Source organism: Epinephelus lanceolatus, chromosome 20, assembly GCF_041903045.1.
Source record: "Epinephelus lanceolatus isolate andai-2023 chromosome 20, ASM4190304v1, whole genome shotgun sequence".
NCBI lineage: Eukaryota > Metazoa > Chordata > Actinopteri > Perciformes > Serranidae > Epinephelus > Epinephelus lanceolatus.
This window is the reverse complement of record NC_135753.1, coordinates 24,822,439-25,094,080: the sequence shown is the minus strand read 5'-3', so window position 1 is coordinate 25,094,080 and position 271,642 is coordinate 24,822,439. Positions and strand designations below refer to the sequence as shown.

At 41.1% G+C, this 271,642-nt stretch overlaps 18 protein-coding genes across 26 annotated transcripts; 3 read left to right on the top strand and 15 right to left on the bottom strand.

The window, feature by feature from the left end:
• Positions 1–2,532: 2,532 nt before the first annotated feature.
• On the bottom strand, positions 2,533–14,762 carry bmi1a (bmi1 polycomb ring finger oncogene 1a). 2 transcript variants are annotated; one of them, XM_078162568.1, is made up of 10 exons: positions 14,641–14,762; positions 10,013–10,148; positions 9,700–9,796; positions 8,898–8,953; positions 8,242–8,289; positions 7,941–8,049; positions 6,446–6,491; positions 6,023–6,121; positions 5,758–5,838; positions 2,533–3,802 (listed from the first exon to the last, which is right to left on the bottom strand). In XM_078162568.1, exons 1-10 carry the CDS (start codon positions 14,647–14,649, stop codon positions 3,431–3,433), a joined length of 1,053 nt encoding a protein of 350 aa, XP_078018694.1. In that variant the 5' UTR covers positions 14,650–14,762; the 3' UTR covers positions 2,533–3,430. The 2 variants fall into 2 exon arrangements, with proteins under 2 accessions (XP_078018694.1, XP_033495024.1); XM_033639133.2 differs by lacking the exon at positions 14,641–14,762 and adding an exon at positions 13,719–14,070.
• A 451-nt stretch (positions 14,763–15,213) lies between these two features.
• commd3 (COMM domain containing 3) lies at positions 15,214–20,873 on the bottom strand. The gene is made up of 8 exons (XM_033639137.2): positions 20,695–20,873; positions 19,797–19,908; positions 17,269–17,332; positions 17,142–17,176; positions 16,375–16,435; positions 16,243–16,299; positions 16,088–16,141; positions 15,214–15,447 (listed from the first exon to the last, which is right to left on the bottom strand). The coding sequence occupies exons 1-8, from the start codon at positions 20,831–20,833 to the stop codon at positions 15,388–15,390; spliced, it is 582 nt and encodes a 193-aa protein (XP_033495028.1). The 5' UTR covers positions 20,834–20,873; the 3' UTR covers positions 15,214–15,387.
• Positions 20,874–50,113: 29,240 nt separating this feature from the next.
• Positions 50,114–102,408, bottom strand: mllt10 (MLLT10 histone lysine methyltransferase DOT1L cofactor). Its single transcript, XM_033639120.2, is given in 22 exon segments — positions 50,114–50,879; positions 51,130–51,217; positions 51,498–51,518; positions 51,813–52,114; positions 52,375–52,430; positions 52,657–52,786; positions 52,788–52,807; positions 53,933–54,126; positions 55,279–55,357; positions 58,998–59,115; positions 62,648–62,808; positions 69,377–69,877; positions 73,237–73,455; positions 74,218–74,554; positions 74,859–74,957; positions 84,288–84,377; positions 90,070–90,163; positions 90,496–90,599; positions 92,172–92,281; positions 94,685–94,739; positions 98,535–98,614; positions 102,005–102,408. Coding segments are annotated over 22 exon segments (3,297 nt in total). The 5' UTR covers positions 102,168–102,408; the 3' UTR covers positions 50,114–50,603.
• A 9,349-nt stretch (positions 102,409–111,757) lies between these two features.
• skida1 (SKI/DACH domain containing 1) lies at positions 111,758–114,506 on the top strand. Its single transcript, XM_033639124.2, has one exon. It carries the CDS (start codon positions 111,880–111,882, stop codon positions 114,364–114,366), a length of 2,487 nt encoding a protein of 828 aa, XP_033495015.1. The 5' UTR covers positions 111,758–111,879; the 3' UTR covers positions 114,367–114,506.
• Positions 114,507–134,975: 20,469 nt separating this feature from the next.
• Positions 134,976–234,754, top strand: pkd1l1 (polycystin 1 like 1, transient receptor potential channel interacting). The gene is made up of 51 exons (XM_078162978.1): positions 134,976–135,027; positions 136,473–137,619; positions 138,019–138,184; positions 138,377–138,616; positions 139,444–139,576; positions 139,683–139,886; positions 139,969–140,150; positions 141,313–141,516; positions 142,927–143,090; positions 143,193–143,447; positions 144,889–145,113; positions 145,979–145,981; positions 147,193–147,258; positions 147,333–147,512; positions 147,601–147,678; positions 148,128–148,270; positions 150,320–150,440; positions 150,542–150,671; positions 152,863–153,055; positions 153,205–153,261; positions 153,363–153,704; positions 153,813–154,070; positions 154,148–154,261; positions 154,347–154,498; positions 157,139–157,239; positions 158,875–159,073; positions 159,206–159,289; positions 159,550–159,757; positions 216,527–216,633; positions 216,747–216,846; positions 216,946–217,074; positions 217,159–217,332; positions 217,420–217,606; positions 219,071–219,138; positions 219,242–219,690; positions 221,091–221,175; positions 221,331–221,516; positions 222,721–222,839; positions 222,921–223,031; positions 223,123–223,225; positions 223,397–223,462; positions 225,656–225,828; positions 225,972–226,206; positions 226,844–226,948; positions 227,273–227,413; positions 227,725–227,859; positions 229,106–229,318; positions 229,490–229,651; positions 230,675–230,842; positions 230,936–231,033; positions 231,154–234,754. The coding sequence occupies exons 2-51, from the start codon at positions 136,575–136,577 to the stop codon at positions 231,509–231,511; spliced, it is 8,919 nt and encodes a 2,972-aa protein (XP_078019104.1). The 5' UTR covers positions 134,976–135,027; positions 136,473–136,574; the 3' UTR covers positions 231,512–234,754.
• Positions 161,902–166,014, bottom strand: LOC144458887 (uncharacterized). Of its 3 annotated transcripts, XM_078162681.1 has the most exons (9): positions 165,667–166,013; positions 165,542–165,583; positions 165,276–165,338; positions 165,001–165,063; positions 164,716–164,757; positions 164,572–164,634; positions 163,391–163,453; positions 162,935–163,063; positions 161,902–162,278 (listed from the first exon to the last, which is right to left on the bottom strand). In XM_078162681.1, the coding sequence occupies exons 1-9, from the start codon at positions 165,962–165,964 to the stop codon at positions 161,995–161,997; spliced, it is 1,047 nt and encodes a 348-aa protein (XP_078018807.1). In that variant the 5' UTR covers positions 165,965–166,013; the 3' UTR covers positions 161,902–161,994. The 3 variants fall into 3 exon arrangements, with proteins under 3 accessions (XP_078018807.1, XP_078018808.1, XP_078018809.1); XM_078162682.1 differs by lacking the exon at positions 165,542–165,583 and having other exon boundaries at positions 165,667–166,014; XM_078162683.1 differs by lacking the exons at positions 165,276–165,338; positions 165,542–165,583.
• Positions 167,448–171,638, bottom strand: LOC144458888 (complement C1q-like protein 2). The gene is made up of 8 exons (XM_078162684.1): positions 170,933–171,638; positions 169,416–169,457; positions 169,260–169,322; positions 169,073–169,135; positions 168,891–168,953; positions 168,523–168,585; positions 168,067–168,195; positions 167,448–167,769 (listed from the first exon to the last, which is right to left on the bottom strand). The coding sequence occupies exons 3-8, from the start codon at positions 169,306–169,308 to the stop codon at positions 167,486–167,488; spliced, it is 651 nt and encodes a 216-aa protein (XP_078018810.1). The 5' UTR covers positions 169,309–169,322; positions 169,416–169,457; positions 170,933–171,638; the 3' UTR covers positions 167,448–167,485.
• LOC144458885 (uncharacterized) lies at positions 173,954–178,617 on the bottom strand. 3 transcript variants are annotated; one of them, XM_078162677.1, is made up of 11 exons: positions 178,293–178,617; positions 178,168–178,209; positions 177,902–177,964; positions 177,627–177,689; positions 177,342–177,383; positions 177,198–177,260; positions 175,726–175,788; positions 175,533–175,595; positions 175,134–175,196; positions 174,678–174,806; positions 173,956–174,380 (listed from the first exon to the last, which is right to left on the bottom strand). In XM_078162677.1, exons 1-11 carry the CDS (start codon positions 178,588–178,590, stop codon positions 174,097–174,099), a joined length of 1,173 nt encoding a protein of 390 aa, XP_078018803.1. In that variant the 5' UTR covers positions 178,591–178,617; the 3' UTR covers positions 173,956–174,096. The 3 variants fall into 3 exon arrangements, with proteins under 3 accessions (XP_078018804.1, XP_078018803.1, XP_078018805.1); XM_078162678.1 differs by lacking the exon at positions 178,168–178,209 and having other exon boundaries at positions 173,954–174,380; XM_078162679.1 differs by lacking the exons at positions 177,902–177,964; positions 178,168–178,209 and having other exon boundaries at positions 173,957–174,380.
• Positions 179,544–184,238, bottom strand: LOC144458886 (complement C1q-like protein 2). The gene is made up of 8 exons (XM_078162680.1): positions 183,533–184,238; positions 182,041–182,082; positions 181,891–181,953; positions 181,704–181,766; positions 181,522–181,584; positions 181,151–181,213; positions 180,695–180,823; positions 179,544–180,397 (listed from the first exon to the last, which is right to left on the bottom strand). The coding sequence occupies exons 3-8, from the start codon at positions 181,937–181,939 to the stop codon at positions 180,114–180,116; spliced, it is 651 nt and encodes a 216-aa protein (XP_078018806.1). The 5' UTR covers positions 181,940–181,953; positions 182,041–182,082; positions 183,533–184,238; the 3' UTR covers positions 179,544–180,113.
• Positions 186,605–191,219, bottom strand: LOC144458915 (uncharacterized). Of its 2 annotated transcripts, XM_078162745.1 has the most exons (8): positions 190,905–191,219; positions 190,780–190,821; positions 189,810–189,872; positions 188,337–188,399; positions 188,144–188,206; positions 187,745–187,807; positions 187,289–187,417; positions 186,605–186,991 (listed from the first exon to the last, which is right to left on the bottom strand). In XM_078162745.1, exons 1-8 carry the CDS (start codon positions 191,179–191,181, stop codon positions 186,708–186,710), a joined length of 984 nt encoding a protein of 327 aa, XP_078018871.1. In that variant the 5' UTR covers positions 191,182–191,219; the 3' UTR covers positions 186,605–186,707. The 2 variants fall into 2 exon arrangements, with proteins under 2 accessions (XP_078018871.1, XP_078018872.1); XM_078162746.1 differs by lacking the exons at positions 188,337–188,399; positions 189,810–189,872; positions 190,780–190,821.
• On the bottom strand, positions 191,515–193,981 carry LOC144458916 (uncharacterized). The gene is made up of 8 exons (XM_078162747.1): positions 193,652–193,981; positions 193,527–193,568; positions 193,317–193,379; positions 193,042–193,104; positions 192,803–192,844; positions 192,648–192,710; positions 192,192–192,320; positions 191,515–191,894 (listed from the first exon to the last, which is right to left on the bottom strand). The coding sequence occupies exons 1-8, from the start codon at positions 193,926–193,928 to the stop codon at positions 191,614–191,616; spliced, it is 960 nt and encodes a 319-aa protein (XP_078018873.1). The 5' UTR covers positions 193,929–193,981; the 3' UTR covers positions 191,515–191,613.
• On the bottom strand, positions 195,102–197,559 carry LOC144458878 (uncharacterized). Its single transcript, XM_078162636.1, has 5 exons — positions 197,262–197,559; positions 196,625–196,687; positions 196,225–196,287; positions 195,769–195,897; positions 195,102–195,471 (listed from the first exon to the last, which is right to left on the bottom strand). The coding sequence occupies exons 1-5, from the start codon at positions 197,536–197,538 to the stop codon at positions 195,191–195,193; spliced, it is 813 nt and encodes a 270-aa protein (XP_078018762.1). The 5' UTR covers positions 197,539–197,559; the 3' UTR covers positions 195,102–195,190.
• Positions 200,120–203,284, bottom strand: LOC144458936 (uncharacterized). 2 transcript variants are annotated; one of them, XM_078162820.1, is made up of 8 exons: positions 202,967–203,284; positions 202,842–202,883; positions 202,696–202,758; positions 202,509–202,571; positions 202,316–202,378; positions 202,056–202,118; positions 201,600–201,728; positions 200,120–201,302 (listed from the first exon to the last, which is right to left on the bottom strand). In XM_078162820.1, exons 1-8 carry the CDS (start codon positions 203,262–203,264, stop codon positions 201,019–201,021), a joined length of 1,005 nt encoding a protein of 334 aa, XP_078018946.1. In that variant the 5' UTR covers positions 203,265–203,284; the 3' UTR covers positions 200,120–201,018. The 2 variants fall into 2 exon arrangements, with proteins under 2 accessions (XP_078018946.1, XP_078018947.1); XM_078162821.1 differs by lacking the exons at positions 202,509–202,571; positions 202,696–202,758; positions 202,842–202,883.
• On the bottom strand, positions 204,438–206,895 carry LOC117264847 (uncharacterized). The gene is made up of 5 exons (XM_078162659.1): positions 206,598–206,895; positions 205,961–206,023; positions 205,561–205,623; positions 205,105–205,233; positions 204,438–204,807 (listed from the first exon to the last, which is right to left on the bottom strand). Exons 1-5 carry the CDS (start codon positions 206,872–206,874, stop codon positions 204,527–204,529), a joined length of 813 nt encoding a protein of 270 aa, XP_078018785.1. The 5' UTR covers positions 206,875–206,895; the 3' UTR covers positions 204,438–204,526.
• On the bottom strand, positions 209,456–212,621 carry LOC144458907 (uncharacterized). 2 transcript variants are annotated; one of them, XM_078162737.1, is made up of 8 exons: positions 212,303–212,621; positions 212,178–212,219; positions 212,032–212,094; positions 211,845–211,907; positions 211,652–211,714; positions 211,392–211,454; positions 210,936–211,064; positions 209,456–210,638 (listed from the first exon to the last, which is right to left on the bottom strand). In XM_078162737.1, the coding sequence occupies exons 1-8, from the start codon at positions 212,598–212,600 to the stop codon at positions 210,355–210,357; spliced, it is 1,005 nt and encodes a 334-aa protein (XP_078018863.1). In that variant the 5' UTR covers positions 212,601–212,621; the 3' UTR covers positions 209,456–210,354. The 2 variants fall into 2 exon arrangements, with proteins under 2 accessions (XP_078018863.1, XP_078018864.1); XM_078162738.1 differs by lacking the exons at positions 211,845–211,907; positions 212,032–212,094; positions 212,178–212,219.
• Positions 213,774–216,264, bottom strand: LOC144458908 (uncharacterized). Its single transcript, XM_078162740.1, has 6 exons — positions 215,964–216,264; positions 215,839–215,880; positions 215,629–215,691; positions 214,900–214,962; positions 214,444–214,572; positions 213,774–214,146 (listed from the first exon to the last, which is right to left on the bottom strand). Exons 1-6 carry the CDS (start codon positions 216,238–216,240, stop codon positions 213,863–213,865), a joined length of 858 nt encoding a protein of 285 aa, XP_078018866.1. The 5' UTR covers positions 216,241–216,264; the 3' UTR covers positions 213,774–213,862.
• Positions 234,755–235,281: 527 nt separating the features above from the next.
• On the top strand, positions 235,282–244,621 carry pdia4 (protein disulfide isomerase family A, member 4). The gene is made up of 10 exons (XM_033638862.2): positions 235,282–235,582; positions 237,668–237,848; positions 237,958–238,163; positions 238,270–238,408; positions 238,639–238,844; positions 239,288–239,446; positions 239,618–239,769; positions 240,030–240,186; positions 243,508–243,741; positions 243,932–244,621. The coding sequence occupies exons 1-10, from the start codon at positions 235,507–235,509 to the stop codon at positions 244,345–244,347; spliced, it is 1,926 nt and encodes a 641-aa protein (XP_033494753.1). The 5' UTR covers positions 235,282–235,506; the 3' UTR covers positions 244,348–244,621.
• Positions 244,622–244,698: 77 nt separating this feature from the next.
• On the bottom strand, positions 244,699–263,068 carry LOC117264693 (alanine aminotransferase 2-like). Its single transcript, XM_033638863.2, has 12 exons — positions 262,915–263,068; positions 262,651–262,839; positions 250,734–250,823; positions 250,475–250,583; positions 250,152–250,285; positions 247,943–248,186; positions 247,755–247,834; positions 247,259–247,395; positions 246,904–247,078; positions 245,804–245,959; positions 245,600–245,712; positions 244,699–245,399 (listed from the first exon to the last, which is right to left on the bottom strand). The coding sequence occupies exons 2-12, from the start codon at positions 262,795–262,797 to the stop codon at positions 245,309–245,311; spliced, it is 1,476 nt and encodes a 491-aa protein (XP_033494754.1). The 5' UTR covers positions 262,798–262,839; positions 262,915–263,068; the 3' UTR covers positions 244,699–245,308.
• Positions 263,069–271,642: the final 8,574 nt, after the last annotated feature.

Here is a 271,642-nt window from a genome sequence, read left to right as displayed (position 1 = left end):
AATTTTTACTGTGATAAATAGATAGATAGATAGATAGATAGACTTAAAATATATATAGCAAACAAAGGTTTGATTTTCTCAGCCACGCCTTCATGACTGTGACATTACGTAGGTGGGTGGGGTGAGAATCAAACAGGAAGTTGACCCTGCAGTGCATTAGGCAAGGAAAATGACTTGAGCTAGTTTTCATCATAAGGTCATAAAATTGTCATAGCTCATATATTTTACAAACCTTTGATGGAAACTTGATTGATCAGTAAAATGTGTTTATTTCATGTGTCTGTTTTTGGATTTAAGTTTTTATTTTGTGATGTGTTCAAAGGCTTTGCTAATAAAGAAAATTATCAACCTTTCAATGGAGAACTATTGCTGTGTATGTTTTAGGTTAATGCTTACCAACCTCCTCATGTGTTCAGAACAATAATCAACCATAAATATTTTATAACTATAAAAACAAGGGCCCATTTGCACACTGAGAGAGATTGTATTTTAAATGATGATATTAAAATGTCTTTTATTATGAAAGACTTTTCTGAGAAGTTCATTTCTTATCATTTTATTCTAAATGATAGTAGGTTGTCTTTAACCATTTACACTCAGCTGGCTGGATTTTGCTGGCTGTGTTTTGCAGACCCAAAGCACCAAGTGTAAACTAACACACCATCTAAGCCAAACCATTTTAAAGTAGCATTTTTAACCTCAATTAAATGTGTTGATTTTTTTCCCAACTCACATATTTCTGTTTAAATGTATTCAATGAATTTCAATATTTTTTTACACCTCAGTTAAATGTGTTCAATGAAATTTGGTGGGAGAGAATTAAAGGAGGGTGTAGGAGTGAGGAAAGACAGCTTTATATTGCATGAGTTGTGGGTGGACAGAAATATACATGGAGTCTTAATTCATGATGACGAGCAGGCAAAGAAAAGTGTGCATGCGAAATTATGAAATGAACAGTGCACTGAATATGCTTACACCAGCCTAAAACAGTTATATGTGCTCTCCCAATCATCCAAAGGTCCTGTCAGTTATCTTAATGCCACGCCTCCTTGAAATATGTTTAAACGTTCTGTCCTCCTCAGACGGATAGGTGACATAATCAGTGTTACAGAAATGTGTAATTTGTTTAGGCGTCTTGTTAAGTTTAACAATAAATGTGAATAAACAGAGGGACGACATTTTAAAAACTCTCTCAGTCACCTTCATGAAGACGATGTGATGATGTGACACAATGTGTAAATGCCACTTAAACAGTAATAAATGAATGATTAAATTAAAGTCCAGTAATTTTGGTACAACTGAATGACCGAATGAAATATATTTTAGATGAGCTGATTCAGATGGCAGTGTGCCGATTAAATATTTATTATTGCGCCTACAGGGCCTACTTTTTCCTTTTTTCTATCCTTTTTTAAAGTTTCTGTGACAGTAACAACAATTTCCTGTTTTTATGTGTAATTTAAAAGAAACATTGAGCCCACCAACATCTTCAACTCGCATTTGTAATCGGATTATTCTCAGATTTTGTTATTATTTAAAAGAAAAAGACAGTAAATGGGCTAACTGCGACGTGTTGTCGGTTCCGTTTGGGCGTTTTTTATTTTTTACCGACGGATAATTATTATATTAAATTTAAGAAACCCCATTATCACTCAGTTAAACCCCACACAAGGTTATAAGGTGTATTAAAATCCGACAAAGCAATGGGCCTATTTTCGATTTATGACTTTATGACTTTATAATGTTATGAGGTGTGAAGCTGCACTGTGAAACACTGGTTATGGAAAAACACGTCAGCTGATAGTTTGATAATGTTCCTTCTGTCACCGAAGTTTAATTGATTCACTCTTAAATCCTGCTGCCCGCCTGCCTGACTTATCTAGGTTACATTTATTTATTTATTTATATTTAAGCTTTTTTGTTAGGCTTGATTTTATTAACGCGTCTTTTTTTGTGGTTTAAACATCGCAGCTGTGTATGTTGATTTTTTATTTTTTTAATGATTAATTCAGTTTCGAAATAAAAGATTTTGATCCAAAGAATTTTAAAAATGAAAAGAAATTTTATTATTTTAAAAAAAATCGTCATTTTAGTGGCATTTATAATTATAAAATGCCTAAAATGCGACAAAGAGCGTTATTTGAGAATAAAACCCACACTGAAATTGTTTTATGAAATATAAAATAGTAAACTGCTGCCTCGTTGACAAATTACGCAGGGTCCTTGGTTAATTTTCCTTTAAAACCGCTGCATCTCAGTGCAGTAAAACGCAATTACTCATGTTATAAATCATCAATACAAACTCAGAAATCAAAAAGACTTCCATCTTCATTGAGTGTATTCAGAAACATGATTGGATCACGGCCCAGACCTCAGAGATGCAGAGCTGGCCTCCATAACCGAGTTATCTCCATCCCTGCTGACATCTGGCGCTCTGCACCGTCTGCACGTTTCAATTACTCCTTTATTTGTTCATGCAAAACACCAGCCTGACTGATGGGCCTCCATTAAACAAAGAGCTGACTTCCTCTATAAGTGTAAAATGTTTTATTTAGATGTTTTATACTGTGCAACAGTAACAATACAATAAGTTGTCCATACAATCGAGCGATACAAATACGGAAAACACGGGAGACATCAAAACATCTGTCGTTGAGCATGAAATGGAGCCGAACAAGGAGCCCAAGTCATTCCCTCAGGACAAAGGGGGGAATAAGAGAATAACATCATCGCTGATTAAATATGCATTTTGTTTCTATTTACACGTGGATCCTCTAAAACTGCTTGTAACGTGTTAAAGAAGTGGAGGATATAAGCTATCCGATTCCACTGCAGCTACAAGAAACTTTTCCAGTAAAAGGCAATTTAAAGTTGAATTCTTCCCTCCAGGTTTCCCGTGAAGCCAACAGCGCCTGAAAACACTTCCAAAAACCCGTCAAAATGAGACGCGTGGGGCCAAACACGCAGAATCCTCTTCCATAAAAGAAAAGTGTCATCATGAGCATGCATGTTTAAACCGACAGTTTCAAAATATCCCAACACACATGAAATAATCATGATAAACACGTTTAATCTGGAAAAAAAGAAAATATAAAAGTCTATCTTCAGTCACTTCTGTAAAATAAAGATGTAGCTTTAAAATGGGATAAATGCTCGTCCTTCTTTCCAACTTTCTTTTTTTTTTTTAATCAACATCAAAATCTGCGTTCATATTAATTCCCACGCCACCCGACTTCCTCTGTCCTTTTATTTTGAAATGTCTCTGATTCCGCTACGTTTAAACTTACATATGATGCCATAATATTCAGAACAACAAATGGAGAGAGAGAAATAGAGAGAACATTGTCTACACAATGGAACTACGTTGGCATGAAAACAGTATTAGCTGAGCGGGTGTCTGGCGTTGGCTGGTCCGGTGAGGAGCCCCGCGTCATCCGGAGGAGGTCGCCGAGCCGTTCAGGGAGACCTTCCGGGGTTTGCTGCCGCCGCTGCCGCCGCTGCCGAACTGCGTGAAGGACCGGCTGGGGGTCGAAGGGGCGGCAGGGGCGGGGGCGGGGGCGGCCGGGGTCCAGTTATTGGGGCCGTGCGGGAGCTGCGGGTGCGGAGACTGCGCAGGCGTGCCGGGACTTGGCAGCGACGAGGACGTGGACGGAGCCCCGGCGGGACTTCCGGCTTTGTCGCTGGCGGAGTCGCTCTCCGGACCGGATCTGCTCGCGCTGTTCTGGCCTTCCTGCTGCGCGTGGCTCACCTTCATCTTCTTACAGTTGGGCCGGACTCTGTACTTCAGCGGCAGAGGGCCGTTCTGCCACACAGGGATTAAAGAAACACAAGTGAACATTATAACAAGTGAACCAAAACCAAATGCATCATAAATATAACCTTAAATTCAAACATATTCTTGACATCATATTTTTAATACAACAAAATTATCTCCAAATACATTTATCCAAATAGGCTGATATTCATTCATTCATTCATATTCATTCATATTCTTTCATTACTTTATTTTTTAATCTACTGCCAAATAAAAACCTGGTAATAATCCAAATTAAAATAGCAAACACTTATATTAACAAAATATATTCTGAAGGACAGATGAAGCACTTCTCTCTTGTCTTAGCAACAATTATCAAATATATATTTTCACGTATTTTTTCCATTCCTCTGGGGACCATGGGAGTCTATAACCCAAATTAAAAAGCAGGAAATGTACTACAGTACGCGAAACAACAGTGTCTAAACCAGACTATTCCCTCGCAAAAACATTCATGCAGTCTGTATTTTATTATTTAAAAATATTGAAAAAATAAAAACATATTTTAAACTGACCTCATTAGTGTCTGCACCAATTACAACAAAGGTGCAGGAACCCTTAAAGGCTATAACAACACTTTTTTTCTGTGCAGTGTTGCTATAGTTGATGCAACTCTAATCAAAATATGTTCTGAAGGACAGATGACGCACTTCTCTCTTGTCTTATTAACAATTATTAAATATATTTTCAGGGCATTTTCTCCCATTCTTCTGGGAATAACCACCACAACCTAAATTAAAAAGCAGGAAATGTACAATAGGCAGGTCTGTATTTTAATATTTAAAAATAGCCTATTGAAAAATAACATATTTTTAAACTGACCTCACAAGTGTCTGCACCAGTTATAACAAAGGCTGACAATGTATTTTTTTCTGTGCAATGTTGCTATATTTGATCCAACTCTAATCAAAATGTGTGATATTTGAAAATATATTCTGAAGGACAGATGAAGCACCTCTCTCTTGTCTTATTAACAATTATTAAATATATTTTCAGGGCATTTTTTCCTATTCCTTTGGGAATAACCACCATGTGGGTCTACAAGCCAAATTAAAAAGCTGTAAATTTACAGTAGCCTATATATCATTGTACCATCCATCAGTACAATTCATGCAGTCTGTATTTTATGATTTAAAAATATTGAAAAACATATTTTTATATCGACCTCATTAGTGTCTGCACTGATTATAACAAAGGTGCAGGAGCCCCTATAGGCTATAACAAGACTTTTTTCAGTGCAGTGTTGCTATATTTGATGCAAATCAAATCAAAATGCGTGATGTTTGAAAATATATTCGGAAGGACAGATGAATCACCGCTCTCGTCTTAGTAACAATTATTAGGCGAAATATATTTTCAGGTCATTTTTTTCCATTTCTCTGGGAATAACCACCATGTGGGTCTACAACAAAAATTAAAAAGCTGGAAATATACAGTAGTCCATATACCATACCCCATCCAACAGCATTCCTTCAGTCTGTATCTTATGATTTAAAAGTATTAAAGAAAAAAAGAAAAATATATTTTTAAAATCGACCTCATTAGTGTCTCATTGGTGCACCAATTATAACAAAGGTGCAGGAACCCTTATAGGCTATGATAAGATATTTTTTTCTGTGCAGTGTTGCTATATTTGATACAACTTAAATCAAAATGCATGATCTTTAATTGATTATCTAGCATGATAAAATCTTGATACACTCATTTCAAAATGAATATTTTGCTGTAATAAACACCTCTTTTTTTTCCTTTTTTTTTTTTTTACAATAAATCACAAGGTGTTTTTTAATGTATGCCCCAGCAGGTAAATATATCCGACAGTGCAGATGTCTTCAAATGATCAGTACAATATCACATGTAAAAAGGCAAAAATATAAACAGTTGATTTATGACTGTTAGACAACTTAAACAAATCAACTGAAATCAAGTCTAAGATCTCGTACCCTTCTCCAAGTGTAGATGTACGCTATATCCATTAACGTGTAGTAATCTTTCAGAGGCTCGTCTTCATACATGACTTCAACCTACAGAGAGAATAAAAATGAGTACACTTTAATTTCAATCGAACAGTAACTGCATTTAAATAAAAGTTTGAAATAAAATTAAATATAACATTTCCCTTGGATTGACAGCAGCTCATATTCAAGCTTAAATGTCCAGTTTTTATTAGAGAGAAAGTTAGATAAATAAATAAATGAACAAACAGACCTGGTAGGCGTTTGGGATGTCCATTTTGCTGCGCAGAAACTTCCTCAGATGCATGACTGTCATGGCTGCTGGACACTGCAGGTACCTCTTGTTTGCCACCTGCACATTGCAAGCATTTGAAAATTACACACAGGAAAATATATTTGTATGAAGGTGGATTTGTAGAGAGTGACTAAGCATCTAAATGACTGCACACTGGTCCACCTTAAAAGCAGGAAAATAATTTGCTTTACAAAAACACTGTGGCCATTTTTCAAAAGGAAATGTTTAGTTAAAATGTGATGGATTTCACAAAAGGGGAAAATTAAAAAAATTTGGCTGCTTTAAAAAGGAATCTGCAGCATGTGTCATTCTTATATTGTTCTGTTAACAAGAAATATAATCATGCTGACAGAGAGGAGAATGTGGCCAAAATCAACTTGCCGTATTCTGATCTTTAGACTGCTTGTCCTCCACTGAACCTCCCAGTCTGCACAGAATGAAAACAGAGAAAATGTTCATCACTTTACAGCTCTGTGATATTTATGTTTTTCTTTTTATAATTCAAGGTTTTATTGGATTAAAAGGCTCAGTACATGGCATACGTATATTATTTTCCAGGCATACAAGCATCATATGGAGGTGGACTCCAGGACATAAAGAAAATTAACAAATGAGTCTAGAAGGAAACAAACTAACAAACAAAAACATGTCACACATGCGTCCTCATACATCACTCTACAGGGTCACATAATCACAGAGCAGGATCATAAATATGTGGGCTTATCTTCCATTTTGATATGAGTCCATAACTAGTCCCAAGGAAATACTTCTGTCTCCCGATTGCCATTTATTCTACTGAGCAAACATTCATAAGATGCTGTTTCCACCACTGCATTAACCCACTGTTTCAGTTCCAGGGCCTTTGTTGTTGTATGTTGTTGGACAGTTATTAGACCCACAATAATATATAACAACTTTAGACTTGAAGGGTTTCTGAATCAAACCAACAACTTTAAATTTCTAATATTTATATTTTTGTATATTTTAACTTTTCATATGCCAACATCATATCTACCTGCAGTAACAGGCTAAAATAGCAAAAACAAGAAGATATTTTACATGAGATATATATAGTGGACATGATTTACCACTGGAATGAAGAGTACGAAGAGTACACTTTATTGCTTTATTTTTCCCCCCCCACATACAGCCTTACTGAAGTTTTTTTTTTCTTTTCTTGAAACTATATTTGACACTCGCAAATGTGGCTTATGACTCATGCCAACAGCCTTGAATTTTTATTTTATTTTATTTTTTTAAAAAGGTTGACACATTGCAAAATATAAAATAATTACAAGAAAATACAGAAAAATATCTTGAAATAATGTGATTAAGGCTGACACAGTGAGGGGTGAGGGACAATCTGTTAATATCTATCAGTCACTTCCTTAAAAAGGAGCCTACATGGTGACAAAGTGATATCCTGAAACCATTATTGGGAAAAAGCCAATTTTTTAACCTGAGGGAAATGTGTGTATATGACGTAATTTAGCAGGATATGACTGAGCTGTATATCTACTGTGCTGGACAGTAGGAAAACTAAACGTGCAGGATGTAAGGACTGAATGCTTCCTGATGCAGGACAGCAGAGGGTCTTGATGGGTCCATGAACACAAGCTGGATCTGATCAATTATAATTCAGTGTCCCTCTGAGACAATATGTGTTTCAAATCTAAACAAGCTCAGGTCACACACATGACAACACACATCCCTAAATGTTTTCTTAGGCATATTATGATATTATAATTACATAATTTAACCGTCACTATAACTGTAATAAATATAACCTTTGCTTCTCTCTCAAGAACGAGCACTCATACGTTAAAAAAATGCAGCATCAGTAAATATGGGAACAAAACCAAAAAACAAAGCCTACCTGCTGTGATCAAAGAACTCAATAGAGAGGCTGATGATCTCATCATCTGTGATTATTCTCTTGTCCTCGTCTGCCACCTCTCCACGGTCCTCATTTGATCCGTTAGACGCTGTACACAAATACACACACACACACACACACACACACACACACACAGATGAATGGAAATTAGAAAAATAAACAACGAAACAAAAACATAATAAGGACCACTGATCTGCGGTGAAACACCTACAGAGAGAAAATTAAGCATTTTATTTCATCCAAAACTTCTCTAACACAAACAGCATGCTTTCTAACTCACCATCTACAGGGTGCTCCGCGTAAAAGTCTCTCCTCCTCTTCATTTCATCTGAGGATGTTTAGAAAGACGAGCAGTTACAAGCATGTTCACCTTCTCAGTTTTGACAGAAAATTAAATCTAGTTGTTAAATTACACAGTAACAGAAATCACATCAGAGCAGTGGTAGAGATGTAACAAGTCACAAAATTAATGCTTCAATTCCTGACACACCTCACACATCCATTTCATCATATTACTCTCCCCCGTAGGAGTGTTGTAACGGTGACTAGCCATTTAAAGGAGTGGAGTTTTGCCTGACCTATTTTTTGAGAGGTTCAATCAGCATGACACAGACTGACAAAGATATGGCAGCAGATATGATCTCGGCTCTGCAACCACAGCATCGCTCTTGTAACAGATTACAAACGTAGTGAAAAACACTGAAAATCCAAACTGTTTTGATCAAGTTAAATGAATGTGTGTAACATAATATAAAACATAAACTGTATCCATTTTTATTTCTTCACTTCTGAGTTGCAGGAGTTGTGTGGTGATCCGGCATGGCTGACTACAAATGAAAGGACTGATCAAAGGAGGGCTGGAGAATGTGTGCAGATGCAGAATCAGAATGAAAGTAAACACACGCCAGATACAGCCACACTGTCTACAGCTCTTACTTTTGAAGAGGCCAGGGACCAGCTTGTACACAATGTCCTGTAGAGTTTTGTCAGACCTACAGAGAGGAAGAGAAACTTCAGTCAAGTCACTGAGACAGAGGAATATTTAACAGTTGCAGCTCACACTACCAAAAAGAAGAGCGTTCCAGTTCAACCAAGCTTATAAGAAGATTTGCACATTTATGTTTCTTGTGTCTTGTGTATTTGTAACCAATCACTGGCTGATCCTACTGTTTAACAGGGAAACAAAAGGGAAAACCACAAAGGGCAAGAAGAGGAAACAAAGGATGTTTAAACTACTGTTGTAGCTGCCTAACATTTTTATTTATTTATTTAAGCTTTATTTAAGCAGGAAGTCCCACTGAGATTGAAAATCTTTTTTTACAAGAGAGACCTGGCAACAAATGCAACATATAAAACTATTCAAACATAGTGGCCTCAAGACAAACAAGCATATGTCTCTGTCACCACGTTCTTTGTGATGCCCTTAAATTCATCAGTGGATATATATATTTCTAATTTTGGATCTTTTGGAGATTGCTCCATGTCCAAGGTGCAGAGTAGGAGAATGCAGTTTTCCCCAGATCTGTTAAAACCCAGGGTGCGTTAAAAAGCAACCACAATACATGAAAACAATGTTAGAATGAGTGTAAAAAGTATATGAATGTGCAACAGTTCACTCCACTGGATACGGCTTCTTAAGGAGAGACTCCTTTGCCTCAATAAATAAAATCTATATTCAAAAACAATAAACAGAAACTGGGGGAAAAGATGCAGAAAATTTAATAAGCACAGTTCTCACCTTATGTTGAGCAGAGGCTTGGTTTTGTGCACTTGTACATCACAGATGGGACAGTATTTGCTGGTTTCCAAGTAGCGCACAATGCACATCTTGCAAACTGCAAACCAAAAAAAAAAGAAAAACTGTCAATCAGATGTGATCTGAGAGGATATCCTGAATCTGAGTGGGTGAGGTTAAAGCTGGTTTAAGGACTTGTTGTCAAAGAGAAATCTCATTTGCAGCTTTGACAGTAAACAGTTAAAATCAAAGTGTGTGTGCAGGGAAACATGAGGGAGAGATTCCTGTTAGCACCAGAAAATGTCTGTTTGCTCACATGAGTGAAGACATTCGATGATGGTCGTTGCGTCTATGAAATATCCTCCACACAGGACGCACATGAGGTGAGGGTTGAGCTCGGTAATCTTTATCCTTGTGGTCCGATGCATGTTGAGAGAAGGGGAACAACAATCCTGCGTGGAAGGAGGGAAAAAAAGGAGCAAGTCAAAACAATGCATGCATGGCCGGCGAGCAGGGATCAGATGGGCTACAGGTTTCTTTTACAACAGCGGAGAGAGGGACCATTTGGAGGAGAAGGGAAAAAAACTGCTGTTTGTTTGACTGTGTTAAAGCAACATTATCTTTTATGCTAATCCCATAATAAGCAAAGGGGAAGGAGCTCGGTGGCGGATTGATAGGCGGCAGCGCCACGGAGTCACCTGACCAAGGCGCAGTGGGTAATCATAAATCAATCACTTGCACGGAGAGATCGATGGAGCTGCGCGCTCCTCTCTCCTCCGCTTCATCTTAAATCAGCGTGGGTTAACACATGGCAGCATCAGAGGAACAGGGCAGAGCTGGTTGACCCACACACCCGCTTTAATTAAGAGGTTTCTCAGCTCCATAAAAGAGACAGAATATTCAAGGTTGCATGCGTCCTGATTTGGACGCATTCTGCAGAATCGGTGTGGATAATGTGGTGTTAAACGCGTAATGCGGCGCTTAACTGTGCCAAAATGGACTGAAAGTGTAATTTGAGACAGGAATATATATATTATAGGCTAATAACTATAAAACAAATCGAACCAATTACGCGTTAAACATGAATCTAGGCTACCCTTCATGATATATTTGCCATCTGTGTCACACACCTCTCAGTAAAATTGGATATTTTGTGGCCGCTCCACTTTAAAAACATGACAGTTTTGTCGAAATTGAGAATTTTTTGGTGGAAAATAATATTAGGCACGGGGTCTGTGGCGCCCCGGGGTGAGAGGGGGTGATAGGAGACACCCATTCACTGCGTCAGGTGTGCCACACAGGCTATGGGGAAACCTGAGCGTTTCTATGGCAACTCCTTTTGCTTTTAAGCCCACATGGCTGTCCGCCAGTCTCCAGAACAAGGCAGGACGTCTCACCAAAACAACAGCACGACGAGCTGCCGGTGTGCAGAGCGGGAGTAAGGAGGGACCGGAGGCTCCTCCGTCCCTCCGCGCACACAGACAGCGGCTGGACTGCCAGGCTGCCGACAACACGGCTGCCATTTTGTGGAGGAAAAAAAACCCGTATCGGTTCAACGGGCTGCGGGGTTTCCTTCGAAAAGGGGGGGGGGGGCAAATAAAACCACTAACCGACACGTTTTACACCAGCTTCCCAAATCTTACCGGACCACGGGGGGAGGGAGTCCGTGTGTCCAACTCGGGGAATAATCTCGGCTTTATTCTGGTTCGCTTTGCGCCGTGTTTTTCATGGCGTGTGCGCGATAACCAGCACCGTGCAGCACCAACATGGCCAGACAGCAGCGACTGCTGAAGTTGAAGCGCACACCGGATCATACTTATTTATTCTGCGCCATTCTCAACTAAACTAACACACGGAGTCTTTATTAGACACCAACACCGCTTGGACTTTGCGCCAACGAGCTTTTAACTCCACAGACGCGGTTGTGACAAAACACAAAACGGTGAATTCGGTCCTAAAATGCCAAAGTATCACCGTATTTCCAGCTGAGCAGTATTTCTGAGGCATGAGACGGATGTGAGTTGGAAGATTGGACAATAAACTCAATCGGTATTAATAAAAACTGGGCTGTAATAAAAGTCCAGGGCGCCCTTTGCTGTCATTTAAAGAAATAAAAGCAGCAGTCATTAAAAGTCTGCAGACTGGACATGAGGAGGTGACTCTCTGTCCAGCTCACGGTTACTTTACGGTGCCACAGCCGGCACAATGCTCCAACCGACCCTCTTTGATCACACCACTGTGGGCAAGTTTGGACAGCAACCCCACACACACAGTTAATGATGGATAATGTCCACATATATGCAGGGAGCCTGTTGCATCATTAATCGATTGACTTGTGTTTGGACAACTGCTGTCCATGCGTGCTGTGGCAGCTCACTTCATCAGACAAATTCACAGAAGTTTCTTCACAGTGGGAACGAATCCTGCGTAATGGCTGCAGCACCAACCAACAAACGCCACAGTACACATCAAATCAAGCCTGTTAAAAGATGACCATGAAGACTGATTGTATAGCCTGCACAGATGATGCAACCATACACCACACAGGCTGCTCTCTTCATATGGACACATAGGTTTAATTATGGAGTCGGCGTTGGTAACACATCATCAATTAAATCAAACCCGCTGCTGAATCTTTAATTCTCCCAATAAAGCGACAACAAATGAGGGAGATTTTCCCCTCGCCCAAACCTCATTTATTCCCAAAACGGGAGCAGTTCCTCTTGTAAAGGTTCCCCCTTATATGCGTAAATCAACAGCAGCTAGAAATAACCCAATTAAAATCGGCAATGGGGAAAAAAACCCAAGACCTCATATTAACCGCTGTCAGTCAATTATGAAAATCGTCAAATAAACAAAGGGAAATTCCTGATTGACCACAGGACTGTGACGCATTGAAGTCAATGCAAACAGGAATTGGTTTGTTGTGTTAAATTGTGCTCATCGCACACTGTCAACCATCCAGTGTGCACAGACCTGTGAGGCTGTCAACCTGCACACCCGAGTGGGGGAAAATACATTAATTTTAACCCGTTAAGCACACACAGGGTGCCCAACAGCATTCATGAGTAAAATGATAATTTTTTATCCCCCAAGAGGCAGAAGCCCTGGCTCCTGTCTGCCTGTGCTGTGGCACCACATCCACAGCCCCACAGCGCGCCAGCATTTCGCCATATGAAGGTGAAAATATGGAAATCCATAACGAGCTCACATGTCAGCAAACACACATCTCTGCTGGATACAGCATGAGTGAAATAAAGTGAAACTACAAGATGCTTTGGCAGCTTGTGACACACAAGCAGCCTTTTGTATCCTGGCCGACGTGTCGCCCACATTTTTTTTTAAATTTCTCCAAAACCCAACCATCCATCTGATTAAAGATAACCACACACCGAGACATAAACAGCCACAGTGCGTGTTTAACAATGATCCAGTGTTTACCGAGCAGCCGTCATGAAACATTTATGCACAATCGAAATGGTTTGCCTCATTGTCACGTTTATGGGAGCCATCCAAGTTAAGTTAATAAAACCAACATTTAGTCACATACACCCAAAAGCAGCACAGCACCCTGTTCCCAACACCCTAAACATCCCAACTCTATAAAATAAAGACGCTGTATGGAAGTATGAAGACAGAGGGACCGTTTGGAGCACTTGCTGCTGTTAACATCTCAGCCAACCCAGCCTGCTTCGCCCGAGATCTCCCTCTTTACATAAATCCCAACGACGCAACACAAACCCCAACCCCGATCAACTTATACGGACGCATCACTGGAGAGTAGATAATGCAACAGTGCGTGTGCGTGGATCATAATTTGCGTCCGTGCCCGAGAGGGGAACATGTTTTGCTTAAAAAGTGGTGCGCAGACACACACGGAGCTCCACGTCGGTGATCGCTGCAGCCACCGTTGAAAGCTCCACATCCACCGCTGGATCGCTACGTGGAAAAACACAAAAGCACCGATCCCAAACCTCTCCTTGTGCCCGCGTTAGTTAGAGACGATATCGAATAAGACATACCTGGAGGCTCGGCTGGGGATCGGTGGGTCTTGAGACGAATAGACAATGAAAGTTGGGAGGCGATCAGCAGAAAATGAATAGGAGCCGAGCCGCCATCTTGAAGCAGGCTGCAGACGCTGTCAGTGGCGGAGAGCGCACGGCGGACCGGAGCGCATTTCAGATGTGCGAATAAAACTCCTCTTTTCCTCGCCGCTTGCGCGCTGCGAGCGTATCCGATTCGCGGCTCCAACGCAGCCCAGTCCTCCGGCTTCGGCTCGGGAAGGCTCCTACTTCGGCACCGATAACTTTGCCTCCAAAATATCCGCTTCACCCCCAGTAAAATGCAGCAGTGTGTGTGTGCTCCGTGGAAACTGACACCGTCCCCAAAATGGCTTGTAGTTCGACCGCCCCGCTTTGGTCACGTGGTCCCGTTGCTTAAGGGTGCCTAGGAATTACTGTCGGTGTATGCAGTTTCTGCCAATCTACTACGCATGATATAAAATAACACAGGAAACACACACATGTACATTTTAAACGCATTTTCATCACCAAATCGCATAAACTACCAAACAGTTTGGGCTTCACCGGAGCTGAAAGGACACCAGGCAGCTGCTTAAGGGCGCATAAAAATTACTGTCGGTGTATTCTGTGTCTAATGTATGACGCATGATTTTAAATAACCCATAACAGCCTACACATTCACACAGTTTGATGCACTTTTCACCTCCAAAAGGCGCAATCCATGCACTTTGCGTATCCTTATTTCGCTCAAAGGTCACTATGATTAGAGGCGTTTAGAAAGTAGGCTACTGATGGTGTGCCCTCGTCTCTCTGATGTTAAAAATAACTGCAGCACACGCACTCACACGCGATCGTGTCGTTTCGACCGTCAAAAATGCCTCAATCTTCTCCACGCAAACTGTTAGGAGCACCAGGCGGCTACCTTATTCATCCCTGTGCTTTGCTGCTTTCAAAGACCCACGCACTTGGTTAAAACACGTCCATGTGACAAATGGCTCTGGTGTCAAACCTTTGTCACAGGCTGTCCTGACATCTGCAAGAAAAAAAAAAAGAAAGAGAAAAATGCGCCGCAACTTCCACTTGATGAATTGAAGCCTTTATCCTTCAGCCAGCGCCGCTACAAATGAAGGCATCTCGGATGTTTATGGAATCTGAGCTGCTGTGGTGCTCCAGCTGAGGAGCTTTGAACTTGGATGCAGGATTCTGCTTCTCCCAGTCCTCCAGAAAAAGCTGAGCTGAGCCTCTTGTTGCAACAAATGCTGCAGGAAACTAAATACACTGCTGTCATGAAACTATGGCAAAAATCCTACTCAGGCTCCTAAGTGTTGACAAAACACAAACCTAGAAGTTCATTGGCTCCATATTCAAACTCTCTGACACAATGACATCCACTGTATTTATCAAAAATATTTTCATGCCCAGATGTGAATTCCCAAAGACACTTTGATCCTTGTCAGTACATCAAACCGTGAAATCATTCAAAGCACAAAGTGGATTTGATTTTTTTCTCACTTTTAATTAAAACACACAACTTGGAATGGTCTTTCTCTCACATGCACACACGTCATGTCGATCTGCAGGTACAAAAGAAGGCTATAAAGAGGTGAGCAATGCCGCTGGAAAACTGATGAAGTTCAGTGCTTTGTGGTGAGGAAACTGGACACCGGCATCACATCTGACTGGCTTTCTCCACACTCTTGGCAGCGTCTTTGAGCTTCCCCACCAAATCCTGCAAACAAAATCACTGATCACTTTCAACAAGGAACATGTCCGGCGAAAAAATAAAATACAAATAAATAATATTCAGGTTATTATACTCATTATAAATACGAGTTAAACAAATTAAGTGTGCGTTCAGAATTTTGGATTCAGCCTTGCCACATTAGACTAACACCCGAATTGAATCAACCAAATATTTTGCATCGTGAATCTGATCACAGTCCACATGATTTAAATACAGGTCAGCCATCACACAGAAAGCAGCCGAGGTCACAGTGGACCTTTATAATCTCATTCAGGCTTCAGCGATGACGCACAATGCCCATAATTAATACAATCTATCGGGTCTGGATTTATTTCATATTTAATGTTTGGCTGCAGCTCTGAAAATCAATTTCATGTGCAGACAAAAAATGTATCATGTCAAACGCATAGATAAGATGCAATTTAACACGTCTATTTTCTTTGGAGGTTGCCCTGTCTGAAGAGGAGAACCCTGCAGCAATCATTTATTCATAAGGAGGCTGAATGTGGTGCGTAAAAGTTGCAAAGATACAACTGCAAAACGGTCCAGCCCTGGAATAAAAATGACACACGAAGAGAAGATAAAATAGCAGCATATAAAGACAAAAAAAGATCCTTCCTCTGACCTGTAGCTGCTCCACTGTGCATGTAAAGTTGATATCCTCCGGGGATCCTTCGTTCTAACAAAAGGAACAAATCGTCGTTTTACGCACAGAAACGCACCACACACATCCATGAAAATCCGTGAAAGTGGAGGCATAAACATGTGTTGGAGTCTTACCTCAGTGTTCAGTGAAATCAAGTAGAAAGGCTCGTTGACCTTATCGACCTGCCCGTTCTGTAAAGGACACAACATTTTAGTTTGAAGCAAGAAAGTGCGCAACAAAAGTGCTCCAAAACTTGCTGTATGTACCTTCACGTGGTATTGTAGGCGCCATGACGCGTCAGTGATCTGTGGTGGACACCTTCCTATGCTGTGGAGAGGGACAGAAAATGTTTTACTGCATCAAGTAGAGATTAAACAGAAAACCTGGAGCAAGGCTATAAAGAAAGAGCAGAATTGTCTCGTGAGCATTTTTGGCCGGTTCTCTAAAGCTTTCCAGCATTTACTAAATAACCATTTAAGGTTATTAAACCACATGTCCCACTGCTCTGTGTATCACACATTTTTCTGAGTGTGGGATTAAAAGACTTTCCGTGTTTTTTATGAATCGGCCGCTTGTTTGCAACAGTTCTAAATCAGTTTGGAGACAATGTGGCTCTTTCACAAAGAGAGTTTGTTTATGGCGCGTCATAAAGCAGCGTTTACATTGCAATTAATCACACTCCGTGTCCTTCTCGACCCTCTCTGCTCGGCGTGGGCTGAAGCAACAACTGGCTGGCTCTTCCCTCGATTTATCTGCTTTAATGCTTTAAAACTGCGTCTAAACGGTTTGTGTTCCCACATGTTGATCCGTGCGTTTTTTCCACGTGATACCATAAATCAACATCAGTGACGTGGAGTCAAATAAAAAATGGATAAACGTTGAGTTTGTGATCATCAGTGAACAACCAGTGAGCAAAATCGTTCAAATACAATCATGCAGGTTTAAAAATATCCAGTGCTCCACTTACATCATCATCAGTTTGCATCAAACTCAAAAATAACACCATCACCTCCACAAACCTCCTCATGCTTACCTTGCTAACAGATGCTCCAGTTCTTTTTTATGTTTCTGTAAAACAAAACATGGATCAATGGGCAGGTCAGCCACAGCCACAAGACTACATGCAACAAATAATAAATGTTATAATAAATGTTTGTCACCTGGTGTGTGCTACAGAATATTTCTATTCTCTCTGCGCTGAATGTGAGTTCTTCAAGGCACGAGCTGCAAGAAGGAAACAACCTTTAGATTTTCAAAAAACTCAATTTCATTCATATTTTTGGAAAGGGTTAAAGTGGAGTTTTAATTGTAACCCAGACAGTTTTTACCTTTCCAAACAAAGAGACAACACAGGAACAAATACATCAGAGCTACTTTATCCCATGAATGTATGAATGTTGCTTGTCCAAGTGAAGAGGGGTTGTAATCACAGTTAAAAAGCCATTTTAGGATGTGGGGAAATTTAAGACAGCCTGAAAACTCAAGGGTTTCTGAGAAGTACAAAAAAATAAATACAAAATAAATAAATAAAAATACTTCCATTGATGTCTAAATGATTCTTCAGCTGTATATTGGTGTCTGTTTGTTGGATGATCACACACATGCACATCTGTCGCACATGTTTATCTTCTATATCAGGGGTGTCAAACACACAGCCCGGGGGCCAGAACCGGCCGCCAAAGGGTCCAATCCGGCCCACTGGATAGCTTTGCACACTTAATAGTGATGCACATGTGAAGGCTGAGAGGTGCCAGATTTTAGGAGCAAGTTAAACAGTTAATAGCTGCTTCAGAGGCTTCTCCACCCCGACCAGAATTCTTTTCTTTCGCTTCAGTTTGCTGTGATGTCAGGATTACAACACAGGAGTGGAAATGTATATAAAAATGCACATGTAATGACAGCGAGGTGTCGACTGACTGAATGTGGAAGAACTGAGAAATACTATGAAATTGCATTTATTCTTCTGACGACATCACAGGCTGTTTGTCATCTGTTTTGTGAATGGAAGAGCATTTTTAAAATCTTGAAACAAAAGAAATGTTAAAAAAACTGAAGGCATTTGTTATTTTTAGGATATTATGCAATGGTTTTACTGGTCACCTGCGATCAAATGCGACTGTATGTGACACATGAACTAAAATGAGTTTGACACCCCTGCTCTATATCCTGAATACAACTCTGACGATGATCAGAAAAACACCCTCTCTTCTCTAACTATAAACACCCTAAGCCAATGACAAAAAAATCAACATGTTAAGACAATGTAGATGTACAATTATGAGAAACTGTATTTTAATGATAAGCTACCACTGCACTCAGACCAACACGACAAATAACTCACATCCATTACTTTATTTAAATTGATTTGCAGCCATTTACAGTTTTAGTTCTAATACACTTGCAGACAGATTCAAAAGTTGCTTAATAATGATAATCATAAAAAAACCTAACAACAACTTGGCTGGTACATTAGCAGGACATCCCAGACCATCATGTTTTTATAACCTCTTGAGAAGCTCTCAGCCACACCACCTAGTTTAGATGGCCTAAAGAGATGCCGTGAGAGGGACATCTGGGGAGGAGATAACTAGTGGAACAACTAATGGGGAGGAATTATTGGATTGTGGTTTAAAGTATCAAGAGAAAACCAGACATGCTTGATGAATACAAAATCATCAATAGGATTTCTTTGACGCCAAGTAAAATGGCACAGTTAGAACTGAGAAACTGAGCTGTGACACCCTTTTACATATGTTGTACTCATGCCCCATGATAGACCTTCTATGGGCTCAGATTATTGCCTTCATCAATGCAGTGAAGCCCTCTGCACTTGTACAGATACAAATGCTTTGTCTATTGGGTGCTGAGAAAGAAATGGGCTTAACACTAAGGAGATCTTACGGTGCAGGATAGTGCTGTGACAGATATATTGGTGAAGGGCCGCTAAAATCTCCTCCTATGAAGGACTCAAGAATCTACATGAAAATTCGGGGCCCGTATACTGTAACCTGAGGTACTGATGAGCTGCACCCTCTCTTATAATGTGAGGTGTTAACTAGTGCACATAATTTGATATTTATGAAATGTACCATGTAATATCCATCATGCATGTATATGCTTTCATGTAGGCTATGTATATAATGCTCTGCCTTGGTTGTGTTCCCTCTATCCTCGTTCCCTTTGTCCTGTCTTGGTGTAGCTTTCTGTGGTGTATTTTATTGGTTGTATGTTTTTTTTTTTTAATCATCATTATTGCTGTTGTTTGTTTTGCTTGAAAAAACAATATAAAAGAAAAAAAACAGTTACACATCTGGACATAGGCCATACATTCAGAGCACAACAACACGGCTAAATCACATTGCTTTGCTGTATTTTAAATGTACAATATTTTACTGTGATATAGCTTCGTGTAGCTTTACAGGAAATATAGTTAACATATTTCATAAATTAATTTCTGCAATCTTTAAGTTCATGAAGATGCAAAAAGCAGGTCCCATTAGTTCCTCACATGGTCAGACACATGCACACACTATGATCTAGAGCAACATGCTTCCTGTCACACTGACATGAGCACATTTTTATACCCTTATACTGTCAACTACTGAGGCTATTTTTAGCCCGTGCAGGGGGGTGACAGCAGCATATCCTACATGTCACAGGAAACCCTCATCTGGCTCGTGCCGCCTACCTTATAGTCGACTTGTCTGCGTTTTGTTTGACAGCCTCCAACACGAAGGTGGTGGCTGCAGCGTGATTCTGTTTCAGCAGGATCTGGTCGATGTGCTTCAGCTCGGGCTGATCTGTAGGCACAAACACACGGTGTGAGGACGCGGCTCTGCAGGTAGCTCAGTATTTTCTCCTCTATGGAGCCAGCAGATCGGTAGAAATGATCCGCGATCCATACTTGTGCTCTCCAGATTGACGTGCGGAATGGGAATCAATGATGATTTGCATGTGAATGGGGCCCCTCAGCTGCATCAGCCAGGGGTCCTTTGTTTGTTTGTGTGGTGGACATTTCACTTTGTATATAATTCTGCCATTATAAGGACTCGGAGTTGGACAACACGTGAAAAGGAGCAAGCATGAAAAAGTCGGAGTGCAACTATTGCATGAGATGTGTGCTGTTATTTTGCATATCTTATATTTATTGCATAAATCCAAATATGTGCGGCACACAGAGCTGCAGATCTGCAACGCGCGCGTAAAGCGAACACTCGGATGTGTCTACATGATCAGTTTTGACTGATCTTGACTGAAATAGTCTCACAAAATATGCTGAGCAGACCTGATGCCGGTTTAAATGACAAAAGGCATCCCGAGTGGTGACTGTGTGACTGCTGCTGAATGTAAAGCAGGCAGCAGAAAGGGTTAACATCTGATCTGCTCCACCACCACTGCGCCTCATTAAAGATCTTTATACAAACAATCCGGTTTGGAGAAACTCGCAGCTTGCCGTGGGGAATCGTACAAATCCGCAAACATCGACGCAGCTCCTCCACACATCCACACGGAGAGAAACCGGAAGCAACAGCCGAGACAAAAGCAGCAGCGGCGGCGGAGGCAGGGAGAGAGAGGCGGCAGCTCACCGAGGACTCCCGGGTCGCCGTGAGAGGAGAGCAGGCTCCGGTAGGACACGTCCAGCAGCACCTGGAAGCTGCTGTGGTCGAAGGCGGACGGGTCGGCGAGAGACTGCAGCCCTCTCTGCACAGACTCAGACAACTCCATTTTGCAAGAGGGTGACCCACGACACCAGACCACGTGACGGATCAGCTGATGTAGCGTGTGGAGCAGCAGAGGGCTGAGCTGAGGAGCTGCGAGTGGGGAAACCACTGAGGGTGGATGAGGGCGAGCAAGATTGTGGGTTTGCGTCCTCACATTTTTGGTTTGCTGCACCTCTTACGTCACTCTGCTTAAGTTTACAGCTGATGACGACACAAAAGTGGACAAGCTGCAAAACCTGTTGGTTGAAACTTGCTTATTTGTGTTTAGTTAGGCTGCATCTGTAGTTTAATAGGCTACTGCACACAAATTATAGACATAGTAACAAGCTAAGATGCTGTTAATGAGGAAATCCTCATTTGAGGACACTGGGACTTTATTATAATATTATGGCAGCATTTTATAAAGGCCATTAATTAAGGTGTGACAGACTGTTCTTACAGACAAAAGGACAGCTTGGAGTGTGGAGCAATCGAAATTCATATAAAGCTACAAAATGATCAAATCACAAGACTTTTAGAAATGTTGCATTATTTGCAGTTTTGCACAGCCATGTTCAGGTATTGAAATGAACCCCACGTATGTGCCTTGCTGTGTGCTTTTGTGCCTTTTCAGGTTATTTTAATGCCTTTTTCTTACACATATGTCATCAAACTGCCAGGGAATGCAGATGAAAATTAGCCTGTATGGCTTAATATGTCACATGTACGTGACTTAAGTGGTCACGTTTAATAATGTGCACTGTCCCTTTCTGAATGAAATCATCATAATCCCATACAGTTACAAAATGTTTCATTGTTTTCAGTTGTTTTCAAGCATTGAAATAAACTGTTTTATACTTCATCACACTTGTGACTATCAAAAATAAACCAACTGTCCTCATATGCAGACATCTTTTTTCCTCAAAAACTACCTACTGTTTAAAGACAAAAATTAGTTTTTTTTATACTTATTAAATCCCACATAGAGATTGAAAGTGCAAACCAAACAAAAGCTGTGGTCTCAGCTTTTGATGCAACTTTTACCATGTTGCTTCACACTGAATGCACAAAAATAGGCTAAAAACAAACTTGTGCACTGGATTTTGAGTGCAATGGAATTATTTCAGTACTCTCTGAGGTTATATCTGCATATTTAGTAAAATGAAACAAAAATATGCATAACAGCTGGAGTTCCACTGAAAACCTGAGATCTGATGGACTTCTATAGGCTGAACATTTTAGTATTTGTTAGATAACACATAGCCCACAACTACAGATGTCTGCAGCCAGTTTTATCCTATGAAAAGTATCAATAATAGTGCAGTTTCAGCTCTGTAGCCGAGGCTTGGAGCCACTCTTTTAAGTGGGCTACAATGAAGAGCTGAAGCCAGGAAGTAGCCATATCCCTTAAAGGTTTCTCATGTTAAATCTCATCACACATGAGATAGAGAGGAAGTGAAACTGATAACAGTGGGTTATCATTTGAGACAATTTTGTAGACACACTGTACAGTGAAGACAGCACCAGCTTTTTAAGAACATTCAGTTTTGACATGACACTGAAACCTGGTACACTTTATACACTTTATTCATCATGTTATTTTCAGTTGATATTTTTACAGCACGAGTAAAGACAGCACATTTTAATCTCCTTGTCTGCGTGGTTTTTGCTGCACTTCCCACGGTCATATTAGTGTCCAACGCAAACCTGTTTGATTTTAACTCGGTCATCACATTGATACGATTCTCACTTTTAATCATCTACATATGCTGTTGCTTTTCATGTGTGTGGGGAACTTCCCTGCCAGAGTCCAGAGAGTGTTTGAGTGAGCAGAGTAGGTTACTTATAAATTTCCATTATGTCAGACGAAAACTTGTGTAATGCAGTCTAGACTTGGAACCTCGTGACAACCAAGTCTACATATAAAGGAAATTCCCTTTTACATAAAAAATATCTCTGCATTTTTGGATGCTGTGCGACTAGATTTCCTCAAAGTGTCAGGAAAAGATGAATCCATGAACATTTTATGAGCTCCTGCAGCAGCAGTTAACGGGTTAAACTCCCGGAGGGGTAAATATTTATTGTTATCAAATGTTGCAGCTGCATGCACCGCTTTTTTAAAATCATAATCTTAATATCAGGCTGCATCATTCCCCCTTAAGTGACACCGTCGTCGACCTGGTTCATTATCCACACACGGGGAGGACTGCAGTCTCGCGCGGCCACACACGCTGCAACTATCGGAGTGACCTCTGACTCCGCGCTTTGTCCAAAGTCCATTTTGGCTCCAGGTCGGGTTGTGAAATAGATTAGCCTCCCCTCTGTCCCTGCTGTTTTGTTTTTCCTCCCAAGATATGTCTCATCTCACTGTCACCGCGTATCTTCACTTCCACGTCTCTTGTTGTCCTATTACATCATCATATTTTTGTGTGCGTCATGCGCCTGCTCCAACAGACGCCTGTTCACACATACTGCACAAGCCTCCGGTGCAACAACATTCCTTGTAATAACCCGTAGTGTAATTCATTAGGATATCATTTACATATGCATCTTCTTAATAATCCTTTCAAAATAAAAGCATCTCTCAGCAAAATAAAACAAATCGAATAACTGGCGATATAAATTAATAAATAAATTACCTGTGGTGTTTAAAGTCTTTTCAACTTCATCCTCAGCCCCGTCTATTAATTATATAACTAAACAACCGACCATGACTCGTTTACGTTTTATTATTATGTTGCTTATGTGAGTATTTGAAGATTAAAACGCAGCAGTTCAGCGGAAACACGTGAGAATGAAAACCTGCTGATGCTGCATCACTGGTGAAGCATCACTTTTTTTTGTTCTACCTCTAGCTACATGATTGATCGATCTCATGAGTATATATCCAGACTCATGCTAAGAGAATTTCAAAATAAACAACCAGATAAATAAATAAGCTTTTCCTAAATGTACAAATCAATAAAAGAACATTGTAGTATTGTTTTCTGTCTTAATATCCATGCTTTTTCAATATATAAATCTCTTGAAGAACCAGCTCAACACGTCACACTCAGACATCCAAAATAAGTCGAGGTTCTTCACCTGAACTTCTTCAAACAATTGATTTCTCAGGTTTTTGTACAAAGGGCATGGAAACAGAAAATGAAATTCATCTTCCACAACTTCAAGATCACACAAAACACATACATGCTGCTCCTCAGAGATGCATTTAAACCATAGAAGTATTTTCTGACACAGCTGTAGCTACTTAGAAATCTTACTAAAATATCTAAATTGTTAGAAGAGGCACGATTTGCCTGTCAGCCTACTGTCTATTAACCTTTGACCTCTTGAAGTCAATATAACTATCAACACTGACAAGGATGTCACATGTAAGTCAAAAGTCTTGTTATCTCTGATTCAGCAACACTTGGATGGATCATCTTTATTTGTTAAACTTAAATACCGATGAAAAAGCCAACACACTGGAATTCAACTGAGCTGCAGATCGTCTCTGCTGCATTGCTGCATGTTTGAATTAAGCTTTGTTGCCAAAAAACCCATTCACACACGCTGAAAGTCTATTTTAATTTTATTCTAATCAGCTTTTCTGTTCGCAATAAATCACTGGTTGCCTAAAGGTCACTACACCCTAATAATCACTTTAGTCCAAGTTATTATTTCCCGCCACTGCTGTCTTTACATGCTGACAGTGACAAAGTGGAAACATCCCCTTTAAGAAGACTGTGCGGTAACATGACCTTGGAAAATGCGTCTGTTGTCAACAACAGGGAGCACACTTTCAAAACCAGTTTGTAAGACAGAAATAAATGAACACTTGTGTTTTACCTCACTGTTTAGATACAGCAGGACTGCTTGTGCGCATGCTCCATTTTCTGCAACGACGTTATATCCCAACCCTTATAGACACTTAAAGATTGCCACATTTTTAGAGGTTTTTTTTATGTTTTTATTTTCCAAATATCAAAACGCATTTCTGTAAAGTGTAAAGCTCAGATCTCTGGATGGGGTGAGAATGTGTAAAATAAGCTGACAGTCAAGGCCTGTGCTCTCTGATAGGAGGCGTGGTGTTTTTTTAATCAAAGCATCAGTTTATGAGCGTGTGGATGGATTTCTGTGACATGACAGAACCAACCTGGCGAGTTTCCTACAAATATACATATTCAAAATTCTGTAATCGACCACCGTTGCAGGTCTGCAGACACATGCAGTGCACACTGGTTTATGAGTCCTGAAGGTTCCCTTTATCTTACACTGATAAAACAGCAGAACAGGTTTGGTGACATCAACGCTCCTGAAAATTAATTTCAGTGTGTCATCTCATAAATGCCAATAAATGTCAGAATGATCACGTGAACAAGGAAGTGGTGATTGTTCTCTTGTTAACATGCCTGTTAGAGGTTCAGCACAGCAGCTCTGTAGCCCATCTGGCTGCTATTATCTACAGTAAGCAACCATGATAGAGAAGGGTTGGTTAGCTGGTTGGTTGGTGGGTTAATTTATTGTCCAATAAGCTGCAGTTTTACAATGTGGAAATTATGAATCATGTAATTTGCCTAAGTGATTCAAAACGCTTACAAAGAAAAATCCACTGTTCCTTAATTTTGCAGTTGGAGCAAGAAAAGCGCACACTGACTGTGAAGGATGAAGTCGTCCGTTTAATCATCACTTCAGTCACAACACAAGTAAAACCATACATGCTCTTGATCACGGTGACGCCTTGTTCACCTGCCTGAACACTTGAGTTATATATCAGCTCCAAATCTTTTAAAATTCAGCATGACCAAAACAAAACGATCCTCACACATCACAACAAATTTGGCTTCCCTGCTCTGGCTTCCTGTCTCTGTTAGAATCCATTTTAAAGTTCTTTTAATCACATACAAGACTCTTAATGATCTGATGTCAGAGTATATAACTGAGCTTCGACAAAGGCTGATCGAGCCTTTTCAGCAGCCTCCCACTGAGCATCAGATCAGCTGATTCGCGACTTTAAATCTCATCTGAAAATTTACTTTTACATACTGGCCTTTCCTGACAGTTGATAGACTTATTGTGTGCGTGGGAGTGTGCAGCCATGTGTAGCCTATATGTATGCTTACATGTGTTTGTTTAGGCGCATGCATATGCTCATGTTTTATTAGTATCACTTTTGTTTTGTATTGTCTTCACCTTGCTTTCAGCTCGAAATGTACTCTACAAATAAAGTTATTATTATATTATCATAAGAAATCTTACCACTAATTACGGTCATTTGCAAATAATGTGCAAACACGTGCTTAACATGTTTAACCATTCATTAACCATGCTGTGAGTATTTTGTGGGCGAGAAAATATAAAATAAAAACTGTAGCTTCCACTTTTTAAGATGCATTCAACATAATTCAGCAGTAAATATCACAAACGTTCAATGAGAAAGTTTGGTCCGATATGCTGATGTAAAACAACATCCTGGCAGCACGTGCTCCCCAAACTGTTGTAAGGTAAAGCAGCAAACCTTGAAATTTAAAAAAATAAACGTTTCTTTTTCACCTTTGATTCTATGGCTGCTTCATTTGAAATAAATTCTGCTTGTGAGATGTCACTGAACCACTAAAGTAAAGATTTAAAACCAGAAAATGTTCTTACAAGGTATGTTTTGGTTGAGCTATACAACCCAAAAAACATCAAATTATTTTAGACGGATTCACATCTTAACTTACAGCATGCACATAATATTTATTGCCAGATTTATTTAGTCTATTGTACACAGAGAAATAAAATCAACGTGGAAATTTAATAACTAGCCTTGCATTAGCTCTGCCATGTTTAATTTTCTTATTCATAAGCTCCAAAAATCCAGATTTTTCTTTAATTGAAACTTAACTAAGCATGTAGTAGCATGAAACCTCAACTCCCAATCCCCCAGCTCCGGGGTCAGGACCTTCATGTAACACTGAGGCCCCTATAGCAGGAAAAGGACTGAATTCACAGTGATTCATATCTGGTTATTATTTTAAAACTTTAAACTAATCCCAAACAGTAACCCAAGAAGAGGACTTAATCTGAGCTCCCGGAGGAAAGACAACTTGTGCACTTTGTCAAACATCAAATCTGTTAAAGCATTTCAGCATGTTTTTAAATGTCGGTCAGTTTGATCTGCTGAGATACATCAGTAACCCTGGAAGTAATCTGAACTTCTCTGATCTGGCTCAGAGGTTTATTTGTTAAACAAACAAACAGAACACATGCTGGGCTCAGATTTGTATAAAGGCTATTTAAGGGTAATTTTTAAGGCAGCTGGTGGGAGGTGAAAATTGCTTGCAGAGAAAAACAACAGATCCTGAAGCAGCGCCTGTGCGCGTCTCAGTGCGTCTGAGTGCCTGCGTGCATATGTGCGTATGGAGATTTTTTTTTGCAGAGTGATTCTGCCCCCTGTTGGAAAAAAAAACCTCCCCACCCCCTCTCTCCCTCCTCCTCCTCCTCCTCCTCCTCCTCTTCCTCCCCGTTGAATGCACTGCCTGCTGCTTTTTAAATTATTCATTATTTTAACTAACACACTCATCATCATATTCCCTCACATCTTGTGTTGTTTTCTGTGAGCTCACATCTTTTGTGACTGCATATATCACACATTATGGAATAAAATAAATAAATAAGAATATATATGAAGCCGTTTGCAGGAGCAGTTTGGGCGCGGGTGGATTAAATGTGCAACAATATGATTGATTAATCCCACTTAAAGGCGCAGAGAAGAGAGGATGCCCTGCAGAAATAAAGCAGGGCCATATAGAATCTGTAATTAACGTCTCCCTGTTAAGTACCTCATTAACTAGGTTATATATGGAGCTAATTAAATTATTGTCCTGGAGAGCCTATATTCTCTTTATTGAACATTTTGATGTGTGATCCATCAGATGCGGTGCTGAAAACGACTCAGAAGGACACACGGATACAAACGTCTCATGATAATACGATCATCTCAGGAGGATAAATCCCCCCTCCTGGTCCCCAGAGGTCAGCATGGGGTCAGTGTCTTGCTCAAGGACACTTCAGCAGGGCGCGTGGGTGTGCGTGGACGCACGCAGCGGCGGCTCGAGCCCAATCCCATACGTGCAAAATGGCGGGAGGGCATGCGGCCTGGCGCATGGATATATGCTTGTAAAATGTCGTGAAGTTGTAAAGGCGCTGATGGCTTTTTTTCCCAATACCCGCTGATGGAAATTCATGGAGGTCGGGGCTAACAAAGAGCACGCGCGCACGGCCACGCGCGCCTCCGCGGCCGCTGGGTGGCAGTGGTGTGGTTTCTCTCTGTCTGTCCTGTGGGGAGCTCACAGAGGGAATCATCGGAGGGGAACAAAGAAAGGAGGGAGAGAGGGGGGAGGCTGTGTGTGTGTGTGTGTGTGTGTGTGTGTGTGTGTGTGTGTAGAGGGGGGTATGTGAGGAAAAGAAGGGGGGGGGGGGGGGGGGGTCTCCCTTGTGACAGGACATATATGGAAATTTGAATGGCTCACATTCACCTCTACTCGCGCGCGCATGCCTGCTCTAATTCACCATCTCCACAGCCAGCACCATCACCACCATCACCTCCCATTATGACTTGGAGCGCGCGCCAGTCCGCCTCACCAGGAGCCCTAAATGTGACAGATGTAACAGTGATGGAGGCTCCATTGTGATTTTATGATGTATAGAAATATATCCTACACACACAGACAGATAGACACCTAAAATAAGCCTGGTTACTCCTTTAGTGTGTGTGTGTGTGTGTGTGTGTGTGTGTGTGTGTGTGTGTACTCACAGTTGCAATATGGCAGGCGGAGGGATATTAAATGCAAATATCACCTGACGTAAAATTCAATAATGGGGCTCATAGTCTTTAACCTGCTGTTCACCTTTTCATGTGTGTGTGTGTGTGTGTGTGCAGCAGCATATTAAAAATATACAGAAAATATTCAACCTAATATTCTGATATAACAATGGGCTAATAAAGGATAAAACACACAGCACGTGGGCTGTGTTTAAAATATAATGAAACTCATGAATAATTGTTTTATGCCATAAATAAATAAAAGAAATGGATAAAATTACCTGTGATAATAAACTATAATTTTATCATAATTGTAATAATTATTTTTATTTTTAACACGCAGATAGAAATTGCTTTTCAGCCACTTTTCATGTGACTGTTTTTTAAAAAATAAATAAATATATAATTGTGTCTGTAACCTTTCCTGTGTTGCCTAAAATACAAAACTGCGCCTACCATAATTTATCTAAATTCTATTTTTACAGTTACTAAAAATATTTAATTTGTTAGGTGACGTAAATGTGGAGAGAGTCGGCGTTTCCCTGAGCGCGCAGCAGCAGCTGTTCCTCCTCCAGCCTGCCGGTGAAAAGCAGCTTCCTGCCGGCTGCTGCTGCTCCTACAGCCGCTGTCAGGGGCTCCATTTCCGGTCGGGTCCTGCTCGGCTCCCCGGCACCGCGGCTTCTCACCGAGCTCGACAGGCAAGTGTTGCAGACCCAGAGAGCAGTTTAGCGACTTTATCTGTTTCACAAAACGTATTTAGAGTTTTAAAAATGAATTAAACAGCAGTTTTGTTGCCTTTTTCAGACATATTCTCACGGTGTTCCCGCCATATTTCCCCTGCTGCTGACTGAACAGTGCAGGCTGTGTGGGTCCTTTGCAGTTGAACATATTTGGCTTCACATTGCTGCACGTGCAGCCAACTTTAAACCATTGTTTTACTGTATTTACACCATACAAATGTTTCTTAAACTAAAATACACCAATCTGGACTTTAATCTATTTTGCAACACTGTACAAACTCTAAAGTTTGTCACTATCCTGCTGCATTCTCCTCCTGTTCAGCCCATCAGATGAGGGTCTGCAGAGCCACAACTGTGTGTGTGTGTGTGTTGTTGGTTTATTCAGCATCGAGCTCGCTTTAGGCTCATTTTAGTCAGTCCACATGTTAAAGCCTCAATCAAGGGCAGAGGTCTGGATCAAAGTGAGCTAAGTGAGTAATTGAACTTTGTGGTTGCAAAGGTTATAGTCTCGGTTGACATGTTGCCAGAAAAATCTGCGGGCTCCCCCCCGCCCTCCCTCAGCTCCCACAGGTTGACTGTTTGTTTCTTTGTGTGTGTGAGTGTGTGTCCCAGTGAAGTTTGCAGGCAGTGTATAGAAAAGGAGAGGAGGAGCAGTTCTGCAGGAGCAATAACATTTCTGAATATTCCCCCTTTCACCTGCCTTTCCCATCCTCCACATGGTGTTGGGTCCAGGCTTGAATTGAAGCTGTAACACCAGCAGCTACAGGCTAAATATTTTCTGTCAGCACATTATGGGAGATGCACACATTTAAACTCAAGGCCAGTTTGAGAGCTGCAACAGAAGCCTTATAAAACCAGCTGACTGAGTATACAAATTGAGATTTTGACACTGTTTTGAAAAGAATCTGCAAAGACATTTTGTGATGCTTTGAAACTGAATACTGTTTTCATTCTCACGCAGCCTATTTAATTCTGAAGGCTGTTTGCACATTCAAAACCTACATTTAAAACCTCTTTGTATCCAAATTTAAGCTTTATCCTGGAAACTAAACGTCCTCCAGGCGTGCACAAACCTTTAAATACTTGGTGCAAATCAGAAACAAATGTAGGAAAAGCAACATTTTTGTCTGCGTGTGGAATAAATACTTTTATGTGCAGCTTCAGCAGCAGAGCAGACAACAGTGTGATCAACATTTCACTGCAACTGCAACATTTGGGACCCAGTTACACACATTCATTCATACTTCTCATTTATGCACATAGGTGATGATTTTGGGGGGATGCAGGGACACATCCTCCTCAATATTTAGGACATTTTTTCCCCAACTATAAAAACATGAGAGTAGCAGATGGCTTTTATTTTGACAACGTTAAAGATATTTGCACCATAATTTGGTACAAAAATGGCACAAATTGGTGCTTAAAATTTTGTTTAAGAGCACAGGAAATACAGTGATGCTAAAAGAGGAGCCCCTAACCCCCATTTCAAATTGTCCCCCTCCAAATATTGAAACAAAACCTACGTTCTTACACATGCAGCAGAGCCCCTCAGGTGACTATTCTGCTGCTGACACTATCAAACATTATCAGAAATTATGCAACTAAATAAATTGTTACTGTTCACTATATGGAAATTATATAATATTAAAACAAATTTTAAAAAGTATTATGCACACAGTGAATAAATCAATTCACAAACATAGCTGAATGATTAATAATGATAAATAAATAAATAAATAAATAAATAATAATCCTGATTATATTTAACAAACAGGCTGAGGGGCAGGCAGGCGTCTGCTGCAGCCCAAATTAAAACGCTTTACAATCAGGCAGGGTGAAGGACGCCCCTCAGGCGTCTCAGTTTCCTCTTATGTGGGGTCTTAACCGAGGATCAACTTTCATGCAAGCACTCCCAAAGAAGGATGTTTCTTTGTTCTGTCAAGACCAGTCCACACAGCATCTCCTTTTCTCCCTCTCTGTTTGACAAAGGAACTGGACGAGGAAATGTAATTATGAAAGATGCAGCATTACCTCAGGAAAGCCCAGAGTGGACCATTTATACGTGGTGACATACAGCAAAGACACGCAGGGCCTCACACACACTGTGCAAGAAAGCACAGTTGATTATAAACAGCCTTCACACAGTCATTCATTTATTAAAGTGTACACTGAGTGTCAGTGGGGCTGCCGTGGCCCACACACACAAAATAGAAAATATTTACTGCTCTGTTTCTCCTCCTTCCACTTCTCAGCAAAAGCAGAGTTAATTGAAGATGGTAACTGCGAGTGTATAAGCACAGATTCATTGTTTGGTGATGCAAAATGTAGCTGATGTGTGCAGAAATGTGCTCTCCGAGAGGCCGCCGTCGGTTTGTGTGGAATGAATACAATGTGGGACACAAAAGGAGCACAGCAGAAAGAAAAGTGTCAATCTCCACCTGACTCAGAGCCCATTATAGGGTGAGAGAGGAGACAGAGATGTGTGTGTGTGTGTGTGAGGGAGAGAGAGGGGAAGAGAAAGACACCCAAAGGTGTATAAAGCACACGCATCCATTCACTGTCATGATCAGCAGCCATTATCAGCAGCCCGAGCTGGGTGCCAATCAGACTGAATTATTCTGCAGTGAATCGACTAGCAGGCAGTTGACCAATGACTGTTTACTTTACGCGCAGACAAACACTAACTCTGCTCAGTCTGATTTCATTTCCTACCCTTTCTGTCACTCCTTTCATTGATTGGCTCATGTGCTTTCAACTAGAACCTCTCTTTTATCAATCCTTTATTTCCACTGCTGTTCCCCCCCTTTTGTCCACAGCACCCAGCTCGTTCTTTTTTGTGTGCTCGTGGCTGAGCAGTGATGAAATCTGGGGTCCCTGTGGCAACAGGCGCTCTCAGTCCATGCATGTATGAGCGTGCATGTGTGTAGTTCTCGGGGCAGGGCAGTGCAAGCAGCAGTCTGATCCATACTAATGTTCATTGATAGGAAAATCAATGGTGCATTGATCCAAGACTTGGCTCTGAGAGGAGGGGGGTGGGATGCAAGTGTGAAGACTGGTGGAAGAGCAACAGAGAGAGGAAGAGATGAAGAAAGAACAGTAGAGGAAGGAAAGGATTAGGCAGATGAGGAGGAGTAAAGAGAGAACAGGGGGGAAAGAAAGAAGTTGAAACCACAGCAGGCCCGTGTGTGTGTGCAGATGACAGAGATGAGACTGGAGCCCTGGTGGCTGCTGCTGCTGCTGCTGTTGGGGGTGGGTAACTATATGTGTGAACAACCTGTCGTGGCCTAACTATTCTCTTTTCTCTCTCTGTCTCGCAGAACTGCTCTTGAGAGTGGATGAACAAGCCTCAAATGGAACCTGAGACACAAAAAAAAGAAGAGGAGAAAGAGGAGAGCAGGAGGGGAGGGAGAAAAATCAATTTTCCCAGACAGAGGCAGGCTGGTCTAATGGAGGTCTAAAAGAAGAGGAGGAGGAGAGGACATATTTTCCTCTGATTACCTCCTGTAGCCTCCCTGGCAAACCTTGAAAGCTAGGATTGCTACAGCGGCCTCGCTCATCCGACCTTTCTGCGGAAGGTATGGAGTCTAGTCTTTCTACTCTGCAGCAATCAGGCTTTGGGGGCGGACAAGACAGTGCAGCTTAAAAAATCCCAACATGCAAAATCACACATTGAAAATCAAACATGGTGACCTGATAGACTTTGGACTTCATGTCTTTAGACGCAGAAGTGCTCATTTCTTCTCTTTATTCCATTTTAAAGCCAATTTCTTCTTCTTTTTCAGTCTCCAACTGCCCTTTGTAGAAGTTATGTAACCCACTGTTACATCCCTGAGAGAGAAAATGAGCTGGATTAAATGGATAAAGGATTCCATTTTGCTAAGATGAATCATTTATAAAGTATAAAGGAAGGAAATTTGTCATTAGTGTCTCTGCCAAAGGTAGGGAGATATATCCAGAGTATCCTTTGCCTGCCTGATGTCATATGACCAGGTCGCTGTGTACAATTTCCTGCAACAGGCTTGATTATTATAAATTGCTGAGTGAAGTGGACGTTCAGTGCTATGCAGAAAATGCAGGCTGTGATTTGTTCCAGTTTGAGCTGAGTGAATTTGAAATCTTGTTTACAGCTCCACTCGTAAAATGAAATGCATGTGCAGTGGTGGCATTATCAAACTGATGCCTGACAAAGTGAGCAATAAATCTAAGAAATTTTGAACTTGTTATAAAACAATAAGAAGAAATTAGTGCATGTAGGATGGCTATAATTAACAGGTAAACCTACTGTCTCTTATAAGCCATCTGAAGTTAGAGTCTAAAGGCTGCGACCTGCACAAGAGGAAGAAAAAAAAAAACGTCCAGATGTGCACCAAAGCCACAAAACCAACTGTTAATGCTGTGCTCATTAAACTTGTGAATGTCCAACCAGCTTTTAAACAACATTTCAATGAACTTTTTCTTACTGTACAAATACAGTCTTCCTTTCCCAGGGGAGGGCACCAGTGAAAAAGCTCAGGAGGGCTTTGAAAAGCTATTAAATGTAGCTGAAGGAGCGCTTGTAACACGCTGTCTGTCTGTCTGTTACTGTTATCCTGTCACTCCCTCCCCGTCTCATTGGTTCTTTGTGTTGTTCTGTCTCTCGGCCTGTCTCTCTCGGCCTGTGAGGTGAAAGTGGCTTCCATGGTAACGGCACACTCTGTTTATGCCACAACGTCTCACTTCATCACAAGCTGTTGATGGCTTTGATTTGCATGCATCCCTGTGAGTGTGTGAGTGTGTGTGTGTTTGTTCCCTCTCATTTATGCTGCATACTCCTGAAAACACACACACACATCGTACAGGTGTTTGTGAGACTAAAAACTGTTAAAACTATAAGCCACAGTCATGATGGATCACATTCCTCTGTGAAGTAAAGGGAAGTGGACAAAGCTAGTTTAGTTCTCTGTCTTAAAGGAGCATTTCTCTTTTTTTATGACACAAAATCAGGATACGGCCTATGTAAAGCAATTGTTTCGGCATCTAATCACCACTTAGATTAATATAAAGACAAATCTAAAGCAGAATAAGTCTCTTGGGATGCTACAAAAACACCAACACGTGCATTTATCTTGTGCAAACTGCCATATGGAGTTTAACTTTCAGAAACCTCCTGCAAAACTATAAAAAGGAAATTGGCACTTTAGCTGTTAAGATTAAAAAATGTAAATTTAATCATACTCATTTCCTCATTCTGCGAGCTGATCCCGTACACTTAACCACTTAAATTAGCAGCAGAAACAATGATTATGACTTCTTTTCACCAAAACCAGTCGCCCCCAATTAGTGGAGTGGGGTGGTGGTGGTGGTGGAGGGAAGGGGATATGGGAGGGGGTGAGAGCGGAGGAGGGATGGAGAGAGGGAGGGAGGGAGTGAGGGCCTGGCTAGCCGGACCCCCTGCAGGGCAGAAAGGGGGGAAAAATGGATTCCATACCAGGAAATCCATTAGGGCAGGGAGCGGCGTGGAGCTGGCAGCACAGAGCGGCCGCCGTGTTTTTAAAAAATTCCTCATTAGGTGTAATTTCTAAATTACAATCAGCATGGGCAGAATGAGAAGGCGAGGATCTGACCAACTCATCAGATAATCAGGGTAATAGCATGATTCGGAGAGTGTGTGCCGGAGCAGAGAGAGATGAGGGAGGATGGAGGATGGAGGGTGAATTTTAATTCTGCTGCTGGACACTGACTTTGGGGGTGTTTTTCCTGCTTTGTTTTTCCCCCCAGTATATTTATTTTTACAGCTAAGTGATGTAGGTAATTGCTGTGGGGGTTGGGTGGCTGAAGCAACAAGCTAATGGAAAGCAGGAGTCTCTCCATCTCTCCATCAATATCTCTCCTCTGCTGCAGTCCTGGCCTCCACCTCTGAATGAGACAGACGTGGAAAAATTGGTGAAAGTGAAGCGAAACAGTGGGAAAGGAGAAAGAAGAGGGACAGAGGAGAGCACAAGAAGAGAGGGAGTGGGAGTCGAGGGGCCTCTGCGAGGGAGAGAGGAGGGGAAACGGCAGGAGGGGAGGAGGGAGGAGGGAGGGAGGAGAAGAGGTTAATTTGCACATATTAGAGAGGGCAGGATTTTTCATTAAAAAGAGATTGAAGTTGATATATGCCTGTGCGCTCCTGACACACTGTACACTCTGATTGTGTTAAGTCCTTGACAGAACAAAGGATTTCCCCCTCTCTCCCTCCATCTATCTCTAACAGCCATTGCAGCCGGCTGCAGCTCTGGCAGCATTTTGCAGCTTTATGGAGCTGTTTCATGGTGAATAGAGGCACAGGCAGAGTGTCATATCACCTCAGGAGCCCCCCCTCAATGCATATGCATACACTTACTTTCTCTCCTATGTTAATTCTTGTCCATGCAGGGGGAGAAAATGGCTTTCATGCGTGTACACTGCCTTTCGATTTGCCCCTATGTGTCTCCAGCATAGCATTTGGTTCTCCTTCCTCGCTGCAAACAGGAAGCAGAAGAAGCCGACGCCTTTTTGATATTCATTCCTATTCCCTGTGACTGAAGGAAGCATTTCATAAAGAGCCATTCACCACCCTGCGACCACACGGCTGCTTGTTTAGTCGGTGGTGCTTCTAGAAAAGGTAGCTGGGCCCTGACAGAGCTTCCAGTCCATTGTTCAAGGCCGGTATTCGCTCAGGTAAGCTGATCCGGCGTCTGCCAGCTGCCTGAGGCGAACTTTTACCTGCTGCAGAAACAACAGAAGCAATAATAACAACAGTTCCGTCTTTTTTATGATCTGTTGTCGAGGACACACGCAACTTCTATAAATCTCTCCCTTCTTTCCTTTCTCCCCTCCCTTTCTTTTATCTTGTTTCCCTCCGGCCACATCTGTCATTCCACGCTGGAGGGTTATACCTGATCTTTGACCTTAGTTAGCGCAGCCCTTGAGACCTGTTTCACACAAATACACACACGTACATACGAGCCTGTACACACAGAATAGGAGGTATTGATTGGCGATAGATAGATAGAGCACGGCTGGCCTGATAAGGAGGCCATATTTGATGTTTGCTCTGGCAGTGGAGAGAGAGGCAGAGAGAGATTAAATCACAATGAGCAGCCTGCTCCGTCCTTGGCTTCGTCCCTACTCGAGGCTTCACAGGAGTTTAGGGGTCGAGCTTAAGGGATGACGGGTGAGGGATTGTAGACAAGGGGCACCCGCTCTGCTTAAATCCACTGTGGTAGGAGCCATTGATTAACACAGCCTGTAATGTTATTCAAGGGTGTGTTTTTGTACAACCCCAGGTTTTCCACATCTCAAGCTTTTAGATGCACAACTGCTTCTTTTCTACAGGCACAGCTTTGTTTCCCCTCCCCTTGTCCTCCCTGTGCGATGTAGGGACTGATTGACAGGCATCAATACATGTCTGTAGGCTCACAATGGGTGTGAGCTCGGGTCTTGTTCCCTTCAATGCACACACACACACACACACACACACACACACACACAAGATCTTGTTCAACCACTGCTGCTTTGCATATCCGTCTATTTAAGAGTTTGTTTTTCATCTTCTCTTCATCTGCAAATACACCTGGAAACACGGTTCATGTGACTTATTTAACATTTACAAGCAGTATATAAACTTGTAAAATATAAATGCTTAACAACACACTATAAAGTAGTTGTAAGCAATTGTAAGGACATTTTAAAGCAAGCCTGTGTCGTTTTTTCCAAACAGTGAAGCACAGATGACGATTACAGGATGATGATCGATACTAAAAAGTAAGTCGCACAAGTAAAGGGGATAGAAAGCAACATCTATCCAACGTTAATAACATTAGCCACCACACTGGTCGTATCAGGGACCAGAATGAGCTAAATTGAGCAAGGGTGTGTTACCTGCAAGAGGAAGACCCTTTTATTTCCTCTTTCGAAAGATACATCTAGCTGTAGACATATATATATATATAGTGACATGTGATAACACCCACTGACAAATTAGCACATATTAAAGGGATACTTCACTCCCTAAATGACTATTTGTATATCAGCTACTCACCCCATATAACATTGAATTTGTCAAGAAAACTTTGTTTTTTGTGCATCCCTCTGCTAAACGAAGAATCCAGAAAATTCTTAAAGAACTGAAGTCAATGGGGTCCATGTTTAACAACAGCAAAACTACATCAAAATATCCATCTACAAACTCTCACACAACTTGTGGCGTATAATCCAAGTCTCATTTATCCAGTCGTATGCTCAGTGCTTCCTTCCAGACAACCCAACACATTCTCACTCCGGCCTCGTCACATATCAATGTTTGGTCATGGACCTTCCACTACCAGATACGACGTGAAAGGTACCCTGGGTACATTGGTGTACGTTCTGCCTGTTACATGCATCGCCTTCTTTCAAAATACACTGCCGTTGTAACAGGAAATTTACCATTTACATACAGTCTCTTTCAAAATAAACACACTACGTTGATAAAACAACACAAATTGACGTTTTTTGCCTTCAACAACACACACATGGTTAGGTTTGGGAAAAATGAACAAGGTTTGGCTTTACAGTCTTACAGGACACAAACACCGCTTTGCTGGATGAAAGTTTGTGTTTGTTGGATTGATCCACCACCGCTCCCACCCGCCCTACTTGGACCTTTGTCGCCTTAACTCTCGTTCTTGTCCCGCTGCGTTTCCCCTTGACACCTTCAAGCGTCTTTAAACTATAACGACGAATGGTGGCGTATCATGCCAACATTAAAGGGCGGCTTTTTTGTCAGTGTCTGACATTGCAAGTCACTGCCCAAGTGCCGGATTTCAATGACTCCAGAGTGAGACAGGGTTGGACAGTCCTATCTGACGGAGAACTGAACTGAAAATCAAACTTATCTAGACTCTCTTCAAAGCCAGACTTCATTGACAAAAACAGTAATTCTGCCTAGCTGAATACAGGAGATGCTGGTCTAATGTTGCCTCAACCAGTACTTTGTTTGTGTGATTGTGTGACTTTGTTAAACCCAAACTAACCCTTTAAAACACCCAAATCACATAACAATACAAATTAATGAACTAATCAAAGCAGCAATACACCAGCAGCTCCCATGTTCAGTGAGGTAAAATTACAGTTTTTATCAATGGAGTCTGGCTTTGAAGAGAGCATAGATAGGTCTGACTTTCCATTCAGTTTACTAATTAATTAAGAGACGGGAATGATAACTTCTGAAACATGTAAAGTGAGAAACAAGGTAAAATACAGATGTGTTTCAGTTTTGGGAGTCAAATTATGGAATGGAATGGAATGGAATGCTGATTTGACATTGTGTTGCTCTCTATAGAGTTTAAAAAATCCTTTAAATGTAAAATGATTAGAGATTATAATGTAAAATTATTAAAATGTAAAAGAATTGAGGATTATGATCTAGGTCGGTTGATACAGGACAGGCAAAACTAAGCCTATATTCCTTTTTCGGTTATTGACTGTGAGAAAATTTGTGCGAAAATTTCTTGAGATGTATGTTTCATCCATTCATTCAGAAATTAAACTTGGACTAGACTGCACAAGTTGTGTGAGTTTCTTACCAGATGTTTTGATGTAGTTTTGCTGTTGTTCAACGTGGACCCTATGACAATTTGATATACAAATGGCCATTTGGGGGGGTCGAAGTGTTTATACAAATCACTCACAGGCAAATTTAACACAGTATCAAAGTATAAATGAATGTGTTGACTCATAAAGTTATATTATATATGATTGATCACAGCTATGCCACATTGTCAAGCAATCATACTTCATATGTTGAGTTATAGCTGTCAGCACTTATACATGTTCTTATATCTGCTTATATCCACATTATGGTGTGTTCATTTCATTTCATCGTCTATTAGTCATTCGTGTACTACATATAAATTACACAATTTTATTTCCATTTTAAGGAGAAACATTTGATGTCAGAATACAATGTGAAAACCGGCTCACACATGAAAGCGCTTGTGTCGGAGGAGCACATGTGCTTTAAATTCACATGTGGGTTCTCTTTTTCTTCTGATTCCTGTTAAATCTGCACAGGTATTCTTTTGACCTCAGTTTTGTAGACAACGTTCACATGTTGTGACGATGACCGGAGCCAACCCAGGATCCAAATCCCCTGGTCGAAAAAGCAGCATGTGTACGTATGAAAGGCTGTATATGTTGGCCAGTGTGTGCGCGGTCTCAAGGGTTGGGAGATTATGTCGACAAAAGGTGCACCTGGTGCTTTAGATTGAGTTTCTCTCCTCCCCTTCCTCCCTTTATCCCTCTTCCATCCCCCTCTCCCCTTCTCCTCTGACCATTTCCAACATTACCCTGGGACTTTTAAAAGATTAGACCACAGCTTTTATAATTGTGCCACTAATGCGTGTCAACAGACAGGCGAGACTAATGGAGAGTACTACTTTTTAATATCAGAAATACTTCTTCTACAACACCCTCTAGTTATTTTACACTCTTATATAACATGTATAGAGTGTCAGGGCAGATTATTGAGCCCTATGTAACTCAGATCAGGTGGGTTTTCTGTGCAGTGATCAACAGATAAGCAGCTACGTAGTGTCAAGGTCAAGTGTTTGTATCACAATGCAGCACTGCAAAGAGTTAGGGAATACTTAACTTGCAAAATTCCTGTTTGTATATGAATTGGCCCGTCGATAAGTCCTGCCCCACACACACACACTGGCCAATCATAACGTAGTATCAGGTCCGACAACAACGCAGCTGTGCTCCATTGACGCAGTCGTTTCAGATTTCCTTCATTTTCAGGCTGGTTTTGTGGATTTGGAGCTAAATGTTGTGCCTGGGGCACGTCGTGTATTAATGATACTCGTTACCTGGAGAGGTTGGAAAAAGATAAACGTTTCTTCCCTGTTCCAAAACCAAAATCAGACCCTGAAAAGTGTAGGGTTAGCTAGCTAGCTACTGAAGATATAGCCTACTGAATGTATACACATGCTGCTTTTGCTTTTTAATGATTATAACAGTGAAACAAAGACCGACCCTGCTGTACAGGAACCAGTGAAGGGAAGCAGGGAAACTTTGCTGATATTCAACCAGCTCTGTGTCATCACAGTGTGTGCAGATGAACGGTGTTTGACTTCCCCTGGAGATCCCTGCGCATCCGGCAGCGGCATGGGGGCAAGCTAAACACCGCTCATTTGCACACACTGCGATGCCACACAGCTGGTTCAATATCAGCAAAGTTTCCCTTTATATTCATTGTCTTGTGTGGCGATCAGCAGTGATGTGGTGGTTCACTTTTACACTGTGATCTGTAGCCTATAGTTCATCTTTAGCTTCTAACTATCTTTGTGTTTAACACAGGAACTCACTGGATTTCGACGACTTCGGAGTGAGACCGGGTTTTGTATTCAACTGTAGGCCGAGTTCTTCCCAAACAGACAACTTTTCTGAAAGGGAACTGAAGTAAAAGTGAAAAGTAATTTTACCTTGCTGATCATTGCTTTCCGTGATGGATACGTTGTTTGTGTTATTGTGTGACTTTGGTGAATCTGAATTAACCCTTTAAAACACCAACACAATTACGGAAACAAACTAACTGATTGGAGCAGTGGAGACCAGCAGCTCTGGTGTTCAGCGAGGTAAAATTACTGTTTTTATCAATGGAGTCTGGCTTTGAAGAGAGATTTTGTTTCACTTCACAAAGTTTTCTTCATGAATTCAACGTAACACAGCTTTTATACGCCTATTTTATGTTTTTATGTACAATATTATTTGGGAAAGTGGCTGTAGCTGTCAGATAAATGTCTACGTATCAAGTGGCATTGAATGGAAATGGTAAAAATTGTACAGTGAATGCATCTAGACACAATTCATCATTACTTTGTCTGTTGGCACAAACTGCTACGCCTCATGGGAGAATTTTGGTATCTTACTTTTAACACAAGAACATTTAGCCTCCAAAGGCATTATAGTCCAAACCTCCAATAAGCAGAATCATGTTTTCATCAATGAATGGATCATATTTCCATATCTGTAGACATTAAAACATTCGTCTGTTTAAATAAACCCCACAGGCGACACTCTGCCTTTCATGTCTTCTATTTTAAGAGACCCAAAATGCCACAGCTGTTTTTGAAGGTGTAAATTTGTGTTAAATCAAGTATACATCTCGTATTCAGGCTACCTGTGTGTCCACAGATGTTTTTTCAGGGTGAAACGCATTTACAGTTCAGCAGGAGAGGTCCTTTGTGTTCGCTCTCTCTGAAGGGAAACAACAGAGATACAACTTAGCGGAGAGATGGCTCTTTTGTGTGTGTGTGTGTGTGTGTGTGTGTTTGTTCTTCAAGGTCTGTGTGATCATATTCACACATGTTCAAACAGCACACACACACACATTTACCTGGTGTTAACACGTACAAACTTCACGGCCATCTTATGTTTTCATCACAGCTGATGCAACAAGTTCAACACACAAATCTCCACACCTCTCTCAGGTCTTTGCTTCCACCACAAAGCAACTGAATTAGCTGTGTGTGCATGTGTGTATGTGTGTGTGTGTGTGTGTGTGTGTGTGTGTGTGTGTGTGCTCTTGTGGGTATCACATGTAACCTTCCCATTTCCAAAACACACACACACATGCACACACACTAGCCTTCCCCTCCGGCCCAGGGGTCTCCAGTCTGCATAATAAATGAGGCCTGCTGATAGGTGGATGAACATGGGAGGGGGAGGGCTCACACACACACACACACACACACACACACACACACACACACACACACACACACACACACACCAGCCTGTACCATTATGCAGCCCGGGTCTATACCATTTAACAGCTGTTGCCGTTGGAGAAATCCCAGGTCTCTTTACATGCTTGTTGTTGGCTCATTTATCGTGATTTCCGCAGCAGCAGCAGTCAGGCTCCTCCTCACTCTCTCATGTTCTGATTTCACTCCTGGAAATTAGCTTCAAGCCTCCATGGGGATGCCTTCCTCACAATCCGCTGCAGTGTCCTTGAGCAAGGCACTCACAGCTCGACGGCTCAGGGCGGTCCCCAGGTGTCTGTGTGTGTGAACCCTCCCTCTTCCTGCAGCTTTTAAATGATGTTTATTAGCTAATCATGAAAATCTACACATACAAGTGGAGCGCAGGGACGAATATCAGAGGATCTGAGGGTGAATATTTGCTATGCATGATGCTTTTTGAGCTGAAAATGGCTCAGTGAATACTAAACTCTAATTTGACAGCTGACAACAAGTACAAAAAATACAACAATTCATAAAACACCTCTCTTCTTTCACTTTTAATGTAATTATTATCCATGCACACACACACATGAGATACCCCTCAACCTGTCGTCACTAACCAGGCCTGGAATAATTTAATAATATAGACCTCTCACACAGCCAACCATTTGAAAGTAATTATCAGTAATGATCTGCCGGTGACTGATCTATTTTTACCTGATGATCAAACCAGATCTCATCTCAGATCTATATCCCGTCACATTCATTATACCCCAGCGAGATTACATTCATCTCTGCCAGCACCACCTGTCCTTGTAATGGTGTTTCATTCCTCACCCTGAGCCCATTCACACTGGCGGTAAATACAGGAAATACAGTGTGGGGGTTTTGTCTTTCTGTTTTTTTTTAGTCCAGGTTGGATGTGACCAATTTAAGGAAAAATACAGTGTGTTTCTGAGTGAGTTTATGTGTGTATAATGACTTTGTGACTTTGAGTTTAGGTTGAACAGGATACTTTAAATAGATATATAAATAAATGAGTTAGTCAGATTTGTACACACACTGCCATAACTAAATAGACAAAACAATTTGACCAGTAGAAGCCAAAGGAAAAAGGGGTGTTATAGATGAGTTTAATTGAATGTATACATAATTTAGTGCATTTCTGTGTGGGTCATGTGGCTTCACTGCAGTTGGCTGCTGTGGTTGATGGTCTTCAAGACAACACACTGGAGGTTGCCATCACAGCAAAACCATCAACTATTTGATCCAGTTGAAATATTTAAATATTAGAGTATGTGATAATTGATTTAAGCAAAGCAAGGTTACCAAAAACTTCACTACAGGTCAGTTATAAATATTATAAAATATAGTAGCAGTAGAGTGAAACTGTAGGAGGTCAGAACATATATGTTGACTTATTTGTGCAATTTTATAATTGTATTTTTTACCCATATCTTTGTTGGCACTGGCTCCTCACTGTATGTTATATGTGCATGCTTAATATAGTGGAAGAAAATGCCACAATGGATATATATTTTTTATATTTTTTTGCAACAATAATTTCTGGAGTGTGTTTTATTTGAACATTTGACAATATTTAAAATGTTATGAAACCCTCACATGAGTCAACATGCCGGGGAGCCTCACATTAAATAAGCAGTGATGTAAACGCTGCTGCTGTAACCTCTCCCCTGGTGCACACACGGTCCCTGCTGCTGCTGCAGAGCTGCATTTCCCCTTCTGAAGGGGAATAGCAGACAACAGAAAATCACTTATTCAAACCCCCCCTCCCTTCACCGCTGAATTTATCAGCTCTCGGCGCACGGTGGAGTTTTCTTCCTCCCCGTCTGCGGCTCTGGGAGCTCCTTCCTTTCTTCTCGCCGGCAGTGGGAGCCGCAGGCAGCGGGGGAGGAACGGCTCGCTGGCCGTGCAGCACTTCACTACGCGCGGAAGGCGAGCGGAGCAGGCGCCGCTGAGTCGCCGGGACGAAGCTGCAGCGATGAGCTGCTCATAATGAAACTACTAAGCTGCGGCTGCACATTTCCCCCACACATGGCGTATATATATTACACTTTAATTCTATCCAAAGCTATTTATACCTTTTACATCCCAAATAAATGTTTATTCTTTATTTTGAAATATTTTTTGTTTGCAGAAGTCTTTGAAACAATTGAAAGACTCATCATACCATCTCAACCATTTTTTTGGTATGGATTATAGCTAACTACCATGTATAACGATAAACACTTTACTGTTGTGTATTTTGGGGTTTTTTAGTTTTCATTTAATCTGCAGTTTGACATTTTCCTCAGATGCTAGCCAACAGGAAACACACCAAATAAAATGCATAGATAGATAGACACACACACATATGGGGACTGAACAGACTCTGAAGAAGAGACATCTTCATCATCCTAAAAGTCCAAATATTTACTCTAACTACATCCATGTGATCTTCAGAGTGCATGAACTTCCTGCTACTTGTGGTTTTTAATCCTGTAAATATTTACGTCTCTAACTGTACAACAACTTTGACTTTTATGTATATAAAATGTGTCATATTTCCCATAATTGTTTGCAGTTTAATTCTCTCTGTAATTATTCTATATGGTATATTTTTAGGGATTGAAGGTCAGTGGACAACCAATCACATATATAGTTTCTTGTGTATTCTAATATGTTGGTAAAACTGATTCATTTTATTGATTTAAACTACACATGTGGACTTAACATGAGGAGTTTTTCCTCATTGCCATCGAGGGTCCAGGGACAGAAGGTGTTGTGTTGCACAGGCTGTTGGTTACAGAAGCCCTCACAGGCACATTTTTAAATTTAAGGACACATAAATGAAATGATAGGACCTGATTTTCAAAGTAAAAGATGACTTGGTGCAGCAGATATATTAGATTGACTGTGATGTGTGATTTTGTGCTTTAACTTCAGTCATGTGCATGAAGAAGCTCCAAGATGTCACTGAACTGGGAGGCAGAGAGAAAGAGAGGGTGTGTGTGTGTGTGTGTGTGTGTGTGTGTGTGTGTAGGGGTGACAGAGGAGTGTCACTTAGCAGAAGAATACAAGCTATCTGAGAATGAAGAGGGATGAGGCTGAATCCTGCTGCTTCTCCTCGCCTCCATTATCCTACAGGAGAGAGACCTGTGGGGGGCAGACACACACACACACACACACACACACCCTGGGAATCTCCTCAGCTGTTCCCCCTGCACTCTCCTTGTACCATTCCTCCTTCCTCCTCCTCCTCTTCTTCCTCCTGCCCCGGCCCTAAACACCTCTGCTCGCTGGATCTGGTTCCACTCGGCCCCGGATCGGGGCCCCTGGCAGCTGACTGAAGGTTTCTGGCCGGGATTAAGGCTCCTAATGGCAGCAGCCACTCTGTGATGATTTACATTGCATTACTGTACACACCGGCTGCCTCAGTCCTGTTAATGGTTTATTACACTGGAGCCTCTCTCAGCTTTATTGCTCTTTGCTCTGTGTCTCTTTGAGGCTGAGGTCTAATTAAATAATTTCACTGAATTACCAAACATATGCCAGAACCTGTTGGAGTCACTCCTGACACTTGGTTAACTTGTTTTATGGTTTTTGCTTTTATTTCTGCTTGGCTGGATGTGACGCCTGAGCTTCTGGGAGTTTATCCTGGATGAGGAAGACGATGGCGACAAATACTGTGAGTATGTGGATGAATTAATGTCCAGTGAAAACCAGGCATCTCCAAACCATCAGCTTTTTAGGATATAAGTGACAATTCATGTTTTAGAGTGGTGGATAGGATTTTAAATGCTTTGTTGCACTGGAGTAGGAGAACTTTTCACTGAATCCTTCAATGTATCAGAAAAAAAAATTAAATATTTTATAATTTGTTTAATGAAATTTAAAAAATGTAAGTGTAAAAAATAAAATAAAATAAAACAAAATGAAATAAATAAAATATATTTCATTTAACTAAATTAAATTAAGTTAAATAAAAAAGAATAAAATAAAATAACAAAGTTAAATAAAATAAAAAGTAAAATAAAATGAAATAAATAAAACACAATTAAATTAAATTAGATTAGTTAAATTAAACTAAATGTAATTAAATTAAATAGAATAGAATAAAATAAAATAAAATAACAAAGTTAAATAAAATAAAATAAAATAACATAAAATAAAATAAGACAAAATAAAATAAATACATTTTGAGTTGTTTCTTTTTTTTACTAGAAAGGGACAATGTGGTTGCAGCCTGGCCCTGCAGTTGTGCAGACTAGTTAAAAACACTTTAAGATGTAACTTAAATTGTAGATCATACATATGGTGAATACTTAAAATATAAATGAAAACTCTTAAAAAAATAGATTTTGTCATCAACTTTATTTTGGTAAACTCACATTTTTCTGCTCTTTGTATTTTTATTATTATTTTTATTGTTTTTTTTTTAAACTATTTTTAGACAAGCTATGTGTTTTATTTATGACAAAAATTCATTGCACCTACAGTGTGAATGTATAATCTGTGTTTAATGTACAGCTGTAAAATTTCTAAAGACAAGAAAAGGTGCTGTGTCATTTCATTGGTTGTTATGGATGAAATTATGAAATAAAATCCAGAATCAAGTCAAGCTTTACTCTTCCTTCAAGCTTTCTTTCTTGGTTGCAGTTCTGCTCCTCAGCTCTGTCGCCTCTGAAAAATGCAAAACAATTAAAATGCTTCATGGAGGAGCAGCAGAGGAACTGACAGAGCCTGCTCGGTCAGAGGCAGGTGCCCATGTTGCTGCAGAGCATTCCTCAGTGACAGCAGCTCAGCTCGCCTCTGAAGCCACAAGATATCTGCCCAACATTTGTCTAATCATCCAGGGCTTAACCCCCCTGCTCGCCTGCTATCTACTGTGTGTGTCTGCTGAGTGTGTGTGAGTGTGTGTGAGAGAGAGAGAGGTCTCCTGTCTCCTTACACCAGGGCTTAGTAGTGTTTTGACTTTGTGATCAGGCACCTGGTTGGGCAGCACACAGGGGTCCTCCATCAGCTGGTAAGCCCTCCCACCCCCAGGGAGGGTTTCTGGGGGAGTGTGATCGATGATGGACACAGCAGCTCTGCCCTATATGTGTGTGTGTGTGGTAGGGTGGTGCTGCTATTACCGGGAGTGCAGGGGAGGCAGCTCTGATGGTGGAGGCTTATAAAAGGGAGGTCCTGGGTGGTGGTGGTGGTGGTGGTGGAGGAGGTGGTGAGGGTATATGCTGTTTAAACAGCCTGGGTTTGATTGACAGAGCTGATAGTGAGCGGAGGGGGGGGAGCATGGTGAGGGATGTTTGGGAGTGGGAGGGGTGAGTGAGCAAGTGCTTGAGAAAAGAGAAGGGTGTGTGTGTGTGTGTGTGTGTGTGTGCAGTAAGGGAGGAGGAGGGGGGGCTGAAACTCCTGAAGGGGGTGAGTATTTTGGGGGAGCAGGGTGCAGGAGGAAAGTGAGCTTTTAATTACCAGGGCAGAAGCAGATGTAGCAGAATGGTGCCCCCACCTCTAAACACACACACACACACACACACACACACACTGGCTGTTTCTTGGCAGCTGGAAGTCATCAGCTTTGGGGGGTGTGTGTGCATATTTGTTAGGACAGGAGCCTTGAAGCACATTGTTTAAATTTAAAGATGTTCAGCTTCTATTGGCACTTCTTAGCCTGATGATTATTCATCTTCCTCCCCCTTGTTACTGAATTAATCGCATCACGCTGCTGCTGCTGCCACATCTCCCATAATATTCAACATAATTAATGCCGTAAAATGTAAACCAGAATCATCATACCATTGAGACGGACATTGTCCACTGGTCAGTTAATTTGAAATAAAATAAAAATGCTTATATTTTCTGGTTTACACTGATCTTACCTGCAGTGTATGCCATTTTTTTGCTATGTATTATTGCCAACTACCATGTATAATAATAAAGAATCATTTATAGGTCAATGTGTGCTATAGTTTACTTTTTTATGCACGTTACATTACATTCTATTTTTTGGTTGCCTTTTAACACCTGCCAGTGGGAAAAAGAAACTAAGGCTGTCCCTTTCAATTAAACAAATAAAAATTACTAAATATACAGCACATATTTCTGTATATTAAATGGAATTCAGATGAATATATTGAAAGGTAATAAATGCAAAAATAGAATTTGTATTATATTGTTTTAACCAAAAAAAAAAGAGTATTGTGATTTAAAAGGTCAGTGTATTCAGTAATAATTCAGGTGTAAATAAAAATAAATTCCTTTGTATCTGTAAAAGAGCTCTTTACAGCAAATGGAGCAAATTTACCATTTATAATGTTTTTATTTTAATTATTTATTGACAAACTCATTGACACACAGACTGAATGCTCTTGTTACTTTATCCAGAGTGTTTCTTTATTTTGGTGTTTTGAAATACAATGTCAGATTTTCTCCCCGTCCCCCCCAGTTATTCTCCTCTCGTACAAAATTGATCCAAACAAACTGTGTGCACAGATGAAAACACGGTGCCAAGTATAAAATGACTTCTCATCAAGAAAAACGGTGCAAAACTTAAAAAAAAAGAAAAAAAAAAAGAAAAGAAACAATATGTCCCTGCACATATAAAAATAAATTAATACTTTGTGTGTCCAGTCCTGTCAACCTTATTTTTTTTTTAAATTCATTTTTTCTTTTTTTTTTTTTTTTTAAATCTGGTCCTAAAAGATTCACACACACACAAACTGAGGCTTCATTGGCTTTCCTTCACACCAGCACGGCCAATCACAATCACTTATGTACACCAACGGCCAATGAGAAAGGTTTATGTACACTTAACGAGGTAAAAACTGTGCCACTGCGACACACTTCCTCCCCCCTACAAACAGCTATGTACAGCCACCCCCCCCCCCCCCCCCCCCCCCCCCCCCCCACAATCAGCCAACTATCAAGTAGCTTCTAGCTTCCAAACACAACACAGAGAAGAAGTCATTAAAAAGGGTTTACAGCAAGATTTGACTGTATGAGGGGGAAACAAAAATACAAACAAAACTTTACACAGTAGTACAAATTGATGTTAAGTAGCAACACCAGCGGGCGTTTAAAATATATCATCTTATGCCCATTACACAGACAAAAAACTCCCAATAAATAAAAAGCACAATACAAAGTTGGCTTTGATATTAGAGAATGCAGCAGAATTATATTTCCTGGTTTTATTGACGCTATGAAATCTTTTTTGTCATCTGTTGCCGTAGCAACGCAGCTTAATTACCAGTAGCATTATGAAGAATTGGGCTGAGTGACAGGGACACAGGTAAAAGGAAAACAAATCCCGCCTTCCCCCTCCTTGGCCTCAGGCACTTGGGATTTTGGACCCTGATTGGCCAGTCCTGACTGCTGTGGGTTTTTAGCGGCCGCTGCTGTCGGCTTTTAGGTCCTGATAGGCTGGTCCTGCTCGAGAGGTAGATGCAGCGGGGGGCTCAATCAGGAAGATGAAATGTAATGACGTCCACGTGCTGACAACCAACTGCATAATTTCTCTTTGTGGATTCAAGCATCCCTCTGAACATTCAACTTGCTGGTTTTATCTTTTTACGTTTCACATCCCTGAGTGAGCCCCCTGAATCTGGCCCAGAGAAGAGACAGTCAAAAGCAAGGCTTCCACGGTGACCATACGAGGCTTGGCTCACTGACATTAACGGATCTGCACAAACGGAGTGAAAGAGACACGGGGAGAGAGGCGACAGCGAGAACATGTGGGATATATTCACAAGCCTCTTGCCCAACATTCCCCTCGGGGTCGCCGCGACACAGATGTCAAACATACATCTGCTACTGTTAAGTCCTGTGGTGGGGAAGTGTAGTTTTTATATTCATGTATTTCTGCTATTCTTTTTACATTTGTAGTTGTGTGTGTGTGCTAGCTTGTGCGTCGAGTGCACGACTCTGGTTAGCTGAGGCCCCTGAGAGAGTGAGACAGCAGAGAGACCAGACTGAAAGGGACTGTTGGCGTGGAGGATGGAGAAGCAGCGAGAGAAATGTGGAGACAACGGAAAAGATGCAAAAACACGACACAGCAACAAGAGGAAACGTGAAGAAGCAGAATGATGAGAGTGTACAATAAAAAACTGAGCGAAACTCACTGACAGAAAAGGTTTCTGAGGAGCCGACCTGACCAACACACCATGTGCTTATTTACCGACACTAACACACTAAGTTGCTACCAGTGATACCGAATGAAAATCATTACCTCAGTAACAAATAAGAACCCGAAGCAGCACTACAGCTAAAAAAAAACAACAAAAACATTAAAATTGGATGGACATAAATAGTACAAATGAAAACAAAATGTTTAGTTAAGACTGTAACCTGAAAGAGTTGCAAAATAAACCTGACAAAGTCGACCACTGGAAAGAAAAATCCACCAGGAACACAGATCTCTCTGCTGCCAATGTTCTCATCACTGAACCACAAAGTTGACAAACAGGCTGATCTCCCGAAGACTCTGCATATTTATTAAAAAAAAAGAAAACAACCAAAAAAAATAAAGAGCATCTGCCGTCATGTCTTCTCCTGCCCTGCGACGCCCACGGCCTTCTCAGCTAGCCGCGGCTTCTGTGCCCCCGAGGCGTGCGTGTCGGCGTGTGCGTGCTGCAGCGCCAGGAAAGGGTTGGCGGTGATGGCGCCTTGGCCCTGGCTCTGGGCGCTGGGCAGCAGGTTGTTGATGGGCAGCTGAGCGGAGGAGAGTGGGATGGAGGGGATCTGGTTAGCGGAGGAGAGGGACTGCAGGTGCTGGAGGTCCTGCTGCAGTTGGTAGAACAACACCTGCTGCTGCTCCTGGGAGAGGGAGAGGAGGGAGGAGGGGCAAAGAGGGAGAAAGAGGAGGAAATGGGAGGGAAAAGGAGGAGAAAGGAAAAGTTTAAGACAATAAAGAAATGAGAGTTGGATAGAAAAGAGCGAGAGGAGGAGCGGAAGAAACAGAAAAAAAGATGAGTTAATAAGCTCAGTGATTTAAGCCATTGTCCAAAGGAAAACTGTGGCTCAGTGTGTGTGTGTGTGTGTGTGTGTGTGTGTGTGTGTGTCGTACCGCTGAAGGCTGTGAGGACAGCAGCTGCTGGAGCTGATGCTGCAGGAGGAATCTCTGCTGCTCAGACAGCAGGCCGAGCCGTGCGGCACTGATGAGACAGAAACACAACTCATGGTCAGACAAACACAATAAACACTCCTTATCAGCTCTGAGCACGACACATTTTAATACACAACTTCAAAACAAAGATTTATGAGAGTGTGATACTGCAAAGGGGGGTATGAATTCACAAAACCACACACACACACACACACACACACACAAAACATGCGGCACGACATCGTCACTAAATCTCTTCTGACAGACTTGAGGGACGTTGAAGGAAACAGCTACAGGTTGTTGTGACGCTGGACACGCTTCTGTCTCACCTGTTTTTACTAGTTGCTGAGCTGCAACAATCCAACACGCAAGCAAAAGGAAACAAAGAGAAGACGCAATAGTCATCTTGAGGTTGCCAGACATGTATGTACCCTGACATTAGATATGATCAGATTAGACTGTGGTGTTTTCAGAGCTGTAAGATGTGTTGACAGATCTCAACAACGTTTGACAACTGGAACACATTTAGAGACCTTTAATCCACTGACAGTTACTGGATATGTTTGTGTGGGTGATACGACACCACCGAAAGTTTTCTTATCATTATAAAATGTCAGGATAATAAATGCAGTTGTCAGACCTACCTGTTATTAACAGGCAACGTGACGCCCGTAGCTGCTCCCGTAGTGTGTGTGTGAGGGCTGGCAGTGCCCGCCGGCGTCTGGATCACCCCATTCAGCGCCCCGACAATCCCCCCCATGCCCAGAGCGCTACCTGCGCCCAGAGCGCCCATCAGCCCCGCCACCCCACCCAGCCCGGCTGGGGCCGTCCCTACAGCGGCGACCCCGTTCAGCTGAGGCTGGGGCGGACTCTGGGAAACGGAGGGAGGCGTGGAGAGAGATGAGGTGGAGCCACTGCTGCTGTGGCCACCACATGACACACCGTCCTGAGAGAGAGAGAGACAGAAACCGTTAATGACAAGTCAACGACAGCGTTCTTTTCATTATATACACTTAATCACAAATGTAAAGTGATTTACTGTGTAATGAGGTGTAAAACAATGACATAACCTGATATAACTAAACTTTATCATCTGACGCTTGTATCGCTGATCCTTAACTAATTCAATTATTACATGAATGATATGTCACCGCTCCGTCTTGTAATGTAGCGCTCAACTCTGTGGTGTAGGGTGTGTGTTGTTACCTGAGCTGCCACGGGTAGAGATGAGTCAGTGCCTCCCAGATGAGTTCCTTTCACATCTGCAACACAAATCAATGCAGGTTAAATCCTCTCTGTGTTCACTTCATCAATAATTCTGCTGATCATGTCTTAATCTACAATAATTTTGTGTGTAAAATGGCAGAAAAATAGGGAAAAATGTCCGAGGTGACGTCGTCAAATATCTTGTTTAGTAGGGTATTCCATTCAAAATCATATGAAGCACATATACGCAATAAATGTTCACACTTGAGAATGTGTTTGTACCGGAGGAGGCCGTGGTGGGGGTGAAAGGCACTGATAGCTGGGCGCTGAGGAGCTGCAGTCTCTCTTTCTTCATGGTTAGAGTTTTGATCTGTTCCTCCAGCCTCCTGTTCTCCTCCTGCAGCTGGTGGAGGGGACTTCAACATGCCCACCACTGAAAGGCACAGAGAGAGAGAAAGATGAGGGAGAGAAAACTGATTGATTCGATCAGAGTGGATGTAATGAAGCGACAGCACTTCCTGCTTCCTGCTAAAATAAAAAATATTTTGTAAATGTCTTTGCACTGAGTTTCCAATTTACTTCTGTCCAAAAAGAAAACTTGTATTCAAATTTGGGATGATAAATTTCATCCTGTTGCAGTGTGAGGTCGACACAGGCTTTTCAAATTTGGAACGTTTTGTATATTTGGGATCTTTTCACAAGCAAGAAAGCCCAGTTCTTGCTTAATGCAACACCATGCACCTCTGCTAAGCCTCCACACCTCTTGGTTAAAACACCCAGTGACTGATGAGACAGATGTACACCATGGGGAGGTCAGAGGTCAAGATCAGCTACAGAGCAGTGACCCTGGTGCCTGTGCAGACTCAGCAACAAGGACAAGTCGGTGACAAAAAGTAAATGGTCTGCACTTATATGGCGCTTTTCCAATTGTCCTCTAGAACAACTCAAAGCGCTTTTACACTACAAGTCACATTCACCCACTCCCACACTGGTGGCTGAGGCCATCATGTAACGTGCCATTCACACGCACTCATACACCGATCGAACAGCCACCAGGAGCAAGTTTGGGGTTCAGTATTTTGCCCAAGAATACTTCCGACATGCGGGCCATAGACGCCCCACAAAAAAACAGGATGATTTGCACGCACGGGAACTTGAACCTGAGTCCAGACGAAGGTTGACCTTTCTAACAACCATCCCTTTTTTAGTTTCACTTTATAGATCCCAGACAAGATGTTCAGACCGGCAGATAACTGTCAATAATCGACAACACTAGATAAAGTGAGAAAACGACTGAAAAGAGGAAGCAATAGACCACGCAAGCGGTATCAGCTGGAAGGCAAAAGGGCGATGGATCAATCAATCAGAGGAGAAAAACGTGGCGAAGAAGGACAAGGTGGAAATAACGATCAGCTGTGGGGCTGGGTGTAAAACCTCGGTACAGGTTTTGAGAAGTTTGTCTTCTGTAGTTAAATTAAGACAGTTATCAGGGTAAGGCATCAAAATATCTAAAATGATACGCAGCCGTGTGTGTGTGTGAGCGTGTGTGTCCTCTCACCGTCTCCCTGCGCTCCCTGCTGCAGCAGGAAGCTCTGTCCTTCGTTCCACTGCCTCTCCAGGAGCTGCTCTATGCTGGTGGCCACCAGGGGCAGCGTCTCCCCGCCGCCTCCCCCCGCCCCTAGCAACCCCAGCCCCGGCCCCGGCAACGACCCCGAGGAGTCATAGCGGATCTGCAGGCCACCAATGGGAGAGCTGAGCGACGGGGAGAGAGGGAGCATGGATAAAAAGGGAGAGATAGAGAGGTCAATGGGGAGATTAACGACCCAACATAAACGTCAGACAAACATAGACACTGCTGGCTATAAAACTACATCAATTTGTTGTTACAGTGGCCTCTAATGAAAAGGGGCCAGGCTTTCTGTCTGTGTGTGTGAGGCGGAGAGAGGGACGGAGAGGGAGAGACGGAGAGGAAGAAAGAGGACGTGCAAGAGAGGGACAGACAGACAGAGGGAAGTGGACTGTCTTGATGCGATAAATCTTGGTGTGTGTGTGTGTGCGCGGAGACAATCTGTTGAGTGTGGACGAGGGGAGATGAGGGACACAGAGAGCTGCGTGGCAAGATTTTTCCACTTCTGAATCCCAGCGCAAACTTAAACACACTCAGATTTGTGTCAATGTCACAGTATTATTCTTAAAAAATGTGTCAACTAAATTCATGTGAAGACATTAAATTGTTTCACTACAATGTCCTCTCGGTGTTCATTAAATGTGCTGCTTTCAAGAGAAAAATCAAAATGTATCTGTCACCATCTTCTTAAAACACACAAATGATGCTCCCTAACTGCACGATATGAAATAATACAGGTGCAATGTCAAAAATAAATAACCAGAATAATGACAACTGGCACCAACCTCATCAAATGAAATCATCCATCCCACAAAGATGCAGAAACAAACAAATCTGTGTCATCAATATTCCCATCCTGACAGATCCCTGCAAACACTCCCAGATGACGGAGATGCAGAAAATCATCAGACTGTCCGTCCATGTGTGATTATACCCACGGAAGGGGGGGAAAAAAAAAAAAAAAAAAAAATAAAAACTAACTGGAGTTGAAGGATGGTTACCACCTTCAAAAACACAAGTTATCGTTGGCTGAGAGAGCGAGAATTGCCTGTAGGGGTGAGAGCGAAAAGGAGAGTGTGCATGTGTGTGTGTGAGGAGTGAGGAAGAGAGAGGAGATGAGGGGCCAGCAGAGGGAAAAGCAGAGAGGGGGGATGGGTGAAGGAGGAGAAGGGGGGGGGGGGGGGGGCAGTGAGGAATGTAAATGGGGAGGGATGGGTGGGTGGGTGGGTGGGGGGGGGAGCATCTGTGAATGCATGTGTGTGTGTGTGTGTACTCACCGCGGGGTGGTCTTGGGAGAAGCTCTTATGGAGAAGCCCTGAGCTCCGACGCCGCTGCTGCCGTCTCCCACCTCCTGATCTGCACACACACACACACACACACACAAAAATCAATTGTACATCTAAGCTCGCACTAAGCCAGCTGAAGTTACCAACACTTTGTGTGTGTGCGTCCACACTAACATTTTCCGGTCATTTTTGCTAAGTTATCTGTCCACACTTAAAACACCTGCACAATGACATAAGAGGTAAGGTAAATCTCTTCTTCTTTGTTTTTATTTTGGTGGGCAAACAACATAAATGAGCATCACAGTCAACATCTGGTGAGGAGTGAGTCCGTCCTGTGCCCCCTTGTGCTCCAGGATCACCGAACTGTGTTTAAACTAGAGCTGCGACAATTAGTCAACTCATCGATTTGTCGTCAGCTGATAATCAATTTATTGGTTTGGTTTGAGTAACTTTTTCATAAAACAAAAAGTCCAATTCTCTAACTCCGGCTTCTGAAATGTGAATATGTTCATGTTTCTTTACTCCTCTGTGACAGTAAAATAAATATCTTTGGGATGTGGACAGAACAAGACGTGAAGATGTCATTTCGGTCTTTGGGAAACATAGATGGACATTTTTCACCATTTTATAGACCCAAAAACTAATTGATTAACTGAGAAAATAAGCTACAGCTTAACTGGCAATAAAAATAATCACTAGTTGCAGCCAAACTCATGATTTAATCATTCTTATTCATATATTTTTATCCCGTTTCTGCCGTCAAATAACAAGATAACATACAAAACATGAAAACAGCTATCTGATTGTGCCTTATGAATATGACCTCAAAATTCAAATACAGCTTAATGACAGTATCGAGTGATCAGCTATGGTGCTGCAATTTTATTGTCAATTACACTGTCGATTATTTTCTTGATTAATAGTTATTTAGTCTATATTAAGTGTCTTGATTTGTTCACAACCCAAATATATTCACTTTACTGTCACGGAGGAGTAAAGAAACCCCAAATAATCACATTTAAGAAGTTAGAATCAGAGAATTTTTACTTTTTTCCCCATAAAAAATTACTCAAACCAATTAATAATGATCAGTTTAGTTGCCGGTTGATTAAATACTCGACAGCTATTGCAGCTCTAGGCTATAATGACATCTAAAATTAGGGTTAATAAAAATGTTGTCTTAACACTTCTGTTCTTTTTAGGGCCCTCTTTAACTTCTAAAGCGTCACATTTAACATTGTTTTATAAGCTCCGTACTTGCTGAATTTTATTTATTTTATGAGAAGTTCCTATAAACATGACTTTGAACTGATGAATCCTGCTGTAACACGTGGTTAAATGTAATGGATTTTCATATGTTCTACATCTGTGATTGTTATTGAAGGTCCTCAAATCCCAATGTGTCTTTTTGGATTTCTTTTATTGGAAAGAAATATCTTACAGTGAGTCAAACCTCTCTGAAGTCTAATTCAGCTCCTGACTAGACTCGCAGTACATCATTTTCTGAAAGCTCTCTTGTCCTCAACTGCACTAAAACATATCGAGGTATTTTCCGGGAGACTGTTTCTGCAGAGCTTAGTTTTGGGTGAGAAAAACAGAGACAAAACAAAGAGAGAAGCATTTTGAAATGTATCCTGTGTTGGTGAACGTGCTGTAACACTTGTGCCTCTGCAACCTCCAAAACTTCGCCTCTCTTCCTTTGTATCTCTCTCACACACGAGCCTTCATTGTAACTGCATGTGCGTCTCTCCCTCTACCTTCTGTGAGAGTCTCTACCTCCTCCCTCTGGGCCCCTGGCCAGACGCTTCTTTTCATTTTCCTCAGTGAGAGTAATGAATCACACATGCACACACGCAAATGCACACTTCTGCATTTACACACTCGCACAAACTCCCCTCTACTTAAGACGGTCAATCCCAGCTTTTACCCCCACCAGGTCACCACTCTAGTCCCGCGCTCGCCTTCTTTTTCAAGTCCTTTTTCTCTCATAACCCTCTCCGTCCTGGCACCTCCCTCCAGACACTCAAAAGCAAAGAGAGACGGCTGCCAAAGTAAACAGGCTACATGCATACAAACACGCGCACACCTTGCACGTTTGTGCTCACATGACCCTTACTGGTTCACAAACAGGACTTCGCGCTTGTGCGGCTGTACACACGTGCTGTACGCCGCTGAGGGTATGACTTTAAGGTGAAAAAAGACGGCTGCATAACAATGAGTTTCAGTATTGATTGAACGATGAGTCAATTAATCTATTAGTCAATCGACTGGAAATAAATTAGCAACCATTTTCATGATCAATCAATCAATCAAGTCAATTTTGAAGCAAAAATGTGAGGATTTTCGGCTTTTTCCTGTTTTATAATCACCGTAAACTAAAATATTTGGCTTACTTTGGACAAAATGAGACATTTGCGGAGGGCACTTTGGAATCTGAGAACACATTACGTATATTTCACCTCAATTGATCAGCAGTCACCTGCACACTAACTGATAATGATACTAAAGATACTCGAAAAATGATATACAATGATATAAATGCACATCTGAGAGGCTGGAATTAGCAAACATGTGACATTTATGCTGAGAAATTGATCATAAATATTTTATTTAACTAGATAAATAAGCAGAAATCCAGTATCATTTATGATGACGACCTCCTTAAGAGGCAGTGACAGGATACAAGACATTAAACCACAGGTATAACCAGTACAATAGACATTAGACGAGATTAAAACATGACAATATATAAGTTTATAAACATGTCAAACATCAAACTCTACTCTAAACATACACATTTTTCATTAGTATGTTAATTTACCGTATTATTGCCCACACATATTTAAAATTCTACTCTTTATTTAATTAAATATAACATTTATCTGATATAAAATCTAAAGTTTTTCTTATTAAAAAGTTGCTGCTAAGGTGTGACAACAATATCCTCTGCAACTAAACTTCTTTATTCGGGCATTACACAAAGCTTGCTTGTGTTGACACAGAGGAACCTGCTTAGTCTCTATCTGATGTGCGCACACACACACACACACACACACACGCACACGGAGCCCTGTGGCCCCCTGTCATTCAGCCTGATTAGTGAGCTGACCCACAGGTCAGGGTGGATCTGGCTCTGATGACTGCTGACCAGCAGCAGGAACTACCTACCTTCCTCCTCCTCCTCCTCCTCCTCCTCCTCACTCTTAACTCTCTCCTACTCTCCTTTCGTGTCTCCTGTCTCTTCAACCGGATGTCTTGTATCAGGAAGTGACTACTCTGATTACTAAAGCCATGTCTCACTCCTCCATCAGCTCCTCTGCAGCGGACACACAACAAACCACCTATTTTCTGCTGCGGGAGCTCCTGAAGGCAGCACCGTCGCACCGCCACCTCCACACAGTCCTCGACCACATTTTACAGCTCTATGTTCGACATGTTAATCGTGTTTGTGAGCCAATGTGCTGTATTTGTGAGAGGACGTGCGAGAGAGGGCGAACAATCACGGCATGTAACCGGAGCTGAGTGGGAGGAGCTTGAAGATATCACGAGTGCTGACCCTTGACCTCTCTGTGGGACCGAGGGGGCGTGACCTATCCATTATCTCCCTCTCTTTCTCTCTCCAACACACATGCATACATTTGTCACACACGTACACACACACACACACACACACACACACACACACAGCCACATTAGGTATGCTGCCATACCTGCTGGCGAGGCCTCGGACTGGGCGATGAGTGCGGCCATTGCAGAGTTGGGATTGAGCCTGTTGCCGAACATGTGGGAGGGAGCGAGGTTGAAGACGGACCCTGGCAGACCACTCACCTGTGGACACAAGCACAGAGGGGATAAGACACAAAACTCCATGTTGCACTGTGACTCAGACTCTAGTTACAAGTCACTTTAGGCAATTTTCTTAAAAGATAATTATTTTGATTTGACATTTTTGTTGATAGTTTGGAGATGGACAGGAAACAAAGGGGGAGCAAGGAGTATGACGTGCACCAGGAGTCTCCCCACAATGCAGCTTAGCGTCTTATAACTGTGTGGCTATCAGGAAAATTTTTAAACCTTTAGAAATGAACAAGTTATGCCTCAAGTGTTCAATCACTTCTACAATATGCATGAGTATTTACAATAATGTTTCATTTAATTAAACTAAATTAAACTTAATTAACTATTATATTAAATTATAAACACAAATTAATTGAATTGATGATTTTAACAGTAAAAAAAGGAGAGAAATAAAAGTGTTTTTGCTTGATAAGTGACCTGAATGCCTCCTTAATTATCAAAAGTGTTGATTTCATGTCCATTGTTTTATCACTACATATTTATTTTTAAAGTAACTAATGTCTTTCCAGAACAACAGCAAAGCGATGTCATCTGAGGGGGGAATTAGAGTTAGTGAGCTGATATTTAAATCAGTTTCTTCGGTGTATGTTTTACAGTGTACTTTATTTGTATTCAATTTTTAGGGAGGTCTATCTGACATGTTATTACACATTTAATGAGCCTGAATACAAAGCTGATAATCAATCTGATCGATCCTTAAATTCTCTGCTCGCCACTATTGATTCCGCTTCCTCACAAAGCATCTACATATTATTTCATGCCACATTTGAAAGGTAAAAAAAACCTGCCAGTAAATGTGGTTTTAACAACACTTCACTATCATGTGACGTACAAAAACAAGGATTTATTATGGATCCCCGGCTCATTATTCTGTTAGCAACATACACAGAGTGCTTCGACACCCTGACAGTACGCTGACATGCTGACAAAGTGTTTCTGATGCATAGAGTTTAATCCAATTAAGGCATTTCCCAAATAAGGACCGTGGAGTGAAGGGTGGGGCGGGGTGAGACGGAAGACAGCGAGGGCGGAGTATCAGGAGGGGAATCAGGTCTACCTAAAAGAACAAAATGGCTGACTGCTTTGGTTAGAAGGCTACGACCAACGCAGGTGATGCAACAGAAAACTTAGTGAAGTCAGCGCAAGTTGCTCTTCTACAATTTGTTCTGAAGAGATTTCAGATGAACGCTGGGGGAAAAAAGCAGAAGGCCGTAATCTCCTTTTACAAATTCATGTAAGTAATGCGTCTAAAATAATTCAATTTGGAAAACTTCCTGGAAATTCCCATCACTGTTAAATGTTAAATTCAAGGAAAGATCCTGTGCCCTCCGTCCATTTCTCCACCCTCACTGAAATGACTTCAGATTTCTCTCTGGACCCCCCTCCCCTTCCTCCTCCCCTCTTCCTCCTCCTCTTCCTCCTCCTCCTCCTCCTCCCCTCGGTGCCATAATCCTGCCCCCTTTCCCATCAACATTCATTTTTCATTTTCATTCATTTTTCATTCAAAGTCTCTCTTGCACTCCCTTTCTCTGTCCTGGGCTGATAGCCAATAACAGTAGGTCGAGAGTCTGCTAGCGGACTGAAAATAGCAAATGGTCTCTGTCACTCACACACACACACACACACGCATACACACACACTAAAGGAAGCCTGTTGTTGGCGTCCTTCTATAGTTGCGTAATTTCTGCAGACTGGATTCAGAGTGTGTGTGTGTCCCAGATGCCCAGAGGCGAGCATCACACTTAACAAACCGACACACACGTTTTTAACAATCCGGACCGACGGGAAGGGAAAAAAAAAATTTCTTTCTCTATTAAAGTCTCTCTCACTCCGGCTGCTCTCTTTCTGTCTATTTTTTCGTCACGCACACACATACACACACGTACAAACAAACACAGCTATGGCCCAAACTCATCTATACATGCTGCAAACAAGCGTGATATCCTGTGCTTCCCTGGGCCTCCCGTGCTCTAGAATATGTGCCGAACAGAGAGGAGTGGGGCAAGATGAAGGCCAGGCCAGCCAATTCAAGACATGAGTGCAACCCCCTCCACACACACACACACACACACACACACACACACACACACACACACACACAAATACAGACACACACACTTGCCCCGATCCCTCCCTCCCTCCATCTACCCCTACATCCCTACTGTGGTGCTTGTCAGATGTCATTACATCACAGGACAACGGAGGGAGAAAAAGAGAAATGGATGGGGACGGAGAGTAGGAAGGTCGAGGGTGAGAGAAAGTGTGTGTGTGTGAGAAAAAGAAAGAGAGGTGGTAAGTGGACACGGGAGAAAATGGGAGCTGGGTGGACAGAGACAGAGCGTGGTATTTGGGGAGGTTTTTGAGTGGACGGACACTGGGGTCAGCGATTGAAGATTAGTTTTTTTTTCTTTTTTGGGGGCGATGGGGCAGTGATTACTGGGGGGGGGTGAGCTGATCGAATTAGAGTCAATGCCCTCACTTTGAATACAAGCCTATTTAACCCAATGGGACACACCAAAAACAATTACACTTGGAGTAAAGCATAAAAAACTGCAGCTTTAGTTCTGAAAATCACTGTAATTCATTTTAATCTGGATCAACCTGCTACAGTGCTGCTTAAACATCTGACGTTAAATGGTTTTATATTTAAAATGGCATTAAACATGTTTAAAATGATTTAACGTCCATTAAAAATTCCAAACATTTCAAATAAATCCAGGACAGGAGGGATTTGGTTCTGATCCACTTCATGACCTGTGGAACATGATGGAAATCACAATATTGAGTGTTAATCACAGTTTCACAATGAATATATGAATATGATGAATTTCCCTGGAAATTCATCATATTAAACACTTATTTCTATTTTTTTTTCTCCAAATAAAAATATGATTATTCAGTATTTCCGTGTGTTATCTTTCAGATTACACCCCTACACATTCCTGTCCATTCACAGTAATAAAGACCTCATATTATAATACAGACCATACTTCAGACCATGCTCACTGAGGTCAATAGTTGAACTGAATCCTGCAGAAGAATCACAGATGTTTCAATGAAACGTTCACACACACAAAAAATAAAAAGACTTATTTTGTGCTCTCTGAAACCGGAGAGACCTTCTACAGGCACGCGGTATTAAATCAGCTATAGAATAACTCCCTGAGAAAACACAATCGGCACAAGGTCAGGACGCACACATTTCACACGTAATTAACATGCAGTGGATTAATAATAGTACTGAGAGATTTGGTGCGGAAGACGTTTAATTAGTGTGCCTTGGTTTATTTGTGTTCCCACAGTTTATCTGCACTTCAGCTGAGAGATGCCAGAAATGTGGGTGAATTGACAGACGCAGAGGGCTGTGTGTGTGTGTGTGTGTGTGTGTGTGTGTGTGTGTGTGTGTTGTAGAAGAAAGAAAGAAATAAAGAGAGAGAGATGGAGTGTGTTTAATGAGCACATATTTTCATGTATGTGAATGAGTTTGTGTGTTTGGACTCACGTGTGTGGAGGCTGTGCTGGTGAGCGGTGCGGTGGCGGTGAATGGAGAGGGAGGGGCTAGCGAAGGTGTGGGCTGCTGTTGCTGTGACAACTCAGAGCCGACGCCGCCAACAGGGACAGCGCCTGTCCCCAATGCTGACCCATCGGCACCAGAGAAAACACCTGTGGAGACAACAGACATTAACAGTGTTACCTCGCTTTAATATTACATTTAAATAATATGGTCAAACACTGATTTTTAGAGGAATACTGTTTGACAGGTGATGTTAGAGTGACTATAATTATTACACTATGAGAAGGACTTTATATGTGGATGCTAGTCTTCCTGGGGTCCACTCACAAAACAATATTAAAAATACATCAATTTAAAATCACACAATATCAATGAGACAATAACATTTAATATCAGTCCAAAATTAAGGAAACAAAAACAAAATTCTCACAAACTCACCGTACCAAATAAAAATTAACCTTTTTAGTTTTGGTGACTTCTTGAAGAAATATCTATTATTAATCTGTCTAATACTGGTAAAGAGCACCCCTCTATAAAGTCCTGCTCTCCTCACAAAATTTGTATGAGGACTTGGTGCCACCAGAAGACCAGTATTCACTTGACGTGTCACATACCCATGACTAAAACCACTACATACTAGTTTATCACCAAAAAACCGAGGTGTATTTTTTAAGATGACAGTATGTAACTCATCTGGCTGTCCTGTCCCAATTTTAATTTTTTAAGGTGTTTTTGGGCAGCGCTTGACCAGATCACTGGTGTGTATAATAAAATTAACGATAGCTGAATTCCATCTAGCACTTTCTGGCATCCTGATGCTGTGCATGCCGGCTACAAAGAGAAAAAATTACTGTATTGGAGCATGAATCATTTACAGAGATTAAAGAACATCTAAAATTAAGTTTCAAACAAGGTGCAGATCTGTTGACTTTAACCAATTTAATGCGTTATTAATAAAACCAACAAATGTAATGTGTGATTAAGTACCTTGGCGGTCAGATAATTTGGTTTCTTTATGATCATAAAAACTCCATCAATTATAATAAACTTGAGTTAAGAGTTTGAACGTACTGAAACATACACACAAATGTAGCGACACAAATCACTCACATTAAGCTTTTACAAATTGGCACTGATAAAACACAGCTTATTAAAAATCATAAATATCGTATTCCAAAATATAGACTCGTTATAAATCACCAATGCAAACATATTGCTCCATTTTCACACACCCATACTCCATTCTCTTATCTCTTTGCTTCCTCCCCCTCCCTCCCCCCGCCTCGCACACCCCTGTGCTCGCCCACTAACCAGGGATAAGCCCTGCCCCTGCCCCCCTTTGACCCCAGCAGAGGAGGGGGAGGTGGGGGGAGGACAGGGCCCCTCAGCCCCACAAAAGCCTGAATGGCTCAGGGCAGCACACATTCACTGGGGGAACAAGAGATCTTTGTGCCAGGAGGGGAGGGGTGGAGGGAGACAGAGGGAGAGCAAGAGCGCAGAGAGAGATAGGAACACTGCATGGGCCTACATACTATTTATAACGCTTTGTAATATGCACTGCAAAAATTGATACCCAAAGCAGGGCTGCTGTGACTCAGGGGGCACGAGCTCCTGCGAGAGTTTTAGCAGCTGGATTAGAGGCCAAACCAACAGTTTGTCAGAGTTTAGCTCGCGATGAAACGCCACTGATGAAACAAGCTGCACACAAAGGGATGTGGCAAAAACAGAGGAGGAAAATAAAGATTACTTTTTAATTCATACTGACTTTATCATTTAAAAATATAGAGATAATTTAAAAAAATAAAATGTAATTTATGAATTACTGTCTATGTATCCTGTTTGTTTTGCTCCATGAGGAATTGTTGAATTTATTTAATATTTTCATTTCAAGTTAGACAACCAAACTAAACAGCTATTTTGTCTGATTTTACTACACAGGCAGGAAATGAGAATTAAAGTTAAGCAATTTATAAAGAAGTATGTAAATCGGCAATACTATTTAAATTCAAATTTAACTGAATTATATTTATATAAGTCATTTATTTTAACAAGTGTCACTTTAGGGTGAAAACCATCTTGCTCCAATTTGGGTGAACCTCAGGTTTTAACTGAAAAGCAGGACTACATGCTTAATTTTTTTTTTTTTTTTTTTTTTTTACAAGCCTCACATTAATACAACTTTTTAAAGAAATATAATAAACAGAAAATTATATTGGTCAGGTTTTTCGTAATTGCTGAAAAACTGCTATTTTTCCTCGCCTCAAATATTACAAATTATTATTTAAACAAACTGATTGTTATTTAATTCGTGCTTTTAATGGGGAATTAAAACTTCCCCATGGTATAAAAAAAAAGAGACAAAGAGCAAAATGTTTCCACACACACACACACACACACACACACACACCTCTAACACACACAAGCCTGAGCTTGTAAAACTTATACCCTATCTGTGTGATCAATAACGCTAAGCCCCTGAAGCACAACTGCCTCCATCGCCCGACCTTCCTGTTCCTTTTCCCGTCCTGCTCAGTGCGTCTGTAAGCTTCGAAAATATCCACCTTGATTAGTTCAAGCTGGTGTTATCTCCATAGGAAATCTATGCTGACTATTTAGGGAGGGTTAAGTCCGATCTGAAAACCAAGTGAGTGGAATCACTCAGTTATTAAACTGATTCAGTGTTTTCACCAACTACTTCTGTTTCAGAGGGAAATTTCCATCTGAGTAGCTGTGTGATGCCGAACACTGGCATCCTGGAGCTTGTTTTTTCTTCAAAAAACTGCAGACAGTCATTTAATCATGTTTAAAAATGGAATGTGGAGACAAACACTGAATACCATCATGGCAACAGCAAGATTTATTATTCTGAGAATTTTCTACCACCAAAGATAAACAGAAATGTATTCAAACATCGCGGCAATGTGTAGAGGGAGCAGAGCCACATCGAGGGCAGTCAATGCATGCGTGTGTGTGTGTGTGTGTGTGTGTATGTGTGTGTGCATGTATCACAAAATGTATGAGGGTTTGCCACAGACTGATAAAGCCGTATCAGCTGCAGAATCAACAACAGTTGGGGCGGACAACAAAATTCAGAAGTCTGCAATTATGCAGTTATAGGTGTCATAGTGAACGACTGTAAATTCAGCTGAAAATATTTTTACCGTTCGGCACAGTTTGTTGAGGAGCAACACACATATTTTCTAACGTACATGAAAGAGCTGTCACGTTAAAATAGTTTGTCTCTTTAGATGTGTGTTTGAAGTTTTCTGCATAATGTGTGTGTGTGTTGCTTTTCTCCGGCTTCAAGTGTTTCAAGCTTTTTGTTTTGAATAAAATGCCTGTTTTTCAAAGACATTTTAAAGCTTGATCAAGCACAGTGATCACACAAAATTATCATTAATAAAAGATAATTAAACTGAATTGCAGAAAAAAGCTGACTGAAAAATAAAATAATATTAAATTAATAAAATTACATTAAAAAATAAATAAAAATTGTGAAGTAAAATCTCACGGTACCCAAATTCTTTGAATTTATACAATCTTAAAATTGTTTTTCCCAATGCAGAAATTTAAAGGTCTCATATTCCCCTGGTTTTCACATCTTCCCCTCACATGTGTGTTGCAGTGAGACCAAGCTGCGGATAATTATGATTTCACCGGGATGAATGTTCGGCTGAAAAACACAATACAAACGTAAGATAAATAAGCAAATAAACAGCAATAATGCTTATGTTTTCTTGTCTCTTTTTTGAATTCTTTTCTACACACACACACACACACACACACACACACACACACACACACAGGTCTGAATAAATTCATGTCCACCCATGTCTTTCCTCCCCCACTCACCAACAAACCCACTGCACTCCACCAGCTCGTCCGTCCCATCAGTGACCCCCCTGCCGTCAAACATTAACCTAACCAAAATCTAACCCCCTGCCTCTCCCCACCCTGCAACACATATCTATCAGGCTAACTATCTATCCATCAGCACGGTGGAGTCAGCAGACAGGATGGGGGGGGGGGTATAAACGCCAAGATCCTCCCCATTACTGCCCTGCATTAACCCTCAGCTAAATATTTACAGTAGGAAGAAGAACACACGATTCTTACACACACACACACACACACACACGTACATATAATGCACGGCCATACATAACCACCGCCGTCTACGCTATCTTCTTTCACCAGCTGTGGTCAGAAACGCCGCCACTGCTGTAGGGGAAAGCGCGAGCTCAAAAAACTGAGATGGACGTGGAATCGCAAACAAAATTATCCTCAACCGCCACTGCTGCAAATAATTATATTCAGAACGTTCCAGTCCTCGTGTCTGACTCACCAACTCGTGCTCAAAGCTACGCAAATACAAAATATCCACCTCTGAAAGCATGATGAATATCAATATTTATGGATAGACATGACTTGTGCTTATAGTATTAGTGACAATAAATTTGAGGGTTTGTAATGATACAATCCTTTCAACATGTGAAACCGCCAAAAGTCTAATTGCTGCATTTCATGTTGCTTTAATAGCATGTGACATGTTTCCTCCCAGGAACATAAAATTGATGAAAGCCATGTATGTGTGGAAGGAAAATTCTGTCAAATCACAATTAACCCCATTAAAATCGGGGTAATGCTACGTTTATAAAATGGCTCTGATGCCACTTTAAAATAACTTAATCTCTGCATCTATGTGCACATGTGAGCACACAAAGACAACTACCACAAAGTATTTCTAGGGTCATACCTATGTATATATTTCTAGTCACATCAAGCAGCAAATGCTTTGATTAAAACCAGTGTATTGTTGCACTTCCTCTTAGCAACCACAATATTTTTTAACACTTTAAGAACTACGCTGCTTTGAGGAAAAACAATATAATTACTACTGATTCATGTATTCTATGGATGCTTCAATCTAATCAATCTGGCACCGAGTGGTTTGCGAATTATAGATTTCGAAGGTTAAGGACAAAGGTAACATAACAAGATGTAATAATTTGAAAAATACTGTATATTAATATTTTAAAATAACGAATCAGCATCAAAAAGAAATCTGCTCAGTAGCAGACAAAGAGACACCAGGGTCTCTTATGCAAGAGCCTTCTGTAAATGTGTTAAAGAACAGGAACACATTAGTGATCAGGATCAGATCATTCCTCTGATCACTGATGGATATTGGCCTGATTATCTGTTTCATTCATTTGCATTTGGACTTAATAAGCATGTCCACATGTGCTTATACATGTTTATGCATTGCCTTGGGACAATACAAACACACCTTCAGCTGCACAAAGCATCAACAGGTGAGCAGAGGATTTAAGGAACAAGCAGAATGCAGGTAAGAGACAGCGACGGAGAGGCAACAGAGAGAAACAAAAGGGTAGTAATTCTGGAAGAAAGGGGAGATGTGGGATGTGTGGGCTGTGCTGAGCCATTTCCATCAGCAGAGGGGAACTCCAAAGCATAAAGACAGTTGCCAAGCAACTGAACACGATGAAAAAAACATACAGACCACTTCCACGTGTGTGAGCAAACAGCACATAGACCCGCACTCTGACTTACATACACACACACGTACGCACACAGGGAGCTAACAAAGGTGTGTCGAATCCTTCCCGTTTGATTGGTAATGTTGATGCTTTGCCGCGCAGACGCAATCCACAAACATTTTCTGTTTAATACATCAGCGCTTAGTGAGAGAGCTCCGCAAGTCGTGAAGAACAAAAAGCTGCTACAACGAGCCACTTCCCTTTTAATCATTCTGATGACGCTGTGGTGAACACGATAGAACACAACTTCTTTGTCTAACAGGATATAATTGGCTGATAGAGCTTGAGTTAAACCAACCTCATTTTGGCTGCCAACAACAATTTAATAATTTCTGGCCATTTGGTTAGCCGCAGCAAAACTGTGAAGATGATTCCCTGAACGCAGCTGACAGTATTTCTCATTGTGAGATCTGTGAGACCTGAGCTTTTAACAACTCTCGTCATTATTGTGAAACACTGATTACGTTTACATGCACAGAATATACCAGTGTGGCAATGCTCCTAATTTACATAACTACAGAAAATGAGTATTCCACTATAATTCCTGTTTACATGCAGCCATGCATACACTCACATTAACGTGCCCTTACAGGCCGTTTATAATGTCAAAATATGGAAAAGTGGATGGGCTGGGGCCTCCTGCCATTTTGCATCTTTGCATCAAAATAGGATTCTTTCAAAGTTTTCCACCAGTAGCAGACTCGTTCAACTGTGCCAACACAGCCTCCCTCTTTCATTCCTTTAACCACCTCCTTGAAAAGGTCGGCGTTGCGATATTTGTGCAAATCAAAAGACCTTTTGATTGAAAAGTCTTTCTCAGTGTTTAAAAGTAGGTGTGTTTCTCCTTCTGACCAGAAATGCGGGCTTTTATTTTGGGCACCCCAGCCTTGCAAACTGTTGGCGAGTTGGTGTGTGTATGATGCATCCTTGACAATGCACGGGGCTGAGTGTAAACGGGCAAGAGGCAGTGTGTCACAAACTGGGGCAAGAAACCTAATAGGGACGTGTATTACGAATGCGCTAAACACAGTTCCATAGAATGCACCTAAAACCTGAATAATACCAGCACATCTCTCGTCTTAAATTTGGAATATTAGTGTAAATGTAACCACAGTCATCGCTGTGTTTTGTGTGTGTTAACTTGTTTCCTCCTCACCTGGCCCGCTGGTTGTGGAGCTGCTGTTGCTCTGCAGACTCCCATTCCTGAGGAGTGACGGGGACTTCTGAATCCCAGCGTTGACACCCATGACCCCCAGCCCCCTCTCTCCTCCTCCTCCTCCACCTCCTCCTCCTCCCACCCCCACTCCTAATCCACTGCTGGATACTAAGCCTGGCCGGCCTGTGAGCGTCGAGGATGAAGAGGAGGATGGGGTGGCGATGGAGGAGGTGGTGTTGACCGTGGAGGAGGTGGGGAGGGTCAGGGAGGGAGCCGGCTCCGACGGCTTCACATCCGTGGTGAAGCAAGGTCCAAATCTGTTTCGCCAGTTGCCCTTCTTTTTCTTCTTCACCCCGTCCTCCCCTCCTCCTCCCACCGCCGCTCCTCCAATCCCCGGCACTGAGCTGGAGGGCTGGGGCCGTTTGTAGCCGGCGGACCCACCGAGGCTTGTCGTCTCGCTGGCTGTGTGACTGTGGGAATTCTCATACAGCTTCCCGCCCACTGAAATGATAAGAAAGCAGAACTGAATATTTAAGTATAAAGCCTGCGGTCTCTTGGTGTTTTGTTGTGGGTTGCTGGCCACCAAAGAATCTACTTCAAGAGGAGAGCACAACCTGCGTCATCAGTTTTCTTGTAAATTAGAACTACAACAATTACTACTCATTATTAATTAATTTACTAATTACTACTCAATTAATCTGTTAGTCGTTTGGTCAATAAAACATCAGAGTGAAAAAAGAGGGTCTCAGTATCTTCTTTTGTGTGACCAACAGTGCAAACCCAAAGATATTGTGTTTACTGTCAGAGGACTAAGAAAATATACACATATTCACATTTTAAAATACTTCCCATGTTTCAACCTGACTAGTGTCTAGTGTTAAACCCTCCTTTACTGATACAGGCCCACTAAGAAGTATCAAACTCCAACTCAAAATTACTTATGTGAAGTCACTTGAGTCATTTCCTGACAAATCTTCCAGTGACTTGTCGATTGTGACGTGCTAAATTAGCGGTGTGCCCTTTTAACAATTCTTTGTTGTTCTCCATTCATGTTTCTTGGAATAGCTATCTTTACGTCTTTACCTATTTGGCTTAAAAAACATGGTTTCCCTTTATACTTTATCTGACAAATGGTTGTGCACCTTTCTTCTTCCGACCACTCAAGGTGCTTTTTACACTGAGTCACATTCACCTCATTCACACACTGGTGGCCGAAGCTACAGTGCCCTCCAAAAGTATTGGAACAGTGAGGCCAATTCGTTTACTTTTGTTGTAGACTGAAAACATTTGGGTTTGACATCAAAAGATGAATATGAGACAAGAGATCAACATTTCAGCTTTTATTTCCAGGTATTTACATCTGGATCTGATACACAATTTAGAAGATAGCATTATTTGTAATGGAACACAAAATTTTTAGGTGAGCAAAAGTATTGGAACATATAAACTTAAAATAGATTAAAGTGAATGATACTTAATATTTAGTTGCTTATCCTTTGCTTTCAATAACTGGATCAAGCCTGTGACCCATTGACATCACCAAACTTTTGCATTCTTCTTTTGTGATGCTTTTCCAGGCTTTCACCGCAGCCTCTTTCAGTTGTTGTTTGTTTTGAGGGGTTACTCCCTTCAGTCTCCTCTTCAGCAGGTAAAATGCACGCTCTATTGGGTTTAAGTCTGGAGACTGACTTGGCCAGTCCAAAACCTTCCACTTCTTGCCCCTGATGAACTCCTTTGTTGTTTTGGCAGTGTGTTTTGGGTCGTTATCTTGCTGCATGATGAAGGATCTCCCAATCAGTTTGGTTGCATCTTTCTTTAAATTAGCAGACAAAATGTTTCTGTAGACTTTTGAGTTCATTTTGCTGCTGCCATCATGTGTTACATCATCAATGAAGATGAAAGGGCCCGTCCCAGAAGAAGCCATGCAAGCCCAAGCCATGACATTACCTCCACCGTGTTTCACAGATGAGCTTGTATGTTTGGGATCATGAGCAGATCCTTTCCTTCTCCAAACTTTCACCTTTCCATCACTTTGGAAAAAGTTAATCCTTGTCTCATCAGTCCATAAAACTTTTTCCCAGAATTTTTGAGGCTCATCTCTGTACCTTTTGGCAAATTCCAGCCTGGCCTTCCTATTCTTCTTGCTAATGAGTGGTTTGCATCTTCTGGTGTAGCCTCTGTACTTTTGTTCATGAAGTCTTCTGCGAACAGTAGATTGTGACACCTTCACTCCTGCTCTCTGGAGGTTGTTGCTGATGTCACTAACAGTTGTTTTAGGGTCTTTCTTTACAGCTCTCACAATGTTTCTGTCATCAACTGCTGATGTTTTCCTTGGTCTACCTGTTCAACATCTGTTGCTTAGTACACCAGTGGTTTTTTTCTTCTTCAGGACATTCCAAATGGTTGTACTGGCTATGGCCAATGGCTCTGATTGATTGTCCATCTTCTCTCAGATTCACAATTGCTTCTTTTTCACCCATAGACAGCTCTCTGGTTTTCATGTTGGTTCCACCTCTAAATACAGTCTGCACAGGCAAAACCTATCGTACCCAATCTGAAACTGAGCTCAGACATTCAGTGCTATTTATTGTTTGAATAATCAATGTAATTGGGAGACACCTGGCCAACAAAACACACCTGTCAGTCACATGTTCCAATACTTTTGCTCTCATGAAAAATGGGTGGGTTCAAACAAAAGGTGCTATCTTCTAAGTTGTGTATCAGATCCAGATGTGAATACCTGGAAATAAAAGCTGAAATGTTGATCTCTTGTCCCATATTCATCTTTTGATGTCAAACCCAAATATTTTCAGTCTACAACAAAAATAAAGGAATTGGCCTCACTGTTCCAATACTTTTGGAGGGCACTGTACCATACAAAGGGCCACCTGCTACACAGATTTAACACACTCACATACAAGCCCTTTTTAGATAGGAATTGTGCAAATTTGCAGGAAAGCCCAATCAGTCTTCATTCAGCATTGGCAGTATAAAAACAAAATCGGGGAGTGCAGCAAAATGCCGCCTACCTACTTTTGTTTATACAGAATGCACCTTTTTCAGGGCAATGGGGGGCGTGAGCAAGTAACAAAACGTGAAGCTCAGCGTGTGACGTAAACAGTGATGTGGGAGGGAAGCCACGGCTTGTCAGGTGACGCTAGTCAGAAGGCGATTCTCTCGTTAGTCGGCCTGTTCTTCACCGTCCCCGTCATCTGACGGTTAATGACCTCTTTGTTTACGAGGGCAAGGAGGCTGTGCAATTCTCTCCCCAGTTGCTCATCTTTACAGTATCTGTCAGGTTTGCGTTTCCCTCTTGCTATTAGCTGCTTGCTAATTCCTGCTATCAGCCCAACATTTGCGGAAAATCTGGGAGTGTAAAAGGGGCTGCAGACGGAACAGCTATCAGGAGCAATGTGGGGTTCAGTGTCTTGCTCAAGGATACTTTGACATGCAGACTGGAGGAGATAAGGATCGAACCGCTGATCTTCCGATTAGTGGACGACCCGTCCCAAAAGATTAAAACCATAGAGAGAGAGAGAATAAGAGCAGAATGGACATTCCCATTCAGATTAACATAGCAGGATGAACCGTTGCCATTAAAAAGACTTGTGACCTTTGTAGCGGGCTAACTCTCTCTAAACTGAGCTGCAGCACCTCACAAACTCACTGAGGTGAGGTTTTAAAGTAAAGACCAAACAAGCAGTGGAGTAGTGCGAAGCATGGAGAGGCATATTTTGTGAATCATGTTAATCAGTTCAATGTCTGTCCCACTCTTGTTCTATTTCTATGGTAAAAACAATTGACTGGCCACATAACCGAGTAACTGTGAGTGAGCATTGACGCAACTAAATGTCGCATACCTGCAGAAGCTGTAGTGGCGGACATCAGAGAGCCAAAGAGCGTCGTAGTTCCCTCTGAAGCTCCACCTTCAGAGCTTGGTTTTACAAGGCAGCTGCTGAAAGACGGCGGAGAGGAGAAGGTAGTCCCACCCCCCGAACGCAACGATGAATCTGAGAAACTCAGGAAGTCTGAGGAGGAAGCAGCAGAGGGCGTCTTGCTGGCACTGGTCAACAGGAGGCCTGGAAGACAGAAAGACAAGAAACAGAGATAAAGAGAAGTGGAGATAGAAAGGAATGACAAGTAGCAGGAGGGAAACAAAACAGAGGACACAGACGCAACAGCTGGAAAAGTTTTCATTCGACTCTCCTTTCCATCATCATGGGAGGAGCAGAGCTGAGATAACCAAAATAAGCATGTTATCTGCTCTGCCGCTCTCTATCTGCTGTACAGTCAGCCCTCCCTCATCATATAGTCCTCCCATGTATCAGAGGAAGTGCCTCCAGAGCACATAAATGAAAAGATACTCAAGCACACACATCATTTCTCTACAAGACACGCACAAACAAACACACACCTGACAAGGGCTTCAAGGTTCTGATAGTACGAAACACAGGAGCTCAGTGTGAGCCCTGACTCCTCTCAGGTCCTGACCTCCCCACATGTTCTTTCTGTCTCTTTTCCCAGACAGGGCCCCCGATTACAGGAGCCAGAGGCCGGTCGAGACGAAACACTGTTATCACGGCCACACACACAACTCTGGTGTCTGGCCAAAATCCAGCCAATGACACAACACACACACAAACCACATGAATCACACTCTTATTTTGTTTTTTCATAACACTGCTGCATTTGGGGTTGTGCTGCACTTGCAGTTTTTAGGTGGGTGGGCAGAGCAATAACACCAGATGATTTGTCATTGCGTTTCCATTTTTCTAACTGCGGGGTTAATTCCCAGTTGCGGGAAAATTAACATACGGGACCATTTGCAGCCATTAATTCACCTTGGTGGAAAGGCCCAGTGGAAGCGGAGGCAGATGTGGAGGAGGTTGCCATGGTGACCACGGCGGAGGGGAGGGGTTTCCCTGAGGAGGTGAGAGACTTGCGGCCACCCCTCTGTCCCACCGCGTGACTCGCGCCGCTGTTCTTCTTGTTCTTCACCTCAGATGCCGCCTTCCCGGCATCTGCCACCAAGCCGTCTTTGGAGCCGCCGCCGGAGAGCGCGGATGACACTTCTTGGAAGTTGGCAGTGGTGAAACGGGCGGTGCCGTCGTCCAGCCGCTTCTGTGAGGACGCTGGCAAGGAGGTGACTCCTCCCCCTGAGCTGCTGCTGGTGTAGTTCTGGAGGACGAAGATGAAAAGGGAGGGGGAACAATGTGAAATTGTGGTTGAAAGGAAAGGAGGACAGGAACCGTGAGAAGAGCCGGAACAAGGGAAAAAAATTATCAAAACAGTGGTTGAGAGACGGAAGACCGAAAATGGGAGAGAGGTCAGCAGGAGGACAGGATGTGTGAGGGATACAGAAGAACAACAACAAAGGTAAATCAAGGTGAAGAAAAGAAAACAGCCACATCGCACTCCTGCTGTAATATTTAACCAAGCCAGTCCCAATTAACCCAAACAAAGGAGTGAGGAGTGCCCTCACCTTGTCTGGGACCATGATGTTAGGAAGGACGAGGGAGGGCGACATGTCCATGGAGGTCTTCTTGTGTTTCGGTTTGTGCCTGTCCCGCTCCTTGTGTTTCTGTGCATGGAGAATAAGGGGAAAAAAGGAGAAACAGATGGGTAAGGCTGCTGAAGACATGATACAGGGAAGAGAGAAATAAAGACAGACACAGAAAGAAACAGATCTGCTCCTACAACCCTTATTTAATAACCCTCTGCATATTAGGAACAGTGGATACGGAGACATACTGGAGCATAATTGCAATTGTTCTGTATCCAAAGAGAGCAAAAATAAAACAAACTAAAAGGTATGAGTGATTAGGATATAAGCACAAAAGAGGAAGCGTGTGTGTGTGCGTGTGTGTGTGTGTGTGTGTGTGTGTGTGTGTGTGTTTGAGTGTGTGTGATAGAAAGAGAGAGCATTACATTTCAAAGGCTCAGTCTGAGATGAAAGCTAAGAGATCCACAAACACAAAGAGAGTGATGGAAGAGTGATAAAGAATGGGCAGGAGGAAACAGGAATTCAGCTCGCTGCGGTTTAGAGCAGAGTGCGTCTAAGTGCCTCTTGCCGTGCACAAGGTCTCATCGTTACATCCAATCATATCCTCCTCCTTGGACCATCACAGCTCAATTTACACCCTTGCTATCACACGCGCACCGCCACCCTACTCTCGCACCCCGAGGTGGCGACTGGGTGCCAGCGCATTTACACCTCACATGCGCGCCCCACCACCCTGACACCTCTCTGCACAGGCATACAAGCAGACAGGTGCATGTGCGCTCACACACGCACTCTCACATGGACACTCGCGTACACGCATGCAGGCACAAACACACACTCTCAAAGATAGGCGGTGAAAATATGCAGCGATCCTGAGAGACAACACGGGACTCAACATGCTTGTGATGTTCAGTGTCATGACAACTCTGAAACACTAGAAAACGCCCATCCCCCCATTCGTCTCCCCCCCCCCCCCAGGGTGACTGCACGGAGGCTGGCAACAGTTTAGCCAGACTTCCTCTATGAGTGGCAGTTAACAGACACCAGCAGCCAAATTAGGAGATAGCAGCTCCACTGTAACCTCTCTCCACGCTGGCTTCCGCTGATGCTAACGCTCTGGGGTTAGGAGACAAATGTTGCAGACTTCTGTTTGTGTGTGCATTTGTAAGGTGTAACTTGGGACTACGGCTGCAAACAAACAGTTATATTCCCTTTTGTCTCCCGTTAATTAGCTTTAAAGTTAAAATCATCTTATTCCATGCTGCCTGACAGTATCATATAGGTTCTGTAAGTTTGTTCCAGCTCAGTGTTTTTTACGTTTGCACCATCCTTACAAATAAAAACATTCTAGATGTTCTGTGCATCATTTTACACATATTTCTCAAAAAAAAAAAAAAAAAAAAAAAAAAAAATCTGACATGTTTTGTATCTTTGGATCTTCACTTGAATTTAGAATAAGGTTCTGTGAGTCTGAGCAAAGTTTGGCACAGCATGAGTTTGTAATGATTGACCTACTGGTGAGTCGCTCTTTGGGTTTTAACCCCTGGCGATTTCAACTCATCAAGTGAAAGTCTAGATTGTAAAATGGACAAAATGGCAATGACAAATGGAATCACATCTTCACAGAGCACAGGGAGGTGTCTTGAAAATTGCTTGCTTTGTCACACCAACAGTCGACAACCCAACGATAATCAATTAGAAGTGATATAAGAGGGAAAAAGGTACATCCTTACATTTAAGAGGCTAAAATCAGCCACTATTTTCCTTTTTTGCTTAATGAATTAGGGCTCATTCACACCAGGAAAGTCCACGGAAAAAGTTGCCAAAAAATTTTACACCTTCATTTGGTTCGGTTCACTTTCACACTGCACTTTTTAAAGCGGACCAAACCCTGGACAATGTAATGCAGTTACAACAGCTTCTCGTTTGGGGGCAGTATTGTTCAAAACAACCACTGACCAGGAAGAAAAAAAACATGAGGAAGAAAACCTGGCTCATCGATTGGTCAGGACCGAAAAACGGAAATCCATCCCCTTCAGCTGGCTTGGTCACCACTAGTCTCTATATACAGACTCTACATTCAGTGAATGTAGAGTCTGTAGGCAAACCCCGGAGATCTTGCCTCCGGAAGGAGAGCGGAAGAGCCCTGGTTTCCGGTTGTAGGCTGTTTGTAGTCCGCGTGACATTGATCAATCACGTTTGAGCCGGCTGCAGTTGTTGCCAGGTTAAATGGTCTGTGCGGTGAACTAACGAGGTGGAACATAATTGGCGTCACTGCAAACTCTGAATCCATCGCAATGGTTCAGCATATTTACTTAAAAATGGAAGTCGGAAACGGAAATTCGCCTCCTCCGCCCAAATCAAACCAGAATGCCAAAAAATCGGGGATCTGCCCCCAGAGGCTGTGTTGCTGTCTGCCGGAAGTCAGATGCCAAATACAGCCGATGGGTTCCGAGAATGGATCACCACAAAACGCACTGTGCTCTATGTCACTTCCTCTCTTTGGTTCGCTGGATAGTCCGCTTGCATTTCCCACTGTAAGCGACCAGCACCAGTTTATTTTCTGCAGACTGTCCCCACACTGTTTGAAACTACTTTAACAATCACTGTCTACTGTGAGAGTTTTTCCGATACCAATACCGGTGTAGGAAATGTCTCTTATATTGCCTAAAATGGTGGATAAGAGATCAGCAAGTATAGAAGTCTGTGCACCGATCCGAAACCACATTAAGTAGAAGTCAAACTATATAATAATAAAAGAAAGCTCTATGGTGTTCTGTATTTATCTGTTAGTGTTTTACAAAGGGTTTAACCTGAGGTTTGCCATCCAACGATCATTTTAGACCCATACAGGGTCAGCAGTATATAGCTGTGTTTAAAATGCAATGGTATTGGATCAGTGCTCCTTATCGGCTGATACGCAAGTTAAGGAATCGGAATTAGGAAGGAAAAAATGGTATCTACCTACTTTGCAAATTTGCTACAGAAGGCAACTATCCATAGAGGAACATAGGATAAAGTGAGTGACTTCACAAAGTAACGACTGCAACGAAGAGGAGAGAAGGTAGTGGAGAAAAGGAGAGTGAGAGGGAGACAGAGAGGTATATTCTTTGGGATTCCCTTGTTGTTTTTCATTAACATTCCAGAGGTAGGTGTTGATGGACAGAGGCTGAGCTGAGAGGGTCGGATAACACACACACACACACACACACACACACACACACACACACAGACGCACACTCACACTCACACACAGAAGGACCCGAAGCGCTGGGCGTGGGAAACATAACACACACACAATGTACCCCTGACACACCCTTATCAATCAGGTCAATTGATTATACAGGCAGAGACAAAGCCTTTCAGCGTGTCCTCTCCCCTCTTTCTCTGTCGCTGACCATTAGCAGCCTGATCATTTGACATGTCCGAGTGCTCTTTGAGACTGTGTGGGGTAAATATGAGAAGTGGCACAGAATGAGGGCCACGTCTATTTATCAACAAACCCCCAAGCAATGAGCGATACAACAGTGGGCTGAAATCCTCTCTGTCTATGTCGAACGCTGGTCATGAGGCTCTGAACTGGGAAACTCCCCTTTCAGTGGACAAACACTGTTTCTTGTATTTCTTCTTTACAGCTATGAAAATATTTGCCTGGAACGTTCTTAAGTCTCTCGGCAAAGATGGGCATCTTGATTTTTGCATTTTTACATTTGGTAACTACATATCAATTCTTTGAAACAATTTCAGTTCTCATTCTGCTGCTGCTCTCTGCTGCTAACCAGGAAAAGTGCTCATTGTTAGCCTTGTAATATTAATTTTTTAATGAATATTTTCAATTTTATACCCTCTACTTTCTCCTCTGGTATCAAAAATGGTGTTGAATATCCATATATTTCAAGGTATTGTATCACAGTTACAAATTCCAGTACTGTGACACTAACTGTAACAATCTGTTGATTATTTATCAATAAAATGATAGGACATAGCGAACAAGGGCCACAAATAAGTCAGAGAACCCAAGTTGATTTGCCAAACCAGCGGTCCAAAATCTAAAAATATTTATCTTATAATCAAATAAAACAAATAAAAAAAGCTAATTCTCACATTTGAGAGGCTGAAACCAAAAATGTTTTCACATTTTTACTTGATAAATCACTCACAAATTATCAAATAATAGAAACCACAGTTAAATAGTTTTCTATAAATTGACTGCTCAATTACTTGTTTAATTATTACATTAAATCAAATTGCCGTTTTAACCGCACAGTGTGTGAAAGACTGGTACTTTTCCTTGCTGAAATGTTGACAGACAAGAAATTAAAATTCATTTAACTTTGCTAGATGCAGGTAATAAAGTAAATTGTACCACTGATACAAGGGAAAAAAATCATATTGCTATTTAATTTGATGTAACATGCATCTTAAATGCTTCACAAGTCAACGCAGTGGCCTCAGGAGGAAGATGAAAGGCTGCAGACACAGAAGGGAGGAGGGCTGAGGAGAGGCGAGGAAAACGGTGGGGGGACGGACAGAGGAACAGGAAGTAAGGGGGAAAATAATCCGCCCTGGCCTGGCAGGAATTCCCCTGTGCAGTTTCCTGCAGGATTTCTGACCAGCCATTGTGTATGTATACATGCGTGTGCGTGTGTGTGTGTGTTTCCTGCAGGCCAGTGGCCAGTGTGGGGATCTTTTAGCCCCTGCTGCAGTTAGACTGCAGGGTCTAAGATGAGGTGGGTATACATCTGAGCCCCCAAACCACATAACAAATGCATGAGTGGATGTGTGGACACACACACACACACACACATCTGAGAACTACTGATCTCTGACCCTGGAATGTGGATGCAGAGTGTGTGTGCGTGTGTGAGAGCGTAAATGAGTGAAGAGGGGGGGATACTCTGACTAATGCAAATAAGGCAATATTAACAAAAACCAGAGCAGAAGGGCTGGATAGTATTTGAACACACACACACACACACACACACACACACACACACACACACACACACTCATCCTGATGCCAGTATTGTTTGACACAATGACCACGCACACAAATAAACATCACACAACATGCTAAATACTAAATTTGGATTCCACTAATTACTTTATGACTCAACACAATGACACATCTATTGTCTTTTTTCATGCTTGTCTATCAGAAACAATGAACTACAACCAAAAAAAGATGGAAAAGGAAAGCAGAAGCGACAAAGTCTTTTTGGCACAGCATCATGGTCAAAATCTCTACAGAGCTGCTGTCTGCGTAAACACAGGTTTAAAAATAAATGTCATCTGAATATGAACATTTCATTCAGTAGATTTTGAACAATTATCTGTCGGGACATTCAGAAAACTAAAAACTATCACTAAGCTGATTTTAAAGATCGATATCAGTCATATGCAGCCCTGTGAAACTTCTGTCTTTCTACATTATATCTGGTATGTGTCCTCTGAATCAGTTGTTACACTGTGTGTTGTAAACTGATTTTATACAAAACTTGGCGCAAAACATCTGTATAAAACAAGCAGCTGAAATTATTGCAGAATTTATCTGATTGAAAAGCTGCAGCAGCCACTTGTAACATTTTAAACTTTGCTCAGAGCTTTTACATGTTATGTTTTCACAGTTGGTTTATATTGTTAATACAGGCAGTTTCTTCCTAATGCAGATTTAAAGCATCCCCTGCCTAAATTGAATTGGTTTCACAAATACACTTCGTATGCACTGTGCAGCTGCATTAAATATCAGGGACATATGGAGAGTATTTTAGAAACTGAGCAGAATTATGGGCAAATAACTTCATTGAGAAGTCACCTTGTAACTAGGGCTGTCAGCATTAACGCATTAATCACAATGCGATTAAGGTCGGAACATATTTTTTTTTTTTTTTTTTTTTTTTAAATCACGTGCTGCTATTTTGTCCCTTCAACGCATCCCTAAGGGTAGTAGTGAAGCCGCTGCAGCAGTGATGGAAAATAAGACACCACTGCACTTCTGAATTTCACTATAAAAACCTCACAGACGGCTCTGTTGACAAGTCAAAAGTAAAATGCACCTTGTGTCAAACAGAATTAAAATATCAACTATGAGCTAAGCACACAAGTCCCGCTAACCAGTCTGATATCAGCAGGCAACCGTATCTCCAAAGCACTATTTTGGATGGAACTGAATCAAAAGCCCTTTTAAGACAGGAATTGCACAAATTTGCAGGAAAGCCCAATCAGTCTTCGTTAAGCATTGGCAGTATAAAAACAAAATCGGGGAGTGCAGCAAAATGCCGCCTACCTACTTTTGTTTATACAGAATGTGCCTTTTTCGGGGCAATGGGGGGCGTGAGCAAGTAACAAAACGTGTAGCTCAGCGTGTGATGTAAACAGTGACATACTCAAAGGGAAGCCGCGGCTGGTCAATCCTTCAGCGATTCTCTCGTAAGTCAGCCCATTCCTCACCGTTTCCGTCATCTGACAGTTAATGGCCTCTTTGTTTGCGAGGGCAAGGAGGCTGCGCAATTCCTTGTCTCCCCAGTTGCTCATCTTTACAGTGTCTGTCAGGTTTGCGTTTTCCTCTTGCTACTAGCTGCTCGCTAATTCCTGCTATCAGCTGTTTCCTGTTTATCCACCGCCAGTGGGTCGCACATGTGGTGTCATCAACAGCCCCTCCCGTTGTGGAAGGCCGCCTCGGTCTGTTTAAACTAAAAGGGTTCCGCCAATATGTCTACCCTATGAGGCGGAAAATTGGGCCCCTCAGATCAACTCGCGAATCCGGTGTCTAAACGCCCGCAGCTTGCTGGCAAAACGGCCCAACATTCGCGGAAAATCTGGCAGTGTAAAAGGGGCTAAAGAAGTTAGATACAGCTCTTACTGAATCGGTGGCAACTGACTGCAGACCAGTCAACATAATGAAGGACTTTGGTGTAAGAAATGTCCTGAGTTTGGCATGTTGTAACCAGTCATATGTCTTACCGTTACTGGGGAACAATAGTTTAATTCATACAGGACCTTTATGAATCATAGAGAGTAACTAAACTGGAAATCCTGAAAACTGTTGCTTGATTCCCAGTTAAGACACTGGTAAGACTTGCTCACCTTGTTAATATGGACTTCAAAACTGTTTTGAAATGTAAAATAATGGATTAAAAATGTGCAAACATGCGATTAAAAATATGATTAATTGCGATTTACTACTGAAATTCAGCAATTAACTGTGATTTTAAAAGGTTAACCATTCGACAGCTGTACTTATAACACATTTTATTCTTGTCAGATTGTTGTGATCCGCATTTGTTGCACAGTGAAAGTGTCTGTTTCTTATTCTTGTGTTGGTCTGGACTAAGCTTCCCTTGGGCTAAAATATTCCCACACAGTTGCACACACACACACACACACACACACACACAAAAGCTCTGGCTCACATGTCTGACTATGTCAAGTGCTTGTTCTTGCCTGTTTTATCTAATGAGTGTCCTTTGTTTGCAGCACTGTGCTTTGCAGCGATCCTGTTCACTGTAAGTGCTTGATAAACCTCACATACTAACACCACCTTTAATAATTGAAACATGTGAACTCTTCCCAGCGATTGGTGCTAAAGAAGGGAGGGAGGATGGATGCATGTTCAAAGTGCTGTCCAAACAGGGCACACTGTTGGGAGAGCTGGGTGGAAATAATCAATGACACTGAGCAGAAAACTCTCTAAACAGCTCAACTGTAAAGGGACAGTCATGTGGCTGCTTTAATAATGTATATATTTATACTACACGGAGCTGAATATCTCTACCCACCTACTATACTTAAAGGGTACATCCACATCAATACGTTTCTGTTTTAAAACATTTAGCATCAACACTACTGAGGCATTTTGAAACCCTTGAAACAGAGACCCCTGAAAACGCTGCTGACCCTGTTTCAATTTGAGAACTCCGAGGCTGTGTTTTAGTCTGGACGGGTGGAAACACAGACTTTTGGAACAATGATGCAGACACCCACATTCTCGTCCCAACTGGGTCTTATCAGTCACAACATGTCGAGCCAAAACATCATAGCTGGGCCTAAATACCTTCTGTGATTTCATCCTTCTTGTGTGGGTAGCCTGGTGTTTGTCATAGTTAAGTAACCAACCGCAGGGTAGATAATCTGCTTCTTGTTTACACACACGTGCATACCCAGTGTATGTTCACGTGATATGTGTATCAGGTGTGTTAGTAGGGACAGAGATTGCTAAAACGCTTGTGTGTACGGAGATAGCATTTGTTTTAAAAAGAAAATGTATTAATGTGGATGTGGCCTCATCCTGGCCTGCAATGTTGGAAATGGAGTATGACTACATTAACATGTTGCTTTTTGAGAATGAAACTTAAAATTTAGCCCGAGCCCTGTCCTCTGGTCTGCAAGGACTCACTACACATGACGAAAAACAAAAAGTGGAACAGATGACTTGACACCTCCTGTAAATTCAGATTTTTCGCAGCCTGTGATTACATGTTCTGCTAACAGCTGTGACTGATTAAGTCACACTAATGCAGCATTCATTAGAGGCGGCTGCGACGACTGGTGGGTGTTGGTGAGCTGCAGTCATACTAGCAGCTAATACCCGATCCAAATTCAGCCGACGCTGGGTCAATAAAACACCATTTCAGCACTCACTTGGACGTCAAATTAAAAAGGACTCATGTTATTTTAAAGGCCTCGCTGTAAAGCTGAAGGACGACACGTTGATGCGTTTTGAGGTGTGATAAATTTTTACACTCCCAACTGTTGGTGTGGATGATGGTATACTCAAATCAATTACATCTATATAACATTAGCATCTACTGCATAGTTTTTTTTCTTTGGAAACCAAACTACTAAACAAGTATGTTCCCTTATATCTGGGATATGATTTGTGAGCTGGGGATCTCTGTAGCACCACAATGCTTCATGTATAATGGAATGTTGCAGCTTCTGGGATTTGGATATTGCACTGGATTGGATTTTGGTAATATTTTGGTCAGCTGTGCAGCCCTACTTGAAAGTGATCCAAGGGCAGACATTTGTTAGGGTTTTGGTTAATTGTCATCATGTAATAAATAAAGATATAATAGCAAAGAGAGCCATAAAAAGCATCTACGAGACTTAATCAAAACCACACACCTCTTTTTCCATTTGCCTTGTTAATTCAAACAAAAATGTGTCTTCTGAGACTCCGCTTGTCATAAATTACGTCCTGCCAATACATTCAAAGACTGACTCCATAAATGCTCATTATAAAGCCATTATGAGAACCGCTGAAAAGTATTATTGATCAATGCTTTTACTGCGTGTTTGCCTGTCTCTGCACAGTGTGAGCGTGTGACAGTGAGGGCGTATGTTTCTGGTGGAGTCACAGTCGTGGTTTGGAGGCATAGAGAGGGTAAGATCTGAGGGCTGTCTTACCTTCTTGTCCGTGTCTGGGGGTCTATCCATACACTGAGAGGAAGAGTCACTTAAGCTTTGAGACCTACTACCACGGCCCCTGCTCCTTCGCTAAAAAAGGTAAAGAGGAACTCCAAGTTACTGGATGAAGTCCAAAGAAAAAGAGTCTAAAATGAGACCAAAAAAAAAAAAAAAAAAAAAAAAAAAAGAACTCTATGATACAAAAAATAAACAAAAGGTAAACTAAAAAAGGCTGACTGAACTCAAGGAAAACTCAAAAAACAGTCAAAAAACATTGTCACAAGCATTGGTAGAAAGTGGTGGTTACAGGAGTTAACTTACTGGTCATTAATGAGTAAAAAAAAAAGGCGAAAATACATTATACCTCCACTGTAGAAAAGACCATTCCTTTGTTCAACTTTCACTGACCAAATGTAACCATTAGGCAAAGTCATTCAAGTGCAGAACACCCATCAATATTACACATTAGAAAAACCGATCAGGACCGAGGGCAGCAGTGAAGCCCCACACAACCATAAGTTGTGTTTTATTGTTGTTTCAAAAACTCCTTTGCCAGAGCTGGGATCTAAAGAGGCATCATGGGACACTTTTGAGAGGTCTTGGTTATCGATCTCAGTCCGAGTCAGCTTGCTCTTGCTCATAGCATCTGTTGCCATGGTGATAAACAACTACATCCTCAAATTACAGCCAAATTACCTCCAGGCATAGATCAAGGCGTGTGTTTACCCAGTCTCTATTCAAACGTACGGATCCATGACCAGAGACTGTGTTTCTTTTGGCATTTCATGTAAAGCTGACTCTCTGAGGCAACCTGGTGCACCATGGGATAAATCCTCCTCTCCTGGCTTCACATACAGCTCCCTGGCAATCTCTTCCCTTTAAAAGTCTAAATCTGGATTTTCATACTGACATACTGTACGACACGTAAAGGAAAGGGATCATCAATTACTGTTCCTACTGAAAAACACTGGATTATCATTCAACCTTACAGACTGAAGAACACACTTGAATCATTCCTTGCCTAATTGTTAGGGTCATTTTCTCCACACCCTTTACAGAGATGGACTTTCAGGGTTTCTACACTCTTAGTTTAATAACTTCACTGCCCTGTAACCATGTTTTTACTGCTAAAGATCGGCTGCTTTGGAAGAACAGCTCAGGACAGAAAATTATGCAACAAGGTTTGCCAATCACTGTCATAGAGGAAGTTTGAAACCAAAGCTGTGTGCCAGAAACACCAAGTGTAGATGATTGTAAATGTAAAGTTGAGGCATTTACACTCCTTAGAAAGATACACAGTACTACAGCCTGGGTTACGTTATAAAAATACAAAATATGAGTCCCTGTATTTCGTTACAGTTTAAATTGGTGGTATTGAGATTGCAGATACTGTCTTTAAAAAGAGATTAGTCATTTGTTTTGCTTTATTTTCTCAAACACCATGTCCTAACTTACTGCAACACAGGCGAGCGTCAGTTTGACTGTATTGTTTTCTATTGAAATCTTCCGACTGGCTGAGGAGCTGCCATTTCGAGCTGAACTTTAGTTCGATGCTCTGTTTCTATGAACTCCTGTCGCTCACTTTGAAAGCTTTGAAATGGACGAGGAATGGCTGATTTGTGAATTAGATTGAGGAGTCACCTACACAACACCTACCCATTTAAATACAAAACCTAAATACAGGTGCAGCTGTTGGGAGGAAGATCCCCATGGCGCTGATAGTTCCTGGTAAATGACCTTCGCTATTAACAACCCTATTGCGGCAATAGCTGATAGTTACTTGGTTTGTTTACAGGACGTAATAGAGGTGGGTATTTAACGGATTCAGTGTGGACAGAGGGCGACGCTCGCTTGCTGTTAGGACATGGTGTTAAATTCACATGAGGAATGCATTTCCGATAAACAGATTTTTAAAAAGTCTGAGCAGTGCACCTGCCACACAATAATGGCAGAGGAAAAGCACAGCCAGGACACTTGTGTTTCTGGCATGGAAATACAAGAGCTCAGCAAGATGATTTTGACGTACTCCTAAAGTAATTCAAAGTGATTAGAATACGTACATTTTAATAATCTAAAAAAAATATGTTCCAAATTATATTTTAGAGCATGTGTTCAGTAATCTGTCTCGACGAAACCAACAACGAACAAGTAAAATCTAAGTTTGAAATGAAATCTGTCTGCTGATTGAGTCCAGTCAAATACCATATGTTGCTAACATGCCGTAAACATCCATCAAGTGGTATTTTATGAAACCCACTCTGCTAACAACATTGCTTTCCTCATCATTGATTCCCTCTCGTACATTCCTGTCATCCATACAATCTCAGCTTAATGACATTATGCCCCAGCATCCAAAGCCATTCATACACGATCAATATACCAGCATGAGTCTTTCCATCAGCTTTGTTAACACTGCAAAATGTCATCTGTGTGTGTGTGTGTGTGTGTGTGTGTGTGCGCACTATAAATAAAGCCTGCCCTGTGTTTCTATCCTACCACTGTTACAGAAATCATAATAGTTAGGTCACGCTCCCGTTTTTAATATTTGCGTCCCCCTCCCAGCTGATGCATACATGTGTATATCTTCTTATAGGCTGTTAACTATCAGGGCGGCAGAACAAAATCTGGAACACACCAGGGCGTCTCCTCAGTGAGTGTGTGTAATGAAAATGCATTTGCTCTGCATATCCAGTTGTTGGATTTGTGTGTTGATATGCCTATCCTTTTCATTCTGTTCTTATCTGATTGAATTCTGCTGAACAATGGGCCGGCTATTCACCTATCAGGTTTGCATTATGCTGGTTGCATATTCAGAGCAAGACTAACAGAGTACAGGAGATAAGGCAGCAATCATGGACAAGAAACCAGCAATCTGCCATTCAGGAGTGAATGCCAATTGTTTGGCGAAAAAAAGTCTGAAGTGCAGACAAAAGAGACTGTTCTTCTGTCTTCTTTACACAATATTTATCACTGTACTTTGTATGCTTACACCATCTAAAAAAGGAGTAGAAAAAGCTTCTCTAACAACACTGAACTAACAAAACACCAACACTGCAACTTATTTATTTAAACCATGTGTCCAATTTACATAAAGCAGCTTCTACTGCTGACTGAATAACAAAAGCTACCTGGAAATTTAAGATATAAATCACTGATATGTTATTTACCAAAGACTTTACAATACATAGACAATGATTAGCCTGACTTGGTTGACCTTATGGTGAAAACCAGGCTCGAAAGGACCCTATTCAGCACCTTTAAACCCAACCCGCCGTGCCCACTATGGGCTTAGCACCAATACACAAGGGACTGGAGGGGACCCTGGGCCACTATTAGAGAGATTAGAGGCATCAGGAAGGGAGGAGGAATAAGAGTGGATGGAAAGGGGTAGATGGAGGGTAAAGGACAGGTGGAAGAGAGGCAGGCAGTGGGGGGATGGAGGAAGCAGATGGGGGAGGAAGATAGATTAAGGAGGAGGGGGCAGAGGCCAACAGAGACCGGAAGCTGACTGAAGGAGGGAGATGGCTGAGCAGGAAGGAAAAACCAGCAACAGAGGAAAGGTTGGACAAAAGATAGAGAGGTGGAGGACAGAGGAGAAGGACAGGGATGAGAAAGGGTAAGGGAGGTAGAGACACACGAAAAAGGGAAGAGGTCATCTCTCAAGTGGCAGCAGAGGAGTGCCATGCTGTTCACAAGATGAACCGTACTCCTCACAGGTTTACAGGTAAACCAACATGTGTGTTATGTCTACACAGTGACTGGTTCTTATAGTTAGTGGAATGAAAAAAACACACATAAATCCTTGTTGAAAATGTTAAGAGAAGTGCACATACTCTTGTGCATATACATGTGCAACAAACATTGTTAATATACACACCAGTCAGAGTGGTTTCGTACACAAAACTGAGATCAGTGCTCAGATCTGAAGGAAACACACTGAGCCTAATACAAGCTAGTAAGTGAAACCTGTCATGTACCCTCAACTAGGGGCTTCCAAGAATCATTCGTCAACACTGTGCATCGTTGTAGACTAATTGCTCATCTGTAGTTTTAGCACGGTACAGTTAATAAAACAGTGGCATGCATCCGCAGCAGTTATGAAGCTAGGGGCGCTGTGTGGGTAGTTGTTGTTGAAGTCATAGTTGTGAGTCATAGTTGTGAGCTGAGATGGCCTTTTGACGAGCATTTAAAAGGTGGACAGAACTTTGGTTGTTGTTGAAGACAGATTTGTCATTTTCTATATTACGTAGGGCTGGGCGATGTAATGAGTATGTACAACATATCTCTATATTTCCAGGTAAGATATAGATTTAGACAACTCTGTTTAAATCACTATAGGGTCAAGTTGCGTTATGTAACGCATGCCAATGTGTATCCCTTCTCTCTTATTTCTCCTCTCTCTACTCAAAAGTTCTCCAGGAACACCAAGAGACTCTGTTTAATCCGTCTGTTAATTAGTCTACAGTGCGACATTGGTCTATATGTTGCTCGTGCTATGCTAAATCAGTCTGTGAGATGAATGAAATGACGGCATGAGCACATAGCACTGCATGTGTGGGAGACGGAAATGCTTGATTGTGTCAAGTGAGTGTGTTTGCTAGTTTGTGTGTGAGGTCGACTGTAGTGACTGCTGTTCTTCTTGGTAATTGTAGTCTATTGTGTGACTTTGAGACAGTACCTGGATGCAGGCGACAGATCTGTTTAAAAAAATGCAGCCACAACACAGACGTTGCATATACAAGATGTATATAACGTGAACAAAGAATTTCTCACTCCTTCCTTCCTTCCTTCCTTCCTTCGGCCTCTCTGTTGGTGCTATGTGCATAATTAAGATTAATAGCCTAAATAAATAAAAATATTTAAATCATTTTCCAGCACTAGATTCATTTAAAACAACTTTTTAACTGCCCCCACAAAGATTTTTTAATTATTTCAAAACTAATTGATACTTTTATACTCATGTTATAGTTTTGTGTGCTGTGCTGCAAACCTTTAAACCTCTGTAGCTCCAGTGCTGTGTGCAAAAAGTTAACGTACAGCCCTGCTATTCATTTTATATGATGTTTCATTTACACGTTGTGCAGCTGCATATTTTCAAACAGGGAAAAAAAGTCCGTCTTTGCATTTCATTTTGTTCACAGTCTGTTTTATAAAAGTGCCTGTGACATCTCAAATGTGGCACTGACTTGCAATTTCATACAAACTACTGAGATATATATTGTGTGTTGCCATTCAGCCTGAAAATACCGAGGTATAAAGTTTTGTCCATATCGCCCTGCCCTAACATTATGCCATTTTAAATAAACAAAATTTAAGGTGTTTACAGAAAGCTGCAGCTATCTCTGCAAGAAAGCAGTTGTTGCTGCAGTCAAACAGTATCTCCAGCTCAGACAAGCTACTCCCAGGTGGGTCCTTCCTTCATTAGTCAACCCTTTACTGGTTGTATTTGAGACCTTTTTTTAAGGAATTGATCATTATAGTTGGGTGGATAATACATTTCCAGAGATGCAGATATGTCAGTTTGTAGGTTTATACTATCATATTTATAAAAAACACAAGCTTCCTCCTTGGTTAACTAGTACACTCAATGATTAATCATCTTAAACTACAAAATCAAAATACATGAAAATATAATTTGTCCTCACATGTGCAGAAATAGGTTATGGCAACAATAGAAAAGGTCAGTTGAGAATAATGACATACTGTCTAGTGATGTGTGAAGTTGTGGTTCAGAGTATCAAAGGTTTTGTAGAATATGACAGAAATATGAGAAGACACTCACCAATTTGCTGTGGTGGTATTTGCAATATCCACAGTACTTGACATTGTCTGCGTCCGATCCTTGTTCCTCACATAACAACCCCGCAAACTGGGCACTGCGGCAGAGAGGAGTGTGAAGGAAATTAAACCTTTCAACATTTATGTGCAGCATTGTAACAAAAAAAGAATTGTAATTACAACAAGTGCTGAACATGAAACAGTATGATTTGAACACAGCAAAGCAAACACAGAGGTGGCATAAAAATCCAGATTTTGCCACTCTAAAGCAGATGTAATATCTTAATATCCACAGTAACTCAAAGTTCTTACTACTACATGACTCCAAAGTATTTCATATCTACACATCTTTACTCTGGTTTGAGTGGAACACAGCAGAAACAATCTCCTCCTTGTCTAGAGAGGTTAATGTGATGTGAACTGCTCTCACCATGTGACATGGAAGGCCTGCCTGCAGCCATGTTTGTTGCAGGTCATACAGGCTCCAGTGGCGGCTTTACTCTCTCTGCCCTGGTCCTCACAGATATAACATGTCTACACACACACACACACACACACACACACACACACACACAGAGAGTCCATTTATTTATTTATTTGGAGCCCATTAGCCACTACCAAGGTTGCAAGTACTCTTCCTGGGGTCAACACAAGGTAGCATTACATCATGTAGAGCAAGTATGTCATTAAAAATCCAGGACAAAAGGGCACAAGAAACAAAAAGAAAACAGGCAAGGTACAAAAACAAACATTTAAATCAACCACAATGAATCTTTTAATTACTATCATGGTGAAATTGTAAGATATTAATCAGCCCCTCCAGGAATTTGTGATGCTGCAATCGCAACAAATCTAACCAATCTTCCTGCATTCTGTGCGGCCGTGCAATTTTGTCCAATCACCGCAACTTTTCCGCCATTTTGACCAGCCTCCCGTGAGTTTCACCAATTACAGCAGTCCCCTGTGCACCGTAATGGACATTCGTCACCAAATTCACTTCCTTGTTTATGGTATGAAGATGCAGACGTGCGATTCTAATGTCCCGCAATTACCAACAAAAATTACTGCTAAAGACTGTGCAAAACAGTTTCTTCATGTTCTTCACGAAAGCGGAGGTAAACTGTTTTGTGGTGGAACACAAATGAAAACCACGGACTGACAAACTAATGCGAAACATATTCGGAGAATGGCTGAAACTAGCAGACCACAGACCAGACAAATCACTGTGACAGAGGCTGTTGCATTCAAATCTGTTCCAAGCACTGAAAGAGTAAGGGTAAGTTAGATTAAATACGCATGGTTGGAAGAATCATTAGTTTATTATAATTGCAAGAGAGGTGTGCTTGCCTGTTAATGTGACAAGCTGTGTGCGTGTGTGTGAATACGTGTGTGCCAGGATGGGAAATTAACTTTTCAAAATGTGAACATCTACCAGCCACTGACATATATGTTCAAATTCAATTCATTCAACAGTACATTATTATTTTGTGTCTTAAATCCACCAGCAACAACCAGTGTGTGAGACCTCAGACCAGATTTCAGGTTTATTCCCCCTGGAACAAGTTACCTTTGTTTTTTTAATGAATTGCACAAAACAAAAGACACTTTTTTTGCACTTTTCAGAGTCTCCCGCAATTTCATCACAACAAGTATGTTTAAAACACTGCAACTTTTATTGCAATTTTTTTTAGAAAAGCTGCCACGAAATCAGGCATTTTAGACCGCAACAATCCCCAAAAAACCTGCGAAATCCTGGAGGGTCTGATTATTTAACAAAATGTGTCCAGTTTGGAGATGGGCTGGTGTTCTGTGGTTTTGGGTGTTTCTTTAACTTCTTTTTAAAACCAATTTTAGTTGTTAAATGTGCAATGATCGATGGCAAAACACTACATTTTTATTCCTCTGAACACAACAGTTTGTTACCTTGCATTAGTTACTGAAACAGGAAGTGAAAACCAACCACTCTTGATGCCTGCATAGTATCAAAGTTATGGTCATTGCTACTACACGAAAAAATATATTTGGGATTTAGACAATTAGGAGAACCATTTTAATTACAAAAACAGGCTCAGACCCTTATAATTACATTGTATACATGTTTGTTACCTTGTTGTAGCGCTCATGTGGCACTGACTGTAGCACTATGGGCTCCATAGTGGAGACATTGGCGAATTCCACTTCAGGTATATAAAGGGCACAAACAACATGGGCCCAGCCTGCAAAGACACACAGAAAATAACCATCAACCTCTGCACATATATGACAGCATAAAGGTGGCAAATTTCCGAGTTTACACAATGAGGAAAATTGATATGTGTAACGCGCTTTTTAATTTGTTGGTTGCAAGTTACAAAAGGACTGATAGAGGACTGATATCCTGAGCTGATCCATACATCACAAAAAGAATTTTATCAGCTGGGTAAAACAAAAACATCCTTTCTCCTGCACATTCTTCAGAGTTGTAACTCATGACACCGACTTGAAAAAATGTGAAGTCTCTACACTAAATGCATAGCATTTCTGCATTTGGTCCCGTATATTTCAGTTGGTGGACATGTTGCCTTTTGAACTTTGGTGTGGATCAAACAACCAAACAAAGACAGCCAATCGTGTTGCATGATACATGATACATCATCTACTCTGACTCTATCTGCACAGTGTAATTAATATCTATAAAACTCAATACAGTTTTGAGGAATACTCGTGTCCAGGTATTTCCTTCTGAGCTCTTTGTGACCATTAGTAACGATAAAATAAGCCTTTAGACTTGACAAAAGACGGACAGAAGCACAGCACAACTCAAAAACATTTGAATGTGTTCCTTGTTAGTCCATGAAACTTTTGATTTGTTGTCACTGTGAACCCAAAATGCACCAGACCAAAAGGCAACAATGCATAATATTTCTTTGACCCAAGCACAACACAACTGTGGTCCGAACCCATCATTAATGTGTCAAATTGCAGTTTTTCATTCACATATTAAACATAAATTAAACCGAGTTCAACTTTGAAACGCTGAAATCGTAAATGTTATAATTTGCAACCTGGTAGTTAATCTATCTAAGTAGCCGTTTATTGAGCCCTAACACACACAGCTGCCTGTCAGTGAAGACAAACTGGGGGCGGTGGAATGACAGTGGGGCATAGTGGAGTGGCAGCAGAATTGACGACGGGCTGAGGAGGAGCAGAAGGCGGTCAACGCGAGGTCAAATGGAGGTGGGAGTCTCCTGCCACGCTGGAGGTGTCTGTTTTTCCCCATAGCGGAAACAAAAACAGGCTTAAACTTACAGTTGAACCCCTGACCTGCCTTTGACCTGGTGAGCGGGACAGGGGGAGGAGAGCAGAGGGCGGGACGGAGGGGAGGCAGCGAGTGTGAAATGGGGGCATGTTGTTGTTTTGAAGTCCCTCCAAGAATCTGGAAGAGGCCTATAAAACAGGACTATAAAAGTGGCACAGCCTTCCTCCTCAAACTGAGCATTCACACTTTTACACCCCAAAAACCCAACAAAGCGTCCCTTTACAAACATCCCTCACGGCAAGACGTTATCAGAGTCCAACCAGTTCGGACAATGTGCTTAAACTTTGTTGCTAACGAGGCTAAAGTGTGGTGTGAAATAAACAATAAAAGAAAGAGGTAAAAAGCTGCCACTTGATAATGGCTTTATGAGCTTCTGTGGTAAACCATGACACCATCCCCAGGTACAAGAAAACTGGTGCACTTGTTTCCATCACAATCCTTTAACTATGCATGTGAGAGATCGTGTTTGAAACATTTTCTAGGGTGCAAATTCTTTCAACTTTGTATGTCATCATCTTTAAACTCCTGCCGTGAGGAAAGCACAGATATTTACCGGGTACCTACAACTAAAGAAGACAAACAGCAGCTGTAAACTTACTTTCTGTCGGCCTCTACGTCTTCCCGCTATACATTAAGACGCTAGATCAAATACCCATTTCAGACTAATCCCTTTGCTCTACTTTATTACTGTCCCACCTGAAATAACAGCGACTACCACACAGATCAACAAGTGAAGAGGAACTGACAAGAGCGGAGAAACGGACGGTCGGGGAAAGAGACGGTGAGAGAAAAATGGGAGGAAGAAGAGAGGGAGAGAGGGGTCATGGGAAGGGTAAAATAAAAGAGAAAGTAGTAAAACGGTGTGTGTTAGTGTTGTCCTGATGCCTCCCTGCAGGCCTGGACACAATCCCACAGCTGTGCCTCTCTCTCTGACTGACTCAACACACACACACACACACACACACATACACACACACACACACATACACACAGAATATTTACAGTCTCCACCAAGCTGACCTCCCAATGAACCCAGAGTGGAGACTCCTCACAGGCCATGCACTATACCCATCCTGGCCCGCCCCCTCATAAACATACACACACACACAGACACACACACATAAAACATGGACTGGCAAGGACGGCAGAGAGAGGCAGTGCACACAACAAACAGCGACATAACTCTCCCAGCACGCTCACACCCCTTAAACTTGCCGGTGACATGCAATTAATGACAAAATACACAAGAGGCTTACCACAGATGTGGGTGTGTGTATGTGTGTGTGTGTGTATGTGTTTAAGTAGCAGAGAGCGATTCTACCTCCGTTGTCTGTCCTCTTGAGGGCTCCATCTTTGTGGGGACACAGCTCACATCTCTGCGGGTAAAGAAGCAACACCAGGTCAGAAACAACAGGTCACCTACTCTGAGGGAGGTAAACACAGAAAAGTATGACAAATATGCGAGTGTGTGAGGTAAACTGGCACACGGCCCTGACTCGGGCACAAGGCCAGAAACTCTATGGGAAACACCCTCACTATCTGCCACCTGAGGTTGCTTCTTACTCCAACTGTGAGTGTGTTTTGTACATCAGCATATTCAAGTCCTCTGGCAATTATTTCTGCTGCTCTGAGCCCGACAATTGAACTCTTCCTCAACTCAAACTTAAGCTGCTGTTGCTCATCTTAAACTACAAAGAGCCCTGTGTGTGTGTGTGATCTGTACAAGAGTAGACAGACTCTTATGTCCCTTCTTTCCTTGTCTCTCCCACCAATATGTTTCTGTTGCACGTTTAAGTTCACACCTCACAAACAAGATATGAACGGTGCTTCAACTCCACCCTACTATCTTACAATAAATGTTGTAAACTTGTTGCTATAACTGTTTGATTTACTGTGAAGTTCTGTTTGTTAAGTGCTGTGCAGTCAAATCAATGCTTCATTTACTCTTCAATCCACAGTCTGTCTTATCTCGGCGCCCGCAGACGACAGAGCAGATGATCTTTAATATAACCATTTAAACGCCACAGGTGTAAATGCCCGTTGCAAATATATTTACCAGACAAACAAAGCAGAATCATAAATGTCCGACTCCACTGGTCAATTTGATTGAGACAGGGTAATGGATTCTTCATTTGTCAGATTTTCAGATTGAAAAATAAGGGCGATTATTTATCTCTCGTCCATTATCGTAACACTTTGCAGGAAGTTGAATACCTCACTTTACAACATGCATTTTTCATGAAGGCACTCTGCCTATCAGAAGATCATGGTTATCCAGTAGTTTGCGCACAATGTAATTCTTTGTGAATGTTAGAATACTTTCATGGGAATATACTGATATTATCTTTGAAGGAACACATCACCTAATTGTTGGTAACACAGCCTGGAACACTGGACAAACACATCTGTACACAGATTCCCTCAAAGAGCATGAAGTCCACCTCTTTACTCATCAGCTGTGATTTCAAGATTTTGTACACTCTGACACTGCTCTGCAACATTCAAAGCCTTTATGTAAATGAGAAAACTTTCCTTCACCAGGTTAAGAGGTTAGAGGAAAACTCAGTTATCCTGCTAAATTTCTGCGAGACAAACTTTGCCCTCTGCGCACACACGAACACAGCACATCGGCAGATCATTCCTAGCACCTGTATCAACAACTACGCGAGTAAATCTTGACCTGACAAAATCTCGACAGGTCCTTAGAAGTTTGCCGAGGTCATATTAAGTTGAAGCTCAGCAACGTAGCCGTACCGGTTTATGGCTTTTGTGTCACAAAAAGGGCACATAAAATATGGAAACTCTTCGGCCAAATTCAGTTCAGTCCTGAGTGACATGACTGAGAGGTCTATGGAGAGTGGGTCAGTCCAGCAAGTGTTGGAAAAGCAGGGCAGCAACATTTTACAGGCAGTTATGATCCAGACAAGATAGCTTAATGTTTGCACACCATAGTCTGCTACCTACAACAAATGGAAATTGGTAGAGTTTTACAATCAGGATTACACATCATTTGATGAAATGGGAAGGCCAACTGGTGCAGTAAACGGATTCTGGGCTGCAGGATGGCACACACCACAAAAAACACTGCCTGCACAGATGGCGGCTCCTAAAAAAAGGCAGGAGGATCTGTGCAGACTAGGGGTGTCATGATCCATCGATCTGGATCGATATATCATTGATGCAAAGTGAAAACATCAATCCATAGCCTCATTTTTAGGATATCCTTTTATTTTGAAAGTCTGTGTCACCGACAACTGCAACTTTCAGTTGGCAAGCAGCAAAGAAAGACTATGATGATACCGTTATTTCCTCTGGAATCAATAATCAGAATGGAAATACTTGGGATTTTTGAGAAAACATGGGTCAACAGACAAAGCACATGGCATAAGTTAATAATGCTGTTACGAGATAAAACAGACCTATCTGCTTGGACGGACATCTCACTCCGCAAACTCCTCTCGACAGCAACATTAGCTGCTCCGTTTCAACAATTTTTTCAGGCTGAAATTCAACCATGCTGTTCTGTCAGGAGATGCAGTGACTTAAACCAACGGTGAGTAAGACAAATAATAACGTTACATGTAATTTGTAAAACTATAAGTAGAAGAAAAAAGGTCTACTAGCTGCTAAGTTAGTTTATGCAATGTAACAGGCTTAAGCTAATAATGGGTCACTAGCAAAAAGCAACTGTTTTGTCTATGAACTTTGACAGTCATTACTGAGCTGAATTTGATTCTTTTGTTAAATGATGTTATTAATCCATGTTTTATGGCTGTTTGGAGAAGTTTGCCTTCGAGGTTTTAAGACAGATATTCCTGAAGTTTTATGAAAAAGATGATGGTTTGGGTTCAAATGAAAAGACTTTTTATCCAGAAAGGTCTCTGAGAGAAAGCTCTGAAGGTTAACTTATCCCATGTGCTATTTTTATATGCGTTAGTGGAGTCAGTTTAAAGTAAACTCTACTGTACTTAAGCAGTCACAATTATTAACATTATTCATGTATTGTTTTTATCTTTTATGTCCAATAGTAACAAAGAAGGGGGTGGGTGGCAGCTTCTTCTGTGACAGATTATGTTATAATATGGTCTAATATTGACCGCAGGCCCCTGAATGACACTGAAATCGTATCGTGGCAGACTTTGGACAATGATATGATATTTGCCGATATTACAAAGAGACAATACAATATCGTATTGTGATGACACTGGTGATTTAAACCCCTAGTGCAGACCTCCAATATTATTTCTCTAGTTACAATTCTTCAATTCTTTCTATTTCTACTTTGCCACTGACACTGCGGCTTCTGCAAATGTATTAGGATTAAATTTAAGACTCGCTGGGTTAAACAACACAGGCAAGCTTTCAAGTCTCACAATTAACTTAAACAACGGTCAGCAATACTATTGCTATGTGATAAACAGTGTAATTTAATACAATACAATTCCTTCTTCGGTTCCCTGTTCAAAAAAGCCAAATGACGGCTCTCTCGAGTCAATTGTGTATAATGTAATAAACAGCCTCCAATACATTTGAACTTTGACACTGTGGTAAACCACATATATGCAGTAATATTGTCATAAATATCAATTTATTGATACATATCCATTCTGAGTAATTAAAAAGGTTTCAATGCTCATTTTCTGTAGCATCAATACACCTGTTCCAGCTGCACTTTCTTGCTGTCTCTTACTGCTCTTACTATCACCTTGCTGTTCTCTGCTACTTACCAAGAAAAGACAGGTTGTTGTTGTTGCCATGTTACATTTTAAATTATGTCAATGTATGTAAATCAATGTCATTTTTTTCTGTGGTATCAAAAACTGTATGAAATATCAGTATTTTTTAAGGTACTGTATCAAGGATAAAAATTCCAGTATTGTAACAACACTACTATCCGGTGAGCTGTGCAGTAAGGTTGGGTAATATTCCAATATTCATTATTTGCCACATACCACATCAGATTTTATTTTTTTTTTTAAATATTAGTAATCTGATTTCCTCAAATAACTAATATGTTAACAATGGATGATGACATTCAGACTGGCGCTGTTTTCTCAGCGCATTTATCGCACTGTTCAGGAGCATGATGTCCACCATCTTTGTTAGACAGTCCTGTTATTCCAGGAGTTCACTCATAAATGATGAATGGATAGATGGATTGTTCGACTCACCACGCGGGCTGCTCTCTCCTGAGATTCACACTTTCTGCAGAACCAAGGACCAGTGGGCACCTGCACGATGCCATAGCAGGCTGAGGAGAGACACAGAGGGTGCGTTAGACTACATGATACCACAGAATGCAAATACACAGTGATGATAACACCACACCAAACATGACGATACTTGATAACATCTTTACAATATCATACCATCTCTACTTCTGACGAGGTTTTTCATGTGGCAGAAGGCAAAGTTGTGACTCAGCTGGTTTGAATGCAGAGCTGAGCAGTGTTTTGATCTGACAGAGTGTTGAACACGCTGCTGTTGTTTTTATATCATGCTACTGACAGCTGACATAGTTTCCCAGCACTACAAAACATTTTAAGCCCCTGGGACAATGGCAGAATCACTGGTAATGCATTGTTAACGTCAACACATGTTGGCAGAGATGATAATTTTTTTGCTTTGTGTTTATGTCGGCAAGCTTGTTACACCACACATAAAGAGGCTGCATTCAAATAATCCACAAAATTTACTTGACCTGCATATATTTCTATGAAAAAGGAGGTTGTCGGCTGCAGCTGCATTTTAGAGATGAAACCATATGAAAATACTCAAAATGATATTTTTACTTTACTCATTGCTGTGTGGATGCTACATGAACAGAGCCACAAGTTCGGAGAGGACTACTGATGTCTCTTAACTTTCAAACATGATAAGAAGCTCTGTCAAATCTAAATATTTTGACACTGCATTAGCAAACAATATGATTTACAAGATGGACGCCAACTTCAAAAACACACTGAGTTCTTTCATCTTGAGTTACAACCTGATTTCACTGATGCTTACACGACTCAGACGTGTTGCAGCACAGGCATTGCTCCCTTAAATGTGGCAGCACCACCCTAAATAGCCTACCTCTACACATTTCCAGATTATCTCTGATCTAACCAGAGCTCATAATCCAATGGAATAAACAACTATAATCCAGATTTCTCAGAACAAAACACCCATAAGGTAACAGAGTTCAAATGAAGAAACTGGTGACCAGACTTGCAGACAAAACATCAAATATCAGTTGGTAAGAATACTCTGCTCACACTGCAACTCATTTTAATAATTACGGCTGGCTGATTCGATCACTCAGAAACTTGCAATCTTTATTTGTTGCCAATGATAACTGATAGCAGAGTATGTTAATGCTTTAATGTTATTTTAACAGTGCTCAAACAGACAGGAGACATGTTTTATTCATAATAAATCTATAAAAATGTTAAGAAACTCTGACGATATATAGGGAAAAAATGCTAAATTGCTGTGATGGTGGTGCAAGAGTGACAGTTCAGAAAATTAAAAAGATTCTACTCACTAATCGTAGTAATTTTACATTTGAAATCGAGGAAGCTCAACAGTCTGGTGCCTTGTTTTGTGTTCTCTCTGACCTGCAATGCAATATTTCAACTACTTGAACAGTACATTACCTTCCAAAACGTTCTCTAAACATTATTAATAGTGCATATTCTAATAGCATTAGTATATAGTGTGAAATCTGGACTCTCTCCCAGTCTCAGTGAAACACTTCTGGTCTCTCCTGGCTCTTTTTTAGATGCATATCTTCTATGGATAAACACCAGTGTTCTAACAGACTTCAAAATTATATGTATAAAAAAAAATCTCCAACAGATTAACGTCTGTTGATACCTGTATTACAGAAATACGCCACTCATTGGTTACTAGTTAATCTTGTCTGTCAAACATGTTTCATTTAAACAGAGGGTGTCATAGCTGTGGTTCAGGGGCAGATCAGGACAAGGCAACACATGAAATGTTGCTTATCCGAAACAAAACCATGTCCAATAAAAAGGAAAATTCCTGAACTCTGATTTTTGTCCTCATCTCATTTAGCTCATTATTACAATAAAAGCAAAGTACATAAATCAGACTGCAAGTTTGAGGAGAGCATGATGCTTGTGTTGCCCCAATAAGGCTTCAAATAATCACAGGCAATACTCCATGAAGCTTCAAAGCCCCCCAAAATGGTACTTTGGACAGCCTATACAGCTTGTCTACTAACAGTTATTCACCAGGCGTTGAAGAAGTGGCTTTCAGGGCATGTTGCATGCGTGTCCCTCCAACCATACCCAAATTGTCATGCAAAGTGTTAAACATTAAATAAATTATACAACGTCCTACATAGTTAATGTTTATACCAAATCGATTAAACGGACGACATTTTGGAAGTGAGTGGATGTTTCACAGAGGGTTCATGTTTTGATCATGATAGCCATAACATGCCACACCTTATCGCTGCTTTCAATATTTAGTAATACCTTGTACTGAAGCTTCAAAACTCATGTTTCATTATGGAAAACAGAGTGATAACAGAATATGGTATAAATGCTACATGGGGAGCATTTGATATTGAGAGTATCTTCACTAAAAATAACTTTCATTTCTGGTTGTCACCAGTTTCAAAATGCACTTAATCTTATGCAAACTAATACAGCATGTTATACAGAGTCATGATGCCCGATAGGCTGAGGCTGGGATAATATGACCCAACCATGTAAGTGAAATATCTAATGCAATGAGATTTGGTCAACTGTGTGTCTACATAATAAGTCATTTTACTAATACTGCTTACCAGTACAGAGAAACACATGCGTGAAACAGTCCTAACATCTGACTAGATCTGAGTGCTGCCATGTCTGTAACTTCTGGCTCACACACAAGCTCCTGTCAGACCTATTTAACAGTCCAAACACTTGCAAGTTGTTACAGCAACACTTGTGTTACAAGTGTGAATACAGTGAAATGCATCTGCATGGGTTCAGAGTTGCTGACATGTGTAAGAGTTCTCACTGTCCTCCTGCCTTTGCCAAATGGACACATGGCCAGCTGTTAAGTTTGTAAACACTGGACGTCATTATGTGAGTCATCTTGGGTGAGCAGCGCCTTGGCAGCATTGCATCACTGCCACAATACTACGAGCTGACGTGCCATTGGAAATCACTGTTTTGATGCAGGAGCTGATGCAAATGTTGGACTCCCAACTTGAAAAGCTGCTTCTAAATAAGCTTCCCTTCATATCTAAAGCAATTTGGGGTGTTATTTAGCAGTCAGAGGGCAGTATCACTAATGTTAAGTCCTCGATGAGAGCGTACACCACAACAAGAGGACAGTATCCCTGCTGCATATTCCTCATGACAGCTTCTGACAGCAATACAGATAAAATGAGCACAACTAGCAGCCTAAATCATAAAGCAGCTGGCAACTATCGTCTGCAGCGGATTACACAGGCAAAGTGAGCTGCCGAGCCAAAGCAGTGGACTGCCCTGCTGCATGAGTAGAGCCTGACCTCAGCCTGGCCTTGGTGAGGGCAGGCGGAGGAGGAGGCTCCATACGGAGCGCTCCATAACCTTGCAACCAGACTACGCTAACTAGCCTGTGGGCTAACGGCTAAGCTAACAGCGCAGCTTACCTTGATGCACGGCGACGTTGCAGCCGTGTCCGTCGCAGTACACCAGCGGGTTTTCCGCCCAGCCTCTCTCGTCAGAGCAAACACAGCAACCACCGATCATCTCCTTCATATTATTCGTCGACAACTCGTCGTCCGCCGCCAGACAACGCTCGCCGGAGACCATCTACGAAGAAAGCGGACATGCGGAGGAATACGACGCAAATATGAACCGAAACCTTCGCCGCAGACGCCCCTCTTTCCCCCGCGGAGCCGCTTTAGGTCCCGCTCGGTCGAAATCTCATGTTTTAAACGTATTTACGTCCCTTTTCGACACTGTATTTTCTCACCAAAACATCCACTTCACGGCGCGACGGTGCGGAGAAGAGGGGGTAACTCGTAGTGAACAGGAAATGCGTCATGACGCAAGGCGCGTGTGCGTGCGTGCCCTCTGACAGGAAGTGGAAGACGGATGTGATTGGACCGCCGAGAGCAACGTTCCATTTTGGTTCCACATGGCCGAGGTGTTCTGAAAGTTTGTAGCAGAGAAACTCCACTTTACTCGACTCACTGTCAGGTGACACTGTAGCAACATGGAGGTAGGCAATGCTGGGGCGTGTTAGCGACAGAAAACTACAAAGTTTAACAGCTATGAACAGCCGGAAGTTGAGAAAACAGATGTGAATGTGTGTGCTAAAAGTTTGTTTACAACAAAAACTGTAGTTCATGGTCTGCTGAGAGGACTAAGATGAGTTTGTGATGCATGGAGCACAGTTGTATTAACAGGAAATGTGGATATTTCCTTGTACAAACTTAAAAAAGTTTTAGTATTAAAATCATGTTTGAGTATACATGTAAGCTAATCTCAGAGTCGAAATGACTGGTCAGTTAATCAATAAACTGAAAATTACCTGACAGCAGGTTTGATAGCCTAATTGATAAATCAAAGGAGTTTTTAAAATTTTAAGCAAAATCTCTGTCAGTTTGAACTTATATAAGAAGTCCTGCTTTTGTTTGTTTTCTGCAGTTTTTTTTTAAAATATTTATCATGTTTGGGTTTTGGACTGAAAGTTTGACAAAATTATTATTCAATTATTTTATTTTTTTTTAGTTGGACAAAATGAGACATGAGTAAGACAGCTTGGGTTCTGGTAAATTTTATTGAGCATTTTATAATTTTATATTTACTAAAAAAAAATAAAACGAGGCAGCACAGCTATCTCCACTGCATGTGGCTGATTTTATAGACTAAATAATTAACCAATAAATCAAGAAACTGGTTGGCAGAATGATTAGTAATGAAAATATTTGTTAGTTGCAGGCTGGATAAATTGTGTTTTCACACCTATTAAAAAAAAAAGATTTTTGTTTTGATGGTTCAAGCTGAATAAACACATTTACATATATCAGTTTTTTCAGTAAATTCTGGACAGCTGCTGATGTTCCCTTTGGGGAATTTGATTTTTCTGCATTTAAAATTTGTTGTATCTTATCCTGTAACAATCTGTTTGGATCACTGTCACTTTACTACCACTACTCACAGATTTGTAATTATTCTAGAGGAATAATAATTTATTTTCATGCTGTAATGTGGTTTTCCAGATGCTGTTTTTGCTTGTACACACTCAGACATGCATCCTTTAAAGTCAGGCTTGTATGTGTTTTATTGCATGTCACTAAACTCATTTAATACAACATGACGATAGTGATGATAAAATAAACAAGACATTTTCTAACTGTATTGTCCACAGTGGCACAAAGAAGACAAGTACAAACAGCTTTTAAACAACAATTTCTACAGTTTTTAAGTCATGACAGCCATTGGTTTTCAGGAATTTTATTAGATGTTCTTAAACAAAATGATTGCCCATATATTGAAAAAATAAATCATAGTTTATACCTATTGGACATTCAACAGTTTGAGTTGGAACTAAAAGACACCTTGCTTTTTCAGTATGATTCAGAATGGTAAAGATGTGTAGGCCTCGCGAGAATAGAGCCAGTAGACTTGAGACAGCAATTTGAAAAGCTCTCCATTGTAAGTCTGAATACCTTTATCTTTCAGAAACACTAAATAGGCTTTGAGAATCCTATAGCAGGCTGCATATCAGACCTGTCAATATACAGTTTTGTTTTGACAGCATCCCCATGCTGTTGCCAAGGATGCTCCAGAACACACACTCACACACACTCACACACACTCACACACACACATGCTATTCCAAGCACTCAGCTGCTGCTTGCATCACCGATTCCTCTGAGCGAGCTCCCGCTCTTGGTTTCCAGAGAAACGTAATGACTTGCCAATAATGCGCAAGAGCACACGAGCGTCCTCCGTGTAATATGGTGAACGAGAGGTCCCTGGGAGTGCCTGCCCATTGTTTGCTTTAATTTCAAATTGCTCAAATGCTCCAGTCGACACTGGGCACTGCACTAAAAGGGGGTGTGGGAGGGATGGGGAGCTGGGGAAAAGGGAAAAAAAAGTGAATTGTGTGTGGCAGGGGAAAACCTATTAGAGCTGGAGAGAACAAAGGGAGGCGAAGGAGGGGGCAGCGGTTGTGGAGGGGCCCATATAGCTACTGAAACACTGAAAATGGCAAATGATTTTTACAACTTGCACTTGATTAAGTCAAAGTCTGCACGAATCATGTATAATGCTCCTCGGGTTGTCAGAGAAGAGCTTTCTCTGAGACCGAAAATTGCAGCGACACTATCTGCCTCCAGCCACCATTTGTGGCCTCACATATAGCACTCAGAGCTTTTATATAATTTAAAGTATTCTATGATTATAACAAGGCAGTCCTCGCAGATGCTAGTTGTTGGAGCTTTGTTGTTCAGACTGTATGTCCAGTTGGTGTTTGGGTGAGGATCTCTAAACCCACGGCAGCACTGTTTCTCCTACAGGCCTTGATCTGTTGGGGAAATTAGCCATCTTGTCTCAATCATATTCTTTTGCCAACTTATAAAACTTGCACCGGTTTTTCACAAATGTGGCCTATAGAGCAGAATTTATGTCAAAGGCTCTGCCGGAGCTTGTATATTGTGTAAAGTAGTCAACCTGTTTTACTTGTATAGTCCAGCGGTGAAGTCAGACCTGGGAGAGAAAGGAGAAATAAACTTAAGACTCCAACAACGATATTTGATTGTGGTATTTCTCATTTTATTTATTTTGCAGCTTGAACGCATGTAAAAAATATAGAAACACAAATAAAAGGCTTTCCACATTTAGCTTTCCTGCATTATGTTCATTCATATTCCCCCATATCTTTTTTTTCCCTATCTTCTTTGGTCCACGTTTCATTGTCAGCACTGTCACTTCACAGCACTTGAGATTTAAAAAGTCAGAGGGCTCTCATGATTGGGTCCTGCATGTTTGCATAGGCTGAGCAAAGCTTTGTGGTCTCTCCGTGCAGGATGAGGAACGTGTAAAATGCACGGGGAGGAAAGACAACACTGGGAAAAGCAGCCCCCCGCACCCACACACCCACACCCACAGACTTCTATGTAAGCTGCGTCTGAGATGATGGCATTGTGTCAAGGCATTGTATACACAAACGTCGGACACACTTAATTGCCCGCCAGTTATTTATTTTGTCTGATGGTTTCTGCACTTTATAGATTTCCTAACTCTATCTATTTAAAGGGGTGTATGTGTTTTTTAACATTTATAAATTCTCCACAAGACCCAGACGGAGCTGGGTTAGTTTGAAACGTCACACCAGTGTAAAATCTAAATTTTGCCCCTTAACGTTGCATCCCAAGTGTGTGTGTGTGTTACAGGGGAACTCCCGACTTTTATTTTGAAGCAGTCGTGCGCTCAAACAGATGCTTGTTTTCCAATCATTATCAATGTGGAATGCGGTATTTTTCACGGGTGTCACGTAGAATAAAAATGTCCTTGCCAAACTTGTATGTTGCGTTTACACAACCTACCCCAGCACATACATCTAGTCTTTTATTCTTTAAGCCTGCATGGTTGAATTAAAACAATGAAAACAGACATTTCACATGTGTGCTGGATTCAAACGTCCCTGAATTTGTGTCCAAACTGTTGTATTAATACAGCAAGTTTAAGTCGAGATTATTCACCTGCAACAACCCCAATAAATACATCATTAAGTTTAATGGAGCCTTATACTCTTTGAGGTGGTAATTACAGGCTATACACAAAGCTTTAGTATTTTTTAATCTCTATAGTATGGATATACTCGTGCTGATTCATGCCTTTCATGTGGTTTCTGGTACATTTAATATCAGTTGTAAGGGCTGTGACAGATCATGCCTTACCATCTGTCTCATATGATTTTTTTCCCCCTTATAAGACATGACGTGCTGGGAGCTATTGGAGGCAATTATTTGTTTGGCAGTTTTACTTATATAATTTTTGGTCTTCGTGGTGTGGGAAAGCAGGGGAATGGAGAAGTTGCTGAAGTGACCTGAAAGGCAAAATGAACCCAACGCCTCTTTCCTGGTCACACACCGCATTCAGACGCGTCAGTATTTGCCCACGGTTTCCTCTCTGGTCGGCGAGTAGCACAGGGGCCCAGGCAAAAAATACAAACAGTCCCAACACGACGGGGTGAAAGGTGAAGAGAGCCCCTCCCCCCACCACTGTCCGCACACACTTCAGGCTCGGATTGCATGTAAAATCACATTCTCCCGGGGTGGTGGTGGGGGGTGGAGAGGAATTCATTGTTTTGGCATGGGGCAGTGGGTTTGTGTCATAAAAAGTCCATGCTCTTACAAGTGCCTGCGCCTCCTTGACCAAGTGTCTCCATAAAAACTCAGATGCAGAGCAAATGACTCGGAGCTGCAGGAGCAACACGTTTGGGTTTTGACGAGTGTAAAGTGAAAGAGTTTGAAAAGAGATTTTTATGGCCAGTGAGGTGATAAAAAATTATGAAATTCACCAAATGAAGCAGTTAAATAAACCGCCTTCCAAGGTTTCCACGTCACGAGTGTATGGAGTGTGTGGACTTTCTGTATTCTGCAAGCCTGTTGAATTGAAACACACTTTTGTGCGTGTCTGTTTATATTCTTTAAACACTCCTGCATTCCTGCTCGGGCATTAAAATGTAGGTTACACTGCGCAAAGCTGTGGAGCAGTGGTCATGTGTGCGCACTGGCCATGTGTGTGTAGGTTCTTTCCTTACCAATCCGTCTATGTCCCCCCATTAAGCCGCTCTTCCACCGTGAAGCAGTGGGAAATAGAAGTAAAGCAGCAGCCACGAGGCGCACATCCGCCATGTTTACTTTAAATTAAAAACTAAACCTTGCATTCCTTTATATTTCACTTTTAGATATTTTCCCCGTGCACCACGATTGTTCCTAACGTGAATCTAGGTTACAATGCCACGCACTTAACTCCATGCCCCAAACATATCACATTAAAGCGACTTTTGGAGGTTCCCCTCCATGCTGCAAGCACACACACACTTTCACAAGAGTATTCTACCGTCTACACATTTTCAGCCTAAAGTGCAACATTTGGTCTTCCCCGGTATTTCCCCCCGTTCCACCAGCACACTACCGGCTCCTGTAAGAAACCTCCCCCGTGCTTCAGCTCTCTGCTTCGGCCACTCGGGTCTCCTCCCCTCCGGTCCCGACCAACATCCAGGCGCAGGAGAGGGTGCAGTAAGTGCCCTGTGGCATCTGCTGCATCGCAGATCTGCATAACAAAGAGTCCCTGGTCTTAAGTGGAAATACTCAAATATGTACATATACACAGGGTTATTTTTATTCAGTAATTATGACATTATTGTTTTAGGATGTTTTAGATGGCGATCAATTCAGAGCTTAGGATAAGCTGAGAGGTAAATTTAAAAATAGTGATCATGGTGTCAGCATGGGGGATGTTTGAGAAACTTCACCATGTTTTGGCAAATTCAACCTAATTCAGACAGTAATTACAAGCTATTTTTTAAAAGTATTTTATTTTTTAAAAATTATTTTATATTTGTGGGTCATATTCCAAAAAGTTTGTCGTGTTTTCAGAATTATTTTAAATATATACCCTTAATATTAATAACTGTGTGTTTGTGGATATTCCACGTGAACAGTTCTCTTGAATACACTGCTGCTGTTTTCATTAGATCACCATTACAATCTTTTACCCTGTGTTAGGTGTGTGTGAGGGGGGCATGAGGGGGGCATGTGAGACAGTGTGTTGAGTAATGCATTAATTCATATATTTTTTAAAAATGATTTAAAAGCATGTACGGTTTCACATCAACATCACTGGTCAACAGAGACCCGACACTGAATATGAAATTGTTGCAGACTGATCCACGATGCAGAAATTCCACAAGTGCCAAACAGTTGTCCACGATTGCTTTGCCATCTTACTATGTAATGATAGTGGATGTATTTATATTTTAGGACAATTATACCTTGTGAAAAGTGCACGTGAGTGGACCAGTTTAGGTCAGTGGAAGAGAAGTGGATAGGTTACACGGCTTTAAATCGTCTGCATCAAAGTGACAAGCCTTTGCAGTAAAACAATGAGCCACCCACCTTTATTGGCCATGTATGTGCACATATATGGTGTTATATATATATATATATAACATAAATATATATATTGCAGTGGTCATGACGTGGGATGAAGCAAGCAGCAAGAAGCCTCGACTGTCAGTCCCCCCCTTGCATCTCCCAGGCCATGCACGGTGCAACTGTGGCTCTGGGATCCGAGCTATTCCCCCGGGGATCCGGACCTCAGCAAGCTGCCCCTCCTCTCACTTCACTCCGCTGCGTCCGTGAAACTCCGCGTGCCCCACGTATTAATGCTGTCATATAATCAGCACGTGAAGAGCGAGTTTCGCTGCAAAGGAGAGCTCAACGTGCAGGTGACCTGTGGCTGTGTGGGAGTTGAACTGGAGTTTACTGATTGTGGAATGATTGGGCAGCCTATCAGACATACTGATATAGCTGCACAGAGGCGGCCTACACACACACACACACACACACACAAACACAGAGAGAGAGAGTGACCTCTTATGATGTGTTTTAACTGCAACCCTGAGCCTAACCCACGAGTAACTTGTGCGGTGCGTAACAGCTTTCTGCGGCTCATCCAGTCAAATATAACCTACTTTATAAATAGAAGGAGCTTTTTCACACTAGAGGCTACTATAATTATAACTTTTAATTATCTCTACAGAGTCTACGCCACAATGCGCACAGCCGCTGTAATGTAAGCTCTTAAATTAGATAAAAATATTTCAGTCACAGTTCGACCCAAATCACAGTCCCCGTATATAGGTTAACATCTCAGGGCGCAGCGCCATAACCCTGTCATCCAAATACACATCCAAATGTGTGTGGCTACAGGTACCTCTATATATTTCCCATTAAACCTCATTCATGTCCTGTTTTCTATCTCATTTAATATGCACGATCTTGTCTGTGGGTCCATGACCAACACGTTAGTGGTATGCGCCACGGTCCAATATTGCGTGGATTTTGTGGCCACGATCCAGTCACATTCAGAGGTTTAACAAGGAGCGATAATAACAACGCCTACGTACATAACACGCTGTTTGATGTAACACCGAGGTAACACCGATGCCATTCAACACACTGAATGCTCTGTAAATAAGCAAATAGGCTTAACGTTGTGGAAACGAACATGCCCGGTCTTGAGTTTGGGCCCCATCGCGCACTGCCCGGTATGGAACGGGCCACAGGGGGATTCACGTGTTTAATAGATAACAAAGACGGTACATAACGCAGGGAGTTTGGAGAAAATATGCCTCAGGGGCGAAACACAATAGTGAGTCCAAACATCCGTGTGAAGGTCCACCGGTAATTCAAACAATTAGTCCTTATAATGTAGTGCAAGGGCGCGTTATGTGGACTAAGTGTGGGTGGTGGCTTCAGCCTATAGGTTGGTCATGATGTCTATGTGGTGTGTGTGTGCGCGCGCGCGTGTGTGCGTCAAGAAGAAGTGCGTGCGTCTTTGAGATTGTGCGTCTTTCCTTCATAAGTAAGAGTGTGCATACATATGAAAAGTCAGTGTAGTGTGTGTGTGTGTGTGTGTGTGCGCGCGCGCGCATGCAATATGCACGTGCGCAAAGACAAAAAAGTGACCACGTGTATTAACTATTACGCATGACACCACACAATCAGTTATATTAAACAGGTGACCACGTTACATTCAATCATCCCACAATACCCTGTGTTCCTGTTCCCCCAAATAAAACAAAGCTACTTGTTGATAGTGTTATAAATATTTTTAACACACCAGTATATGTCTGCAATTCATTAAATAGATTTTATAATTGTTGCTCCAATATGTGTCGTTAAAAAATGGCCGGCAGATCTTAATGGGGACGTTTAGTGGCTGCAGCTCTCACCTACATTGTCTAGAAAAATCTTGTGGGAAAAGCAACCCTGACTCTGCACTTTTAGCCTGTCCAATCACTGCTCGCGTTGTTTTAGCAGGGATGAAAAGTAGGCTACAATTTAACTCCACTAAATACGCATTAATAGCATTTATAGTGTTTAACGGTAATTTCTGTTTTTTAGAAAAACTCTAAATATGATAGTTGTAGGCGCAAATACAGAGGAGAGCTTTACACCGCATTTTAAATGATCACACACACACACACTGAGAGAGAGAGAAGGACACACACACACGCGCGCGCACTTGAAAGGGAAAAGGCATTAAAGCGCACTGGAAATGCCGATGAAGTCACTAAGATACAGCCAGACAAATAAATATAAGTCTACAGCAGTGTGAGCAAATATTGAAGGATAAGTAGGTCAGTCTATAGTCAGCCTTCGAGGAAAAAAAGAAATCCTATGGACGCAAAGCTAGAGCCAACAAAAGCAGATGAGTTGAGCCTTGGTCAGGGGCAGCAGCCTCAACGTGGAAAAGCAGCTCTCCAAGTGTACAAAGCAAAATGTCTTTGTTTAAGCTGCGCTGCGTTCACACACACACACACACACACACACACACACATCAAACCGTCTCAAACACCCCGAGTGTGGAGTCATTTTACCAGCACACTATCGATTGCATATACCGCATGCATTAGGAGAATATGCACAATACATTCCAGTCTTATCATGACACTTTGGCTCAGGATACCTATTCTGCTCGTACCGTGAACCCGGGTGCGTTTTCTGCAGCCGCCTTCTGCAGCTTTCTGAAATATGAACTTGTCATAAGTGCATTATTTACTCTAACAGCGGAGTCTGTGGGCACAATTGTAAACTATTGTGATGGCAGGGTGTGTGAGGGGGTGGGGATGGAATATCCATTTTTATTGCATCACCTGTCAGCGGCGTCCAATGGGCGTCGACTCCGAGGGCATTAATTGATGAAGGTGTCTCCAGACTGGCGCACCTCCCCTCTCTGTCATTTTATTTGTGGCTCAACCAGCAGCCAGAATAGCAGCTGCATTTTAGCTCTTATTCTGTTTCTCTCTGACTCTCTCTCTTTCTCCCTTCCCTCCACCCTCACAACTCCATCTCCCTCCCTCCCTCCCTCCCTCCCTCTCTCTCTCTCTCTCTCCTCTCGCTATTTTATCCCTCTGGCTGAGGCAGTGGTGTACACCTACCCCTCGTCCTGCTGCCGACCAGAGGGGAGTGGAGCCGGCAGAGGCAGGTAGCAGCAGCCCCGGCTTGGTGGACGCATCCGTCGCATTCCTCCACCATGCCGGACCGGGGCAAGAGGCGACGAGTGGATGCTGTCAGACCATTCAACCTATTAGGCACCGGCAGCTCCATTTAAGTCCGCATGTCAAAGTTTGCATTTTCATGACGCAGCAGCAGCAGTGTGGATGGATCAAAGGTATGAGCAGGATGCCTTGAGCTCGCGACCCCGTGCCATTTACTGGTGAATCCATAAAATACTGAGAGTGTCTACATGGATTAATACATTGGATGCATAAAACATGGGAGACCTGGAGTGTGGCTTTGAGGAAATGCAAGGAGTGAGATTGGGATACCTGCTCATCAAAGGCAAGCAAATGTTTGCTTTGTCTCAGGTCTTCACCGACCTGCTGAAGAACATCCCTCGGACCACGGTGCACAAGCGCATGGACCACCTGAAGGTGAAGAAGCACCACTGCGACCTGGAGGAGCTGCGGAAGCTCAAAGCAATAAACTCTATAGCTTTCCACGCCGCTAAATGCACTCTTATATCGCGGGAGGACGTGGAGGCTCTGTATTTCTCCTGCAAGACGGAGCGGGTGTTGAAGTCCAACAAAAGGAAAGCGAAAGCGGTGGGTTCCCCCGGGGGTGAGGACGCGTCCCCGGGGCTCCTCCGTGCGGACGCCGAGCTGTGGAAGGAAAAAGTTTGGTTTAGTTTGCACGGCGTCCCGGAGACTCTCACGCTTCACAACAAAACGAGCAGGAGGCGAGAGCTGACTCCTTGCCTTACCGACTCCAAACTACCTCAATTTTACCACAAAACCCATGGACGGGAGTTCCGTTCGGCGACTAAGTCCAGTCACAAACACTTTAAAAACTATGAAACAGCTAAAATAACAGGGAACCGCGTTACTTTGAGCCAAAGGCACTCGTTTTTCCGGAGCGCGGTGAGCCGGCAGCCGGTGGTGCTTCAGTCCGCCATAGCTGCTCAGTCCAGGCTCTCGCGCTCAGCCGGCGACCTACTTCACAAAAGGAAGAGGAGGCGCGAGGGGGGCGGCGGCAGGGACAGCGCGAGGCACTCGTGGAGCAGAAGCAGACACGCGCACCACCACGTACCACCGGTGCTGCTCGTGCAACCCAAATCACCCGGCAGCCACGGGACTTCTTTCGGTGCTTTCCACCTCGGTCCGGATTTCTATCTTGACCCCCGACCTCACCATCATCACCACCACCAGCACCACCATCATCATCATCACCACCACCACGAGCCCAGTTTCCCGGAGAGTTACAGCAGCGACACTGAGTCCAGCACCTACTCGGACCGCGCGTACCCAGACTCGGACTTTGGCTCCGGTTTCTCCACCAGCAGCAACTCCGGCAGCTCCGAGGAGGAAGAGGAAGGCGAGGAGGAAGATGACACGCAGTCGGAGAGTTCAGAGGTCAGCTCAGACGAGGAGGAGAGCTCCACTCAGTCCGACTCCAGCTCTGTCTCTAGCCGGGTTTCTGTGCAGAGCATCCGGTTCAGACGGGCCCGGGTCGGTGCTCTTGCCAAAACTCTCAACACTAGTAAAGCACCTTTGGTCCTGCAGCCCACGTTTCACTACAACAACCAGCATCAACAGGAGAAACAGCACAGGACACTGGGCCATGCTGCTGCACAGACAGGCGACAGCAGACAGGAGAGGCATCAGAAATGTGAGTTTGGACCGTTACAGCCACCCAAATTTAACTCAGCTATAGGGGAGAGCTTTTTCACTGAATCCAAAAGGGAAAAGGTGTTTGACGCAGATCCAAACGGGGCTGACCATGTGGACGAGCTCCCCCCTTATTCACCGGGACCCAACCGGAGTAAGGCCTTTCACCCCTCACGCAGGACACCGGGGCAGCCCACCAAGTGCCCCCCGGGACTGAGCGCGCAGTGTGACCAGGACAAAGACGCCAAGCTCCCCAAATGTAGCGACAAAAGGGAGGCGAGAGCCAGCAGCGTCAAAGTGCCCAGTCCACTGAAAAAGATAAAGAGCGAGCCGGAGGAGCTGTGTGTGACCGCCGCCCCCCACCCGGACAGCGGCAGGACAGCCAGGACACCACCCTTCAACCTCCACAATGTGAAAGTTAAAGTGGAGGAAAGCTGTGATGAATATGAATACCAGAGCCAGGCCACTGGAGTCAAATGTAAAGGGGACAAGACAGAGAGCAGCAGTGGCCAATATCCAATCAAACACGGGGACTTTTTCAACAGCGGGATTAAAGCCACAGAGAGGAGCCCCGATGTGGCCCCCAGGTCCCCCTGTGGTCCTCAGGAATGCATGCGCACCCAGGACTCCCCGTGTATGGAAGAGGGGGAGCACAGGAACAAAAACTACAGGGCTCCGGTGCTGGGGAGCAAAAAACTCCGAGTTTCCAGGACGCAAACAAAACAAAACGTGCCCAGAGTCAACACGGCTGCCTCCTCCTGCTCCTCTGCTTCTTCTACTTCTTCTTCTTCTTCGTCGTCTTCTTCTCGTGCAGCGGGCTGCGAGGAGGTGTCCACGGAGGATTTACCGAGCAGACGCAAACGCAGCAACGCGAGCACTGTAGCATCGCCTGCGAAAATGCCTTTCAGCCTGATGGCAAATTTCCCATCCCCGCCGTCGCTGGTTGTTGGCAGCGACGGGGATTTGTGCCCTGCTTACTCCCTGAACTCGCTGAGGGGCCCCGGGCCTCCCCCTCCGTCCCACCCCGTGTGGAGGTGGCAGCCAGGCGGCCAGATTCTCCCTCCCCCACACGCTCAGAGAACTAGGAAATACTGAGCTGGTTTTGCAAGCAAAGAAAACAAAAAAAAAGGGCCCCCACCGTGTCCATCTGTAGTCTTAACGTGAGCTCACCAAAAATTGCTCGCAACTTTATCTTTATTCTAATTATTTTCCTGTGAATGGGTTTACATTCCGCTTTGTTTTGAAGTTTGATCGAGGAAAAAACACAACATGATCCCCCCTTTTTGGAGCCTCAGAAAACGCCCACAGGACTGTGAGACACCGCTCGTGGATTTTTAATGCTTAACAAAAAAAAACCTTGTGTTTTAAATAAGCTATCAATCCTAAGCAATATGTTAGGTTCTCCTTATTGTGTTTACTTGATTATTTCCTTCGCTTTTCTATGCTCGACCTGTTGGATTGTATGGTGCCAGGGTTTCTGTGGGTTGTGCTTTGTCTAAAAGAGGAAAGGGGTTTTTTAAAGAAAGAAAAAAAAGAAGAAGCCCACAGCATTCCTCGAGATGAGGCTACTCTTAATCTAGCTGGGTTTGACTTGGTGAAATCAGAAGAAAAGAAAATCAGGGTTTCCCCATTCTGTGCCACCTGGTGATATTTTATATATCAAAGCTGTGTTTTCTCTCATGGCTGTCATGCGCACCAGCTTGGCCACAAGTGTTCAATTTCAGAGAATTATTAAAAAATTGGTTTTCCTAGTGTCTATCTCTACATGCTCACGGTTAAGCCTTTATTAGATTTGACAGGAATTTAGGAGTTTATTGGTGGTTGTGGGTGTGTTTTTTTTCTTCTTCTTCTTCTAGAGTGCTTGTCATATAGTTTCCAGTCTTGTTTTTATTTCTGCGGAGCATTTCCTGGTTTTTGCAAACGTGTGACTGCGCACAGACGCAGGCCCAGTCACAACACAGGCCTTATGTACAGACAATCAAAAAGAAATAAGGCTCAGCCCTTCATAGCACGTTAGATCACCACGATAGACTCGAGTCACGTCCCTCCTGGTCCACTTGGCCACCGATTTTCCCCCTGCACACCATCATATATGTGTGGCAGGGCTATAGTCTGTTTGTGCGTGAAAGCACGAGTTGGAAATGAATAAATAAATAAGACAAAATGACAATATCCAAGTCAGGCTTTGGATGGGATGTGATTCAGGAGTCACAGTGGGGGGATAAAACAGCACCAAAACAGCGTGAAACACCTTCTAGCTCCTCTGGCTACTCAGAAACAATGCGACAAAGCACAAGAGATAGGCTTAGAAGCATTGCACTTTGATACTGTTTGGGGGTCTTGTTGCAGCTTTAGGGTTTTCTGACCAGCCTGTGAAATGATGTCTGAGAGATGCTGATGGAGAAACAACAAAAAGATGAGAGACAAAGGCCAACATTTGACTGTTATTTTGGATATGTAGGAGTCACCCATGATGGTTTTCTGATTTCCTATAAGTCAATAATATGCTAATTTCCGTGGAGCCATTGTTCATTATTATATTTTTAAGTCTAAGTCAATTGTGTGGTTCTGGGCTGGGGAATTATTTCCTTTAGGACATCCAAAATAGACTTTAAAATATTGCTTTCTTTGTCAAGCACATCCCCATCATCACCTTTTAATGTAGCCTTTATGAATATGGCCGCTCAGTGAATGTAGTACCCCAGACCTGTTTCATTTGCTCCCTTAAATTCAGCCAGACTTCAGTGTAAAAAACAAAACAAAACACCTTTAAGCGGAAGTGAATCAAGTGGCTGAAGCTGTACCTACACGTAGGTATTCTGAGTAAATGTAAGATGTTTTTTTTTTAATGGCAGTGCAGGACGCGGTCTGCTAATTGGCAGGCTTTTTCTGTCTGCGACAAAGAGAGGCCCAGCTTATGGCGAGCCAGATCACAACAAACCCAAAGCCCGTGAATGATGTCAGCCTCACAAGCACAGCAAAGGGTGCATTCATTCAGAGGATTGTAGAAACTATTTAATGGGTGATTATAAAAAAAAAAAAAAGGGGGGGGGGGGGGGGGGGGCAGAGAGAAATGTACAAAAAGTGAGTTTCCTTCTGCCTAAATCAGTGTGGATACATATGGTGGGTGTTTGGCACCTCTCTGCAGCCATGAAGCCCCCAAAACTCACCGTGGGCCTTATTCCCGAGGCTGGAGCCACTATTCAAACTTGAACTTATATTCTCAGCCTGTAAACTGGCTATTTTTCTGCAGCCCGTGACACAAGCTGGTATATGAGCAGGCATAGCAGTAAAAACGGAGGGGGTTGCACAGGGTTGAGAGGGGGGTGGGGGGGGAGTTGCTGTGTTGCAAGAGCGAAGCTTTCAACCTTTAATCCGCATGTCAAAAGCATAGGCTGCACGGCATAGGGAGAAGAGGAATAGCCTGCGCCCAGAGCAGTGCGGGTTTTGCCCCCCTGACGCACCAGCCTATTCTCACGCAGCGCTCACAATGCGCGTCCGAGGCACGGAGATGGTGGTAATGGCCTGTTGGGAGGGTCTCTCCACCGTTAAGACAAATAGCTCTCTGACAGTGACGCTATCAATGTAAACAATTGCATCGTGCAGCAGCTAGAGGCTGCGTGCACTCCTCCTCCACCCTCCACCCCCCTCCTCACCTTCCTCCTCCTTCTCTTCCCCACCTCCCCTGCCCTCCTTATTCAGCCATTTACTTCGCTTTTTTGATACAATACTTGAGGTCAGGTTTTTGACATGGAATTTGAAGTCACTGGTTGTTTATATGAATCTGAATATTTATTTTTGTGAATTTTTTCTGGGTTTTTTTTTTCTTGTATATTGATTTTTTTGTTGTGAATATATATAGAACAACTGCACTCGAAATGGAAACTTGAACGGTGGATTTCTGAAGCACTTTCCCTTTCTTTTTTTGTTTTTTTTTAATTATGGAGCATTCATTAAACGCGACTGAGTGTAATTATCAGACTCTTTCTCTTTCTTTTGAGTTGGACAATCATTTGTTGTTTTGGAGAGAGGAGGTGGTGGTGGTGGTGGTGGTGGGGGAGAGGTTAACACATTTAATGATGGAGAAATTGGCCTGGGATTTGCATTAGGAGAGGGTTATGAAAACAAAGAAATTAAGTGATTTCAAACTTCCCTTTTGTTTTTTGTTTTTTTTTTGTTTGTTTGTTTTTTTATTATCTTTTATTTTGGGAACACAGCTGCTTTTCATATGTTGCAACACTTCGCCATTAAATGTCCCCAACCTTTCAATTTACCCCGCAACACGAGTAATTTCATAAATGTTTAAAGGCGTTTAGGGAAATCAGATATACCCAGTGTTCAATTAAATAACAGATAAGAGTTGTCCTGAGGCAAAGAGGTTTCACATTTGAAAGGAAATAGATCCACAGTAGAGCTTATCCACATTGTGCGCACTTAAAACCAACAATAGCCCTAATAATGACTGGCGGTAAACACCCCTCAAACATGGCTGCGTACAGTATCTCCAGTTTGCTCCAACTCTTCTATTAGTGAGGGAATCCCTTCCCCTGGTGTATTTAGTGGAGGGTGTGTGTATGTGTGTGTGTGCGACGGAAGAAGTGGTAGGCCTGCGGAGCCTGCAATAATAACAAGAGGCAAACCGCAGACATTTACGCATGCAGCATTTCCAACCACTGGCACATGAGGTGCTGTGAGCCTGCTCGCTTTAATACGTGAAACAGACTCCTGCAGGGACGCTTAACGTCTGTGCTACTCATAAAACAAACAATATTGGAGCTTGCATGCGTTTGCAGGAAGCTCGTGTCGATAATGTCCTGCAGCAACACCACAAGTACATGCGGAATTTGGAAGAAAGGGGGTGGAGAGTACAGTGATATCAAGAGGGGTAAAAAACAATAAAGTTAACTAATAATACACAACCATGTGTACCTGTATGGACACACGGGAGTGCAGCTAAACTCGCCTAAAGGCTATTCTGTGCAGCGCAGGACCACGCAACTTTCCTAAGAAAGCTCTGACCAGACTTGCTCCTCGCTCAGTCTGCCATGTTTGACGTGATGTTTCCCTGATTAATGGGACTCTGCGGTATACGGTCCAGGCCAGAGCCCCGAGGTTGATAAGGGGAGCCGGGGCTGGCAGGCTGTCTGGCCCCGGCACGACGGCTGCTGCTGCTGCTGGAGCCTGGAGGGGCCATACTGGGTGCAGAGACACGCCATTATACTGCTGCTGGCGTTTCAGGGTTAAATTCCAGTGCGGATTGGGAACCAGTAGACTGTAACTTCTATAGAATAACAATAGAAAGAATACGTGGAACAAGAACAAAACAAGCTTTGACGCAATTTATTTTTGAAATCATAAAAAAACAAGGGTTTCAAAAAGCTTTATTGCGCACGGAGTTATATTCGTGGCTGGCTGCATGTTTGGGAAACGAAGTTATGGGTAATGCTGACAGACACATGCCGCGTTCAGGTCAGCACTTTGCATTGATCTTTGAGACAATTAAATACACGGAGACCGATAAAAGCTGTCAGGACGTTTTTATGTTTAATCTCTCAACTGTGAAGTATTCGCCTGCCACTCAGCGCTCCACACAAGGTCACTCACGAGCTCATAATATTTAGGGTGTGAAATATTAATAAACAAAACAAGAGGGGAGGATTTGTAAAAGATTCGCGTGGGTGTGTTGTTGCAGGCTTTTAATGCATCGCCGGTTACGCAGCAGTGTTTTCTCTCTTTCTCTGGATGAATTAGTGGAGCAGAGGAGCCACGGAAACGGCTCCCTGCGTGATAAAATAGTTTAACACGAAGCTGTGGCAGCGGGACCTGCAGATTGCATGCACACACGTTTTGCTTTTCTGACGTGGAGCTTGTGTGGGAGCACTGCTGCTGCTGCTGCTGTTGCTGCTACAGGGCGGTGGAAGACCATTTGCATCGTCAGCCTAAAATCAAAATTAAAACAAAAGAAAACAGAGTGAAATGAAAGTGGAGTTGTGTTGAGTCAGAATATAAATGTAATAAATTATTTAAAAATTCAGGACTTTTTCTGAAAGTTACTGCGGAGAGAGACTTTCCATTTTACGCACAGTGCGTCACAGATACAATCTGGACGTTTACATTAGTGACTTTAACTTTACGTAAGCTGTGCATTCAATAACTTCGCAGTAAGATAACTGATGCCAGCAGAAATGGGAATGGCTAAATGTATTGTACGTAATTCCAATATTAAAGCTTGCCCCTTTAATCAAATGAAACACCACGAGGAGCTGCAGGCTGTGACCCCACACGACTAACCAGAGAGCAGAGCTTCTGTTCAAGGTGTAAAACAAACTTTCCCCGTGAGAAAACTGCGTATGAAATAATGGCTCCTCCATGCGCCGAGCTGTGCGCGCTCCTCTGTGACCCCGCGTGCTTTTCCCCTCTTTAACGTGAATTTATACAAGCTACAGACCTGAGAGACAGGGTGGATTAAATGAACAATAAAATCCCGTCTGTTCTCTCCCCACTCTCATATCTCTCTCTTCTTGGTATTAATATTTTGACCTTTTTGTGTGGTAGAGCTGTGAGCACTTTCACGCTCCAACAGTTGTGCCTTTAAAATAGAGTTTGAGTTACATGAAGGAGCAAAGTTTAATGTGACAACAGAACTAAGGTTTTAATTTGCAACCCTGTTTTCATATGAATTTGGTTATAATCCTTTTTCACAAAGTATTATCCAAACTTTGGCTACAGCCTTTGGGCATTTTACATTTTGGTGACTGGCAATCAGTCAATGCAAAAAAAAAAAAAAAAGTCACGAGACCTGCATGAATAAAAAATAAGTAGTGCAAAGGTCAGGGCCTCATAACACCATAATATTCATATAATCATGCAGCCAAGTGCGGAGTGATACAAAAGGGTTTTCTGCACCAACTTATCCCGAAGTTTCACTACAATAACTGCCATCCAATCCCACTCTTGCGCATGCATTTCCTTGTGGTTCACCAACACGATCGTGGCTTCACACGAGGGAGGAAGCTGCCGGGGAAACAGCGCTGCCTCTGCTGGGTGTTACCCGGCATCTGCCCGCACAGACGCGGGGTCAGAGGGAGGGACGGCGGCCTGTGTGTGTGGAGAGGAGATGGGAGCAACTCTGCTGCTGCTGCAACTTTTGCTTAGTTAAAATCACCCTCAAAGTCAGACGGGATATTTAAGTACAGGAGAAGATACTGGTTAGTTTGTCACTGCAGTTAAAAAAGAAATAATAATAATTTTACTTAAAATTCTAGTGAAATTTACGCACTGCATATTTGGGCTCCTGCACAACAAAAAAAAAATCTATAAATAAATATAGCGTAAAGACACAATGTCAAAGTTAGTACTATTTTTTTAAATACATTTTTCATTATTTAAAATAATCTACTAAAAAAAATCCGACTAAAATGTCTGATACTGCTGAAATGATTCAACTCTGTTTTCCAGCCTGCACGTGCAACACAAAGTCAAATGATCTCCAGTTAATAACTGACCTCAGAGCGCTAAAACGCGCGCTCAGAGAAGACACAGGGAGCCCACAGAGGAGGATTTCCCTGGCCAGAGGGACCGCATGGGGGGAAGGAAGGAAGGGGAAAACCAGCACTGGAGGGCTTCTGCTCGGTCATGGAGCTCAACTCCATTTGTAAAGGCTTTTCTGCGGACAGGAGAGAGCCAGATGTAGCGCTAATGTTGGATGGAGCATGGAGACTGGAGCAACTTTGAACATACAATTCAATCAGTTATCAACAAGCCCCAAGACTTCAGCGACGTGTCTGGGCCTCGGGTGCAGCTGTAAGCCCGGTGTTTAGGCGATCAGAGGGAGCCAGCACTGATCGGAATCACAGGAAGGCGTTTACACAGGCCATGTTGGGTCTCTTTCATCCAGACACTTCAATAGGTTTTAATAGTAAAACTTAAACTGATATTGCCTCTGTTTACTGCTGGCCTATATTGTGTCTCCCATTAGAGATTAATTTATGAATTATTCATCATTTATAGACCTATAAAAACATTTTACGCATACATTCAAAACTGTTTTAATCTCGAATACTTGTGTGTGTGTGGAGCTGATTTTATTAGAAATTATTAAAACGTTTTTCCCCCATTAAGGGCGAGAAATTGCACTAACTAAAAACATTACAAACTCAGGTTTTTGTTGTTTTAAAACCTTACTTTTAATCCATGCTGTCAGTCAATGTGACACAGAAAAATGTTGGAAACAGGACACGCAGCTTAACTAAAACCCTGTCAGCTCTGTGGACATAAGATACCCCAAGATATATATTTTTAAAACATTTATTTTGCAGTGACCCACATTTTAAATAAAGATAAAGTCTTAAAATCCCTGTTATTCATTTTTAAAAATTGCCTAATGGCATTACATGAATGATTGACACATATTTTACTATCCTTAGTTTGTCCTTATAATTATTATTCTAATTATTTTAAATTGTTAGTTTACATACATTTAAATACATACACATGAAATCAGAGCACTAACTGGCAAGCAAATATTAAGCAGAGAGACAATTTTAAAAGGCCTTTACTTAAAGTTTTTGTACTGAAATCAATAAAGTATTTGTCTTTTGTCACACTCACTCACTCTCTCTCTCACACACACACACACACACAAATCTCATAGCGGTGTCTTTGTTGTAAGCCCCAGTAGAGACACCGTGCTTCCTTTAGATAAGGACATATTATTTGCATTTTAAGGTGTATCTTCTCATTCATTTACATCTTTATATTGTTTATTATTTATGCAAAACTTCATCTCACTGGTTTCACTGGCCACATTTTATTACCTGGCCTGAAAGATGTTGGAAAACTTTGCTTTTAAAGGGTATTTTGTGTCTCCATTAAAACCAGAAATTAAACTACAACACCAGTGTAAGAACTTTAAACACATATTTTGCGGATACATTTAATTAAAGCAGCTGCAGGAGACGAGATGACAGTTTATCCTCTCCATCAGCAGACTGAAATGTTTCACAACCTGAAATCTAATATCTGGACACTAGTTCCCTTTCATGCAACGACACATCACTCGAGAACATTACACACTATAGGGGGATTTGAACACGGACACAAGCGGCGGTGACCTTTGACCCCTTCATACCAGGGAGTTAGGACAAGGAGCCCGGCCTGGATTGGGGATGAAAGCCACCAACATACATCCAGCAGAGAGCCTCCTCGCTGCTGATACAGAGACACATCAGAAAATCATTTGCATTATTAAGATATAAAGTTCCCACCAGTGGCCTGCACGCATTCAGGCCGCAGCTTGTTGATTATTGATTGCTGTGTCAGTGCCACCTTGCCTGAGTCGACAGATATTCTCACCTCAGCCGGGGCACATGTCAAACAGTCAGACTGATGAAAAACACAGCTTATTGCTTTGCTGCAGGCAGAGAGGAGACGTGATGCGTCAGACCCAGATTTGAGCATATGAGCTGCCTTTCTTCTCCTCTTCAAGTGAAGTTTCTTAAATTGGGAGGGTGAGAAATATAATAGGACACTTTTTTTTTTGGAGGGGGGTTGTCTGGGCTTTTGCCAGATAAGGTTTCAACCAACTTTCACCCACTTCTTTATATCGGGTATTCAGGATGTGGGACAAAGGGGAGAGGCAGACTCATTGTTACTAACTCCTAATTTAGGCCTTACTTTGCTGCAGAAGATCTTTTAAACTTTGAATGAAAAAATCGGTAGAACTTTCCTTCAAAAATAATTTATGTGTATCTGTAGAGCTCAGTATTGAGTCACAGTCTTTATCACTTCATTTTGTGAGGTACTGCTGCTGCCAGTAGATTTAAAATATGGCTGAGTTTATAATGATTTTACCTTTGTTACTGTCTTTATTTATAATCATATTAATACAGCTTACAAAGTGATGTGAGTACAGGATTTGTTTATAGTGACTTAATCATGCTTTGAGGTTTAAATTTATATATTATTCTGATATTAAGTTGGTTGTGTTTCCCTCACAGCAGTGTCCATGTGATGCCACGTGTATAATATCATGTTAAACTCATTTTGTAATGTGTTTTTGTTTTTTTTTGTTTTTTTTTGATGTCTCTCTTTTTTCCTCTGCTGTCGATGTTGTCAAACAGGGGAGATTGCTCCTGGTGATCCAGCTTTGATAAGATCAGCATGTTACAGTGAATCCTCGATAATAACGTGGCCTGATTGAGGCTTGATTGGAGTGTAATCCGAGCCCACGGAGCTGCCTCTCGGGTGGGAAACGTGGACAGAGCGCCGTCAAACAGCGTTTAAATGGGGATGTTTCACTCATATGTTTGGGCACAGAGCTGACTCCATGTGGGAGTTTATTACAAGGGTGCGCCAGGTATATGTGTTGTTATATTCTAATGTCTAATCTGATTACTTTACCTTTGCATACATAACTTTATGATCCTAAGGTGCATGTTTATTTTTGGACTTTCCTGCACACATTCATTCTCCTTTCACCTCTTTCAGATATCAATTTGTCACGATGTTCCAAATTTCCTTTGCGTCTCCAGGCCTCCTTTATGAGCAGCTTGCAAATGAATTTGTGGATGCACCCATCAAGGAGCAGATGCACACGGTAACCCAATGGTGCTGCAGACCAAAGTCCATTTAACAAGAGAGAGGAATCGGGTATAATGTTGTGCACGTTGAGGGGGATCACCGGAGATACACACGAGGCCTTGTTAATTTATGAAGTGACGAGCATAATTAGAGACAGGGTTTTGTATAAGAATGTCTTTCATTAATATGCAGCTATTAAAAGATGAAATCTGCATCCCACAAATTACACAAACTATATTCACAATATTCAGATGCTTGATAGACAAAATATAAATGATCCAAACCAGCTGTTTAAACATGAGGCAATGAAACAGTTCGTGTCTTCCATAATTTCCATTTATTCTTTCTTTAAATAAAACGCATTCAAACACATTTAAGTCTCTACTTTTTTTTCTTACATCGATTGAGGATTGAGTCGTCTCTCTTTCTCCTGTGGAAACTCGCTGCCATGACCGCCTAATCTGCTCATCTTGATTCATTTGTGTTTTGGCAACGTGACGCAGCCTCCCCGGGCTTCTCCCAAATACATAACGACTGTATCCATTTCAAATATCACCGTGATGATAAATGAATTCAGGGGAGGGTAGCAGACTGATAGCTGGTAAGTGCCATGAAGTTGTTAAAAAAGAGACACCTGAGTGTGAAGGATTCATGCGTCCTGAAGGAAAATGCCTCCAAACTACTGCCTTAATAAAACGTGTTTATTGAATAGCAATCGATTCAAAACAAGAAGTATTGGAGATGATGTGTAGATATATTGATGGAGGTGGAATCTGGTGAGATCAGGCCTGTTTACCTTCAAAATGAAAGCACTAAAAATGTCAACGTGTACATGCGCAAAAAGGAACAGACACAGGGGTTAATATTCCTCCAGTAAAACAAAAATAATTCTAAAAGAGGAAGCAGCAGGCGGTTTAAACAGACTGGAGCAAAATCACGCACTGTTCTCTTCAGATGTCTTTACTTTATTCTCAGATAACAACTTCAGAGAATAAAAAGGTGGGTAACACATGAGCTCCTGTCACTTATGATCACGCCAGCAACTTAAATTTTGTTTTATCTTTTATGTCTCTTCAGTTTAAAGAGTTTATTCAGTCATATATCCATGCAACATGTGTTAACTTCCTCTCATGTGGTGTGATATCACCCGAAAAACGCGATAGAATTACGCAAATTAAAAGTAACCTGAACTGATGGGTTGATTTCTCCTCGCTACATCCCTGCCTTCATAACAAAACCTCTTGGATTATATCTATTTTAAATCCCGCTCCACCTCAAGCGACTTCAAAGTCTACCGGAGTCAGCTGTGCAGTTTCTCCTCCAGCGGGCTCGGTGTCCTCGGCGGAGGCGCACGCTGCAGGCGCTTACATAACGCTTATTGCGACTCTCCGTTATGCAGCGCCATAACGCTCATCCAGCTGCTTAATTTTTCAAGATTTCGTTGACTTAATCATTTGTTAATTGCATCATCGCGCGCGCACGGTGAAAACACAGCGCGCGCTTAACGAATGAAGCAGGTTATTGTGGCTTACAGGCCCGGGGTGGACTTTACGCACGGTCACGACCGCAGCGCTACTTGTTGGTGTTACGGTTTTGGGGGAAACGCTTCTCAAAAGTGTGATCCGGGGGAGTCCAGGAGAGCTTGAATTGCCTCCCAAACCAAATGAAGAATTATGTTTTCACTGTGAAATAATTCACATCAAATGATCCCAATTTAATCTGCACATGAGCGCCAAATATGTGTCTCACTCCCACAGCTGTTTTGTTTCTTAACAGCAGCCGAATCTATATTAAATCAACAATTTTAAAAAATCCCGCTATTTTGGATTTTCTTTGGAAATCAAATAACATTTGCGTGTGTTTCTGTGCTCTCATGCATGTTTACTCGGTGTTTTTTAAGATGCGGAGACGTCTGCGAGTCCCTGCGTAAAGAGACGGAACGAAATCGCCCCAAAAATGCGCGTATTCCGTATAAAAAATGGACAGAGAAAATGTGTTTGATTCCCCCCGCTGTGCCTCTCTCTGCTTACAGTCAGTTTGGTGGCATGGCGCGGTCTGGCAGCGCCCCCTGCTGGCTGCAAGGACCAGTGGAAAATTCTCTTAAAGGGGATGTCTAGAAAACCGGAAGAGTTTTTTAAGGTGGCACGGCGGAGTTAGCTGCACAGTGAGAACGCCTTTCCCCCCCAAATAAAGGGCTCACAGGGCAGGCTGGACTCAGACAGCTTCACCGGTTCCGTTGGGTTGTTGCGTTTCTCTCTCTGGCAGCTCAAATCTGCTTTGCAAAAAATATTCATACAAAGAATGTGTGTCTCCTGGAGCTGAAATCCTTCCTTTCTTAAACTAAGCTGGAAAACAACACTGCCTGTGAGATCATTTTTTATTATTTCCAGTTGGAATTGATGAATTTCCTTGAATTACGCAAATAAGTGGCGCAGGACCCGAGCAGAGTGACACCTCTGCGCACTAATCCACACAGATGGAGCTCAGGTGTAGGATGTGTCACCCTGTTGCCATTTCAATCACCAGAGAAAAATAATAAAGAGTCAAAATAAAACGGTGTGGTGAATAATATTCACATGTGTCACACTGCAGCTTATATTTTGCTTTATATCGACACCATGGCTCATTGAGATGACGCAGACCTGCTCCCTAAAGGAGAACCTGGGCACCATATTCCTGTTGATAAAATAAAACATAGACGGGATTACTTTTGGATGACGTCTCCAGATGTTACTGTCAGTGTTGATGAAGGAGCAGAGAGGAGTCTGCGGCCCTCAGGTGATCCAACCGGTGTCAAATGTGCTGAATCAAATCAATATTGGGACGCAGCCTTGGTCTCACACACGTGGCTGTGTGGAAATAATTCATCTCCTTCTTGTGATTAAGATTGAAGGCCGATGTGAAGCACGTGGGCGCGCGGCCAGGTCACCGTGGCCCACGTCCATTTATGTGTATGAAACGGCTCAGTGACAACAGACAGAATAATTTCACATATATTCAGAATAAAAATCCACGCAAGAGGTTGAAAATATATTTTAAAATAACATGTATCGCCTCACTTCAGTTTCCTGGTGTTGTGCCTCTTTGGGTGTCACCATTTTTGCAGTGATTGCGCGTAAAGAATTTGAGTGTATTGATGCTGCATCTCAACACAGAGCAAAAACACGCAGGCAAAACTGCATCACACGACAAACACGCTACAAATACACGGACACAGACGTCTTCCTCACCAGCTCCCTGCCCTCAGCTGCTGTGCAAGAAAATTCCAATCGGATACCGTGACCTCGGATCGTCACAGCAGCTTTCAGTGCATTTTAAAAACGTGAACAGGTTGTTTTGAGAATATGAGGAAGTCCTGAAGCAGCGGAAAGAGGAAACAGATCTCAAGAAAAGAGGAAGATTATTCCAGTCAGATGGAGCTGTGTGTTGGAGTGACCTTCGTGCAACTTCTTTGAAAAATCCGGGGACAAAGAAAAAGGGATGTTGCATATATACATATATATATATGAGTGGACACGGGGGATTACATGGACTCAAAAACGTTTTCAAACACAATTGGAATGAGCACATGAATTGAATCCAGTGAAATTGCCCTCTAGATTCAGGCTGCAGCCAGTGCAGTAGTGAGTTCATATCCACCTCAAATCAAATCTACAGAGAGAAATATACACTGCATTCAGGGGTGCGTAAAGAAGCAGCAGCTCACACACCACAGGCCTGTGCTCAGTTTGCATGCAATGTAATTAGCAAACTCTGATGGTGCTGCTGTGAATTACATGGTGACCTTTGTGATTTTGCACGGACTGCAGATAACACACGACATAAGTAAGTTGGAAGTGGCAGGAAGGGTTGAGTCACGTTTTATTTAAATTCCTTAACATGTTGCAACACATGAAATCAAGGACATTCACGCCACAGGAGATCTTTTCTACCTGTGGCCATCAAACTGTGTAACTCCACCTTCTTCTGCAGGGATGAGCTGAGACAAAGGACACTGACACCAATATTAAACCAACATCAGGTGCACTATTACGTCATATGATGCACATTTCTACTTTTCAATATCTTGTGCAATATTATGCTGACTATCAGAAGCAGTCTGTTTTCTTTCCACCATTTTATTTCATTTTCTTGTACTTATAACACTCCTATTGTTACCCTACGAGGCACTCATTTTTGCTTCTGCTCCTTGAGGACACTTCTGTCTTGTATATTTGTATATTTGATTAGATATTTAATACTCTATTTTTCTAAACCTGGGCCCAGTGAGTGGCCCTGACCCGGGGAACCCACTGGTTGTCTGTTGTAGTAGTTGTGAATCTTTAAAAATTGTGGCTACTGTGCTTAGTGTTGCTGTAATTTGAAGCATTCTCTGGCAAAAGAAATAAAGTTCTATTGAACTGAATTGAATGTACAACACCACGGCCTTGAATTAAAATCATACTCACTGCTATTTTATTCTTACCGTCACAAATACGCGCTGTCTTCCTTATTTCTGCGCTATGTTTATCGCATAGCACTATGAAGGTCGTTTCTGTTTGATCCCAGCTTCCTCCCTCGTCACGCTTCCAGTTTCCTTCATTTCCATACAGTCCCTCTCTGTTCTCACCTGGTGTCAATGCACCTGCTCTCCACTCCCACTCCTCCTCTCCTCTCAGTCTGACACCCGTGCGTCCTCCTCACCAGACGCACTCCGTCCATCCAGCTGCTCTCCTGAGCTCGTGCGGCCTTTGTGCAGAGGAGATCAGACATGTTGGCTGCTTTTGTCTGCACGCTCGTTTCACTGCGCTCCTTCTCTGTGGCACAGCCTGCACCGGACCACGAGGATTCACCGTGGTTCGTGGGGTGCGTCGACGCCAGCAGCGGACTATACGCACCCAAAGGTGTCCGTGACCTTGACCCGGTAACCTGCTCGGTGCGCTGCCTGGATGAAGGGTAAGTTGAGGGGAGACTGTAAAAGAGCACGTTGAGTGTGCGTTTTCATTTTGTTTGTTTGTGTAAAATTACTGAGGAAAAACCATCGTATTAAAAAAAAAAATCCTATTGGATTCAGTTATTTCTCAGTGGTGACACTTAAAAATATTGTATCACAGTGATCTCATATTATGTTTAAAAACAGATTTTTTTAAACATAAATTCCTCCAGCTGTGATGCTGTTCTCACTCTGAAATATTTTAAATAATTTCAACCAGGTCAAATCTTTTTAAAATAATATATACAACACTGAAGTCCATATTTTCCTTCATTGTTTCCCTCTTATTAGAAAAATCTGAAATCAAACTCAAGTGACTCAAAGAGCTTTAAACATAAGAATATAATATGTGCTTATTGTTGCAAAAGCTTGTACCAGTTTTCATTTCAAGTGTCCCAGCACATGTTAACATGCTGCGCAGATGAGCTGGATGCATGTGCAGCACTCACACACTATTTCATTAACTTTCACTATTTGTTGCTGGAAGGTACCAGGTGGCAGCCTTGACCTCAGAGGCTTGTTACTGTGGCAACCAACAACAGGGTTTGGTGGCCAGTGAGTGTTTCAACACATCTTCCAGTGGAAGGACAAAGGATGTCAGAGGAGAAAGACAAAGGTGAGACAGACGGCCCATTTTTCTTTCAGGGTCCAACCTCTGTGTCCAGAGTGTTACCATCCTCTGAAGAAATTCATATAGGCTAGTGAAAGACATTTAAAGATCAGGAGAGTTTTAGGGACCAGTTTTGAATTTACACACACATACAGGGTTTGAAGTATGAACTGTGCACGGTGCCTGAAGCCCATGCTGATTTTTTTACTGTGAGTCTTGTCTTGTTTCTAGTGTCCTCTACCTGCCTGGACAGGGAACCGTGGCACTCTACAGAACTAAAGGACCATTCCTGCATAGACTTCATCTGTCTACGTCGCCACACAGAGTGCAGGCTGGGAGGACTTTTGCTGTGGTAGTTTCTGGAAACCTGGCTGGACGCCCCCGCCAGCCCACAGGTCAGCTGCTGCTGTTTTTTACACAGGTGTAGTCCATGGAAACACGACTCTTCATGTTGCACATAGCTTGACTCCAGTGTCACAAAAATACTGTCTGACTTGGAGAGGAGGTTTGTTTTGGTTAAGATGTTTTCTTCCATTGATTTTCTTTTAAATTTGTTCCCATTATTTCCTTCTAATTTATTTTCTGTGACTCTGTAATTGTGTAAATATATATATTTTTTGCCTGTAGTATATTCTTCAGCTTGAGTTTTTGCTTGAATGAATACTATATAATTAATCATTTTATTTTTATAATTACATGACTATAATTATATCACATTATTTATTATAAATATATGTGTTACATACAAATTATCATGTGGGCTGAATTTTAGAAAGAGCATTTGTGTAGTCAGTGTTATTGAATTTATTTCTTTCATTTTTTTTAATAACTTATAACAAAGGTTCTGTTATTTTTGCAATAAATAAATAGATAAATAAATAAATAAAAAGACATACTTGCAAAAAACACTCAAAGCCACCTCTCAAAAATGTTAACATACATATTTGGATACAGTTAAGACACGATTAAGTTGCATATTGCAGTGGAAAACACATTTTTTTAATATTGTTTGTTACCAGCTGCAGATGCTCTGTGTAATGTGGTTAAAAATGATCAACAAGAATTTATTTGTATCATAAATTTTAAAATAATGTCCATGATATAATTGTAATGGTATAGAAAATAACTGCATTAGATCTAATTCTAAAATAATGATTATGTTAGAGGAAAATATTTTATTCATGTTCTGCTGATTTCACTCTCTTCACTTTAGATTTTTCAATGTGAAATAATATATTTACACACTTAGAAAAAATATCAGGATATTTAATTAATGTTTATAGGATTTAAAAAAATATTTGCAGCATGTATTTGTGTTTCTATTTAACTGTTTTAAATGAGTTTTTTGTCTGTGATTTTTAAGGGATCCTGGGAGTGGGAGGGCAGGACCTCTCTTATGTCACTGTTCAGTTTCAGGAAACGACCCCTAAAGGTCAAAGTTCACAGCGTGTCAACGTGTTGGATGATGGCTCCTTTGTTGCGTCGCATGACTGGATTTTGGAAATGCCAGGAAGATATGAACTCAGTAAGTTCACAAGAGCAAATGGTGAATAATTCATTGCTTAAATATATGTATTATTATGTCTTCACCTTCTTTCTCCTTCTCTATTTTATTCTGTCATTTTCTGTTCAGACGTCAGCGTCTCCAACCCCCTCTCCACACTCTCCTCCACCCTCCACCTCTCCGTCTCCCAGTCCTCTGCACACGGCTTGGTGGTCTCTGTGCTTCACGGCTCCCTGAGGGTCCCCTCCTGCACCCCGTCTCTTCACACAGACTCCAGCAGTGCAACTGTGGAGGCAGCGTACCTGGGCGACCCTGTCACACTGCAGGCACACATGATGGGTGATGGTGCGGCAGTGGAGTTCTCTTGGTTGTTCACTCACAAAGAAAAAGAGAGAAACATGGAGGGTGTGAAGACGGTGTGTCTTCCCAGCTCGGACTGTGTGAACAGCACTGTGGTGAGTAGGGCTGACAGAGTATCACTGCTGTTGTATCTCAAATTATTGATTATTATGTCGGATGTTTTCAGCATTTAAAGCTGAAGCTCTCTCTTTAAAATTGATCACAATGATTTTTTTAATTTACATGAATCACGAAAACCTCACAGTCTAAGCTGAATGAAGCAACTTTGCACGCTGATGGTGTTCAGTGAAAACAAAATATTGTTGTTTGAATTACTACATAAATTAAAAGCATCTGATTTACTTTGAATTTGTGAAGAATTTGTTGACAAAATCATGGGTTTTTATTTACTAAAAAAACATGAAAAATTACAAACCAAGAACTGAGCAACTACGCCTATGAGAGAGGAGTAACACAACTGTACTCGATGTAACAACTAAACAAGGTGTTAGCTGAACAAACTGACCTGTCAAAATGACACATGACGGAGCAAATACAGTGGCTTGACCAAACTAAATAATACACAAGGGGTAAACAAAATGGACTGCAACTACTGCTAAATACAAAGCAAAACTAACTTAACCGAAATCCCCCCCATGGCATGGTAGAACATGGTTTGGTCCAATGAGCTGGCTCCAGGATTTAAGAGTCCTCAGCCACATTCACAGCTGCTCTCCACCAGGAAGGGACCTCCCCAAACAACTACGATAACTCAAAGACAAAGACTGATTATTAATAACAAACAATTTGCCTGTGTAATGCTACAATGGTACAATGTGTACACATAAAATAGACAATGTAAGTTTAAAAGCAAATAAACAGATTCCAGATTGTGTGATGTGAGTCGTTCAGGTATGGCTGACCATAAATGAAGTGTGTGGCATGTGTTTGGGAGGCACTGAGCACACGACTTGATAAATAACACTTGGATTATTCTGCACTAGTTGTGTGAGAATTTAAAAAAAGATGTTTACACAGTAGTTTTGCTGTTGTTAAATGCGGCCCCCTCTGATGCCAATTCATCAGGAATTCTCTTGGTTTTTGGTTTCTTTGTTTACTGTGGAGGCATGCGAGATAAAAAAACTTTCGTTCACGAATTCAACGTTACACGCGGTGAGCAACTGATATACAAATTATCATTTTGTGGGTGAAGTATTCCTTTAAGGTCAGCCTGCTCTGGCCTGTATGTGACTGCAACAAAGAGTTTCAAAAAGATTATACATCTTTCAATATCAAGCTACAAACTGTGCTTTTGTCCAACGTCCAGAGTCTCCTATTAGCTCTAAATATGGAGAGATTGCACATTTTCTTCACCAAAAATGGCCAGGACTGGTTGAAAATAGAGAAATATATGATGTTAATAATTACATTTAAGATTTATAGAGATTTTTAGATTACATACATGTAGATTTCAGGTTTAGTCAGAAAAGTCCTGTCACAATGTGCATTTTGTTAGAATTATTGAGGCATATCATGAGCAGAAATCCAACAGATCAATAAAATTTATTTATTTATTTATTTATTTAAGCGTTTATTTGGAAGGGACAATGCATATTGATGAACATCAGTATAAATACATCTGTAAATATGCCGGAGTTAGCAGAACTGCTAATTTACATCTGTTGTCCCTTGGCAGGTCACAGACAATTAAAAAACAAAAACAGTAATTAAAACAAAGAATAGTTCACAAACAGACAAACAATCATACATGGAAGTAAAGTGCAGAGTTAGCAGTAATGCCATAAAGTGCTATTTAAAGTGCGTCGATGGAATAAAGTGCTTTGATCGTCTGGGAGATACTTGGTGAAACTGACAGCAACTGTGGTCTCCCAATGCAACCAGAACCCAAAAGTAACGGCCAAAAATTATATTAAAGACAACAATAAATATTTACAAATGATTTGCTCACACTGAATTATATAATTGACCTATGGCTAGGCCACGCCCCCCTCCACTCACTCCGACAAACTATCAACATTGAGTGACCGGCGCTATGGCAGGTGTCACAGTACATGGCATTTCGCAGGCAACTGATGATTTTTGGGGAAATAACGATCAGACCATCATCAAAGACAACAAGTTAAAGTGCCACTGAAGTTAAGGTTTTTGGCTCAGAATATGAGAAAAGGATAACAGCGTTTTTACCATCTTTACCAAGAGTGTCTCTCCGTTAGTTTGGTGCTACAGTATTTACATTGAATCATTCAGCATAACGTTTGCCAACCTTTGTTATCTCTGCGATTACAGATGTTAATGAAGTTAATGAAGCTAAGCTCCAGAAGTTATCGTTAGTTTAACTAGAGCCCTTTGGACAACAGCTAATAATGATGTATGATCACCAAAGTACAAAAACTAGAACAAAATAATCTAATGATCTCCCAGCAAACAAGGTGACATGATGAACAACGCAGCTAGGAGCTAATGTTAGGCTAACTTTAGCTAACGTTAGCTAGAGATGTTAAAGATAACTTTATATTTCTTTCCAGCAAAGTGACAATATGTTGCCTCAAACACAATGTTGACTTACCTTAGAACAGATGTAGACATCATTGTTAATCTTATTCATGTTGAGTTGATGTTGTGGTCTAACGTTACCACACAACTTTATCCAAAGGAGACACTTTTCTCAGTTCAGATGTGGTTTAAAGTGTAAAAAATACACCTCGTCACCCAGCCTCTCAGGATACCTTGTGTTAGAGTTGCATGTACCCCATGCATGACCATTTTTAAACTTCAAATCTCCGAAAAAGCTCATAAAACCGAACAAAACTGACTTTCTGTAATGCATTTCAATGGACGTCCAGGCAGAGAATGTCCAAGTGTATGGGAATGGCTATACACACTGTGACTGGCTCATCACGTTTGAGGGCGGGGCTTAGCCATAGGTCAATTAACCTTTTTTTTTATCTAAGAGGGATCAAGGGTCAATATAGAGCATGTGAAAAGTCTGTATATGCATCAAAAGCAAACAATAACAACCTTAAAGTGAATTATTTTTTGAACTCTTTTTTCGTCTTCATGAAGGACAAATAGATACAACCAAATACTGATGCACACATGTTTCTTAGCTCACCATAACAACACAAAAAGAGGAGTTAGAACGACATGTGACAGCTCATTTTGCTTCTAAGAACCAGAGCTACTGATGTGTAGATTCATAGAGCGATATACATATTGGTTTATCTGCAAAAGCTTATTGAAACAGTGGTTACAACTCCAGGGCTCTGCAGAGACTGTTAGAATTAAAGAGAGAAATGCTGCAATATGAGTGAGGTGGATCCAGATCCATTTCATGCTGCTATTACAATGAGACTGAGAGAATTTTTCTGCATCAGTTTGTGGTGGAAATGGCTTTAATTGCATGAAAACAAAGTCCTCTGCTACTTTCATGATTTTTTATTAGGTGGCACATGTTCTAAATATTAACTGGGATGTTGTCTATGCAGCAAAAACTCATGGAGTTTCAGTCAGTGTGGAAGGAACGCTGTTCTCTGTTGTTTATAAGAAATATTAAAGTGAAAAATATTTAATCTCAAATCCTCACAACTCACTGTCATGTTTATTATCTGATGAGTAATAAAAAATATTTCTAAATGCCTGCAGACCTGGACTTTTGAAACAGAGGGAGTTCACGTGGTGTCAGTGAACGCCTCCAGTGCCGATGGATGGACACAGGAGACAATACATGTTGTGAGTACTCTGCATTTATTTATGGACATCCTTATGTTTAGTTTTGATTAAAGGATAAGGCTGGTGGTATTTTGTCTTTGTCATCAACAAATTACATAAAAAGACCAATAATATCAATGTGTTAGTGCTCTCTGACAAAGCCCATTGGTTTTTACTGAAGACATCCTTAATCACCTTTAAAAATGTCTCACAAACATGGAGTTTCTTAACCTGGAAATCCAAATGCCCCGCCCCTAGCAAATTCGAATTTGCTCTGCAGGGGAGACGAGCAGAGCCTGGTGAATCGCATATCGGACCAATCAGATCAGTCTATTGGACAGAGGCGGGCTCTGGGCGGGCGTAACGTGATGACGACAGCGCTGCACAGTGGGAATCGAAAAGTAAACAGCCAAGATGGCAGCTGCCGAAGGACCACGTCCATTCAATTTAGCTTTGGAAGAAACGCTAAGCCAACTACACTTATCTTTTTCCTTGAGAGAGGAACAGAAGACTGCCCTAGAAGCCTTCGTTTCCAGGAAGGACGTTTTGTTGTTTTGCCGATGGGATACGGCAAAAGCATAATATATCAGTTAGCCCCACTGGTTGGCAAACCAATGGGGCTTAGTGCAATGAATATGTCACCTTGTTTTTCGCTCTGATTGGCCATTGTGCTATCCAGTTGCGTGTGGTGGCATTTGGAATGCCTCAGTTAGTGCCGCCCCTTGGGTAGGAAGGGTGTATCGGTGAGGGCCAGACTCAAAATCTTTCTAGTTTGGATTTCCAGGCTAGAAGTGCTCTATAATTTCCTAAAACAGCTGGGCACTGTAGCTTTAAGCAAATGTTACTCACACAGGAATAAATGAAGCGTTTGTTTGGGACTATTTTCAGCTGCGGATGAATACACATTTGGCGAAAAAGCAAGTATATACAGCAGGAAGATGTACGTGTGATCAGGCTGTTCTCATTCACTGTACATTTTTTTTTTAAGATATTTTTTTTCTGCCTTTAATAAAAAGGTCAGTTATTTTAGCGTGAAAAAGTGATGAAAGTCGGACGACATGCAGCAAAGGACTGCAGGTGGGAATTCAACCCATCGCTGCTGTAGCAAAGACAAAGCCTTTGTATATGGGACGCCTGCTTGTTTCCCGTGTGAAACCAAAAGTCAACGTTGAGTTTAAGTCACGTCATGTCTTCACGTTATGACTCCCAGCCATGATTCATTCCCTAATGAAGAAACATGTGACCAATGGAGCTCTGATGGTACAGAGGAATAATATATATCAGACTCTGACTGTCAGTACTTGTTAGTGGAATCAATTTATTGTTGTTTTTCGTCTTTTTATGGGATTTGTTGACAAAAGGTGAATTATAAAATATGACCAGACTTATCTTTTAACCTCACCTTTGTGTGTTTTTCTGTGCATGTTCTCTATGTCTGACATACGTGAGTGTGTGTGTACTTGCAGGTTGTTGTTCCTCGCGCCGTTTCCAACTTCAGAGTGAGTGTATCGGAGAATCAGCTGACATCTGGCGAGGACCTCTCTGTGGATGTGGAGCTGTTCACCACCATGAAACCCCTCCTCGTCCTCAACCTCACAATGAATGCTGAGTATGGCAGCACTGACACAGAGGACAATGACGATAAAAACATCAGTAACAACATCAAAACTACTCATCAAGAAAACAGTACAGATCAGGGCTGTAATGACAGTAACCATGACAACAACAGCTGTGATCACAGTCTCAGTCAAAACCACAATAACATCTATTGTCATGAGGGCACCAACAGCTCAGATACCCCCCACTTTGTCCCTCTTTGTCTCCTCCACACCTCCAACCGCTCCAGCTGCCATTTGCATCTCCACCTTTACTGCCGCCTCCCCACCGCGGCAGGACAGTATCACCTCACAGCATCTCTTCTCTCCACTTCTGACCCTTCATCAGTGCTTCTCTCGGCTGTCCTGCCTCAACCCTTGATGGTGTACGAGCGTATATGTGCCCTGAGGCCTTCTGGGAGTTGGAGATCAGCAGTTTCAGCACACGCAGAATTCAGCCTGGAGGTTGTCAGCCCTGCCAGCCGAATGGGGTCAAGAGTGATTTGGACTTTAAGTTTGGATAATGTTACTTTGACGAGCAGGACAACTGAGGAGTGGAACATGAATGTGTCTCTTACGACAGCAGGCTGTTATAAAGTGACAGTTAAGGCCTTTAACCCAGTCAGCTGGGCCTCATTCTGCACGCACATCCTCGTTCAAGATCCAGTCGGTGAGTTGCTGTTTAAGGTTCCCAGTGTGGTTACAAGACATCAGAAACACTTTGTTTTCTTCAGCGTCGCAGCAGGGTCAAATGTGACCGTGTCTCTGCTGGTGAATGCAACGTTGCTGTACAGAAACAGCAGCTACACTACAGGGGAGGAAGCAACGGCGGCTTTGCTTTTCGACCACACCGGGACAGTTGCGGTTGAGCTTCGAGCTGAGAATCGAGTGTCTTCTCAGAACAAAAGCGTGAGAGTGTGTGTTGAGGGGAACAGGAAACCCTCACCACAAGTTAGAGTTAGTCCAACGTGGCAACTGCCTGCCAGTCAAAGTCCTGCTCACAACCAGGCTGACAATGGTGAGGACGTGTTTTTCATCAACACCCACTGAGCTGCACCAAGCGTCAGAACATTGATCAAACATTTAAGAAAAGAAGTCTGCCTTAATATTTAATCAGTGTCTAAACATTTTCGTCTTTTATTGTGCCAGATATTTTGTCACAAGGCACTAATGCAGTTATGCTTCTTTACAGTAGATGTAATTCAATGAAGGTCTCGTGCACTGCTTAACTGTTCATGACTAACTTTAGGGAGTTATTTCCTGGCTTGGCTTCTTGCATTTTTAACACTGTCAAAGAAAATGGAGGCTGCAAAATGATCAGTAGATGAATGCTTGTAGCTTTTTCATGAGGCTCTTATAATTTGTGGTATATACTGCAAACTAGCAACAATGTGATGTCTGTTTTGTCCCCTAACAGTGTGGGTTTATGCAGCAAAGCAAGCTTATCCCACAAATACCGATATAACTTTACTGGCTGTGGCTGAAGTACCGGGCCCTGTGGAGTTCGTCTGGCATTTTGGAGACTCGAGATCAGACAGAACCAACTCAAGGACTGTCACCAAAAGATATCACAAACCTGGCAGGTATGACACACAGATGAAGTTTTGAAAACACAATGTAGATGCTTCTTTTCAAGCATCAAAATGATCGAAATTGTACTTAAATAACCTGTTAACAAGAATAAATGGAGACACCGTACATGGACAGGTCTTTCCCTGAGTAGTACCTTTGCCAGCATACACGCTACAACATTCAATCCTTTCTTGTCAATGTAGGTATGATGTATTTGTAGTCATGTCAAGTGGCCGGGCCTCCCTGACCTCCGATGTGTTCCCACTGGTCGTCCAGAGGGCGGTGAAGCTCAACAGGCTGCTCCACCAGGCTTCTGTCCTGCAGAACCAAACCGTGACAGTGAGCTGTCGGGTTAATGCGGGGACTGATGTCACCTTCCTGTGGAGCTTTGGAGATGGATCACTCAGGCTGGGACAGAGCACAGAGCAGCATGTCTTCCACAGGTGAGTTTCACTAACAGGTTGGATTTTTAACTTGCGTTATGATGCTCAGGTAAATTTAAATTTGGATGTTTTATAAAAGACTTAATTGAGATACAGTGGTATTGGTGTACATGATTTCTAAAGATTTGTTAGATGTAATTCAGAAACGCAGAAGTTTATTCGGAAACTGAAAACTGTTCTTCTAAGTCAGGCCAGTCGTTAGGAAATACATGCATGAGGGACCTCATTTTCAAAAGTGGGCCCTTCATCTGGAGAGATGGACGTGGGGGGATCCCTTTACATTACATACATTTTATACTCCCTGCCAATATAATCCAATAAATAATATTTCCACGTGTATTTTGAACCTTCTTGTATTTGTATCTACTGTTAAGACTTTGTTCTCTTATTTTGTAAAGCAGAGGTAGTCACATGTTCGTCCTGCGCCTGGAGATCCTCGAGATATTTCTCATAATACAAATTTACAGTTAATTGAAAAAGTGTGAAATGATACAGGAAAAGTGAAAATTAGATAAATAAAAGTAAAAAGGGGTGGATGTCTACAACTAAGCTTCCAGTTTAGTAGTGTTAATATGTGTGCTGGCAGACAGACAAATGTTATCGTATATTTTTAAATGCTCAAATATCAATTTTGGTTGTGGCCAAGCTATAGTCTCTAATTCTTTGCTATGGACCAATTTTATACTTTTATACAAATGCTTCATTTAATAAACCTCGATAAGGTAGTTTTATGTCAGATGAAATCCATGTTTCATTGTTCTCCAGTTAACTGTATATCTTGAAATGACCAATCTGCCACACTGACTGTGTGTTTTTACTCTCTGCAGGACAGGAGAGTTCAAAGTTGAAGTGACTGTGTCTAACCTGGTCAGCTCTGCCTCCCTGAGTGGTCACATTTTTGTCGTGGACCAGCCCTGTCAGCCTCCACCAGTGAAAAACATGGGGCCTCTAAAACTACAGGTATATTTTACCAGCAGGGCTGTTGCCTCTGTCTGCTATGGTGAAGTATAACTAAAAAGATATCATTGCCTCCTTCACCTCTTCTTCATCATCTTCTCTCTTCAAGGTGCGAAGATATGAAGTTATCCATCTGGGGGTGACCTATGAGACTGAAGTTGACTGCGACATTTCAGGAGGACTTTACTACGCCTGGACCTTGTTTGACTCTGCAGGACGGATCTTCCCTTTGCCTCTCATAGACACACACAGACAGAGCCTCATACTGCCCAGCCATCTCCTGCACTATGACACCTACACAGCTGTAGCCAGGGTAAGTAGTGGACCTGGGGCTCTTGATGTCCCGCTCCTGAATTGAATGTATTTCGACTCCAATAGTTGTCACTGCTCTGCAGGTTCAGATCGTTGGCAGTGTGGTGTACAGTAACTACACTGTGAGAGTGCAGGTCATACCGAGCCCTCCTGTGGCCTTCATCCAGGGCGGCACTAACATCTTCATTAACAACAGAAACACCACCATGGTAACCCTGGACGGGCAGAGGTCTTATGACCAAGACTTCCCCATGAACCCTGTCAGGTACAGAAACTGTACAATGCACAAATGAAACCTTTAACTGATACAATAGATATGTGGATTCGGACTTAAAGGGATCGTTCATCCCAAAATTAAAAATACATATTTTTTCTCATACCTGTAGTGCTATTTATTTAATCGAGTGTCAACACATTCTCACTCCGACCTCGTCACTTATCGATGTTTGATCATGGACTTTCCACGTCCACATATGACATGAAAGGTATCCTGGGTGTGTTGGTTGTTGATGTTCTGGGATACCATGTCAAGTTCTACCTGTTACATGCATTGTCTTCTTTCTGTTTTCACAGGAAATGTAACGTTAACATAGTCTCTTTCAAAATAAACGCACAACATCAGTACAACACCGCAAATTTACCTTTTTTTTTCCTTCAACAACAAACACACTTGGTTGTGGTTTAGGCAACAAAAGCATGTACTGTTTAGGAAAAAAGAACCATGTCTGGCTTTAGAATCTTACTGGACACGAACACCGCTCTCTTGGGTGAAAGTCAATGTTTGATGGACCCGCTCACCCCAGTCAGACTTTCGCCAGCTTAACTTTTGCCCTTGTCCCACCATGTTTGCCCCTGATGCCACCAGATGCCACCAGTTAAACTATAATGGCAACTGGCCGTTGATTTCTGACACCGCAAGTCACTGCCCAAGAGCCTGATTTCAACGACTTCGAAGTGAGACCAGGCTCCGAGTGTTGGAGATATCAGCCGTAGAGATGTCTGCCTACTCTTAAGTATAATGGAACTAGATGGGACTTGGCTTAGGGGTGGTTTTACTACCCAAAAAAATACATTTGAAAAACATCAATAGCAATGTCTGTTTTCAGAAATCACGTTACTCGAGGCAATCCACAGACCATAACAACAAGGTCTGTGGATTATCGTGAGTAACCAGGTCATTATTTCTGGACAGAGACATTGCTGTTGAGTTTTTCAAATGTATTTGGCCCTTTGAGCACCACAAATTGAGTGCCATCTAGGCCCATTGTACTGGACAAAAGACATCTGCATATCTCCAATACTCGACAACTCACACCAAAACAATCTATACTGATAAATAGCACCACAGGTAAGAGGAAAATTACTTATATTTGATTTGGGGGGTGAACTGTCCCTGTAACACTTGTTCCTGATTTTTTCCTTCACAGCTTCAGCTGGACATGTAAACCAGTAAGCTCCATCACCAGCTCCTGTTTCAACCATGACGTTCCCACTTCATCCCCTGTGCTCGTATTTCCTGCTAGCTTCCTAAAACACAACTTTGACCAATTCCAGTTCACGCTCACCATCCGCAGTGGTGAGCGTTCAGCTTCATCAGAGACCTTCCTCACGTTAACATCAAATGTGATCAGGTGAGAGTCATACAAAATCAATATGCCAATCATTGTATCCTCCTGAGACATGAACTTTTGTTTGGTATGCGTTTTTTTTTTTTTTTCAAACAAGACAATTAAGTCCCAGTGTCCTCATACGAGTTGACAGTTAACTTCCAATGTCCTATAAAAACGAGGAGACAATGAAATTCCAATGTCCTCAAACGAGACAACAGTTAAGTCCCAATGTCCACAAATGAGACAACAATAAACTCCCAATGTCCTCTAATGAGAAGACAATAAAGTCCCAATGTCCTCTAACAAGACAACAAAGTACCGATGTCCTCAAATGAGAAGACAATAAAGTCCCAATGTTCTCAAACAAGACAATTAAGTCCCAATGTCTTCAAATGAGATGACAGTAAACTCACAATGTCCTCTAACGAGAAGACAATAAAGTTCCAGTGTTCTCAAACGTGACGACAATTAAGTCCCAATGTCTTCAAATGAGATGACAGTAAACTCACAATGTCCTCTAACGAGAAGACAATAAAGTTCCAGTGTTCTCAAACGTGACGACAATTAAGTCCCAATGTCCTCTAATGAGACAATAATAAAGTCCCGATGTCCTCTAACGAGAAGACAATAAAGTCCCAATATCCTCAAACAAGACAATAATAAAGTCTCAATGTCCTCAAACGAGACAACAAAGTCTCGATGTCCTCAAATGAGAAGACAATAAAGTCCCAATGTCCTCAAACAAGACAATTAAGTCCCAATGTCGTCAAACGAGTCGACGTTAAACTCCCAATGTCCTGTAACGAGAAGACAATAAAGTCCCAATGTCTTCAAACAAGTACTTCCTAATTAACAGCATCTTAGTTTATTACTGTTGCTAAATTGGTCAAATTTGTTGCCATATCAAACAACAATTATTAATCATAAATAAACAAGTTTCGACCAGAAAATGTGATCAGGTTTTGGACCTTGTCCACTTTTGTGTCAGGGTCAGCTGCTGGCTGACTTGGCAGAGATGGCTACCATCTTGTTTTGACACGGATTATTGTATTGTGGTCTTACTACCACTAGATGTCCACAAACAAGGACAACAGGTCTAAGTTAAGTAGAATGAAGTATAAGGGTCAAGTAAACCCAGAATGTGATGTCCTCATATGGGGACACAGGGTCTCAGGAGGCTATCTGAAGACTATGGATTTGTATTAACAAGCAGATCTGACTTTTGAAATGTTTAAAAAAAAACACCTGCTGCTTTTTTTTTACCCCCTTAATGGAGCAAAATCTGTCTGCAAATCAAATGTACATTGAAAGATGGATGAAATTTTGATGCTATGAACTAAATAAACATTTTTAGAAATATTTGCCACCATTAAAGAGTGCACTGTAACCTGATACACATGTGACTCTTGCATCTGAATGTTTCCATCCCAGGAAGGTGTCAGTTTACTGCCCTCAGTGCCACGGAGACCGGGTGAACTGGGATCAGTCTTTCTCTGTCAGCGCCTGGTGTGAAGGCTGTGATATTTCCCCAGAATACATCCAGTACACCTGGAGCCTGTATGTGGTCAACGTATCATCCAAGCCTGCCATAGAAGGTAAAAAAAATAATAATATGAATGCACCTGGACATGTGTAAACTGCTTTTATTTCATTTGCAAAAAAAAAAAAATTCTATTCTGTTCTTTTTTTATTTTTAGTCCCATTTTGTTACACAGTGGATCTCAGTGCTCCGTCTACTATCATTGAGGGCCCTGCTGCTTCCCCTCAGACCTCCACCCTACATCCACCTGCTACAGATGCTTCACAGTACATCCATGCTGTCAATATCTCTACTCCTGTCTCTCCGATTGAGAGTGCCCTTGAAACTAGAGCCAAAACACTAGATCTTAACTTGACAGAAACCGAGCCCTCGCCTGTCTCTTCTCTAGTCAACACAGAAATAGCAGGATCAGGTAAGATGGGAAAATGTGTAGGCGGCCATGGCCACTGCGACGTTTTACTGTTTAAAGGAATACTTCACCCCCAAGATGACCATTTGAATCAGTTACTCACCCAGTGGTGCGTTGAATATGTGAAGAAGACTTTGTTTTTCTCGCATGCTTCCATGGTTAACAAAGAATCCAAAAACTGAGAATTCTTGATACATTACAGTCATCAGGGTCCATGTTTCATAACAGCAAAACTATCCACCTTATTCCTAACCCCCATGATGCCTTGCATGAATATGGGTGCAACTTCTGGCGTCAAACCAGAACCAGCGTTTTCCAGAGGTAACGGTACCTAACAGCATGCTAATCCTCTTGCGTAGAGTGATGAGGAAACAAACTGCAGAACACACCAACTGTTACAACTCAGATGGGATAACGTGATCGTACCTCTGTCATGTCTGACAGCCATCTCAAAGCATAGGTTGTTTTCTTTTTAAACCAAACATGTTAGCCATTAGCTCTCCTTGCTACGTTAGCATGTCAAATTTAACAGAGTTCAAGCTAGCTTACAGTAAATATCTACTCCTAAAAATGATTTATTATTTCATATGACTCATAAACAAATGTTAACACGTTTAGCAAACATTTAACATAATTCAGTAGGCCTATTAATTTAAGCTCCATGTGCAGTGCATAAATGTAATGGTTTCTAGCTAACGCTCTGCTTGTCTGCCTTAGCTACGCAGTTTAGACATTTTTATGACTGCTGATTTATTAAATTGGAGTTCTAATGAGTGAAATGTGATGCTGAAATTTAGCAGCAGATTTCAGTAATTTCAGTAATATAAAGTACTGGTAAAAATAAATAACTTTAGGCATTGATTTTATATGATATGAAAGAAGTAAATCAGTAACACATTCTCAGACTTGATAACGTTAAACACATAATTCAAGGTATGCTGCCATGTGAAATTGCAGTTTATACATTAGAGTAGAGGGTACACGTAAATACATAGAAAAGTATGTCCTGTATTGATTCAGTAAGGGACGGTGCATTTTATTTTTTTTAATGACGGATGATCCAGTATTATGTCGTACAGCATGGGTGGCAACCTGTTCCTCTGTGTAGGTAGGTGATGGAAACTGTACTTTTACAGGAGCAATCTCGATTTGTTCTGGGTGCATGTTCAACACTATTATTAAATGTAGAAATGGTCATTTTGGGGGTGAAGTATTCCTTCAAAATGGGAATTATCTCATTCTGCAGATAAATTAGAATCAAATGTGAAGAAAAGTGTGAATACGTAACATTTACCATGCTCACAATGTTAAAAAAAACTTTAAAAGCACTTAAGACATGGGCATCAGTAGGAAAATCAACAAGAAGTAAAAATGTGCAAGGTCATAGTTACAGTAAAAAGGATACTTTATGAATTATTTAACAGCTTTTCCTCTTTATGTCCAGGAGAGGAGTCCTTTTATCACCCTCTGAGGGAAACTGACCCCCGAAAGCCTTTGTCCTCCTCCACTGAATACCTGCCACTTCCCCTTGACAACAGCGGCGTCCTCTATTCAGACCACTTTGGCCGGAGTGACATTATCAGCGAATTCCAAATTGATTCCGACTCCTCTGCTGACTGGGAGTTTTCTTTTCCTTTCCTGGAGAGCAGTGACTTGGGAGGTCGACTAGGTGAGAAAAAACTGAGACGAAATGTTGGCTGTGAATCTTGTGTGCTCTGCCAGTCCCACAAAATCAAACAATTATTTATTTCATTAACAAGCTACAGTATATAGCGTAATTTAAATTAGCCCTAACTTTACCAGCTGCAACACTAAAGTCAATAATTCTAATCCAATAATGTAATATTTTGATAATACTTTTACTTTTAAAAATTTGAGTGTACTTACAGTATTTTGGCACTGCTCTTTTCCATAAGTAAAGATCTATGTGCTACTTACTCCACTATGTCTACCAATAAGGTGTAAATTGTCCTGCTCTACCAGGCGCAACTCAGCTAACAGAGGTCAGTCAAGCACAGTCTGCACATGCCCACACTGTCTAATCAGGCACAATAAAAACACCTGTGAAGGTGTGCTGTAGGTGTGCAGGGTCTTTAAACCTGCATTAATTATATTTTGGCAACTTTGGACAACTGTAAACACAACATAACTTATAAAGCTGATGTAGCAAACTTCAAACTAGCAAAACACACCCAGCAGATAGACAGCAACATTAAACTGGAGTTGAGTTTCTTTCCACCTGATAAGTTTAAGTTTAAGTTTTAAGTTTATTTACTTTATTAATCCCCCTGAGGGGAAATTCAATGTTTTCACTCTTGCTTGTCAATTACACACAGGTCCGAAAGACACACACATGCACAAACAGGACCTATACATGCACAAAGTGGAGAGATGTCAGAGTGAGGGGGCTGCCCTTTGGTCAGGCGATGGCAATGTAAGTCATCATCACATCAACATGATGTCCAGTTTGTTAGCCATTAGCTGTTTGTCATTCTGGATCTGGAAGCCCCACAGGATCTTCTCAACCACCTTAGGAGGTGTCTTCCATTGTCACCATGGGACTTCCAGCCCACATGCAGTGCAGATTTTCCTGAACACTTTGCCAGCCACTTGGTTATGGTGTTCCATGTACGCTGTTCCTGCCTGCATCTTACACCCTGCTATTATGTGCTGAACTGTCTCAGGAACATCTTCACACAGTCTGCACCTGGGGTCCTGTCTGGTCTGGTAGACCCCTGCTTTTATTGATCTTGTACTAAGTGCCGTGTTCCTGTACTGCTATGATTAGTGCTTCTATGCTGTCCTTCAGTCCAGCCTTTTCCAGCCACTGGTAGGATTTCTTGATGTTGGCCACTTCTTCAATCTGTCGGTGGTACATGTCGTGCAGGGGCTTGTCCTTTCATGATGGTTCATCCTCTTCTGCATTCTCTGGTCTTTGCTACCTGAGGTATTCACTTAGCAGCTCATCTTTGGGGGCCATCTTTGTGATGTATTCCTGGATCTTGCTTGTTTTGTCCTGGACAGTGGCTCTGATGCTCACTAGTCCTTGCCCCCCCCTTGCTACACTTAGTGTACAGTCTTAGGGTCTTGCCTTGGGATGAAACCCTCCATGCATTGTGAGAAGCTTCCTTGTCTTGATATCTGTGGCTTCTGTCTTCTCCTTTGGCCAGCTTATTATACCAGCGGGGTATCTGATGACTGGCAGGACCTACGTGTTGATGGCCCAGACCTTGTTTTTTTCCGTTCAGCTGACTTTTCAGGACATCTATCTGTCTGTCTGTGGACGTTTTAGTGTGTTTAAATATCAGAGGGGACGTGTCCTCCCCAGTATATATTATTTGGCCTAGCCCTACAGTGTGTCAAGAATTAATGCTAATACAGCTAAAGTAAGATGCTAAAAGTTCAGTAGCGCTGAGACAAACTGCAGGTTCTGTTATAATCATCTGTGGGTTAACATTACAGAGCACATTCACATTACACAATGTCATTTTAACCACTGTTAATTTTTGTTTTCACTTTTTTGCAGCCTAAACAAAAGAGTTGTATGACATCTAAGGAGTTAAACTGCAAAAGTTTTCCAATCTGTAGCTAACTCAGAGCAAGTTACAAGGATACATAGCAACCACTGAATTTCTTTGTCTGATTATAACACAATGAGCACCTTCTAATAGTAACGTATACACAGCCTGTGCAGATTTTCAGTGTGTAGCTATGTTGTGCATTAAAGCTCATTCTACGGCAGATTTAGATTATGATGTTCCCTTGATGAGCGTGGAGGAAGGAGACCCAGGGATTTCAGCAGGGAGGCCCACAGGTACAGTACATGTCTGTGTTTGCTAAATATCACCAGCGTGGGAGGTTGTGTGTTAATCCCATGCATTTTCCCAGGTGTGGATGGTGAGAGCTACAGTCCAGGAAATGATTCAGAGTTTGATCCAGCATCACATGAAGACGAGGGGAGTAATCTGGTAGATTCCAGACCATCTGTCGTGATGCAGGAGCCAATCATGCTTGACTTACCTCGAGACCCGGTAGACAAAGGCCTTTTTGAGTCCTACACTTATACAGGTACATTGTCCAGGAAACTCACAGACACACAGTTCATCTTCTTTAGTCACATATCTCAGCCTTTAGTCATCTTTTTCTCTCCTTCCAGGCATTTCACCCCCTTTGCTCAGCTTTAGACCGTTAAGTCTAAAGCCTGGGAGCAGATACATGTTGGAGGTCACTGCCAGTAAGTTACACAACAATAACTGAACCATGGACACTGACAAATTAACATGAACTTGAAATACAGGTTCTGTACACTGTGTACATTATTACTTAGAGATGGACCACAAAACTCTTTCTGAACACATACAGCTAACATTACCTGGTAATTAAGAAGTCATAGGTGAGGCTAAGTGTTAACTGAATGTGATAACAGTAGAGAATGCAGAGAATGCATCATCACCAAAGTCTGATTTCCTTATTTGCTTTTACATTTTTATCCGTTTTAAGGGCAAAATCTAATAATTCTGTTTTAATTGTGCTAGCTGTCCACTAAGAATGATGCAGAATAAATATAATGTGGTTTTCTGGGACTGGGGCAACCACAGTGGTGTCTCAAAATCACATTATATGTAGTCCTGTGTCAGTGCATCCCTGCTGCATACTGATCTGATTGTCACCTGTTGTTCTCAGAATTTCAAGATAGTTTCCTGGGCCGGACTCAGCTATTCTTAAAGACCAACCCTGCTCCAAAAGGCATGACGTGCCAGGTACAACCAGTCAAAGGAGTGGAGTTATATACACACTTCAGCATCTTCTGCACCTCAGGGAAAGAGGTATCTCTGGTTTCATACATTAAACACACACACATTCATAATTGTATTAATTATTTGACCCTGCATACTGTACCAGATGGGAGTTATATAACTTCCTTTGTGTGTGAGCCATTTTTTAGTTCAAGAAAAAAGTTTAAAGGAAAAGGCTACTTTAACTCTCCTTTGACATATACACATATGATTATTGTCACATATGTATACTGTCAGATATTAATATATACTTTCAACATATTGTATCACAGTAGCCAGAACTATAATTATAATATTATTACTTTCATTAATGTTGTTGTAAGCTACTGTCATTACCGTCTGTCCTGCATCTCTCTCTCTCTCTCTCTCTCTCTCTCTCTGTCTGTCTGTCTCTCTCTCTCTCTCTCTCTCTCTCTCTCTCTCTCTGTCTCATTGTGTCACATGGATTACTGTTAATTTATTATGCTGATCTGTTCTGTACGACATCTATTGCACGTCTGTCCGTCCTGGAAGAGGGACCCCTCCTCAGTTGCTCTTCCTGAGGTTTCTACCGTTTTTTTCCCCCGTTAAAGGGTTTTTTTTGGGGGGGTTTTTCCTTATCCGCTGTGAGGGTCCAAAGGACAGAGGGATGTCGTATGCTGTAAAGCCCTGTGAGGCAAATTGTGATTTGTGATATTGGGCTTTATAAATAAAATTGAAATTGAAATTGAATTGACATGAGGGCATTTATCTTTGTACAATTTATGTATTTTTCTAGTTTTGGAGATCATGTGTCTGAGAAACATGACCTCTGTCTTGGGGTTGCACAAGGGACCTGCCTTGGTCCATTATTATTCTCACTGTACACCACCATATAAATAAAGTTTATTATTATTATTATTATTATTATTATTATTATATCATACTTCAGTTAGTACGCTTCAATGTAGTACTCTGTAGGTGCTATAGGTAGCGTAATGTTATGTATATTAGGGGTTACATGTCCAATCAGACTTTGGGGAGGTATAAAGAGGATTATTGGATTTCTCTGTGATGCTAACTTTTTAGCGCATTAGCTAACGTTAGTTTCGATAGCAAAATAAACTGGAGGAAACCATTCAACTCTCTTTGTAAGATTGGTATGGTAACCAACTACAGTGCTGTCCATCCCACCTTCAGGAATACTGTCACTGAGTGAGAGCATATGGGCAGTCTGGTCCCGTTGGTCAGTGTTTACTTTTTCAAGTAACATTTCCTGGTCCCAGAGAGTGAGTGACCTGACATGGTGCGCTCATAAATTCAGTAAGCTCCAAAACTAGGAATGAGAATTTTTGAATGTACCACTCGCATCATCTTCCCCCATTGCCTAAAACAAGCTAGCAACACTGGCTAGCTAGCTTTAGCTAAAGGCTGTGGAGAATTCTTTTGCCTCCAGCTAAGCCCCGCCCACCAAAAACCGTCATACTGTTGTTTACTAACAGTAAAAGGGTCTATGCGGAAGTGACGACGATTTTTCTTTTTTTTTTACCACCTCGTCTTAATCTTCTTTTTGAATTACAAATGGTCAGTGGAGCATTTTCACCAACATTTGACTGATATCTCCACCCACACATTAACCAAACGTATGTTACAATGACAATGTTGAAATGTGCTGTTGTAGCTAGGACCAAGTTAGCTAGCTAGCGAGTGCTAACGTTAACTGGATAGCTAACGTTAGGTAGTAAGCTAGTAAGCACTTGTAGCACTGTTGCGAATGCTTAAAGATGTACCCTTTTAGATGTGGTAAACTTTTTGTTATAATTGAAAAGACAGAGAAACCCTTTTTTAAATATTTAAGTTCAAATAATCATTCTTGGCTACCTCTCAGTTTTTTAATTGTACCTTCCTCAATATCTGGGCTATTTTCTTTGCTACCTCATAATTACCCATCCAGTTCACTAGGGAAATGTAGGTTTTTATAAATGGAAAATTTTCTTATTTTAAAATGAAGATACACAGGAAGAAGTATCTACAAATGTATCCATTTTTTTGTCCCAACTTAAATTAGTTCACACTGTTCACTGCATGTCAACCTTCTCATGTTTTGTGTGTGTGCTGAAGGACCTACTGTATGAGTACAGTGTCAGTGTAGGAAACAGACCTCCCAGGATGCTGTATCAGGGGCGAGACTTCCAGTACTACTTCAGCCTATCTTCTGGTGACCCCGGTGATGACTATAAAGGTAATCTCAAACACACGGACACACTGATTAGTAACTTTTACAGTGCATACTGAGGCAGTACCATGATAACTTACTGACAGATTGATTTTTTGGGCTTGTAGTCACAATTTACACAGAGATCAGAAGCAGCACGTATGGGACGGCCACTAAACCCTGTCCTGTCACAGTCCAAGTCCAACCGAGCTTCCTCAGAGACACCTCTTCTTCTCATCTTGATCCAGACGTGGAGCTGTAAGAGTCACCATGTCATCACATATCAGGATTATGGTTATGTTCATGTTGCAGTTTTTTTTTTTTTTTTATAGAGGTGTACATCATGTACTTTACTATAGTACACATTTTGAAAAGACTGACTCTGAAATGACTTTAAATCTTTTGAATTTAATCTGTTTTCATAATCCATGGAAGTTTAAATTAATAACCAAATCATAAGTTTTATTTACATTAACAGCTGGGTAAAAAGCCCTGTGTTATGTACAAACAATGTGATGGCACGGAGCACATACCGCTTTAGTTTGGTAGTTTGCAGTCACCTGAAAAAAGGCCCACCTGAGATAAATCAATGTAAGTGCAGCCTACACTATATCAACACATTCTCACTCCGACCTCGTCACATATCGATGTTTGGTCATGGACCTTCCATGATACGATGTGAAAGGTACCCTGGGAGCGTTGGTTGTTTTTGACGTTCTGGCATGCCCCTTCAAGTTCTGCCTGTTACATGCATTGTCTTCTTTCAAAGTACTCTTCTCTTTTAACTTGAAATTTACATACAGTCTCTTTCAAAATAAAAGCACAACGTCAGTAAAACAACGCAAATAGATGTATTTTTTCCTCTCACAACTAATGCATGTGGTTTGATTTAGGCAACAAAAACTCATGTTTGGATTTAGGCAACAAAAGCACGTGGTTGGGTTTAGGAAAAAAGAACAGGGTTTGGCTTTATAATCTTACATGAAGCAAACACCACTCACCCAGGTGAAGTTTGGTGTGTCTTGGACCCATCCACCAAGCCTCCCACCCACCCTACTTGGACTTTCGCCTCCTTAACTTTAGTTCTTGTCCCACCACGTTTCCCCTTGACATGGCCGAGCGCTGTTAAACTATAACGGCGACCAGCCATGTATCATGTCGACTTTAAAGGATGCTTTTTTCCGTCAGTGTCTGACGCTGAAGTCACCGCCCAAGTGCCGGACTTCGACGACTTCAGAGTGAGATTGGGTTGGCTATATATGAAGTATTTTCATTGTTTTATCTTGCTGTCAAACAGCCCCTTCTGACGGGGAAAACTAAGTCCGTTATCTCACAGCCACCGGACTCCACTGACAAAAACAGTAATTTTAAAACACTGGAGATGCTGGTCTGCTGCTGCCTCTGTGTGTAAGGTAAAGCGGTTGAAATATTTCAAATATAGCTTACACTTAAAACTGATATTGATTTTTTTTAAGTGGGTCTTTTAAGGTGGCTAAAATACGTTATGCTATGGCCCCCATCCACAGCATGAATGTATTAAGACACCCAGATATAGCAATGGAGTTGGGACCCATTCAGTCTGATGAGAGTTGCTCACCGGTACATGAAGCCAAAATGGTTCAACTGGCAGGTGTGAAATTACCCAGACAATCTGTGGATGATCAGCATTATTTGCGCACTGTGCGGCCCATAGAGCAATCACACTAGGGACTTACAGCATCAGAGTGTGACTGAGTGTAGCCAAGCATCTTACTTCCGTCTGCCGAGCCGGCTACTTCCGGTTTAGCGCTCTGCTAATTTGAATAGGGATAAAATGATTTAATTGTGCGGCTCTTAAAGATTTTCCAAATGTTATCTGACTGAATGGATCAAATCCCAGCAGTGAAACGAGTCATATTGAGGAGGTTGCAATGCTCAAAAGCTTGTATCCACAGATTTACAGACGTCACTCTCGCCTAGTAAGTCAATGGGAAAAAGTATGTTTTGGGCCACAGGGCTTCATGTGAGGGACCCCTGAAGTTGCAGTACCATTGTTTGGCCACTACAAAAATTGACTTCAAAGCTTGCTGCACTTCCTGGTGCCCTGGACCACAGTGGTACAACGCGTAGTTTCTAGATTTGATTTATTGAAGATACTAGCAAAGTAACACGGTATGTAAAATAAGCACAACAGAAATGTCAGATAGGTCATATTACTGTGTTTAACTGTATATCTTTAAACGTTACAGGTACAGCTCTCTCTTGTCTACTTGGGAAGTGTTAGCATGACGTTACAGTGATTCAGTCTATTGCTTTTAAATGGCTAAATAGAATATATCGAATTTTAATGTGCCCTTAATTAAGTCATCTTTTGTGTTGCAATCATGTCTGGAGTTGTACATTTTAACAAGTTACTGTCTTACTATTTATACAATATATTGTTGTGTTATTAATTTCCATTTCTCTCCAGTTCAGAGTCAGGTCTGAGGAACCTTTCGGCTCTGGTGCGGCTTGGAAACAATATGGAGATTCGTAACTACATCAGTCTGCTCTCCAGCATCCTGAACAGACTCAGCCTGGACACTGAAGCCAACACACATGCACAGAGACGAACACGCAATGTACTCATTAGCACCGTGTGTGAGCTTGAAAGCAGTGAACAGGTACACACACACAGACCTATACTGCACCTCAAGATTATCAGGGTTATGTTTCTGATTTTGACAAATCTATCCTCTACTCTCTCTGTCACAGTCAGATTTGAACTTCCCCATCTTTTTCAGCACATAAATAACATGTCATATATTCCTAGGCATCAATGGTAGATAACATCTGCATTCTCAAAAACCTGTTACAAGTTACAAGTCAGGTAGGTGGGAAGTCGTCTCCTTTCATGGACTTTTGTTGAGAAGAGACACTGAGAGATGCATGCTAAAAGATTATTTCTGATACTTGGTTTATCTTGTTTAGGTGACATTTTTTAGTGCAAGACGAGTGACAGGTCATGTTCAGGTCATCTCAAAGCAGCTTTCAGAGTCCAGTGCTCCAGCCCGGTTCTATTTGGACCAGAAGACACTCAGCACCCTAGTTTCCCTGCTGTCATACAGCCTGCAAGCTGCTGTCGCTAGTAATGACTTCACACCAGCAATGTCCACCAGTGCTGACATTACACAGACATTAAAGTCAGACCCACATGATGAAATACAGGACTCACCCAGCAGTGTTTACATCAAACGAGACGGATCGATTTCAACAAAGCAAGCGTTGCAGCTTATAGCTGATATTCTGCAGACTGCTTCAGACCTGATGCTGGTGAGAGAAACGAAACATGTTCTTGTGCATGCAGACTCATGAACTTAACATATTTTCATACCTGTACGTCACAATTATCTCTTCATTGCTAATCCTTTTTTTTTTTAGAAGTACATCTTGTTCCATGAGGCAAAGGAACACAAAGTCAACACTGGTCTTATTGCCTTACACGCCATGTACCAAAGCCAAACCTCCACAGTCATCAGCAGTGGCTCAACCACCTTCTACATGCCTGCCTCCCTGATCCAGCTTCTATCTGTTCATCGCAGTAGAGAGACCGAGAGCAGACCACATCAACCGTGTGTGCTCAGCTCGCTGACTGAGCTCACCCACAACCCTTACACCTGGGTCCACTTTCCTGGAAGGGTGAGACTGGCGTGATGCAATGACACTGAGTGATTAAAGAGAAGGGCATTGCTCTCATTTTCCTCTGCTGATTCCAGCTGAGCGGACCAGTGGTTGACCTGAGTCTGTACAAGTGCAGCACGAGGAGGAAGATCCCAGTTCGCTCCCTTGTCCAGCCTATAAACATCGAGCTGCAGCAACCACCAAGAAACGTATGTCGCTGTTTCTTCATGTAATTACAGTAGAGCACACTGTTAAAAAAAAAGTGGGTGACCATGTTTTCGCATTCTTCTTCAGAAGAGCTCTGTGAGTGAGTACGTCCTCCTAAGCAAGCAGGTCAACTACCACAGCTTCAACATTACCCAGGAGCACTTGCAGCAGGCCATCCAGCTAAGTGTGGTGTTCACGCCACCGCTCAACAAGGCATTTCCCATCATGCTGCTCTTCAGGTACACGTTTCTGTTTTATAGGCATTATCATCTGATAGTTGGAGCAACATAGTAACACAATGTAATAATTTTTTTTTTTGCAACTCTTTTTATTGGGGGTTTTCAAAGTTTAATAGACAGTGACAGTAGTATAAAAGTGAAAACAGAATTTCTGATACAAAAATATTGAAAATATTCTACATGTCAAAAAGGGGTGAATTGTCATACATGTACCCTCCTTATTCCTAGCCCCCATGACACCTTGAGCAATTGGGAAATAAAACGTGGAACACACCACCTGTTATAGCTCAAACTGGATTATGTGATCATACGTCTGCCATCTCTGATAGCCATCTCAAAGAATTCAACAGAGCACACTAGCAGTTAGCTTGCCTTGCTTTGTTAAAATATTAACTTTAACATGGCCCGAGCTAGCTTAAGGTAAATATCTGCTCCTTCTAAAGATGTTCTATGATTTCTGATGACTTATTAAGAGATATTTAAGTGTGGGAGTGGCCTATATGAATCCCTTTTGTTTGAGACCATGCTGCAAGGTGAGTCTGTTTGCTGATCCTGTGAGTTTATCTTCTCTGTCTCCTTTAACTTTAGCTCATATTGGAGTTATGCTATGTAGCGTGTGAAATAGACTATGGTGAATGTGCTAGGAAAGGTAGTATCGGCACTGTCACTACCTGGAGCTTGCATAAACGGAGCCTGGGTTTGTTGAAGGTGACAGTGCTGTTTGGGCTGAGAAAGCCATGCATAAGTAAGAAAAAGGAGGTTGTTTTAAGGGCTCATCCTTGCTCAATCCTCCGCTCGTCTGCGTTAACGACTGATTTATTAAAAACGGTTCTGAGTGAAATATGAAGCTGAATTTAGCAGCAGACTTCAGTAATAGTAATATAAAGTAGTAGTAAAAAAAATAACTTTTGGCATTCATTTTTTTTATATGATATAAAGGAAGTACGGTAAATCAGTAACAAATTCTCAGCTCTAATGACTAATTACATGTTTCAAAGTATGTTGCTGAGTTTATTTTCTAATGTAGGTTGAGAATTAAGTCAGATGGGGAAAGACAGGGATATCACGTACTGACGTTGAGTGACGGACGTGTCAGTCTAGGTGTCATTCTCTTCTGCTAATTCTGATTTAATACTTTTTCGCTATGTCTCGTGAAACTTGTGGTTTTACTTCTCATATCAATGGTCCCTTTGGCAACAGGAACAATCCCTTTTTGTTCTGGTTACATGTTCAACACACAGTTGCTGAAGACAAAAATTTAGTTGAGACTGGTTGTTAGTCGTTACAGACACGGACAGTGCAATGGGTACCAAAGCTCTGTTAAACTGAAGGCAGATTACTTTCGAAAAGAACCAGTGTTGGCGGTTAGCCACCAAGAGTAGCCACTAGGACTAACCACAGACAGTCTATGGGATGAACTAGTTTACTGCTACTTCCACTATCTCACTGGAAGTTACGCACATAATCATTTCTACAGTAGCGCCCTCAGGAATAAGGTGGATAGAAAAAGACACAAGTATGGAAAACAAGTTTGCAAAATATAATTCTTACAAATAAAATGTATCGTTCTATTTTAAAAAGATTAAAGCAAGAAAACAATAAAATAAAAAAGGGGTATGTAGGCGGATGTCAGATCGACAGTGTTTTGTGTCATTTAAACCAGGCGAGTTAGCGGGAGGACTTAGTGCATTTTTCTTCAAGTGGTCTATAAAGGGTTGCCAGATCTGGTAGAATTTGTTTTCACACCCTCTTAATGAGAATTTAATCTTTTCCAACTGCAGGTGGTGCATTGCTTCCAATTTAATAATATCAATCTACATGTCATGTTATGCTGGTTAACACAAGATCAGAAACTTTAATACCTAAGAGTGCAGTCAGTGGATCAGGATTCACAGGATGTCTGATAGTGACTGAAAAAACATTTTGCCAATATGTTGTGACTCTTGGGCAGTGTCAGAAGATATGGGCTGGTGAGGCTGGTGATTGCCCTCAACAGTCACACGCTGGACTAATATTTGGATACATTTTACAGAGCTTATTTTTTGATAAGTGAAGTGCAATATTTTAATATAAATTTCTCTAGCACAAACTGAGGAAGAACGTACCAGTAATAGGGCTTTTGCCCATGACTCCTCTGAATTAGCAACCCTCAAATCATTTGCCCAGGCTGCTTTTAAATAATCTAGGGAGGTGGTACAATCTAAACATGAACACTCAAGTGCATAATAAATAACAGAGGTGCATCCTTTGATCATTGGGTTTGACAGAAATATAGGTTCAGTTGGGTAACTGATCGGTAAATTAGGGAACGATGCAGTGCTTTGTTTGACAAAGTTAAGTACCTGTAAATATCTGAAAAAATATCTGAAAAAAATAAGTATGTGGTATGTCCAATTCAGTTTGTAACTGCTGAAATGATAAAAAGATCTTTGAAGGAATAAATGCCTTTCTCGTGCTACAGCCGAACCTCTCTGCATCAGTCAGAGATGGAGTAAAAGAGTGATTTGTGACCAAAGGAGCCAGCAGGAAGCCAGAATGCCACCCACATTTTTCCTAACCGTAGACCAGACTTTAACACAATGCAGTAATCTTAATGAGTTTTTGAGTAATAGATCAAGCTAAAAGTGTCTGTTGTGGCAGGATGTTTGAGAGGCCGACTCCCAGTACGTACCACCTGCACAGGATTCACCACTGGGAGAGCAACACTGCACGCTTCACCCTGCCCCCATCCTACCTCAGAGGTGAGAAATCTATTGGTTCAGCTCTGTCCCTCCTCCCTCCTTGTCTTTTCATCCCTTAAATAACTAGTCATTTTATAAAGTTAAAATCTTTTTTTTTTTTTTTTACAGTATATGTTAGTGAATATCTAAAAAGGCTTTAGCAAAGTGGAAATTCAGTCAGTGCATGTCATTTCAAGTCTTTTATTCATCATGGTATTAACAATCCAATACTGACATTACTCTGTAATGAGAGTATTACTCTGTTACTATTACTAATGATAAAAGATGCAGACTATAGAACAGTTATTCTGTTTGTAGCATTTCCCTTTCATTCTGCTCTTCCATCTTTAAGAATAGCAGCCAATCTGGCCCTTTCTCGTGTAGTGGTCACTGCAGTGGACAGCTATTTAAAAGCCACTTTCTTGTATTTGCATGGGTTTTGATGCTATAATTGCATTTAAAGGGGATTTATACTTGTGTGGCAGACCCTATGCCGTAGCCTACACACGTGGCCTACACTGTTGTGAGCATTTATACTTGTACAGTGGTGTGTCTGTGTCACTCTGCAGTTACACCTCCAGAACACTAGTTAGTGGTTGAGGTTTCTATGAAGTGCTTTAAAGTTTAGTTGATTGAAAACACACATTAAACACACATTAAACATGGCTTAATAGAGACAATTTCAAACACAAGTAGACAAATCAGCTTCACTATAACTCGCAGCATTCACAGACAAACACTTGTCTTTATCTGGACACAGTTTCCTCACAAATACAACATGCTAACGTTATTAGCACAAGCCTATGGCATTTTACATTGTATAAATTAGCCTAGCGACTAGCAGACTTCTCTCTACTCATGAAGCCTGGGACAACAGCAGCATTTAACAAAGGTAGCTTTACAAAATTCAGCTCTATTACAACTCACTCCCATCTGATTATAACTGTCCATCTGGCCAGCACAGAGGTAACAGACAGTGTACGGCGTTGAACTTGTGTCAGGTGTACATCATCCCCTCTGATGGTGCCAAAGAGGGGCGGCCAGAGGGTTGGGTTGCAGGTCAAAGTTATATATTGTGGATAAGGTTTGGAAAAGATCCTTCCAGTATTTTTCAAGGCTGGGACACGTCAAATATGAAGAGCCCAAGATGTCCTATTTTGCCTGATGTTCCAAATTACCTGACTTTGCTATGCCAGTTTGCAATGCCGTCCCTTTATGGGTTGTTGGAGCCATAATATAGTTTTATTTGTTTATTCTATCCTTATCTAGACAAGGTAAATATAAATATACACTTGCAGTTATTAAATTGAACACAGGGTGGAGCTTTGTGTGCTATGGTGAGCATGTGTATATTATATTGAGATAACTCGCACTGGACATTGGTTTTATTGTTAGCCCAGAGCACACGTCCAGAACAAGTTAATCTGTTCGCCCCTCAGTGGCTTGTTAGTCACTACAGGGGTCTTTATATAAATACACAAGAAAATACATACAAAACAGCACCAGACACCAGCAATTATACAAGTAAACTGTCATCAGTTCATAACTGACTAACATTAACTTATAATGAATGATCAACATTAAGGGGAAAAAGAATAATTAATGCATTAAGTGTCTCCATCCATCCATCCGTGTATTACCAAACTCCATTTCTAGCTCCAGGCGCTGGTCACCTGGCCCTGCTGAATGCTGCTTTCGGGAAAACACCCAGACACAAGCACCTGAGTGAACAGGTCAGCTACAGTCTCATAGTGGACAGCAGCATGTGCTTGTCCTGGGACAGCCACCAGGGGGCCTGGACACACCACGGCTGCAGGACACAGCGTGCAGACACAACTGCTGCAGTCAACTGCAGGTAAGGCATGGATTAAATATGTGTGGGCACGAGAACACGAGACCTTCACAGAGAGAAACACACACATGCAAGAAATAAATGTACATAGTGACGATTCACATCAATGAATCACTTCTTGCTGTTGTATCTCAGTTGTCACCAGTTGAGGCCACTGACTGTGGTGCAGCAGCAGATCCAGAGCAGCCATGACACTACCGGTCTGGACCCGTTCCTAAGGTGACCTCATCCTCTTTAGACTTGGGTGATGTATGAAACCAAAAAACAAAACCTCTCTGTTGCTTAAACTGCAGCAGTAATTTGAATATTTTCTTATAGGAAGTAAACAGAGGAAGGTTTCTGTCATTGTTTCATTTTTCCAGATTTTTTTAATTTTCTGTGAGTGAGAAGCATACATTTGCCTCACTCAGTCATTTCATGAGAATGAAAAAAAAAAAAAAATCCAACAGTGTCTCCTCTCTCCCTCTCTGCCACCTCAGTGTGTCCAATGATCTGACAGTACTGGGTGTACTGGTGCTGTGTGTGTGCCTGTACTTGCCGGGGCTGGTGTTGTGTAGGAGAGCGGATGTCATTTCCGAGGCAAATCTCAGAGTCCATTATCTTTCTGACAACTCCCCGTCTGACCCATATCTCTATGCTGTTACAGTCCACACTGGTTTCTGCTCTGCTGCTTGCATGAGTGCAAAGGTAAGATTTTTTTGTCCCTTTAAGCCAGCAACATTTGGCTCATTGCTTTCAACTGCGCACGAAAGTTGCCAAATGATGATGAATCATTCTGAAACTGAGATGTGGTTTTTAAATAACAGATCATAATGAATCATGACTATAGGCCTTGTCATTTGGATATTGTTGTATTTACTGAAATGGATACCTTCACAGCATGGGTGGATTATGAGAATATGGGCTCCTGGGAGCAGACATGTAAAAGGCCCCACCCCTTCGCCTACACAGGAGCAAGACACACAGACTTTGTGCTTGCTTCCTCTCTTTTTCTTGTTGTTACTTTGTGTCATTTGTAGTTGTCAGCAATTGTTTGTGGTCTCGTCTCTCTTTGAGGTAATTTTGTTTCTTTTAGGAGTACACGTGGCTCTTTGAAGCCATTTTGTATCTCTTCGAGGTGTGTTTGTATTGTGTCTCTTTTTAGTTGTCTTGTGCTTCTTTCTTTGTAGTTGTTTTGTGTCTCTTTGTAGTTATTTTGTGTCTCTTTGTAGTCGCTTGTGTCTCTTTGAAGTCATTTTATGTCTCTAGGGTCTATTTGGTTGTATTGTGTCTCTTTGTAGTCGCTTGTGTCTGTTTGAAGTCATTTTATGTTTTTTTGAAGTGTATTTGGTTTTATTGTGTGTCTCTGTGTAGTTGCTTTGTGTCTCTTTGAAGTTGTTTTGTGTCTCTTTGAGGTGTATTAGGTTGTGTTAAGTCTCTTTTTAGTCATCTTGTGTTTCTTTGTAGTTGTTTTGTGTCTCTTTGTAGTCGCTTATGTCTATTTGAAGTCATTTTATGTCTTTTTGAAGTGTATTTGGTTTTATTATGTCTCTTTGTAGTTATTTCGTGTCTCTTTGTAGTTGCTTTGTGTCTCTTTGAAGTCGTTTTGTGTGTGTCTGAAGTCATTTTATGTCTCTTCAAGTTATATTTGGTTGTATTGTGCCTCTTTGTAGTCATTTTGTGTCTCTTTGTAGTCGCTTGTGTCTGTTTGAAGTCATTTTATGTCTTTTTGAAGTGTATTTGATTTTATTGTGTCTCTTTGTAGCTGTTTTGTGTCTCTTTGTAGTTGCTTTGTGTCTCTTTGTAGTCGTTTTGTGTCTGTTTGAAGTCATTGTATGTCTCTTTGAGGTGCATTTGGTTGTATTGTGTCTCTTTGTAGTTGTTTTGTGTCTCTTTGAGGTGTAATTGGTTTTACTGTGTCTCCTTGTAGTCGTTTTGTGTCTCTTTGTAGTCGTTTGAAGTCATTTAATGTCTTTTTGGGGTGTATTTGGTTGTATTGTGTCTCTTTCTAGTTGTGTGTCTGAAGTCATTTTTGTGGGTTTGTATCTCTTTAAGGTCATATTGTGTCTTTAAAGAGTACATTTGGGGCTCTTTAAAGTCCTTTTGTGTGTCTTTGAGGTATATTTGGTTGTTTTTTGTCTCTTTGTAGTTGTTTTGTGTCTGTTTGAAGTCTTTTGATGTCTCTTTGAGGTGTGTGTGGTTTTACTGTATCTCTTTGTAGCCGTTGTGTGTCTGTTGGTAGTTCATTTACATGTCTTTGTTGTCATTGTGTGTCTCTTTAAAGCTCAATTTGGGAAGTAGTGAGGCTGCTGTATGCAGTATCATCAATTGGTTGTATTGTGTCTCTTTGTAGTCGTTATGTGTCTGTTTGAAGTCATTTTCTGTCTCTTTTAGGTGTATTTGGTTGAGGGTTGTAGGTTGTATTGTTGTGTGTCTCTTTAAAGCTCAATTTGGGTCGCTTTCAAGGTAAATTGTGTCTCTTTGAGGTTGTTTTGTCTCTCTTTGTAGTTCCTTTACATCTCTTTGTGGTAATTATATTCACTTCCTGGTCAGTAGATATTAATTTGAGTGACATTTTGCAGCTGAACGTCAGGGGGTCCTGGCACTTTTGGCCCCTGGTAGGCCGTTCAGTAATCCATAAGTGTTTCACATTACTTTGATACTAGCTTATTCGTGAAGTGACCACTGAGTTAATTGTTACTGTAGGAGTAAATATGACATCCTTTCCTTGTTTGTTGAAACTAGAACTTAATTTCAAACTTTACAGACAGTGTTTGATGTTGTTAGTAGAGGACTTTCTTATCATTATTCCCTTCATCTTGTTCATATAACCAGACAAAAATACACACATACAACAGATTATTTTGGATTTAATTAGCACACAAATTTTTATAGTGTGATGTCAAAACTTAATGCAATTGACTGTGGATGTTTTACAGGTGACTTCACAGAGCAAAAAGCAGAAATCCACTAAAAATGGTACGATTAAATGAATCATCAAAAACACCACTGCCTGGGTAGAGAGCCAAGTAGACCACATCTCCCTTTTCCAGTTGAAGAATTAATGCATTAGACGCAGATATATAGGTGTGTTCATCATTGTAATCGTAACTAAGTGTCATTTTCTTCTCATTGTGATACAAATAAGCACCCATCCAAGCTGAAGGGCGCCCCCCCCACAGTGTGAATCTGAAGTAGTAGACTCCTCTGACTGGGGCTGTGAAGATACCTGCAGCAGAGGAGAAAATCAGTGAGGGGTCAAAATAGTCTTTGATCTGTTGAGCGAGGTGTCCTTGTGTTGTTATCTGATGCTTTAACAGGCCTTAAACATGGATTTGTATCAGTAATCTGTGGGAGCTCTTGGTTTTATTCTCTTTGGGGAATAAAACCAAGGGGGGCGGCAGTAGCTCAGTCCATAGGGACTTGGGTTGGGAACCGGAGGGTCGCCTGTTCGAGTCCCCGTCCGGACCAAAAATATGGAGCGTGGACTGGTGGCTGGAGAGGCTCCAGTTCACCTCCTGGGCACTGCTGAGGTGCCCTTGAACCGAACCCCCCAACCGCTTGGGGCGCCTGACCAAAGGGCAGCCCCCTCACTCTGACATCTCTCCACTTTGTGCATGTATAGGTCCTGTTTGTGCATGTGGGTGTCTTTCAGACCTGTGTGTAATTGACAAGCAAGAGTGAAAACATTGAATTTCCCCTCAGGGGATTAATAAAGTAAATAAGCTTAAACTTTCCAGATCATTTGTAAGAAGACAAAGGGATGTTTGTTTTATTGGTTTGACTTAAAAAATTCATACCACAGAAATCTTACTACAGTCACATCTTGCCTTCTGTAAAGAACTCCTTTGCACATTTATGTGTGTAGATAAAAGAGCTGTGTACCTGTAGTTGGGTTGTAGGCCTGGCCGATATTGGTGAAGACTTTACTGAACTTAAGTGTGATCTCAGTGTTGAAGGGTCCAACGTGTCCTGCGTCAGTAAGACCAGCTGAGAACGCCACCTTTGGACGGTCTGTGTGAATGAGGAAGATGCAGAGAAAACTTGACTGATGTGCAGTCTATGAACAAATGTCACTGAGAGAATAATTCCCTCCTAATCATATTCAGCTACACAGCACAGTGACACTGCAGTCATTTGGATACTGATAACCAGCAGGCTTTGAATTCTAGTAGAATCAGTAACAGCTGAATATCATCATTTCTGCTTCATTTAGTAACAGTGGTGATAAATATGAATGTCTCTCTGCGTTCTGCTGCTCTGAATATGTTCCTTAGTGTACCCATTCCCTTTTCACAGTCAACATGCTATTTTGACTTAATAATAGTTGATGTAACTTACCTGCATTCTCTCTCTTGAGCTCTGCCACCTCGTTTTCACTGGAGCTCATTCTGGTTTCCAACACTGTCAACACATTTCACTTATTCATCCTAAACAACAGCAGTCATTAATAAACAGCCACATCGCAGTGTCTTGACTTATATTATAAGAAAACATTTTTGTAAACATAGTGTCAAATGACAAAAAATAGAAATATACAAATAAGGGCATTAGTGCCAATTTTCAAAATTTTCATAAAAACATTAATAGTTTAGAGTACAAAAATACAACATTTGTCAACATTATATTCAACAATAACTCATCATTCAATCCTTTTGGAGACAGGGTCTGTAATGTAAAAATCCAGAATGCTTCTCTTCTTTTTAGGAGCTAGTCGTGGTCTCTGCCCTAGGTGGCAACAAAACCTGTTCGATCCCATAAAAGCAGAGGGAGGCCACGTCATGTCTCATGTCATTAAAATGAACTGCCACTGGATAATCTTCATCCTTGCGACGTATCGCACTCTTGTGTTCACTGATTCTCTGTTTAAGTTTCCTGGTGGTCTCACCTACGTAGGCGAGGCCACACGGACAGTGAATCATGTACACAACATGAGTGGACGCGTAAGTGATGATACTCTTAATAGGAAACTTTTTTCCAGTAAGAGGATGAGGAAAGTATGTTGATTTAAAGTTGTTGCACTGTGCGCAATTTCCACATCTATAATTTGCATTCGGAAGAGGACTTAAACGAGTTTGTTGTGGCTGATTATGTTTTTTCTTGTTAGAAAAATTAGCATGAACCAAACGGTCTTTTAGGTTTTGTCCTCTTTTGTACACAAATAAAGGTGGATCTTTAAAAATGGAACTGAGCTCCGGGTCTGATTTTAATATATGCCAGTGTTTCATGAATGTAGATTTATCAATATGACTACGAGGAGAGTAAGTAGTGACACAGATGACCGAGAACTGTTTTCCTTTTTTCTGACTTTGTTTAACAGATCGTGTCGAGACTTCTCTAGAGCTGAGTTGTAGGCTTGCTCTACCCAATCATGGGGATAACCCTGTGTGAGAAATTTTGATTTCATTTCAAATGATTTTTCCACAAAATCTTGTGTAGTCTGACAAACTCTCCTCAGTCTATAAAACTGGCTTTTTGGCAAACCCTTCTTAAGTGGAGTGGGAACACATTATAAAGCTTACCTTTGTTCTCTCTCTGCAGTGTCTTGACCACGTCTTCATAGGAGCTCATTCTAGCCTCCAAAACTGTGAACACATGAAACATTTTTATTGTCAAGTAGATTTATATAGATAAAGATTTATATAGATATAGACATGGATATCTACCTGCATTCTTGCTTTCACTGGCTGTCAGTCTGGCCTGTGTGGCTGGGTGTAAAGCATTATATTAGTGCATGAATCTGTGCAGCACTGTGTGACTGACACTCAGTATGTTTTATGTTTCAACCAGATGTAAAACCTCATTTAAATGTAAATGTTTCCACAAAATTTTTAAGCAACACTTCTGTTAATTTTCCACATCACATCTGAGAGAGTTTTACACAACAACATGTTTTCTAATAGGCCTGTAACAGGCGATGTGTATTTTTTGATGGTGTTTATGTAACTTACCTGCATTCTCTCTCTTGAGCTCTGCCACCTCGTTTTCACTGGAGCTCATTCTGGTTTCCAACACTGTCAACACATTTAACATGTTTATTGTAAAACAGAATTATAGTCATCAGTTTCAACCAGATGTAAAACCTCATTTAAATGTAAATGTTTCTACAAAATCTTTAAGCAACACTTCTGTTTATTTTCCACATCACATCTGAAAGAGTTTTACACAACAACATGTTTTCTACCACACTATAATTTGTACTTTTAATTATGTTTTCATAGCTTACCCATGTTTTCTCTCCTGAGCTCCTCTACCAAATTTTCACTAGTGTTCACTCTGGACTCCAAAACTGTGAACATGTTTGAATATTTTTTACTAAAAGGTGAATTATTGTATCACAATATTTTTTATTATAGAGTCAGTTTATGGTGGATGCAGTTACATTTTCTTCTGGAGCTTGACCAAATAGCAAAAGTGTCACAAACTGAGTTAATTCACATTTGAATTAATTTCAATTTCTCAGTATAATTAAACTGATGTAAATGTATTTACCTGCATTCTTGCTTTCACTGGCTGTCAGTCTGGCCTGTGTGGCTGGGTGTAAAGCATTATATTAGTGCATGAATCTGTGCAGCACTGTGTGACTGACACTCAGTATGTTTTATGATGTGTATCACCTGCATTCTCTTGCTCCAGCTTCTCTATCTTGCTCTTGCTGTTCCTCAGCTCCACCTTTTGTTCGATGGCCATGTCTCTCAGCTCCTTGAGCTCAGCCCAGATGTCAGGGCTGATGTTGGTCTGGCTGCTGCTCTGATCATGGGCTGCTCTGACACCCTGTATCTCAAACTGAACCTCTTCCTGCCTGTTTCCCCCCTCTGTCTCAGCGTCTGTCCCTGTCACCTCTCCACTCTCACCCTGAGCCCACGTCCACTGCAGACAGAGCAACAACGCCAGAAAAACTGCAGCGCTCCTCATTCTGAAATATCACCTGTTTAGACAGCCAGATGCAGTCTGACACGTCTACTTTGATTCCCGTCTTTATATACACGTAAAACAGCTCAGTGAAGAGGCGTATGAGAATCAAACAGATGTCTTTGATAACAAATGTAAAAATAGCTCCAAACATCCTTGAACACTGAGCTGATTTTAAAGTCAACACCTAGTAGTTTGTATTATGGTTATTTGTCTAAAATAATTTGTAACTAGTCCATACCCATTGAGTACAGCATACCATACCATGACTAGGCCTAGATAAGAATTTAGCTCTCTAGCGCCCCCATTTTGTTTGATGGGGTCAATAATAGAGGGGTCCCCTCAGATTATGTGTGGTCATATGCCTACAAAGTTGTGTGGTAATCGGCAAAACCCTTGAGATGTTATACACCTTTATGTGATGAGCCACGCCCTCCGCAATATTCATTGCCTTATAGAAGCTCAGTTTTAGTAAGTTTTCCAACTTTTGCCAAGAGGGAACTTTAGATATTGGTCTCTAGATTATGTTCACCGAGTTTCATGCAGATCGGTCAAACTTCCTAGGAAGAGATCGGTTTTCAGTGTTTTTCAAAAAAATCAAAATGCCGGACAATCTGTATAACTGGAAGTTATGGGTTCTTGAAGCAAATTTGTTCCTCATGAGGAGAGGCATCTCTGTACAAAGTTTCTTGTCTCTACGACATACAGGGCATGAGATATGCCCATTCAAAGTTAGCAATTTCAATCGGTTACTATAGCGCCCCCCTTTGGCCAATTGATGTGATATTGCTTCATTCGCATCCTCCCATGACCCTCTGCCACTGTGCCAAATTTCACATGGATTGACCAAGTCAGTGAGGAGGAAAACGTGGAACAGACACACAGAGTTTTCATCATTATTAAGATGTACTGTATATAACTGTATAGACTTATAAATCATTCAAACAAGCAAATAATTAATCAATCAATCAATCAATTTTTTATTTGTCACATAGAATTATACAAGGTACAACTCCAGTGAAATGTGCTCCATCAGCTCCTTTAACTTTTGCACTGTAATTAAGTTATTTTTTTTAAATCTTCCTACATTGATCGCTGCTGCTTTGTAATTGTCCTTGTTTCATGGATGGTCCTGGTAATCAATGGTTTCTGGTCATGGAATGATTAAACTGTCCACACATCCTGACCCTGCCAGCTTTATGGTCACTCCACCCGAACACGGGCAGCGATTCCACTCTGCAGCCGGCTCTGCACGGTGTCCAGCAGTGATCCACAGCAGGAACAGGACAGCACCTCACATTCCCACCAATACACCAGTCTGTATTCACCCTAAAGCACACGTCTCCCCTCCTTCTCTCGCCATGACATCCTCTTCCTATTTATTAACACTAGAACATATTTTCCAAACTGTAGAGACTTTGATCTTGTCATCAGAGGGATATTTTTATTACATATTTTATTACATATTTTTGATAGTGTGATGTCAAAACTTAATGCAATTGACTGGATGTTTTACAGGTGACTTCACAGAGCAAAAAGTAGAAATCCACTAAAAATGGTACGATTATGCGAATCATCAAAGACACCATAGCCTGAAGGGAGAGCCATGTAGACCACATCTCCCTTTTCCAGTTGAATAATTAATGCATTAGACACAGAGACATAGCTGACGTCATCATTGTAATCGTAACTAAGTGTCATTCTCTTCTCATTGTGATAGAGAATACCACTGGTCCAAGTTGAAGTGCGGACCTCCCACACTGTGAATCTGAAGTTGTAGACTCCTCTGACTGGGGCTGTGAAGATACCTGCAGCAGAGGAGAAAATCAGTGAGGGGTCAAAATAGTCTTTGTTCTGTTGAGCGAGGTGTCCTTGTGTTGTTATCTGATGCTTTAACAGGCCTTAAACATGGATTTGTATCAGTAATCTGTGGGAGCTCTTGGTTTTATTCTCTTTCCAGATCATTTGTAAGAAGACAAAGGGATGTTTGTTTTATTGGTTTGACTTAGAAAATTCATACCACAGAAATCTTACTACAGTCACATCTTGCCTTCTGTAAAGAACTCCTTTGCACATTTATGTGTGTAGATAAAAGAGCTGTGTACCTGTAGTTGGGCTGTAGGCCTGGCCGATATTGGTGAAGACTTTACTGAACTTAAGTGTGATCTCAGTGTCGAAGGGTCCAACGGATCCTGCGTCAGTAAGACCAGCTGAGAACGCCACCTTTGGACGGTCTGTGTGAATGAGGAAGATGCAGAGAAAACTTGACTGATGTGCAGTCTATGAACAAATGTCACTGAGAGAATAATTTCCTCCTAATCATATTCAGCTACACAGCACAGTGACACTGCAGTCATTTGGATACTGATAACCAGCAGGCTTTGAATTCTAGTAGAATCAGTAACAGCTGAATATCATCATTTCTGCTTCATTTAGTAACAGTGGTGATAAATATGAATGTCTCTCTGCGTTCTGCTGCTCTGAATATGTTCCTTAGTGTACCCATTCCCTTTTCACAGTCAACATGCTATTTTGACTTAATAATAGTTGATGTAACTTACCTGCATTCTCTCTCTTGAGCTCTGCCACCTCGTTTTCACTGGAGCTCATTCTGGTTTCCAACACTGTCAACACATTTCACTTATTCATCCTAAACTAGTATTATGGTCGTCAGGTTTCACATTTTTCATGGACTTTTGATGACTTTGTTATCCTACCTGTGATCTTGTTTTCACTCGCTGTTACTCTGGCCAGAAGATCTGTGATGACGGGAAACATGTATAATTAGGTTAGTTAATCAACAACCAGATGTAAAACCTCATTCAAATGTAAATGTTTCTGTAAAATCTTTTGACAAATCCTCTGTTACTTTTGCACATCACACCTGAAAGAGTTTTGACACAACATGTTTCATGTTTTCGTAGCTTACCCATGTTTTCTCTCCTGAGCTCCGCCACCAAATTTTCACTGGTGTTCATTCTGGCCTCCAAAACTATGAACATGTTCAATGTTTTTCTTGTTAAGTTTTACTGTGATCACTGCATCACTAAATATGTTCTTACTGTGGACATAATATACTATTTTCACTTTGTAATGATTGTTATAGCTGACCTGTGTTGTCTCTCCTGAGCTCCTCCACCTTGTTGTTGCTGGCGGTTACTGTGGCCCCCAGTACTGCAAAAACATGACACCGAATGCTTAATCATGCCCTCACCTTTATTTTAGTTTCATTCAATATATTATCATTACATAACACACAGTATTAAGCCAAAGTTTACTTTTCGTTTTTAAAGCTTACCTTTGTTCTCTCTCTGGAGTGTCTTGACCACGTCTTCATAGGAGCTCATTCTGGCCTCCAAAACTGTGAACACATGAAACATTTTTATTGTCAAGTAGATTTATATAGATATAGATTCATATAGATATAGATATAGATATAGACATGGATATCTACCTGCATTCTTGCTTTCACTGGCTGTCAGTCTGGCCTGTGTGGCTGGGTGTAAAGCATTATATTAGTGCATGAATCTGTGCAGCACTGTGTGACTGACACTCAGTATGTTTTATGATGTGTATCACCTGCATTCTCGGTAACACTTTACAATAAGGTACACAAAATTAGAGTAGTTACTGAGGAACTAATGAGGAACTAATGAGTAGTTACTGAGGAACGAATGAGGAACTAATGAGGAACGAATGAGGAACTAACTATTAGTTAATGGTCAGTTCCTCAGTAACTCATGATCAAATTTCAGAGGAGTAGTTACTGAGGAACTTATGAGGAACTATTGAGTAGTTACTGAGGAACTAAGGTACACAAAATTAGAGTAGTTACTGAGGAACGAATGAGGAACTAATGAGGAACGAATGAGGAACTAATGATGAACTATTGGTTAATGGTCAGTTCTTCATTAACTCATGATCAAATTTCATAGAGGGGCTAATCACGACTTAATAATTAGTGAACTAGTTACTTCATCAGTACAGAATCATTACTCAATAACCCGTCCATTAGTTAACCTTTTTATGTCCTAAAGTAAAGTGACACATAATGAGTAGTCTTTCATTACATTATCATCATCTTTACAATTAGTTCCTTAACAAAAATAATCAGACAGCAGGATTCTTGAGAAGAGTTTTATTCATTATTTTCAGACCACATACACATTAATATGACCATCCATTATTCTGTACGATGATGCCTTAGAAATAAATATGATAGTGTGTCACATTTTAGGTAGGCTAAGCTTAAAGAATTTATCATGGGGGCTGCGTGTAAAGTACTGTATACTGATCACACCGTTGTTCACAGTACAGTTGTTTGAGGTGCACAAAATTTAAAGTAGTTACTATGAAACAAATTTGGAACTAATGAGGAACTAACTATTAGTTAATGGTCAGTTCTTCAGTAACTCCTGATCAAATTTCAGTAGTTACTGAGGAACTAATGAGGAACTAACTATTACTTAATCATTACCTACCCTTTTTGTGTACCCTAAAGTAAAGTGAGACGGTAATGATAATGGTAATGATTACTGAATCATTACCTACTCATTAGTTACTCTTTTTGTGTACCCTAAAGTAAAGTGAGACATCAAAATGAGTAGGTAATGATTTAGTACTCATTACCTACTCATTTTGATGTCTCACTTTAAAATGAGTAGGTAATGATTACTGAATCATTACCTACTCATTAGTTACTCTTTGTGTACCCTAAAGTAAAGTGAGACATCACAATTATTAGGTAATGATTACTGAATCATTACCTAATCATTAGTTACTCTTTTTGTGTACCCTAAAGTAAAGTGAGACATCACAATGATTAGGTAATGAGTACTGAATCACTACCTATTCATTTTGATGTCTCACTTTACTTTAGGGTACACAAAAAAGATAGGTAATGACTAAGTAACAGTTAGTTCATCATTAGTTCCTCAGTAACTACTCCTCTGAAATTTGATCAGGACTTACTGAAGAACTGACCATTAACTAATAGTTAGTTCATCATTCATTCCAAATTTTCGGCTGATTGAGCATGTTCAGTCGGCGGCGGAGCTTGTCGATGAGAGAGATCCCTCTGACTGGCTGTTCAGGTGTTATATCCTCTTCCCTGTAGCAAGCGAATCTGCCTGTAGTGAAACCGGGGCTAACCGGTGCTTCCTCCGCAGGCTCCACTTCACTCAGCTGCCCGACAGATCCGCTGCTTCTTCCCACTTTAACCTCAATAACAAACCGGAGCTAGCTGGGAGCGGCTAGCGGAGCGTTAGCCGCAGCATGACCGGAGGGAAGCAGCCAGTTAGCCTCCGCTAGCTTCCCAGCTAACGTTAGCCCCGGCTCTCCGTTTGGATCCAACCGGAGCACCGAGCCCTGGTTTGTTATTCAGGTTAAAGTGGGAAGAAGCAGCGGGTTTGTCGGGCAGCTGAGTGAAGTTGAGCGAAGTGGAGCCTGTGGAGGAAACACGGGGAGCGTCTGGATGTAATAGTCCGTGGAAGTGCTGCGGTGCTCGGCTGCACAGATAGGAAACCCCTCGGCTGACAGGATGTATCACTCTGTCACTCCACGCTACTTTGTTGATCTCATGCATTCAACGGACTTCCGGTTTCCCTTTTTGCGTTATTTCCTTTCACGCAGGCGCAGAACGTATGTGCTACTTGGCCGTCGGATGTAGTCTTTTTTTCCCCCCACAACTTTATTTAAGACAGGAAGTTTACAGAATGCAGATCTTCAACATTACACATATATGTCATATAACAGGGGCCAGGGGGGATAAGAGTTTACAAGAAAATATTAAAAATATAAAATGTTTTCTATGTGTAAACTTACATTTGTGAATGTGAAATCTTGCCAAAAGTAAGATGAGATTAATAATAAATCTTTCAATGGGTTTTGCCATATTTCTGTTAAAGTCAAAAAGTCCAAACAGCACATCCCTCTAAAACAGCTTAAATTATTTTTTAATATTGTCCGCAATAAAATTACAAATATCACTCCAGAGTCTTTTGACAATGGGGCAGTGCCAAAATAAATGAGTAACAGTTTCAAGCGTTGGGTGTAGTCTTTGTGGTGTGTTCAAATGCAACTGACACAGGGTGACGTGAGGCGACGTAGACGATGCAACAGTTGGCTTTTGTTGCCGCTAGTTCTTTGATATCGGTTTGGTGTGTCAGCACCTTGTACAGAATAACATGGATGGTCATATTAATGTGTATGTGGTCTGAAAATAATTAATTAAACTCTTCTCAAGAATCCTGCTGTCTGTGATTTTATTTGTTAATGAACTAATTGTAAAGATGATGATAATGTAATGAAAGACTACTCATTATGTGTCACTTTACTTTAGGACATAAAAAGGTTAACTAATGGATGGGTTATTGAGTAATGATTCTGTACTGATGAAGTAACTAGTTCACTAATTATTAAGTCGTGATTAACCCCTCTGTGAAATTTGATCATGAGTTAATGAAGAACTGACCATTAACCAATAGTTAGTTCCTCATTAGTTCCTCAGTAGCTACTCCTCTGAAATTTGATCAGGGGTTACTGAAGAACTGCCCATTAACTAATAGTTAGTTCCTCATTAACTACTCTGAAATTTGATCATGAGTTAATGAAGAACTGACCATTAACTAATAGTTAGTTCATCATTAGTTCCTCATTAGTCCCTCAGTAACTACTCTAATTTTATGTACCTTAGTTCCTCAGTGACTACTCATTAGTTCATCATTCGTTCCTCAGTAACTACTCTTATTTTGTGTAGCTTAGTTCCTCAGTAACTACTCATTTGTTCCTCATTAGTTCCTCATTAGTTACTCATTCGTTCCTCATTAGTTCCTCAATAGTTCATCAGTAACTACACTAATTTTGTGTACCGTAGTTCCTCAGTAACTACTCATTAGTTCCTCATTAGTTCCTCATTAGTTCATCAGTAACTACTCTAATTTTGTGTACCGTAGTTCCTCAGTAACTACTCATTAGTTCCTCATTAGTTCCCCAGTAACTACTCTAATTTTGTGTAGCTTAGTTCCTCAGTAACTACTCATTTGTTCCTCATTAGTTCCTCATTAGTTACTCATTGGTTCCTCATTAGTTACTCATTAGTTCCTCATTAGTTCATCAGTAACTACTCTAATTTTGTGTACTGTAGTTCCTCAGTAACTACTCATTAGTTCCTCATTAGTTCCTCATTAGCTCCCCAGTAACTACTCTAATTTTGTGTAGCTTAGTTCCTCAGTAACTACTCATTTGTCCCTCATTAGTTCCTCATTAGTTACTCATTCGTTCCTCATTAGTTACTCATTAGTTCATCAGTAACTACTCTAATTTTGTGTACCGTAGTTCCTCAGTAACTACTCATTAGTTCCTCATTAGTTCCTCATTAGTTCCTCAGTAACTACTTTAATTTTGTGTACCTTATTGTAAAGTGTTACCGCATTCTCTTGCTCCAGCTTCTCTATCTTGCTCCTGTGTTCGATGGCCATGTCTCTCAGCTCCTTGAGCTCAGCCCAGATGTCAGGGCTGATGTTGGTCTGGCTGCTGCTCTGATCATGGGCTGCTCCGACACCCTGTATCTCAAACTGAACCTCTTCCTGCCTGTTTCCCCCCTCTGTCTCAGCGTCTGTCCCTGTAACCTCTCCACTCTCACCCTGAGCCCACGTCCATTGCAGACAGAGCAACAACGCCAGAAAAACTGCAGCGCTCCTCATTCTGAAATATCACCTGTTTAGACAGCCAGATGCAGTCTGACACGTCTACTTTGATTCCCGTCTTTATATACACGTAAAACAGCTCAGTGAAGAGGCGTATGAGAATCAAACAGATGTCTTTGATAACAAATGTAAAAATACCTCCAAACATCCTTGAACACTGAGCTGAATTTAAAGTAAACATCAAGCAGTTTGAGCTGCGTTATTTTGAAATAATTTGTAATACATGCTTTAAAATAACGTTAAATGTGCTGTATATAACTTTATAGACCTACGAATCAATCAATCCTCCTGTTTATTAACACTGTAGAAACTGTAGAGACTTTGATCTTGTCATCAGAGGGATATTTTTATTACTTATTTTATTCCATATTTTCTATAGTGTGATGTCAAAACTTAATGCAATTGACTGTGGATGTTTTACAGGTGACTTCACAGAGCAAAAAGTAGAAATCCACTAAAAATGGTACGATTATTTGTATCATCAAAGACACCATTGCCTGAAGGGAGAGCCATGTAGACCACATCTCCCTTTTCCAGTTGAAGAATTAATGCATTAGACACAGAGACAAAGGCGTGTTCATCATTTTCATCATAATTACTTATCATTCTCTTCTCATTGTGATAGAGATAAACACCGGCCCAATGTGAAGGGCGGGTCTCCCACACTGTGAATCTGAAGTAGTAGACTCCTCTGACTGGGGCTGTGAAGATACCTGCAGCAGAGGAGAAAATCAGTCAGCGGTCAAAATAGTCTTTGTTCTGTTGAGCGAGGTGTCCTTGTGTTGTTATCTGATGCTTTAACAGGCCTTAAACATGGATTTGTATCAGTAATCTGTGGGAGCTCTTGGTTTTATTCTCTTTCCAGATCATTTGTAAGAAGACAAAGGGATGTTTGTTTTATTGGTTTGACTTAGAAAATTCATACCACAGAAATCTTACTACAGTCACATCTTGCCTTCTGTAAAGAACTCCTTTGCACATTTATGTGTGTAGATAAAAGAGCTGTGTACCTGTAGTTGGGCTGTAGGCCTGGCCGATATTGGTGAAGACTTTACTGAACTTAAGTGTGATCTCAGTGTCGAAGGGTCCAACGGATCCTGCGTCAGTAAGACCAGCTGAGAACGCCACCTTTGGACGGTCTGTGTGAATGAGGAAGATGCAGAGAAAACTTGACTGATGTGCAGTCTATGAACAAATGTCACTGAAAGAATAATTTCCTCCTAATCATATTCAGCTACACAGCACAGTGACACTGCAGTCATTTGGATACTGATAACCAGCAGGCTTTGAATTCTAGTAGAATCAGTAACAGCTGAATATCATCATTTCTGCTTCATTTAGTAACAGTGGTGATAAATATGAATGTCTCTCTGCGTTCTGCTGCTCTGAATATGTTCCTTAGTGTAACCATTCCCTTTTCACAGTCAACATGCTATTTTGACTTAATAATAGTTGATGTAACTTACCTGCATTCTCTCTCTTGAGCTCTGCCACCTCGTTTTCACTGGAGCTCATTCTGGTTTCCAACACTGTCAACACATTTCACTTATTCATCCTAAACTAGTATTATGGTCGTCAGGTTTCACATTTTTCTGGTCTTTTGATGACTTTGTTATCCTACCTGTGATCTTGTTTTCACTCGCTGTTAATCTGGCCAGAAGATCTGTGATGACGGGAAACATGTATAATTAGGTTAGATAATCAACAACCAGATGTAAAACCTCATTCAAATGTAAATGTTTCTGTAAAATCTTTTGACAACTCCTCTGTTACTTTTGCACATCACACCTGAAAGATTTTTACACAACAACATGTTTTCTACCACACTTTAATTTGTAGTTTTTAATTATGTTTTCGTAGCTTACCCATGTTTTCTCTCCTGAGCTCCGCCACCAAATTTTCACTGGTGTTCACTCTGGACTCCAAAACTATGAACATGTTCAATGTTTTCACCCAAAGGTTATCTGTGAGTTTTACTGTGATCGTTGCATCACTAAATATGTTCTTACTGTGAACATAATATACTGTTTTCTCTTTGTAATGATTGTTATAGCTGACCTGTGTTGTCTCTCCTGAGCTCCTCCACCTTGTTGTTGCTGGCGGTTACTGTGGCCCCCAGTACTGCAAAAACATGACACCGAATGCTTAATCATGCCCTCACCTTTATCTTAGTTTCATTCAATATATTCTCATTACATAACACACAGTATTATGCCAAAGTTTACTTTTAGATTTTAAAGCTTAAAAATCAAAAAAGACTCCCGCACACTGTCTCACTGTCCTATTTTTATTTAAGCAACGTTTCGGTCGGTGTGACCTTCATCAGGCATTTCAGGCAGTATCACAACATTTCATATATATATATGTATCAAAAGTGGATGCAATTAACCAATTAGAGGACTGGAGGGCTCAACATATCTGATGAGCACCACCTGTCAGAGAACAACAGCAGTCATTAATAAACAGCCACATCGCAGTGTCTTGACTTATATTATAAGAAAACATTTTTGTAAACATAGTGTCAAATGACAAAAAATAGAAATATACAAATAAGGGCATTAGTGCCAATTTTCAAAATTTTCATAAAAACATTAATAGTTTAGAGTACAAAAATACAACATTTGTCAACATTATATTCAACAATAACTCATCATTCAATCCTTTTGGAGACAGGGTCTGTAATGTAAAAATCCAGAATGCTTCTCTTCTTTTTAGGAGCTAGTCGTGGTCTCTGCCCTAGGTGGCAACAAAACCTGTTCGATCCCATAAAAGCAGAGGGAGGCCACGTCATGTCTCATGTCATTAAAATGAACTGCCACTGGATAATCTTCATCCTTGCGACATATCGCACTCTTGTGTTCACTGATTCTCTGTTTAAGTTTCCTGGTGGTCTCACCTACGTAGGCGAGGCCACACGGACAGTGAATCATGTACACAACATGAGTGGATGCGTAAGTGATGATACTCTTAATAGGAAACTTTTTTCCAGTAAGAGGATGAGGAAAGTATGTTGATTTAAAGTTGTTGCACTGTGCGCAATTTCCACATCTGTAATTTGCATTCGGAAGAGGACTTAAACGAGTTTGTTGTGGCTGATTATGTTTTTTCTTGTTAGAAAAATTAGCATGAACCAAACGGTCTTTTAGGTTTTGTCCTCTTTTGTACACAAATAAAGGTGGATCTTTAAAAATGGAACTGAGCTCCGGGTCTGATTTTAATATATGCCAGTGTTTCATGAATGTAGATTTATCAAAATGACTACGAGGAGAGTAAGTAGTGACACAGATGACCGAGAACTGTTTTCCTTTTTTCTGACTTTGTTTAACAGATCGTGTCGAGACTTCTCTAGAGCTGAGTTGTAGGCTTGCTCTACCCAATCATGGGGATAACCCTGTGCGAGAAATTTTGATTTCATTTCAAATGATTTTTCCACAAAATCTTGTGTAGTCTGACAAACTCTCCTCAGTCTATAAAACTGGCTTTTTGGCAAACCCTTCTTAAGTGGAGTGGGAACACATTATAAAGCTTACCTTTGTTCTCTCTCTGGAGTGTCTTGACCACGTCTTCATAGGAGCTCATTCTAGCCTCCAAAACTGTGAACACATGAAACATTTTTATTGTCAAGTAGATTTATATAGATAAAGATTTATATAGATATAGACACGGATATCTACCTGCATTCTTGCTTTCACTGGCTGTCAGTCTGGCCTGTGTGGCTGGGTGTAAAGCATTATATTAGTGCATGAATCTGTGCAGCACTGTGTGACTGACACTCAATATGTTTTATGTTTCAACCAGATGTAAAACCTCATTTAAATGTAAATGTTTCCACAAAGTTTTTAAGCAACACTTCTGTTAATTTTCCACATCACATCTGAGAGCGTTTTACACAACAACATGTTTTCTAATAGGCCTGTAACAGGCGATGTGTATTTTTTGATGGTGTTTATGTAACTTACCTGCATTCTCTCTCTTGAGCTCTGCCACCTCGTTTTCACTGGAGCTCATTCTGGTTTCCAACACTGTCAACACATTTAACATGTTTATTGTAAAACAGAATTATAGTCATCAGTTTCAACCAGATGTAAAACCTCATTTAAATGTAAATGTTTCTACAAAATCTTTAAGCAACACTTCTGTTTATTTTCCACATCACATCTGAAAGAGTTTTACACAACAACATGTTTTCTACCACACTATAATTTGTACTTTTAATTATGTTTTCATAGCTTACCCATGTTTTCTCTCCTGAGCTCCTCTACCAAATTTTCACTGGTGTTCACTCTGGACTCCAAAACTGTGAACATGTTTGAATATTTTTTACTAAAAGGTGAATTATTGTATCACAATATTTTTTATTATAGAGTCATTTCATGGTAGATGCAGTTACATTTTCTTCTGGAGCTTGACCAAATAGCAAAAGTGTCACAAACTGAGTTAATTCACATTTGAATTAATTTCAATTTCTCAGTATAATTAAACTGATGTAAATGTATTTACCTGCATTCTTGCTTTCACTGGCTGTCAGTCTGGCCTGTGTGGCTGGGTGTAAAGCATTATATTAGTGCATGAATCTGTGCAGCACTGTGTGACTGACACTCAGTATGTTTTATGATGTGTATCACCTGCATTCTCTTGCTCCAGCTTCTCTATCTTGCTCTTGCTGTTCCTCAGCTCCACCTTTTGTTCGATGGCCATGTCTCTCAGCTCCTTGAGCTCAGCCCAGATGTCAGGGCTGATGTTGGTCTGGCTGCTGCTCTGATCATGGGCTGCTCTGACACCCTGTATCTCAAACTGAACCTCTTCCTGCCTGTTTCCCCCCTCTGTCTCAGCGTCTGTCCCTGTCACCTCTCCACTCTCACCCTGAGCCCACGTCCACTGCAGACAGAGCAACAACGCCAGAAAAACTGCAGCGCTCCTCATTCTGAAATATCACCTGTTTAGACAGCCAGATGCAGTCTGACACGTCTACTTTGATTCCCGTCTTTATATACACGTAAAACAGCTCAGTGAAGAGGCGTATGAGAATCAAACAGATGTCTTTGATAACAAATGTAAAAATAGCTCCAAACATCCTTGAACACTGAGCTGATTTTAAAGTCAACACCTAGTAGTTTGTATTATGGTTATTTTTCTACAATAATTTGTAACTAGTCCATACCCATTGAGTACAGCATACCATACCATGACTAGGCCTAGATAAGAATTTAGCTCTCTAGCGCCCCCATTTTGTTTGATGGGGTCAATAATAGAGGGGTCCCCTCAGATTATGTGTGGTCATATGCCTACAAAGTTGTGTGGTAATCGGCAAAACCCTTGAGATGTTATACACCTTTATGTGATGAGCCACGCCCTCCGCAATATTCATTGCCTTATAGAAGCTCAGTTTTAGTAAGTTTTCCAACTTTTGCCAAGAGGGAACTTTAGATATTGGTCTCTAGATTATGTTCACCGAGTTTCATGCAGATCGGTCAAACTTCCTAGGAAGAGATCGGTTTTCAGTGTTTTTCAAAAAAATCAAAATGCCGGACAATCTGTATAACTGGAAGTTATGGGTTCTTGAAGCAAATTTGTTCCTCATGAGGAGAGGCATCTCTGTACAAAGTTTCTTGTCTCTACGACATACAGGGCATGAGATATGCCCATTCAAAGTTAGCAATTTCAATCGGTTACTATAGCGCCCCCCTTTGGCCAATTGATGTGATATTGCTTCATTCGCATCCTCCCATGACCCTCTGCCACTGTGCCAAATTTCACATGGATTGACCAAGTCAGTGAGGAGGAAAACGTGGAACAGACACACAGAGTTTTCATCATTATTAAGATGTACTGTATATAACTGTATAGACTTATAAATCATTCAAACAAGCAAATAATTAATCAATCAATCAATCAATTTTTTATTTGTCACATAGAATTATACAAGGTACAACTCCAGTGAAATGTGCTCCATCAGCTCCTTTAACTTTTGCACTGTAATTAAGTTATTTTTTTTAAATCTTCCTACATTGATCGCTGCTGCTTTGTAATTGTCCTTGTTTCATGGATGGTCCTGGTAATCCATGGTTTCTGGTCATGGAATGATTAAACTGTCCACACATCCTGACCCTGGCGGCTTTATGGTCACTCCACCCGAACACGGGCAGCGATTCCACTCTGCAGCCGGCTCTGCACGGTGTCCAGCAGTGATCCACAGCAGGAACAGGACAGCACCTCACATTCCCACCAATACACCAGTCTGTATTCACCCTAAAGCACACGCCTCCCCTCCTTCTCTCGCCATGACATCCTCTTCCTATTTATTAACACTAGAACATATTTTCCAAACTGTAGAGACTTTGATCTTGTCATCAGAGGGATATTTTTATTACATATTTTATTACATATTTTTGATAGTGTGATGTCAAAACTTAATGCAATTGACTGTGGATGTTTTACAGGTGACTTCACAGAGCAAAAAGTAGAAATCCACTAAAAATGGTACGATTATGCGAATCATCAAAGACACCATAACCTGACGGGAGAGCCATGTAGACCACATCTCCCTTTTCCAGTTGAAGAATTAATGCATTAGACACAGAGACATAGCTGACGTCATCATTGTAATCGTAACTAAGTGTCATTCTCTTCTCATTGTGATAGAGAATACCACTGGTCCAAGTTGAAGTGCGGACCTCCCACACTGTGAATCTGAAGTTGTAGACTCCTCTGACTGGGGCTGTGAAGATACCTGCAGCAGAGGAGAAAATCAGTGAGGGGTCAAAATAGTCCTTCACTCGCTGTTGAGCAAATGGGCAGCTGTTTCTTTAAGCTTAAGCAGGCCTTAAAGTTGGTTGGGGTATAAGTAATCTGTGGGAGCTCTTGGTTTTATTCTCTTTCCAGATCATTTGTAAGAAGACAAAGGGATGTTTGTTTTATCGGTTTGACTTAGAAAATTCATACCACAGAAATCTTACTACAGTCACATCTTGCCTTCTGTAAAGAACTCCTTTGCACATTTATGTGTGTAGATAAAAGAGCTGTGTACCTGTAGTTGGGCTGTAGGCCTGGCCGATATTGGTGAAGACTTTACTGAACTTAAGTGTGATCTCAGTGTCGAAGGGTCCAACGGATCCTGCGTCAGTAAGACCAGCTGAGAACGCCACCTTTGGACGGTCTGTGTGAATGAGGAAGATGCAGAGAAAACTTGACTGATGTGCAGTCTATGAACAAATGTCACTGAGAGAATAATTCCCTCCTAATCATATTCAGCTACACAGCACAGTGACACTGCAGTCATTTGGATACTGATAACCAGCAGGCTTTGAATTCTAGTAGAATCAGTAACAGCTGAATATCATCATTTCTGCTTCATTTAGTAACAGTGGTGATAAATATGAATGTCTCTCTGCGTTCTGCTGCTCTGAATATGTTCCTTAGTGTACCCATTCCCTTTTCACAGTCAACATGCTATTTTGACTTAATAATAGTTGATGTAACTTACCTGCATTCTCTCTCTTGAGCTCTGCCACCTCATTTTCACTGGAGCTCATTCTGGTTTCCAACACTGTCAACACATTTCACTTATTCATCCTAAACTAGTATTATGGTCGTCAGGTTTCACATTTTTCATGGACTTTTGATGACTTTGTTATCCTACCTGTGATCTTGTTTTCACTCGCTGTTACTCTGGCCAGAAGATCTGTGATGACGGGAAACATGTATAATTAGGTTAGTTAATCAACAACCAGATGTAAAACCTCATTCAAATGTAAATGTTTCTGTAAAATCTTTTGACAAATCCTCTGTTACTTTTGCACATCACACCTGAAAGAGTTTTGACACAACAACATGTTTCATGTTTTCGTAGCTTACCCATGTTTTCTCTCCTGAGCTCCGCCACCAAATTTTCACTGGTGTTCATTCTGGCCTCCAAAACTATGAACATGTTCAATGTTTTTCTTGTTAAGTTTTACTGTGATCACTGCATCACTAAATATGTTCTTACTGTGGACATAATATACTATTTTCACTTTGTAATGATTGTTATAGCTGACCTGTGTTGTCTCTCCTGAGCTCCTCCACCTTGTTGTTGCTGGCGGTTACTGTGGCCCCCAGTACTGCAAAAACATGACACCGAATGCTTAATCATGCCCTCACCTTTATTTTAGTTTCATTCAATATATTATCATTACATAACACACAGTATTAAGCCAAAGTTTACTTTTCGTTTTTAAAGCTTACCTTTGTTCTCTCTCTGGAGTGTCTTGACCACGTCTTCATAGGAGCTCATTCTGGCCTCCAAAACTGTGAACACATGAAACATTTTTATTGTCAAGTAGATTTATATAGATATAGATTCATATAGATATAGATATAGACATGGATATCTACCTGCATTCTTGCTTTCACTGGCTGTCAGTCTGGCCTGTGTGGCTGGGTGTAAAGCATTATATTAGTGCATGAATCTGTGCAGCACTGTGTGACTGACACTCAGTATGTTTTATGATGTGTATCACCTGCATTCTCTGTAACACTTTACAATAAGGTACACAAAATTAGAGTAGTTACTGAAGAACTAATGAGGAACGAATGAGGAACTAATGAGGAACGAATGAGGAACTAACTATTAGTTAATGGTCAATTCCTCAGTAACTCATGATCAAATTTCAGAGGAGTAGTTACTGAGGAACTTATGAGGAACTATTGAGTAGTTACTGAGGAACTAAGGTACACAAAATTAGAGTAGTTACTGAGGAACGAATGAGGAACTAATGAGGAACGAATGAGGAACTAATGATGAACTATTGGTTAATGGTCAGTTCTTCATTAACTCATGATCAAATTTCATAGAGGGGTTAATCACGACTTAATAATTAGTGAACTAGTTACTTCATCAGTACAGAATTATTACTCAATAACCCATCCATTAGTTAACCTTTTTATGTCCTAAAGTAAAGTGACACATAATGAGTAGTCTTTCATTACATTATCATCATCTTTACAATTAGTTCCTTAACAAAAATAATCAGACAGCAGGATTCTTGAGAAGAGTTTTATTCATTATTTTCAGACCACATACACATTAATATGACCATCCATTATTCTGTACAATGATGCCTTAGAAATAAATATGAAAGTGTGTCACATTTTAGGTAGGCTAAGCTTAAAGAATTTATCATGGGGGCTGCATGTAAAGTACTGTATACTGATCACACCGTTGTTCACAGTACAGTTGTTTGAGGTGCACAAAATTTAAAGTAGTTACTATGAAACAAATTTGGAACTAATGAGGAACTAACTATTAGTTAATGGTCAGTTCTTCAGTAACTCCTGATCAAATTTCAGTAGTTACTGAGGAACTAATGAGGAACTAACTATTACTTAATCATTACCTACCCTTTTTGTGTACCCTAAAGTAAAGTGAGACGGTAATGATAATGGTAATGATTACTGAATCATTACCTACTCATTAGTTACTCTTTTTGTGTACCCTAAAGTGAGACATCAAAATGAGTAGGTAATGATTTAGTACTCATTACCTACTCATTTTGATGTCTCACTTTAAAATGAGTAGGTAATGATTACTGAATCATTACCTACTGATTAGTTACTCTTTTTGTGTACCCTAAAGTAAAGTGAGACATCACAATTATTAGGTAATGATTACTGAATCATTACCTAATCATTAGTTACTCTTTTTGTGTACCCTAAAGTAAAGTGAGACATCAAAATGAGTAGGTAATGAGTACTGAATCACTACCTATTCATTTTGATGTCTCACTTTACTTTAGGGTACACAAAAAAGATAGGTAATGACTAAGTAACAGTTAGTTCATCATTAGTTCCTCAGTAACTACTCCTCTGAAATTTGATCAGGACTTACTGAAGAACTGACCATTAACTAATAGTTAGTTCATCATTCATTCCAAATTTTCGGCTGATTGAGCATGTTCAGTCGGCGGCGGAGCTTGTCGATGAGAGAGATCCCTCTGACTGGCTGTTCAGGTGTTATATCCTCTTCCCTGTAGCAAGCGAATCTGCCTGTAGTGAAACCGGGGCTAACCGGTGCTTCCTCCGCAGGCTCCACTTCACTCAGCTGCCCGACAGATCCGCTGCTTCTTCCCACTTTAACCTCAATAACAAACCGGAGCTAGCTGGGAGCGGCTAGCGGAGCGTTAGCCGCAGCATGACCGGAGGGAAGCAGCCAGTTAGCCTCCGCTAGCTTCCCAGCTAACGTTAGCCCCGGCTCTCCGTTTGGATCCAACCGGAGCACCGAGCCCTGGTTTGTTATTCAGGTTAAAATGGGAAGAAGCAGCGGGTTTGTCGGGCAGCTGAGTGAAGTTGAGCGAAGTGGAGCCTGTGGAGGAAACACGGGGAGCGTCTGGATGTAATAGTCCGTGGAAGTGCTGCGGTGCTCGGCTGCACAGATAGGAAACCCCTCGGCTGACAGGATGTATCACTCTGTCACTCCACGCTACTTTGTTGATCTCATGCATTCAACGGACTTCCGGTTTCCCTTTTTGCGTTATTTCCTTTCACGCAGGCGCAGAACGTATGTGCTACTTGGCCGTCGGATGTAGTCTTTTTTTCCCCCCACAACTTTATTTAAGACAGGAAGTTTACAGAATGCAGATCTTCAACATTACACATATATGTCATATAACAGGGGCCAGGGGGGATAAGAGTTTACAAGAAAATATTAAAAATATAAAATGTTTTCTATGTGTAAACTTACATTTGTGAATGTGAAATCTTGCCAAAAGTAAGATGAGATTAATAATAAATCTTTCAATGGGTTTTGCCATATTTCTGTTAAAGTCAAAAAGTCCAAACAGCACATCCCTCTAAAACAGCTTAAATTATTTTTTAATATTGTCCGCAATAAAATTACAAATATCACTCCAGAGTCTTTTGACAATGGGGCAGTGCCAAAATAAATGAGTAACAGTTTCAAGCGTTGGGTGTAGTCTTTGTGGTGTGTTCAAATGCAACTGACACAGGGTGACGTGAGGCGACGTAGACGATGCAACAGTTGGCTTTTGTTGCCGCTAGTTCTTTGATATCGGTTTGGTGTGTCAGCACCTTGTACAGAATAACATGGATGGTCATATTAATGTGTATGTGGTCTGAAAATAATTAATTAAACTCTTCTCAAGAATCCTGCTGTCTGTGATTTTATTTGTTAATGAACTAATTGTAAAGATGATGATAATGTAATGAAAGACTACTCATTATGTGTCACTTTACTTTAGGACATAAAAAGGTTAACTAATGGATGGGTTATTGAGTAATGATTCTGTACTGATGAAGTAACTAGTTCACTAATTATTAAGTCGTGATTAACCCCTCTGTGAAATTTGATCATGAGTTAATGAAGAACTGACCATTAACCAATAGTTAGTTCCTCATTAGTTCCTCAGTAGCTACTCCTCTGAAATTTGATCAGGGGTTACTGAAGAACTGCCCATTAACTAATAGTTAGTTCCTCATTAACTACTCTGAAATTTGATCATGAGTTAATGAAGAACTGACCATTAACTAATAGTTAGTTCATCATTAGTTCCTCATTAGTCCCTCAGTAACTACTCTAATTTTATGTACCTTAGTTCCTCAGTGACTACTCATTAGTTCATCATTCGTTCCTCAGTAACTACTCTTATTTTGTGTAGCTTAGTTCCTCAGTAACTACTCATTTGTTCCTCATTAGTTCCTCATTAGTTACTCATTCGTTCCTCATTAGTTCCTCAATAGTTCATCAGTAACTACACTAATTTTGTGTACCGTAGTTCCTCAGTAACTACTCATTAGTTCCTCATTAGTTCCTCATTAGTTCATCAGTAACTACTCTAATTTTGTGTACCGTAGTTCCTCAGTAACTACTCATTAGTTCCTCATTAGTTCCCCAGTAACTACTCTAATTTTGTGTAGCTTAGTTCCTCAGTAACTACTCATTTGTTCCTCATTAGTTCCTCATTAGTTACTCATTGGTTCCTCATTAGTTACTCATTAGTTCCTCATTAGTTCATCAGTAACTACTCTAATTTTGTGTACTGTAGTTCCTCAGTAACTACTCATTAGTTCCTCATTAGTTCCTCATTAGCTCCCCAGTAACTACTCTAATTTTGTGTAGCTTAGTTCCTCAGTAACTACTCATTTGTCCCTCATTAGTTCCTCATTAGTTACTCATTCGTTCCTCATTAGTTACTCATTAGTTCATCAGTAACTACTCTAATTTTGTGTACCGTAGTTCCTCAGTAACTACTCATTAGTTCCTCATTAGTTCCTCATTAGTTCCTCATTAGTTCCTCAGTAACTACTTTAATTTTGTGTACCTTATTGTAAAGTGTTACCGCATTCTCTTGCTCAAGCTTCTCTATCTTGCTCCTGTGTTCGATGGCCATGTCTCTCAGCTCCTTGAGCTCAGCCCAGATGTCAGGGCTGATGTTGGTCTGGCTGCTGCTCTGATCATGGGCTGCTCCGACACCCTGTATCTCAAACTGAACCTCTTCCTGCCTGTTTCCCCCCTCTGTCTCAGTGTCTGTCCCTGTCACCTCTCCACTCTCACCCTGAGCCCACGTCCATTGCAGACAGAGCAACAATGCCAGAAAAACTGCAGCGCTCCTCATTCTGAAATATCACCTGTTTAGACAGCCAGATGCAGTCTGACACGTCTACTTTGATTCCCGTCTTTATATACACGTAAAACAGGTCAGTGAAGAGGCGTATGAGAATCAAACAGATGTCTTTGATAACAAATGTAAAAATACCTCCAAACATCCTTGAACACTGAGCTGATTTTAAAGTAAACATCAAGCAGTTTGAGCTGCGTTATTTTGAAATAATTTGTAATACATGCTTTAAAATAACGTTAAATGTGCTGTATATAACTTTATAGACCTACGACTCAATCAATCCTCCTGCTTATTAACACTGTAGAAACTGTAGAGACTTTGATCTTGTCATCAGAGGGATATTTTTATTACTTATTTTATTCCATATTTTTTATAGTGTGATGTCAAAACTTAATGCAATTGACTGTGGATGTTTTACAGGTGACTTCACAGAGCAAAAAGTAGAAATCCACTAAAAATGGTACGATTATTTGTATCATCAAAGACACCATGGCCTGAAGGGAGAGCCATGTAGACCACATCTCCCTTTTCCAGTTGAAGAATTAATGCATTAGACACAGAGACAAAGGCGTGTTCATCATTTTCATCATAATTACTTATCATTCTCTTCTCATTGTGATAGAGATGAACACCGGCCCAATGTGAAGGGCGGGTCTCCCACACTGTGAATCTGAAGTAGTAGACTCCTCTGACTGGGGCTGTGAAGATACCTGCAGCAGAGGAGAAAATCAGTGAGGGGTCAAAATAGTCTTTGTTCTGTTGAGCGAGGTGTCCTTGTGTTGTTATCTGATGCTTTAACAGGCCTTAAACATGGATTTGTATCAGTAATCTGTGGGAGCTCTTGGTTTTATTCTCTTTCCAGATCATTTGTAAGAAGACAAAGGGATGTTTGTTTTATTGGTTTGACTTAGAAAATTCATACCACAGAAATCTTACTACAGTCACATCTTGCCTTCTGTAAAGAACTCCTTTGCACATTTATGTGTGTAGATAAAAGAGCTGTGTACCTGTAGTTGGGCTGTAGGCCTGGCCGATATTGGTGAAGACTTTACTGAACTTAAGTGTGATCTCAGTGTCGAAGGGTCCAACGGATCCTGCGTCAGTAAGACCAGCTGAGAACGCCACCTTTGGACGGTCTGTGTGAATGAGGAAGATGCAGAGAAAACTTGACTGATGTGCAGTCTATGAACAAATGTCACTGAGAGAATAATTTCCTCCTAATCATATTCAGCTACACAGCACAGTGACACTGCAGTCATTTGGATACTGATAACCAGCAGGCTTTGAATTCTAGTAGAATCAGTAACAGCTGAATATCATCATTTCTGCTTCATTTAGTAACAGTGGTGATAAATATGAATGTCTCTCTGCGTTCTGCTGCTCTGAATATGTTCCTTAGTGTACCCATTCCCTTTTCACAGTCAACATGCTATTTTGACTTAATAATAGTTGATGTAACTTACCTGCATTCTCTCTCTTGAGCTCTGCCACCTCGTTTTCACTGGAGCTCATTCTGGTTTCCAACACTGTCAACACATTTCACTTATTCATCCTAAACTAGTATTATGGTCGTCAGGTTTCACATTTTTCTGGACTTTTGATGACTTTGTTATCCTACCTGTGATCTTGTTTTCACTCGCTGTTAATCTGGCCAGAAGATCTGTGATGACGGGAAACATGTATAATTAGGTTAGTTAATCAACAACCAGATGTAAAACCTCATTCAAATGTAAATGTTTCTGTAAAATCTTTTGACAACTCCTCTGTTACTTTTGCACATCACACCTGAAAGATTTTTACACAACAACATGTTTTCTACCACACTTTAATTTGTAGTTTTTAATTATGTTTTCGTAGCTTACCCATGTTTTCTCTCCTGAGCTCCGCCACCAAATTTTCACTGGTGTTCACTCTGGACTCCAAAACTATGAACATGTTCAATGTTTTCACCCAAAGGTTATCTGTGAGTTTTACTGTGATCGTTGCATCACTAAATATGTTCTTACTGTGAACATAATATACTGTTTTCTCTTTGTAATGATTGTTATAGCTGACCTGTGTTGTCTCTCCTGAGCTCCTCCACCTTGTTGTTGCTGGCGGTTACTGTGGCCCCCAGTACTGCAAAAACATGACACCGAATGCTTAATCATGCCCTCACCTTTATCTTAGTTTCATTCAATATATTCTCATTACATAACACACAGTATTATGCCAAAGTTTACTTTAAGATTTTAAAGCTTAAAAATCAAAAAAGACTCCCGCACACTGTCTCACTGTCCTATTTTTATTTAAGTAACGTTTCGGTCGGTGTGACCTTCATCAGGCATTTCAGGCAGTATCACAACATTTCATATATATATATGTATCAAAAGTGGATGCAATTAACCAATTAGAGGACTGGAGGGCTCAACATATCTGATGAGCACCACCTGTCAGAGAACAACAGCAGTCATTAATAAACAGCCGCATTGCAGTGTCTTGACTTATATTATAAGAAAACATTTTTGTAAACATAGTGTCAAATGACAAAAAATAGAAATATACAAATAAGGGCATTAGTGCCAATTTTCAAAATTTTCATAAAAACATTAATAGTTTAGAGTACAAAAATACAACATTTGTCAACATTATATTCAACAATAACTCATCATTCAATCCTTTTGGAGACAGGGTCTGTAATGTAAAAATCCAGAATGCTTCTCTTCTTTTTAGGAGCTAGTCGTGGTCTCTGCCCTAGGTGGCAACAAAACCTGTTCGATCCCATAAAAGCAGAGGGAGGCCACGTCATGTCTCATGTCATTAAAATGAACTGCCACTGGATAATCTTCATCCTTGCGACATATCGCACTCTTGTGTTCACTGATTCTCTGTTTAAGTTTCCTGGTGGTCTCACCTACGTAGGCGAGGCCACACGGACAGTGAATCATGTACACAACATGAGTGGACGCGTAAGTGATGATACTCTTAATAGGAAACTTTTTTTCCAGTAAGAGGATGAGGAAAGTATGTTGATTTAAAGTTGTTGCACTGTGCGCAATTTCCACATCTATAATTTGCATTCGGAAGAGGACTTAAACGAGTTTGTTGTGGCTGATTATGTTTTTTCTTGTTAGAAAAATTAGCATGAACCAAACGGTCTTTTAGGTTTTATCCTCTTTTGTACACAAATAAAGGTGGATCTTTAAAAATGGAACTGAGCTCCGGGTCTGATTTTAATATATGCCAGTGTTTCATGAATGTAGATTTATCAATATGACTACGAGGAGAGTAAGTAGTGACACAGATGACCGAGAACTGTTTTTCTTTTTTCTGACTTTGTTTAACAGATCGTGTCGAGACTTCTCTAGAGCTGAGTTGTAGGCTTGCTCTACCCAATCATGGGGATAACCCTGTGTGAGAAATTTTGATTTCATTTCAAATGATTTTTCCACAAAATCTTGTGTAGTCTGACAAACTCTCCTCAGTCTATAAAACTGGCTTTTTGGCAAACCCTTCTTAAGTGGAGTGGGAACACATTATAAAGCTTACCTTTGTTCTCTCTCTGGAGTGTCTTGACCACGTCTTCATAGGAGCTCATTCTGGCCTCCAAAACTGTGAACACATGAAACATTTTTATTGTCAAGTAGATTTATATAGATAAAGATTTATATAGATATAGACATGGATATCTACCTGCATTCTTGCTTTCACTGGCTGTCAGTCTGGCCTGTGTGGCTGGGTGTAAAGCATTATATTAGTGCATGAATCTGTGCAGCACTGTGTGACTGACACTCAGTATGTTTTATGTTTCAACCAGATGTAAAACCTCATTTAAATGTAAATGTTTCCACAAAAATTTTAAGCAACACTTCTGTTAATTTTCCACATCACATCTGAGAGAGTTTTACACAACAACATGTTTTCTAATAGGCCTGTAACAGGCGATGTGTATTTTTTGATGGTGTTTATGTAACTTACCTGCATTCTCTCTCTTGAGCTCTGCCACCTCGTTTTCACTGGAGCTCATTCTGGTTTCCAACACTGTCAACACATTTAACATGTTTATTGTAAAACAGAATTATAGTCATCAGTTTCAACCAGATGTAAAACCTCATTTAAATGTAAATGTTTCTAAAAAATCTTTAAGCAACACTTCTGTTTATTTTCCACATCACATCTGAAAGAGTTTTACACAACAACATGTTTTCTACCACACTATAATTTGTACTTTTAATTATGTTTTCGTAGCTTACCCATGTTTTCTCTCCTGAGCTCCTCTACCAAATTTTCACTAGTGTTCACTCTGGACTCCAAAACAGTGAACATGTTTGAATATTTTTTACTAAAAGGTGAATTATTGTATCACAATCTTTTTTATTATAGAGTCCGTTTATGGTAGATGCAGTTACATTTTCTTCTGGAGCTTGACCAAATAGCAAAACTGTCACAAACTGAGTTAATTCAGATTTGAATTAATTTCAATTTCTCAATATAATTAAACTGATGTAAATGTATTTACCTGCATTCTTGCTTTCACTGGCTGTCAGTCTGGCCTGTGTGGCTGGGTGTAAAGCATTATATTAGTGCATGAATCTGTGCAGCACTGTGTGACTGACACTCAGTATGTTTTATGATGTGTATCACCTGCATTCTCTTGCTCCAGCTTCTCTATCTTGCTCCTGTGTTTGATGGCCATGTCTCTCAGCTCCTTGAGCTCAGCCCAGATGTCAGGGCTGATGTTGGTCTGGCTGCTGCTCTGTTCATGGGCTGCTCCGACACCCTGTATCTCAAACTGAACCTCTTCCTGCCTGTTTCCCCCCTCTGTCTCAGTGTCTGTCCCTGTCACCTCTCCACTCTCGCCCTGAGCCCACGTCCATTGCAGACAGAGCAACAACGCCAGAAAAACTGCAGCGCTCCTCATTCTGAAATATCACCTGTTTAGACAGCCAGATGCAGTCTGACACGTCTACTTTGATTCCCATCTTTATATACATGTAAAACAGCTCAGTGAGGAGGCGTATGAGAATCAAATAGATGTCTTTGATAACAAATGTAAAAATACCTCCAAACATCCTTGAACACTGAGCTGATTTTAAAGTCAACATCAAGCAGTTTGAGCTGCGTTATTTTGAAATAATTTGTAATACATGCTTTAAAATAACGTTAAATGTGCTGTATATAACTTTATAGACCTACGAATCAATCAATCCTCCTGTTTATTAACACTGTACAAACTGTAGAGACTTTGATCTTGTCATCAGAGGGATATTTTTATTACTTATTTTATTCCATATTTTTTGTAGTGTGATGTCAAAACTTAATGCAATTGACTGTGGATGTTTTACAGGTGACTTCACAGAGCAAAAAGCAGAAATCCACTAAAAATGTTATGATTACCTGAATTATCATAAACACCATAGCCTGAAGGAAGAGCTATGTAGACCACATCTCCCTTTTCCAGTTGAAGAATTAATGCATTAGACACAGAGACATAGCGGTTATCATTTAGATCAAAACTATACGTCATTCTCTTCTCATTGTGATAGAGATAAGCACCGGTCCAAGCTGAAGAGCGGACCTCCCACACTGTGAATCTGAAGTAGTAGATTCCTCTGACTGGGGCTGTGAAGATACCTGCAGCAGAGGAGAAAATCAGTGAGGGGTCAAAATAGTCTTTGTTCTGTTGAGCGAGGTGTCCTTGTGTTGTTATCTGATGCTTTAACAGGCCTTAAACATGGATTTGTATCAGTAATCTGTGGGAGCTCTTGGTTTTATTCTCTTTCCAGATCATTTGTAAGAAGACAAAGGGATGTTTGTTTTATTGGTTTGACTTAGAAAATTCATACCACAGAAATCTTACTACAGTCACATCTTGCCTTCTGTAAAGAACTCCTTTGCACATTTATGTGTGTAGATAAAAGAGCTGTGTACCTGTAGTTGGGCTGTAGGCCTGGCCGATATTGGTGAAGACTTTACTGAACTTAAGTGTGATCTCAGTGTCGAAGGGTCCAACGGATCCTGCGTCAGTAAGACCAGCTGAGAACGCCACCTTTGGACGGTCTGTGTGAATGAGGAAGATGCAGAGAAAACTTGACTGATGTGCAGTCTATGAACAAATGTCACTGAGAGAATAATTTCCTCCTAATCATATTCAGCTACACAGCACAGTGACACTGCAGTCATTTGGATACTGATAACCAGCAGGCTTTGAATTCTAGTAGAATCAGTAACAGCTGAATATCATCATTTCTGCTTCATTTAGTAACAGTGGTGATAAATATGAATGTCTCTCTGCGTTCTGCTGCTCTGAATATGTTCCTTAGTGTACCCATTCCCTTTTCACAGTCAACATGCTATTTTGACTTAATAATAGTTGATGTAACTTACCTGCATTCTCTCTCTTGAGCTCTGCCACCTCGTTTTCACTGGAGCTCATTCTGGTTTCCAACACTGTCAACACATTTCACTTATTCATCCTAAACTAGTATTATGGTCGTCAGGTTTCACATTTTTCTGGACTTTTGATGACTTTGTTATCCTACCTGTGATCTTGTTTTCACTCGCTGTTACTCTGGCCAGAAGATCTGTGATAAAGGGAAAATTAATAGGCAGGTAGATAGATGATCAACAACCAGATGTAAGAACTCATATTTATTGCAAAAAACAAATCACTCCTCTCACTTTTGGACATCACATCTGAGAGAGTTTTACACAACAACATGTTTTCTAATAGGCCTGTAACAGGCAATGTGTATTTTTTGATGGTGTTTATGTAACTTACCTGCATTCTCTCTCTTGAGCTCTGCCACCTCGTTTTCACTGGAGCTCATTCTGGTTTCCAACACTGTCAACACATTTAACATGTTTATTGTAAAACAGAATTATAGTCATCAGCTTCAACCAGATGTAAAACCTCATTTAAATGTAAATGTTTCTACAAAATCTTTACACAATGCTTCTGTTAATTTTCCACGTCACATCTGAAAGAGTTTTACACAACAACATGTTTTCTACCACAATGTAATTTGTACTTTTTAATTATGTTCAGTAGCTTACCTTTGTTCTCTCTCTGAAGCTCCGTGACTAGATTTTCATAGAAGCTCATTTTGGCCTCCAAAACTGTGAACACATTTAACATTTCTTTTATTGTAAAGTAAGTTTAAGGTAGTTACATTTCATTGTGGAGTTTGACCAAATACTGAGTTACTTCACATTTGAATTAATTCATATCTTTATATATAATTAAACTGATGTAAATGTATCTACCTGCATTCTTGCTTTCACTGGCTGTCAGTCTGGCCTGTGTGGCTGGGTGTAAAGCATTATATTAGTGCATGAATCTGTGCAGCACTGTGTGACTGACACTCAGTATGTTTTATGATGTGTATCACCTGCATTCTCTTGCTCCAGCTTCTCTATCTTGCTCCTGTGTTCGATGGCCATGTCTCTCAGCTCCTTGAGCTCAGCCCAGATGTCAGGGCTGATGTTGGTCTGGCTGCTGCTCTGATCATGGGCTGCTCCGACACCCTGTATCTCAAACTGAACCTCTTCCTGCCTGTTTCCCCCCTCTGTCTCAGCGTCTGTCCCTGTCACCTCTCCACTCTCACCCTGAGCCCACGTCCATTGCAGACAGAGCAACAACGCCAGAAAAACTGCAGCGCTCCTCATTCTGAAATATCACCTGTTTAGACAGCCAGATGCAGTCTGACACGTCTGCTTTGATTCCCGTCTTTATATACACGTAAAACAGCTCAGTGAGGAGGCGTATGAGAATCAAACAGATGTCTTTGATAACAAATGTAAAAATACCTCCAAACATCCTTGAACACTGAGCTGATTTTAAAGTAAACATCAAGCAGTTTGAGCTGCGTTATTTTGAAATAATTTGTAATACATGCTTTAAAATAACGTTAAATGTGCTGTATATAACTTTATAGACCTACATGTATGAGTTGTTTTTTATTATTTATTTTATTTCGTCTAGTTTATTATCCAACGTGTGTACAGTGGCTACCAGGATGCTAGTTCAGCTGGTGCCTACTTTTCTCCATCTTTCCTTGATGTTTCCATCTTAAAACCTCATCTTGGCTAGCTAGCAGCTAGCTCGCTAGTAGTCAGCAGAGGGAGAGTTTACAGACTAGTGAGTTGATTTCCTCATCCTGATGAGTGACTCTCTGGGCCCAGTGATTTACACAGGTAAAACCACTCTATAAAGCAGTTTCACGTTAAAAGTCAGTGTTTTTCTGACACTGTTTTGCATGTTGTAGAGGAGCTGCTAACTGCAGCGGCCAATGAAAACATGAAAACGTGTATCTAGAATCAGTGTTTGGTTTGTCCGTTCTTGGCTACTGTAGAAACCAAGGCGGTGAAACATGGCAATCACCATAGACGAGGATCTGCTCCCTCTGTAGATTTAAACAGCTCATTCTAAGGCAACGAAACCCAGTTCTTATTTTCTGGTGGTTTAACACTTAAGAAAACATGCTGATTATATTGTATTCCATCTCTGCAGATGTATTCCCCTAAACTCTGCACACTGGACCTTTAAATAACTGATTTATGAATCAAGTAAAACGGCTTGTTGTTGGATATTTTTGTCTTTATCAAAGTGGATGCTCTCACAGTACTCTGATACCAGGTTATTCTCACAGTGACCACTGAGTTAAGTGTTTGTCTCACTTGAATGGATGCATGTATGGATTCACAGAATAATGTTGTGTTACTGTAGTGAATATAACATCCTCTTCCTCTTTATAAGACTTTGTTTGATATTGTCAGCAGAGGACTTTCTTATTGTTATTCCTGTCATCTTGTTCAGAACAAGAAAAAAATACACACATACAGATTTTTTTTTTTAATTGCCACACATATTTTTAATATTGTGATGTCAAAACTTAATGCAATTGACTGTGGATGTTTTACAGGTGACTTCACAGAGCAAAAAGTAGAAATCCACTAAAAATGGTACGATTATGCGAATCATCAAAGACACCATGGCCTGAAGGGAGAGCCATGTAGACCACATCTCCCTTTTCCAGTTGAAGAATTAATGCATTAGACACAGAGACAAAGCGGTTATCATTTAGATCAAAACTATACGTCATTCTCTTCTCATTGTGATAGAGATAAGCACCCATCCAAGCTGTAGTGCGGTTGTTCCACACTGTGAATCTGAAGTTGTAGACTCCTCTGACTGGGGCTGTGAAGATACCTGCAGCAGAGGAGAAAATCAGTGAGGGGTCAAAATAGTCTTTGTTCTGTTGAGCGAGGTGTCCTTGTGTTGTTATCTGATGCTTTAACAGGCCTTAAACATGGATTTGTATCAGTAATCTGTGGGAGCTCTTGGTTTTATTCTCTTTCCAGATCATTTGTAAGAAGACAAAGGGATGTTTGTTTTATTGGTTTGACTTAGAAAATTCATACCACAGAAATCTTACTACAGTCACATCTTGCCTTCTGTAAAGAACTCCTTTGCACATTTATGTGTGTAGATAAAAGAGCTGTGTACCTGTAGTTGGGCTGTAGGCCTGGCCGATATTGGTGAAGACTTTACTGAACTTAAGTGTGATCTCAGTGTTGAAGGGTCCAACGTGTCCTGCATCAGTAAGACCAGCTGAGAACGCCACCTTTGGATGGTCTGTGTGAATGAGGAAGATGCAGAGAAAACTTGACTGATGTGCAGTCTATGAACAAATGTCACTGAGAGAATAATTTCCTCCTAATCATATTCACCTACACAGCACAGTGACACTGCAGTCATTTGGATACTGATAACCAGCAGGCTTTGAATTCTAGTAGAATCAGTAACAGCTGAATATCATCATTTCTGCTTCATTTAGTAACAGTGGTGATAAATATGAATGTCTCTCTGCGTTCTGCTGCTCTGAATATGTTCCTTAGTGTAACCATTCCCTTTTCACAGTCAACATGATATTTTGACTTAATAATAGTTGATGTAACTTACCTGCATTCTCTCTCTTGAGCTCTGCCACCTCGTTTTCACTGGAGCTCATTCTGGTTTCCAACACTGTCAACACATTTCACTTATTCATCCTAAACTAGTATTATAGTCGTCAGGTTTCACATTTTTCTGGACTTTTGATGACTTTGTTTTCATACCTGTGATCTTGTTTTCACTCGCTGTTACTCTGGCCAGAAGATCTATGATGACGGGAAAATGAATCGGAGGGTTAGTTGAGCAACCAGATGTAAAACCTCATGCAAATGTAAATGTTTCTGCAAAAATGTTTCTTTTGACAACTCCTCTGTTACTTCTGCACATCACACCTGAAAGATTTTTACACAACAACATGTTTTCTACCACACTTTAATTTGTAGTTTTTAATTATGTTTTCGTAGCTTACCCATGTTTTCTCTCCTGAGCTCCGCCACCAAATTTTCACTGGTGTTCACTCTGGACTCCAAAACTATGAACATGTTCAATGTTTTCACCCAAAGGTTATCTGTGAGTTTTACTGTGATCATTGCATCACTAAATATGTTCTTACTGTGGACATAATATACTGTTTTCACTTTGTAATGATTGTTATAGCTGACCTGTGTTGTCTCTCCTGAGCTCCTCCACCTTGTTGTTGCTGGCGGTTACTGTGGCCCCCAGTACTGCAAAAACATGACACCGAATGCTTAATCATGCCCTCACCTTTATCTTAGTTTCATTCAATATATTCTCATTACATAACACAAAATATTATGCCAAAGTTTACTTTTAGATTTTAAAGCTTACCTTTGTTCTCTCTCTGGTGTCTTGACCACGTCTTCATAGGAGCTCATTCTGGCCTCCAAAACTGTGAACACATGAAACATTTTTATTCTCAAGTAGATATATTTAGATATAGATATAGACACCGATATTTACCTACATTCTTGCTTTCACTGGCTGTCAGTCTGGCCTGTGTGGCTGGGTGTAAAGCATTATATTAGTGCATGAATCTGTGCAGCACTGTGTGACTGACACTCAGTATGTTTTATGATGTGTATCACCTGCATTCTCTTGCTCCAGCTTCTCTATCTTGCTCCTGTGTTTGATGGCCATGTCTCTCAGCTCCTTGAGCTCAGCCCAGATGTCAGGGCTGATGTTGGTCTGGCTGCTGCTCTGATCATGGGCTGCTCCGACACTCTGTATCTCAAACTGAACCTCTTCCTGCCTGTTTCCCCCCTCTGTCTCAGTGTCTGTCCCTGTCACCTCTCCACTCTCACCCTGAGCCCACGTCCACTGCAGACAGAGCAACAGCGCCAGAAAAACTGCAGCGCTCCTCATTATGAAATATCACCTGTTTAGACAGCCAGATGCAGTCTGACACGTCTACTTTGATTCCCGTCTTTATATACACGTAAAACAGCTCAGTGAAGAGGCGTATGAGAATCAAACAGATGTCTTTGATAACAAATTTAAAAATAGCTCCAAACATCCTTGAACACTGAGCTGATTTTAAAGTCAACACATAGTTTGTATTATGGTTATTTTTCTACAATAATTTGTAACTAGTCCATACCCATTGAGTACAGCCTACCATACCATGACTAGGCCTAGATAAGAATTTAGCTCTGTAGCGCCCCCATTTTGTTTGATGGGGTCAATAATAGAGGGGTCCCCTCAGATTATGTGTGGTCATATGCCTACAAAGTTGTGTGGTAATCGGCAAAACCCTTGAGATGTTATACACCTTTATGTGATGAGCCACGCCCTCCGCAATATTCATTGCCTTATAGAAGCTCAGTTTTAGTAAGTTTTCCAACTTTTGCCAAGAGGGCACTTTAGATATTGGTCCCTAGATTATGTTCACTGAGTTTCATGCAAATCGGTCAAACTTCCTAGGAAGAGATCGATTTTCAGTGTTTTTCAAAAAAATCAAAATGGCGGACAATCTGTATAACTGGAAGTTATGGGTTCTTGAGGCAAATTTGTTCCTCATGAGGAGAGGCATCTCTGTGCAAAGTTTCTTGTCTCTACGACATACGGGGCATGAGATATGCCCATTCAAAGTTTGCAATTTCAATCGGTTACTGTAGCGCCCCCCTTTGGCCAATTGATGTGATATTGCTTCATTCGCATCCTCCCATGACCCTCTACCACTGTGCCAAATTTCACATGGATTGACCAAGTCAGTGAGGAGAAAAACGTGGAACAGACACACAGACAGAGTTTTCATCATTATTAAGATGTACTGTACAGTACAGGCCAAAAGTTTGGACACACCTTCTCATTCAATGCGTTTTCTTTATTTTCATGACTATTTACATTGTAGATTCTCACTGACGGCATCAAAACTATGAATGAACACATGTGGAGTTATGTACTTAACAAAAAAAGGTGAAATAACTGAAAACATGTTTTATATTCTAGTTTCTTCAAAATAGCCACCCTTTGCTCTGATTACTGCTTTGCACACTCTTGGCATTCTCTCCATGAGCTTCAAGAGGTAGTCACCTGAAATGGTTTTCCAACAGTCTTGAAGGAGTTCCCAGAGGTGTTTAGCACTTGTTGGCCCCTTTGCCTTCACTCTGCGGTCCAGCTCACCCCAAACCATCTCGATTGGGTTCAGGTCCGGTGACTGTGGAGGCCAGGTCATCTGCCGCAGCACTCCATCACTCTCCTTCTTGGTCAAATAGCCCTTACACAGCCTGGAGGTGTGTTTGGGGTCATTGTCCTGTTGAAAAATAAATGATCGTCCAACTAAACGCAAACCGGATGGGATGGCATGTCGCTGCAGGATGCTGTGATAGCCATGCTGGTTCAGTGTGCCTTCAATTTTGAATAAATCCCCAACAGTGTCACCAGCAAAACACCCCCACACCATCACACCTCCTCCTCCATGCTTCACAGTGGGAACCAGGCATGTGGAATCCATCCGTTCACCTTTTCTGCGTCTCACAAAGACACGGCGGTTGGAACCAAAGATCTCAAATTTGGACTCATCAGACCAAAGCACAGATTTCCACTGGTCTGATGTCCATTCCTTGTGTTTCTTGGCCCAAACAAATCTCTTCTGCTTGTTGCCTCTCCTTAGCAGTGGTTTCCTAGCAGCTATTTGACCATGAAGGCCTGATTGGCGCAGTCTCCTCTTAACAGTTGTTCTAGAGATGGGTCTGCTGCTAGAACTCTGTGTGGCATTCATCTGGTCTCTGATCTGAGCTGCTGTTAACTTGCGATTTCTGAGGCTGGTGACTCGGATGAACTTATCCTCAGAAGCAGAGGTGACTCTTGGTCTTCCTTTCCTGGGTCGGTCCTCATGTGTGCCAGTTTCGTTGTAGCGCTTGATGGTTTTTGCGACTCCACTTGGGGACACATTTAAAGTTTTTGCAATTTTCCGGACTGACTGACCTTCATTTCTTAAAGTAATGATGGCCACTCGTTTTTCTTTAGTTAGCTGATTGGTTCTTGCCATAATATGAATTTTAACAGTTGTCCAATAGGGCTGTCGGCTGTGTATTAACCTGACTTCTGCACAGCACAACTGATGGTCCCAACCCCATTGATAAAGCAAGAAATTCCACTAATTAACCCTGATAAGGCACACCTGTGAAGTGGAAACCATTTCAGGTGACTACCTCTTGAAGCTCATGGAGAGAATGCCAAGAGTGTGCAAAGCAGTAATCAGAACAAAGGGTGGCTATTTTGAAGAAACTAGAATATAAAACATGTTTTCAGTTATTTCACCTTTTTTTGTTAAGTACATAACTCCACATGTGTTCATTCATAGTTTTGATGCCTTCAGTGAGAATCTACAATGTAAATAGTCATGAAAATAAAGAAAACGCATTGAATGAGAAGGTGTGTCCAAACTTTTGGCCTGTACTGTATATAACTGTATAGACTTATAAATCATTCAAACAAGCAATTAATCAATCAATCAATCAATTTTTTATTTGTCTCATAGAATTATATAAGGTACAACTCCATTAAAATGTGCTCCATCAGCTCCTTTAACTTTTGCACTGTAATTTAGCTCTTTTTTTTAATCTTCCTACATTGATCGCTGCTGCTTTGTAATTGTCCCTGTTTCATGGATGGTCCTGGTAATCCATGGTTTCTGGTCATGGAATGATTAAACTGTCCACACATCCTGACCCTGCCAGCTTTATGGTCACTCCACCCGAACACGGGCAGCGATTCCACTCTGCAGCCGGCTCTGCACGGTGTCCAGCAGTGATCCACAGCAGGAACAGGACAGCACCTCACATTCCCACCAATACACCAGTCTGTATTCACCCTAAAGCACACGTCTCCCCTCCTTCTCTTGCCATGACATCCTCTTCCTATTTATTAGCACTAGAATGTATCTTCCAAACTGTAGAGACTTTGATCTTGTCATCAGAGGGATATTTCATTACATATTTTTTATAGTGTGATTTGGAAACTTAATGCAATTGACTGTGGATGTTTTACAGGTGACTTCACAGAGCAAAAAGTAGAAATCTGCTAAAAATGGTACGATTATACAAATCATCAAACATACCATGACCTGGATGGAGAGTCATGTAGACCACATCTTCCTTTTCCAGTTGAAGAATTAATGCATTAGACACAGACACATAGGCTTGTTCATCATTGTAATCGTAACTAAGTGTCATTCTCTTCTCATCGTGATAGAGATAAGCACCCATCCAAGCTGTAGTGCGGTTGTTCCACACTGTGAATCTGAAGTAGTAGACTCCTCTGACTGGGGCTGTGAAGATATTGTTTATAGTGTGATGTAAAAACTTAATGCAATTGACTGTGGATGTTTTACAGGTGACTTCACAGAGCAAAAAGTAGAAATCCACTAAAAATGGTACGATTATGCAAATCATCCTTGATAGTACGGCCTGGATGGAGAGTCATGTAGACCACATCTCCCTTTTCCAGTTGAAGAACTAATGCATTAGACACGGAGACATGAGAGGATTCAGCATTGTAATCTTCATTAAATGCCATACTCTTCTCATTGTGATAGAGATGAGCACCGAACCAAGTTGAAGTGCTGACCCCCCACACAGTATATCTGAAGTAGTAGACTCCTCTGACTGGGGCTGTGAAGATACCTGCAGCAGAGGAGAAAATCAGTCAGGGGTCAAAATAGTCTTTGATCTGTTGAGCGAGGTGTCCTTGTGTTGTTATCTGATGCTTTAACAGGCCTTAAACATGGATTTGTATCAGTAATCTGTGGGAGCTCTTGGTTTTATTCTCTTTCCAGATCATTTGTAAGAAGACAAAGGGATGTTTGTTTTATTGGTTTGACTTAGAAAATTCATACCACAGAAATCTTACTACAGTCACATCTTGCCTTCTGTAAAGAACTCCTTTGCACATTTATGTGTGTAGATAAAAGAGCTGTGTACCTGTAGTTGGGCTGTAGGCCTGGCCGATATTGGTGAAGACTTTACTGAACTTAAGTGTGATCTCAGTGTTGAAGGGTCCAACGTGTCCTGCATCAGTAAGACCAGCTGAGAACGCCACCTTTGGATGGTCTGTGTGAATGAGGAAGATGCAGAGAAAACTTGACTGATGTGCAGTCTATGAACAAATGTCACTGAGAGAATAATTTCCTCCTAATCATATTCAGCTACACAGCACAGTGACACTGCAGTCATTTGGATACTGATAACCAGCAGGCTTTGAATTCTAGTAGAATCAGTAACAGCTGAATATCATCATTTCTGCTTCATTTAGTAACAGTGGTGATAAATATGAATGTCTCTCTGCGTTCTGCTGCTCTGAATATGTTCCTTAGTGTACCCATTCCCTTTTCACAGTCAACATGCTATTTTGACTTAATAATAGTTGATGTAACTTACCTGCATTCTCTCTCTTGAGCTCTGCCACCTCGTTTTCACTGGAGCTCATTCTGGTTTCCAACACTGTCAACACATTTAACATGTTTATTGTAAAACAGAATCATAGTCATCAGCTTCAACCAGATGTAAAACCTCATTTAAATGTAAATGTTTCTACAAAATCTTTTGCCAACTCCTCTGTGACTTTTATAGTTTTACACAACAACATGTTTTCTACCACACTATAATTTGTACTTTTTAATTATGTTTTCGTAGCTTACCCATGTTTTCTCTCCCGAGCTCCGCCACCAAATTTTCACTGGTGTTCACTCTGGACTCCAAAACTATGAACATGTTCAATGTTTTCACCCAAAGGTTATCTGTGAGTTTTACTGTGATTGTTGCATCACTAAATATGTTCTTACTGTGAACATAATATACTGTTTTCACTTTGTAATGATTGTTATAGCTGACCTGTGTTGTCTCTCCTGAGCTCCTCCACCTTGTTGTTGCTGGCGGTTACTGTGGCCCCCAGTACTGCAAAAACATGACACTGAATGCTTAATCATGCCCTCACCTTTATCTTAGTTTCATTCAATATATTCTCATTACATAACACACAGTATTATGCCAAAGTTTACTTTTAGATTTTAAAGCTTACCTTTGTTCTCTCTCTGGAGTGTCTTGACCACGTCTTCATAGGAACTCATTCTGGCCTCCAAAACTGTGAACACATGAAACATTTTTATTGTCAAGTAGATTTATATAGATATAGATATAGATATAGATATAGACATGGATATTTACCTGCATTCTTGCTTTCACTGGCTGTCAGTCTGGCCTGTGTGGCTGGGTGTAAAGCATTATATTAGTGCATGAATCTGTGCAGCACTGTGTGACTGACACTCAGTATGTTTTATGATGTGTATCACCTGCATTCTCTTGCTCCAGCTTCTCTATCTTGCTCTTGCTGTTCCTCAGCTCCACCTTTTGTTCGATGGCCATGTCTCTCAGCTCCTTGAGCTCAGCCCAGATGTCAGGGGTGATGTTGGTCTGGCTGCTGCTCTGATCATGGGCTGCTCCGACACCCTGTATCTCAAACTGAACCTCTTCCTGCCTGTTTCCCCCCTCTGTCTCAGTGTCTGTCCCTGTCACCTCTCCACTCTCACCCTGAGCCCACGTCCATTGCAGACAGAGCAACAATGCCAGAAAAACTGCAGCGCTCCTCATTCTGAACGATCACCTGTTTAGACAGCCAGATGCAGTCTGACACGTCTGCTTTGATTCCCGTCTTTATATACACGTAAAACAGCTCAGTGAAGAGGCGTATGAGAATCAAACAGATGTCTTTGATAACAAATGTAAAAATACCTCCAAACATCCTTGAACACTGAGCTGAATTTAAAGTAAACATCAAGCAGTTTGAGCTGCGTTATTTTGAAATAATTTGTAATACATGCTTTAAAATAAAATTAAAGGTACTGTATTTAACTTTATAGACCTACATGTATGAGTTGTTTTTTATTATTTATTTTATTTCGTCTAGTTTATTATCCAACGTGTGTACAGTGGCTACCAGGATGCTAGTTCAGCTGGTGCCTACTTTTCTCCATCTTTCCTTGATGTTTCCATCTTAAAACCTCATCTTGGCTAGCTAGCAGCTAGCTCGCTAGTAGTCAGCAGAGGGAGAGTTTACAGACCAGTGAGTTGATTTCCTCATCCTGATGAGTGACTCTCTGGGCCCAGTGATTTACACAGGTAAAACCACTCTATAAAGCAGTTTCACGTTAAAAGCCAGTATTTTTCTGACACTGTTTTGCATGTTGTAGAGGAGCTGCTAACTACAGCGGCCAATGAAAACATGAAAACGTGTATCTAGAATCAGTGTTTGGTTTGTCCGTTCTTGGCTACTGTAGAAACCAAGGCGGTGAAACATGGCAATCACCATAGACGAGGATCTGCTCCCTCTGTAGATTTAAACAGCTCATTCTAAGGCAACGAAACCCAGTTCTTATTTTCTGGTGGTTTAACACTTAAGAAAACATGCTGATTATATTGTATTCCATCTCTGCAGATGTATTCCCCTAAACTCTGCACACTGGACCTTTAAATAACTGATTTATGAATCAAGTAAAACGGCTTGTTGTTGGATATTTTTGTCTTTATCAAAGTGGATGCTCTCACAGTACTCTGATACCAGGTTATTCTCACAGTGACCACTGAGTTAAGTGTTTGTCTCACTTGAATGGATGCATGTGTGGATTCACAGAATAATGTTGTGTTACTGTAGTGAATATAACATCCTCTTCCTCTTTATAAGACTTTGTTTGATATTGTCAGCAGAGGACTTTCTTATTGTTATTCCTGTCATCTTGTTCAGAACAAGAAAAAAATACACACATACAGATTTTTTTTTTTAATTGCCACACATATTTTTAATATTGTGATGTCAAAACTTAATGCAATTGACTGTGGATGTTTTACAGGTGACTTCACAGAGCAAAAAGTAGAAATCCACTAAAAATGGTACGATTATGCGAATCATCAAAGACACCATGGCCTGAAGGGAGAGCCATGTAGACCACATCTCCCTTTTCCAGTTGAAGAATTAATGCATTAGACACAGAGACAAAGCGGTTATCATTTAGATCAAAACTATACGTCATTCTCTTCTCATTGTGATAGAGATAAGCACCCATCCAAGCTGTAGTGCGGTTGTTCCACACTGTGAATCTGAAGTTGTAGACTCCTCTGACTGGGGCTGTGAAGATACCTGCAGCAGAGGAGAAAATCAGTGAGGGGTCAAAATAGTCTTTGTTCTGTTGAGCGAGGTGTCCTTGTGTTGTTATCTGATGCTTTAACAGGCCTTAAACATGGATTTGTATCAGTAATCTGTGGGAGCTCTTGGTTTTATTCTCTTTCCAGATCATTTGTAAGAAGACAAAGGGATGTTTGTTTTATTGGTTTGACTTAGAAAATTCATACCACAGAAATCTTACTACAGTCACATCTTGCCTTCTGTAAAGAACTCCTTTGCACATTTATGTGTGTAGATAAAAGAGCTGTGTACCTGTAGTTGGGCTGTAGGCCTGGCCGATATTGGTGAAGACTTTACTGAACTTAAGTGTGATCTCAGTGTTGAAGGGTCCAACGTGTCCTGCATCAGTAAGACCAGCTGAGAACGCCACCTTTGGATGGTCTGTGTGAATGAGGAAGATGCAGAGAAAACTTGACTGATGTGCAGTCTATGAACAAATGTCACTGAGAGAATAATTTCCTCCTAATCATATTCACCTACACAGCACAGTGACACTGCAGTCATTTGGATACTGATAACCAGCAGGCTTTGAATTCTAGTAGAATCAGTAACAGCTGAATATCATCATTTCTGCTTCATTTAGTAACAGTGGTGATAAATATGAATGTCTCTCTGCGTTCTGCTGCTCTGAATATGTTCCTTAGTGTAACCATTCCCTTTTCACAGTCAACATGCTATTTTGACTTAATAATAGTTGATGTAACTTACCTGCATTCTCTCTCTTGAGCTCTGCCACCTCGTTTTCACTGGAGCTCATTCTGGTTTCCAACACTGTCAACACATTTCACTTATTCATCCTAAACTAGTATTATAGTCGTCAGGTTTCACATTTTTCTGGACTTTTGATGACTTTGTTTTCATACCTGTGATCTTGTTTTCACTCGCTGTTACTCTGGCCAGAAGATCTATGATGACGGGAAAATGAATCGGAGGGTTAGTTGAGCAACCAGATGTAAAACCTCATGCAAATGTAAATGTTTCTGCAAAAATGTTTCTTTTGACAACTCCTCTGTTACTTCTGCACATCACACCTGAAAGATTTTTACACAACAACATGTTTTCTACCACACTTTAATTTGTAGTTTTTAATTATGTTTTCGTAGCTTACCCATGTTTTCTCTCCTGAGCTCCGCCACCAAATTTTCACTGGTGTTCACTCTGGACTCCAAAACTATGAACATGTTCAATGTTTTCACCCAAAGGTTATCTGTGAGTTTTACTGTGATCATTGCATCACTAAATATGTTCTTACTGTGGACATAATATACTGTTTTCACTTTGTAATGATTGTTATAGCTGACCTGTGTTGTCTCTCCTGAGCTCCTCCACCTTGTTGTTGCTGGCGGTTACTGTGGCCCCCAGTACTGCAAAAACATGACACCGAATGCTTAATCATGCCCTCACCTTTATCTTAGTTTCATTCAATATATTCTCATTACATAACACAAAATATTATGCCAAAGTTTACTTTTAGATTTTAAAGCTTACCTTTGTTCTCTCTCTGGTGTCTTGACCACGTCTTCATAGGAGCTCATTCTGGCCTCCAAAACTGTGAACACATGAAACATTTTTATTCTCAAGTAGATATATTTAGATATAGATATAGACACCGATATTTACCTACATTCTTGCTTTCACTGGCTGTCAGTCTGGCCTGTGTGGCTGGGTGTAAAGCATTATATTAGTGCATGAATCTGTGCAGCACTGTGTGACTGACACTCAGTATGTTTTATGATGTGTATCACCTGCATTCTCTTGCTCCAGCTTCTCTATCTTGCTCCTGTGTTTGATGGCCATGTCTCTCAGCTCCTTGAGCTCAGCCCAGATGTCAGGGCTGATGTTGGTCTGGCTGCTGCTCTGATCATGGGCTGCTCCGACACTCTGTATCTCAAACTGAACCTCTTCCTGCCTGTTTCCCCCCTCTGTCTCAGTGTCTGTCCCTGTCACCTCTCCACTCTCACCCTGAGCCCACGTCCACTGCAGACAGAGCAACAGCGCCAGAAAAACTGCAGCGCTCCTCATTATGAAATATCACCTGTTTAGACAGCCAGATGCAGTCTGACACGTCTACTTTGATTCCCGTCTTTATATACACGTAAAACAGCTCAGTGAAGAGGCGTATGAGAATCAAACAGATGTCTTTGATAACAAATTTAAAAATAGCTCCAAACATCCTTGAACACTGAGCTGATTTTAAAGTCAACACATAGTTTGTATTATGGTTATTTTTCTACAATAATTTGTAACTAGTCCATACCCATTGAGTACAGCCTACCATACCATGACTAGGCCTAGATAAGAATTTAGCTCTGTAGCGCCCCCATTTTGTTTGATGGGGTCAATAATAGAGGGGTCCCCTCAGATTATGTGTGGTCATATGCCTACAAAGTTGTGTGGTAATCGGCAAAACCCTTGAGATGTTATACACCTTTATGTGATGAGCCACGCCCTCCGCAATATTCATTGCCTTATAGAAGCTCAGTTTTAGTAAGTTTTCCAACTTTTGCCAAGAGGGCACTTTAGATATTGGTCCCTAGATTATGTTCACTGAGTTTCATGCAAATCGGTCAAACTTCCTAGGAAGAGATCGATTTTCAGTGTTTTTCAAAAAAATCAAAATGGCGGACAATCTGTATAACTGGAAGTTATGGGTTCTTGAGGCAAATTTGTTCCTCATGAGGAGAGGCATCTCTGTGCAAAGTTTCTTGTCTCTACGACATACGGGGCATGAGATATGCCCATTCAAAGTTTGCAATTTCAATCGGTTACTGTAGCGCCCCCCTTTGGCCAATTGATGTGATATTGCTTCATTCGCATCCTCCCATGACCCTCTACCACTGTGCCAAATTTCACATGGATTGACCAAGTCAGTGAGGAGAAAAACGTGGAACAGACACACAGACAGAGTTTTCATCATTATTAAGATGTACTGTACAGTACAGGCCAAAAGTTTGGACACACCTTCTCATTCAATGCGTTTTCTTTATTTTCATGACTATTTACATTGTAGATTCTCACTGACGGCATCAAAACTATGAATGAACACATGTGGAGTTATGTACTTAACAAAAAAAGGTGAAATAACTGAAAACATGTTTTATATTCTAGTTTCTTCAAAATAGCCACCCTTTGCTCTGATTACTGCTTTGCACACTCTTGGCATTCTCTCCATGAGCTTCAAGAGGTAGTCACCTGAAATGGTTTTCCAACAGTCTTGAAGGAGTTCCCAGAGGTGTTTAGCACTTGTTGGCCCCTTTGCCTTCACTCTGCGGTCCAGCTCACCCCAAACCATCTCGATTGGGTTCAGGTCCGGTGACTGTGGAGGCCAGGTCATCTGCCGCAGCACTCCATCACTCTCCTTCTTGGTCAAATAGCCCTTACACAGCCTGGAGGTGTGTTTGGGGTCATTGTCCTGTTGAAAAATAAATGATCGTCCAACTAAACGCAAACCGGATGGGATGGCATGTCGCTGCAGGATGCTGTGATAGCCATGCTGGTTCAGTGTGCCTTCAATTTTGAATAAATCCCCAACAGTGTCACCAGCAAAACACCCCCACACCATCACACCTCCTCCTCCATGCTTCACAGTGGGAACCAGGCATGTGGAATCCATCCGTTCACCTTTTCTGCGTCTCACAAAGACACGGCGGTTGGAACCAAAGATCTCAAATTTGGACTCATCAGACCAAAGCACAGATTTCTACTGGTCTAATGTCCATTCCTTGTGTTTCTTGGCCCAAACAAATCTCTTCTGCTTGTTGCCTCTCCTTAGCAGTGGTTTCCTAGCAGCTATTTGACCATGAAGGCCTGATTGGCGCAGTCTCCTCTTAACAGTTGTTCTAGAGATGGGTCTGCTGCTAGAACTCTGTGTGGCATTCATCTGGTCTCTGATCTGAGCTGCTGTTAACTTGCGATTTCTGAGGCTGGTGACTCGGATGAACTTATCCTCAGAAGCAGAGGTGACTCTTGGTCTTCCTTTCCTGGGTCGGTCCTCATGTGTGCCAGTTTCGTTGTAGCGCTTGATGGTTTTTGCGACTCCACTTGGGGACACATTTAAAGTTTTTGCAATTTTCCGGACTGACTGACCTTCATTTCTTAAAGTAATGATGGCCACTCGTTTTTCTTTAGTTAGCTGATTGGTTCTTGCCATAATATGAATTTTAACAGTTGTCCAATAGGGCTGTCGGCTGTGTATTAACCTGACTTCTGCACAGCACAACTGATGGTCCCAACCCCATTGATAAAGCAAGAAATTCCACTAATTAACCCTGATAAGGCACACCTGTGAAGTGGAAACCATTTCAGGTGACTACCTCTTGAAGCTCATGGAGAGAATGCCAAGAGTGTGCAAAGCAGTAATCAGAACAAAGGGTGGCTATTTTGAAGAAACTAGAATATAAAACATGTTTTCAGTTATTTCACCTTTTTTTGTTAAGTACATAACTCCACATGTGTTCATTCATAGTTTTGATGCCTTCAGTGAGAATCTACAATGTAAATAGTCATGAAAATAAAGAAAACGCATTGAATGAGAAGGTGTGTCCAAACTTTTGGCCTGTACTGTATATAACTGTATAGACTTATAAATCATTCAAACAAGCAATTAATCAATCAATCAATCAATTTTTTATTTGTCTCATAGAATTATATAAGGTACAACTCCATTAAAATGTGCTCCATCAGCTCCTTTAACTTTTGCACTGTAATTTAGCTCTTTTTTTTAATCTTCCTACATTGATCGCTGCTGCTTTGTAATTGTCCCTGTTTCATGGATGGTCCTGGTAATCCATGGTTTCTGGTCATGGAATGATTAAACTGTCCACACATCCTGACCCTGCCAGCTTTATGGTCACTCCACCCGAACACGGGCAGCGATTCCACTCTGCAGCCGGCTCTGCACGGTGTCCAGCAGTGATCCACAGCAGGAACAGGACAGCACCTCACATTCCCACCAATACACCAGTCTGTATTCACCCTAAAGCACACGTCTCCCCTCCTTCTCTTGCCATGACATCCTCTTCCTATTTATTAGCACTAGAATGTATCTTCCAAACTGTAGAGACTTTGATCTTGTCATCAGAGGGATATTTCATTACATATTTTTTATAGTGTGATTTGGAAACTTAATGCAATTGACTGTGGATGTTTTACAGGTGACTTCACAGAGCAAAAAGTAGAAATCTGCTAAAAATGGTACGATTATACAAATCATCAAACATACCATGACCTGGATGGAGAGTCATGTAGACCACATCTTCCTTTTCCAGTTGAAGAATTAATGCATTAGACACAGACACATAGGCTTGTTCATCATTGTAATCGTAACTAAGTGTCATTCTCTTCTCATCGTGATAGAGATAAGCACCCATCCAAGCTGTAGTGCGGTTGTTCCACACTGTGAATCTGAAGTAGTAGACTCCTCTGACTGGGGCTGTGAAGATATTGTTTATAGTGTGATGTAAAAACTTAATGCAATTGACTGTGGATGTTTTACAGGTGACTTCACAGAGCAAAAAGTAGAAATCCACTAAAAATGGTACGATTATGCAAATCATCCTTGATAGTACGGCCTGGATGGAGAGTCATGTAGACCACATCTCCCTTTTCCAGTTGAAGAACTAATGCATTAGACACGGAGACATGAGAGGATTCAGCATTGTAATCTTCATTAAATGCCATACTCTTCTCATTGTGATAGAGATGAGCACCGAACCAAGTTGAAGTGCTGACCCCCCACACAGTATATCTGAAGTAGTAGACTCCTCTGACTGGGGCTGTGAAGATACCTGCAGCAGAGGAGAAAATCAGTGAGGGGTCAAAATAGTCTTTGATCTGTTGAGCGAGGTGTCCTTGTGTTGTTATCTGATGCTTTAACAGGCCTTAAACATGGATTTGTATCAGTAATCTGTGGGAGCTCTTGGTTTTATTCTCTTTCCAAATCATTTGTAAGAAGACAAAGGGATGTTTGTTTTATTGGTTTGACTTAGAAAATTCATACCACAGAAATCTTACTACAGTCACATCTTGCCTTCTGTAAAGAACTCCTTTGCACATTTATGTGTGTAGATAAAAGAGCTGTGTACCTGTAGTTGGGCTGTAGGCCTGGCCGATATTGGTGAAGACTTTACTGAACTTAAGTGTGATCTCAGTGTTGAAGGGTCCAACGTGTCCTGCATCAGTAAGACCAGCTGAGAACGCCACCTTTGGATGGTCTGTGTGAATGAGGAAGATGCAGAGAAAACTTGACTGATGTGCAGTCTATGAACAAATGTCACTGAGAGAATAATTTCCTCCTAATCATATTCAGCTACACAGCACAGTGACACTGCAGTCATTTGGATACTGATAACCAGCAGGCTTTGAATTCTAGTAGAATCAGTAACAGCTGAATATCATCATTTCTGCTTCATTTAGTAACAGTGGTGATAAATATGAATGTCTCTCTGCGTTCTGCTGCTCTGAATATGTTCCTTAGTGTACCCATTCCCTTTTCACAGTCAACATGCTATTTTGACTTAATAATAGTTGATGTAACTTACCTGCATTCTCTCTCTTGAGCTCTGCCACCTCGTTTTCACTGGAGCTCATTCTGGTTTCCAACACTGTCAACACATTTAACATGTTTATTGTAAAACAGAATCATAGTCATCAGCTTCAACCAGATGTAAAACCTCATTTAAATGTAAATGTTTCTACAAAATCTTTTGCCAACTCCTCTGTGACTTTTATAGTTTTACACAACAACATGTTTTCTACCACACTATAATTTGTACTTTTTAATTATGTTTTCGTAGCTTACCCATGTTTTCTCTCCTGAGCTCCGCCACCAAATTTTCACTGGTGTTCACTCTGGACTCCAAAACTATGAACATGTTCAATGTTTTCACCCAAAGGTTATCTGTGAGTTTTACTGTGATTGTTGCATCACTAAATATGTTCTTACTGTGAACATAATATACTGTTTTCACTTTGTAATGATTGTTATAGCTGACCTGTGTTGTCTCTCCTGAGCTCCTCCACCTTGTTGTTGCTGGCGGTTACTGTGGCCCCCAGTACTGCAAAAACATGACACTGAATGCTTAATCATGCCCTCACCTTTATCTTAGTTTCATTCAATATATTCTCATTACATAACACACAGTATTATGCCAAAGTTTACTTTTAGATTTTAAAGCTTACCTTTGTTCTCTGTCTGGAGTGTCTTGACCACGTCTTCATAGGAACTCATTCTGGCCTCCAAAACTGTGAACACATGAAACATTTTTATTGTCAAGTAGATTTATATAGATATAGATATAGATATAGATATAGACATGGATATTTACCTGCATTCTTGCTTTCACTGGCTGTCAGTCTGGCCTGTGTGGCTGGGTGTAAAGCATTATATTAGTGCATGAATCTGTGCAGCACTGTGTGACTGACACTCAGTATGTTTTATGATGTGTATCACCTGCATTCTCTTGCTCCAGCTTCTCTATCTTGCTCTTGCTGTTCCTCAGCTCCACCTTTTGTTCGATGGCCATGTCTCTCAGCTCCTTGAGCTCAGCCCAGATGTCAGGGGTGATGTTGGTCTGGCTGCTGCTCTGATCATGGGCTGCTCCGACACCCTGTATCTCAAACTGAACCTCTTCCTGCCTGTTTCCCCCCTCTGTCTCAGTGTCTGTCCCTGTCACCTCTCCACTCTCACCCTGAGCCCACGTCCATTGCAGACAGAGCAACAATGCCAGAAAAACTGCAGCGCTCCTCATTCTGAACGATCACCTGTTTAGACAGCCAGATGCAGTCTGACACGTCTGCTTTGATTCCCGTCTTTATATACACGTAAAACAGCTCAGTGAGGAGGCGTATGAGAATCAAACAGATGTCTTTGATAACAAATGTAAAAATACCTCCAAACATCCTTGAACACTGAGCTGAATTTAAAGTAAACATCAAGCAGTTTGAGCTGCGTTATTTTGAAATAATTTGTAATACATGCTTTAAAATAAAATTAAAGGTACTGTATTTAACTTTATAGACCTACATGTATGAGTTGTTTTTTATTATTTATTTTATTTCGTCTAGTTTATTATCCAACGTGTGTACAGTGGCTACCAGGATGCTAGTTCAGCTGGTGCCTACTTTTCTCCATCTTTCCTTGATGTTTCCATCTTAAAACCTCATCTTGGCTAGCTAGCAGCTAGCTCGCTAGTAGTCAGCAGAGGGAGAGTTTACAGACCAGTGAGTTGATTTCCTCATCCTGATGAGTGACTCTCTGGGCCCAGTGATTTACACAGGTAAAACCACTCTATAAAGCAGTTTCACGTTAAAAGCCAGTATTTTTCTGACACTGTTTTGCATGTTGTAGAGGAGCTGCTAACTACAGCGGCCAATGAAAACATGAAAACGTGTATCTAGAATCAGTGTTTGGTTTGTCCGTTCTTGGCTACTGTAGAAACCAAGGCGGTGAAACATGGCAATCACCATAGACGAGGATCTGCTCCCTCTGTAGATTTAAACAGCTCATTCTAAGGCAACGAAACCCAGTTCTTATTTTCTGGTGGTTTAACACTTAAGAAAACATGCTGATTATATTGTATTCCATCTCTGCAGATGTATTCCCCTAAACTCTGCACACTGGACCTTTAAATAACTGATTTATGAATCAAGTAAAACGGCTTGTTGTTGGATATTTTTGTCTTTATCAAAGTGGATGCTCTCACAGTACTCTGATACCAGGTTATTCTCACAGTGACCACTGAGTTAAGTGTTTGTCTCACTTGAATGGATGCATGTGTGGATTCACAGAATAATGTTGTGTTACTGTAGTGAATATAACATCCTCTTCCTCTTTATAAGACTTTGTTTGATATTGTCAGCAGAGGACTTTCTTATTGTTATTCCTGTCATCTTGTTCAGAACAAGAAAAAAATACACACATACAGATTTTTTTTTTTAATTGCCACACATATTTTTAATATTGTGATGTCAAAACTTAATGCAATTGACTGTGGATGTTTTACAGGTGACTTCACAGAGCAAAAAGTAGAAATCCACTAAAAATGGTACGATTATGCGAATCATCAAAGACACCATGGCCTGAAGGGAGAGCCATGTAGACCACATCTCCCTTTTCCAGTTGAAGAATTAATGCATTAGACACAGAGACAAAGCCAACTTCATCATTGTAATCGTGACTAAGTGTCATTCTCTTCTCATTGTGATAGAGATAAGCACCGGTCCAAGTTAAATAGTGGCCCCCGACCACTGTGAATCTGAAGTTGTAGACTCCTCTGACTGGGGCTGTGAAGATACCTGCAGCAGAGGAGAAAATCAGTGAGGGGTCAAAATAGTCTTTGCTCTGTTGAGCGAGGTGAACTTGTGTTGTTATCTGATGCTTTAACAGGCCTTAAACATGGATTTGTATCAGTAATCTGTGGGAGCTCTTGGTTTTATTTTCTTTCCAGATCATTTGTAAGAAGACAAAGGGATGTTTGTTTTATTGGTTTGACTTAGAAAATTCATACCACAGAAATCTTACTACAGTCACATCTTGCCTTCTGTAAAGAACTCCTTTGCACATTTATGTGTGTAGATAAAAGAGCTGTGTACCTGTAGTTGGGCTGTAGGCCTGGCCGATATTTGTGAAGACTTTACTGAACTTAAGTGTGATCTCATTGTTGAAGGGTCCAACGTACCCTGCGTCAGTAAGACCAGCTGAGAACGCCACCTTTGGACGGTCTGTGTGAATGAGGAAGATGCAGAGAAAACTTGACTGATGTGCAGTCTATGAACAAATGTCACTGAGAGAATAATTTCCTCCTAATCATATTCAGCTACACAGCACAGTGACACTGCAGTCATTTGGATACTGATAACCAGCAGGCTTTGAATTCTAGTAGAATCAGTAACAGCTGAATATCATCATTTCTGCTTCATTTAGTAACAGTGGTGATAAATATGAATGTCTCTCTGCGTTCTGCTGCTCTGAATATGTTCCTTAGTGTACCCATTCCCTTTTCACAGTCAACATGCTATTTTGACTTGATAATAGTTGATGTAACTTACCTGCATTCTCTCTCTTGAGCTCTGCCACCTCGTTTTCACTGGAGCTCATTCTGGTTTCCAACACTGTCAACACATTTAACATGTTTATTGTTAAACAGAATTATAGTCATCACTTTCAACCAGATGTAAAACCTCATTTAAAGCTATAGTGCGTAACTTCTGTCGCCTCCCAGCGGATAATGCGTTATTACAACTAATAAGCCAGCGGCACTTCCATGTACACAGAGTAACACTCGCCAGTCGCCACACACCGTACACAGAGTAACACTTGCCTTTGTGGTAGGATCCACTTATGAACTGTGTCTCGGCCGCTTCTCCGCCATGTTGCTTTCTCTTTCTACCTGCGCTCTACCTCTTGCTATGACACTTTCCGCTCTTCCTCCCCCTCCCTTCTTGTGGTGAGGAAGCATTTCCTGTGTGCCAGCGCGGGAATGTCGCCGGTCAACACGCATACTAAAAATGATATATATTGAAAAATACTGCAAGATGTTAGAGGAGCCGATCGGCTTAATCAGCATTGTGTCATCTCCTCTAGTAGTGGCTTGGGTGAAACGGACATTTACGGACCTGTAGAAGTTACGCACTATAGCTTTAAATGTAAATGTTTCTACAAAATCTTTAAACAATGCTTCTGTTAATTTTCCACATCACATTTGGAATAGTTTTACACAACAACATGTTTTCTACCACACTATAATTCGTACTTTTTAATTATGTTCTGTAGCTTACCCATGTTTTCTCTCTGAAGCTCCTTGACCACATCTTCATAGAAGCTCATTTTGGCCTCCAAAACTGTGAACACATTTAACATTTCGTTTATTGTAAAGTAGGTTCATGGTAGTTACATTTTATTGTGGAGTTTGACCAAATACTGAGTTAATTCACATTTGAATTAATTCATATCTTTATATATAATTAAACTGATGTAAATGTATTTACCTGCATTCTTGCTTTCACTGGCTGTCAGTCTGGCCTGTGTGGCTGGGTGTAAAGCATTATAGTAGTGCATGAATCTGTGCAGCACTGTGTGACTGACACTCAGTATGTTTTATGATGTGTATCACCTGCATTCTCTTGCTCCAGCTTCTCTATCTTGCTCCTGTGTTCGATGGCCATGTCTCTCAGCTCCTTGAGCTCAGCCCAGATGTCAGGGCTGATGTTGGTCTGGCTGCTGCTCTGATCATGGGCTGTTCCAACACTCTGTATCTCAAACTGAACCTCTTCCTGCCTGTTTCCCCCCTCTGTCTCAGCGTCTGTCCCTGTCACCTCTCCACTCTCACCCTGAGCCCACGTCCATTGCAGACAGAGCAACAACGCCAGAAAAACTGCAGCACTCCTCATTCTGAAATATCACCTGTTTAGACAGCCAGATGCAGTCTGACACGTCTACTTTGATTCCCGTCTTTATATACACGTAAAACAGCTCAGTGAAGAGGCGTATGAGAATCAAACAGATGTCTTTGATAACAAATTTAAAAATACCTCCAAACATCCTTGAACACTGAGCTGATTTTAAAGCCAACACACCTTTGTGTGTGTGTGTTAGTTTCCTCAACTTGGGTTAAACTATCCTTTTATAAGCCTGTGATGTCCTGTACTAATGTGTGTAAAAACCTTCTCTTCACAGGTTTACATAGTGCTCAATGGAGAAGATGGGTTCTCGCAGACAAGAGAACTACAAGTTGCAGGATGCACATTATTCCGGAGGAACTCTCAAGACACCTTTATACTCAGGTAAAATTCAGATGATACTACTATAATACAACATAATACTTAGAGTAGCTTTAAGTTTGGGTTGATCACTCATCAAGTCTTTTTTGATGTATTCTTCGTCTCTGATGCCACAGTGCAGCAGAGAGCCTGGGCCCAGTGTGGGGGGTTCACATCTGGCATGACAACTCTGGACCCTCCCCAAGCTGGTACCTCAAACAAGTGAGGGTATGTGAGGTAAGAGCCACCTGTTTGTGAATGTGTTGCTCCTCCTGTGTGTGTGTATGGACTGTAAGTTGACCATGATGAGGGTTTATTTGTGTACTTTTAATACAGGTGAGCAGGGGGCATGCGATGGGACGTGCTTGGCTCTTCATTGGTCAGTGTTGGTTGGGTGTAACTAAAGGCGATGGCCGGGTGGAGAGATCGCTGCGAGTTTGCACTCAGCAAATAGGCTTTGCTAAGGTAGAGCGCTCACACTCAGATACAAAAAACAACACCTTTAATCGCTTCTTTCATGTGACCCTGGGCCTCCACCTGTATTCACAGATGTTGCGTCTCAAGCTATCTGAGTACTTGGCCGACCACCATATCTGGATGTCTGTGCGCAGCTGTCCCCATCCTAACTCATTCACACACACTCAAAGACTTAGCGTGTGCCTGCTGCTTGTGTTGGGATATGCATGTGTCAACACAGTAATCATATCACAGATGGATGATCGGGTAGGTAACAAAACCTTGAGAGTTCGAGTTTTGGTGCACAAGAGATCCAAAACATGTTACCTGTAACGCCTGATCTCTTGTTTACAGTTGCCATGTGAGTTGGGCTTTGTGGATGTATCAGCTGTTTCCGTGACGACGGGAGTATTAAGCGTGATGTCAGTGTTGCCTGCAGCAGCAATTATATCACACCTCTTCCGACTGCGTGAGGTCAAATTGACAGCGTCAGGAGTCCAACACGCAGAGAACAAAACGACTGAGAAGGACTTCTTTGAAGGTGATGTTTAGGTTTACTTGGACTGAGTGGGGGGGTGGCATGGTGGTGCAGTGGTTAGCACTGTCGCCTCACAGCAAGAGGGTTCCTGGTTCGATCCCAGGTGGGAGCCCTTCTCTGCGGAGTTTGCATGTTCTCCCCCTGTCAGTGTGGGTTTTCTCCGGGTACTCCGGCTTCCTCCCACAGTCCAAAGACATGCAGGTTGATTGGTGACTCTAAATTGTCCGTGGGTGTGAATGTGAGGATACCTCAATTGTACAACAAGTTTAATCGGCATCTTGATATGCCACACCTGTCAAGTGAATGAATGAATGAATGAACTACAATTCAGACGGAGAGACAAACAATAAAGGAATAAAGCCATGCAATTATACAACACTAATTCAAGGAAAAAGAGAAGAATAAGTAAAATTATCAATCAGTAATCAATCAATCATTAAATTTTTTTTATTAAGAATATCAAAACAGAAAGCTGCTAGCTATAGGCTCTATTAAAAAGGTATGTTTTGAGTCATCCTTTAAAAGTGTCTACTGAGCCAGCATGTCCAAAATTTTATGGCAGTAGTAGCTAAAAGATCCCGAAAAGGTTTCATTCAGGTTTCATTCAGTTCAGGTCTCATTCGGAACAGTTAAAGGAGCAGCTGCGGAGGATCTAAGGATTCATGGAGGGACATAAGGTGATAGAGAATCTATTATATAGGAGGGGGCGATGCCATTAAAAGCCTTAAAAACCAAAAGAAGGATTTTAAAATCAAATCTAAAAGTCACTGGGAGCCAGTGTAGGTTACGCAGAACAGGAGTTACATGGTCTCTCTTTTTAGTTTTTGTTAAAACCTGGGCAGCAACGTTCTGAGTGGTCTGTAGTTTTGCAATGGCAGTTTCAGGTAGGCCAGTGTATAGAGCATCACAATAGTCAAGATGATGGAAACAAGCAGGGAAAAGCTTCTCAGCATCTTGCTGGCTCAGTAGAGGTCGTACCTTAGCTATATTGCCTAAATGATAAAATGCCATTTTTGTCAACAAATTAAAATGAGCTTTAAAATTGAGATCACAATCAAAAATTACATCGAGGTTTCTTACTTGCCCGCTCCCATGGGTTTTAAGAAATTTGCCACCAAAACTTGAGAGAAATAAACCCACTGAATGCACGAAAAAAAGCCTTAGATCCTTAAATTAGACCTGTGAAAAATGGAAGGAAAAACAAAAGTGTTGGGTTTAAAGTTCTGTCCAGTGTAGTTCTACTAGATCTGAGCATCAGATTGGTTTTAAGAACAATCTACCAGTTGTAACACAAGTATAAATGGTAAATGTAGAAAAGTAAAAGCAGAATACTGGCTAAGTATTAAGTAAAGAGTAGAAGTACAGTCTAAGAAAAGGAACATGAAAAGTATGCATTCTTCATGTCCTTTTTTACTTAAAATGCGTTACTATTCCTCCCTGTTTACTTGTTGTTTTGTCTCCTAACAGATACCCCTTCAGTAAATGACAGCACACTTCAGCAGTGGTCCCAAGAAGCCTGGAGGAGGAAATACCAGGTTACATCTCGAGCATTTATCTTTTTCTGTCTTCTCTCTCTCACTCTTTCACTTTCTCTTCAGCATTTTTCATCCCTATCTGACCCTTCTCCTTGTGTTGTAGGGAACAGACCTGCTGTCAGTGTCCAATACCATTCTGGAAAATCAAAACAGAGATAAAGAACCTGCCATCCAAACAGATGCGGCCATAGGAGAAGGAGAGGCTCTACCAGATGAAAACTTGTTGCTGACCACCGAGGGAAACAATACTGAACAAGCACCTCAGGGAAAAGAGTTACATCTGTTAAGTGAAAGAACTCAGAGAGCTCTTCTGTCCAGTATGGGGGATGGAGGTGAAGCTATTCCGGAGGAGAAAGATTCTCAAGGGAAAAGGAAAGACGGCAGCCGTCACTGGGCAGCATGGTCTGGTAACAGCAGTTTCTCCCACATCAGCGACAGCCTGAATCAGAGAGGATTCAGACCAGTATCTCAGTGTTGTCACTATTTGGCCTGGACATTGTGTCTGCTGTTGTCCCTTCTCTGCCTGGTGCTCTCCGCGATGCTGGGAATGAGGTAGCAGATGTGTTTTGGCATTAAGTGGATGAATGTGGAGATGTATAAATGACTAAATGTGAAGCCAGTGGGGTTGATTATGCCTAATTGATTTAGTTTTAACTACGGCTGTACCAGATGGTTTGAAGCTTAGAAGCTTTGTTCATAATGTTGACATTCGAAGTCTCCATCAACATTTTAAAGGCGTTTTAAACTTGAAGTTGCTGCACAGTTGCAGATAAAGATAAGATCACACTGCTATTATAGTATTTGTAGAGTTAAAGTCCAGTGGTGGCTGCGTAGGGTTGTTTCCGACGAGCCCGGCCTCACTCTGAAGTCGTCGAAATCCAGCGCCTGAGCAGTGACTTGCAGCGTCAGAAACCAATGAATAAAAGTGTCCTTTAACGTTGGCATGATGCGCGGCCCGTTTAACGGTGCCCAGGGGCATCAGGGGGAAACACGGCAGGACAAGGACAAAAGTTAAGGCCGCGAAAGTCTGACTGGGGCAGGCAGAAGGGCTGGTGGATGGGTCCAACAAACACTGACTTTCACCCAAGAGAGCAGTGTTCGCATCCTGTAAGATTCAAAAGCCAAACTCTGTTCTTTTTTCCTAAACCCAACAGTGTGTTTGTTGTTGAAGGAAAAAAAAGTGTCAATTCACTGTGTTGTATTGACATAGTGCTTTTATTCTGAAAGAGACTGTATGTAAATGTTAAATCTCTTGTGAAAACGGAGGTGTATTTTGAAAGAAGACAATGCATGTAACAGGCTGAACCTCAACAACCAATGCACCCAGAGTACCTTGCACGTCGTATGTTGACGTGGACAGTCCATGACCAAACACTGATATGTGATGAGGTCAGAGTGAGAATGTGTTGTTTCAACTTGTGTGTGATCTAAACATTTCCAATAACTCCAGAGCCAAAAATCAAAAATGATTGACAAAAAGGTAGATGTAATCATTTCCAAAATTCACAAGATGTTTTTATCAAACAAAATATTCTGCTTCAGTCCATATTTGTTGGCTTTTAGTCTTTAAAAAACATTTTCACTGCTGTCAAAGGCACACAGCTGTATTAATGGGGCAGTCTAACAGCACCATAAATGTAAATTATTCATGAAAGAAAGCTGATTTGATTTTTTTTTTTTTTTAAAGAGTAACTCATTTAATTTGATGAATCACTTTATTCAAATTGAGATTTTTGTTGGAGGTTTTTAAACTTTTTTTCGGGTAAGAAAATATGACAACAGACATTCAAAGCTTCATTCAAAACCCTCAATAGCAGCTTTGAACGTAATAAAAAAGAAAATGACATTAGTACAGTCCTGCTGTTAACACAGACTTCTGGAAACATGATTTATATTCTGTGTTAAAACTTCTGAGTCAAAACTATGTATGTGTGTGTGTTTTCACATGTCAGGTTCAGCAGCAGCAAGGTCCTCCTATGGATACACTCTCTTTTCTTCTCCCTGATGTCTTGCATCTTCCTCATCCAGCCAGCTGTGGTAAACTAATACCAACCTTTTATAAATTATATGTCCAATTTTTGAAAAATCATATAATCTTTAATCCTAAATGAGAATTATCTAGAAAATAAATGCAATTTAACACTTATCTTTTTGCACTGTAAATATAAAAACATGTTCCTTTTCTTTTCCAGATAGTTACAGTGGCAGTGACTGTCTGCTTCTGGTTGAGGAAAAGAGCAGACTTTCACAGTTTCTCCAGTATAAGAGAGTTTCAGATAGGGACACCAAAACTGCAGAGCCACAGTGGTGCTAATCAAACAGCAGAGCAGTTCGGGACATCAGGCTTTCCTCAGGAAAGATGCTCATACCTTGAAAAGGTGATAGCCTGACTCCTATATTTTATTGTGTTCTCATCTGTTCTGTTTCTATTAAAACAGTGGTTCCCAACTTCAGCCACAGGGTTCAGATTTCTCCTTAGTCATTCGTTCAAGGCCCATACAGATTAATATATTCAGTGTCATACTTGCATCTGGCCATATTGTTGAGCTAGTTTGCTGTGTCTGCCAAGTAGCTGTCCATTGCACACTTAAGCGGGATTTATACTTGTGTCAACTTAGAGCCTTCACTGTACCCTACGCTGTAGCCTGACGTGCACCGCCCCAGAAATTTAACTACATGTCACAGCAGACACAGACCTCCTGTGTATTTTTGTAAGCTGAAACCATTTGCCTCAGTTTATTTATTTTAATTTCACAGATAAGAGACAATACATTGTAAAGACAATAAAGCCTCCACAAATTAGCATATTAAGACTTGTGTGTGATTTATCCTGGCTTCATACGAGTAGAGGAAATCTCTACTAGTCACTAGGCTAATTTATACAATGTAAAATACCATAGACTTGTGCTAATAACGTTAGCATGTTGTATTTGTTCAGAAAATGTGTTTAGTATAAGACAGTTGTTTTGTTGATGAACATTGTGAGTTGTAAAGGAGCTGAATTTTGTAACGTTACCTTTGTTAAATGTTGCTGTTGTCCCTGGCTTCATATGAGTAGAGGAAAAGTCTGCTAGCTGCTCGGCTAATGTGTACAATGTAAAATGCCACAGGCTGGTGCTAATAACGTTAGCATGTTGTATTTGTGGGGAAAATGTGTCCAGATAAAGACAAGTGCTTTGTCTGTGAATGCTGCGAGTTATAGTGAAGCTGATGTTTGAAATTGTCTCTATTAAGCCATGTTTAATGTGTGTTTAATGTGCGTTTTGAATCAACTAAACTTTACAGCACTTCACTGAAACCCTGCTGCCGTCTAATGTTTTGGAGGTGTAACTGCAGAGTGACACAGACACACCACAAATATAAATGCTCACAACAGCGTAGGCTACGTGCATAGGCTACAGCATAGACTCTACATACAGCAGACGCACAAATATAAATCCGCCTTTACTCTACAGCAGGACACAGCACTTCAAAATAAATGCTTTGTGCTGGAAATTAGATGTACCTAAAAATTGAGTGTTTTTTACAAACTATGTGTAAAAAATGTGTTTAAACAAAGAGTAAATGATCTCTGATTGACAGGTGCTTGGAGCTCGTCAGCGAGCCCGGTACCTCCGTTTTGTGCAGCCACCAACTCCAGCAGAGCTGAGGAAAACTCGTGGGAAGAAAAGAAGAGAGGCTTTCATCCAGAACACTCTCAGGTGAGTCTTTGTGTATGTGTGCACCTGTTTGTATACGTTTTAATGCTGTTTAGGTGATTATCTCCTCCTTTTGTCATCCAGGGATTTGTCTGTCTGTGGCTCCATGCTCTTCCTGATGCTGTGTATTAATCATGGCAGCTCATTCAATGACCATCACCACCTCAATAAAGCTGTCAGACAACAGTTTATAAGGTAACATTTGCACATACGCACGCTGTCTCTCCCTTTGTCACTGTTGCTCTCTGATAAACACACTCCAAAATCATATTTTATCTCTCAACAGGGGCCATGATATTTCATTTATGTCCATACAAAAGCATGAAGACTGGTGGAAGTGGGCGCACACCAGTCTGATTAACTTACTGTACAAGAACACATCAGCTGAGGTGAGCTACAAAAGCTCTGCAGAGATTCATCACTCCATGAGAGTTTTTATAAAGCAATAATAAGGATTTATCTATCCAATGCCATTCAGTGAAAATATGAAAAGAAATCACCTTGACCGTGTGTGAAAAGTCTCCATTTCATCATTATCAAATCAACGTTTTCACCAACAGTTTCACATCTTGATTGGAGAGCCAGTCCTGTGGAAGACGGAGGTGTCCAGCTCATTTCAGGGCCAGGTAAGAAACAAAAAGAGACATGCAGTTACATGTAGTGTCCCACTACTTATTTAACTTAAATTCAATCAATTCATTACATGTGCCATCATAATAAAATTTACCGACAAAATGATTATGCAGATTTTTTTAAGTGTTGGATTAGGAAAAATGTTGCTCAAAGAGGAAACAATTTTGATTTTGCATTCACTGAAAAGAAAGACTGGTAAGAATAGTCAGACACATGGACTTGAATCATATGGCTTAGACTCAAGTCAGGCCCAAGTCACAAATTTGATGATTTAGACTCGACAAAATCAGCTTGACTTCACTTGGACGAGAGCCTTTTGACTTGAAAATACTTGATACCATCCCCCAAGCCCAAAGATTAGACAGCATGTTAGGTTTGGCAATAGACTGATGGATGCAACATCAAAATAGTCTATTTGATATTTTACAGCGTTTACTTTATTACATTAAACATACAAAATCCATTATATTTTGGCACTGGTTAATAATGTTATATGCAATGAGAGTGCAATGCCAGAACAATTTTTTTGACAAACTTGTTTTAACAAATGATACCATTTTCATGAGGCATTCATGATTTTTGTAAATTGAATACATTATTACTCTGTTGTTAAAATGGCATTACATTTGGTGAAGAGTTTATGACTTGCATAGGACTTGAAACTCAAATCTTAGGACTAAGCAGGATTTACCCTACCTACGCTGTAGACTCTGCATCAACGTAGTACCCTACTCTGTAGCCTGACGTGCACCTCCCCAGAACGCAGACCTCCTGTCTGTTTTTGTGAGCTGAAACCATTTCCCTCAGTGGGAACTGAACTTGTATTTACTTTAATTTCACAGATAAGAAACAATAACCTCCACTAAACTAGCATTTTAAGTCTTGCGTGTGATTTATCCTTCAGAAATGTATACTTCTGAGTTATCCTGGCTTCATATGAGCAGAGGAAATCTATGCTTGTGGCTAGACTAATTTATACAATGTAAAATACCATAGGCTTGTGCTAATAACGTTGTATTTGTTCAGAAAACGTATTTAGCATAAGACAGTTGTTTTGTTGGTGAACATTGTGAGTTGTAATGGAGCCAAATTTTGTAACGTTACCTTTGTTAAATGTTGCTGTTGTCACTGGCTTCATATGAGTAGAGGAAAAGTCCACTAGCCACTAGGCTAATTTATACAATGTAAAATGCCATAGGCTTGTGCTAATAACGTTAGCATGTTGTATTTGTGGGAAAAATGTGTCCAGATAAAGACAAGTGTTTGTCTGTGAATGCTGTGAATTATAGTGAAGCTGATTTGTGTTCTTGTGTTTGAAATTGTCTCTATTAAGCCATGTTTAATGTGTGTTTAATTTGTGTTTTGAATCAACTAAACTTTACAGCACTTCACCGAAACCCTGCTGCCGTCTAATGTTTTGGCGGTGTATCTGCAGAGTAACACAGACACACCACCGCACAAGTATAAATGCTCACAACAGCGTAGGCCACGTGTGTAGGTCACGGCATAAGTCTTAACCTTGGCTTAGACTTGACTTGGGATTTGAGTGCAAAGACTTTAGACTTACTTGTGACTTGCAAAACAATAGCTTGGTCCCACCTCTAATAATAGTTCAGAATAACTGCGTTCAAATTGCACTACTTTTAGTAGGTACTGCAGCTGCTCTTAAAGAGTTCATACTGTTGCATGCAGTATGCACACAACTGTGACATGCTTCTGTCTCACATATTACACCCTGAACTTTGACCCTCTTACTTTTATATCTGTTACCTTAGAAACAAACAAACATCACTTACCAAGTTCGCCAGGGACAGAGATCAACCCGGAGAGCTCTGCTGTTGTTACTTTAGTAGTAGTAGTGTGGGTATTGGAATGCACTGATGGTATTCTCAGTCAAGACATCATTATACTGCTGTGTTTGTACTGCCTCCCCCTGTAGAGAGCGCTGTTTCACAAGCATAGACCCACACCACAACCACACAGTATATACTGTAGTAGTCCAGTGATAAAACTCAGTATCTGTATCACTGAGAGATGAGTGAATTGTTGCACTGAGGGTGCTCAAATTCATAAACGGTGTGTTTATTAGAGCTACCATCATGTCACAGTAACTAGTAACTCTCATGAATGATTTTGTTCTGACTGCGTGTGTTCTGACTGTCTATGTGCTGTGTGTGACTGCTCAGGTCTCCAGTGCGACCCTTGTGCCAGAATGTCTTGGCTTATTCTTGTCTGGGAGCAGAACATCCACTCACCCACACTCCAGTGTCTTAGTTCCTATGGCAACGGTGCCAAGGACATGTGGTGCCCTTGGCAGCTTCCTTGGACGAAGTGCTACAGTTGGCTTAGGCCACACCAAGTGAGAAACACAAAGACAGGCGCATAGTTATTATTTGATTTTTTTCCAAATGTGATCTCTGCTACACTGATTTTGTGCGTGCCACCTCTAATGTCAGTAATATCGCCACCACTATCATTCTGCTGTCCTCTGCTCTGCTGCAGGTCTGACGCTGCATCCAAACTGAAGCTCCTGCATTCAGGGGGCTGGTTGGGCAGACAGACGGTGGCCCTGAAGGCTCACTTCACCTTGTTCAGCCCTGCACCCAACTTGTTCACCAGTGTGACCATGCTCACTGAGAAGAGTCCCACTGGTGCGCTGCTGCCCTCTGCCAAAGTCCAGTCAGTTAGGGTGTATCGCACTCCTGCTGTGTGGGACTATGTTGTTATGGTGTGCCAGGTAAAATGTCTTTTATCTGTAAAAACATCTAGTCGTCAACGCCATTATAAAGCCACTCAACAGCTGAAGAAAACAGACAAACACCTTGCACAAAGAAGTAATGAGGATTGAGTTGATTTTCAAAAGGTATAACAAACACAGCTTGACTGAATAGTGCCGGGTACACATTACATGAGTCCGTCCTGACAGCACCGATTTCAAATTGCAAATATTTAACAATTTAATGATACAATATCCTGCTGTAGGGGGGCCCCGAGAATTGCCGGCAGTCCCGTGGGTCTCAGAGGTTTTTTTTTTTTTTTGTTTTGTCATTTAAATTTTTATTGATCTTATTTTAAACTGATGACTAATAAAACAACAGTGAAAAACAAAAACATAACAACAGTCTATTACAGCAACAAAAATATTTCATAGATGCACCCGTAGTACATACAGGTGCATCTATGAAATATCTTTCTAAATTTGAAGGGTTTGGATTTTATAGATTATTATGCAGTGGTTCCTGTTGTCCGACCTACTTGAGATCAAACCAGGCTGTATGTGGCTTATGAACTAAAATGAGTTTGACACCCCTGCTGTGCATTTTGTACACACGAAGCTGTAAGGTTCCTGAGGTTTTTGTCTTCCATCCCTCTAGCTCCTCTTCCTTCTCTTGTCTCTGCATCAACTCTGTGATCAAGTGTACACTGTAGCGCAGCAAGGGCTGATGGGATACTGGAGGACACCCTGCAACTGGCTGGAAGTGAGTCTCCCACTTGTGTATAAACACACACACAGAAAAAGCTGTTCAGACCAACATAATACGTCAAAAGAAATTCACAAGACTTACATGCACACAGCTTGAACATAGACACATGGAAACATGCACAGGCACACACACTCAGCTACACACCAACGCAAACAAGATCACAATGACCTAGCTGAAAGGGTAAGGTAACCGGTAGCTGTTAAACTAACATACCTGTGTACTTGGTAGGTCAAAGCACACAGCAGTATGAGGTGTACTTGATTATGCTTTAACTGTTGTATAAATATACCTCACTGTCTTTCTCTCTCTGCTCTGCAGGTCAGTTTGCTGACAGTAACGTTACTGTACTACGTTTATTACATCTATCACTCCGTTATTATCTTGGAGGTTGTGGAGCTGCTGCAGAGACACAACTACAGAGGACATGTTGATGTCAGCTTCCTGGCTACCTGGGAACAAGTGAGACAGGAAAACAAATATTTGATGTTGAGAAAACAGTTCATTATCTGTCCTGCTCTAATTTATTAAAGTACCTCCCTGTAGAGAGAGCCTTATCTTTAAAGACTATTATGAGTAGTTTATTGGCATAACTTTATTAAACTTTGTAGTTATAATAATCTTTAAGAAGATACACTGTGTACAAGGTTTGTTGATTTTGTTAAACGCTCTTATTAAAGGAAAGCCCAACTTTGAGTTTAGAGATCATGATGCTGGTTTTTAATGCTGACATCAGTGACTGCCAGGGATTAAAATGTCTTTTGTGCCTGCAGTATATTCGCACTCTGCGTGGCGTTATGCTCTTCCTTCTCACCGTGAAGTGTGTGACTGTGGTGAGGGTGAACAGGACCATGGCCACCTCTGCTACACTCCTCACCCGCTCACTCTTGAGCCTCTTCTGGCCAACGGTAAACACGTCATTCAGTAAAACCATCAGTTATGAAAGGCTTTCATTCCAAGCATTACCTTTTGAAAAGTTATTTTTGAAAAAGCAAGTGATAGAATTTAAAATGTGTATGATTGCAGAAAAAAACCCACTTCGTTTTCATTTATTTTTCATAACTGCTTTTCCTGTCGGGGGTCGCAGGGGGGACTGGAGCCTATCCGAGCTGACATTGGGCGAGAGGCGGGGTACACCCTGGACAGGTCAGCAGACTATCACAGGGCTGACACATAGAGGCAGACAACCATTCACACTTACATTCACACCTACGGACAATTTAGAGTCACCAATTAACCTGCATGTCTTTGGACTGTGGGAGGAAGCCGGAGTACCTGGAGAAAACCCACACTGACACAGGGAGAACATGCAAACAGAAGGGCTCCACACCCTGGGTTTAAACCAGGAACCCTCTTGCTGTGAGGCGACAATGCTAACCACTGCACCAACGTGCCACCCAGTGTTCAATCATTGAAGTATTCCACACTTTTTTGCTTTCATGTGTGCTAATTGGTGACTCTAAATTGGCCATAGGTGTGAATGTGAGTGTGAATGGTTGTCTGTCTCTATGTGTCAGCCTTGTGATAGTCTGCTGACCTGTCCAGGGTGTATCCTGGTTCGAGCCCTTCTGTGCGGAGTTTGCATGTTCTCCCTGTGTCAGTGTGGGTTTTCTCCGGGTGCTCCAACTTCTTCCCACAGTCCAAAGACATGGAGGTTAATTGGTGACTCTAAATTGTCCGTAGGTGTGAATGTGAGTGTGAATGGCTGTCTGTCTCTATGTGTCAGCCCTGTGGTAGTCTGGTGACCTGTCCAGGGTGTATCCCGCCTCTCGCCCAATGTCAGCTGGGATAGGCTCCAGGCCCCCCTGTGACCTCTAACAGGATAAGCGGTTACGGAAAATGAATGAATGTGCAAGAATTGATATTGAAGTTCTCATGATATTATCTGCAATCACTGCACAACAGCACAATTAAGAAGTGTTCACACATTTTAGCCTCTTTCTCTTTTTAATTGTTGTCCATGAGCTTCTGTAAAGCCTTCAAGTTCTCAAAATCCTGGGTTGCTACCTTGAATAAAGGTGTGGGTACCCTGGATATTATTTTCTCAAATTCTAAAGCAACTTTCAAAGAACAGTTTTTAAGGACATCTCTCCTTGAGATATTGGGAAGTTCATCAAACGGATGGATAAAAATGGACTCTTTCTTCTGTCTTAGATCTCAGGTCTTATCCTGATGGTGGCGCTGTCCTGCATGGGGAATCTCCTGTTTGTACAAAGCTCCTGGACCTTCAGCTCACTTTCCCACTCCCTTCAGACCCTGCTCCGTCACTGCCGGGGTCGCAGAGCTGCAAGGGGCCTCTTCCCCTCTTGGCATGATTTCCTGTACAGTGGTGTTCTCTGTCTGTCCTCTGTGGTATGGACAGCAATGGTACATATATATACTACATTGTATTCCTTTTTTTTTCCGTGTAAAAATTGTCTGCATGTTGGCTGATTTGTGCATATATGAAGTCTTTGCAGAGTTGTTGTCAGTGGAAGAAACAATCTGTTAGAGTCTATGTCACTGTTGTGTTTGAATGGACATCTGTTTTTCTTTTAGGTCATAGGCATGATGTCCTCATTCATCAGAAGTGCCAAAAGATCAAAAAGCAGGGGCAACGTCTTCACCATAGCAGAATTAGCCGGCTACATTAGACGGAGGGTCTCAGAGTTCACTGGGCAGCGTAGACCAGCATGGATTGAAAATCAAATGGAAAAGAGGGTGAGGAAAAACTGCTCAGTCAATAAAAACAGAAGAGTTTAAATACACAACTGAGATTCTTCATTGAAAAAAATACATTTTACAGACATTTAAAGTTGCTGTGTATCGTTATATATATATATCATTGTCAAATTACCCCGTTATGAACATCTGAGACTATGGTCAGGATTATTGATAGACTATCTCATGCTACCGGGGACATTTCTTAAAATTAAGATCACATTGTCCCATAAATCCTGTTTCCAACCTCCTCAAATGTTACACGTTTACTTAACTGACCACGGTGAGAAATGATGCTATAAAAGTGGAGTAAATTACATCTTTTCAAGTCAATGATGCCGCAGCTTCAGGGCACTTGGATTACGATGGATGAGCCGTTCTGATGTTTTTGAAATGCATTAGCAGAGATTTATTACATTTTCAAAATGTGGGTTCCATGCACTTCAAGTGTAGCTGTTATTTCCGGCTAGCTATTATCCTCCGATACCCTGAATGGGTTTTGTGAATTAAAAAACTACACTGGACTTCTTGTCGGCATGAGGGTCAGTAAGTACTGTCTGTATTTTCATTCGAAAGTGGCCATTTTCTTTAACTTAGACCTGTTGTCCTCGTTCGTTGACACTTTTTTGTGCCATCTAGTGGTAGTAATTGCACAGTACACTAATCTATGTAAAAACAAAAGTGAACAAGGTCCAAAACCTGATCACTTTTTATGGTTGAAACTTGTTTATTTATGAATTATAATGTTTGTAGTTTGATATGGCAACAAAGCTGACCAATCCTAGCAACGGTAACAAGCTAAGACGCAGTTAATTAGGAAGTACTCGTTTGAAGACACTGGAACTTTATTATCGTCTATTTTGAGGACATTGCAACTTAATTATCATTGACAATGTTTAGTTTTTTATACTTATCAGGTCCTACCGATCCCAAATAGGTAGGAGAAATTAAAAATGCATACCAAACCATTCTGGTCTCAGATATATGTAAAGTTTACTATGACTTTGTCTTCTGGTTTTTCAGACTTACTACTTTGAGGAGTTTGAAAGCTTAGTAGATGAACTACTGTTCAGACTCAACGGCCTCTCAGACAGTCTGCACCACACTCTCCCTCCCAAAGCCCATCACTACAGAGAGGAGGAAAGTCCTGCCATCTCAACCATACACAAGCCCTGCGACATGGACAAACAGGTGAGCTAGACTGAAAAAGACACACACCCATATACATTCTTGCTCTCACATACACTGCATTATTTTAGAAAGGCGTATGCGATTCTGTTACAGGACTTTGTGAGAATACAAATGACAGGAGAGATGATGGTGAATGATCACACTGATGTCAGCGGCCATGGAGAAACCCTCTCTGCATCTCACCTGCTCAGGTAATAACATTTGTCCAGCACCCACTTAGGCTATATATCATGCTGAAGTGCAATTTTAAATATAATGAATTACAAAATGGTAAAAATCGCTTGTTTTTCTGCATGACACTGCATCACCAGGTCCAGGCGTGAACTGGAGATCCTGCAGTTCCTGCAGCAGAGAGGTCAAGATGGGAACCATTCTCCCTCAGACAGTGTGGCATCAGATAATTCACAACAACGTGGAATAAGAGCCAGAGAAAATTCAAGAGACCGAGAGCTCCAAACTTATTTAAAGGCGCAAAACTACCCATCCCTCCCAGAGTCAGCATCACTCATTAAGGTTTGGACAGAAGATGTTCTGGAGAAACAAGCTGACCAGTCGACTAAAACACGTGACAATTGTTGGTTAAGTAAAACTCAGGCCACACCTACAGAGGTGGTGGTGGAAGTTCTGGTCCATGAAGAGCCTGGGAGTGTGGAGCCAGATCAACAGTAGGGTCCCTATGGAGATGACAGTTGTGGCTTTGATACTGTAAACATCTCACAAAACAAGATCTGCCATTTCTGTTCTATTCAGCTGAATCTCCTTCCAGTTAGAGTTCTTTCAGTGGTCATTGTTCAGGAGGTTTTACACTGTGAGCCAAATTATCTTCAGATGTTTTGTCCTCTCCAAAATATGCAGACCAGGTGATTAAAACCAGTAAAAAACACATTGAATAAAGCAGTATAACGTTACAAATCAGTGTTTCTCCTACGCTGATCAGCTCGTCAGAGACCGGTCACCAGCCCAGCACCTGCTAATCTCTGAGAATTCAGACATTCCGGAGGTTTTTACTGGATGACCAATTACATGCAAAGGTCTCTTTCTTTTTAAATTAGACCGACCAGGGGTCTCATTTGTAAACATTGTGTACACAAATGAGGCCTGAAAGAGACCTAACACCACTTCCGACGCAAACGTTGTGATCTATAAAAACAGACTTGATGGGAGAAACTTTGACCCACGTTTATGAACATTTTGGGAGCGGAAAATTGGCGACGCAGATGGTGAGGTGGAAGCCTGATTGTAGACATCGTCTAATATTTTTTGGCGCACACCATTTATGGCTTTTGTTTGTACGTACATTTTTACTATGGATCCTACGCATTATTTTATAAATGAGACCCCAGGTAATTAAAACCGGTAGAACACAGAATAAAGCAGTTTCATGATAAAAATCTGTATAAGTTGCTGCTGACTACCAGTGTTGTGTGTAACGCGTTACAGTAACGTAACTACTTTTATTGGGTAAAAAGTCGTGTAACGTGTTACTACTGAAAATATGGTAACGGAACGTAGTTACTTTGTCAGTTGGGCACAACGTTACTTTTCCCGGAAACAGATTTGACGGTGACACTGCCTGTCTGCCTCAGCTGCGCACTAGGCAGGAACTGTGACAGTTGGCATGTCAACAGTACAGACAGGAGCGCCAAAATCAAGAATCGTATGAGGAATATCGAAGATACACACGCCTCCTCGGATTATTTTAACGGTTTGTCAACCGAAGACAGGTTAGCTTATTGTAATAAGCTAACAATTAGCAACGGAGTGAGGTTTCCTGACCCGTACTTAATGTCGGGTCAGTGGGTCACCGACCCAACGAAATGACCGAAGCTACAGTGGCCGGATATTTTTTTATATCTTGTGGAGAAACCCAGCGTTTATACACATGAAAAACTCAAGGCATATAAATCCCTTGATGTGTATAATTTTGTACTTTGCGGTCATGTCCAAGATATTGAATACCGGGATTTATCTGATGGTTTTTGTGCTCTACGGACCGAAGTACTGCCGAGCCAAAACAGAACAATCATAACCTGCCTACCTTCCTGGCACTGTGTGAGCGGCAGCCTGTTGCAGCAGCTCCTATTTTGTGTATTTTAAATTGCTGCTGCGACACTGAAATTTCCCCCTGAGGGGTTAATAAAGTACCTATCATACCATACCAGAAGAGAAAATGAATTAATTTATTCGTGCAGGTCTGTAGCTTAATACTGCAAAGTATGAGTCTGTTACACAAACACAGTCTCACAGTTACACACGTAATAACAGAACAGATAATGATTTATTCATGAATATGACACTATTTGTTCAAAGATAGTGTCTGTGAATATTAATATTTTCCTCATTCAGTGATGTAGCAGGTCTGGCAAATAGGCTATTAGTAGTAGTAATCTGTCATGTAACAAATTCATGTAGCCTAGTTAACACAAATTAACTCTCACTCTTTAATCTTTATTTTATCACCAAAGTGGTAAATACCAGTGGGAAACTCGGATTTTTTCACATTTAGGAAATGAGATGGGGTTCTACCCAAAGTCAAGCACCATAAAAGTAACGTAAAAGTAACGAGTAACGTAAAAAGTTACTTTTCACAGGGGGTAACTAAGTAAAGTAAGGGATTACTTTTTTTAAGAAGTAACAAGTAACGAGCAAACACTACTTTTTAAAAGTAACTTCCCCAACACTGCTGACTACGGTGGCTGATGCAAGAACTCAAAAAGAACCCATAAATCCCTATAGCGCAAAAATGTGAATGGCCCCATTTAGTATGTCTGTTCTGGGCTATTGTAGTAACATGGCAGCTCATCATGACGATCTCCATGGACCAGGACCTGCTCCCTATTAAGAAATAAACTGTTCATTTTAAGGTAACAGAAACACATTGATTCTTATTTTCAGCTGATTACACACTAAGGAAAACGTACTTATTACATTATATTCCATTTCTGCCAATGTATCCCTGTAACTGGTGGGTTCTCGTGATGTCTGCGTTGTGTAGATATAAAGAGGCCCAGACCATGGATATCTGTGGAGGCGATCTCCGTTTATTCCTCTCCTGACAACAGGTGGCAAAAGTAAAAATCCTCCGTCACACACAACAAACTGCAGCCCCTCTCCAGCAGAGCACAACAGCAAAAGGGGAGAAGTAAGGCGGGAGACACTCCTTTATAGGTGGGGTATCCTCAAAGGTGAACATAGGGGTACAGAAACTGAGTATCAAACGTCGTACATATTGAGTACGGAGGCCTAAGCATGTCAGGTAATAACGACTGAGACAAATTTTGTGGAATTATAAACACTCAGCAATAAAAATGTACATTTGACTTGTCACACATATTACTGCTGTATAATTGACCCTGTTACACCACCCTAAATCCTACACACTGGACCTTTAATGTATAAATAAAAATGTTTTTTGATTGCAAGGTGATGGTTAGCAATCCCTTTTCACCTTTTGATAGAGAATCAAATCTGCACTGATCAGCCAAAACATTAAAACCAGTGGTGGGTGAAGAGAGTAACATTGATCATTTTGTTACAATGCAATGTTCTGCTGGGAGACCTTTGGTCATGGCATTCATGTGGATGCCACTGTGGGCTTCCAGAGGTCAGGTGTCCATTCCTTGTCATGTTAGAGACAAGTCTGATCCAAGGAGGCCCCACCATGGATTAGGGGTACCTCAGAGGTACCAGCATGTCCCATGGATGCTTGATCAGATTTGGATCTGGGGAATTTGGAGGCCAGGTTGATGCCTTTAGCTGTTTGTCATGTTCCTCGTGCCATTCCTGAGCACTTCCTGGTGCATTTTCCTGCCGTCGGGGAGTGCTGCTGCCATGAGGAGAGATACTTGATCTGCAGAGGTGGAGCACATCAAGTGGATTTTCTGGACCAAAAGTTCCCTAGAAGAACATTGCATTGGCACAAGATGATCAATGTTACTCACTTCACCCGACAGTGCTTCTTAATTTTTGGCTGATCAGTGTATTAGTCAACTATCAAAACAAAATGTATTTTTATTTATGCATAGAAGTTGCATTTATGTTTTGAAGAGCAGTATTTCTTTGCCAAAAATACAACTTATCGGTGTCAACTTCTGTGTCTCTGGTAAGAATAAAATATGCTTCTTTTTTTTTAAATCCTGATTTGCTATCCAAATATTTAACTCAGTGACCCCGAGGCTTCAGAGACTGGGTTGTGTTGAATAAATATGACGTGTGGACTTTCAACGTTGTGCTCAAATCATCGTGTTATCGATCACCCACTGAGTTTTAATACAACTTCAGTCTCTCTAACCCACTGCATCATGTACAAGTGTAGTTATCAAAGAAGGAAACAATAAATGAAAGTATCCAATAGCAACATCCAACGTATAATTGAGTGGCGACTTGTGATTGGAGGAGAGCTGCTGATGAGGACCAATCACAGCGTGGCAAGTCAGACAAGTTCCAGACGGAGGAGGCGGTGTGTGTGATTTCGGAAGTGATTAGTTTGTATGAAACCACGAGCCAAAGGCGTCCACAGCCACACGTCAGTATTGATCCGGACGGCGGGTCTGTGCAGCCGACAGTGTTTTGATGACATTCATCAGCGCCATTAGCTCAAGTTAATCAGCCGGCTGGTTGTGAGGAAGCACGTCGCTAACAACGGGCCGCATCATCTGGGGACAATGAAGAAGCTCGCGCTGCTGCTGATTGTGTTGCTCGGCGTTGCACATTTTGCAACTCTCAGCAGATGTGAAGATGGTGAGTGTGAGCCTCTCTACAGCCTAATGTGACTACTGTGACAGAGTGAGTGGTGTAAGTCAGGTAACGTGGCAGCTGGTGTGTGTTTCCTGCGAGTTATTGTCATGCAAACTAGCTAGCTTAAGTTTCTGTAGGTAACTACTTAGCTAGTTCTGTTAGCATGCTAGCTAACAGGACAGGTGAGCTAATGTCAACAGGACTGACACACACGTACACAAGTAGGGGCTTAGCCAAAATCTTAATGAAGTCTGTGGCTGTTGTAACGTTTGCTTTGTCAGCAAATTTGTGACAGTACAGGTGTATTCCTTTGCTATGACGTGATACACGTCATGTTCACTACTTACCTTGGTTCTTAAACCAAGAGACCCATTAATGTCTTTAAAGATCCCATGCCCCCCTAGGGCATGGGATCTTTAGGGGGAGATGGCAGTTCAACAGTATATGCCACATGGAAGTTGTATGCATCATCTGAAAGCTGGGAACCTTAAGATTAATATGAGTTGCAGCACAGCTCGGTGTGTCAAGTTCTTCCAGTCAAAAATTTGTAATAAACAGAGTTTTGGTTAGGCTTCTATTCAGATTTGACAGATTTGAGTGTTTTGATGGAAGTATATGATGGCCGTTCACATGTTCAGTTCTGGCTCATAAGTTGTTTGACTTTATTAACTTGAATTTTTTGATAGAAATGGACAAAAATCTCTCCAAAAGACCACCTTAACTCTTTGAAACCTGAGCAAATTGGCTTAATTTCTTTTAAAGAAATGGAAAGAAGAAATGACCTAAAACTTTGCAAGAAATCAGTAAAAAAAAAAAGAGAATTAAAAACAAGAATATAAGATAGAAAGTAAAAAAAAAACAAAACCAAAAAAAACAAGGAAATTACCTGGAAGAAGAGCTTAAAAATAACAATTTTGTAATTTAATTTAAAAAAAAATTAATAATAATTTTAAATATAGTTTTTCCCTAGCTTTTTTCTTTTTCAGATACTTTTCTTTAATCAGGATTATATTTGTGTTTAAGGGCTTAGAATATTTTGATGGAAGTTTATGACGCAATTTCCATGCTCAATTATGTCTCATAAGTTGTTTGAGCAGCCTTTGACTTGTCACCATTTTTTTACACAGATTTTATGCTTAATTTAAGCATTTTCTTAGCACATGAGAATTGATTGAAATGGCCAAAAATCTCTCCAAAATACCACCTGAGCAAATTGGCTTGACTTCTTTTAAAACATGGAAAGAAGACAATTAGCAATGTAAGAAGAAATGACTCAAAAAAAGTAAATGGACCTGCATTTGTATAGCGCCTTTCTAATCATCTAGTGACCACTCAAAGCGCTTTATACACTGTAAGTCACATTCAGCCATTCACATACACATTCATACACTGGTGGCTGAGGCTACCATACAAGGTGCCACCTGCTACTCAGATTTAACACACTCACACACCGATGGAACAGCCATCGGGAGCAATTTGGGGTTCAGTATCTTGCTCAAGGATACTTCGACATGCAGCCTGGAGGAGCCCGGGATCGAGCCGCCGATCTTTTGATTGGTGGACAACCAGCTCTACCTCTGAGCCACAGCAGGAAGTCAGAGAGAAAATCAGTAAAAAAGAAACAAACAAGGAAATGACCTAGAAAGAGTGCTTAAAAAGTATAATAATTTATTAATAATTATAAAAATTCTAGATAGTCTTCCCCAGCTTTTTATCTTCCCCCACCTTTTTTTTTTTTTTTTTTTTTTTTTTTTTTAAAACAACATTTTTCTAAATTTTAAAATTGTTTTGCAATTTGTGGGACATTTCTCACCCGGTTGCTCATTGCCTTTTTCCCAGTTTTTTGAAAAAAATTGCACCAATTTGCTCAGGGTTCAAAGGTTTATATACTTGCAAAAGGCGCCTGAAAGCAGCACAATGAAAGTGTTGTCGCTGCAGATTTCAAAGGGTTATGACACCAAGACTTTGGGGAACACTGTAGAAAAATCCATTATGTGATATGGTATCAAAAACTTCTGACATTAGGAGATTTCTGTAAATGTCAGAAATCTCTGACATTTCAATTTTCATTTTCTTGTTTGTTTCCAGATGTTGCAGAGGAGAAGGAGGAAGTTGAGGAGGAGGACAGTGACGATGAGGAGGATGAGGATGATGAGGATGATGACACAGAGGTGAAAGAAGAGAACGGAGTGCTGATTCTCACCAACGGCAACTACGACACCTTCATGGAGGGCAAAGACACAGTTCTGGTTGAGTTTTACGCCCCATGGTTAGTCTGTTATTCCTCTGTGCTTTTTATTCGCTGTTCACAAAGATGATTTGACAGCCTTTCCAAATCCATGAAATTTAAAAAAATATTTCTTTGTTTATGATTTTAGGTGCGGCCACTGCAAACAGTTTGCCCCAGAGTATGAAAAAATCGCTCAGACTCTTAAGGAGAATGACCCTCCTGTACCCGTGGCCAAAGTAGATGCAACAGTGGCTGACGAGTTGGCGAGCAGATTTGAAGTGTCGGGCTACCCCACCATCAAGATTATGAAAAACGGGGAAGCTGTGGACTATGACGGAGAAAGGACAGAAAAGGGTAGGGACATCTCACTCATTTAAGCATCGTGACAGTCTTTCAATCCAAACCTCACCTCTCTTTGAAAAGAATCAGCGGTTATATGTTGAGTGTGTGTTTGTTGCAGCTATTGTGGCGAGGGTGAAAGAGGTGGCTCAGCCAGACTGGAAGCCTCCTCCTGAGGCGACGCTGGTGCTGACCAAGGACAACTTTGATGAGACGGTTAACAACGCAGACATCATCCTGGTGGAGTTCTACGCTCCATGGTCAGTCAGCAGACTGTCAGATACAAAAAACTCATGGTCTAATTTTCACTGTAAATGTTATCCATTGAAGTCATAGCTGAGCTTTTTATTAAAGCTCAACAAACACAGTGAAAATGTACTTAACACTATCGTTACCCTTTTTTAAAACACATCAAACAACATGCCAGTTGAGCCACTGTTAAGACTCATAAAATATTCCTCATTATTTGCCTGTTGTAACTCCCCTTCAGGTGCGGACACTGTAAGCGTTTGGCGCCAGAGTACGAGAAGGCAGCCAAGCAGCTGAGCCAGCGGTCTCCTCCCATTCCTCTGGCCAAGGTGGACGCCACTGTCGAGAATGAGGTCGCCTCACGATTTGGAGTTACCGGCTATCCCACCATCAAGATCTTCAGGAAAGGCAAAGTGTTCGACTACAACGGACCCAGAGAGCAGCACGGTAGGTCACTCACTGTGTTATGTCACGCTAATACAAGTCGCTGTTTTCCACGTAGGGCTGCCCCCTAATAGTCGACTAAATGCAAGTTGACCAGAGAGGTCATTTGTCGGCAAGATTTCATTGGTCGTGTTTTGCGTTTTCCAGGCAGTTAAATACGCACGTTTTGTATTTCTCTGTAATGTAGCACAGTGTTAACAATGTTACTGATACTATTCTTTCTCACACCTTCAACTCAAACCATTGTGTTGCCCTGCCCAAAATATATCATTTAATAATTAAATTAACTTTGTAAACATGCGGGCAACTAGTCGACTTAATGGCCCTAAATGACGACTATTGGTCGACTAGAATAATTCTTCGTCGGAGGCAGCCCTATTTCCATGTATGCATTTTATTTCTGTTGATCCGTCACAGTTGATGCACCTCTTTCTTTTTCCCTCTAGGCATCGTGGACTACATGAGTGAGCAGGCAGGGCCTCCCTCCAAGCAGGTTCAGGCAGTAAAACAGGTGCAGGAGCTTCTCAAGGATGGTGACGATGCTGTCATAGTGGGCGTGTTCTCCAGTGAAGAGGACGCAGCCTATGAGATCTACATCGAGGCCTGTAAGTACCATCAGCTTCGAGGTATATGTCGGCAAGCGGCCAAGTAATTATTTGTTTCATGCCTGTGTGAGCTACATGAAAGAAACTTTGCTCAAGAGGGGTAATCCATCGTAGCGTCAAAATTGACATGTGGCTAGTATACTCATTGCCGTCTGTCTGTCTGTTTGGAAGGTAATGCACTGAGGGAAGACTTCTCCTTCCGTCACTCCTTCAGCGCTGAGGTGGCCAAACTTCTCAAAGCTTCGCCCGGTCAGATTGTCATCGTTCAGCCTGAGAAGTTCCACTCCAAGTACGAGCCAGCTTCACACACACTTGCAGTGAAGGTACTGTCTGTTTGACTGTTTTCAGTGTGTTTTTTGTTTTTGTTCAGTATTTGAATACGTTTCATGAGGTATGAAACCCAGGAACAAAAATGACTGTGCTTTCTTTCAGTTGTATCGGGGTAACACAGAGTACAGTAGTATTAAGGGATGTCACATGAAAAGCTCTTTACGAAAGAGTCTCTCTTTTCTGATGCATTTGGAGAGTTTCACATTTGAACTCGAACTGAATTCGAACACTTATTTATTTATTTATCTCTTAGGACTCAACAGCAGTGTCAGAAGTGCAGGAGTTCTTCAAAAAGCACATGATCCCTCTGGTGGGCCACAGGAAACCAAGCAATGATGCCAAGCGCTACACCAAAAGACCCCTGGTGGTGGTGTACTATGGAGTCGACTTCAGCTTTGACTACAGGAAAGGTGAGTTTGTCATGCTTAGGTTAATAGGTTTGGGTTTTTAGGAGTATGAAGTTGACTCTGCACTGTCCTTAATGAGTTTAGTTCTGCACTGCGTATCTTGGGGGGGATATGTAATGCAGCTGTTTACAGGATGTCCACAGGGTCTTTAAAAAAGTTATTAAAACAATTTATTAACAGTCAAGTCCCTTCAAAAGTATTTAAAAGTCTATTTATGACATACTTTATTATGACTTTTTATTGCATACTATACCAGTGGTTCTCGGACTTTACAATTTTTTTTTTTTTTTTTTTAGAAAAGTATCTACTGACCAGCATAAAACATTTCTGGCAAAAACACAGCGAACATTGACATGATTCAGTTCATTGCACAAGTTGTTTACTGCAGTCTACAATTGCATTGAAGATAGGAGTATTGAATGTAAAATGTATCGTCTTACATCTATATATTTCATTAAACTTAATATAGTATAATTGTGTTAGGGTTTTGTTTTTTGTTTTTTTCAATTAACATTTTTTTTAAAGTCACCTACACGCTGCAGTACTCTGAAGTACCCCCAGAGGGACCCATAGTTCTATGTGGGAAACAATGTACTATACTATTATTTTTTTTAATTACATTTATTTATGACACACAACACTATAAATATCTATTTTTTTTGACATACTGTACTATGACTACTTATACTTATACTACTTATACTGTGTTTTTTGTGACACACTACACACCGACATTTTTCCTTCTTTTTTTATGATATACTAAGACTTTTTTTTATATAACATACTATTCTAAGATATATTTTTTTATGACATACTATGCTTGGACATTTTTTTTCCACATTTTTTGTGCCATACGTTACTGAGTGATTTTTTTTTTTTTATTTCTACAATTTCTGTGAAATACTATACTAAGACATTTCTTCCACATTTTTTTATGACATACTATACTAACACATTTTTCAATTTTTGTGATATACTGTACTGAGACATTTTGTTCTCCATTTTGGTATGACATGCTATACTAAGAAATTTCTTTCTACATTTTGGTATGACATAATATACTAAGATACATTGTATACTAAGACATATTTTAATACTTTTTTAATAACATACTTTACTTCAACATTTTTTTCTACATTTTGTCCTGAAATACTATATACACTAAGACATTTTTTTTATGACATAGTATACTACCACATTTTTTTCTGCTTTTTATGACATACTATACCAAGACATTTATTCCTGCATTTTTTTCAAAACCTACTATATTGAGACATTTTTTTCTACTTTTTTACTAAGGCAATGTTTTCTACTTTTTTGTAACATACTTTTTTTCATGATTTTAGACGACATACTATACTATGACTTTTTTTTTCATGATCTAAGACGACATACTATGCTATGAATTTTTCCATGATTTTGGACGACATACTATACTGTGACTTTTTTCATGATTTTGGACGACATACTATACTGTGACTTTTTTTTCATGATCTAAGACGACATACTATACTATGACGTTTTTTCATGATTTTGGACTTCATACTATACTATGACTTTTTTCATGATTTTGGACTACATGCTATACTATGATGTTTTTTCATGATTTTGGACTTCATACTATACTATGACTTTTTTCATGATCTTAGACTACATGCTATACTATGACGTTTTTTCATGATTTTAGACGACATACTACAATATGACTTTTTTTCATGATTTTAGACGACATGCTATACTATGACTTTTTTTCATGATTTTGGACGACATACTATAATATGACTTTTTTCATGATTTTGGATGACATACTATACTATGACTTTTTTTTCATGATTTTGGACGACATACTATACTATGACTTTTTTTCATGATTTTGGACTACATGCTATACTATGACGTTTTTTCATGATTTTGGACGACATACTATACTGTGACTTTTTTTCATGATTTTGGACTACATGCTATACTATGACGTTTTTTCATGATTTTGGACTTCATACTATACTATGACTTTTTTCATGATCTTAGACTACATGCTATACTATGACGTTTTTTCATGATTTTGGACTTCATACTATACTATGACTTTTTTTCATGATTTTTGGACGACATACTATACTGTGACTTTTTTTCATGATTTTGGACGACATACTATACTATGATGTTTTTTCATGATGTTGGACGACATACTATACTATGACTTTTTTTCATGATTTTTGGACAACATACTATACTATGACTTTTTTTCATGATTTTGGACGACATACTATACTGTGACTTTTTTTCATGATTTTGGACTACATGCTATACTATGACTTTTTTTCATGATTTGGACTACATGCTATACTATGACGTTTTTTCATGATTTTGGACGACATACTATACTATGACTTTTTTTCATGATTTTGGACTACATGCTATACTATGACGTTTTTTCATGATTTTGGACGACATACTATACTGTGACTTTTTTTCATGATTTTGGACTACATGCTATACTATGACGTTTTTTCATGATTTTGGACTTCATACTATACTATGACTTTTTTCATGATCTTAGACTACATGCTATACTATGACGTTTTTTCATGATTTTGGACTTCATACTATACTATGACTTTTTTTCATGATTTTTGGACGACATACTATACTGTGACTTTTTTTCATGATTTTGGACGACATACTATACTATGATGTTTTTTCATGATGTTGGACGACATACTATACTATGACTTTTTTTCATGATTTTTGGACAACATACTATACTATGACTTTTTTTCATGATTTTGGACGACATACTATACTGTGACTTTTTTTCATGATTTTGGACTACATGCTATACTATGACTTTTTTTCATGATTTGGACTACACATGTTTTTTTTTTTCTTGATTTTGATGTTTTTTGGAACATTTTTATGACATACCATTCTATGACATTTTATGACTCTTATGACATACTGGTCTGTGAGAATTTTTTTGAGCATTTTTATGACATACTAGTTTATGACTTTTTTTAGCATTTTTTTTTTATGACATAGTAGGACATTTATTTGACATACTATACTATGGCATTTTTTATGACAAACTATACTGTGACATTTTTTATGACATACTATACTAGGATTTTTTTTTCTTCTCCATTTTGGCACGAATTACTATACTAAGACAACGGCTTTTTATGGTATACTTTAACTTTTACATTTTGTGACATACTATGACTCTTTAAATTACATGTTTCATGGCATACTATACTATGACTTTTTATGAGGTGAGGAGGATTTACAATGCAGCAACAAACCTCTTGTTTATCTTTCAATTTTTAGCTACGCAGTTCTGGAGGTCCAAGGTGCTTGAGGTGGCCAAGGACTTCCCAGAGTACACATTTGCCATTGGCGATGAGGAGGACTACTCAGACGAGCTGAAGAGCCTGGGCCTGAGCGAGAGCGGAGAGGAAGTGAATGTGGGAATCCTGGCAGAGGGAGGCAAAAAGTTTGCCATGGAGCCGGAGGAGTTTGACTCTGAGGTGCTGAGAGACTTCGTTATGGCTTTCAAGAAAGGTGAGTGTGGAGTGGTTGTGTCTTAGAAAGTTGGATCATGTAAAAGGAGCACGGTCTGGTTTGACCATTTGAGGCAAATGCAATTTTCAGTGTTGATACATTTTTTTCAATCAATCAAACTTTATTTATATGATTGATACATTTTTTTTTTAAGAAGCTTTTAAAAGCCATTTCTATCTTACGTCCGCAGGAAAGCTTAAACCCATCATCAAATCCCAGCCAGTGCCAAAGAACAACAAAGGACCAGTTAAGGTTGTGGTAGGAAAGACCTTTGACGAGATTGTCATGGATACCCAGAAGGATGTCCTGATAGAGTTTTATGCTCCCTGGTGCGGCCACTGTAAGAAACTGGAGCCTGATTATTTGGCTCTGGGCAAGAAGTACAAGGGAGAAAAGAACCTGGTGATCGCTAAGATGGACGCCACAGCCAACGATGTGCCAAACGAAAACTACAAAGCGGAGGGCTTCCCTACGATATACTTTGCCCCAAGCAACAGCAAGCAGAGCCCCATCAAATTTGAAGGTGGAGACAGAACAGTAGAGGCCTTCAGCAAGTTCTTGGAAACGCACGCCACAAAGCTATCACAGAAGAGAGACGAACTCTGAAAATGTGTCTCCATAAATATCTAAGAACTCTACCCGTGCTCGGGCAGTGTCAGAGGACGCTGAAGAGGCCTCTGGGAAGGTGAAGGGAACGCAGTGGAATTAAACGGTGTTACTGAGTTGCTGTGATGATTACAATGTCCAATCATCTTTTTTTTAGTTTCTGTTCATTCCAAGAGTTGAGCTTTCTTCTGTTTTCTAAAAGCATGTAAGCACTGTTGAAGATTTCAGTCTTTTTAAATAAAACTAAAAATGATGGTGGCTTTGTGGGCCAGGACTCAGGTGTGACTCTTTGTGACTGTAAATCAGTACAAGCTGGAAAATGTTTATTGCACACATTTCAGACAAGTGGTCTAGAAATTCAAGTGTTTAATTAAATTTAAGAACAATTTTAAATATTAGTGATAGAAATGGCTACATTCTGAGACAGGCCTTGAAACATTTGGATCGCCCTGACAATACTCAAATTCTCAACATGGTGCATCCTCTACGGCTAGTCAAGTTAATCACCTACCTAACATGTTATTACATTGATACTTCCACCTAATTTGGCTGTTAAAGTCTTGGCAAGAGAGATATGCACCTGTAGCAGCAACTGTGACAAGATCATCTGAATTATCTTATTCTCTTTCAATAACATACAATCAGAACTGTAACATCTTTTTGAACATTACAAACCTGGCCGGGTAATACCTTGGGAAAGTGCATCATTCGCTGAAAATCATTACATCATCACATGTTGTACATACACGAGCAGGACATCTAACTTTCACTAGCTGTCTAAACAAATGCTTTCAATGTTCCTCAGTGATGCAAAACAGTGAAAATATCCATAAAAATCTGATCTAGAGTGAATACAGCCTTCAGATGAGAGATGGGTGGGGCAGGAGGTGACATCAAGACTGCTTCACCCTTAGGCACTTGAAGATACTGGCACTGAATGAGTTGGTTCTCGAGATGATTGTTATGAAAATTCTTTTGTGAACCGCAGGTGGTAGTCATGGATCCTCTGCAGCACGATCTTCAGCTTCTCAGTCGGAGGCAAGATGGTCATCCTGGACACAACAAGAGGAAGCAGGATGTGGGTTAAAGGGACTATACACCCCAAAATCAAAAATACATATTTTTCCTCATAACTGTAGTGCTGTTAATCAGTCTATCTTATTTAAATGAGAGCTGCCAAGTGTCGGGATATCAACTGGTTTGAATCACTAAAATACCCATGTTTGTGCAGGGATTGTTTTACCGTACTAACCTGAAGTGAAAGGTTCCCTCTCTCTGGCCAAATCCACTTCCTGGCACCAGGCAGATACCCTCCTCCTCCAGCAGCCTCATACAGTAGTACATGTCTGGGACCAGGCCTTCCTCCTGTGGGCGTACATATACACATTTCAACACGTTCACACAGACCAGGTAAATCAGGCTGATAAGTGATATAAGGTGTATGTGCAGAGCAGACCTTTGCCTTATCAATGGCCTTCTGCGGTAGAGTGATGCGGGGAAAGGTGTACATGGCCCCCTGCACAGGGTTACAGATGATACCAGGTACAGTGTTGAAGGTCTGCTCTGTAAGCCTGGCCTTCTCTGCTAAAGCTGATAACACTGCTGTCCGCTCCTGGAGAGGAAACAAGATTAAGGGATCATTGTATATCCTCGATATTTCTAAAATGTCTATTCGATCTATACTTTTAGTATAATATGTCTTTTAAAAGGTAAAACAAAAAAAAACAAAAAATCCAGTCTGTCAAAAAATGTTATAACAATGTGGTAGTTTAGTATGTCATAAAAATATAAAAAATGTCATAATAAAGTATGCCAAGAATGTTTTTAATGTTATAGTGTAGTATGTCATAAGAAGTGTCATACTATAGTATGTCGTCCAAAATAATGAAAAAAAAGTCATAGTATAGCATGTCGTCCAAAATAATGAAAAAAAAAGTCATACTATAGCATGTCGGCCAAAATAATGAAAAAAGTCATACTATATAGCATGTCGTCCAAAATAATGAAAAAAAAAGTCATACTATAGTATGTTGTCCAAAATCGTGAAAAAAAGTCATAGTATAGTATGTCGTCCAAAATAATGAAAAAAAAGTCATACTATAGTATGTTGTCCAAAAATCATGAAAAAAAGTCACAGTATAGTATGTTGTCCAAAAATCATGAAAAAAAGTCATAGTATAGTATGTCGTCTAAAATCATGAAAAAAAGTCATAGTATAGTATGTCGTCCAAAATCATGGAAAGAAGTCATAGTATAGTATGTTGGTTGATTTATCAACCTTTATCCTTTTTTAAAACCCCATGGACTCTGTCATATATTTGATCCTCTTTACTAAGCTTAAAACCTCTTCTCAGAATGTCAGAGGATTCAAAAGCTGATTATTAATTATTCAGTGCTGTGTGAGAAGCTCAGCAACTTCAGCACACTCAATACAGGCTTTGTGTGCATACCGGAATATATGGTGTGTTGTTTAAGTGTTTGCAGAAGTGCATTCTGTGTTTGCATACACTCAGAGCATTACCAGGATGTGAGTGCTAGCTGATGTGTTTGTCAGACCTTCATAAAAGTGTTGTAGGAGGGCTCATCCGGCTGCGGGGGGTTGACCACCAGGTCCATGAGAGCCTGTCCGGGTACAGGGGGGCACAGACGCACCGACACCAGTTTGGTAAGCTGGGCCTTCACCTCAGGGTCCATGTTGATCACCTCCATGTAGCCTCCACGGAATCCACACCTGACAAAAACAAATAAAGGAAGGGAGCAAGTCAAACACAACGTGTATTCTTAGCACAGGTAATGGACACGTCAGCAAGGTGACAACTCCTAGGGTCGTTTATGTAAAAGTATACAAGACAGCCTGATGTAAATATGTACAGTCCAGTCAAGTCCAGTCTGTGCGTGTTAAGCGACTCACTCTCCCATGTAGCATTTGGACGTGGAGTGGAAGGAGGCCAACTCCACCGTACCGGAGTATTCTGGTCCCATTTCAAACAGAACCTTCTTAAAGGAGTGAAACTTACAGCCCTCTGCGTACACATTATCCTGGTAGACCTGAAGTGGAAAAACAGCTCATTAAAAACCCATTAGAATATAAAATAGAATAACTGAAACATGCAGTATATCTTAAGAGAGTCGACTGAAGTAGGGTCAGTGAAGAGCAAATGTGTTGATAGCAAAATACTGAGCTTCTGTACATGTCATGATTTAAGTGAGTATGTTACTGTTTTTAGTCATAAATAAACTGAAATAGCAGAAAGTTAATTGTGCTGCTCTGTGTGTCGTTTGAAACTTTGAAGCTTCTTATAATTCTGGATGAACACCTGCTTTGACATCACTAGTATCACTCTTTGTGAAAGACAAAACTGAGAGTGAAAAACATTTGAATTGAGGATATGACATGGGTGCATTACTTCATCCGCCATGAGGAAGAGATGCTCCTCTTTAGCAAATCGGATCACATCTTCAATGCACTGTCTGCTCTGGACCTGACCTATCACACAGGACAACCAGAGATCCATTATGTAAGTCGGGCGTGCACATACACACTGAGAAAATTATGTTTCATTTAACACACAGAAACTACGATCTCCAGACATACCAGTGGGGTTTCCGGGGTTGATGATGCAGAGGACGCGGGGGTTGCAGTGCTGCCTGGCTGCATTGACGGCTCTCCTGAGCTCTGCCACGTCCAGACTCCAACACTTATCCTCGTCCAGGTAGTAGCTGATCTGCACAGCAGCCAAGTCTGCCAGGGTGGCTGAGTACAGAGGGTACTGGGGGATGGAGATCATCACCCCTGTGCGATCACGACCCTCGCCACACACCAGTAACTTCAGCATGGTCTGGGATTAGGAGGTGGAGGGAGGAAAAAGGAGGAGGAAAGAAAGGAGAAGGAGAGAGAAAAGAGAAAAGTTAAGGTGGGAGTAATAGAGCACTGGTTCTCAACCTGTTTTGGGTACTGGACATCCTGCAATGCTCTAACTGTAGTATAAAAGGTTTTTTTTTTGTCATTTTCATCTTTCATCTTTGTAGTCTTTCTGCATTTTTTGATGTTCTCTGTCTCTTTGTGGTGATTTTGTGTGTCTGTTTTTGGTCATTTCGTGTCTTTTCTGGTCATTCAGTGTCTTTTTTTGTCAGTTTGTCTTTTTTTGGTCATTTTGTATCCCTTTGTGGTCATTTTGTGTCTTTTTTTAGTCGTTTTGCATCTTATTTTTGGTCACTTTGTATATTTTTGTGGTCATTTCCTATCTCTTTGTGGTCATTTTGTTACTTTTGTGGTCACTACGTGTCTTTCTTTGGTCATTTTGTATCTCTGCCACCATTTTGTGTCTATTTTTTGGTGTCTTTTCTGGTCATTATGTGTCTTTTTTTTTGGTCATTTTGTGACTTATGTGGTCATTTTTTGGTAATTTTGTATCTCTGCGGCCATTTTGTGTCTTTTTTTGGTCATTTTGTATCTTTAATTGGTCATTTCTTATCTTTAATTGGTCATTTTGTGTCCTTTTTTTGGTCATTTTGTATCTTTGCAGCCATTTTGTGTCCTTTTCTTTGGTCATTTTATATCTTTAATTGGTCACTTTGTGTCTTTTGGTCATTTCATGTCTCTTTGCAGTCATTCCGTGTCTTTTTTTTTGGGTTATTTTGTATCTCTGCGGCCATTCTGTATTCTTTTTTTGGTCATTTTGTATCTTTAATTGGTCACTTTGTGTCTTTTGGTCATTATGTGTCTTTTTTTGTCATTTTGTGACATATGTGGTCATTTTTTGGTCATTTTGTATCTCTGCGGCCATTTTGTGTCTTTTTTGGTCTTTATGAATCTTTTATTGGTCATTTTATGTCTCTTTGCAGTCATTTTGATTCTCCTCTTGGTGAGTACGTTTTGCAGGTGAAGACCCTGCCAATTTGGGCCCCTGGGCCTGCGCCCCGTAGACCTGTTCAGTAATCCATCCATGGTTGTCACCAGCGATCTCATCCACCCTGCGCCATATCATGTCGTTAAGATAGCGGCACACAACAGAATGTTGTTGTTTCTACTATCCTGATTTGCGAGATGTTAGGCAGGCATTCAGTAAATTACTAAAAATTGTGCCAGTTATTTTAAGATTTTTTGCAACGTCACACAAAAACAATTCATAAAATATTACATAAAACATTTTCATAGCAACTATGGCTATTTATATTAATGAAGTGAATGCCTTTTTAGTATACACAGGATGCAAGTAATAAAATAAGACCTTTAATATGATATATTTTATCATTTCACGGACCCCATGCAATTACACCATAGAAGACTAGGGGTCCTCAGACCCCCAGAAACAATGTAGTAGAAAGCATTATTGGGAAGAACATGCAGTACATAAACTGGCAGGATGTTCCTTTCAGTATCAGTATTTAATAATAAAAAAAAGATGCATATCCAATCAGTTCTGGTGATTTGGCACTACACGGTTCCACAATAAAGACTGAAAAAGCTGCTAGAGATAACTTGATGTACTTTACAACAGCAGAATAAACAAACACACCCACACTGAGGGCCAAAAGCAGTTTAACGCTGCAGGGAGCAGCAGAGATCTCATATTGCAGTGGCTGAGTCTATCTTGAGGTCATTCAGTAGCCAGATCAAGTTGCATAAATCTGGAGAAAGTTGCGGTGACAAAGGTACATGAGTGTATAATTAACAGAAGCTGAATAAATAACAGATTCAGGCTTCAATTCTAGCAAAAGTATGTCACCTGTGCCAGCAATTTAAGATAATATATCAACTCTTGGACCTGGCCTTCAGAGACAATAAAAAGTGAAACCCATACCACGATGGCATCACTGGCTCCAGTGGAGAGGTAGATGTTGTCAGGGTTGGAGGGGATTCCACCGTCTCTCTTCTCTATGTAGCGCGCCACATCCCGACGGATGCATTCAATGCCCTGGCTGGCACTGTAGGCCCCTTGAACACATGAACATGGACTTTGATTCAAACACACAACATTGATCAGTTGATGCTCTGTTTGAATAGTGCACACACTGTCCGGATAAATTATTAATGAGTAGACAAATGAAGGTGGATGCTAGTGACGTGTGTGTTGGATGAGGGGATGTAAATGTGGTTGGTGGAGTGAGGGGGGTGTTGTCTGACCTATACTGTGGCCTCCACAGGCGTCCAGAATACGCTGTGCTCTTTGCTTGGCGTCCTCTGGAAACTTGTTGTCTTCCAGGAGTTCGGGGTAAGAACACAGAGCCAAGACCTGAGAGAGGAAACCAAAAATACACACATGAGGTGCCCTCGCACATTCAGCATGAATGTAGTAAGTCCAGTTTCACATGCAGCAGTGAATGCTACCATATAATTACTCAAAAGCAATCAAAAGACTTGAGGCAGTAGACAGCTCTCCTACCTGTCTGAGAAATGTGATTGGTTTCTGCCCCATGGCGTGGGCGTCGCCTATGTTAGCCTTGATGACTTCTGTGAAAGGTTTCTTGACTCCCTGGAAAGATAAAGACAGAGAGGTATGCAGGTAAACCTCTGAGCGTACGTTAAGGAACAAGAATGGAAGGTAGTTGAGAGAGGGGGGAAAAAAGTGAGAGCCTGGTGACTTTCTGTTACGTCTTACATGAAGCGACAGCTCCTCAACAAACAGGATGTGTGTGAACATGTTATAAGGTGTAACTGGGAAGGAGACACGTAAGTCAAGACACTGAAAAGCTCCTACGGGGACATGGAGGAGGGGTAAATATACAACTCCAATTCCAAAAAAGTTGGGACGCTGTGTAAAATGTAACTAAAAATAGTTCATTTTAAACATTAAATATCTTGTCTTTGCACTGTATTTAACTGAATATTGGATAAAAAGAATTTACAAATCACTCTATTCTGTTTTATTTAGAAAGTGCGTTGCATCCTCCCAAGAAATATTTCTGAGTCTCCATGCACACCTCCTGCAGCAGCGCAACATGCAAAGGGCTTGGTGAAGGTGAATAAAGATCAGCGGGTGTCTCAGCCAGTTACATCACTGGTCTCAAAGCTCTGAAACACCTGTGCCAATGGCAGTTACACATGATAACAACCGCTCTGCAAACTGAAAGCTTTATCTCAGGAATTGTCTGGTTGGTTCAGAGCGTCACACATCACCACAAACCTGCACCCAAAGACAGATGGAGTATGACAGCCATAATTCTATGCACATGGTCACATAGTATAGTAATTAATGTTACACAACAGTGTTTGCACTACGCTACTTTTTCCTAAAAGGAAAATTCACCTGAAAACAACACCAGGCTGCGGCAGTGTAACCACACAGACTTCTACAAACATCAAGCTGGTCTGTTACAACTCGACATTCTGCCTTTATATGACAGAGACGCCTGGTTTCTGGGGCTTGTCGTGTCTTTTTTTTTTTTAAGATATTTTTTGGGCCATTTTGCCTTTAATGGACAGGACAGGTAAGCGTGAAGGGGGGAGAGAGAGAGGGGGGATGACATGCAGCAAAGGGCCACAGGCTGGATTCGAACCCGGGCCGCTGCGGCAACAGCCTTGTACATGGGGCGCCTGCTCTACCACTAAGCCCCCCCTCCCAACTTTCTTTTTGGCAAAAGTAGCATCTTACGTTTAATTCTTGAAACACACTGCAGTGCAAACGCTGTTGCGAAAACTTACTTAACTCGACAGGCTTATATTTGGGACAGGCGTCTATATGGGGCAAGATTAATCCCTTTCGCACAAAACAATTGCTCAGCAAAGATGAGGAAATACAATGAATTTGTTTCTTTAACTTGTGTTACCCCTGGACATTTTTGTCCATTTCCAAAATTCAAAACTCCCTCACAGACAAATTAAAAGGTCACAGGGGGGTGATTTTTTGCATGGGAGTGTCATTCTGGGTGAAATTTCAAAATCCCAACTTTCAGCATGAAAATCCATTATTTGACCCTGTAATGCATTTTTATCCCAGCAACAATAACAAATGGCTAAATGACAGGTGGACATTTTTGTCCACTTGAAGGGGTATTGATAGGATAAAAATGCATTACAGGTTCAAATAATGGATTTTCATGCTGAAAGTTGGAATTTTAAAATTTAACCCAAAATTACCCCCCATGCAAAAAATCACCCCCCTGTGACTTTTTGTTGGACACTACAAAAGTTTCTAGAAAATGGACATTTTTGTCCACTTGAAGGGTCATGGATGTAACTTTTTTGAAGGGGAACACAAGGGTTAAGCCAGTACGAATTAACCTGGCCCTAGCAAATTCAAATTTGCACTGCACGGGGATCTGGCCCCAACGAGCAGAGCACTTTGAATCGCAAATCGGACCAATCAGATCAGTCTATCTGACAGAGGTGGGCTCTGGGCGGACGTAACATGATGAGGACAGCGCTGCGCCGTAGGAGTAAAAAAGCAAACAGCCAAGATGGCAGCTTTAGCTTTGGAAGAAACGCTAAGCCAACTACACTTATCTTTTTCCTTGAGAGAGGAACAGAAGACTGCCCTAGAAGCCTTCGTTTCCAGGAAGGACGTTTTTGCTGTTTTGCCGACGGGATACGGCAAAAGCATAATATATCAGTTAGCCCCACTGGTCAGCAAACCAATGGGGCTTAGTGCAATGAATACGTCACCTTGTTTTTTGCTCTGATTGGCCATCGTGCTATCCAATTGCATGCGGCGGCATTTGGAATGCCTCAGTTAGTGCCGCCCCTTGGGTAGGAAGGGTGCATCGGTGAGGGCCAGACTCAAAATCTTTCTAGATTTGAGTCTGGATTTCCAGGCTAAGTAAAAATATTACTAGAATAAAAATTAGGCCTATCAATTATGAATCATTCATTTGATCTAGCTCCGAGAAATACTTGTTTTGTGGCACCCAGCATACCGACACAGCACCACATTATCCTTTTAAAACAATACTCACGACTTGGATTGAGATTTATGAAAAACCATTTTGATAAATCTTGATGAATTTGTGTCTTTTTTGGTGCTCGTGCTTTAATTTTGGTAAAATTAACTGAATGATTAAATTGTGGAGTGTAAATTGTCTAACCGAGCTAACAATATGTAGCATCTCCATATTGACAAAATTCTAAACATTTATACTTGTATATTCGATCAAAGCCAACAACCTGTTATATATATCCAAATAACTTCTATTAAAAAAATGCACTGCTTGGCAACCAGACCGGGCCTCTAATGAGACAGGCCTTTATTTGTCTGAATGTGTATTTGAGTTTGGTTTCTTTTCCCCCCCTCACGTCTGTCTTTCTGTCTCTTCTTCTGCCTTCTTTATATAAAACATTTATTATTAAAATTAACAGGTTATAACATTGTGACTTCAGTTGTGACCTCTGAGTAAAACAGAGAGAAAATTCTACACGTATGCATTTTCTGCACAGTCGGCAGACATTACTAACCTCAGCATAAAAAATTTGATTTATTGACATTGGCTGCATGCCTGAGACATTCTTCCAACACCCGTGTTTCTAATCTTAAAGGTTATCAGGATAAGGAACATTCTACATTTGTACAGCTTCAAATTGTCCCTCACAGGACTTCTGTTGTGGTAAAATACAGTCTTTCAGAAACCAAACCCATGGCTCGGCACGTAGATCACATCAGACAGACTTTTATTCATCTCACACATGCATCTTCTCTCAGGAGAACCCTTTTGTTTCGCAAAGACCCTGGCACAGAGTCTGGTTTGGCTTTCGGAGCAGGAAGCGCTGGCCTGTGCAGAGACGACGTTGCTGCTGGGACTCACAGAGACACAAACCCCTTCTGTTTCTGGTTACGGACTTAAACAAGAATTGTTGGCTTAATTTAATCACATGACAAGCTTGAGTCTTTTCCACTACATTTCTCTCATCATCCAACCCATTTGCTCCTTCTGTCAAACTCACTATTCATCTTCAATGAATCAGAAAGTCCTTCATCTTCATCTCTTTGACCTAATTGGACCTGCAAACTCTGGTTTGGTGCCTGTGCGTCTGTTTGCTGGTGACAACATGCTGTATCTGTTGCTGTTTATCAGATGAGATGTGACAATAGATGTCTCCTGTTATCCTCATACCAGGGCTGAGCAAAGAGGGTTGAACAGATATGGTGATAATCATGAGTTTTAACTTTATGGTTTGTGCATTCAAAATCATACCATTTAAATACTTGTCATATTTTACTGCATACTGATGTGTAACACAATATCACACAAAACCAGGGTGTCTACAGGTATCAGAGTTTTTCAAGATAAATTTTAACCAAGTTTAAGACTGATTTTTTGGACAAATCATCTTGTTCTTATTCAAGCATTACAGGTAAGTGTAAAAGTGTGTTATGTGTGCAGACAAGGTAGGTTTGATGTAGGAATATGGTTATTAGAGTTAGGTTAATCTACATTTTGCCAACAGGTAAGTGCATGTATAAACATCTCTGTCTCCTAGAAATCACATTTATATACAACTATTTTGAAACAGCAAATACATTTTGAGGTAAACATCATGCTGAGCGAATTATGTTTTCTATTAACAAAATGAGGAATTAATGTACCTGGAAAAATCGCAAAAATGTTGATACTGAACGTATCAGCAAATCATTCACTTAAGCCCTGTTTCCACCCAACACTTTCGGTATGGTACCTTTGGAACCAAAAGTAACCCTTCAGACATGGTACCTAGACCCTAGGGTTTCCACCGCAAACAGTACCCTTAAATGTGGGTGGGAGTCTCTCTCCATGGGATATTTAAAAATAGTGGGTTTACAAGTTAACGTTCCACCTTCAAAGTCAACGGCAGTCGGCCCAGTGAATTAAGTTCAATTAAGTGAGTTAAGACCCCAGCTGCTGCAAGAGGCAGCAAAACATCCTTTCATTTTATAGTTACTGTAATAAAACTCTCCACGGTATGAACAGTGGTTACATGAGCCTCAAAACCAGCCACAACCAGCCGTCCTCTACTGACCAATCAACAGACTGCAGTGTACACAGCTCCACCTTTTCGTACCAGATCTGTGTGCTAGGTACCCCAACAGAGGGGGGAACAAAAATGGGGACGGTACAGAACGGTTCCATTGGTACCCTCCACAACTTTTCACAGTGGAAACGGAAAAAAAGCGTATAGAACAGAACTGTACCGTACCATTTATGATCTTTCCCTGAACTAAACATACTAACAAAGTGCTTTTATTGCATAAACCTGAGACAGGAGTCGATTGGTACGGTTACATGATGGCTTCTCATTCAGAATGAAATAAATCTGAATGAAATCAGTCAGAATTAAAGTTTTTCCAGGTAGTTTACATGGGAAATATTCATTCCGAATGAGGGTTTACACGGGAGATCAGTTTAATTGCCTTTATTTGGGTCTGCGCAAGGTTTGGGGCAGGAAAGGTTTCTGATTGGATAGGGGATGGGTGGATGTTACGTGTTTACGTTTACCGGAAGAAAACACTGTAGTCCTCGCTCTGGATAACAAGATGCTTGACGACGCCGTTCTTAGTGCCTTTTTCGGGCGTGTTTTGCTTATATTCTTGAAGCAGCAGTACGACAACAACCTTGTTCTGCTAATGCTTCGTCTGTTGAGGAGGAGAAGAGAGGTAGAAGGTCGAAGAAGGGAGATAGAAGACCGTGCTTTGGTGTATTGAAATCGGTGAGTGCAACAAGTCCAACTGCTCTATCTCAGCCTGTTGCTATGCGCGCTATATACGTCATCGCGCCAGAAGGGCAAGGAAACAAGCATGTGCAGAAAGACCGGAATGAACTTAAAGAGGAATGAGTGTTTACATGCACACAAAATTCTTTCATTCGGAATGACAAACGAAATAAACCACCCCCTTTAATCGGATTTAATTTTCAATCGGAATTACCGTTTACATGACCACTTTTAATCGGAATGGCCTTTCATTCCGAATGAAAGTGGAATTAAACTGTCCGTGTAAATGTACTGAGTGTGAGTATGTTTTTTATTCAAATGTAACCAAAATCACGATCTTTATCTGACGTTAACCAAAGTGCTTTTGTTGCCTAAGGACCTGAATCCGCAGTTCTCTTGTCGAGGTCTTGTTCGTACGCACGCTATTCTCCCCAACTACTTCCTTGCGAAGTCTACGTGGTACATGAATGTTGCGCTTTGTTACCTGAAAGAAACATCTCTGAACATAATCCAGGCAGCGATTACATTGCCACAAATGCAATTCAGAAAGCAGTTTAGTAACATACAAATGTAATTTCTAGACGATGGAGTTGGTATCAAGTAAAAAGACAGTATCAGGTTCAGTTTAGTGGTAGATTTAAAGACTTATAACATCAGAAATGTGGACTCTCACAAAGGAAAGCTTGACTAATTTGACAAAAATAAATTAAAATATGGATGAATTATCAGAAACGAGAAGCATGGAAGGAAGATCTAGGTACAGATATATCATTAGAGGACTGGCTACCTATATGTACTAAGGCTCACACCCAATCAGTCAACACCCGATTTAGACTATTGCAGTATAAATGGCTGATGAGAACTTATAGTACACCAGCTAAATTAAATAAATACAATTGGAATTTACCTATTTAATGAATTTTTAGGCCTAATATTTATATAATTAAATTTAAGACATATTTAGATTTTTAAGGACTTGCAGACATCCTGAAAACTGAAAATGTCCCAAGTGATTCATATCTGATTTATTGTGAATTTAAACACGATTGCATGGCACAATATAAAACTCTACTCAAAGAAGCGTGACTTTTTACACAGCTCTACCTTTAGCCAGCTGCTTCTCTTGCTTTACAGCACAGGAGAAGTGTAATGCCATCTAAATCAAGCCTTTTGTTTGTACAGTGTAGTGAATAAATGTATTAGGGCAAATATTATAACAGCTACACCAGTCTGGTAAGTTCAGAAAATCACATCATTTAACTGTAATGCAGCCCTTAGGTTGTTACCATATCCAAATAAAGATTAAATTAAAGATGATATCTGGATTCTAACCCCAATAGATATTGCCTGGCCAAAAGTTATAGATACTGCAGAGAATATTTTTAAGCAGTGCCAGAGACACTTGCATGCATCCTGCCTCACATAAGGGCATAATATTTGTTCTAGATTGTGCAGATTCCCTTCACTTTCATCAAACCCTGGGAACTTGTTTTGTCATCTGTCATTTGCCAGCAGCTGAATAAGATGTAATTTCTTTGTTTAAACCTGCCTCATGTGGGTGAGGAAAGATGAGTCCCAACATGTCACGGTGGTTATCAAACTGATGCCTCATCATTTCATCCAGTTAAACCGTTACAGAGTCACAGAAAGAACTGCTCTCCCTTAAACACAATCATACATTAAGGCTTATACCTACTCTGTAACATGCTGTTCACATGATCCGTGTCATGATTCAACATGATCTAATACCAGGCCAAAGGCATCCAAGGGCACAAAAAGAACTAGAGTCAATATTATCATTTCCACGTTCTTGCATGACGCAAAAGCAAGCCCTGTGAGGATCTTTGGGTTAGCGTTAAGTCAGATACGCCCGTTTCCTCTTTAGTCCTCGTCCTCGTCCCTGCCTTGTTGTGGAGCAACAAAGAGGCTGCTGTTCTCCGAGAAAGACAGGAGCCAGTCAGCGCTGCGTTCTCCTGCTCACTCAGCACCAGGCACTGATTACACAGACTGGACTAGCGAGCCAGGCCAAGAAACCCTCAGGGTCAACAGGCTGAATAGAGCCCGGCCTGAATTCGTGTATCACTTAGCCTTGTGATATAATCTCTAACTGTCATCCTTGACAGTGTTCAGTCATGCTAGAATAACAGGAACTCTACTGATTCAAGCTCTATCTGATGCATGTAATGAAATAACCACTGCCGGTTTGCTCATGTGATGTATCTAACGCAATACAAGTTTTACGGAGATGCCATCAGAGATCAAAGTAACCTTGACAGTTTACTTTGATCTTTGATTTTTTACTACTTTACATCACCGGGTCTGTCGTGGTGATGTTTGTTTTGGTGTTTGGGGTTATTCTGTGTTTTCTTTTTCCCCTCCTTTCTGTTTTTTCTCCCTGGCAGTGTGTGGGCAGCTGAGGGTGTGGCTGGCTGAGCAGGGCCTTCACTACGAGGCCTACCTGGTGCTCATCAATAATTACTCCTGCCATAAAAGCCTGGTCAAGACACCACTCCTGTGCCAAATTATCCCGTTGCAGTCGGTAACTATGAGTCCCTGATGATTCCCTTGTTCACCAGAGCTTCTTGTGACTTACTTGAGCTTCTTTGAGTTTTTGTTATAAAGTATGGATTGACCTGAGTTGTTTTCCTGTGTATAGTTTTCCAGTGTGCCTTGCCTGCAGTCTCCAGTGCTACTGTTTTTCTGGTGTTCAGCCTCTGTGGATCTCCTGGTCAATTTGCCACCTCACCTGCAACCTGTCAGCCCTCAGCCACCACCTCCACAGCCTCTTGCCCTTTTTCTTGGAGACATTATTCTTTCAATAAACACCCCAAGAACTGTCCTTGCCTCTGTCTCTGCATTTTTGGGATCCAAACACCAAAACTTAAAACTTAACAGGGTCCTTCTGTTTCTGAGAGGAAGAGCCCAGGCTTGAGCAGTATCAAGGTATTTACGAAACCCAAAGGTCTAACTTTCAATACTGTCAAAAATACAGACGCTCCTATTCACATTAAACTGATATGGACATGCTGTAGTCTCGCGTGACCAGCCTCCCTTACTTCGAAATGGGAGTCTGGGGACATTCGTCTTTCGTTTTGTAATAGAAATGGGTGGGGATATCCAGACCACGTGACAGCGTTGCTATAGGTACGGCACGTGTGTTACATGTAACAGAGACGTTGCAGCTCTGCAATATAGCTGAATCAAATGAAATCATATCAATTTTAATCTCTTCTTGCGATGCACTGAACACTTCCTTTTCTGTTGTACAACGGACAACAATTCGGGAAACAGCAATTTTGGTGTAGGCGGGTGTAAGGCAAAGCCAATCAGCCGTTGGTCAAGTAAGTACGTAAGTACACGGATTTGGATCCAATCACATCACTGCCGCTGGGAGCCAGCGCTAGTTCTATTGCAACTTTCCTTGAGCTGAGAATGACGGCAACTACAAGTGGTGGGTATAACATTACAGGACTAATAAAAAGCCGGCCAGCAAAGGCAGAGAGAGACCACTTATTTACAAATCTAAGTCAATTAATCTTGACCAAACCAGAGTTAATGATTGTTGGAACAGTAGACGAACTAAGTTAATGACAAACAAAACTAACTAAGATGGTATTGGTGAGTTTATTTTGTTAGTTGAGTTTGAGTGAAGTGTGTATTTTGATGAGTTAAGGCAATTAAGCTAGTCTTAGTTCGGTGAAGAGAGAAACTTGAACTCAGAAGGTGTGCAGTTGTATTGTTCTGTGTCATAAGGAAAACAGGTTTAAGGGTATTTTTTCTTGACTTTTGAGCTTGTGAAATGTAGCCAACGGTGATGTTTTTTATTCTTTTACGCAAATACTTTTACGCATTCTTTTAACAGGTGTGACTGGTTGTCACAGACACACCCTTTTGTGAGCCTGCAAGGTGTGGACACCCAGTGGAAATGAAATGAACTGCTGACTGTGAAAGTGTTGTCATTGTTAGTGTGATAACTCTGCTGATGGAAGGTTGAGACAGACTCAACTCATCACTGCTGCACAGTTGCTTTTTTCCAGTTTTCCAAATATCTTTGGATCTGTGATCGTTTTATTTCTGGTGTTACAGCATTGCGTCGTTGGGTGCGTACCCCTAATGAGATCGACCACAAATATTTTTCCTGCATGATCTAATCTGTAGCATTTCATTTACTCACTGTCATCCAGCGTTTGGAGAATATTTCTCCGACCTCTTTGTGTTTCCACCATTTCCTCTGCTTAAGAAACTCTTAAGCCCTTTTAAAGTCCTCCTCTCTACTCCTAACAGTTTTTCACCTTAGGAGCTCTTTTAAGGTCGAAGATGCTTTGTGATTAACTTATCTTCACGAGGAACTTGTCTTAACTTTAAGAATTTTCTTGGAATTGTGTCACTTGAAGCAACACTTTCCTCTCAGAGGCTTTCTGAATATGGCCACTGGATCTTAAGTTATCAGAGAAAAAGGTGAGCACATAGCAGGTGCTGAGCTGGCGGCCTGTCTGCCAAACAGCATCAGAGAAACACTGATTTGTACCATGGAACTGCTTTATTCAGTGTTTTTTACTGGTTTAAATCACTGGATCAGTTCGTTTTGGAGAGGAAGAGACCTCTGAGGATACTTCAGCGCCCTGTAAAAACCCCTGAACAATGATCACCAAAGCAATCCAACTGGGAGCTCATGCTTTGCAAACACAGGAGAAGTTTCAGCTGGTTGCAATCTGCAATTCCCACCACTAGATGCCACTAAAGCCTACACACTGCTCCTTTAATAAATTCATGACCCAATGAAACCTCAGTTTTTTCTCTGATCTTTTGCTCCATTGTCACCACTTCATTGTCACTGACACTGCAGACTTGCCAGCAGCTTAGATCCACGCCTGAAAAAGCTTACTGCAGCGCAGGCACTGTCATACCAGATGTCTGGCTAAGGATTTATAAGGGTCATCACCACACCCGTGTACGCATGCACAAACACATACGCACACACTTGCATAAAATCTGCTGAGCCATCAGTAAAAGTGTTCCAGACTCAGATCTGACAGGAAGCACACCCGCAGATCACTGAGCAACCGCAGTAATACAAACCCTCGCTGACCCCTCAGAAAACTCCTGGATTTCACATTTCAGATAGTTTTCACACGCATTTGTTTTGCAGTGAGCCCTGCCGCCAATCAGGCAAAAGCAAAGGGGAGTATTTTGTGTACTCCTGACTGTAGAATAAACATCTATAATCCCATATAAAGGCCCATTCATGCAAAAAAGTTAATATACCACAAAACTGCCAGTTCCTTAAAAAGTGCTGTGACACATATTTTGGGTCACACCGTCCTGCACTTGTATAAAGCAGCTTTGTCCAAAGTGATGCATGTGTGTAAAGTTAGACTCGCTCCTTTGAACTTTGGGTTCAACCTGTCTAACGTAAAGATGCTAAATTAATAGGTAAACATTTTGGAGCAAATGATCCGAAATATTCCTAGCAAACATTGAGCAGTGGGTTCTTTTGTGGTTTTCCTTTTACGAGCGCAGAAAAATCAAGCAGACTACCAAGAACTCAGGCGCTTTCAGCAGAACTGGGGCTGCTTGTTATGGACCTCCTTGCAGAGAAAGCCCAGTGACGCTGCTGGGCCTCACAGCTGCAGCGTCGTCCAATGAACTCTCTCCCCAGTGGGGAGGAGGGAGGTGGGCGAACCCAGGGAGACAAAAGGGGACGGAGAATGTACCCACTCATCTTACATAATAAACCTTGCACAAGATACACATCTTCTCAGGCCACCTCAGGGCTGGGAGCGGAGTGAAATGAACTCAAACCTGCTCAGGATGCCCTCTATCCAGGGCCATTACGTGACCTGCGAAGAGGTCATAACTGCGGAGAGAGTTGCATTACAGCCTTTTAAAGACTTCCTGAGAGAAGCATGATGGATCAATATTACCACAGTAGAATGTAATGTGAGTTGAGCAGCGCTGCCCACAACATAACATAACATACACCAGGCCCACCACTACTGTCGAGCTTTTAAAAGCAGACCTCCAGTCTGCGTCCTGCCTCCTCTCTCCGAGCCAGTCAGCAAAAATCGTCCGGGGCAAGCATCTTTTCGATAAGGGCTACCTACTTCTCTTTCCTCCCTTTTTACCTTTTTATCATATCTCCAGGAAACAGAGCGAGGAAACAACTTTTTATGCTCACTCTCCACAGCAGCAGGAGTGTGCCGAAATCTACTGAGAGGTGCTTTTAATAGTGTCAGAGCTGCAATGTTTTAAACTGAAGAAGAAAAATGCAAACGGTGTTTTGAAGCTGTTGGCTGAGGTCAAACTCCAGCTGTTGATGTGGCTCAGCAGCTTTGCAGATCATGCATTCATCCTATGTCTCACACACACACACACACACACACACACACACACTTTCATTTCAGTCAGTTATGGATTAACTATATAGTAGCTTTTACCGGCAAAATGGGATGTGAAAGTTGACATTAAAGGGCCACCTTTCAGTATGAGCAGTAATATGGGATTTCATTTGAAAAACTGCTGTACATAACTTCTCTTAACTCCTACTCTCGCGTTGCCAGACTTGTTTCACACTGCTATACGTGTCCCAACTCCCTAATGAAAGCCACACCAGCACTACAAAGTGTTCTTCGTCTCGTGCATTATCAAACCCAACTCCAGCTCCACACTTTCTTTTTTAATACCTCTTTGAGCTCCTTCTCTAACTGCATCGCCCGCAGGACTATGGCACCCCGGACCGCGTACTCGACGTTCTTCACATTGGGGTTCATGTTGTCCAAAGTCAGCACCTTGCCCCTGCACGGGACCCCGTTCACTGCCTGCTGGGACATGTTTGGTATGTCACGCGCACTCCGTCACACTGACCCGGGTATCTGAAAACATAAAGGAAGGTTTAGAAATATGAAGAAGAAGCAGCTGTGACTGTACGCAAGAAGGAAAAGCGTTACCAGATGTTGAGTAGGAGTCGGTCTGGCTCGTGTGTCCACTCTCCCACTGGCGCCTCTGGGCTCGGACTGACAGTTGAGCTCCTCGGTGTTCATATTCCCACCCGGCCGCCACGCCTTCTCGCGCCCCGGCTCGTGATTGGCTGGATTACTTCACTGATTTCGCCTTTGGCCTCAGAGTGCCAGAAGATGCCTTTAAGTGCTGTAGGAAAAACGTAACCGCGTGGGCCCTTCACGGACTCACCAGTGGGACAGGTGCCTTTCATTTCATTACTCATTTTAGTTTAGGTAAAACCATTAAATAGTATCTTTTAAATAACAAACACCTCCAAATATTTCTGTTCTTAGTTTAAAAAAGTACATTTTAAAAATGCACAAGACAGATGACAAACAGCCTGTGATGTCCTCAGAAGATTAAGCGCAGTTTCGACAATATGTCTCCCTATTTCTCCGCATTCAGTCATTACAGGTGTTTTTTTCTACACATTTCCACTCCATTCACACCAAACTAAAGTGGAAGCTACTGAGGAAGCAGGTTTTGTTGTTCCCTGCCTTACAAACCATTTACAAATCAAAAGTTTTGGCAGTGTCTTATTCTTTTATTAATCCATTATTCTGGCAATTAATCGAGTAATTGGATAAGAAATACTGCATGTTTTCATTAAATTACTTTAGCTTTATTTAACGGAAATAGTAATATGTTAAAGAGAAAATAATAAAAGTCTCTGAAATGAGAGAAATGAGCAACACATTTGTTCTTGCTCAGTTGAACACAAAGCTGCGACTTAAGAGTTCATAATTATCATACTTTAAGTTCCTTTAAGTTTGATGGCCAGGTTACACTCATTCACTATGGTCGAGGGGTGCCTTACACCTGCTGACCCTACTGCCTGCAATCCAAATTTATATACCTGCTGTACATGATTGGGGAATTAAGGCTCCATTTTCTACTGTGTGTGTGTCTGCATGTGTGAATGAGTGAGTAAGGGGTGCGTGTGTGTTAATGTGTGTGTAACTAACATAACATGGATGAAGACTAAACAAGGCTAGGCTTAAACAAACTGACTACAGCATTTTATTTTCCATGTGTTGCTACTTTCTATAGCAAAACTTGGGTAATACACATGATACATCGCCAGGTAACGTTAGCCAGCCCATTGATTTCTGTTATTAATCAGCCATTATAAAGCCATGATACACGTACGTTCTTTACATGCCTTATGAATCTTAGCTAGCAATCACTGATTAAGGTTAAGTGCAATTAAACGCAACGTTGGCATTACCTTGGCAAACACTGAATGTTTTCTACTTAGATTCTGTAGCACTGAGGGCGTGTTGTTGTGGTATGCTAACTCCGTTTTACAACACACACTGAACTTTAACTTTTCGTTTCAACTTGCAATGATCCCACACCGTTGACATTTGCCATGTCTTTGGCTTTGGCGTGTCTCTCCCTCCTTTTTGTCCCTCCTCCATAGTTTTGCAATCCGCACTTCACATCTATGTTACAGCTGCGTAGGCTAACAACAGCTAAAGTAACATAGGGTGTTGTGCAACAGAAACAACCATCCATGCAAAACACACCGCTTTGTGTATTTGTACTGGATATTTGCCTCGAGGCTTTTTAGTTATCGAATTATTGGAGTTACTCAAGGAATCGTTTCAGCCTTCGTGTCTTAGCAAAAGGGATCCACCAAAATCTAATACAGATTCTTTTGTACTGAAGCTGCTGATTGACAATATTTTGCACAATGTTTAATATCTTTAATGTATGACCACAGTAAGTACGTGTTGCTTTTTCAGAGAACTGTAGTCTGGTCAGGGTGGAGAAACTTCTGAGGCTGCATACATTTAGAAAGCTACTCACTGTTTAACTTGCTCCTGACACCTCTTAGGGCTGTTTCATAGTCGACGCACGCAATGCGAGCAAGCAATGCTAGCAAGCGACGCGAGCAACTCACTTCCTTTCATAGTCAACACATTGGACGCAAGCGAGGCGGGCGACACTTGAAATGCAATACATTGCTCGCGCAATAGGGAGTAGCAGTGTCACCGGTACATTCTGGCTAGCTAGTACTGCTATTTTATTAGAGTGCAGGGCACTAGCACTGTTATATAATTGGGGGTGTGCCCATATGAGTTCTCAAAATTTTTCCTCCTCGCCCGCCATATTTCATACCTTCTTCTTCTGTGAATAACAAAAAGTGGTTAATTTCAAGTACGTCCCTTGCATTATCACCCCCGTTGGCAACGCATGGTATTACACACATCCCTGCATCGCGTATCAAAAAATGGACAACACATTTTGACACGCAAGCACGCATCATGGCGGCCAATGCATCTCGCATCTGCGTGCCTTTGCGTCAACTATGAAACGGCCCTTAGCCTTCTCAAGTGCATCACTATCAGGTGTGCAAAGTCATCCAGTGGGCCTGATTGGACCTTCTGGCGGGCTGGTTCTGGCCCCCGGGCCATATGTTTGACACCCCTGCTTTAAACTTTTTATCAACCCAACCACCACCATCTCTGATGTAGACATTTTTCTCTTGTTTTTTCTTCCTTGTTTTCTCCTTTTTCCTCATTTTTAATGCTGATTTTTCATCATTTTCTTTTCTTTTTTCACTTTTTTGCATTTAGAAGTGGAGCTCAGTGTCTGCAGGTGGTGATAACATGCAACACAACCAATACACGAACAAACAGCATCACTCCATCATCACAAAAACAGCATACATACATTGCCCATATGGGACAAATAGTCATACAAAAGAAATTTCATACTGACATAGCAATATTCCAAACTAGCTCAACTGCAATAAGTAGAAGCTGACAAATGGATAAATAACTAAAATATTTCACCATATTTCCCCTATGCATCTTCATTACTATAAATACTATAGGGAAGGGGGGAAGGACGGACAAATGAATGAGGAAGTGGAAGGGAAGTAAAAAAAAAAAATTGTGAAGAAGAGCTTGTTCAAGTATAATGTGGGCTCTATTTTTAAGGTGGTGTATATGTGCACCACTCAACTCAACATGTGTGTGTAGTTGCGTTTAACAGTAACAGAGTTTAACATTTGTGCTCACAGTTAACAGCTATATAAATGCACAATTTAAAAAGAAAAGGTTGAACTATATATACTATACTATATATGGTTTTAAATAAATAACAAAAGAAAAAATATTAAATTCTGACTGCTTGCTTTTTTATTAACAGCATTTACCTGTACTTTTGCCTTCAATTCTTAATTACCTTTAATATAATAAATTACTTTTGATACTTGAGTACAGTAAATATCAGGGACCAGTTGCACAATACACCTCAAGTTTTCTTCTTAAGTGTGACAATTAAGGCTTAATTTCTCCTCAGCTGAGGGACTTTAACTGTTTCACAGAATCACTTAAAAGGTTTTCTTAGTTAAGGAAAAATTTTAACTCACTTAAAGAGATTAAGGTGAGGCAGTAAAAGTTTCCATGGAGATGGTTTGTTTGTTTGGACTCACATGTGTGATGCCTGTTATTATTTCACAAAGTTGCCTGATGGTTAGATAATGAAAAAATGGCAGAAGAAAAGAAGACAAGAAAACCATACTGGTCAGGGGAGGAGAGGGTTATACCTCTGGAGGAATACAATCATAGAAAGCACAAACTACACAGTAAATTTGATCCCCCAAATACCAGAAAACAGAAAATGACTGTAGGTAAAATTAATTCAGTCAAATCTTAAGTGTAAAATCAAAAGTGAAACCACTGGGTTCCTCTGGTCGCAGAACACTCTTCTCAGGGTGTGTTAGTTTTTTTTTTTATCTATCACCATAAACTCGGTCATGTTACAGTTAAGATAGAGTCAGAGGTACCTAAAGTTTTTTTTGTTTTGTTTTTTACATTGCTTAGGTTGCTAAGGTTTTTTGTCCAATGGTCTAAGGATTCTTTAAATATAAGACCGAATCAAGGAGAAAACCAGAAATACCTAAGTGAACATTTTAAGGAAACCTTAAGGAGAAGACTTAAGAGTGTTTTGTGCAATCGGTTTTATTTTGACAAGAGGGATCTCTCCTCAGTTGCTCTTCCTGAGGTTTCTACCGTTTTTTTCCCCGTTAAAAGGGTTTTTTTTGGGGAGTTTTTCCTTATCTGCTGTGAGGGTCATAAGGACAGAGGGATGTCGTATGCTGTAAAGCCCTGTGAGGCAAATTGTGATTTGTGATATTGGGCTTTATAAATAAAATTGATTGATTGATTGATTGAACATCTTAACTAGGACTTTAAGGTGTTTTGTGCAACTGTCCCCAGATACTTTAACACTTTTACTCAAGTAATATTCTAATACATGACTTTAATGTCTACCAAAGTCATTTTCTGTTATAAAAAAATCTGTTCTTTTACTCAAGTATGACTTTCAGGTATTTCTCCACCACTGCTTTTAGGAATAACAGACTTAAGTAATGGCAAGGAGATCCAGTTGTCACTGTAAAATAGGTGAAAAGCCTATTTGGTATTAAAGTATTGAAAAGTATCAGTAAACAGTAAACATACCAACACAACAATATAAAACAGGGCTGCAACTCACAATTATTTTCAATGTCTATTTTTTTTTCATCAATTAGTGATTAGATGTTTTGTCTATTAAATGTCAGAAAATGGTGACAAATGTTGATCAGTGTCCTAAAGCTGAAAATGACGTCCTCAAATGTCTTGTTTTGTCCACAACCCAAAGATATTCAGTTTACCATCACTGAGGAGTAGAGAAACCTGAAAATATTCACATTTAAGAGGCTGGAATCATAAAATGTTAAGGGCTCTTTCTTAGGAAATTGCTTAAATGAATAATTCATTCATTTTCTGTAACCGCTTATCCTGTTAGGGGTCACGGGGGGCTGGAGCCTATCCCAGCTGACAATGGGCGAGAGGCAGGGGACACCCTGGACAGGACGCCAGACTATCACGGGGCTGACACATAGAGACAGACAGTCATTCACACTCACATTCACACCTACGGGCAATTTAGAGTTATCAATTAACCTGCATGTCTTTGGACTGTGGGAGGAAACTGGAGTACCTGGAGAAAACCCATGCTGACACATTAAGTCTGATCAGGTTTCTGACCTTGTCCATGGGATCAGTTGCAGACTGACTTGGCAGAGATGGCCACCATCTTGTTTTTACATGGATTAGTGTATTGTGCTCTTACTACCACTAGATGGCACAAAAAAGTGTCCACAAACGAGGACAACAAGTCTAAGTTAAAGCAACACTTACCTTTCTGGAAATTTTACACTTTTCTTTCTTTAGGTTGAAATGATATTAATAAGCTGATGGCACACTAAAATGTAAGTGAATTCCACCAGAGATAAAAACTCATAATTATACTCATATGGTTCTATAACTCCACATTCGGACCGAATGCAACGATTGGCCAGGTGTCCTGTCTGTCTTCCCCACATGGAGGCCTCCGACGGGACTGATGTAACTGCGTAACACTAGCCATGTTTCCATCAGCCTCTTTAGATGTGCATCTAGAAGTATCGCATCGGAAAATTATGATGGAAACGCCAAAATTTGAATTAAAATCTCCTGATTTGCACAAACTAAAATACACTCGCTTTAGCCGGGTTTTGGTTGATTCGAAAAAATGTTGATTTGCAAAACGGGGGATGGAAACAGTTATGTTCGAATTAAGTCTGACGTAGCACACCTCTCTCCATGGTGATATCCACACTCCGGGTCGAGAAGGCGGTAATGCATTTACAAGCTGGTTGCCAACCGCCAGAAAACATAGAAGAAGAAGAAGAATGCGGAAAACGGTTCTGCGGAAAACTCGCGCGAGTTCGTAGTTTTCACCAAAGTCCATACATTTAATGGAAACACACAGGATTCGTATTTCTTTTAATGCGCATTTCTCAATGATTCAAATTACTTTTGGATGGAAATATAACACTATCTAACGTTAGCACTGTAACCTTATTCTAAAACTCATCAGTCATCACTGACTCTGGTTGAGTTTTAAAACTCCGGGGTTGCATTTGACTGTCTTGGTTGTAACGTTACACTCGCTCTCCTCTTCCGTGTATCTAATGTTACCTTGACAAGGCCTACGTCTATCATAGACGTAACGAGGACGTAATGGAGGAGGGGGAGTAAGCCTTTGGAGGGAGGTGGGAGTTGTGGATGTTCAAATTTTTTGTAAGTGCTGTGTGAAATGCAAGAAAGGTAAGAGTAGCTTTAAGTAGAATTAAGTATAAGGTCAAGTAAACCCAAAATGTGATGTCCGTATATGAGGACACAGGGTCTCATGAGGATAAAGCATTTGTTCAACCAAAAACTCTTACAGGTCATTGTAGCTGACAATAATAATAATAATAATAGAGTGACCCACTTGTACAGTAGAAGTAGAAGGTTGCGTCAAGTTGCATTGGAGTAAGTAACGTCTCAACATGAACACTAAGGAGCTTTATATTTAGAGCTCTGTGACTTATGGTGTATATCTTACAACACTCCTTGGGTGCATAGCCTTGGTCTCGCAAGGAATCACGGGGCGGCATACTTTGTCAGGGATCCTTTAATCTATCATGTGCCCTGCATTAAGAACAGCAGGATTTTTGAGAAAGACCCTGAAATTGTAAGTGTTAATGTACACTTCTTTCAGTTTGCTACACTGCCAACATAATTGGGGTGACAAAAATAGACTTAACGGTAGCTCACACCCAAACAGACCTTTAAAGAGGAATGAGAAACAGTGTTGGAATGAAGGTGTGGGGCAAGGGTACAGGATTTCAAAGAAGATAGGCGCTGCTATGCATAAATCTTCATTTGCATGTCTTTTGTTTGGCCAACATAACGACAGCCACAGAATTAGCTGCCTGCGTGTGAGAAGGACAGAGTGTGAGACAGCGAAATCACCCGGATGTCATGGAAAGGGCTTGGGAAAGACATTTGATATCCCAAACTAAAACGGTTCACATACAGGCATGTGATGCCCCGGTGACTTCCGTGTGTCATGCAGTGTGTATTTTGGCAGCTTCAGGCCCCACAGTCTGTTCCATTAAGCCTAAACCCAATTTTAAAAAGACAGGTTGACATCACACAATAGATTATACTTTAAAACAGCTCTCTGGTAGTTGCTCAGTAACCTTCAAAACATGTCTGAACATAAGCAGGTTCCATTTTTAACACACCCCATGCACAGCTGTTACCAAGGCCACAAACAGCATGTGATGAGTTAAAGTCTGTGTGAGCGTGTGTGTGAATGAGGATAAGTGTAGAGCTGAAATTTTGTTACGTAGACAATAAACAACAACAAGTTTTAATGTTATAAAAGCCTGAAACAAGGGTTACAAGTGTTATGTACATGCAATACTTATAGCTGGAGTGCACTGGAGTGTTTTTTATGTGTATCATGTGCTGTCCTGACAGGTGGATCAGAACGAACTGTGACATTCAAGATGTGCGGAAAGTGAGTGTCCAAATGATGTAACAGGAAAAGTTATTGGTGGACAAGTGTGTAACATGTGCTGCTCACCACAAGAGGGAGACATCCTCAACTTCAGGTATACAAGACAGTGCAGGGAAAAAAGGTCAGTGTCCCTAAACTAGCTTTCAATATGGGTCTAATGTATAAAAAGTCCCCAAAACTTAAGCTGCGATATGATTTTTTCTTACAAACTTGTTTCACTATATGCTATACAAGTACCTAGGTGTTCAACTGAACAATAAACTGGACTGGACAGACCACACTAATGTACTATACAAGAGGACAGAGCAGACTCTATCGGCTACTGAGACCCAGGTCCTTTGGAGTACAGGGGACACTCCTGAGGACCTTCTTTGACTCTGTGGTGCCGTCTTCTATGGAGCGGTTTGCTGCAGCAGCATGTCGGCAGCTGACAGGAAGAGTCATCAGACTGATTAAGAAGGCCAGCTCTGTCATGGGGCTGTATTCACAAAGCTTCCTAGTGTTAAAAGTTGCTCCTGGTGATGAAATTCTAAGAAAATTCTTTCCCCTTAAAGTTCTAGGCCCTGGTAAAGATAGAGGTTATTCGCAGGGCATCTTAGACTTTGAAAGAGCTCTTAAGAAGAAATATTGTTGGGAGCAGGGAGGAAGACTTTTAAGAGACTTAACAGTTTCTTAATCAGAGGGGGAAATGGTGGAAACGCAAAGAGGTCAGAGAAATATTCTCCAAATGCTGGATGACAGTGGGTAAATGAAATGCTACAGATTAGATTGTGCAGGGATATTTGTGGTCGATCTCATTAGGGGTATGCAAAACTCAATAATGCTATGACGCCAGAATTAAAGTGATCACAACACTAAGATATTTGAAAACTGGAAGAATGCAACCGTGCAGCAGTGATGACTGTCTGTCTCAACCTTCCATCAGCAGAGTGATCACACTAATAATGACAACACTTATACAGTCAACAGTTCATTTCATTTCCACTGGGTGTGTCTGTGACAACCAATCACACCTGTCAAAAGAATGCATGAAATCTATCAATGGGATCATTTACATCTTCTCACTAAGGTTAAAGTTTCTGTCCCTATCTTGCTCAGAGTTGCTCTGACAACTTTCTTAAATCACTCCTTGGCTAGGACTCCTTACTAAAAGTTTTAGGGTAAGTTAGAAGCTCTCTGAAAGCTTTCTAAGAACGTTTGTGACTACGTCCCCTGGGATGCTCCCTCGACCTGGTGGAGATGGTGGGAGAAAGGAGAATGATAGCCAAGCTATCATCCCACCCT

Bases quoted from the DNA above. Each gene is read 5' to 3' on its own strand.
- bmi1a (XM_078162568.1), bottom strand. The intron at 8,290-8,897 runs GTAAGAGCTGTA...AAACATCCTCAG, and splicing joins GGTCCCTGGCCTCTTCAAAA to ATGAAATGAAGAGGAGGAGA. The intron at 5,839-6,022 runs GTCTGTTTGTTC...TTCTCTCTGTAG, and splicing joins ACATCCCAAACGCCTACCAG to GTTGAAGTCATGTATGAAGA.
- commd3 (XM_033639137.2), bottom strand. From the start codon at position 20,833: ATGGAGTTGTCTGAGTCTGTGCAGAGAGGGCTGCAGTCTCTCGCCGAC. The intron at 19,909-20,694 runs GTGAGCTGCCGC...TTGTGCCTACAG, and splicing joins CGGCGACCCGGGAGTCCTCG to ATCAGCCCGAGCTGAAGCAC. The intron at 16,300-16,374 runs GTACATACAGCA...TGTCCTTTACAG, and splicing joins GCCTACAATACCACGTGAAG to AACGGGCAGGTCGATAAGGT.
- skida1 (XM_033639124.2), top strand. From the start codon at position 111,880: ATGGGAGACCTGGAGTGTGGCTTTGAGGAAATGCAAGGAGTGAGATTG.
- pkd1l1 (XM_078162978.1), top strand. From the start codon at position 136,575: ATGAAACCCCTCCTCGTCCTCAACCTCACAATGAATGCTGAGTATGGC. The intron at 217,607-219,070 runs GTGATGTTTAGG...GTCTCCTAACAG, and splicing joins TGAGAAGGACTTCTTTGAAG to ATACCCCTTCAGTAAATGAC. The intron at 226,207-226,843 runs GTAAAATGTCTT...CCATCCCTCTAG, and splicing joins ATGTTGTTATGGTGTGCCAG to CTCCTCTTCCTTCTCTTGTC.
- LOC144458887 (XM_078162681.1), bottom strand. From the start codon at position 165,964: ATGAGGAGCGCTGCAGTTTTTCTGGCGTTGTTGCTCTGTCTGCAGTGG. The intron at 165,584-165,666 runs GTGATACACATC...CTTTACACCCAG, and splicing joins GCTGGAGCAAGAGAATGCAG to CCACACAGGCCAGACTGACA. The intron at 162,279-162,934 runs GTACACAGCTCT...CCTCTGCTGCAG, and splicing joins GGCCTACAACCCAACTACAG to GTATCTTCACAGCCCCAGTC.
- LOC144458888 (XM_078162684.1), bottom strand. From the start codon at position 169,308: ATGAGCTCCTATGAAGACGTGGTCAAGACACTCCAGAGAGAGAACAAA. The intron at 168,586-168,890 runs GTAAGCTACGAA...ATGTGTTGACAG, and splicing joins GCTCAGGAGAGAAAACATGG to TGTTGGAAACCAGAATGAGC. The intron at 168,196-168,522 runs GTAAGTTACATC...TCATTCACACAG, and splicing joins GCTCAAGAGAGAGAATGCAG to ACCGTCCAAAGGTGGCGTTC.
- LOC144458885 (XM_078162677.1), bottom strand. From the start codon at position 178,590: ATGAGGAGCGCTGCAGTTTTTCTGGCGTTGTTGCTCTGTCTGCAGTGG. The intron at 177,690-177,901 runs GTAAGCTATGAA...ATGTGTTGACAG, and splicing joins GCTCAGGAGAGAAAACATGG to TGTTGGAAACCAGAATGAGC. The intron at 177,384-177,626 runs GTAAGTTACATA...CTTTACACCCAG, and splicing joins GCTCAAGAGAGAGAATGCAG to CCACACAGGCCAGACTGACA.
- LOC144458886 (XM_078162680.1), bottom strand. From the start codon at position 181,939: ATGAGCTCCTATGAAGACGTGGTCAAGACACTCCAGAGAGAGAACAAA. The intron at 181,767-181,890 runs GTAAGCTTTAAA...ATGTTTTTGCAG, and splicing joins ACTCCAGAGAGAGAACAAAG to TACTGGGGGCCACAGTAACC. The intron at 180,824-181,150 runs GTAAGTTACATC...TCATTCACACAG, and splicing joins GCTCAAGAGAGAGAATGCAG to ACCGTCCAAAGGTGGCGTTC.
- LOC144458915 (XM_078162745.1), bottom strand. From the start codon at position 191,181: ATGAGGAGCGCTGCAGTTTTTCTGGCGTTGTTGCTCTGTCTGCAATGG. The intron at 188,400-189,809 runs GTAAGCTTTATA...ATGTTTTTGCAG, and splicing joins ACTCCAGAGAGAGAACAAAG to TACTGGGGGCCACAGTAACC. The intron at 187,418-187,744 runs GTAAGTTACATC...TCATTCACACAG, and splicing joins GCTCAAGAGAGAGAATGCAG to ACCGTCCAAAGGTGGCGTTC.
- LOC144458916 (XM_078162747.1), bottom strand. From the start codon at position 193,928: ATGAGGAGCGCTGCAGTTTTTCTGGCGTTGTTGCTCTGTCTGCAATGG. The intron at 193,105-193,316 runs GTAAGCTACTGA...ATGTGTTGACAG, and splicing joins GCTTCAGAGAGAGAACAAAG to TGTTGGAAACCAGAATGAGC. The intron at 192,845-193,041 runs GTAAGTTACATA...CCTTTATCACAG, and splicing joins GCTCAAGAGAGAGAATGCAG to ATCTTCTGGCCAGAGTAACA.
- LOC144458878 (XM_078162636.1), bottom strand. From the start codon at position 197,538: ATGAGGAGCGCTGCAGTTTTTCTGGCGCTGTTGCTCTGTCTGCAGTGG. The intron at 196,288-196,624 runs GTAAGCTACGAA...ATGTGTTGACAG, and splicing joins GCTCAGGAGAGAAAACATGG to TGTTGGAAACCAGAATGAGC. The intron at 195,898-196,224 runs GTAAGTTACATC...TCATTCACACAG, and splicing joins GCTCAAGAGAGAGAATGCAG to ACCATCCAAAGGTGGCGTTC.
- LOC144458936 (XM_078162820.1), bottom strand. From the start codon at position 203,264: ATGAGGAGCGCTGCAGTTTTTCTGGCATTGTTGCTCTGTCTGCAATGG. The intron at 202,119-202,315 runs GTAAGCTACGAA...ATGTGTTGACAG, and splicing joins GCTCGGGAGAGAAAACATGG to TGTTGGAAACCAGAATGAGC. The intron at 201,729-202,055 runs GTAAGTTACATC...TCATTCACACAG, and splicing joins GCTCAAGAGAGAGAATGCAG to ACCATCCAAAGGTGGCGTTC.
- LOC117264847 (XM_078162659.1), bottom strand. From the start codon at position 206,874: ATGAGGAGCGCTGCAGTTTTTCTGGCGCTGTTGCTCTGTCTGCAGTGG. The intron at 205,624-205,960 runs GTAAGCTACGAA...ATGTGTTGACAG, and splicing joins GCTCAGGAGAGAAAACATGG to TGTTGGAAACCAGAATGAGC. The intron at 204,808-205,104 runs GTACACAGCTCT...CCTCTGCTGCAG, and splicing joins GGCCTACAGCCCAACTACAG to GTATCTTCACAGCCCCAGTC.
- LOC144458907 (XM_078162737.1), bottom strand. From the start codon at position 212,600: ATGAGGAGCGCTGCAGTTTTTCTGGCATTGTTGCTCTGTCTGCAATGG. The intron at 211,908-212,031 runs GTAAGCTTTAAA...ATGTTTTTGCAG, and splicing joins ACTCCAGACAGAGAACAAAG to TACTGGGGGCCACAGTAACC. The intron at 211,455-211,651 runs GTAAGCTACGAA...ATGTGTTGACAG, and splicing joins GCTCAGGAGAGAAAACATGG to TGTTGGAAACCAGAATGAGC.
- LOC144458908 (XM_078162740.1), bottom strand. From the start codon at position 216,240: ATGAGGAGTGCTGCAGTTTTTCTGGCGTTGTTGCTCTGTCTGCAATGG. The intron at 215,692-215,838 runs GTAAATACATTT...ATGTGTTCACAG, and splicing joins CAGTGAAAGCAAGAATGCAG to TTTTGGAGGCCAAAATGAGC. The intron at 214,147-214,443 runs GTACACAGCTCT...CCTCTGCTGCAG, and splicing joins GGCCTACAGCCCAACTACAG to GTATCTTCACAGCCCCAGTC.
- pdia4 (XM_033638862.2), top strand. From the start codon at position 235,507: ATGAAGAAGCTCGCGCTGCTGCTGATTGTGTTGCTCGGCGTTGCACAT. The intron at 239,447-239,617 runs GTAAGTACCATC...TCTGTTTGGAAG, and splicing joins TGAGATCTACATCGAGGCCT to GTAATGCACTGAGGGAAGAC. The intron at 240,187-243,507 runs GTGAGTTTGTCA...TTCAATTTTTAG, and splicing joins CAGCTTTGACTACAGGAAAG to CTACGCAGTTCTGGAGGTCC.
- LOC117264693 (XM_033638863.2), bottom strand. From the start codon at position 262,797: ATGTCCCAGCAGGCAGTGAACGGGGTCCCGTGCAGGGGCAAGGTGCTG. The intron at 247,835-247,942 runs GTATGTCTGGAG...CCTGTGTGATAG, and splicing joins CAACCCCGGAAACCCCACTG to GTCAGGTCCAGAGCAGACAG. The intron at 247,396-247,754 runs GTAATGCACCCA...TTTCCACTTCAG, and splicing joins TCTTCCTCATGGCGGATGAA to GTCTACCAGGATAATGTGTA.